Here is a 245,553-nt window from a genome sequence, read left to right on the forward strand (position 1 = left end):
CTAACACTGGGTAGATAAGCAACACACATCAAAGTTGCTGGTGAACACAGCAGGCCAGGCAGCATCTCTAGGAAGAAGTACAATCGACGTTTCAGGCTGAGACCCTTCGTCAGGACTAACTGAAGGAAGAGTTAGTAAGAGATTTGAAAGTGGGAGGGGGAGGGGGAGATCCAAAATGATAGGAGGAGACAGGAGGGGGAGGGATGGAGCCAAGAGCTGGACAGGTGATTGGCAAAGGGGATACGAGAGGATCATGGGACAGGAGGCCCAGGGAGAAAGACAAGGGGGGGGCGGGGAACCCAGAGGATGGGCAAGGGGTATAGTCAGAGGGACAGAGGGAGAAAAAGGAGAGTGAGAGAAAGAATGTGTGTATAAAAATAAATAATGGATGGAGTACGAGGGGGAGGTGGGGCATTAGCGGAAGTTAGAGAAGTCAATGTTCATACCATCAGGTTGGAGGCTACCCAGATGGAATATAAGGTGTTATTCCACTCATCCACTGACAGTAAGGTAATACGTTTGTAGTTGACTTAGTATGATAGTGCAGCATGGCTGATAATTTTTCATCACTCCCATTAACTTTAAATGGAAACTGAAACAAGTGATGAAAAGCAGACTGCCTGCACGGTGTATAATACATGACCCCTGATGATCAAGAATAATCATCTTCTGAAAAAAGTACAGTCCACTGTACTTTTTTTCCATAGATGATGCCCAGCTTGCTGAGTTCCTCCAGCATTTTGTGTGTGCTGCTTGGATTTCCAGCATCTGCAGATTTTCTCTTGTTAATGATACTCTTCCCTTTGGTTTGAGGCTTGTGATTGTTGGGGACTATTTGGGGATCACAGACTCTTCCATGGGTGGACAAGTGCCCCATGATGTAGGTGGCTGAGTAGTTTGAGAGGCAGTGTACTCTTACCCTTTATGTCCAGCTTCTGTGTGTTTCCATGTCTTGCCTTGAGATTAATGCTATCCCAAATGCTTCTCCACCACTTTGAGTAATCATAAGCCGGGGACTGTCGACTGTCTGTGAGAATGCTGCATTCCTTTTAAGGAGGCTTTGAATACTTTCTTGAATCAGAATAGAGCATCTGTTCTGGGAATCTGATGTAGCCCAATGGTGAAAGGGCAACATGTACCCACATTAGGTAGTATATGCCTTGAGAATGTCTAGAATTCCACAATACCACTGTTTATCTTTGTTCTAGCAGCAGAAGACAGAGAGTAAGCCATGACTAAATGGTTCTCCACAAAGATAATTGTTTTTATTGATGATTTAACTGATTGGGTAGAAAGCTACACAGGATTGGTTGACTCTGCAAAAACAACATAGTTAGAAGCATCTGACAGGCAAAATTAGAAAAAGGATTTCAAATTAACCAAGTGAAATTATCCAACATGGTCCTAAAATTGCACATCAGAGAATTTTCTAATGGGGAAAAGCTGGTAGCAGCGATGTTCTAAAATCCTTGACGTAGACCATGTTAGTTTTATGCCCTGCAATTTCAAGAGATTAATATGGGTTTTTTGCAAGCACCACTTTGTGTGCCTAAGAGGACTAAGTTTTCAAGATAGGTAGAGAGGAAATACTTCTATTGGTTGGAAAATCTAAGGTGAGGGGATATTGCCTAAAAAATTAGAGGCAGGTATTTTAATATCCAATTGAAAAGCACAGAAGATGGAAGAGATCTAAAACTCTTTCATAAATGACAGCAACACACAAAAACTGGAGAAACTCAGCAGATCAGGCAGCATGAAAATGGACAGGCAGCATTTTGGTTTGAGACTTATGCAGAATCTTGACCGGAATCATTGACTGTCCAGTTTTCTCCATAGACGCTGCCTGATCCACTTAAATCCTCCAGGATTTGCTCCAGATTACAGCATCTCTTGTGTTTCCATAAATGGTAATTGTGGGCCAAGTGCTCGTTTTAAATTTGCCATTGATTTCTGTTAGCCAAAGGTAATTAAGTGCAATACCAAAAAAGGAATACATGGAGTGAGATTGCATTTTAACTGGATGGCAGAAGAACAACAAAATTAATTACAGGGTACTTCCAATCACAAGTTCTATGGTGATAGAGATTATGGAGTTAAGAGGTGGCTGTTTATCACTGCTCTAAACTGTTCATACATCTAAAAACTGAGCCCAATGCTAGCTTTGTCCAGATTCACATCAAGTCCCTTATGTACTAGAGAGACCGACTTCCCATTTTGCAAAGGGGTAGTAGTAGGTATGTAAAGAAGTTTTGCTACAAATGTGCAGGGAGTGATAAAATTATAATCATCTTGGACACCTAAGCATACATGCTTTTCAGAGATGATGCAGTAATGGGCATGAGAAAGAAGTTTTTTCTAGGAGGTAAGACTTTGTGCATTGCACCCGTAATCCTTAGAGTCAAGAAGAGTGTGTGGACATATGAGACGGCTTAACGGCATACACTGGGAAAGACTGTCTTTCTTAGCTGCGTCTAGAATAATAGGGCTTGGTCTCAGACCCTGACCAAAGTAAGGCCTTTTACAACCATTCTTGATGATGAAAGCAAGATATGGAACTTCAGTTGGAAGATTGTATTCCCCTGGAATCTGCTGTTCAGGATATCATGAAAGCCTGGTTGTTGAATATGTTCCAGGAAGAGACTGGTAGATTCCATTATTAATTCAAAACTCTAGACATAGTGGATGGTAAGAAAACAAGCCCCATGATTAATCCTGCATTAATCAAAGGCAGGATTCATACAGCCTATTTTCTACAGGAAAGTGAAAAGCAAGCTGAGAAGTGCAGCCAAAGATGAGGCAGTAGTCACATTTCCCTGGGTGTTGCATCTTGGATATCGAAGGGTTTCCAGCATCTGTGAAAATGCTGATTAGGTTAACGTAATAGCTTCAATAAAATTGAACAATACTGCACAAGTAATTGAAATAGAATTTCCAAACCTGGTTGTTTAGATAAGCCCTTGCTATGATAGACACAAAACTTGGACCCATTAATTTGACAAGATGACAGAATCTTTCAACTCAGCCACTGAAAACAATAAGGAAATTATCTTTATTTATGTTTTTATTTATGTCTGGTTTGCTGTGTAATCTATTCCTAGGATTGAACATTACACTTTTGCAATGAACAATGCTAATGCTTGAGAATGGCCCTTGCCTGTTTTCAACCTTCAGAGCTGTGGCCTCACTTTAGTATGTTCCCTTCTCCCTCTGAAAATTTAGTATGTTCCCTTCTCCCTCTGAAAATTGAGGAATGATAAAAAATGGAATACTTTTGTTTGCGTGATAATCTCGCCCTTGCATGTGGCTGTGAGAATCTGTGACTGCTGCTTTAATCAGTAATCTGTACATTTCCCACAACTGTCTTCCCTTCTAATCATTTCTGTAATGAAAGCACTGACAATCAGTTTCCATTGGTGCCTGGTTTCTCTAACTTTAACTCTGAGTCATGATAGCAAACATCAACAAGGCAGTTGTTTTATCCACTTTAACAGTCATAACTTATCAACAGGGAGCACTGGATATCACGTTAAAGTAGAAGCCATATGAATTTCTCTACCCACCCCAACCCCTTCCATTTAATCCCTAAATTTTGAAGTTTGCAGTTTCAAGGCTCAACTCTTTATGCAAGCACAGCACGTATTGTAATGCAATTACAGTGACAGTGACCCGGGTTCAATTCAGCCATAGTCTGTACGAAGTTTGTATGTTCACCCCATTGCTGTGTGGGTTTCCTCCCACATTCCAAAGATGTATGGGTTAGTAGGGGGTTATCTGGTCACATGGATGTGATTGAGCCAGAAGGCCCATTATCATGCTAAATCTCCAGATTTAAAAATAAATGCTTCTTACTTGCTAGCCAAATTCAATCCACTTCTTGAAAGCAATTGGGCTTGGGAACTGTACTCAAGACCTTCAAGTCAATATCATTCAGATTCTCAATGAGAGACTGTAGGGGAGTCTGAAAGCTATTTTATCTGCTGTTGTCTACTGCTTGGAGGCAGTTCCAAAAATCGCCAACTCATGTTCAAAAAAGACTCCTTCAGAAAGCTTCGTTTTTCCTAGATCCTGTTTTTCTGTAAAAACGCTGATTGTTTTTAAATATTCTGTTCAGCGTGTAGTAAATAACTTACGCATATAAAAAGATCTTTCATGTATTCAAGATGTTCTGTATTACTTCCTCACCAATATTCCCCAAACACCAATATGACTATGACCAGGTTATTATTGTTAAAGCAAAATTGGGTGAAATATTAAGATTGCTCAGGACACCAGGAAAAACACATTAGCTCTGTGTCTACATTTAGTAGAGTGGGGCAGATGGTGCACTAATTTAATCTTATCTCAGATAGTACTTCTGACTATGCAAACTTCTAGAGTACTGCATACACAGCCTAGATTATGCAATGAAGTTTCCAGAGTTGATTCTGAATCAGTTCAAAAATCAAGAGAAAAACATTAGGATGGGCATGTCCCTGCAGCCAAACAGGAAGGGAAGAGATTGATGAGTTGGCGATTTTTGGAACTGCCTCCAAGCAGTAGACAACAGCAGATAAAATAGCTTTCAGACTCCCCTACAGTCTCTCATTGAGAATCTGAACCATATTGACTTGAAGGTCTTGAGTACAGTTCCCAAGCCCAATTGCTTTCAAGAAGTGAATTGAATTTGGCTAGCAAGTAAGAAGCATTTATTTTTAAATCTGGAGATTTAGCATGATAATGGGCCTTCTGGCTCAATCACATCCGTGTGACCAGATAACCCCCTACTAACCAGGTTATTATAGGAAGGGAAGAGATTGATTCACTTTTAGCAGCTATCCTAGAGTCCTCACTGGCCACAGTAGTGCCTGTGGGTTGGAGAGGAGCAAATGTGTTTCCTTTGTTCAAGAAAAATAATAGGAATAACCCCAGAAATTATAAACTAGTATTATGTCAGTGGTGGGCAAACTATTGTGAGAAGAACCATAGATATTATTTATGACCATTTAGAGAAGCATAGTCTGATTAGTGTTGGGCAACATGGCTTTATCAGGAGTAGGTCATGGCTCTCAAGCCTGACTGAATTCTTTGAGGAACTGACAAAACATTTTGATGAGGGAGGAGCAGTGGATGTGGTGCATATGGATTTTAGTAAGGCATTTAACAAAGTCAAGGAGCACAGGGTCCAGAGAAATTTGGCTGTGTGGATTCAGAATTAGCTTGCCAACAGAAGGCAAAGAGCGGTAGTAGATCAAGTGTATTCAGCCTGATGGTCAGAGACTAGTGGTGTTCCACTATGATCACTGCTCTTCGTGATTTTTTTTAAATGACTGGGATGAGGAAGTGGAAGAGTGGGTTATTACGATTGCCACTGCACAAAGGTTGGTGGTGTTGTGGATAGTGTAGAAGTTTGCTACTGGGCATTGATAGGAGCCAGAACTAGGCTGAGACTAGGCAGCAAAATATTATCATCAAGTGTATCAAGTTCAACCTTCACTTTGGAAGGTCAAACTTGATGACAATACACGGTTAATGGCAGAATTTTAAACAGCGTGAAAGAAAAGGGTTTTTGGAGTTCACGTCAGCAGCTCCTTCAAAGTTGCAGTACAAGTTGATTGAGTGGTTAAGAAGGTGTATGGTGTGTTGGCTTTTATTAGTCAGGGGATTGAGTTCTAGTATTGCAAGTAATGTTGCAACTCTGATTAGACCGCACTTGGAATATTGTGTTCAGTTCTGGTCGCCACATTATAAGGAGGATGCACTTAGAAGTTTAGAGAGCATGCAGAGGAGATTTACCAGGAAGATGGCTGGATTAGAAAGTGTGTCTTATGAGGATATGTTGAACAAGCTGGGGCTTTTCTCTTTGGAGAGGATGGGAGGTGACTTGATAAAGGTGTAAAAGATGATAAAAAGAGCATAATTCAAGTGAACAGTCAGAGTTTTTCCCCAGGGTAGAATTGTCTAATAGAAGGTATCCAAGTCTTGCGAGACCATGGATCTGCGCCTAGAAAGTCTTCACTCTCCAGGCCGCAGGCCTGGGCAAGGTTGTATGGAGGACCAGCAGCTACCCATGCTGCAAGTCTCCCCTCTCCACGACATCAATGTTGTCCAAGGGAAGAGCATTAGGACCCATACAGCTTGGCACCAGTGTCGTCGCAGAGCAATGTGTGATTAAGTGCCTTGCTCAAGGACACAACACATGTTGCCTCGGCTGGGGCTCAAACTCACGACCTTCAGGTCGCTAGTCCAATACCTTAACCACTTGGCCACGTGCCCACTCTAATACAAGGAGGCATAACATTAAGGTGCTGGGAGGAAAGTATAGGAGGGGATGTCAGAGGCAGATGCATTAAGGACATTTAAGAGACTCTTAGAAAGACACATGGATGAAAACAAAATAGAGGGCTGTATGGGTGGAAAGGTTTAGATTGATCGTTATAAGGGGCCCACAATGTTGTGGGCCAATGGGCATGTTCAATGCTGTACTGTTCTACGTTCTTAAAAATGTTACACACAATATAAATATCAGGCAATTTAAATATATACTTTGAAACAATAGATGTGAAGTAGTAAGTGATGCAATTAAAGAGGAGGGTAACTACTGATGAGATTTAACCTGTCCTTGGCAACTTTTGTACTTTTCAGAAAAAAAGTAATAAAATAAAGAACTGAAGAACAATGGCAATCTGTGTTCTTACTGCTCTTTTGATATCGTAACAGAACTAACCAAAAATAGATTCTGAAACCACATCAGGAAACGCTGCATCAGAATTAGAGGGCAGAGGTAGATTGACAATTCACCATCAGTCTGAAAGAAAGTTTTCGTAGTTTTTATCGTGTTAATGCTCCTTCTGTGATCCCTGTTGATGACAGACTTTAATTCAAGGTAGTCCTTGGTGTTCACCAGCTGATAACATCAAGCTGGCTGGGCAGACAATCATATTAAACATATTTCAGGAAGCAAAATGAGGTTTTAATTTTTTTTAAACCATTACACAATTACAATACGAAATAGTAGATTTTTATTTTATAAAAAACATTTTTAAATTCCTTACATTTTGAAATAGTCATCTGAAGAAACAATACAAATGGACAAGATGAGTTTCAGAACCAGTTAACTTTTAAATTACTGCCCATCAAGTTAAGGCTTTCAGGGTATTACACAGCAGGTGTTACAAATTCTGATCATTTCAAGTGATTTCCCGACTTCCTTCCAAGGCTGCAAAACACTGCAGTTCTGGAGGCGATCTCTATCATTGATAGCAATGCCATCAAACAATACATGTGCTCTAAACAATATAATGTGAATAGGGGTAACTCATTACAAAATCTGTTCAAGAAGTCTGATTGAAGAGGTGGGTTGTCAGATGGTCTTAAAGTAGGAGAGGTAAAGAGGATGGAAGTTTAATACTTAGGTACCTAAAGCCAATGGTAAAATTGTACATGAAACAGAACCAAAATTCAAGCTTCACGGAGATCTGAAGTTATAGATCTGTATGTTACAGAAAGAGAAAGATGAGATACTAAAGGATCTTTAAAAAAACCTGATCAAAAAAGCCATAGCAATCTAAGGCTACAGGGTTGATGGGTGAATAAGAACTAGCAGGGGTATCAGAATTTCTGAACTCAAATGTATCACGAGACAAAGGAGCAGAAATAGGCCATTCGGCCCATCGAGTCTGCTCCACCATGAGCTAAACTATTCTCCCATCTAGTTCCAATCTTCAGCTTTTTCCTCATATCCCTTGATAACCCTGACGAATTAGATACCTATCAATCTCCTCCTTAAACACCCTCAATGTTAAGGCTCTTCATCAGGACTCAGTTATTTACTAATAATTAAAACTGGGCTTACTGTCCTTAAATATTTACTATCCTCCCAGGTGATATCTGTTTATAATCCCACTTAATTTTTGGAAGTATACGAAAAAAAGTCATATTTTAAACAGAAGAGATACAGCAGATGCTGGAAATCCAGAGCAACACATGCAAAATGCTGAAGGAACTCAGCAAGTCAGACAGCATCGATGGAGGGGCCCTAGTGAAGGTTTTCAGCCTGAAAAAATGACTGTTTATTCCCTTCCATGGATGCTACATGACCTGCCGAGTTCCTCCAGCATTTTGCACATTTCCTTTAAAAAGGAGGTGAAGATAGAAAAGCTGGTCACCCTGAGACTCCAGCCCTGCACTGTACAATTTGCCCAGCTGGGATTTGGTCCCTTCAGAAAAATCCATTCGCACCTACCGGAAATAAAGAGAGCAGCTGGCATCCTGTATCAGACAAGGGTTCGCCTCAGGAGATGATTTCTATGTTAAAGGTGAACAGAAGTCTTGTGCATTCCCACTCTAATCCATGTAGGCCATCACTAGTTACAGGCCTCCATTCCAAGAAATAACTTTCAACCACCACTCTGTTCTTCCTACTTCTGAACCAAGTTTGAATCTTCCTGACTGGCTCTCCCTGGATTCCCCAGCACCTAACCTTCAGACCAGCCTGTCATGTGGGACCTTGTTGAAGGTCTTGCTAAAATCCAAATAGACAACATCCACAGGCCTATCCTCATTTACCTTTCTGGTTACCTTTAAAAAACAAAGCTCAACTTCCCACACACAAAGTTATGACGAATCCACCTAATCACACTCTGTCGATCAAAATGCTGGTAAATCCCGTCCCTCAGAATTTTCACCATAACTTTCCCACTACTGATGTCAGGCTGACTGCTTAATTCCATGGCTGGTCCTCCTTACTCTTTTTAAACAATGGAACATCATCAGCTGCCTTCCATAAGGAGGGAACTTCACCAGTGGCTATTGATGAGTGAAATATTTCCACAAGGGCCTCGGCCATTTCATCACTAGCCTTCCACAAGAGGACACACTTGGTCAGGCCCTGGGAATTTATCCACCTTAACACGTTGTAAGGCTGCAAACACGTCTTCCCTGGTAAATACAAATGTCCTCCAAAACATCTCTGCTTGTTTTCCTTATCTCTTGAGTAATTATGATTTTCTTCTCAGTTAACAAATCCCACCTTTGCAGCCTTGGCAATCTCTAAAGAGACCTACTCTCTCGTTAGCCACCATACTAATATAGCTATAGAACTTGTTGGGAATTTCCTTAACCTTACCTTCCAGATCCATCTCATACCCTGTTGTTGCTCTCTTGATTTCCCCCTTAACAGTATTCTTAATCCAGCCATAGTCATCAAGGGATCTGCACAACCTAAACCCAATGTACGTTTCCTTTTTCTTGACCTGAGCCTCAATATTTCTCATTAGCCAAGGTTCCCCAAATTTGCCAGGTTTCCCCTTCACCTCAACAGAACATCCTGCTCTTAGACAATTGATATTACACTCTTAAAAGCTTTCCACTTGCTCTTCATTTTTCCCCCTTTAAACAAGCTCACCCAATCAACCTCTGCTAGATACTATCTAATTCCCCCCCAAAATTAGCCCTGCTTCATTTTAAGACCCTTATCTGTGATCCTGACTTAGCCTTTTCCATCACTATCTAAAAACTAATAGAATTATGTTTATTAGATGCAAAAGTACTCCCTGATTACCACTTCTGGTACTTGCCCTTTCTTGTTTCCTAACAGGAGGTTCAGTATTGCACTGTCCCAAGTCGGGTCCTCTATATATTGAGGCAGTTTAATGGAAAGTGCCTTTACCAATTTTTGAGATTAAAATGGGCTAAACTATAAATTATTCTATCTCCTTTATTTTTGAATGCATCCATCTGTGGATGTGCTCATTGGTCTCAGGTAGATACAAACACATGTAATTAACTACTTGTGTTTTAACGCCCCACACAGACTTCCAATCTGCACCCTGTAAGGCATGAAAATGCCCAAACGCAGGCCTCAAGGTCTGAGTCAACATTCCCTTTGTTTTAACAGGACGTCAAACTACTGGCCTACTGTGGTAATGTACATTCCAAATTTTATCACAGTATTTTGTGCTATTTTAGCTTTACACTTAAGTTTTCCCACTGAAATCATTCCCATTTCTGTTCAAGCTTTTTGCAATGTTACGAATTGCAGGCAGAAGCAATCACTGACCACTTTAAATTAGTTTTTTTTCCAACCATCCCAAGAAATAATTTATTCTCCAAGCCACTTTGCCACCTTCCCAAAGGACAGCAAGTTACTGTATTATTACTAAAAAATATAAACATCCAATCAGCTTCAAAATTTCAGCTGCATTTAACAGAAGGCACTCTTAATATAATCAAATATTCAGAATACATAGTGAAAGTGTTTCTGTAATACAAGTGTATTAGGAAGCGATTTGAAGATGCATTTAAACCCGAGATGAAGGGCACCCTCAGTTCGTCTTCATCCCCTGCTGCCTCCTTTTTTTTAAACTGTTTTGTAGACAAAAATACACAATTCAATTTTTGTCAGTAGGACAAGAATGAAAAGTACAGAGAATTAGCTGCTCTTTCAGAATTAAATATTTCCGGGACAATGGTGCTCAAAGCTTTTGCTTCCTAATTCATTTTAATTTGCATTATTCAGATTAAGTAATGATTGTTGCTTTCAAATGCAAGTCAAACTCCGAGGTAAACAAACACATCTAAGATGTGTATTCCTCAAGTCTTTGGCCAATGGACACAAGCCAATACTTTGGGTTACTTCTAATTTGTCTTGCAGTAACTATTATTTGGACAGTTATAAGTATTTACTCAAAAGAAAAGTGAACTTAACTCAGCCAAGCTACCATTTCCCAAGGATATGAGGCAGTGTATGTTAGAAGATAGAAAGCTAGGCAAGAGACCATTGGAATAGACACGTTCACAGGTAACAAAATTATTTCTATTGCTAAAATTGTTGACAGAATTTCAGCTGGCGACAAGGAAGCTTACAGAGAAGGCTGGTTGAGTGGCGTCGCAACAACATTGCAGTCAACATCAGTAAGACCAAGGAATTGAATGTGGACTTCAGGAAGGGGAAAATGAGGTAGGACCCTGGCCCAACATACTGATGCAATTACAAAGGCAGCACGACAGCGGCTATATTTCATTAGGAGTTTGAGGAGTCTTGATATGTCAATAAAGACTCTGGGAAATTTCTACAGATGTACTATGAAAAGCTTTCTAACTGGCTGCATCACTGGCTGGTATGGAAGGGCCATTGCACAGGATCAGAAAGTTGCATTAAAGGCACTAGTCTCCCCAGCAAAGAGGTATCATAAAGCAATGCCTCAGAAAAGGTGGCATCCATCATTAGAACCCCCATCACTCAGAGCATGCCCTCTTCTAATTGCTACCTTTAAGGAAGAGGTATAGGAACCTGAAGTCACTCATTCAACCTTTTAGGTTGTACCTCTCCACCATCAGATTTCTGAATGGACAATGAACCCATATACACTACCTCTTTTTTTTTGCTATTTGCACTACTTAATTTTTACATACGTCTTACTGTAATTCATAATTTTTTACTATTATGTATTGCAATATATTGCTACTGCAAAACAACAAACTTCAGAACATATGCCAGTGATATTAAACTTGATTCTGAAATATTGAATAAGGTTTTGGCAGCAAAGGAACTGAGGAAGGGGGTGAAATGAACACAATTATGGAGTCAAAAGTGGACAGACTTTGCATTGGAGCATACAAATCATCAGCAGCCTTAGTAGCATGTTTACAGTCTCCAGCACTACTAACCTAATGATATCAAAACAATGGAAACTCATCCTTACATTTCCCCACCTCACTATTGAAAGAAAGTCTTGCCATCACTCCTACCTACCAGAACAGGCGGCAAATATCAAGCTGGACTGACAGTAAAATAGGTAAAGACTGTGTTAGAATCTCCTTGCCCATTATCTCTGTCACACTGTAACATGCATGGAGGGCCACGTTTTCTTTTCTCCAGTACTTCACCTCTAATATACATCTCTTGGTCTAATAGAAATGACTATTATTCCATAACAGTACAAATCAGGTTTCATTATACAGCTGTCTCAGGTCTCAAGCCAGGATATTCGGGCCAGGATATTTCCAAAGTATGTTGTTTACAAAACTGTTATTAGCAATGTTAAATAAGCATGTCAAATGAATGAAAAATTCAGCCTGCTGATCATAGTTGCATGGGCATTTTAAATGGCAAGCAGAAACAAATTTCTCAAACTAAAAATGTAGCACAACAAATAAATGGAATTAAAAATTACTAAATATATGACATTTTTAATTCTAATGTTTGGCAAATGAACAGATGCAGACTTTTAAAAAATCTTTCACAACTTCAATTGCATACCAGTGATAGGATTCACAATGAATGCATCAACATCCACTTTGGTGCTGTCTCAGAAGATTGAACTACAAAATTTTAACTTAAAATGACATCTTTAGTATGGAATGATGTTCCCTGTGATAATCATGGCCTGGTACCTCATGTGTGCAGCTGCCTGCTAAAAAAAACCCAGAGCAAAACTTAGCCCATTAGCACAGAAAAGGAGTCTTGTTTGGAAGCAGAACTTTTAACACCCTTTTGGAGCCCCGAAGAACTATATTGTACGTCCCCAGAATATTGATAACTGGGTTTATGGTCGCAGGTATGCCCATCTTCAGGATTGTTCATGTGCCCAAGGTCATGGCCATGTCCAAGGTCATGGGCATGTCCATGTTCAGATATAAAGACATCATGACTGTGTCCATGACCAGATGCATGCCCAAAGTCATGGCAGTGACTGTGCCCAGATGCCAGCCCGAATTCACGGCCAAGTCCACGTCCAGGTGTGTGTCCAACATCATGGCTGTGTCCATGTCCAAGTGCCTGCCTAAGGTTATGGTTGAATACATGTCCAGATGGATGCATAATGTCATGACTGTGTCCATGAACCACATCATATCCAAATCCAGGAGTACGTTCAAGATTATAACTATGATGCTGTTGCTGCACATTTCCATACAAACTAATTTGCTGTTTTAATATTGCTGAATTATAGCAGTGCTCTGGGTCAGTGGATGAAGGATAGTAATAAGTTTGAGTTGGGTAGGACCCTGGTTTAGGATTACACCTAAAATAAAAAGAAAACAAAGTTCTCAAGTTGAGTTGCAATTTACATTTCCATCAAATAAATGTTACTTACCAGTCAGTGACATCATGTTTCATACAGTGAAGTTACAGAGAACATCTAAAGTTAGTGCAAGGAGGTCACAAAATATATTTCTCACTTCCAGGAAATGACTTTTGATGAAACACTTCACATTCCAATTCTACTGTGTCATATATAGCTAGATGTGCAAGGACCCTCGTCAGAAACTATTCCAGTCAGAGTAGTACAGCCAATGCATTCAAAATTACTGTATTGAATAACTAAATGCATTTCAGTGTAAGGGTCAAAGTAAACAGACAGACATTACATCAAGGAGAAACAATACAAGCACATTTCCTTTAATCTTCTAGACAGCAACTAACTTGAAATAAAGTATTAAAACTTTCTCAAGGATTTGCAGATTTTCTAATCCAAGGATTGTTCAGCCAGTTCAGGAGGGGAAGGTGGGGGGTGGGGGGGGTGAAAGGGAAAGAGATCTTTTCCTGGCAGGTTAGCAGAGCTTGTTATTAGCTCAAGATGATACTTCATCAGTCTGCTCCCTTTGTTGCCTCATTTGACTGAAACTATTACTTCAGTGTGTCTGAATGATATTTGACACCCACCTGGGACTAGAACTTATTAAGAAGTCTCACAATTACAAGTTCCTTTGGCACCTGGCCCAACCTCCAAGCTGCCATCCCGTCTCCCACTTTAAGAGAATACGGTGTATTTTGGTTAATTGTTCCAACTGGGACAGCAGCTTATTTGGCACAAGAGTTACTGCAGATGCTGAAAATCTAGGGCAACACACACAATGTCCTGATTGGCCCTTGGCTCAAGACATCGACTGTATATTCCCATTCATTAACTCTGTCTGACTTGCTGAGATCCTCCAGCATATTGTGTGTATTGCAACCGCTCAGTTAGGACAAGTCTTAAAGAACAAAAGCTATCGAGAAGATAACCAAAATCCTCTTCATTTATTCGAGATGCTGTGCAGTTTAATCGGGATAGGAGCCTGTTGCCAAACAGTTTCTAACTACCGTCAGTCACATGCACTTGTGTGGCTGTTAGACATTACACTGAGCTTGGAGTGAAAATTTCTAAATAACTTCAGTTGCACATGTTTGTGTGAAAATGTAGTGATTTTTGTCACTGATAGTTCTAGAGAACAAAGCAGTACGACAATTCGGAAATGTTTTGCTCACTGCAGTTCAAGCATTCAGGCTTGGAGATGCCAGAAATGGTTGTGGGTGAAAATTAAATGATTTCACTACATCAACAAGTCAGGGACTACAAAAAAAAATTTGAAGGTATCAACAATCATCTTGGATGATACAATTAAAATGAAGATTTGGAGGCAATCGTCAAAAGCATGGTATGGAGCCAGTGCATTATCTATACTTGGTGTCTACACTGAGTTTATACATGTAGTCAATCAAAAGAACATGGCAAAGTCCACAGATAGATTCCACCATTGACAACCATTAGGAAACAATAGTTAAATGGTAGTTTGTTTTTTTTTAAATTTTTTTTTAGCAATTTCTATGAAATTTTGTAAAATGGAGCAGTGGCTTAATTGGGCCAAAATGTACTGGTCCTGCTGTGCCTAAATTAACCAGAATCCACTGTGTATATGTATAAATACCAATAATCCAACTACATGAACAAACACTACTTTCCTGTCTTAATCCCCTCACCCAAATCAAAATGATTGCCAGTGGCATTCCTTTGGATCGAGCTACACCCTAATTAGACAACGAAGATAGGCCATTTCACTGGCATGCTCCCTTCACAAATTCAGATGCCAAGAAATCCAAAGCTCACTCCTATCACTGGCAATATACAATCAAAATACACACGTTAACATGTGACTGTAAATGTTGAAATCAATTAAAAATAAAAAAATTTGGACAAAAACAAGAAATTTACTGCAAAGCTTAGCTGATAAAGAAAGTCTATGCAAGGCATTTAAAATTAAGCCACGTTCCAGGGTCAATCACAGAATGTTACTACTGAGTGAACTGAATACAAAAGTAGGGAGGTAATATTTTAAATACATAGGACTGGTGGGACTGCACCTACACCACTGTGTATGTTTTATTGCCTCCTTTAATAAGGAAGAGTGTAACTGAGTTTGAAGCAATTCAAGGACTAGTTACTGGACTGAAGTCGGGAGAGGACAGACTCCATGTGTTTGGCATGCAGTTGCTGCAGTTCCAAAGAGTACAATTGTATCAATAGCGCTATCAAGCAAAACTAACTGATCAATAACCTGAGGCTTACATTTTGTCAGGTCCATTCACAGCCTTGTTCTATACATGGATTACAAGAGCTGAGTTCCAAGGCAAGGTGAGAGCGAATACCCCTGCATCGAAGTACCTTAAATGGAGTCAACAGCATCTTCAGAAGGAAGATCAAGGACTCCACTGGTTGAAGTCATACCTTGGATAAAGAAGGCTACGGTTGCTGAGGTCTAATATCCCAAGCAGTGCCTTAGTTCCAATTATTTTCAGCTACTTCATCAATGAACTTCGTTTTTTTCAAAAAAATACGCAGTGGGTATCTTTGTGATGATTACTCAAAATCCTACCCCACCTCCTCAGCAAATAAAGCAATCCACGTCTTCACTGAGCAAGATTAGACCACATTCTGCCAGGGGCTGACAAGTGACTTTAAAGTGCCAGGCAATTAGAATTTCCAACAAGAGTCATAGAAACTTACAAAACATACAGCACAATGCAGGCCCTTCAGCCCACAAAGCTGTGCTAAACATGTCCCTACCTTAGAACTACATAGGCTTTACCCATAGCCCTCTATTTTTCTAAGCTCCATGTAGCCATCCAGGAGTCTCATAAAAGACCCTATTGTTTCCGCCTCCGCCACCAGCAGCCCACTCCACCTCTCACCACTCTCTGCATAAAAAAAATTCCCCTGACATCTCCTCTGTACCTACTTTCAAGCAGATTAAAACTATGCCCTCTCGTGCTAGCCATTTCAGCCCTGGGGAAAAACCTCTGACTATCCACATGATCAATGCCTCTCATTATCTTGTACACCTCTATCAGGTCACCTCTCATCCTCTGTCGCTCCAAGAAAAGGCTGAGTTCATTCAACCTATTCTCATAAGGCATGCTCCCCAATCCAGGCAACATCCTTGTAAACCTCCTCTGCACCCTTTCTATGGTTTCCACATCCTTCCTATAGTGAGGCGACCAGAATTGAGCATGATACTCCAAGTGGGGTCTGACCAGGGTCCTATATAGCTACAACATTACCTCTCGGCTCTTAAAATCAAATCCCACAATTGATGAAGGCCAATGCACCATATGCCTTTTTAACCACAGAGTCAACCTGCGTAGCAGCTTTGTGTGTCCTGTGGACTCGGACCCCAAAATCCCTCTGATCCTCCACACTGCCAAGAGTCTTACCATTAATGCTATATTCTGCCATCACATTTGACCTACCAAAATGAACCACCTCACACTTACCTGGGTTGAACTCCATATGCCATTTCTCAGCCCAGTTTTGCATCCTATCAATGTCCCATTGTAACCTCTGATAGCCCTCCACATTACCCACAACACCCCCCAACCTTTGTGTCATCAGCAAATTTATTAACCCATCCCTCCACTTCCTCATCCAGGTCATTTATAAAAATCACAAAGAGTAGGGGTCCCAGAACAGATCCCTGAGGCACATCACTGGTCACTGGCCTGCATGCAGAATATGACCCATCTACAACCACTCTTTGCCTTCTGTGGGCAAGCCAGTTCTGGATCCACAAAACAATATCCCCTTGGATCCCATGCCTCCTTACTTTCTCAATAAGCCTTGCATGGGGTACCTTATCAAATGCCTTGCTAAAATCCATATACACTACATCTACTGCTCTACCTTCATCAATGTGTTTAGTCACATGCTCAAAAAAATCACTCGGGCACGTAAGGCATGACCTGCCTTTGGCAAAGCCATGCTGACAATTCCTAATCATATTATGCCTCTCCAAATGTTCATAAATCTTGCCTTCTCCATCAACTTCTCAACCACTGAAGTAAGACTCACTGGCCTATAATTTCCTGGGCTATACCTACTCCTTTTCTTGAATAAGGGAACAACATCCGCAACCCTCCAATCCTCCGGAACCTCTCCTGTCCTCATTGATGATACAAAGATCATTGCCAGAGGCTCAGCAATCTCCTCCCTCGCTTCCCATAGTAGCCTGGGGTACATCCTGCCTGGTCCCAGTGACTTATCCAACTTGATGCTTTCCAAAAGCTCCAGCACATCCTCTTCCTTAATAACTACATTCTCAAGCTTTTCAGTCCACTCCAAGTCATCCCTACAATCGCCAAGATCCTTTTCCATAGTGAATACTGAAGCAAAGTATTCATTAAGTACCTCCGCTATTTCCTCTGGTTCCATACACACTTTTCCACTGTCAGACTTGATTGGTCCTATTCTCTCAGATCTTATCCTCTTGCTGTTCACATACCTGTAGAATGCCTTGGGGTTTTCCTTAATCCTGTCCGCCAAGACCTTCTCATGGCCCCTTCTGGCTCTCCTAATTTCATTCTTAAGCTCCTTCGTGCTAACCTTATAATCTTCTAGATTCCTATCATTACCTAGTTTTTTGAACTTCTCATAAGCTCTTCTTTTCTTGACTAGATTTACAACAGCCTTTGTACACCACGGATCTTGTACCCTACCATCCTTTCCCCGTCTCATTGGAATGTACCTACTCAGAACCCCATGCAAATATCCCCTGAACATTTGCCACATTTCTTCCATACGCTTCTATGAAAACATCTGCTTCCAAGTTCCTTCCTGATAGCCTCATATTTCCCCTTACTCCAATTAAATGTTTCCCTAACTTGTCTGTTCCTATCTCTCTCCAATGCTATGGTAAAGGAGGTAGTCTAACCACCTACTCTTGACATTCAATGGCTTTACCACTGCCAAGTTTATGATCATTCAAAAGCCAGAGGTCACCATTGACTAAGCTCAGCTGGCCCAGGTGCCACAGTATGGCAGCTACACAGCAGATCAGAAGTTAAGCATCCTACAGCAAAAGATTTAACCTCTGACCCCAAGTCTTTTCCACTGTCTACAGGAAACAACTCAAAAGCAGACACAATGATCTCAGTTTGTCTGGATGAGTGCAACTCCAATAACCTCTGAGAAGTTGACATTCTCTAGTATAAAGGAGCCTGACTGACTGGTACACCATCCACCAGCTAATCATCCATCCTCTCTACCATAGCTGCAAAAAGAAATGCAGCTTCTAGCTTAGGCTAATCGAACAACGCCCACCAAACATGCTCTCTGAAGCCAAAGAACGGCAGCAGATACATAGAAATACCACCACATGCACATTCTTCTCCACATCTCACACACTATCTGACTGTAAACATTACTGGACCTCTGTCATCACTGTGTCCAAATCCTGGAATTCCCTGCTCACAATATTGTCAAGGCCTCTCCACCAGAGGGACTGCAACTTTTCAAGAAGGCAACCTGCCCACACCTTCTTCAGAAAAATTAGTTCTGAGCTCTAAATATTGAATTTATCAGGAATGCCCAATTACCAACAACGTAGCTGAATGAAAAGATTGAGGTACTTTTTAAGATTGAGAACTTTAATGAGGGATCTGATTGATTGAAACATAAATGATACATGGGCTTCAACTCAGTTTTCCCCAAGAGATCTAGAAGAGGGGGAAGTGAGTCACCTCTAAAAAATAAAGGATCATTATTTAGGATACAGATGAAGTGAATTATTTTCTGTGAGGTTAGAGAATCTTCGGAACTCCTTTCCCTGATGTGAAGTGGAAGCAGGGTCTTTTAATATTTTAAGGTAGATTTAGATAGATTAAGAAATAATAAGTGAAATTTAGCCATGGGTAGATGGAAATATGGAATTAATTTTACAGGGAGATGATCACAATATTAATTAACTTACTGAGCAGACTAGAGGGACTGAGTGACCTTCTCATTAGATAATTTGCATATTCACTATCACTACCCCACGGCAAGTCAGCTGATCCCCGGCGGGCTGCTATTCAGAGCAGTACAATTGATCTTAGCACTCTTTGATTTGGAATTAAGAAATTAACCTAGATCTCTCAAGCACCAGTGATTTTGCCAGTAGCAAAACCTATCGAGGACTATCAATGTTTCTTGATGTATCTTCTGTCAAAATTTATTAGAATCTATTCAAATTTCAATAAATTAAAATATTAAACACAATTAATTCAAAAATACCTTATCTATATTACAATTGCCCTTTTCCCTTCACCTACACTATTCTGGCTCTAGATGGTGTCGATCAATGGCCAGATTTCCCTGGGTAGCTACTGAGGATCTGTAGTGACCTCATGGCCCAATGAATGTATTATTTGATGTCAATGAATGCAATGATGTACCAACTGGTTTGTACTTTTCAGCAATTATGTTGAATTTCAACATTAATAAAATCATGTTCTGCACTCAGAACCATAGAACACAATGACAAAGCTTAGCTGAAGAATTACCAAAGGTTAGTGAGCAGGTTTAGGCATTTTCCATTTACAGTAAGGCAATCACTAATTTTCTACCACAGAGGGATGGAGCAAATGTCAACACTTGGTGTTAAATTGCTGGGATTTCAGAGTATGTCCTATTCCAATCAGTCTGATAAGCTAATTACATGCTTACAAACAACAATCCACTTGTGCCAGACATAACATTCTAAAAAATGTTAAAGTAAAGTGTAAAGCAAAGCAGCTGTAGAAGGCGTCTGATTTCTATGGTTGTTTGGCCAATTGTGATGACAGAAGGTGGCTGAAGTACATTTTATAACTTGAGCTACTTCCCAAAACCCTCACAACAAAAACAGAAAGTGCTGGAAACACTCAGCAGAGCAGCTGTGTGTAACAAAAACAATGATGGATGGGCAATCTGAAACACAAATGATGTTTCACTCCCACACAAGCCAAGAGCTGCTAGAAATTTCTGGTTTTGTTTCTAATTACCATTATCTCCAGTATTTTGCTCTGTTTCCCAACACAGTTCATGTGTTCTTTGCATAAGTTTCTTCTACAAATAAAGCAACAGAAATAAACTAACCTGACCCTTGAGCTTCTTCCGTCATTCAGTTAGAATGTGGCCCTTCACAACTTAACTCCACATAACTGTTGTGGTTCCCTAAAGTTTTAATAGTTTCAATTCACCTAGCTTCAAAAGTCAATTAGGGAAAGATTTCCTGTTTCATTTTGTGTGAAACTTTTCCCGACTGTACCTCAAAGATACATAGCCTTATATAATTACCTTCAGATTACATATTCCAAACTGATCTCGCAGATGACTTTATCCAATTCATCTGGCTCATTCTGTTCATCGCATGCTTGCCCCACTCTTAGCTTTCTATCCCTTGATCCAATGGCAATCCAACTATCCTTTTGGATTTTCGTGCTAATTGGTATTATAAGGATGGTAGAAGTAGGAATGAGCAATGGCTTAAAAGAAGTTGCATAAGAGATCAGAAAGAAATTAACTTATGGCTCTGAAAAAAATTATCAAGGAAATTAGAGGACTGGACTACTGTAAAGAGAACCAGCATGGACTAAATGGGTTGATAGGCTGATTGGTTTCCTTCTGTGATGTTGTGACATTATGATAACGTGAACAGAATGATGCCCTTTATAATGGTTCTGGTCAGGTGTTATTCTTAAGGAATTTGATCTACAACATTTGAAAATAAAATGGTTAAAATGATAAAAGTTGGATTTCCAGCGTCTTCAGATTTTCTCATTTAGAATGATAAAGGATTGGATCCCATTTAGCAAGACAGGTCACTTGAGGTGGACAGGGATAGCAGGACAAGTCATGAACATAAAATCCTTTGGCAAGTTAGAGCACATGCCAAAAAGTAGTTTTGACTGAGAATTAAAATCCTTTGAAACAGTGAGTATCAGCCTCCTAGAAAATTTGAGAAACAATAACAGGCTATACAACCCGTTGTCAATACTACTGGAAAAGAACAGCCCTATCTAATCCCACCTACCAGCACTTGATCAATAGTCCTGCAGGTCACAGTTTGTCAAGTACAGACCCAAATACTGTTTTCCAACAAGAGAAGGAGTTTGCCTCTACTCCCCTGACAAGCAAGTCCAGATACATACAACCCTTCATGTCAAGAATTTTTATTTTCTCAATTCATGTTTCATACTTCTTTTTCAATCTTTTTATTAATATCAAAATGTTAAACATAACATAGTATTAATATAAAGCTATTGGGATTACATTGTTAATAATTAATTTATATAAATATAAACTGAGCTGGCACACAAGTATTAAACCTCTCAAAATCGTTGAAAATAAAAATATACAAAAGAAAACAGAAACAGCATGAAAAAGCAAAAAAAAAATCCCCCAAAAAACTAATCTAACAATGCTAACCAACTAAGGAAAAGAAAAAGACACGGGCTGTTGTATAACGTCAAAAAGAACCATTAGCGTTACTGACTCCACTCCTCTCTGCATATATTTAAAAGAAATAGAATAGGTTTGGAAAAGGTCAAATTACACCATATGGAAGTGTTGAATAAATGGCCTCCAAGTCTTTTCAAATTTAATAGAAGGATCATAAATGACACTTCTAATTTTTTCTAAATTTAAACACAACATAGTTTGAGAGAACCAATGAAATGTGGTGGGAGGATTGATCCAATTTACATCACATGGATCAAGCCTATTTGGCTTGGAAAACCAAAGGTATACTATGATTTTGTGATCTATTTTTGGATAATTGTTTCATGTCCTTTGAACAATTATCTAATAAATATAATTTGCCTAGATCCCATTTCCTTAGATATTTACAGATGAGAAATTTTTAAAGTACTGTTCTTCCTACCTTCCCGAATCTATATCCAACGAATATTTTGGAAAACATTTTAGATTTAAATCCTTTTCAGAAAGGTATAATAGCAACTATTTATAATATAGTTATGAAAATACGTCAAGACGTAGCTAATAAAATTAAAAATGATTGGGAAAGGGAACTTATGCTTACTTTACCTATTGAAAAATGGGAAAAAATTCTTCAATTAGTTAACTCATCCTCTATATATGCTAAACATGCGTTGATACAGTTTAAAGTAGTACATAGGGCCCATATGTCTAAAGATAAATTAGCTCATTATTATTTCCATATAAATCCTGTGTGTAATAGATGTCACTCTGAGATAGCTTCTTTAACTCATATGTTTTGGTCATGTCCGTTTTTGAAAAAATACTGGAAAGATATCTTTGATATTATTTCATCTGTTCTGAGTATTGATTTACAACCTCACCCTATTACCGCAATTTTTGGTTTAGCAATGATAGAACCTAATCATTTAACCTCTTCAGCTCGTCGGATGATTGCATTTCTTACATTAATGGCTAGAAGATTCATGTTTAATACTTCTATTTACCATAAATATCTGGTAATCTACTAGCCAAGTGTTCTGAAATCCAAATGCTGTGTTTTCCTACACTCCTTTTAAAATCACCAAATTCCCATTTGAATGAAATGGGCCCTGTTTTCCACACTCCACTTAAACCCACTGGGTTCAATGGAAGATATATTATGCTAATGTATATCAGCAGTGGGTTGAAATATCAATAAGTGTAACATCGAATAGTCAGGAAAATTTGATAGTCCTACACCAAGGTCCTGAGATTCTTGGAGTTCAACTGTACTTTAAATTCTTAGCCTCTCTGTGAAGAAAGGAATATCCTTCCTATTGATTGAGCTAAGTCTTAATAATTCGTAACATCTTGGTTCAGGGGTATTCAGCCTTTTTTTCTGCCGTGGATCCCTACTATTAACCAAGGGATTCATGGACCTCAGGTTGGGAACCCCTGCTTAGTTAAACAATGTTCGTAACTTTGCACACCGCAAAGAAAACTTTACATATCTCTGCTTTTTTTGCAAATTGGAACTATGCCCCGGTAAATCTGTCTGTACTCTCTCCAGTGTAAACACATCTTTTTCTGTAATGTCTTCAAACAGATCTCAAGCTATAGGCTACTGGGTGAGCTACATACTTCTAACAATATCCCCCTACTTTCTTTATTTGTGCCTTCACAAATAAAGATAAACATCCATATGCCTTTTAAAACATGTTATTGACAATTTAGAGATCTGTGCACATACACTATTAACATTTTTCTTCATCGATGTCATGCTATAAACTGACACTTACTGAATACTCTCTTGCCTCATTGAATGTCTTCGAATGCATTACTTCAGACATCTCCGGATTATTTTCATCTACCACTTTTCTCTTCAATCAATCATCTACACCTACCTGCAATCTGAAACTCCCCTATTACCCACACAACTAACTTTTGGCTGATTTGCAAATAGTTTTTTTAAAATCACTACCCAAACATTCAAGTCTAAATAATTAATATATAGAGTTGTAAGAAAAAGTTCATGAATCCTTTGCGATTGACTGGTTTTCTGCATTATTCATAAAAATGTGGTCTGATCTTCATCTAAGTTATAATAATAGACAAACACAATCTGCCTAAACTAACAACACAAACAATTGTACTTCTTCTCGTCAATACTGAGTACACCATTTAAACAATCACAGTCTAGGTTCAAAACAGTTTCTGAACCTTTGGGGTAATGCCTTCTACAAAATTTGTCCAATGTTCCAACAACAAAGACACACTAAGTCAAATTACTGGCAAAGCCTACTTTTCTCAAGAAAAATCTGATTATGTGCAGCATACCTCAATAAAAACAACTTTCGGAGGACCTTAGAATTGTAGAGAGGCATGAAGTTGGAAAAGGCTATAAAAGCATTTCTAAAGATCTGAGTGTTCTTCGGTCCACAGCAAGAGAATTTGTCTATAAATGGAGGAAATTCAGTACTGTTGCTACTCTCCCTTGGAGTGGATGTCCGGCAAAGATCACACCAAGAGCACAACATGCAATGCTGATGAACGAGGTGAAAAAGAGCCCACGATTAACAGCAAAAGACCTGCAGAAATCTCTAGAACTTTCTAAAGTCTCTGTTTATGTGTCCACTACAAGAAAAACACTGACCTAAAATAGCATTCATGGAAGGGCACCCCGAAGGAAACCACTGCTCTCCAAATAAAAAATATTGCTGCACATCTCAAGTTTGCAAAAGACCACCTAGATGATTGACAACTCTGCTGGGACAATGTTCTGTGAACAGATGAAACAAAAGTTGAACTTTTTGGTGTGCAAGCCATTATGTTTGGACGAAATAGGGCACTGAACACCAACACCTCATCCTAACTGTGAAGCATGGTGGAAGGAGCATCATGGTTTGGGGCTGCTTTCCTGCCTCAGAGCCTGGACAGTTTGCAATCATTGAGGGAACAATGAATTGAAGAAGATTATATCAGAATGTCATTGTAGCAGTCTGTCACCTGAACCTTAGAAGATGTTGGGTGATGCAACAAGACAATGATCCAAAATACAAGAGTAAATCAACAATAGAATAGATTAAAAAGAAGAAAATTTGTGTTTTGGAAAGGCCAAGTCAGAGTCCAGACCTTAACCCAACTGAAACGCTTGGTGAAAGTTATTACTGCTTAAGGAGGCTCCACCCATTATTAAATCAAGGTTTCACATACTTCTTCCAGCCTGGACTGTGAATGATTAAACAATGCAACATGAATAAAGACATGAAGGGTACAATTGTTTGTGCATTATTAGTTTAGGCAGATTGTGTTTTTTGTCTATTATTGTTACTTAAATGAAGATCAGACCACATTTTATGAGTAATTAATGCAAAAAACTAGCTAATTGCAAATGGTTCACCATTTTTTTCTTGCAACTGCATATTGCAAAGGATCTAGGGCCCTGTAAAACTCTACTGGTAGTAAATTCCTGCTTCAAAATCACCTGTCAATCATTACCCTTTGCTTCTTGTCACCAAGCCCATTTGGATCCAACCTACCATTCTCCCTCAACTCTGCACGCTTTTACTCCCACATCAGCTGGCCTCATCCTCCAAGAGGACTACAAATTTGTTGTAGGGGTTGCAGGCTCGCATTCCTCAATGACCCCGAGTGCTATGTTGGCTCTAGTGAGAGCTTTATGCTCCTGGTAGGGTCACCCATGCAAATAGGTCAAAGGGTAGAAACCAGAGTAAGAGTAGTCCACCTGTCCTCCAGGTTCGGGGTTTCAGCTCATCATTAACAAAGGCTGACTGACAGAACAAAACTAACGAAACAGCAGTGAAGAATCCTTCTACATCCGAACCCTGACCCGGATCTTGCACGACTCACAGTAATGAAAATCAAGCTACCGACATGAAGGAAGCCCTGAACACCATCAGAGATGGAGAACCTTCATTGATGCTCTTAACGCCAATGGCATAATGTGCAGCAGGCAGCTGACCACATGGAGTCCTTTTAAAAAGCTTGTTAAAATCCAAAGCACCTCCCACATTCGCCCACCCAGTTACCTCCTCAAAACAAAACATCCCCTTAACCAAACAACATTGACTGTCCCTGTGCCTTTAAAAATGAAGGCTTTAACCGTCTGTTAGAGTGGATTCTCTATTGCCAAAATTATATTAACTTTACTGCAAGGTCACCTTTGTCGCCTTCCTCCTTTTTTAGTCAATGACACGATGTTCACAGTCTTCTGTTATCACCACTCCCATAACCATCTCAATTGGTTCAAAAAAATGTAGTTAGCACTTTTCTTCCAGGCTTAATAGCTTAGGATAAACTTCACCTGATCTACCCACATTCAAGTAATCCCTTAGTACTTCCTCTTTTACCAAATTTAATTCATCCCATGCCATCCACTGCTCTGACAATGATTTAGTGTCTAGTCCAACCTTAATACCAAAAGTTAATTCCAATACCGCTTCCATCTCTTGCGGTGAGCCTATCGCACACCTGCTATCTCCAGAATTCAGTTTTTGGAACTTTGTGCCTTTCTTACCTTTCACACTGACTGTATCCCTTTTAACATTAGGGCAAATAAAATCTTCCAGTGTCAACGCCTTCGTGTTTTTGACTTCCCACACATTTGCCCACAATATAATTTTGTATCTGCCTGATTATTTGAATGTCTATGGTGTACAATGAACGATGTGGCTGCCCCTTTTTCCTTTAGTTCAAACCATACAATGCCACTTGACGATCCTGTAACATATCACCAGTTCCTAGAGTTGTGATTGTATACTTTTTAATCCCAACTCAATCTTATCCAAAATGTTGTAACCACGAACACTAACCTTTCATCCTGGCTGTCTTTAAACCACCCTTGAATATTAACTTAAATATATTTCCATGTGTCCATCAGTGTTCTCAACAGGAATGGCTTATTACTATGCATTTAGATATATACCTTTAAGTATGGTTGGATTCCATGTTTTCTAATTATTTTTCCTTACCTTTCAAACCTGCTAATTTTCTACTTTCTAGTCCCAGTTCTGCTTTTCTCCCTTCTCAATATTTGTTCAATTCCACCTCACAGTCAAGCTACTCTGAAGCCAAACAATGCTTAATGGTTGCTGTAAAATTTTAAAAGGAGCTAAAATTTTAAAAGTTCTTGAATGAACAAGTAAAACTTAATGAACAAGTACAGCTATTAGGAACCATGGGTAGCATACTTCTGAAATCTTGCTTAACTGTCCTGCAGGCTTGATAGACTCCATTGTTAGCTCCTCATTTCATCTGAACTTTAAACCACATCCAGAAGATGTCTTTGATCATCACCACAAGCTTGTTTTGTAGCTTGCATTCAGTTATGTACTATTTTCTCTTACTGCTAAACTATTGCAATTTCAGTCTTGCTTTGTTTCGTAAGACCATAAGATAGAGGGACAAAATTAGGCTATTTAGCCCATGGAGTTTGCTCCGCCATTTCATCATGGCTATTCTATTTCGCTCTCACCTTCAATCTTGTTCCTTCTCTCCATATCCCTTCATGCCCTGACTAATCAAGATTCTACCAACCTCTGCTTAAATATACTTAATGACTTGGCCTCCACAGCCGCTTGTATAGCTCACATATATACCTATTTTTATATTTTTAATCGAAATATATTTATTCAGAACAATATCATTGCACCACAAAATGTTTAAAAGCTCCCCTATTTTGTCCTCCAAACATTCCTGACAATTAAAAGGGAAGCAACAGAATACCAGATCTATCTGACATGTACATGTCTTGTAAATGCTCCGACAAATGAAGCCTGAACTGTAATTTTTATAATCTTGCAAAAAAAAATGACAAAGATCTTCAAAAGTTTCTTCAAAGCTGACTTTCTTAGGAAAGCATGAAAAGAAAAAAAATGCACTAGATCCACACTGATTTTGCATTTGTTCTGTTTTCACTTCAGACATCTTTTGAAACTAAACAAGGCTATGGATTAGACCATTATACACATTAACAAATTAGATTTGCAAATAGCATGAAAATTCTCCTTGTGTACTTTTGCCTTTTCACAATTTACTTTGTTGATTTAGTTTTGGAGTACTTCAGTTTCCCTGTAAAAGGTCTGCCTCTACTTCGTATTAATTTTTGAACTTCAATTTCATCCAGCAATTAAGCTTAAAGTCAAGATTGATTCGGATATGCAAGTCTTTAGAAGAACGAAAATGGGCTATGCAGAAGATGCTAGAAAATCTCTCTACTTGGGAGGTGGTTCTTGAAAGCAAAACAACGAAAGCATAGCAGTAATAATTTAAAAGGTCCATGTGTAAGTGAGATCACTCAAACTGGCATATTATTTTAAAACAAACAAAATTGAGTAATTTGGAAGATAAAATCATACGTCACAATGTGTAATATTGGAAAGGGTCTCATCCCTGTTAAAATCGTGGCCACTGAGTATCAAGCAGTTTCTTATGCAATATACCTGTCACAACGACATTCAATAGACCCAATACTTTTACATCAACGATGTTAATTTGGATAGAGCAATGTCAAACCTCCATAAAGCCACATCTCAGTGAAGAGAATGGAAGGTTAAAAAAATTGGCCTCATTTGACATAATTGAACATCACATTGCAGCACTATGAACAGTTTTCAAGAAGATACACAAGGACCAGTCAGAAACAAAGTGGCAGCTTTGGACTTCTCTATTTTGCATATCCATCAGGTCATGTTGCTTTCCCCAAAACCATAGCGTTTTTCCAAACTCATTCGGAAGACTAAGTATTCTTTTAAAAACAGTTCTCTCCCCACACAAACAATGCATACAAAATGCTGGAGGAACTCAGCAGGCCAGTCAGCATCTACGTAAAAGAGTACAGTTGACGTTTCGGGCTGACATTTTGTATGTTCCTTGGATTTTCAGCATCTGCAGATTTTCTCTTTCCTCACACAGCTAGTATTTTTCACAAAACATGCAATACTAATAAACAAAAGCAGATTGTTTGCAGATGTCACAAAATCTAGACAATTATTACATGACAGACCCACGTCTGATTGAACTAACCTCAGAATTCATATCTGCACACGGACATGTACAGCTCAGAAGTATTACATCTGCATGCGCTACTATTTTTCTACACATTGAACTTCCATTCATAACAGAAGCTACCTGTGTAAAGGCTCACACTAGACTTGTTCTCTTCTGCTAAAAGAGGTCCAACAATTTCACCATTATTGACAAGGTAGCAATTATCCTGAGGTAAATGTTGCAAATTTTCTACCCATAAATGTGAAATTAAGGCCCTATATGACAAGGACAGAATACATTACTGAGCAATGGGGAACAAAACAGTACATAACTCTCGCTTATATATTTATTTACATAGATATTCGGTGCAGTGTGGCCCTCCCAGCCCAACAAGCCGCATTGTTCAGTAGCCCACCTAGTTAACTCTAGCCACAGGACAATTTACAGTGAACAACCTACCTACTAACTGGTACGTCTTTGAAATGTGGGAGGAAAGCAGAGAACCTGGAGGAAACCCATTTGTTCACAGGACGGATATAAGTTACTACGGATAGTGTTGGAAATGAACTCCGAACTCTGACACCCTGAGCTATAATAGCACTGCACTAACTGCTACACTACAATGGCAGTATCACACAACTTCTAGACAGCTTACAGAAGTGTACAGTGGTGAAGCTAGTAGAGATGCTGCCTCATGACTCCACTGTTGTGGTTCAACTCTGACCTCCAGTGTTGTTTGTATGAAGTTTGCATGTCTTTCCTGTGACTACGTTCAGGTACTTGAGTTTCATCACACATTCCAAAGACATGTGAGTTGACAAGTCGAATGGCCACAGTAAATTGCCCCTTGTGTGCATGAGTGTTAGAACCTGGTATGGGTAGAAGGGGAGGGGGGTTTGTGGAAAATATGGGAAGAATACAATGGGATTAACAAAGGATGTTTAATGGTTGATGTGGACTTGGCAGAGCAGAAAGGTAAATCATGTTGTATGATTTGATGAACTCTCTCAGACTTGATCCAATTCTGTACACTTATCTATATATATTCTTACAAGCAAAAAGAAATTACGCCCTCATTGTGATGTTGTGAAGAGAAAATGTACACTAAAGGAGACCTACTTTCTCCCAGCGGCTGAATCACAAAATACTTCACATGAATGATATGACTGAATGGAAAGGTTCAGTACAGTTACTGGAAGGATCCTTAACAATATTTCTAAAGAGATCTTAAGGTCCAGGTACATGGCTCTCTAAAAGTGGCTGCAAGGGTTAGTAGGGTGGAAAAGAAACCATATGGTATGCCTAACTTCCTTATTAGAGGCATTGAGCCCAAGAGCCAGAAATTTATGTTAAAGTAGGTCAAAGACAGCTTGGTTTACTTAAGGGGAAATCTTGCCTGACAATTCTGTTAGAATTCTTTGAGGAAATAACAGGCAGGATAAACAAAGGAGAGTCAACGGAAATTGCTTACTTGGATTTTCAGAAGGTCTTTGGCAAGGTGCTACACGAGGCTGGTTAACAAGAGCCTATGGTATAAATATTAACATGGATAGAAGATTGGCTGACTTGCAGGGCGCAAGGAGTAGGAATTAACGTGGCCTATTCTGGTTGGCTGCCAGTGACTAGAGGTGTTCTGCAGGGGTCAATATTGGGACCGCTTCTTTTCATGTCAATGATTTGCATGACAGAATCGATGGCTTTGTGGCTACAACGATAAGTGGAAGGGCAGATAGTGTTGAGGGAGGAGGGACTCTGCAGAGGGACTTGGAGAGATTACGAGAATGGGCAAAGAAGTGGCAGATGGAGTACAGTGCAGGGAAGTGTTTGATTATGCACTTTGGTAGCAGGAATAAAGGCGTAGGCTATATTCTAAACAGTGAGAAAATTTTAAAAATCAGAGGTGCAAAGGGACTTAAGGATTTCCTAAAGGTTAACTTAAAACTTGAGTTGGTGGTAAGGAAGGCAAATGCAATGTTAACATTCATTTCAAGAGGACCAGAATATGAGAGTGAAGATGTGATGCTGAAGCTTTATAAGGCACTGGTGAGACCTCACTTGGAGTACTGTGAGCAGCTTTGGGCCCATTATCTCAGAAAAGGTATGCTGGCATTGAAGCTGGTTCAGAGGAGATAAATGAGAATGATCCTGGGAATAAAAGGATTAACATATGGGGAGCATTTGATGGCTCTGGGCCTGTACACACTGGAGTTTAGAAGAATGGGTGGGGGGGGGGAAATCTCACTGAAATATACTGAATAGTGAAAGGCTCAAATAGAGTGGATGTGGAGAGGATGTTTCCATTGGTGGGTGAGTCTAGGACCAGAGGGCACAGCCTCATAATAAAGGACCTCCCTTTAAGACAGAGTTGAAGAAGAATTTTTTTTTAGCCAGAAGGTGGAGAACTTGTGGAATTCATTACCACTAGTAGCTTGGAGGCCAAGTCATTGAGTATATTTAAAGCTGAGGTTAACAGGTTCTTGATTAATCAGGGAGTCAAAGGTTACTGGGAGAAGGCAGGAGAATGCAGTTGAAAGGAATAAATTGGCCATATGGAATAGTGGACAGTCTCAATGGGCTGAATGGCCTAATTCTGCTTCTCTGTCTTATGGTTACAGCTTTATAAAACTTTGATTAGGCACCAGAGTACTGAATTCATTTTTGATCATCTCATTGTAGGAAGATTGTGAAAGCTTTGAAGGGAGTGCAGAGGAGTTCTACCAGGATGCTGCTACATTTGGAAGATGCTTGTTATGAAGTGAGGTTGGATAAACTGAGGGGTGTTTTCTCTAAAGCTGCAGCGGCTGAGTGGCGATTTGACATAAGTTTGAAAATTTTGATTTGTCACATGCACATCTAAATATACAGTGAAAATGCACTGTTTGCATCAATGACCAACACAGTCTGAGGCTGTACTGGGAACAGCCTGCAAGCGTCACCATGCTCTCAGCACCAATGTAGCATGCGCTACACTAACTTACTAACCCAAACTTATACAGGTTTTTTAGAATGTGGGAGGAAACTGGAGCACCAGGAGGAAACCTACACAGTCACAGGGAAAACATTCAAACTCCTTACAAACAGCACAGGAATTAAACTCCAATCTTACACTAAACAGTACACTACTATGCCTCAGTTTGAAAATGTGAGACATAGACAGAGTAGACAATTAGTATCATTATTTTCCCCAAACATTGAAATGTTTAGTCCTACAGGGCATATACTTAAGGTGAGAGGAGGAAGTACAAAGGAGATGCATGAGAAGTTTTTTTTTAATGCACAGAGTGCAGAGTGGCGCATTGTTAGGGTTGATGGTAGAGGCAATCATATGGCAATGTACACTAATAGGCAGAAAAGGTAGTCAATGTGTGGAGAAGAGGGATTACTTAGGAGTCATAAGTAATACAGTACAACATCATGTTAAATGGCCTGTCCTGTGCTATACTGTTCTATCTTCTGACAACTTGGTGACTATTCATTCATTCTCCCACTTCTATGAAAGAACTGACTGAAAATCATTAGGCCCCATTTTATAGACTACCAGCTTCTCATATGGGGGATCAATGTAGGTTTCATAAAAAATAACAAACAATTGACTCTCCATTGATGTTAAAGCTGATATAGGATGGTAGGATCTTCATACTGTGCATCTACAATGTATAAACAGGATTCAGAAACACAGTGGGAATTTAACACTCTGATCATTTCATTAAAGCTTGATCAACAATGTTAAAAACTCCCCCACTAAAAATACCATTGATCCCACAACAAAACTTCACAGAAATTAGTTATGGAAATAAACTTTACTTTTTTTTCATTTATTTAAGCATATAGGAACTCCAGAAAGAAGTGGCAATGCAGACATGTAAAATTCTGCATAGAATTATATTGTTAGAGGATTAATCGTTAGCCTTCTGTTGTTGTCTACACTTCTACAAAAAAAACAGCTTTATCAGAAATTGCAATTATGGAGTGTACTCCACAGCCTCATCACATTCTGAAGCACCTCATAAGCAACACAGTAATGGAGCAACTACTCTGAAGAAGAAAATAAACTCAATGAGTGTAAGTAAAATCCAGCTTTCCAAAACTAATTTTCTGAGTGATCTGCCCTTAATGAGTCAGTATGGTTTAATTGATTTCAGGCACTGGGAACATCTTAGCATGATGATTCTTATGCTGTCAACAGATTTAATTGCCACCTATTGTGCTGCAACTGACTTCCCAAACTCTCATACTGTGTGGCAAAGTGTTCCATACATTCAATAAAAGCAAAATTAAGATTAGTCACTGAGCCACAACCAAGATTAGGGGAGGAATCAATAAACAGTCAAAAAAGTAGATTTTAAATAATAAGAATTAAAATATCAATGAATTAGCAGGTCATGCATTATCTGTTAAGAGAAAACAAATATATTTTCTCAATGGACGCAGCAAAACCTGTTGACTATTTCCAGCATTCAGATTTTTAACAAAATCAATTTTCAAAATAACAAATGAAGCAGAGAAATGTGCCAAGAGTGATGAGCACAGCTTGGCCATTGATGGTTGCCCGGTTGCCTTAATTAACGAGCAGATGCTCAACATGCTACATTGCTGGGGAGATATGGTGGCACCTTGAAACTAATATAGTGAGAAACTGAAAGGACGGGCCAACAAGGATAGTGGGAAATTTTGGAAAAAGAATTTTCGCAAAGCTGTTTTGAAAGAAAAAGACTATAAAAATGGCAGTAATGTAAAGTTCATGGAGTTGACAAAGCAATTAGAAAAACAGATACCAAGTCTCATTGAAAATAAGAGAAAAGGGGCAACATGGGAGAATTTAGGAAGTATTCTGAGATTAGAGGAGTTGCATTGTTAGAAACTGCACAGTCAGCAAACTCTGCACCGTGTTAAAAATAAGAGTCTGAGAAACACATTAGAGGCTAGGAAAGCTCTTCACATCTGACAACAGGTGAGAAGAAATAAGGGAATGTGTGGTGGTCACATTATTCCATACTCTATCAGCAGAAAGACAAAATAATTTAATACAGATGGAGGTAATAAAAAGAGAATGTAGAGCAGCTGTTGAGCAGGATGACATAAAAACAATGGCATGGTGAATGAAGTTGGTGGAACAGAGGTGGAAGGAATGTGAGTCGTACACTATTCTGATTCAGAAATATATTAAGACTCCTCTACTAGTGTTAGATTGATACTCTGAAGATCCTGACTGGCTCCACTTTAGCAGCAGGATTGATTACAACAATTTAAAGCACCTCATACTTATTCCAGGCAAACTGGAGTGTGCAAAAAAAAACTATTAAAAGAATTCAGCTGGTCAGCTAGCACCTGTGTAGAGAAATGGGTAGTCAAAGTTTTGGGTTGAGCCTGCTTCATTTAGACTACTAACCATAATTATTATTACTTCATTGATCCTGAGTGGGAATTATTTTGTTACAGCAGCAACATTTAAAAACGCACTTAGCAATAATAAATTAACTAAAGTTCATAATAATATACACAATTTACCAATGTGCAATGATAATGTACGAAATAATAAAACAGAGACTATCATACTATGATGTGTGTTCTCTATTAAAGGGGAGAAAGCCAGTACAGAGTGCTGGTTCTTGCCTAATACCTTCCCCTCACCTCTCGAACCAACTTTATTCAAGCATTTAACTTTGCTGCCATTCAGATATATCTTACTTTACCGAGTTCAGTGATTATTGCCTGTAAAGTACTGAAGCACTTCTTCAAAAACAAACTAGTCCGTGCTTCAACCAAATTGTCATTTTAACAAGAATTAAGGGTAGGCAGAGTGACTAGATCCCTTTTCCCCTCTTCCTTCCAGCCTAAGTAGTTAATCACTCAGTGAAACTATGGTTTAGAGTAAGATTAACTAACTCAGAGGCGATCAAGAAATCATGCAAACAGTCCAAAAGCACACTAAAGTAACTGGAGAAGACCGGTCGAGGTAAAGGTCATTCAGACCCTCTGAACCTGTTCAACTACACCACCACCATCTGCTGCAAATTCACAGATGAAGGCATGAGAGCTATTTGTCTTCATTAATCACAGCAAGGAATACAAGAACAGGAAGCTATAGTATAATTTTATTTAATATTGGTTATAAAGACAATAATGAGAGTACTGGGTACTGCTCTGATCACTTCAATAAAGGTAGGACATAACTGCACTGCAGATGGTTCAAAGATGATTCACCAGACCATGTCCTGATTATAGGGCTAGTTAGAGTGAATTGGCTAGGTATTTTCCCTACAGGTGGAGGAGGTTGATGTGATAGAGGTATACAAAATTAGATGGGCATAGATAGAGCAGATAGTTGGAAACATTTCCTCATTTCAGGAGGTATCTAAAACATGAGGACACATTTATGTAAAGGACAAGAGATTTAGAAGGTATATTTTAAGAGGTGTATTTTTCACATTCAGTGAGGTTAGAATCAGAAATTCCTCTTCCCACCATATACACCATTCCCTTCTCTCAATTCCTCCATCACCACCGCATCCACTATCAGGCTGAGGCTTTTCATTCCAGAATGAAGGAAATGTCCTCCTTTATTTAAAAGGGGCCTCCCCTCCTCCACCATCAATGCTGCCCTCAACCACATTTCTTGCATTTCACACACATCTGCTCTTACCCCATCCTTCTGCCACCCTACCATGGATATGGTTCCTTTTGTCCTCACTTACCAGCCTACCGGGCTCTGCATCCAGTAAAAAATTCTCCGGAACTTCCACCATCTTCAACAGGATCCCACCACCGAACATATCTTTTCCTCCCCCCCCCCCACCCCACTTTCTGCTTTTCACAGGGACCACTCCCTAGTCCATTCATCCCACCCCACTGATCTCCCACCTGGCACTTACCCTTGCAAGCAGAAAAAGTGCTACACCTACCCCTACACCTCCTCCCTCTCTACTACTTAGAGCCCCAGCCTCTCCAGGTGAGGCGACACTTCACCTGTGAGTCTGTTGGGGGTCATATACTGTATCCAGTGCTCCCAGTGTGGCCTCTCATATATCGGTGAGATCCGACATAGATTGGAAGGCCATTTCGCCAAGCACCTATGCTCTGTCCGCCAGAAGCGGGATCTCCCACTGGCCACACATTTTAATTCCACTTCCCCTTCCCATTATGATATGTTAATCCATGGCCTCCTCTACCGTCACTATGAGGCCACACTCAGGTTGGAGGAACACTTTATATTCCGTCTGTGTAGCCTCCAATCTGATGGCATGAACATTGATTTCTCGAACTTCCAGTAATGCCCCACCCCCACCATTGCCCATCCCCTTTTCCCCTCACCTTATCTCCTTGGCTGCCCATCTCCTCCCTCTGGCGCTCCCCCCGCCTTTTCTTTCTTCCATGGCCTTCTGTCCTCTCCTATCAGATTCCCCCTTCTCTAGCCCTGTATCTCTTTCACCAATTTCTCAGCATCCTGCCTCCTCCTAGTTTCACCCATTACCTTGTGTTTCTCTCTTCTCTACCACCACCTTTTAAATCTACTCATCTTATTTTCTCCAGTCCTGTCGAAGGGCTGTGGCCCGAAATAGAAACTGTACTTCTTTTCCATAGATGCTGCCTGGCCTGCTGAGTTCCTCCAGCATTTTGTGTGTTGCATAACTTCACATAGCCCAAGTATCACTGATTTAACCTGAATTTGTTAGATTTTTTTTGAAGTCAACTAATCATTCATGCATTCAATTACTCCTTGCTGAACAGAATTTCAACTTCCATCACTGCCTGCATGTAGATTTGATTTCCAACTTCACTCCTGAAAGGCCAGGTTCTAATGTTTGTGATAATACTCATCATTCCTTGACTCCTAAACTAATAGAAATAGTTTCTCCATCTTGACACTAACAGATCTCTTTAATATTCTGAACAAATCACCCCTTAAAAGGCTTCCAAAGTTGTTTTTACTAGTTTCATACCAGATTCAAATTATTTTCTGTAAAATGTACAAATATTGTAAAAGTTAACCAAAAAATTAACACTATGGGGAAGGTACATAATTTAAAGAACTAGAAAACAGACCTTTAAAAGAACCTAAAATAACATAAACCATAAGGTGATTGTCTTAAGTTTTAATTTTCCTTCTGAGAGAAAATGTTGTACAGATGGTTCTCATCACAGAGGATCACCGAAAGCATTTGGCCTGTATAAGCTTCACATGGTTCTCAGCTATCTAAAGTGCATCAGATTCCAAGACAAAATGATCCCAGATTCATTAATGAGACATCCTCTCCCTGAACTTATGCAACAGTCAGTCCCACCTGGCAAACCACCTGCAAACAAAATATTTCCATTAGGCAGGTTCAGAAAGAACTTAGCATTTGAGAACGAAAGCATTCATTTGTTGCTCAGTCAAAGGAGGACCCAACAAATTAGCAGTTGAGACAGAAACTAAAAATTGACACATTCTGCTGGCACCTTTTATTGATTGGTGTGGATAGTCACTTTTACATAGGTACATTTTAGTTAGCATTTTGCAAACTTGTTATCTAGGAACAACCACCCTCAACTTACAATGTCTCCATTATACAGTCTGTGACAGAACCTTAAGATCTAAGGCATAAAGCTAGTTCTATAATTCCAACTAGCGTGGATAAAAAACAGTATTTAGTCTAAATTCAGAGATCACAACACACAAGGAGCTGGAAGAACTTGGCAGGTCAGGCAGCATATATGGAGGGAAATGGCACAGTTGACATTTCATGTCAAAGTCCTTCTAAATGCTAACAGTTATTTAACAAAAACTGGTCTCACATAAAACCAAAAAAAAAACAGAAAATACATGGAGGTACTGGAAATGTGAAATTTAACTGAAAATCCTAGTTCAGATGAATTGTCATTAAGAAATTATTTTTCTCAACCACAGATGCTTTTAACATGCTGCATATTTCCAGCATTTTCTATGTTTGCACAGTATTTCGTGTAAAAGTTAATATGTCATGTTTTTTAAAACTTCATCAAAAAAATTGACATTGTAGACAGAATGTAAAAAATTACTGTATATATCAAAGTTTATCGTATATTGAATTTTGGATTTGAAATCTATTCACAGGTGAACAGTAGGGAGTTACCATTATAGTTATCAGTCCAGCCTGCACCTCAGTACGCTTTCAAAAATAACTCCTGTTAAGCATTAATTGATGGATCATGATGAGGAATTAAATAATTTGATTGGTGCATCTAATATAAATTCTGTCCAACAGCACCTCCATCATTGTGACCTTACCCCAAAAAATAAGAATACTTTGCAAAGAAAAATGCAAACTGTAAAGCTATAATGAAAATATATGGCTAAAAAGCAGATCACAAATTGAACAGACCACATGCAGAGAAATTTTGATAAATACTACCTGGTATTAAGTTGGCTTCTGCAAAAAAAATTAATGGGAATTTAGAAGTAAAAATGAATTAACTCAAACCTTCAAAATATTTTGAGTAAAATAATGATATTAACAAGACCCTGCGGAAGATCAACACTACTGTGGAAATGTATTAAGATAAGGTGTTTACTTCATTTGATAACATCTAAAACTTCATAAACATGTCCCCTCTGCAAATCTATCCCAAAAGATTGGGGCGGGGGGAATGGTTTCCTTGAATGTAACATTTCTTTTTCCACATCACTGAGCAGCTCAAGTGGGAGCCATGGGGAGCGATGTTCCAAAAGGGGAGGGGTAGAGCACTTTGTTCCAATGGTTTTCCATACAACATTTGACATTAAGTGAACATTCCAACTTGAATACAAAAGTAATTAACTCCCCCTTAAAACTTAGCATTTATGATAGTCGTCTGATGCTCATGTCAGTACATCAGCTTAGAGCAGAAAGATACCTGCCTGTACTGCCTATTTACCAAGTACAGCTTATGCTCAGGAAGGGAATGCTTGGGGAAGGGCATTACACTACATTTGATCATGTGCAGGCACAATGTATCAGGCAATATCAGTATTAACTCTGCCTACACTTGCCCAGTAATCAAAACATCAACATTGACTGCTCATGACTACAGGAAGACCTACTGGAGTATGTGGAAAGATATCCATGGAGGGAGCAATGAAAATGAAAAAAGAAGCACTTTGAATTTTCCTAAAGTAACTTCAGCCAAAAGGACATTTACCTGTTTGTTGTCTCGACATGTCTCACCTCCCATAAGGCAGAATAAAATGTGATCCCTGGTAAATTCTTCAGATTGTTGAAAGGAAAGTACCTCTCCAAAGAAGCAGCAGTCAACTCATGCATGTCCAGATATGGAAAGTACTTTCGGCCGTAAGCATCTAGCAAAGTCGGCTTCATTAAGGTCAAATATGATTGTTCTGATTACACACAATGTTTAAATTAATTCCCTTTATCATATAACACAGTTAACCATTCCTACAAAGCTATACAAAAAGACCTGAAGTAAAGACTATCATGAAAGATTTATTTTGATAGTTTCAACATTAAGTATTTGTAATTTGTAAAAAGAACATAAGAATTACATTAAAATCCCAGTTGAAGCTCATCTGAGTAAGAGTTGGTAAGGGGCTTGGAAGGCAGTATTAAAGTATGAAAGCCAAGATTTTGGTAATTTGGTGCACAATCAAAAGGGTACTTAAGAGTTAATTTAATAGGGACATGGCAGAGCACCCAAAATCCACAGAATGAACACCCTGTGCTACATGACAACTCCTGGGTCTCCCAGTATCCTGGACAATCTTTGCTGCAAGAAGCTGAAGAGATCAAGCTCCGACTGAGCAAAAACTGATGGATGCAGTCAGGATATAGTCTATCCAGAGGTGAATATTTTATGGACAGCTTGCAGCACAAGTGAGTACTGTAGCTACCAGAAAGATTTTTTTAAAAAGTGGCAGAAACTGTCATTGAGAAAAATTCATGAGGGATATCTCGTTTCCTAATCAGTATTTGTTTCTGATGGGGGGGGTGGGGGTGGAGTGCCCCTGGGGGCATGCAGCTGCTGCCAAAACCATCCTGTCACTGGACACTCAGCTGTACTGGTGGACAGGAGAAAGGTCTAAAGACTGATTAAGTCTAAACTTTAGGAAGCAGATTTCTGCAGTCACATATATGGCTCCATGATGGTTAGTTTACTCCCCTTAGGGGCTGAATCAAGGAGCAAGTGACAATCACCACAGCTAGAAACATATTGTGTATTTCCAAAAACTCTGAGGGAGATAAGGAAACAAAGCTGAAGACAAATTTATGACATGCATAAGTTCAGCAGGTAATTAACATGAGAGGATTTTAAATGCTCTCATATAAACTGAGATATACTGTAGTCAGTGTAAAAGATAAAAGAGGACACAGACTTTACAAACAGTATTTTTTGGCCAATATTTCTAAGGAATTAAGCTGAGTTGGTGAAAGGAGTATTAATAGAAGAGCACTTCTGTGATAGTGACAATAATTTAGTAAAGTTAGTGCAGAGAATGAAGATAAAGTAAGAAAATAGGTTCCAAATTGGGATTAGGTCAATTTTTCCAGAGAAGAGATAGCAAAAGTGGTCCAGCTACTTTAAGGTAATTCAGTCTCAGAACAATGAGAGGCATTTAAGAAAGAAATTGAAAGGGTTTTGAGTAACGTGCCCCCACAGAGGTAAGGAGTGGGATTGCTGAAACTGGAGTCTCCTGAATGACAAGGTTAAAAAACGAAGCTTAGATGAATGACTGAGGACACATTACTGCTGAAAGCCTGGAAGAGTAAAGAATGCGGAGAAGTAAAATTATAAAGGAAAATTTAAAAAATGAGAATGCATGACAGAAGTGGTGCATAAAATAAAAGGGTATGTTTTATACTTACATTATCAGCAAAATGGAATAGGACACATGAGGGACCTTAAAAGTGACCTGGGCATGGAAGAAGATACGCATACAGGTCTTCAGGAATACTTGCGTGTCTCCCTTCACAAAAGAGGAGGATGGTGCTGGCATTGTAACAAGTTCAAGTGTGAACTATAGGCAGGGATAAACATTGTAAAAGAGTAAGCATTAGAGCTTATCATTCTCAAAAAAGGATAAAAGTTAAACCAAAATGAAATATATCCCAAGCTGTTGAAGGAAGAAATTGCAAAAGGCCTCTAGCTTTTCAAACCTCCACGGCTACAGGAATGGTGCCAGAAAAGTGAAGCATGTTAATATTATACTATTGTTTAAAAATGAACAATGGATTAAATAATTCAGGCCAGTTAATTCAACTTCAGTGGTGGCTAAAATATTGGTATCTAAGAGACAATTTAAAGCTTCATTTAAAAAAGGAAAAGATTAATCAGGAACAGTATGAATTTATTAAGGAATAACCACAAACAACTAATGAGTGCATTTTTGAGAGTTTGATGAAGACTTTTGATCAGGGAAATGCATTTTGTGAAACCTACAATGATTACAGCAAGGTTTCTGACAAGATCCCACATGACAAGACAGTCAAAAAATATAGAAGACCAAGGTATCTAAAGGGGAGTGGCAAAATGGATCCAAACTTGTCTGAGTTCTAGAAAGCAAAGGGTCATGGCTACAGGTGGTTATTATTATTAAAAAGATTGTTCCCACAGGCCTAGAACTTATTGCTTATTTGTCATAACATTGATTTTGATGCGACTATAGGGAACATGATAAAGAACTTTGCAGATGATACAAAAGTTGGCCCAATGGTTGATAGCCAGGATGGGAGCTTTAGATACCATGAACTGTTGGTCTGAAATTAAGCAAATATAAGCTCATCCAGAGAAGAGTGAAATAATAAACCTGAGAAAATAAGATGAGGTAAAGGAAGAGACGTGCAATATATGGTTATTGAATGGTGTGAAGGAGCGAAGGATCTTGGAGTGTCACTTCACAGGTCCTTAAAGTTAACTAGACAGATCAACTTTGCCATAGCCTATCTACCAACCTATGTTTGGGTGGTAGGGTGGAGATGTGTCTCTACCAAAGAAGGTGTAAGGCGTTCCTTCTTTCAGCTAGCCTGCAATTCACTCTTGGGTAAGATATAGCATTCGCTAGCCCCCAGATCAGGGTCACATGAAGCAATAGGAGCAAGCAGTGGATGATCCTATGAGCAGCTGGTGCATATCACAAGTCCTGGTATTGCGACCACTGACGCCAGGCAGACGTCTCTTAAAAGGAACTTAAACAAAATGCTGGAGAAACTCAGCAGGCCAGGCAGCATCTATGGAAAAGAGTACAGTCTATGTTTCGGGCCAAGACCCTTCATCAGGACTGGAGCAAAAAAAACTGGAGAAAATCTCTTAAAAAGTATTGACAATGGCTGGGTTCACCCATCTTGTAAAGACACTGCCCAGAAAGCAATGGCAAACCACTTCTGTAGAAAAATTTGCCAAGAACAGTCATGGGCATGGAAAGCCCACAATCGCCTAATTCATACAACAGAGCACATAACAAATGAATGAAGATTCTATTGCCAGACATTGTCCTAGTGTCTGAGTCGACTAAGCAAGTGGTGCTGCTGGAGCTGACAGTCCCATGAGAAGATAGCTTGGAAGAGGCCTTTGAAAGGAAGCTCTCCAAGTACGCAGGACTGGTCAGCAACTGTCAGCAGGCTGGATGGAGAGTGAGGTGTCTCCCAGTGGAGGTTGGTTGTAGGGGATTCGTAGCCCGTTCTTTAGTTAGAGCCTTCAGCATTTTGGGCATCGAGGGAGAGAGGAAGAGGAGAGCCATCCGCAGTACCACCGATGCGGCAGAGAGGGCCTCAAGATGGCTGTGGCTCAAAAGAGGGGAGCCATGGAGTCATAAGTAGCTAGCCATCTGGACACAAGCTGGGGTCTGATCAGCCCCGGCTGAGTCACCTGGAGGAGGTTGTATGATGTTGAAAGACCCGAAACACCCGATGATTCCAGGAACATCACTGAAGATGTGTCCAGAAGCATCAATAGATGTATGTACACAGCTGATCTTGATTTCATAATGTGGATTTAGGAAGCAGTTTAATAAAACAAAGAGAAATTTTAAGTGTCATGAATTAATGTGAAACTTTCAAAAAAGGTGTCAAGACACCAGAAAAAAATGTTAGACCTCATTGGGGGACTAGAAGTGAGAAGGTGCTGAAAGATAAATAATTTTCTTTTATCTACAGTGTCAGGGGGACAACAACAAAACAATATCAGGTATGAAAGGTGCTTCCGAGCAGTAAATTGAGCTGCAATAATGACAAAGTTTCAATGCACAATGATAACACTAAGTACAGCATGGTTATAAATAACTCAAACATTTCACTACAAGTCTCCATCTTCATTTCAGCTTTCCACTGTTTATCAAACCAGAAACAGGCAATTTCTTTTTACTTTATACATTAGATAGCTAGGATTTTCATGACAACTCTAAAGGTAAACATTAAAAACACATAATTTTATCAAAATTCTACATTAGAACCAATTTTAAGATCAACTTTTCAAAGCTTTGGCGAAAATAAAGGATACAAACAACTCCTGCTGCAATTCCACAAACATTACCCAAGATCGATGACTCCGGTATAAAAAGCGAAAGGATAAGTAAAACGAATGGGAGATAAATCACCTTGATTGTTGTTATGAACACAACAGATCTCATAGGGGACAGAACTACAGACATCCCCACAAAGGCAAACACGACTACTGTGAATCCCTGAATTTCTTTTAGATTTTCCAGTCCAAAAAATATTGAACCAATAATAACATAGTTAATTCCAGAAAGAATTGCAAGTAGGAGTGTGAGGTAGGCAAATTTTACAGTTCCGATGTCCTTCTCCATGGCACCACCAAAATACCACAGCATGAGAATATTGCACACTAGTGCACTCATACTTCTGTGGATGAACACATAACTGAGCACTCTGTACACTATAATTAAAAAAAACACATCATTAGCATGTGCACACAAAATAATTTACACAACAGTTGATGGCAATAAATACTTCCATTTTCTCTACATTCCCAAACAAGAGCAATTACTTCCTACAAACCTTCAGTTCGGAAATGAACATTAGGGCATTCAAGTGAGGAATACCCACGAATACCATTTTAATAGACTTCAAAAAGGATTTTGATAAAGGCCCATGTGATAAATTGAAGGCTGAGTTAGATTTCTCAGAACTTAAGGCAAATTCCTAAAAGTTAAGATAGCAGAGCATTTCAATTCTTATTTTGCAGCCAAATTTCAGTGCTTGAGTCAGAAGAATTTAAATTCAAGTAATAAATAAAATTAAAATAGGAAATTAAACAAGATAATTGCAATAACGTTAACAATAAAACTATTGGACGGCCATAAAAAGCACAAGCTGGTTCCAAGAAGGCCCACCAACACCTTTACTTCCTGAGAAAACTAAAGAAATTTGGCCTGTCCCCAAAACCCTCACTAATTTTCATAGATGCACCGTAGAAAGCATTCTTCTAGGGTGCATCACAACTTGGTATGGAAGCTGTCCTGTCCAGGACCGAAAGAAGCTGCAGAAGATCGTGAACACGGCACAGCACATCACACAAACCAATCTTCCATCCTTGGACTCACTTTACACTGCACGCTGTCGGAGCAGTGCTGCCAGGATAATCAAGGACACGACCCACCCAGCCAACACACATTTCGTCCCTCTTCCCTCCGGCAGAAGGCTCAGGAGCTTGAAGACTCGTACGGCCAGATTTGGGAACAGCTTCTTTCCAACTGTGATAAGACTGCTGAACGGATCCTGACCTGGATCTGGGCCATACCCTCCAAATATCTGGACCTGCCCCTCGGTTCTTTTGCACTACCTTACTTTCCACTTTTCTATTTTCTATTTATGATTTATAATTTAAATTTTTAATATTTACTAATTTTAACTATTTTTAATATTTAATATTTGTAATCCAGGGAGTGGGAAGCGCAGAATCAAATATTGCTGTGATGATTGTACGTTCTAGTACCAATTGTTTGGCGACAATAAAGTATAATGTCCTTTACCTAAGCTGCTATTTTCACTTCGTCTGCCCTACTTGACTGAAGAGCCACCAGTATGAATTCTTCCTTTAAAATTCAAGGACAGCAAGTGATGGACAATAAATGCTTTTATAAATTATCAACTTGGTACAAAAACAAGCTGAGTGGCAGGACAATGCAAGTGGCAATGAAAATGTATATTAATTAACAAGGGGTGGGGCCAGTGAACTAACCAATTATCCCATTGACAATCACTAATGCAAATTTGTGCCAAATATAAGCATCAGTATAGAAATGAAATCATAAATTAAAAAAGAGACAATAGATGAATTGAATGGGTACCTACTGAAAATGGATTTTTATATAACAAAATTTGAGGTAATTGGCTCCTGAACATAGATAAAACAGTAATCCCAAGTAATCCAGGACCCTTGGGACTTTGATGGTGTCAGATTAGTGGATTTTCTGGACTATTGAATGTAACAACTTTTATTTCATATTTATTTTAAATATACTCTTTACATAACACTATAATAAATTTTCCAAAGACCCAGCCAAGTTTTAAGCCTGTAAGAAACACACTGGAAATCCTGTCCCTGGCTTTGGCTGCAAACCTGATCACATTCCTGAAGCCCATTGGTGTTCAAAATCTCAAACCCAGCTCTGGTAACACACTCCATTCGCTCTCTGTACCTCCAGCTCATATTCTGCATGAAGGAATCTTTCCATTGGGATTTCCTAACAACCCAATGCTGGATTACTGGAGATATAAAATATCGCAGATGCTGGAAAATGAAGCAAAAAACAAACTTTTGGTGGAACTCAGCAGGTCAAGCAGCAGGTCCAGAAAGGAATGGTCAACACCTTCAGGTTGATAGTCTGCCACAGATGCTGCCTGACCCCAAGAGTTCTTCTAGCACTTTGTTTTTTTTTGTGCTGGATTATCTTGCTTTCCTAATGATGGAAAGCAATATGTAGTGAAGTTCCAGAGACTCATGGACCCACTACATTGATAATTAAAAATTTCACAGACCCGCACAGAAAGTAACCAAAGCTTCCATGAAATGTTGCCCTTTAACCTAGAAACCTACAACACAAATGTAAGAGGTCATGCTGTGGCTGTGCATTCCTGGCACAAACTGCTTTCAGTTCTATTGGCCACACTTCAGAATACTTTAGTCTTGAACAGCAGGCAGGATTCACCAGGATAACACGGCTTAAGTTTTGATGAGAGACTACAAAAACCATGAATCGGTTCTGTAATTAACTTCCCTTGATCTAATTGATTTATCTTCTTGCAGAGGATGGTGAATGTCTGGAATTCGCTACCAGAGAGGATTAGATCCAAGTGGATATTTAAAGAGGAAGTGGATAAATTTTGAATATTCAGGGAGCTGAAGGCTACAGAGAACGAACGTAGAGAGACAATAAAACCTGGAGCTGATCAGCCATGATAATATTGAATGCTGGAGCTAGCTTGAGGGCCAAGTGGCCCACTGATAGTTTCTTCTGTAAAAAGTGAGAGCTGATAGTATTGAGGGAAACCCTTTCTTTTAGCCGAAAACTGGATTGGAAATGTGTCCAAATATTGGAGCCAGGCCTTTTAAACAGGAGTGTAATGAGCCACAAACACAAGAAAGTCTGCTGATGTTTGGTTGGAAATCCATAGCAACACATGCAAAATGCAGGAGGAACTCAGGTCAAGCAGCATCCATAGAAAAGAGCAAACAATCGACGTTTCAGGCAGAGACCTTTCTTTACGACTGAGAAGGGGGAAGATGCCTGAATAAAAAGGTGGGTGGGGAGGGGGGGAGAGAAAGAGTCTTGCTGGAAGGAGTGTAGTTAAGAAGCATTTCCACACAAAAAGAATGGTAGCTGAAAACTCTCTTCAGTAAATAGTACAGACCCATTACCAGGCAAATGTATCTACCCATTGAATAATATGCCTGAAAGAAATATAGTAATACCAGTGTTCTATCATCACACTACACAGTGACCCAGGCCCACTGCCCAGGTAATAAGACCATCCAGCTGCCCAGCATCACCGTTATTGCCTTGGTCATCACATCACTCAGGTAAACAACAGGAATTCTGCAGATGCTGGAAATTCAAGCAACACACACCAAAGTTGCTGGTGAACGCAGCAGGCCAAGCAGCATCTATAGGAAGAGGCGCAGTCGACATTTCAGGCCGAGACCCTTCGTCAGGACTAACTGAAGGAAGAGTGAGTAAGGGATTTGAAAGGGGGAGGAGGAGGGGGAGATCCAAAATGATAGGAGAAGACAGGAGGGGGAGGGATAGAGCCAAGAGCTGGAGGGTCTCGGCCTGAAACGTCGACTGCGCCTCTTCCTATAGATGCTGCTTGGCCTGCTGCGTTCACCAGCAACTTTGATGTGTGTTGTTACATCACTCAGGTGCCGGTGCCACACTTACCTTGTAAGCGGCTCTGGAAGTTGCCCAGAGTAAAGGTCTGCTCGCCTAGTAACTTGTACCTGCAGGTAAGATAGAACAGAATCCAACCGAACAGGACGGTGGAAAAGGTAGAACAAGGCAGCACAGGTATCAGCGACTTCACCATACGCACCAAGCTGGGCGGCTCGGTGCGGTTGTCGCCCAGCTGCTCCTGCTGCCTCCTCACAGCCATAGCAGCCCTGAGAGTAGATGTCCTGGAATGAGAGGTCTGGGTATAAAAAAGGACGCGGATTCTTAACTCTTCCGACGAGACGAACACAAGTTTTCCAGCGACATTTCCCAGCTCGCCCTCAAACCTACCGACGCCACGGCCCACAGTGACGTACAGTCCACAGAGCGCCTGCGCCTCCGACTACTGTACAGCGCGTCACCATGGCAACTGGCCGCAGTTACACTCCTGCCTACTGCTAGGCCCTAATACTGTTTTTGTCCCCATGGTGCCAAATCTGATTTTGTTCAACTTTCAGCCGGATTATTACTTTTCAAAACATATTTCTGAGATTAAAAACAGAAAATGCTGGTAGCATCTGCAGAGAGACACAGAATTGTTTACCTCTGTAGATGCCACATAACCTGAATTGAATTTTGAATTGACTTCATTACCTACATCCTTCATATACATGAGGAATAAAACTCTTTACATTACATCTCCATATAAATGTGCAATGTGCAACTTATAGTAATTTATAATAAATAGTATGTACCACTTTTTATTAACCTACTGCGACTGTCAAATATATTCTGTATTTTATTTAAGATTTCCACATCTTTAGTTTTTAAAACATTTTTAAAATTTCTGCTCATTTCTACTTATTACTCACATATTCTGGAGCTTTTGATCTTCACTTTGGTTTACACAATACTAGTGTGGGTTTTTTCCCCTCACGTGTATGTCGAGAGATTACATGGTGTTGGAACTTGTCAAGTGATGAATCTTCTTTTTATGTTTGGGCCTGCTATTTTTAAGGGTGTATCCAATTAGTCCACTTTCTATTATATTGCCAAATAATTGCAATAGAATCTTCTTCAATATATCTAATTCCTTTTTGACTGCATTAAATAATTTCCCTCCACTTTTCCACACTGTACACTCATTAACATAATCCATTCTGCAAAAACAAACACTATTGTTTCATTTTTAATGTTTTCTGAACTCTATATCTCTGGTTACTGGTCCTTCCACTTGTTTTATGTGCATACAGGTGGAGGCTAAAGAACAAGGCTCCAGAGATTAGGACAACAAAGGGGTGGTCACAGGAGACAGAGGAGCATCTACAGGATTGCTTCAAGTCAGTGGACTGGGCTCTGTTCAAGGATTCATTTGCAGATCTAACTGAATACACTATGGTTATCATAGACTTTATTAAAACAGTTGTAGGTGAGTGTATCCCCACAAAATCATTCAGAGTCTTCCCAACCAGAAACCCTGTATGAACCATTTAATCTGCGATCTGATGAGTGCCAGATCAGAGGCATTCAAGTCTGGTGACCAAGAAATTACAAGAGGTTCAGGTACAATCTCTGGAAACCCATCTTGTGGGCAAAGTGTCAATTCTAGACTAAACTTGAATCAACAAAGGATAATTGACTGTTATGGCAGGGCTTGAATGCTGTTACTGCTTATAAAGTTAAATAAAGCAACATAGATAACAAAAGGACTTAGCTTCCAGAGGAGATCAATGCCTTCTATACTCATTTTGACCATCAAAACATGAAGAAACCATCACAAACTTCCACAGCCCTCGATAATCCTGTGATTTCAGTCTCTGAGGTTAACGTGTGAGCAGCCATCACAAGGATAAACCCATGAAAAGCATCTGGCCCAGGCAGGGTACCTCACCAAGTCGTGTGCTGATCAACTGAATAGAGTGTTCACTGAGATCTTTAATCTCTCACTTCAACAATCTGAGGTACTCATTTGTTTCAAGCAGGCTTCAATTATACTGGTGCCTAAGAAGAATGAGGTAACCTGCCTCAATGACTACTGTCCACTAGCACGTACATCCACCGTGATGAAGTGTTTTGAGAGTTTGGTGATGCAACGTGCCTGAGAAGCAATTTGGAGCTGCTTCAATTTGCCTACCAGAGCAACAGATCCACATCAGGTGCCATCTCGTTGGCTCTTCACTCAACCCTGGAACATCTGAACAGCAAAGATGCAAACATCGGGATGCTCTTTATCGACTAGAGCTCAACATTCAATACCATCATCCCCTCAAAACTAATCATTAAGCTCCAATACGTTGTCCTCAAGACCTCCTTGTTTTGACTAATTGGACCCCAGTCGATTTGGATTGGCAACAACACCTCCTCCATGATCTCCATCAGCACAGGTGCGCCACAAGGCTGTGTGCTCAGCCCCCTGTTCTTTTCACTTTACACCTATGTCTTTGTGGCTAAGCACAGCTCCAATGCCATATTTTAGCTTTCTGACGACACCACTATCGTAGGCCGAATCAATGGTAGTGATGAATCAGCATATAGGAGGGAGGTTGAAAATCTGGCTGAGTTTTGTCATAACTACCACCTCTTATTCAATGCCAGCAAGACCAAGAAGCTGATTATTGACTTCAAGAGGAGGAAACCAGAGGTCCATGAGCCGTCATCATTGGAAGATCAGAGGTGGTGAGGCTTAGCAATTTTAAATTCCCTGCTGTTATTATTTCCAAGGGCCAGCCCAGCACATTAGTGCAATTACAAAGAAAACAAAGCAGCACCTCCACTTCTTTAGGAGTCAAAGATTCAGCATTATATCTAAAACTCTGACAAACTTCTATAGATGTGTAGTGGAAAGTATATTGACTGGCTGCATCACAGCCTGGTATGGGAACACTAATGCTTTTGAATGGAAAATCCTTCAAAAATTGGTGGCTATCCTTCATGAATAAAGCTCCCTCCACCACTGAGCACATCTAAACAAAGCAATGTCACAGGAAAGCAGCATCCATCGCCTGGGACCCCCACCAACCAGGACATGCTCTCTTCTTGTGCTGCCATCAGGTACAGGAGCCTCAAGACTCATGCCACCAGGTTCAGGAACAGTTATTACCCCTCAACCATCAGGCTCTTGAACCAAAGAGGATAATGTCACTCAACTTCACCTGCCCCATCATTGAAATGTTCCCACAACCTATGGACTCGCTTTCAAGGAGACTTCATCTCATGTCCTCGATATTTATGGTTTATTTATTATTATTATTATTATTTCTTTCTTTTTGTGTTTGCACAGCTTGTTGTCTTTAGCACACCGGTTGAATGCCCAAGTTGGTGTAGTCTTTCGTTGATTCTTTTATGGATTTATTGAGTATGCCCACAAGAAAATGTATCTCAGGGTTGTATATGTAGACATATATGTACTTTGATAATTAATTTACTTTGAATTTTTGAACTTTGTGGGCAGTTTGCTCTATTATCAAAATCCTTTATAAATAGAATTATTTAAAAGTATTTCTATTCTAATTTCAATGTCTTTGTTATTGTCACATTCAAATTACCTCAATTTTGGTTCAATTCTGATAAAATTTTTTTAAATTGTTACCTATAGAAGAAGAAATGTACAATGACTAGGCCTAATGCTGAAATGGCCTGCTGAGTACCTCCAGCATTTTCTGGGTGTTGCTTGAAGAAGAAATGTAATTTGATTTTTCTGAAAAAGGTGCAGCAGAAGATTTTACTTGGAGGAGCAGGACCTGATGCCTGTGTAAAGATGAATCTTGCAGGTTGCTAACCCATGATCAGACCTCTTCTCAATAAATGTGTGGAGCACTACTACTTATAAAGTTATAATATTTATTTAACCCCCTTATCAATATGCGAAAAGTTTCTGAATATTTAATTTATTAATGAAAATATTGATTGTTTTTTACTTAAGAAGGCAAAGCAAGGTCGCTCATCTGAGTAAACCATCATGTTAGATTTTTAAAATCAATGTCCATGGGCTAAATAACAACACCCCCCCCCCAACAAAACATGTAAAAAACTGTACAAATTAAACATTTCTGGTTATTTACTGGTTTGTTTCTGACCATTGACGGTTATATTCATGACTATTATTTTGTTATGAACATCATTTCCCCAGAAACAGTCTCATAATTTGAAGAACATGCTTGTGCAAGACACTTCTAATTTTAAGAAAAAAAGATAGTAAATTTAGGAAATACAGAAGCCTTTGTTAGTATAATTTCTTTGAGAATAATACTTCTTTATCCTTATTTAAAATATCAGAGATAAGAAAACTGTTTTGGATTATTTAGTTCAACTTATAAGCTTAGGAGTTTGCCTGACGTTAAAATAATATTGGCAGTAACCCAGATAGTATTAAAAATGATCTTTCACCGGCCAAGTGAAAGAGATGCTGTTTCAGATTAGTTTCACCTGCAGCAAGGATTGAATACATAAATATGCCAGCACTAATTCAAACAGTGTCAGAATTTCAGTGTGGGTTATGTAAGAAAAGTAGTAACTAGCATGCTAGCAGTGAACATGATGCAAGGAAATGTAATCTCTCTTCTCTCTGCTCCCATCAGGCAGGGGATACCAAAACCTGAAAGCAAGTACCTCAGGCTGAAGGACAGCTTCAATAAGTTTACTGAGTGGACCTACTGTATGATAAGGTACACTCCTGACCTCACAGTCTACCTTCTTGTTTTCAAGCACTACACTTACTCTACAACCGTAACATTAGGTTCTGCATTCTATTATTACTTTACCTTTGTTTTCCTTTGATGTACTGATGTGATGAAATGATCTGTACGAATGGCATAATCAATGTATCTCAGTGCCTGATGACATTAAACCAATTTAATCTTTATAAAACAGGGTATACCTCACCTCAGTAGCGAAGTGAGAATATACAATGAGTAGCATTGAATTAGTGAACAGTAAGGGGATTTCAACGTAGCTGAGATATAATATTTATGGTGGTGCTGGTTGGCATCCGTCTGTCTCGAAGGACAATGGGTGACGATGATCATCATCACAAACCTGGCCAGAAGGTATGGAGATCCTGAGATGCCCAGTCGTCAAGATCCCCCTCTCGACCTCACCGGTGTAGTCCAAAGAAAAGCTTATGAATCAATACGTTTGGCACAAGTTTGGCTGCAGGAGCTGCTGGAACAATGTTCAATGACATCCAGCCACCTTCGGGCTCCACTCTGAATTTCCTGTTTGGGTTTACTCCCGTAGGCTTCATCTCTTCCGAAGCTGCCCACAAGACAGTGGGGCTATTTACTCATACCTGGGGATCTGGTTCATGAGCAGCAGGGCATGCCCACACACTGATGGGCCTATGTGCTATGTGTGCAGGGGCCAGACATCCTCCCCATCCTCTGTAGTTCAGCCTGAGTCCAAAAGGAATACAGTTTCCATTTGTCACCAGTGAGGAGGCACGACATGAGGCTTGCTGTTGGAGAGGCTATGTAATGTCAGAGAGAGACTTACACATTCAGCTCTCCTTTTCGCAAGACTGCTAGCCAGTGGTAGAAGCTTAAATATATATACATCAACTCCCAAATCCCTCCACCTGCCCAAAAAAATGAGTAAAACGGATCAGGCATATTGACCCCCAAATCCTTCCACTCGCACAAAAAAAAAACACATGAAATGGATAAGGCACATCGAACCCCAAAACCCCCCTCTCCGCACAAAAAAAACAAGAAGATCAGGTGAAAAAACACAAATATCAAAACTTTAAGACTGAATAAAAGAGTCTATAGTCCAAAGTCCAAATCCAAAATGCAGAAAAAACCTGAACAACATTGTCCGGGTGCAGCAGCAGACTCTCCCCTCTCCAGTACGGAGCAACTAATCAAAAGGCAAGTAGCCGGCGCTTACCCTCTGCATTCAATTTCCCTCCTCACTTTAATCAGCAAACAATGGAAGCTTCAATCAGTGGAATAAAGCCAAACATTGGCTTGCACCCGGTACTGCAGCCTGCCCACTATGAGGTTTGTGGACACTGCTTTCTGGAATCCTCTCAGAGAGTGCAGAGCACTGAAACACCCAAACAATCTCCAAACTCCTGCACTTGCCTTAATGTTTCAATTGAGTGCAGAAGTTTTCTCCACAGTACCTCTGCAGAAATTTGCTAGAGTATTTGGTGTAAGTTATGCTAAAGGACCTATACAATTATTATTAAGAACTGAGAACTGTGATTTAAAATGTGATTTTAAGACCTCTGTACTAACGGGACTGCTTACAGCAGGGCTGCCCATCAGCAGTCTGGAGAGTTCCTTCCTTTCCTTCTTAAACATTGTCTGTACTTTTGCATCTCATCTCATGAATCTCTTCCCAGCATCTAATCATCTTTCTCTTCCTACCAGGGGATATACCAAATCTTATCTTCCTATTAGACATGAGATGCTGGAAGTCCAAGCGACACACACAAAATGCTGGAGGAACTCAGCAGGTCAGGCAGCATCTATGGGAAAAGAGTGAACAGTCAATGTTTTGGGCTGAGATCCTTTGTCAGGATTGGAAAAAAAATGAGAAGTTAGAGCAAGACGATGGGGGGAAGGGGAGGAAGAAGTGCAAGGTGGTAGGTGACAGGTGAAACCGGGAGAGGGGGACGGGTGAAGTGAAGAGCTGGGAAGCTGATAGGTGAAAGAGATAAAGGACTGGAAAAGGGAGAATCTGATAGCAGAGGACAGAAGACCATGGAAGAAAACAAAGGCTCCCCCAACCTTCTAGTTCTAACTTCTCATCTTTTTTTGCCGTCCTGATGAAGGGTCTCAGCCTGAAATGTCAACTGTTTACCATTTTCCATAGATGCTGCCTGACCTGCTGAGTTCCTCCAGCATTTTGTATGTGCTCCCATTAGACTTACCCAGCCCCTTCCTGAGAAAATCAACAGCTTCACAGGAGTCTAACATATCTGCATACAGTGTACTTGAGATAGTTTTGAAAACCAATACAATACGTTGAGAAACCAATCAGAGGGCAGCCAATTTTAGATCTGGCATTGTGGCAGGATTAATTAATGTCTCCTTGTAGAACTTTAAATTCAATTTGAGGGCGAAAAGCTTGGTTTTGACATAGAATCATAAACATACAAAGAGATAATGACAATGCCAGGAGAGATGATTGAAATGGAACAGACAAATAGATTACACGGTCAAAGGCAAACACTTAAGGAAATAGTTTGTAAATGTCCACAAAAGTATCCGAGCAAGAAAGAATGGTTCATCCACATCTAACTTAAGAAGTTAAAGATGGTATCGAATTGAAAGGGAGGGTGTACAGAGTTGATACAATTAGCAGCAGGCCAGTAAAGTGAAAATTTTTAAGAACTAGTAAAGGATGACAAAAATGGTTTGAAGTAGGAAAAGACAATGAAAGTAACTCAGTCAATATAGAAACTGATAGTACAGGTTCCTGCAGGTACATAACTGAACATTGGGGCAGAGGATGAGATGGGGAATAGAATGAAAAATAGAGAAATGACAGAGATTCTAAATGATTATTTCGAATCAAACCTTCCTAGTAGTCAACACTAAAAGCATCAAAATAAAAATACAAAATAAAGAAGCTATAGAGGAGGAACTTAAATCAATCTCTATTGCTGGAGGAAATGTATTAAAGGCCATAAAACCCCTGTGAGAAAGACTAAGGAGCTGGTGGTAGACCTGAGGAGAGCTAAGGTACCGGTCACCCCTGTTTCTATCCAGGGGGTCAGTGTGGACATGGTGGAAGATTACAAATACCTGGGGATACGAATTGACAATAAACTGGACTGGTCAAAGAACACTGAGGCTGTCTACAAGAAGGGTCAGAGCCGTCTCTATTTCCTGAGGAGACTGAGGTCCTTTAACATCTGCCGGACGATGCTGAGGATGTTCCACGAGTCTGTGGTGGCCAGTGCTATCATGTTTGCTGTTGTGCGCTGGGGCAGCAGGCTGAGGTTAGCAGACACCAACAGAATCAACAAACTTATTCGTAAGGCCAGTGATGTTGTGGGGATGGAACTGGACTCTCTCACGGTGGTGTCTGAAAAGAGGATGCTGTCTAAGTTGCATGCCATCTTGGTCAATGTCTCCCATCCACTACATAATGTGCTGGGTGGGCACAGGAGTACATTCAGCCAGAGACTCATTCCACCGAGATGCAGCACAGAGCATCATAGGAAGTCATTCCTGCCAGTGGCCATCAAACTTTACAACTCCTCCCTTGGAGGGTCAGACACCCTGAGCCAATAGGCTGGTCCTGGACTTATTTCATAATTTCCTGGCATAATTTACATATTACTATTTAACTATTTATGGTTCTATTACTATTTATTATTTATGGTGCAACCGTAACAAAAACCAATTTCCCCCGGGATCAATAAAGTATGACTATGACAAATGTTGGCCAGCAACTTAACAGAGATCATGGATGCATTGGTTCTAATCTACCAAAATATCCTGCTCTCCGGAGATGTACTGTACGTAGAGAGTCAGAATCAGAATTACAACCACTGTGCCTACCCACAGGCCCCTTCAGCTACTGTATCTATTGCTTTTATCTGGGAAGGACGGGTCCCATGTTGCCCTCATTAGCCCAATCAGAGTTGACAAAACCAGAGCAGGAGCAAATCATTCTGAATACAGAGGGATGGCCAAAGATGAGAATACATTTAATTCAGCAAAATGATGACAGTAATTCAATGTAGTTATTAACCTCTCAGTTCCACACCGGCAAATTGTGTTAAAAAAATACGAGGTTGGCTTTTGTTGCACAAACTATGAAAAATACATGCATAAAAACTCTTAAGATATGTTTGCAACATGCACATGACCATTGTGTAGGCTTTTTATTGCATTTAGATGGAGCCATGCCTTTAAAATACAGCTAAGTACAGCTCCAACATGATATTTAGAACTGACAACTCTACTGCTGTTGACTGAATCAAAGGTGGTGACAAATCAGCATATAAAAGGGAGATTGAAAATCTGGTTGAGTCCTGCCACAACAATAGCCTCTCGCTCAACGTCAGTAAAAGCAAAGCGCTGATTATTGACAACAGGAAGAAGAAATTGGGAGGTCCATGAGCCAGTGCTGATTAGGGGTTTGGAAATGGAGAGGGTCAGTAACTTTATATTCCTGGGTCAGGTCAGAGGATCTGACCTGGGACTGGCACATAAGTAACATTTCAAAGAAGGCAGCGCCACTACTTTCTTAGAAGTTTGCACAAATTCAGCATGTCATCTAAAACTTTGACAAACTTCTCTAGATGCACAGTGGAAAGTATCCTGTCTCTTTGCGTCACAGCCTGGTTTGGAAACACCAATGCCCTAGAATGGAAATGCCTAGAAGAGGTGATGCCCAGTTCAACACAGGAGATGCCCTCCACACCACTGAGTTTATCTACAAAGAGCGCTACCACATAAAAGCAGCATCCATCGTCAAAGACCCTCACCATCCAGCCCAGAGTCTTCTCGCTGTTGCCTTCAGGAAGGAGGTACAGGAGCCTTAGGTCCGATACCACCAAGTTCAGAAACAGTTATTACCTTTCAACTATCAGGCTCCTGAACCAGCATGGACAACTTCACTCACCACAACACTGAATTGATCACTGAACACAATCTACAGCAGCCTTTCTCAACTGTTTTTGCCCTGGAGAAAACCTTGAAATAATTTTCAGGTCTCAGAGAACCCCTGCGTAAAAATTATTTTATCTACGTTATATCACGTTAGCGTGATCAGTAGGTTGTAGATATAATAATCCAAAAATAATTGTCAATGCTCTTTTGAGTAGAGAATGTTTTTTGAAAAAAAGAGGTAATTAAGCTTTCCTTTTTTGAAATAAATCTCTTTTTTACCCTTTTATAAATTTTAAAAACAACAAATTTCTATTAAAAACTGGTTTAAACCAAAATGGGATATAAATTTTCTAAAGGTAGGCTGTAAATTGATTTTAATTAATGCTATTTACAACAGGAAAATTTATTTGCAACGTTGAAACAGTGTGTTGTGATAACATCAGGATTTTTGTTTTTTTACAAAAGAAATGAAACCATTCATGGAGCCAACCATTGATTGGGGCACTATCAGTACAGATGACAACACAGCACCTCCAATACAGACCTTTTGTTTCCAAATATGAAGACCAAACATTAAATATATCTTGGCCTTTGCTTGTTTTGGGCAGCTCTTTGCAACAGAAAAAGTTTCATTGAATTTAACCACCATTTACAAATCTTACAAATGCTACAACATGACATTTATTGGTGAAGTCTGTCGATTCATCAACCTGGATAGAGAAGCTGTTGTTTTTCAGTTTATCACACAAAACCCCTTCAGCATCATTTTTTCATGTCACCAATACAATGACTTACTGTACTGTTTGAGAATGAAACTTTTTCAATTTCTTGAATTGCATCTTGTCCTACCATTTTACACACAATTTTTACATGCTGGCATTATTAGGTTCTCAAACACTGTGTGACTTTTCATTTTTTGGGAAATAAGTTCTGCCACTAAATAACTTGCTTTCTGATTATCTTTACTGACTATGATTTTGTCAACAAAAGCTTTACTCAGCTTGTTTTGAGATTCCATTAGCCATTTAAAATGATCCACACTTCTATGTGTCATATGACTGTGATTTGTAGTTAAGTGTCTTTCCAATGTTGCTGCAGCCATTGCTGCATTTGTAAGTTGTTTGTCACAGACTAGGCACAATGGATTAGGACAACTTGGATCACCAGCCACATAAAACCTATTGATAAGTAGCTTTCATTGTAAAGACGGACATTTTTTATGTAATAAGAACAGCAAAATAAATGACTAAATGAGAAAAATGCAAAAAAATATGAAAACTTTACAATACAATTCACTTCCCACCTATACAATCCACCTCTCGCAACATTTACAACAGCAGCAATGCAGCAGGCCAGCAGTTGAATCACAGCATGTTACCATTCCTTCTTTAGAATGACAATTTCCCTCCAATTTTCTACTACACCAGTAGAGTTTTCTCGTTCCCGTAAGTCAGTTGGTGGCGCATAAGTGGATGCTGGGGTAGGTAATTTGGGAGGCAATGGCTGACGTCACGGCCCAAGTTGGGTGAATCCACTCAATGTTCGAAAACTGTACTTCATGGTCCTCATCATCTTACCATCCTCCCCTCCGTGCAATACAACACTCACCAATTATCAGCCTACCATCCTCCCCTCAGGTGAACAGGTGGATATTCAGAGCAGATATCAGTGAAGATAACAGTGATTGTTGAAGGCATCAATTGTATGCCAGAACTTCAACAGTGTCTGGGGGCAGAATCAGAATCAGAATCGGGTTTAATATCACTGTCATATGTTGTGAAATTTGTTGTTTTGCGGCGGCAATACATTGCAAAATATTATTTTAAAAAACTATAAAATTACATATGTAGCGCAATAGTGTCATGTAGCGGGTTCATTGTCAATTCAGAAATCCGATGGTGGAGGGGGAAGCTGTTCCTAACATGCTGAGTGTGTGTCTTCATGCTGCTGTAACTCCTCCTTGATGGTGGCAATGAGAAGAGGGCATGTCTGAGGTTACAGGGGAACCTAAGGGTGAGCAGCCAGAAGTCGTGGTACGTATTGGTACCAACGACGTAGGGAGAGAAATGGAGGTGATCCTGAAAACAGAATACCGGGAGTTAAGAAGGAAGTTGAGAAGCAGGACCTCAGGGGTAGTAATTTCGGGATTGTTGCCTGTGCCACGTGACAGTGAGGATAGGAATAGAATGAGGTGGCAGATAAATATGCAGCTGAAGAATTAGAGCAGGGGGCAGGAATTCAGATTTCTGGATCATTGGGACCTCTTCTGGACCTGGTGTGACCTCTATAAAAATGGGACAGGTTGCACTTGAATCTGAGGGGGACCAATATCTTTGTGGGCAGGTTTGCAAGAGCTGTTGGGAATGGCTTAAACTGATATGGCAGGGGACTGGAACCAGTATGGTAGAGCTGAGGATGTGCCAGCAGGTTTACAAGTACATGATGTAATATGTAATATGAATGTAAAGAAGGACAAGCCAATAATTGAGAACAACTGCAGACAAAGCAAAGAATTAATTTATACCATAGAGGCAAAATTCATAAGGGCGGAGGGTGCTGTATTTAAATGTGCGTAGCATTTGGAATAAGGTGGACGAACTCCTGGCGCAATTAGAGGACCTACCGAAGGGTCTCAGCCTGAAACGTCAACTGTATGTTTTTCCATAGATGCTGCCTGGCCTGCTGAGTTCCTCCAACATTTTGTGTCTGTTGCTTGGATTTCCAGCATCTGCAGATTTTTTCTTGTTCGTGAAAGTGAGTGGGAAGTTGCATGATTGGGAAGTTTTTAAAATACAACAAAAGGCAACTAAAAACCTATAAGAAGGGAAAAGGTTAAACATGAGGGCAAAGTCTTCGTCATCGTTGGGTCGCATCTGGAATTTCCAGTTGGCGGACGATTTCCCTCCATGCTGCTCTGTCCCAACACTTATCCACAACATCCCTAGTCTTGTCCAGCCTGGTCCAATCCTTGATGTTATCCAGCCACCTTGTTCTTCGCCTTCCTCTTCCTTTCTTTCCCTCCACCTTTCCATATCGCAAGTCCAACAAGATGTTATCTCTCCGCATAACGTGTCCACAATAAGCAACTTTTAACTTCATCACCTTCTCCAGCAATATCAGTGGTCTATCAACTAACTGATAATATAAAGCAGCATACTGAAAGTTTTTTCAGTTGTATAAAGAATAAAGAGGAGGTGAGAGTTGATGTTGGACCACTGGAAAATAATGTTGGTGAGGTAGTAATGGGGGACAAAGAAATGGCAGATGAACTTAATGGGTACTTTGCTTCAGTCTTTACTGTGAAAGACACCAGCTATCCGTGAGTGTCAGGGAGCAGGAGTGAGTGTCATTGCTATTACAAAGGAAAAAGTGCTCGGCAAACTGAAAGATCTTAAGCTGGATAAGTCACCTGGACCAGATGGTCTACGTCCCAGAGTCTTGAAAGAGGCTGCTGAAGAGATAATGGATACATTGGTCGTAATCTTTCAAGAATCATTGATTCTGTCATGGTCCCAGAGGACTGGGAAATTGCAGATGTCACCCCACGCTTTAAGAAGTGAGGAAGACAAAAGAGAGGAAATTATAAGCTTGCTAGCCTAACCTCAGTGGATGGGTAAGTGTTGGAATCTATTATTAAGGATGAGGTTTCGGGGTACTTGGAGACTACTGATAAAATAAATCAAAGTCAGCATGCTTTCTGTAAAGGGAATCTTGCCTGAGAAATCTGTTGGAGTTCTTCAAAGAAGTAAGGAGGGTGGACGAAGGATGTCATTTACTTAAATTTTCAGAAGGCATTTGATAAGGTACCTCACATGAGGCTGCTCAATAAGATAAAATCTTATTGTGTTACAGGAAATATACTAGCATGGTAAAGGAATGGCACCGTGTGGGAATAAAGATGGCCTTTTCTGGTTGGCTGCCAGTGACTAGTGGTGTTCCTCAGGGGTCAGTATTGGGACGGCTACTTTTCACATTGTTAGTCAATGATTTAGATAGTGGAATTGATGGCCTTGAGGTAAAGTTTGCAGTTGATAGGAAGATAGGTGAAGGTGTAAGTAGTGCAGAGGAAGCATGCAATTGCAGCAGGTCTTAGACGAATTGGAAGACTGGGCAAAAAAGTGGCAGATGGAATACAGTGTTAGAAATTTTCTCCCAATTTAGATAATAGTCTGCACTATTGTTCCTTTCACCAAAATGTATTATCATACATTTCCTAACATGCATGATAATGCATTTTGGTAAAAAGGAACAATAGTGCAGACTATTTTCTAAATGGGAAGAAAATTAAAACATCAGAGGTGCAAAAGGACCTAGGAGACTTCGTTCAAGACTTCCAGAAGGTTCGCTCACAGGTTGAGTCTGTGGTAAAGAAGGCAAATACAATATTGGCATTTATTTCAAGAGGAATAGAATATAAAAAACAAGGAGATAATTCTAAAGCTTTATAGGCTTCTAGTCAGGCCACAGTTGGAGTATTGTCAACAGTTTTTGGCCCCTTATCTCAGAAGGATGTATTGTCATTGAAGAGAGTCTAGAGGAAGTTCACAAGAATGATTCTGGGAATGAAGGGGTTAACATGAGAAGTGTTTGGCAGCTTTGGGCCTGTACTCACTGGAATTTAGAAGAATGCATGAGGATCTCATTGAAACCTGCTGACTGTTGAAAGGACTAAACAAGGTGAATGTGGAAAGGATGTTTCCTCTGGTGGGGTATCCAGAACTAGAGGTCACAGCCTGAAAATTGTGGGGTGACTTTTTAGAACAGAAGTAAGGAGGAATTTTTTTTTAGCCAAAGAGCGGTGAATCTGTGGAATGCTGTTGAGGCCAAGTCTGTGGGTATATTCAAAGCTGAAGTTGATAGATTCCTGATTGGTTGTGGCATCAAGGGATATGGTGAGGGGGCAGGTGTATGGGGTTGAATAGGATTCGGGATCAGCCCTGATGAAATGGTGGAGCGGACTTGATGATCTGAATGGCCTAATTCTGCTCCTATGTCTTATGGTTTTAAAGATGGCTGCCATCTTTTTGAGGCATTGCCTTTGAAGATGTCCTCGATGCTAGAGAGGCAAATGCCTGTGACGGAGCTGGCTGACTTAGCAACTTCCTATAAACTTTTTCGATCCTGAGGAGCAGCCCTTCCATACCAGATGGTGAAGTGACCAGTTAGAAATATAGCCACTGTCATGCCTTCTTTGTAATTGCATCAATATGTTGGACCCAGGAAGACCTTCAGAGATGTTGACGCCCAGGAACTCGAAACAGCTCACCCTTTCCACTGCTGATTCCTTGATGAGGACTGATGTGTGTTCCCACAACTTCCCCTTCCTGAAGTCCACAATCAATTCCTTGGTCTCACTGACATTGAGTGTAAGGCTGTTGAAGTGACACCACTCAACCAGCTGATTCATCTTACTCCTGTATGCCTCCTCATCACCACCTGTCAACAGTAGTTGTCATTGATGGTGCTTCAGCTGCGTCTAGCCACACAGTCATGGGCATCAAGAAAGTAGAGCCATGGGCTAATGATGCATCCATGAGGTGTGCTGGTGTTGAATGTCAGTGAAGAGGAGGCGTTATTTCTGATCTGCACTGACTGTGGTCTCCCGATGAGGAAGTCAGAGATCCTGTTGCAGAGGGAGGCCCGGGTCTGGAGCATGTTGGTTAGTGCTAAGGGTATGATGGTGTAGAATGCTGAGCTGTAATCAATAAACTGAAGCCTGCTGTAGGTACTGCTACTGTTCAGGAGGCCCAAGGACTAGTGGAGAGCCAGTGAGATTGCACCTGCTGTACATCTGTTGTGGTGATAACAAATCGCAGCGGGTTCAAGTCCTTGCTTAGGCAGGAGTTGATTCTGGCCATGACCAACTTCTCAAAGTACTTCATCACAGTAGATGTGAGTGCAACTGGGTGACATTCGTTGAGGCAGCTCACCCTGCAGTGGTGTGATTATTGCTCTTTTATAGCAGGTGGGAATGTCTGATTGCAGCAGCGAGAGATTGAAGATATCCTTGAACACTCTTGCTAGTTGCTGATTATAGGTTTTCAGTGCCTTCTAGGTACATCATAAGGACATGACAACTTGGGAGGGTTCACCCTCTTGAAAGTTGTTTTGATGTTGACCTCCAAGGCAGAGATCCAGGGTCACCATTTGCTGCAGGGATTCACACAAGTGTAGTTTTATTCTCCCTTTCAAAGCTGCGTAAAAGGTGTTGGGCTCATCTAGGAGTGAAGCATTACAGCCATTCATGACACTAGGTTTTGCATCGGAATGGCTTGCAAACTCTGCCAGAGCAGACGTGCATCTGATTCAATGGGAATTCTTCTTTGACTCGTAAAATGGCCTTCTATAGGCTGTACCAGGAGCGTAGTTGCTACTACGAGAGAGAAGATGCATGGGAAGCTGAAAGGTCTAAAGGTAGATAAGTCACTTGGACCTGATGGACCACACCTAAGAGTTCTGAAAGAGGCAGCTGAAGGGATTGTGAAGGCATTAGCAGTGATCTTTCAAGAATCACTAGATTCAGGAATGGTTTTGGATGACTGGAAAATTGCAAATGTCCCTCCACTTCTTAAAAAGGGAGAGAGGGAAAAGGCAAGAAATTATAGGCCAGTTAGCCTGAATTCAGTGGTTGGTAAGATTGACTCCATTATTAAGGATCAGGTTTCAGAGTACTTCAAATGCTCTAAAAGATTCGAAGTAAATTTATTATCAAAATATATATGCAATATAAAACCCCTGAGATTTGTCATCTCCATGGGCAGCCACAAGCCAAATAAAATCATGGAATATAGTCAAAGAAAAAAATTTAACCTCCCCCATGCGCAAAAAAAACAAACCGTGCAAACGGCAACAAAAAAGAATGAGAGAAAACACGGAATATAAAGCACAAAAACACGGCGCTGAACGCTCACTTGCCTTCTGTACTCATCTCAATGTTTTCAATCTTCCTCGACTCTTTAATCAGAGAGATCAGCGAGAAATGGGCTTGTGCCTCGTCTCCAAGCTTCCTGGCCTCGAGGAGGCTGCTCGCCTCCCTGAAGCCTCTTGGAGACAGCAAAACACCAGATCGATCAACTGGGCTGAAAACGTATCATCAAATGGTAGATCACAGTCTCCAGAATGACATTTAAAAGAAAAAGAAGACATAAAAGAAGTGAAAGAAGCAGTTTTGTGGACCATCCTGAGGATGGTAGCATTGTCTGCTGGTGCATTCTTCTTCCAGACCATGGAGGCACATGATAAAATAGGCCAAGGTCAGCATGGTTTCCTGAAGGAGAAAACTTGCCTGACAAATCTGCTGGAATTCTTTAAGGAAATAACAAGCAGGATAAACAAAGGAGAGTCAGTGGATGTTGTATACTTGGATTTTCAGAAGGCCTTTAACAAGGTGCATGAAGATAGGTAGAAGAAAAGGAAGTATTGAGGAAGCAGAGAATCTGCAGGGCTTAGACGGATTAGGAGAAAAGGCAAAGATGGGGCAGATGGAATATAGTGTCAGGAAGTGTATGGTCATGCACTTTGGTAGAAGGTATAAAGGGGTAAACTGTTTTCTAAACTGTGAAAATTCAGAATCCAGAGATGCAAAGGGAATTTGGAGTCCTCGTGAAGGGTTCCCTAAAGGTCCACTTGCAGCCTGAGTCAGCGGTATGGAAGGCAAATGCAATGTTAGCATTTATTTCCAGAGGGCTAAAATATAAAGGCAAGGAGGTAATGCTGAGGTTTATAACACATTGGTCACACTGCCAATATTATTTTGGAGTTAGTAAAGCAATTGCCCCTTAGTTGTTTGGTGTATGCCAGAGCCTTCCATTATTCCTATCTCATCTGTCTCCAGCACACCCTAATGTGTAAAGGGAATCTATGTTCTTCTAGGTTGATTACACACTGCCAGAGTACTTTTCACCTTTCTGTCTCCAGCAAGCAAATTTGGCTCTGGCGGTCTTTCTTCAAAGGTCTTCCTTGTTTAGATTGACTACACACTGCGATAGTCATTCTCCTCTGGATATTGTCTTTACCCCTCGCCTTACTACAACTTCCACACTGGCATTGGAGAGTTCACGCGAATAACCCAGGTATGAAAGGGTTAACACATGAGGAGTGTTTAATTGCTCTGGGCCTGTACTCGCTGGGGGAGTCTAAGACCAGAGAACACAAGCTTAAAATAGAGATGAGGAGGAATTTCTTTAGTCAGAGGGCAGTGAATCTGTGGAATTCATTGCCACAGACAGCTGTATGGGTCAAGTCATTGGGTATATTTAAATCAGAGGTTGGAAGGTTCTCAAATAATAGGGGCATCAAAGTTTATGGGGAGAAGGTAGGAAAATAGGGTTGAAAGGGATAATAAATCAACCACAATGAAATGGCAGAGCAGACTCGGTGAGTCAAATGGCCTAATTCTGCTCCTACTGATGTCTTATGGTCTTATAAAATTGTTGGACTTAAATTAACAAAACAGAAAGAATGAAAATGCTTAGTTGGTAGAGTGCCAGTTACACTGTCCGAACGGATGGCAAAAAAGATCCAATTGTACTTTTCAAAATGAGAAAACCTTTTGAAGGAGAAATAAATCTGCAGTATTGGGAATTAATTGCTCTTGTAAAGACCCTGGAACTGTTGGAACTCTTTCTTTGTTGGACTAACTCTGTGATTAAATGATCTATGTTTTCATTCAAAGTAAATTTGTCAATCCCTGTTGTCATCTTAAAATTTACATAAAAGACTACCTTCTTCACTGGGCCGCATTTTGTTTCACAGCAATACATTGCAGTTTAAATCTTTCTTTTAAATTTCAGCTTCCTCAAGAGTCTCACTCAAATCAGCAACATTACATCTCAAACACAAGAAATTCTGCAAACGCTGGAAATCCAAAGCAACACACACAGAATGCGAAGGGTCTCGGCCTGAAACGTCGACTGTACCTCTTCCTAGAGATGCTGCCTGGCCTGCTGCGTTCACCAGCAACTTTGATGTGTGTTACACACAGAATGCTTGTGGGATTCAGCAGATCAGGCAGCATCTATGGCAATGAATAAACAGCCAACGTTTTGGGCTGAGACCCTTCCTCAGGACTGGAAAGGAAGGGGAAGACGACAGAATAAAAAGGTGGGGGAAGGGGATGGAGGATAGCTAGGAGGTGCTGGCTGAAGCCAGGTGGTTTGTCTGATTCTAATTTCCAGGGTTGTTCTGCACTTCAAAATTTTTGCACTCTCAGTTAACCAAATCTTTACTATTTTTAAAATCTTTTTTTTCCCTTTGCCTTATGAGGCCTTTTAAGCAAGTACTCAACTACTTTCTTCCACTTGAAGTGCTTTTTTTAATGGTAGTAGGCTTGGTCTCTGGAATCCCTCCCTAAACTTTTCACTGTGACTTTCCTCTTTCAGAAACGCTTGAAAAACTGACATTCCTAGTGGGGAAAATGTTAACTGACACTTGGAAAACTCTGACTTGATAAAGGAGAGCTAGAACAGATTTGTTAATAGCAAATCACATTTGACTAATGTGATTGAAATTTTTTTGGAGAGGCATAACAGACAAAGTTGCTGAACATTATGTCAACTAAATTGGTTTTCAAAATATATTTGATGGATCAGCAGCCAAATTAAGACCTGGGGAATTTAAGGGTCATTATGGTATGGATAATATTTCTGTTTAAAGCAAAAAGGGAAAAAAATTTAACAAATGTTTTTCAGATAAGAATGTTATCCCAGGATTCAGTAATAGGAGCGCTGCATTCTTTTTTGCTATATAAAAATGACATAGATTCGGATGCTTGGGGTTAAATTTCCTAATTGGAAATGGCACAAAGCCTTGAATTATGGTTAACAATGAATAAGATAGGGACGTCAAGATGACATTGGCCAGCTGGATGTGCAGACAAGGGTTTAGATGGAACTTATCATAAAGAATAATAAAGTAATGGACAATATAAGAGAGAATAAAGGAAGGCAATATATGGCATAGTTCTAAAGGGTGTGTGAACACAGAGGAATGTGAGTATGATGGTGTGCAAATCATTAAAAATAGCAGGGCATGTTGGGACAATGGCGAGTAATGTATACAGGGTCCTGGTACAGTACTCAAAATGGAGGCACAGAATATGGGGCAGAAAGTATGTTGAATCTGTGCACAATAGTTAGACCACAGCTGGTTAGTTATTCCCGATTCTTGTCTCCTAATTTTAGGAAGCATGGTAAAGTCCTCAGGAGAATGCTGAAAAGATTTAGCAGAATTTGCCTAGCAGTATGGGATTACCGATGCCAGTTTTGACTGGAGATGCTGGGTTTGATCTTGGAGCGGAGAAGATTGATTGGAAATTGGATGGAGGTGTGCAAGATTATGGCTGGTTCAGATGGGGTAGATAGATGGAAATTGTGAGATAAAACAGAGCTTGGTGAGATGCACCTGGAAGGTTGCATGCAGTTTTAGACCCCATAAACTCAGAAAGGTTACAGTTCCTAAAGAGCATCACTTCCCAACCTGGGGACCCCTGCTGTAGGGGGAGGGCAGCAAAAATTCCCCAGACTGACTCCTAGAATGGCCACCTGTCAAATGAGAGATTGGAAACACGGGGACTATATTCAAGACAGGTGAGACGCAAGGAGGATCTTTTCCCTGGCTGTCATGGAAGCAGTCTAGTTTAAGGATGGAGAAGGGATAATACATTTAGTGCTGAAATGAGGACAATTTTTGCCCCACTTAGAGGGTAGTGAACCCAATGGAACACTGTACCTCAAAAGGCTGTAAAAGGTGACCAATACAAAAGTTGATGATACATAGGTTTGTGGTCATAAAGGCATCAAGAGCACGGAGAGACAGGGGAGCATAGAGACTAAGGTTCCACCATAATTGATTTAAAGAAAGAAGGAGGCTTCACATGCTGAATAACTTATTCTTACTGCCATGTTTCTAGGTCATAAGTTTGGGATGGATGAGGGGAAATGTTTTATGCAGTTTAATTATGATCTCTAATTCATTGCCTTTAGAGGCAATGAAAAAATAATCAATTCATGCTTTCAAAAGGAATTGGATAGGAACTTGAGAAAGAATAACATGTAGGGATATGGGCTCGGTAGCATAGTGGTTAGTACAACACTTTATAGTACAGGTGACCCGGGTTCAATTCCCACTGCTGCCTGTAAGGAGTTTGTACACTCTCCCTATGGCAGCGTGGGTTTCCTCTGGGTGCTCTGGTTTCCTCCCACAATCCAAAGATGTACTGGTTTGTAGGTTAATTGGTTATTGTAACTTGTCCTGTGATTAGGCTAGGATTAAATCGGGGGATTGCTGGTCAGTGTGGCCCGAAGGGCTGGAAGCTGTATCTCGATAAATAAATATTAGGGATTGGGTCAGCAAGATTATTCTTTGAAAAAATAGCATAAACTGGACAAGCTGAATTACCTCCATCTTTGCTTTTAATTATGTAAATACTTTCATCTGTAGCTTGGTATCAAATCCATTTGATAAAGCTCTCATGGAGACGTTTAGATGTTTTACTGTGGCCACCGTACAAGTGTACAGTGCAAGATGCCTTTTCGTAGAAATAGAACAGAGCAATACAACTCAGCAACTGGTTCTTCAGCCCATCCTTCTGTGCCAACCATGATGCCAATTTAACCTGATCCTCTGCTTGACCATGGTCTACATTCCTGTATTTTCCACCTGTTCACGTGTCTGTTGAAATGGCTTACAAGCTGCTATTCCACCACCTTTCTTGACAGCATGTTCTAGGTACCTACCACTTTCAGTGTAAAAGGCCTGCCCTGCACATATCCTCTGAGCTTTTCCCTGCCCTGCACATATCCTTTGAATCTTTCCCTGCCCACCTTAAGGCTACGCTTTATAGTATTTTATATTTTTATTTTAGGGAAAAAAAGACATCAATGCCTCCTGTAATTTATGAACAGATGATCCTTCAGCCACTGATGCTTCAGAGAAAACTTTCCTAGTTAGTTCAACCTCTCTTTATCGCTGATACTTTCTAATTCTGATAAATCTTTTCTGCACCCTCTCCAAAGCCTCACTCCTCTGATGGAGAAACCAGAAATGCAGACAATAAATACTCTAAAAGTGAACCGATCTAAAGCAAGTAAAAAAAAGAAAGAAACTACACATGATATATTAACAAACTGGACAGTTCGATCCAGAGTGTTCAGCGATCATGAAGCACGCTCAGGACCAACCCCACTCCGGAACGCGGAGCACGGGTCCCTTAGCCACCGCCCCTCCCCCACCCGCTCACCCTCACGTGATTGTCGCTGGATCACGTGGGCTTCAGCCCGCGCTTGGAAAATAGGATCACGTTGGGACCCAGAACTTCACCGAAGGGAGTGCGTATAAACATTTGGGGCTGGTGATAGCTGGGAATGTATAGTATAATCTCTTTACAGGATTTTAGAAGGATTATATGTAGTTTGTTTTATCTGGGGAGATTTATGGTTTGATTTGTTTATCGGCGATGTGCTGAGTGTTATTTGTTACTGTTCTTCTCCCCCTCCCTCCGGCGGTGGGGTGGTCGGAGCCACCTTTAGCGCAGACTCAGTAAGCGAGAGGGGCGGAGTGAGGCGAGATCACCAGTTGCCGAAATCATGTCGGGTAAGGCTGAGTTCGGGGCGTCGGGTAGCGGGCCGTCGGTACCGTTTGTACGCGCACACCCTGCCGCAGGGCGACGGTGCCAGGTATCCGTCAGCAGGCAGCTGGTGTTGCCCGGAGGGGAAGACTGCTTGCTCTCGCCTGCCAGCCGGGGGGCACGCTGCCTTTCGCAGCGCCGGGCGTGAAGCTCGTTGCGGTGAAGCCTTGGGGCGCCCACTTTGTTATCCGAACGCTCTGGCCGGCCGCCTGGCGAGGATACACCGCTGCAGCCCGGCGGTTCGGCGGTCGTGACGCAGTTCTAAATGTGCAGGCGGTAGGCCGCCATTTTACGGAGGACTGGATGGTCAGTAAGCCGCCTCTCTCCTTCCCCAAATCCCAAGTCAGGAAGGCGCAGAAACCCGCCGCAAATTGATCTGCCAGGCGGAGGAGTAGCTGGTGCTTATTCTAGCACCTGCTCCCTGGATACTTCTCGTGTCTTCAGTACGACACAAACATATGGTTAGGTCTGGGCGGGTTCCCATTGGAGCGGTCCCATAACTTCCTTGTTTACTAGTGCCCCTGCGAATAGTTCCCTTTCTCTCAGTCCCACCCGGTTCCTTCTTTTCGCTGGTAACCCACCAGCGTGTCTTCGGGATGTGAGAGTAAACGTGTAGGTATAGAGAAACATATTAAAACTGAAGTCAAGTCTTATTTATTTGTTACAAAATATTTAACAACTGGATTTGAGTTCAGTCGGACACCACTGAAGTCAATTGGGTGTGTTTTAAATATACAATTAACATTGGAAACTTTATGATTGGAGTTACAGGGATAAGGAATGATGTTGAGAAGTGCAAAGCATTGACAGTAATTCACGTAGTCAAGTTTATTGTCATTTAACTATATACATGTATAATCATGTAATGTATATAGAAACAAGATCATGTTTCTCCATACTAGGGTGCAAAGCACAGTAGTACACAACACACAATAATTTGTGAAGATAAGGATAAAATCTACAGATGAATCGCATATAACTAACAAACTAAAGTTCATACCGTAAATACTATAAGGTATGGAATAGATTAACCAGTGACACTTCAAATGTGATGTGGCAGGGAGTTCAGAAGCCTAAGTTTCTTCCATCAGGCCATGTTTCCCATCCTCACCATGCTTGTTTTTAGGCATCAGAATCTGATGATAGACAATAGGTGCAGGAGTAGGCCATTCGGCCCTTCGAGCCAGCACCGCCATTCACTGTGATCATGGCTGATCATCCATAATCAATATCCAGTTCCTGCCTTCTCCCCATAACCTTCGATTCTGCTATCCTTAAGAGCTCTATCCATCTCTTTCTTGAAAGCATCCAGAGACTTGGCCTCCACTGCCTTCTGGGGCAGAGCATTCCACATATCTACCACTCTCTGGGTGAAAAAGTTTTTCCTCAACTCCGTTTTAAATGGCCTACCCTTATTCTTAAACTGTGGCCTCTGGTTCTGGACTCACCCATCAGCGGGAACATGCTTCCTGCCTCCAGCGTGTCCAATCCCTTAATAATCTTGTATGTTTCGATCAGATCCCCTCTCTGACGGTAGAAAGTCAGAGGATGAATGGGTGAGATCCTTAATACTAAGGGCCTTGCATATGCAGCACTCCTGATAGATGTCCCTGATGGATGATAGGGAGACCTCTATGATCCTCACAACTGTTCTCAGAGTCCTTTGTAGGGACTTCTGGTCCTCTGGCTGCTCCCATACCAGATGGAGATACAACGTGTCAGGATGCTTTCAATGATGCTCCTATAAAATGCAGTTAATATGGGGCTGGGTAGTTTTGCTTGCCTCAATCTTCTTAGGAAGTGGAGGTGCTATTAAGAGGCCAGGTGAGGTCATCTGTGATGTGAACTTCAGGAATTTGGTGCACTTAATACACTCTATGGAGGAGTGGTGTTTTCAGAGGACAATGGTTCATCTGCACTTTTGTGAAGTCCACAATTACTTCCTTGGCCTTCTCTATGTTTAGGCTTGGGTGGTTTTTCTTGCACCAATGCACCAGCAAATCCAGTTCCTCTGTACTCCATCTTGTCATCATTGTTGTTGAGGTTAACCACTGTCATCTGCAAACTTGATGGCATGATTTGAGTTGAATCCTGTGACGCAGTCATGTTTCACACAAGTCTGTGTGTAATGGAATTTGTTCTTATAAAAGTGAATATGCTGAATCTGATGAAGGGTCTCGGTCTGAAACGTCGACTGTACCTCTTCCTATAGATGCTGCCTGGCCTGCTGCGTTCACCAGCATTTTTTGTGTGTGATGTTGAACCTCTACTGTTCTTTGGGCTAGATCTGGGTGATTACGTACTTTGGGTACCAAAGTGAGGGAATAGTTAGCATCTTAATGTTAAAATTTTGAACATGCACTATGAATCTTTAAGTCTGGCTCTCCTCAATGAAATGGATTAATTTGTCTGGATTCCTGAAGAGTCTGTTTGGCCCTTTCACAATCTAAATTTTGTAGAAGTTCCAAATAATAGGAATTTGTACGTTGTTTGCTGCATGAGTTAAGTTTAGCTAAGGGCTATAATTTTATTATTTTAAGGCTTTCAGATGTTTCTTCTAAATGTAATGCTTTCATTTAAAATGGCAAGGTTGCATGTAGATTTTTAGTTTATCATGGCAATTGTTAGCAATTCCTGAAGATTTTGGGGTGTAATTGCCTTTTAGTCAGTTTTGCATCAATTTGAGCAGTTTCTTTTAAATGTATTCATGACAGTAATCCATTAATTTTTTGAAAAATTAGTGCAACTTAACATCTGTATGGGTTAGTTACCACTTTAGCTACCAATTTTTGCATTTTCTTATTGTGTTTCCCTGGTTCTTTTCCCTCGGGGGGGGGGAGTGAAATTTGTATGTTGATGCTTACTTGTAAGCAAAAATGTTGTAATTGAATCTGTTATTGGACAAACTTGAAAGATGATTACAGAAGTAGTTGCTGATTTTGGTCTTTCTTTGAGCAGATTATGGAAATTACAGTCAGCCTGGAGCTCAAGCACAAAGGTATGTATGTCTATATTTAAAGGATAAATATAGTGAGCAGTTAGGAGGTAGGGGTGAAATGGTGGAAAGGCAAAGTAATTTTGCAATATTTCTACAAGTTAGTGGTGTTCCTTCACCAGAATTATGCTTGTGAAGGCCCTAGATAAAGTAATGCTATCAATCTTTTATCTAGTTGTATTTGCCACTGGTTTAAAAATATAACCAATATGTGTAACGGAATAGAAAAGTGCCAGTTAATTAGTGGCTTATTTTAAATTTTAGTGCTTTAATTAGCTAACACTTTTACTGATGCCTATGAACTGCAAATGATCTGCGGTTATTAGTCCTAAGTAAGGAGAGAGCAATTTAGGGAAATAGATTTGGGGCTAATGATCCAGAATGCTGGGATCTATAATAATTAATCACTTTTGCTCTTCGAACAAAAGACCCTGATTCATTTAGTTATGTCATTTATGTTTGTTAGGTTTAAAGTTACAGCTGTTGGAGGAAAAGACATCAAATCCTGTGTTTTCAAATTCGTGATGAACTCTTCAGTGTTATTTTTGTCATGGCTGAAGAGTTATTATTGAATAGATTTAAGATGCCTGGGAGCTTGTCTCTAGCTTTGTCAGGAAAATTTGATTATATGGTGTGAATATAATTTTAAATGAATAATTTTGAGTGGTGAATTCATTCATTTTTCAACTGAGAATTGGATAAGTAGTAGTTAGAGGGAGGGAATGGAGAAGGATGGAATTTTCTGCATTTCTCCCAAAATCTGCAAAGACTTCACTGATCAAATAGCAACTCCTTGTACTATTCTGTATACTGAAGGCACATGGATTTATAGTTTAAGGGTGATGAGCTAACTTGGATATAGATCTTAGCTTTCTGTTTAAAATAAAAATTATTTCTTGCCATGACAAGGCTCATGCTAGTAAGATATTTTTTCCAGTGCCACCTCAAGAAAACACATGTGATTTGAAACCAAGGAGAGCTGTGCCTTATGCCACTTATGTCTTGTCATAGGTTAATTCTGATGAATGTGCAAATTCTTGCTTAACCTATTCTGATAATCTCATCTGTTCATGTGTTTTCTTTCTTGCAGCTATGGAGGCTACAGTGGACAGTCAAGCCAAGGTTATGGACAGGCCTCACAGGTTTGTTAAATGAATTAACTTTGGTTTGTCAGTGGTGACATGACCATATTATAAGGGGCCTGATATTGACGACCAGTGACTTTCTGGTGTCATGTTTGTATTTTTCCTTGGGGTTGGACCCTTACTGTGTTCTGGAATACAAGTTATTGGATAGTGGTTCAGGAATTAGTCACTTTTCTCAGTTACTGAATTGTTGAGGCTCCATATTTTACACCGACCAAAAGACTGCAGTTTCTGAAAACTTGTAATTTAAATAGCATAACTTTTAAGAGTTATTTCAATTGCTCTAGTGATTGTTAGGAATTAAGCCTGATTTTAAGTATTCTAATTGTATTCTAACTACAAGTGTTCTGATTAAGGCAAGGGAAGTTTTTCTAGTTGGTCTTATTCTTGTGAAGCTCTTAAGGAAAGGTAGCCCCACTGAACTACAAATTTTCCTATTCGATAGGGGAAAACTGAAAGGATATTGCTACAGGAGTATTTAGATCTAACAGGAAATAAAAAAGCAGATAAGTGGCAAATGTCAGAGAGACAATAAAATAGTAGTGGGGTCTTTCAGTTTCCCAAATATTAACTGATTCCCTTGACATTTGAAGGAGTTTTTGAAGTGTGGCGAGAAAGCTTTCTGATGGGAATTAGACCAACAAAGGGAGGAACATTACTGGACATCAGGGAATGTAACTGGTCAAGTGGAAAAAATGTCAGTTGGGACACATTCTAGAGATACTGACCTACAGTGGCAGTATATTTTACGGTGGTTGTGGAAGAGGATAAAGGTGAATCAGTAAGGTCTTAAGTTATATTAACATAAGGGAGTACTTTGACAAAGGTAGATTGGGACCATCTACTTGCAGGTTAGTCTATATCTGCATTTTGGAAAGCATTCAAAGAAGAAATATCAAGAGTTCAAAGCCAGCATATTCTTTTAAGAGTAAAACCCAGCGGTAACGTGAATGGGGAATTCTGAATGCTGAAGTTTAAATGGAGGCGAAAGCAGCAATGATGGGTAAAGGGTAATATTGACGGGGGAGATGGTGTTAAGAGTAGGAAGGTGTTTAAAAAGGAAATTGGGAAGCCTGAGGATCATATACACTGGCAGACAGGGTTAAAATTAATCTGAAGTATTAAGGGCAAAAGAATAATCACCAGCAGAGTAGGAATCCTTGGTGTCATTGTAGACAATCTGTGTGGAGCAAATGAATACCTCTTTATCAGTATTCACAAAAGGTAACAAGCTTAGTGAGAGAATTCAGTGAAAGGGTAGATAAAAGTCTAGTGCACACTTCCAAAACTGCATAGGATTTATCTCAACTTGCTGCAGGAAGTAAGAAATAATTGCTGGTGTTGTGGCTGAAATCTTTAAATCTTTGGATACAAGTGAGGTAGAAGATAGCGGAAGACAATAAAATCCCATTTCAAGAAAGCCAGCAGGAAAAGTCTGGTTATTATAAATCGGGAAGCTTTAACATCAGTGATGGGTAAGGTGCTAGCAAGAGGCAGGAGTAATGATCATTTGGAAAGGCAGACACAGTCAATGTGGTTTTGTCAAGCTGATTATCTGTTTGATTGAATTCCTTGAAGATGTGACAGTGTGTCAATGAAGATCAGGGCAGTAGATGAGATTTACATGGACTTTAGTAACAAATATCCACATGGGAGAATGGTTTAACATGTTGAGGTCCATGGGATCCAGGACAGATTGGCAAATTGAATCAAATTTTGGCGTAGTAGTAGAAGATGTGTGATGTTAGAAGAATGTTTTGTGATTTGGATGTCTGTGACTTGATGGTGTGGAAGGTAATATTGGGGTGCAAGTGATTATAGATGTCTTTGTGAAGCAGGCTGGAAAATGGTAGATTGAGTTTAATTCTGACAAACGTGAAGTTTTTTGGGTGTATTCATGAGGCTGAATGAACACCAGGGATGTTGCTGCCTTGAGCATTGAGGAACAGTGATGTCGAATTATAAATCCATAGATTTTTGAAGTTGGCAACACAGATAATAAGGTTTGGAAGGCATATGGGCTTTTTTTTTCATTTGTTGGAGCCTTGAATACAGAGATAAGTTATGCTTCAACTTCACAAAACCTGGTCAGACTTCAACTAGAGTACTGTGTTCAGTTCTAGTCACTGTGCTATATAAGGGCTGGTGACCGTGAAGAGGAGATTCACCGGGATGTTGTCTAGGATAGAGTAGTTCAGTTCTGAGGATAGGCTGGAGTGGAGGCTAATATGGAACATGACTGTGGTATATATAGGTTGGACTGTAGGAAACTTCCCCTGTATCAGAATTAAATAGAACTAGAGGCCTTGTGATTGGGGAAAGAGATCTGTAGTGAAAGGTGGGGGGTCCTACTTGACCCAGGGTGATAACTACTTGTACATACTGCCTGAGAGACTGGTTGAAGCTGATTTGCCAATAGACTTTAAGTGTGTAGATCAGCATTTAAATTGCTGGGGCACAGAAGGCAATGGACCAATTGCTGGGAAAGGGGATTAATATAGTAAGGGTGCCCACTGGTCAATGTGGACAAATTGGACGGATTGGGTTGTTGCCATGACTGACTACTCGGACAGCCTTGTCAAGAGTTTTGAAATTTTGCTCATGGGTCATGGCTGTCTCTGGTATTTCTAATATTATTAATCTCTGGACTGAAGAGGTACTTGAGAATTGATTGAGTTGGGTCAAGAATAACGACCAAACCTGACTGGGTGTAAATGACAGATTTTCTTTCCTGGAATGTGTTTAGTGGTGGTTAGTGTCACCTATAGTTACTTTAATTCCAGATTAATTTAATTGCTTGAACTTTAAATTCCCTTGTTGCCATGATGGGATTCAGGTTTGTCTGGTTCAGTTGTCCAGGATGAACTGCTGTGCCTTGGTGCTTAAGCAACTGTTTGACTCCCCATGCTTATTAATGTAAAAGTGTTGCAGGTTGTGCATAGTAATATTTTGGCATGCTAGCATTTTGTGCGCCATTTACAGGTGCTTGATTTGGCATTAAGATGGAATTGTTAATTTCAACAGACACTTTAATACAGTTTGAAGTATTAGATTAATTTTAAGCCTGAATATATCAAATATTTTCAGTAAATATCTCTAATAAAATAATTGTGACATGCTGAGATATGCTGTCTAATTTTTCAAGCATTCTTCCATCGCACTAATCAATGCTCAATCTACATCTTCAGGCTTGGGCTCTTGTGCTTTGTTCTCCAGGCTTCAGCACGTGCTGAAAATGCCCTTTTAAATTGAACTGCCCCATTGCCATGGAGACCTTTGGATCCCAGTTTGGCAGGGCTACAAATTTAAGATTCTTAATGTTCAGTTTCTTCCATGACTTTCCACTGTGTATCCTTAAAAATGTCCTACAATCCCGAATTTTGGCTTCTCCTCATTCTGGCTTCCTTTTGCTTGCTCCTCCTTTTTGGGTGCCTTGGCCCAAATTCTCAAATGTCTTCCTTTCCACACCCTACTCTTTCTTCCCTGCCCCACCTCACCCAACCATTTCAAAGACATTCCTTTAAAGCTTAGATTCTTAATTAAGCTTTCAGTCACCATTCTGGTATACTCTTCTGTATTTTGGTGTCAAACTTTGAGTTACAGATTTCTTGCAGCATTAATGCAAATTGATTATTATGCTCTGGCAGTATTTGGTTTAGGTGTTGCTTGGAAACCTGTTTAAGAATCTATTTAGGCTAATCTGAAAAGGTAAACTAGCTTATAATCATGTAATTTAAGGTGAGGTTTGCATCAACACATCTTATAATTAGTAATAAAATGTGATTCATACTTAACCCATGTCTGACAATGCTTAATATTTACATTGGGTACAATTGTATCTGCGTTTGAGCTGTAATTATTTACTGCTGACATTTGTAATTGTACTTTGCCTTTAACGATCATGCATGCTTGTTTTTCCATCTCTTTTGTTACTTGTTGTCAATTGCTCTTTCATGATTGTTTTAACATTCTTCCAACCAACTTGCTTGTTAATCGTATAGACCATTGGAAGTATTTTAATTTACTCTTGGAATTTTCTGTGAGCAGCAGGCACTTGCACTAAATTCAAGTTCAGCAAGCAGATGTGTGACACCCCGCTCTGGTCTCCTGCCTGCTCTGGATTTCTTTATTGCTAACTGCTGACGGGACATCAACCATCTCAACTTCACCGCACCTTGTTCCCATTCCAGCCTCACTCCTTCTGAATGCTCTGCTCTCCTCTCCCTCCACACGAATCCTAACCTTACTATAAAACCCGCTGAAGGGGGGTGCTGTTGTAGGCTGGCATACTGACCTCTACCTTGCCGAGGCACAACAACAACTCGCGGATACCTCCTTATTTACCCCTCGATTGTGACCCCACTATGGAGCACCAGTCCATTGTCTCCCACACCTTCACCGACTTTATCCGCCCAGGGGATCTCCCATCCACTGCTACCGACCTTATAGTTCCCATACCCTGCACTTCCCGTTTCTACCTCCTACCCAAGATCCACAAGCCTGCCTGTCCTGGCTGACCTATTGTCTCAGCTTGCTCCTGCCCCACCGAACTCGTTTCTGCATACCTCGACACTGTTTTATCCCCCCCCCCGTTCAATCCCTTCCTACCTATGTTTGTGACACTTCTCACGCTCTGAAACGTTTCGATGATTTTAAGTTCCCTGGCCCCCATGGCTTTATTTTCACCATGGATGTCCAGTCCCTATATACTTCCATCCCCCATCAGGAAGGTCTCAAAGCTCTCTACTACTTTTTGGATTCCAGACCTAACCAGTTCCCCTCTACCACCACTCTGCTTCGTCTAGCGGAATTAGTCCTTACTCTTAATAATTTCTCCTTTGGCTCCTCCCACTTTCTCCAAACTGAAAGTGTAGCCATGGGCACCAGTATGGGTCCTAGCTGTGCCTGCCTTTTTGTTGGCTTTGTGGAACAATCTATGTTCCAAACCTATTCTGCTATCTTTCCCCCGGTTTTCCTTCGCTACGTTGATGACTGCATTGGCACTGCTTCCTGCACGCGTGCTGAGCTCGTTGACTTCATTAATTTTGCCTCCAACTTTCACCCTGCCCTCAAGTTTACCTGGTCCATTTCCGACACCTCCCTCCCCTTTCTAGATCTTTCTGTCTCTGTCTCTGGAGACAGCTTATCTGCTGATGTCTACTATAAGCCTACTGACTCTCACAGCTATCTGGACTATTCCTCTTCTCACCCTGTCTCTTGCAAAAATGCCAGCCCCTTCTCGCAATTCCTCCGTCTCCACCGCATCTGCTTTCAGGATGAGGCTTTTCATTCCAGGACGAAGGAATGTCCTCCTTTTTTAAAGAAAGGGGCTTCCCTTCCTCTAACATCAACTCTGCTCTCAAACGCATCTCCCCCATTTCACGCACATCTGCTTTCACTCCATCCTCCCGCCACTCCACTAGGAATAGGGTTCCCCTTGTTCTCACCTACCACCCCACCAGCCTCCGGGTCCAACATATAATTCTCCATAACTTCTGCCACCTCCAATGGGATCCCACTACTAAGCACATCTTTCCCTCCCTCCCCCCCCCCCGGCTTTCCTCAGGGATCGCTCCCTACGCAACTCACTTGTTCATTTGTCTCCCCCCCCCATCCCTCCCCACCAATGTCCCCCCCCGGCACTTATCCTTGTAAGCAGAACAAGTGCTACACATGCCTTTACACTTCCTCCCTCACCACCATTCAGGGCCCCAGACAGTCCTTCCAGGTGAGGCGACACTTCACCTGTGAGTCGGCTGGGGTGATATACTGCGTCCGGTGCTCCCGATGTGGCCTTCTATATATTGGCGAGACCTGATACAGACTGGGAGATCGTTTCGCTGAACACCTACGCTCTGTCTGCCAGAGAAAGCAGGATCTCCCAGTGGCCACACATTTTAATTCCACGTCCCATTCCCATTCTGATATGTCTATCCACGGCTTACTCTACTGTCAAGATGAAGCCAAACTCAGGTTGGAGGAACGACACCTTATATTCCATCTGGGTAGCCTCCAATCTGATGGCATGAGCATGAACTTCTCTAACTTCCGCTAATGCCCCACCTCCCCCTCGTACTCCATCCGTTATTTATTTATATACACACATTCTTTTTCTCTCTCTCCTTTTTCTGCCTCTGTCTGACTATACCCCTTGCCCATCCTCTGGGCTCCCCCCCCTCCCTGTTTTCTTTCTCCCTTGGCCTCCTGTCCCATGATCCTCTCATATCCCTTTTGCCAATCACTTGTCTGGCTCTTGGCTCCTTCCCTCCCCCTCCTGTCTTTTCCTATCATTTTGGATCTCCCACTCCCACTTTCAAATCTCTTACTATCTCTTCTTTCAGTTCGTCCTGCGAAGGGTCTCGGCCTGAAACGTCGACTGTACCTCTTCCTAGAGGTGCTGCCTGGCCTGCTGCGTTCACCAGCAACTTCTATGTATGTTGTGTGTGTTCCTTGCTTGGAGGCCATGGGAATATTCAGAGCACCTTGAATTTGCAGCAGAAACTTTTATTGAGGAAGTTTGGTGATATGACCTCCCAAACATGATTTACATTGATAGTTCCATGGAGAACTAGATTTGTAAAGGAATTTTTTGGCCTATCTATTGATTGTCGATATGTTCTTAAGTTCTCTTGTTCTATGCTAAACACCCCTTTATTTTATGTCTCTTAGTTATAGCTAAGTTAAATGCAATCACTAATCTGGATTCCAGTGTTTTAGGCTTGCTCGGATTAAAATTGAGTTCATAAGAAACTGGATGAAATAGATTCCTGTTTATAGTCTTTGCCTATTGTAATGCATGCAATTCCTTTGGTTATTCCTTCCAAAGACAGGGTTTTTTTTACGGTGGTGATTTAACTGGATTTTCAATTTGAAGGATGCTTTTTACAGGATGGAAGCTAGAATATGATTATAAAATTCAGCCTCCCACTTGCCTTTTAATACTTCTCCAGGTATAACAACACGACTGGGAAATGAACTGAGCAGCATTAGCTTGGGCCACTTGGTTCTTAATTTCTGCTAATCAGCAAGAGGCTGATCTAGAAGGTTAGGTTACATGGGATCCAAGACTTTCGGCAAGCTGGATCCAAAGCTGTCTTGTTGATAGAGGTAGAGAGTAGTGGTCAATAGGTGCTTTCCTGACTTGATAATTACAACCAGTGTGTACTGCAGGGATCAGTGCTGAAACCATTGATTATATACATCTAAACTTTTTGGATGTGAATATGAGAAGATGAATCTTAAGGTTGTGTATTGTATACAAACTTTAGTGTACTTTGAGTTACAAGCTAGTGAACCTTGCATCAATAGTAGAGAAGGAAATTATTGGACTAAATTTTCAGGGACAGGATTTGTTCCCATGGAAAGGCAAGGACTAATTAGAGGGAACACACATAAAAGTTGCTGGTGAACGCAGCAGGCCAGGCAGCATCTGTAGGAAGAGGTGCAGTCGACGTTTCAGGCCGAGACCCTTCGTCAGGACTAACTGAAGGAAGAGTGAGTAAGGGATTTGAAAGTTGGAGGGGGAGGGGGAGATCCAAAATGATAGGAGAAGACAGGAGGGGGAGGGATAGAGCCAAGAGCTGGACAGGTGATAGGCAAAAGGGATACGAGAGGATCATGGGACAGGAGGTCCGGGAAGAAAGACAAGGAGGTGGGGGGGGGGACCCAGAGGATGGGCAAGGGGTATATTCAGAGGGACAAAGGGAGAAAAAGGAGAGTGAGAGAAAGAATGTGTGTATAAAAATAAGTAACAGATGGGGTACGAGGAGGAGGTGGGGCATTAGCGGAAGTTAGAGAAGTCGATGTTCATGCCATCAGGTTGGAGGCTACCCAGACAGAATATAAGGTGTTGTTCCTCCAACCTGAGTGTGGCTTCATCTTTACAGTAGAGGAGGCCGTGGATAGACATGTGAGAATGGGATGTGGAATTAAAATGTGTGGCCACTGGGAGATCCTGCTTTCTCTGGCGGACAGAGCGTAGATGTTCAGCAAAGCGGTCTCCCAGTCTGCGTCGGGTCTCGCCAATATATAAAAGGCCACATCGGGAGCACCGGACGCAGTATATCACCCCAGCCGACTCACAGGTGAAGTGTTGCCTCACCTGGAAGGACTGTTTGGGGCCCTGAATGGTGAAGAGGTAATTTAAAAAAAAACAACAACTTGATGACGGCAATAAATATGGCTTGTATGGTCTTTGGCAAGAATTTTGACAACTTCCACATGGTAGGCTGGTTCAGAGAATGTCAGTTTACATGAATCCAAGATGTTTTAGCAAACAAGATCCAAAAATGGCTTTTTGATGGAAGCAGAGGTTAGTGGTCAAGAGATGCCTTTTCTGACTTAAAGTATGCAACCAATGGTGTACTGTGGGGTTCAGTGCTGGAACCATTGTCTGTCATGGATACCTATAAACCTTTTGGATGAGAATTGGGTGGACTGTTTAGTAAGCTTGCTGTTGATGGAGTAGTAGATAGTAAAAGAATGTGCCAAAGGATAGATCGGAGCATAGATGAATTAGAAAGTTGGGCAGAGCAGTGACAAATGGGATTTAATCCCAACAAGAGTAAGGTAATGTATTTTGGGGTGGCAGATACAAACAGGAGATAGTTTTTGAAAAAAAAAGATAGCGGGGACCTCTGATTGTTGATAGAAGGACCTTGGGTGTAAGCTCATGGCTCCTTAAAATGATGATACAGGTGTATAAGGAAATAACAAAGGCTTTTATAAAATGAGGCATTCACTGTTAGGGTTGGCTTGTTATAATCCAGCAGTAGAAAATATTAGTTATGCATTTGAAATGTCATGTACAGTTCTGATTGTAGATTGCCAAAGGATGCAGTAGAATTAGAAAGTATACAGAAAAGATTCATCATGTTGCCTGGAATGGAAGGCTTTAGTTACAAGACAGAACAAGGATAAATGGTTTTTTCTCATATCGGAGTCTGAGGGGTAACCTAGTGGTTTATAACATTGAGCATAGATGGGTTAGATAGATTTTCCCTCTTGTGTGGGAAAGTCTAAAACTGGAGTTGTAGGTTGAAGGTGAAAGGGAAGGAATTGGGATGGCATGTTTTTTTTCCCCAGAGTGTAATAGTTATACAGATCAAGCTGCCAGAAGTGATAGAGGCAGATACAGTTACAACATTTAATAGGCATTTGGACAGTATCGTAGATAGAAAGGGAGCTGATGGATAAGGATTAATGCACATGAATGGGTTGAGCGTAGCTGGGCGTTGTGATTGTCATGAGCACCATGGGCTGAAGGAGCTGCTTCTGCGCTGTACAACTGACTTTTTATGTTTCCCATATGTGATTTATTTGGTACTTAGATTTCATAAAAATTCAGCTGTGTCGATCAATGGTTTGCTCAAAACACAAAGCTTTGAAACAAGCATTAATTTAGAGTGTTTAAAATAAAATGGCTTTGGCATGCTGTTTTGGAATTGCTTTATTTGCCGCAGTTCTCCTCTACTGGAGACACTAAATCAGGCTTTTAGACTAACTTAAATTTTTTGTGGAACTGTGTGTGAAATATTTATCAATTATCCGTGAAAGATTGCACAAGTATGCAAATTGAGAAATAATAAAATATTTCAAGCTGGCTCATGGACTTCAGAATAAGGATATACAGCATCTACATATTAGCTGTGGAAATCCTAATGGAGGAATGGCCTATGTCTGCAATGAAGGGCTCTACCTCTTGTCCAGCAGCAGTTAGTACTGTACTGAGCCTCATGTCCTTCTCACTTCTTTCCTTCAAACAAGTGCTCTGACAAGCAAGAAACCACCAACAAAGTAAAATCTCATTTTTTTTATTTTCAAGGTGAAGTCCTCAGGAAAGACCATTAGAGATATTACTAAATCTTTAGTGTCCCAGGACACTAAATCAGTTCTTTGATTCTCAAAGGCCCTTTTCAGCATCAAGTGAAGATTGAAACCTGGGCATTAATTTAGTGTAAAGATCCTCAGTACTGAAAATGAAAAAAAAATTGAAAATCCTGAGCAATTGCTCTTAATCATAGAGTAATACAAAATTGAAATGGGTCCTTTGGTCTTCCTCATCCATGTGGAATTGAGCTTCGGTAATTGGCTATGTGAAAAGTTTGGCACTGGTGTGCTCTCTATCAAAGATCCCTTGTCTGCTAACATAGGTTAGTGGTCATCTTGGCATTTATCATTTCTTAGAGCTGCAACCTTTTTTTGACCATTGTGGTATCTCAAGACTTCAAGCTTGTCAGATAGGTCCATGTAATACCACCGGTGGGCCAATAAGGGTGTGCGTGTGTGTATAAGAAATCATTTTAAAGGAAATGGAATTTTTGGAGGCTTACAGGTTTGGAGGAGCCTCGAGAAAGCCTTAGAAGCTGTTTTCCTAAATATTGGAGTTGCATATTAATAAATCACTATTTAACAGTGCTAATTACATTAATTATTCACAGTTGTACAGATTAATTTAGTTGGTTATATCTACATTCAATAAGTTACCTTAGTAATAATTCAAATGAGTTTGAGAATTGGTGTACATTTGTACTCAACATTTCTCTTGGGACACAAAGCCCTCCAAGGTGGCCACATCGGAGTTTTGAGTTCCAGTGTCTTAAGTGAATGACTTCTTTGGGCTAGAATACCTCACTTCAAATGTTGCTCTAGAACGTTTGTGGTCATCTGAAGTCTTGCTAAAATGTCATTCACTTAAGTGCACAAGAACTTGGGTGGAGCATAAACACACCATTGGCTGTGATGTCCAAAACCAAACTGTCATGTTTAACAACTTGCATTTTTTTGCTGGTAATTAATAAGGCTTGTTCCTCCTCTGGCTTTTCCATTTCTTGGTTTGTTTGCTGTAATTAGTTGATGAGCTTCAGCCTTCAGGGTCAACTTGGTGATATTTTTGAGTGGATAATCTTTCATCAGAGCTATAACATGTAAACATCTTGTAATTTCTTCTAAGACTGTTAGAAAAAGTTTTTTTTTGCCCCATCATCCACATAACCTAGGTTTGCATTTAATTGTTTAGTGGAGGAATGACCTTGCTGTGATTGTAGATAGGCGGTACGAACAAGTTTACGCAAGGTAACTTCTGATGTAATTGAATGTATTAACCCAAGTTATAATGTTAGTGAGGGTTAATAGATTCTTAATTAGTGGGACAGAACATGTTGGCAATGCTAATTCTCCCGCTAACCTTGCCCCTTTGCCCGGTTAGTCACTCCTTGTATTGTCTCTGGTCTAGTTTCCTCAGTAGTTAACACACTTTTCCTCCATTCTGCAGTTCGTGGGAGTTCATCATTTATACACCCCAACAGTAAACAATTACTAGTTTATCTAATCAAAACAATTCCTTCAATTAATGTGCTCCACTGGTTTACTACCCATAAAAGTAAGGATTCTAGATACAGGCATTCAAAACAGTGTCATTTATTTTCACTCAAACTGTTACATCAGTTTGCAGACAGCAGAACAGTCCTAAAAGACCCAAGGGGCCGTTTGGGGTGTTCTAAAATGATGCCTGAGTTAGTGGGAGCAGGGGCACGACACCCGACACAGGCAAATTTAAACCTCCAGTTTGGCTTTGCTGAGAGATGTAGAGGTTGGAATTGACGGTTGGCAGTTATATTGGAAAGTTAATGACAGTGTGTTGTGGAGAAAGCCTCTATATTTGTAAAGTTTTTTTTGTACATCTTTGATTTCAGTAGTCTACTTGTAAATACTTTCTTCACAACTTTGGGCAGCTTTTGCTCTCTTCCCTCCCCCCACCTGGCACTAAATAAAACCCCTTGCACTAACGTGCTGTTCCAGCTTGCATCTGTTTTTTTATACAATTGGTGACACCTCATCAGGCACACTTGTCCACATCTAATAGCGAGGTGTGACAATTAGTAAGGCTGTCAAAGGTTACAAGGAGAAAGCAGGATAATGGTCTTGAGGAAAAATAAATCAGCTGTTGGGCCAAATGTTCTAATTCTGCCCCTATGCCTTATGATCAAGTTGATTTTTATTTTGGTGTCTTTTTCCTTCAATATTTACTGTCTGTAATCTGAAATGTAATTGCTCTTAAACTTGAATATATATTGTGACTGGGCTCTAGTACAAAAATATCAAAAGTCAATGTTATTTGGTTGCTATCTATTGAGATTCTAGATAGCCCTGCTGGAAGAAACATTTGTCAAGTTTGTACGTTCCATTGAGTTTACTTTTGTTTTTCTGTATTCCTGAGCCCCCCCACTCCACACTCCATTTTGCTTTTTCTTCATATGACAGGCTCGTTAGTTGGGAATCATCGAGTGAAATCTTCAGTTTTCCCTTTCACAAATGTATATTGGCTTGGGTGACCAGACACAAACATAATGTTCTAGTTGTCTCAACAGGGTCTTTGATTATTCAAATCCACCTGCAATAAAGGCCAAAATAACTTGCTCTACTTGCATTTTAACTTTAAATAATTTCTATATGTTTCTCCTTCCCCCATACCAACTTTCAATCTCTTGATAAATGTTCCACCTTTTGTGATGTACAGTGGATGACCTTGCATTTTTCACATTGCTTGCGCCACACTCCACTTATCTTCTGAAGCATCCCTGCATCCTTGCAACCCACCGTCAATTACCATTATCATTAATGAACTAATCCCCGCATTTAAATCAATTATTTCCCTGCCGTATCCCATCTGAAAGTGGCTCATTTAACCCTGATCTTTTCTGTCTGTTAACGATGTTCAGTTCAAAGTAAATTTATTATTGAAGTACATTATCACCATATATAACCCTGAGATTCATTTTCTTGTGGGCATACTCAAATCCGTAATAGAACAATAACCATAGTAGAATCAGTGAAAGTCTTTACCAACTTGGGCATTGAACCAATGTGCAAAAGATGACAAGCTGTGCAAATACAAAAATAGAGATAATAAAAAATATTGAGAGCATGAGATTGAGTCCTTGAAAGTGAGTCCACAGGTTTTGGGAACATTTCAGTGATTGGTTGAATGAAGTTTTCGCTTTTGGTTCAAGAGCCTGATGGTTGAGGGGTAATAACTGTTCCGGAACCTGCTGAGAGTCCTGGGGCTCCTGATGTATGCTGCTTTCCAGTGAAAAAGCTTTGTGTAGATATGTACAATCAAAGATGTGTTCATACACCTTTATTGCAGGCTGTTTAAATGCGATTGACACCATATTCACTAGTTTGCCTTCCTTGACTTGGTTTGAATTTATCTTTTAATGCTCCCCAGAGCTATTAATAATCTCTAAGTGACTTGGTACTACTTTGAAAAATCTCTGCATCTTCACCTATTGATAGTTTAACTTGACAGTTATGCTGTTTTCTCTCCTCTCTTAAATACTGGGTTTACAATTTTGTATTTTCCAATCTGAGAATTTTAGAATCTCATTTCAGAAGATGAAGATTCCAGCCACTCTCTCTATAACTCATTTTAAACCTTAGAACTCAAGGCATCTCTAAGACTGGGCGACTCCACCATGTCTACTGCAAGTCCAATTCAACGGTGACACCAGAGGGGATCTGTGTTGCTTTGGTTGTGGAGTGGGTGAATCTCTGTGAGCTGTGCTGGAATCTGAACTTGGGTTGGGGGCTGGCCCCTCCCAGCAGTGCTGCTCTGGTGTTTGCTTGGTGGAAGAACATGCTGGACCAGGACAACTTGCCATGAAATTCTAGTCATGCTACTCAGGGACTTGGGCTATTGTGAATGTTTTTCTGAAATCTTAACTCTGTTCCGTATGTACTATGTAAAGTGTGCTGTGCTCTTTGTAATGTGTTTTGCACCTTGGCTGTGGAGGAACACTTTGGCTATATTCATGTATGTTTGAACTTGAACAACTTCCTTCAAAAAAAAGTAATTATCTGTCTCAAATTGGTATAGTTCAATAGCTGTTAATTTATAATTTGCAACAGATGTCGCAAGCTTTAATTTTCAGTTTGTATCATTCCCCCCCACCACCACCATTCCCTTTCTTCTCTCCCTGCCTCCCCCCCCCCCGATATACTCTTCTTTGCAACGGATCTTCCTGATGTAGTAATCCAGAGATTAACTTGTGGTTCCTTTTATTAAGCTAGACTTTACCGCCTTGCATCCCTTAAACAGAATTTTCTTTCTCATATGGTTCTCAACCACTAGTTTGTTTTCCTTTTGTGTTTCCAAATTAATCTAGCCCCTTTGGAGATGGCATGAAATCTGGGCAGCAATTTTTGGGACTTGTAGCATGGGTAGTTGCAGACAACAATACTGATACTGTCCCTGCCAACGTTTCCTTCCGTTTCATGCCCATGCCTCTGTGCTCTGGTATGATAGTTCATTCATTTGATAGTTTACTGATCTTATCGGAGGAGCCTTGGGCAATTGTAAGGGTTGAGGCTTCTCTGTTACCTTCTGGATCCCCCTGTGTAGTGCCTCTTGACTTTTCCATGTGCATTAATATCTGAATCTCACATTTTTAAGATGAGCGTGGGCTTAAGTTCCTTGAGCTGCAGATATTGTCGTTGAACTTGTTTCCATCAACTTCAACATACTAGGGCTGCAACACAGGACCTCTCCCGCCAAGTCTGTCCTACAATTAAATCTATTGTCACTTTTGCTTCATCAAAATTCTTGCTCTGGCCATTGCAGTCGCAGGATGCTTTCAGTAAACTATTGTTTTTAGCTGGACACACTTAGTTTCTTAGAAACATAGAAAGCCTACAGCACAATACAGGCCCTTCGGCCCACAAAGCAGTGCTGAACATGTCCTTACCTTAAAATTATCTAGGGTTGCCCGTAACCCTCTATTTTTCTGAGCTCCATGTACCTGTCCAGGAGTCTCTTAAAAGACCCTATTGTATCTGCCTCCACCACTGTCACCGGCAGCCCATTCCACACACTCACCACGCTCTGCATTTTAAAAAAAACACTTACCCCTGACATCTCCTCTGTACCTACTTCCAAGCACCTTAAAACTGCCCTCTCGTGCTAGCCATTTCAGCCCTGGGGAAAAGCCTCTGACTATCCACATGATCATTGCCTCTCATCATCTTATGCACCTCTGTCAGGTCACCTCTCATCCTCCGTCACTCCAAGGAGAAAAGGCCAAGTTCATTCAACCTATTCTCATAAGGCATACTCTCCAATTCAGGCAACATCTTTGTAAATCTCTTCTGCACCCTTTCTATGGTTTCCACATCCTCCCTATAGTGAGGAGACCAGAAGTGAGCACAGTACTCCAAGTGGGGTCTGACCAGGGTCCTATATAGCTGCAACATTACCCCTGGGCTCCTAAACTCAATCCCACGATTGATGAAGGCCAATGCACCGTATGCTTTCTTAACAATCTGTGCAGCAGCTTTGAGTGTCTGATGGACTCACATGCTTCCTGTCTGTATTCTATACAGATAACCTACCTTGCCTTGACCTGTTGAGCCAAAACTTGCCAACTCATGTCTCCCTCGACTTGGTTGCTTGCTCTATAAAGCTGTCTCCTTTTAAATTCTTCTTGCTGTTCTAACTGACTGACGTCCATGCGCTTGTGCAGTCATGCCTCGATCAAACCACTGATAAAATAAGTATTTTTGTCACCTAATTTCACTTGCGCTAGCTGGTGGTGCAGTGACATCAGCGCCGGACTCCGGAGCAAAGGTTCCCGAGTCCGAACCCATTCGGGCCGCTCCTGGGCACGCTTTCCATCTGTGCTGGGTTGAGTGTTGAGCTCACAACTCGGCCTTGCTTTTAAAAAAAAAACTGCACTGTGAGAAGGACATGTGGGACCACTCAGAATCTTTCCTCCAAGACAACCACTTGAAAAGTGGTCGCCGAGGCTCTGGCAGCATATGGCACATACACAAAAAAAACTTAAATGAATCTTTTCTTGATGGTAACTGGGAGAGACTATTAACCAATTTTAAATTACTGCAATTTAAATTAGACGGGTAAGAAAATTTAACCAGAGCTAAAACAAATTGTTGAAAAGACCCCAAAATTATTCTCCTGCTAAGTCCACAATACTAGATGCTGTTCTCTGCTTAGAGTGGTGGTGGTCATGTGTCTCGTGGGTTAACTGGACCAGTGACTGATCAGCTTGTTTCAGTGGGACAGGGTCTTTTGAGTCTTCCTTGATTAAGAAATATTTTATAAATTTTCAAAATAGTGTAATTAACTTTTCAGGTAAATTGAGGCTTTGGACTATTATGATCAATGTTAATGTTTATTATCACCATTCAGGCTTGCTATTAAGGGAGAATTTTTTTTTAAACACAACTGCTCAGAACAAATTTTGGGGGCTGGTGATTGTGGTTCGCAGGGGAATAAAATAACTAGTAGCGTGGGTAGGTTGGTAAGAGACTGCTTGTATATTTCACTTCATTTTTAGACAGTGATTGTAATTACTTGGAATTTTAAATGTTTAGGTTTTTGAGTACGATTCTTGAGCTCTGGCATCTAACCAGAGTTTCTCCACTGAAGTTAATAGCACTTGGCATGAGCAAAAGTTTGTAAATATTAGATTTTCCCACAATTTTAAACCTAGTGTAAACTAAGGGATAATTTTGTGTGCTTCATTGAAAGAAACAAGCACTTGAAGGTAAAAACAATTTATCGTTTTTGTTAGCTGATACGACTAACTGGGGGTAATCCCTTAGTGGCTGTCCAGGACCATTGGTTGCACCTTCTATTCTGCTGGGACCTGGTTTTCTTGAAGACTGAACCAATTCGGTGCAGCAAGAAAGAATCGGCTACAGAGGAATCTTGCTTGGTCAATGGAAGATAATTTTTTGAGTTTTGAGTCTTAAGACAATGTTATTAAAGGATTGCTATATGGTAAGAATTAAGATTATAGGTTGGGTGATTTTATTAATTCCAAGGTCTTTCACTAGTACTACCAAGATCAACAGATAGTAATTAGGAGGAATTGTGCACTTGCAAAACATATTTGCACTCTGCCCCCCAACAGTTGCTTTCATTGGCTCCCAGAGTTGCTGACGGCAACAGAAGCAGAGTCCTGGAGGCTTCATGAAATAAGGAAGTATATTTAATGCAGGAAATGTTCTAGGTGCATATCTATAGTTAATACCACTCTTTTGACAACTGGTCTTCAAGAATAGAAGTGTTGACATGGAGCCTTGGTGTATATTGGGAATGAATTTCTAAATAATTGGAGCAGTTTTACTTTCATGGCTGCATGGGGGGGTGTGGGGAGAGATACTGGATGTGATTATTTGCTACTGTAAAGACTTTAATATTCGTCACAATCTCTGGTTTCAATCAGAACATGATAATTTTGGCTAAATTCATTTGAAGTAACTTCCCAGACAGACTTGCAGAAATACCATGACTCTTCAGCTGAAATTACTCAAATGCACTATTCCTATATAAATGTTAAAGTGCTTGGGTTCCTGTTGTAATCAAATATTCTGCTCCCCTAAACTGGTTATTGCTGAAAAGATTTGGGTGCTTGCTTTTACCTTTTGCCTCTCAGGCTGGTTAGTTTGGTCATATTTGAGTTCTTATGACTTTTATAGTGTGTTCAGTGGTGGAACACAACTAAAGTCAGTCAAACAGTTGATTTTTCCATATGTAGCGGTCTCACAGCTTTGTTGAGAATATTGCTTTTAACTGAGGTTTTGCATTCTTCAGAAAAATTGGAAAAGATAGATGTACTTTATTAATCCCGAGGGAAATTTGGTTTCGTTACAGCCGCACCAAGAATAGAGCGTGAAGTATAGCAATACAAAAAACCCCAACAATCAAACACTATGCCAGATGGAAAATAAGTCCAGGACCAATCTATTGGCTCAGAGTGTCTGAACCTCCACGGGAGGAGCTGCACGTTCGATGGCCACAGGCAGGAACGACCTCCCGTGCCGCCAAGTGTTGTATTATGGTGGAATGTGGCCGGTCCAATAGTAAAAAGTTCAATATCCAGTCTGCAAACACTTTCCTTGATCGTAATATGCCCCAGATTGCACCATCCGTTGTTAGCCAGAACAATAAGCACCCAACTCCTTTATGCTTAGGTGGTTTGATTTTCATCTACGTCACAATAATAGACAAACACAATCTGCCTAAACTAATAGAAGTTGGACTTTTTGGACGGAAAAGCACACTATGCTTGGAGGAAAAGGGCACTGTACACCAATATCAAATACCTCACGCTTGGGATGAGGTTAATGGAAGGAGCGTCATGATTTGGAGCTGCTTTGCCGTCTTGGTCTGGATAACTTGCAGTCATTGAGGGAACAATAAATTCAAATTTGTATCAAGACATTTTACAGCAGAATGTCAGGGTAGCGGTCCATCACCTGAAGCTTATTAGAAGTTGGATCTGAAACACGAGTAAATCAACAACAGAATGGTTTTTAAAAAAAAAAGGAAATTTGTGTTTTGAAATGGCTAAGTCAGAGTCTACACCTTAACCCAGTTGAGATGCTGTGGCATGAACTGAAGTCAGGTGTTCATTCATGCAAGGAATCCCAGAAATATTGATGCTGAAAGTTTTATTGAATTGCCTTTATTTCTTATATCCTTCATATGGCTCAGAATGTTGGACAATATCTAGTAACATGAGGAAACAAATTGTAGCAGCAGAAATGTAGTTTTTGAGGAGGATGCAAAGAATATGATGGATGAAACAAATATCTAAAGAGAATGTCATGAACAGCAAACACAGAAATAATGTGTGAGATCATGAAGAGGCAACGTAACTTCATTGGACATGTGATTGGGAAAGAGGAGTTAGAATGCATGGTAATTATGGGAAAGATTTGAAGGGAAGAAAGTAAGAGAAAGACAAAGACAAATGATGATGGAGACAGCAGCCAGAGAATTGGAAATGAATACCAATGAATTGATCCACTTGACCCGAAACAGGATTGTGTGGGCCATGGCAGTCAAAGCTCAAACTGGGCCTGGCACCTGATGATGATAATGATGATCCTTCATATACATGAGTAAAAATCTTTACCGTAAGTCTCTGTCTAAATGTGCAATCTTTAGTAATTTATAATAAATATTATGTACAACAGGACAGTCAATATAACATAGAAATACAATTGTATCAGATCATTAATCAGTCTGATAGCCTATATGGAGGAATAGTCAAAAATTCCTCCTTGCTGTTGTGCAAGTCTGATCAGTAGCTACAGGAAATGTTTGGTGAAGGTTATTACTGCTAAAGGATGTTCTACCATTTATTAAGTACAAGGGTTTACCTGCTTTTTCCAGCCTGGACCGTGAATGACATGTGTTCAACAATTGCTTGTGTGTTATTAGTCTAGGCGGATTGTTTGTCTAATATTGTGACTTGGATGAAAATCGGACCACATTTTATGAGTAATTAATGCATAAAACCAGCTAAGTGCAAAGAGTTCACAAACTTTTTCTTGCAACTGTATAACGCCTTTCTTGACTTTAGTTCCAGAATGCTTTGTAGCTTTTAAGTAATTCTTGAAATTTGGTTGACCTTTAGCTAACTTGTGCAGAGCTAGGACTTTTTAAAAAAAAAAGTGTCATTGCATTTGTTTATTGCCATCCCTTTAGCTTTACTTTTTCTTTTATCCTATCAGAGCATCAGATTTGTAAAACCTCCCCTTGTGTAGAAGAATGACTTGTTTTTATGAGATTTCTTCACAATTTTGCAAATTGTAAATTAAGGTTTTATACCACTGAAACAACCTTCAGTGGAAGTGAGCACTTGGTGCTTTGTTTTGTCTCATCATTGTCGCACATGAATTCGCCTACTACTTCATCTGTCCTGCTCTGGTTCTTAAATTTCCACACTGTGGCCTTAATGTAACATCTTGCACAATTGCATTAAAATTTTATGTAACAATTGTAGACCTGTTTTTCCAAGTATATTGATGTCTTTTAGCACAGTATTCCCCAGTATTGATCATGACCTTCAGTTTTAGTACAGCTGCTGTAGCTATAAAGTTTAATAGCTGAATCTGCACAACAGTTTGATCAAACCTATTTGATCTGAATCTCCTGAGCTTTAACTGGCTATCCGTAGTTTGGGGATGACTATTTGGAAAGTGACTTGTCAGTAAACAGTTTTAATCTAGTTCGAATACTGTTGACAAAACCACCCTGAAAATGTTTTATTTGAATAGTTTGCCATTCACCAGGTTGTTATTTTAAATGGCCTAACTTGTCTGTTTTTGTCATTACAATTAAAGATGGCTTCCTTTATGGCTTAGTCTTGGTACTTAGAGGGGTGAAACTTGACATCTTATTCTTAACATTTTTGTTCACATGGCAAAAAAATTTGAGCTTTAATTTTAAACTTTTGGTTACAAAGTATTTTTCCTGTCCTGGTTATTGAATGCAAAACATCTATGAATTAAGTTAGTTAGATTGATCACTAATTTGGTTGAATTTTCTATCTTTGTTCAACTCTAGTGTTAGAAATTTGTAAGTTAGCAATCTTGCTGTCTGATCATTCCTCTAGATATCACTTGTACTTCAAATGTCTTGCTAGCAACTTCCAACATCTTTATATAGCATTAAATAGCAGTATCTGACAAGCCCATGAGCTGAAATCTTGAATTTGCAGCCATTGTAGACAGTTCAAGGCCAGCGCATGCTATTTTAATCACAGCTGGAACAATTGAGACTGAAAGCTCCATGGCAGTAATGAGAATTGCATTTGCTATTTTATACGGAAAGCCCTCATGTGCACCATTTACTTTTCCTGGGGAAGAGGCGTGTTGAATAGCAGCTTGCTTGGTAATGCTTTATAGGTCAATGGCATCTACGAATCTAGAATGTTACTCTGGGCTTGCTTTTTTAAAAGAATTGTCAAATAGGACTTTTGTGTATTTTGTTTTAGATATTTCCTCTGAATTTTTAAGAACAGCTATACAGGACCTGGATATAGGATAGGGTAGTTGTACTTTAAATGCTTGTGCTCGAAAATGTTCCATAGTCCTTGCCTTTTTCTCCTTCCTAATTTGAAACATGCAACCATGCTTATGGTAACCTTTAACTTCTGCAAACTAAACTGTGGCTGATGTTTGGAACCTGTTTTGTCTTTGAAAATCTCTGCTAGTGCCTTTGTAGTAGCTGCAGTTGTGCATTGAAGTAGCAGATCTGTTTGGTAAGGAGGAATAAAGATAGATCCACATGCTTATAGTAATATGCAGGTAAGTCTATGACAAAATGTGGAAATGTTTTAGCAGAATACCCATTTGGGAAGGAAGTGTAATTAGGTGGGTATGTGTAAGTCAACAGTTTTGTAACTAATGTGCATCTCTCTGCTAAGGGTTATGGTGGCTATGAGCAGTCTGGTGATGCATCTGGATATGGACAAGGCCAAAGTGGGTATGGTTCAAGTTATGGACAAGCGCAGTCAGGTATATCATGTTTTTGTCTACATTGTAGCTTTTCTTGAAAAGTACAGCTATATTAATATAAATTCTCTTTCTCTGTTGCAGGGTTGAATTCTCAGTCTTCAACATCAGGCTATGGACAGAGTGGGCAAGGCTATGGACAGAGTGGGCAAGGCTATGGAAATGAGCGTTATCGTAATACTTATGGACAACAACAGATGTACGGCAGTTATGGACAGCATTCTGATTCCCCCAGCAGGTAATACCCCAGTAATTTAAGATAATTAAATATTTGAGCCAAAAATAATAATATTCAAGCCTCTAGTTCTGGCTTGAAATATACAAGATCACCATTGTATCGGTCTTTAATTCCTCTGTGCCATGTAATTGAGGATGTTATAAGTGTATTGGAGCACATTGTTACTTCCTATTCCCAAATGTTTCAACTGTCATATTAAATCATGATCTACCTATAACTGGTGTGTGCTAGCCATTCATGCCCTTGTCTCCATGGCGATGGTACCCGACACTTTAGTTCTACTCAGCTATTCAATTAAAACTGCCTGAAACTACCAAGTTGATTCTCTTTTAGATCATCGCATGGATTCCCTAAAGTGCGTGGCTAATTTATAAATGTGACATATCTTTGTGAGGACAGGATTTCCTTTTTTCCCTTTAGAATTTTCAGCACATTACTGTTTATAAATTACAATATTCTTTACTGCCAGCCCTGTTTTTCTATTTCCAAACTGCATCAAACATACCCTTGACAAGTACATCCTCCCTCTTTCTCAGGAACTCATATACTGCACATCCAGTGTTTGTGTACCCTGACTAGTTACATATCCAAACGCTTTGGAATTCTTTCTGTGTACATGACAAAATTGTTTATAGAGCATGCCTTGCCAACTTCCTGTACCATTTAATGCCACACTTAGTAAATAACTAATTTATTTTAGCCTAGGCAAATTTATTCTACTTACCCCTGATTGACTTATTGTAACATGGGGTTGAATGAGTCCCGGTCCTCCCAATCCTGACTCCAATTTGAGCAGCTGCAGAACAAGGAATCAAAATGGTAAGTAATTCTTCATCCTGCAACTACTGCATGACTTAAAGTACACGAGTTTTGGAAGGCTTTGTGTTGCTATCCAGTACAATCCTGAGTCAATGTGTGCATTTGCTTCATGGTGGCATTTACTCCCAGTGATGTTAGCCGTACTGCACTGAATTATGTTTCTAAATCAGTTATGGTTCATGTTATAAATATTAAAAATCCATTAAACAAGCATTTTGCTACCGACTTTGGACCAGAATTGTTATACAATCATTGCTGTGATAGAAAGTCATACTTGGTCCTTTCAAATCTGCTTTGTTTCACTTGTATTTGCATTCTTTGATCTCAAACTTGCATTTTTAGCTTCCTAGGTTGCATTACAACTGCCCAATCTATATCCTTATTTGATGCCCAGCTATGTTGCCATTTTGAGTACAGATTCTTGAGAGGACTGCACTGTTACTTCAAACTCAACACTAGGCACGTACATTTGTAGAGTATTGGTGTCCTGTTTTCAACAGCTTGACGTGCACTTTTTTTGTGTGCAATTCCTGGCTGTCTAGCTTGGAATAACTTATTAAATTATAAATTGTCCATTTTTCCCATAGAATGTCATGGCCCCTCTCTGAATACTGCTTTACATTTTTCTCCATTTTGCTGTTTACTCACCCTGTGAATCTCATTCTCTTAGCTGCCTGCCCTGTTGGTGTGGTTGCCAAGTTTGGGCTTTCTTTCCCTACCCTTGTACAAAGGCAACAGATGCTGGTAAGCTGAAACAAAATAGTGGAAATATTTGGCTCAGTGTATCTGTGCAGAAGAAAAAATGTAATCATTCTGCTATTCTTTAATTTGAAATACTAAGGTTTTATATCCACTGATGTTGCTTGACCTACTAATTTTTTTTGCTGCTTTTCATTCTTTTTTCCTTGATAGAAAATAACAGGAAACCTGGAGAATTTGGACGATGGCCTCAAACAGCTGCTTGCTAGGTCCTCCTAAATCATGACTCACTGACCTGAATTCAGAACTTCATAGGTTTCCTTAAGCTTTTGATAGCCAAAAAGTTTGGACACTAGGCATGCTTTCCTCAACAAGGAGATTGTGTCTACCAGACAAATTTGGAGCCTCCATAGTGAAATATTTCCATTTAATCACAACTTCTTTCTTGCAGTTATGGCTCAAAATCGGAAACAGAGTATAGTTCCCAGTCAAGCCAATCAAGTTACAATAAATCAAGTTACAGCCAGTCGACCTCCTACCATTCACCACATGAAGGTTATGGCCAGCAGAGACCAGGAGGTAAGTGAGGTTTCTATGGAAAGATGGCTCCACCTGCCATGACAAAATTAGATATGGCAAGTGGTGGGGAATGAGATGCCCTATAATATCTCCCAGTTTATTCTTGGCTGTGTGGATAATGGCAATGTATCACACTGGAAGAAAAATACATTTGGATGATGTCTAACTGTTTTCTGGTTTAATATTTGGTAGAGTTTCTTGTTGGTCAACTGATTATGTAGTGGAGGGCTGGGATCTAAGATGTTGCATGCTCTAAGATGTTCTCCTGGTTGTGGGTTGTGCTGTCACTCATTTAACTTACCTGCTGAATCACTAAGAAACTTTGGAGTATGTTGCATGAAGAATGAAGCAACGTGTTTAATGCCTTTAACTTGCAGTATCCATGGAGGCACTTTTCTGCTATAGCCCTGTATTGTTGAGAATTGACTGACTATTCTGTAAAATGTAACTATTAGTCTGAAAAGTAGCATGTTTATTTATGTAAGAAGTGGCAATTGTTATAACTTCTCTTTGTCATTGCCCATCTCTGCCTCACCACCTTAAGATGACTATGAACAGGATAGACCTGGGAGGAGTAAATTTGGAGATGACAACAGAAACTTTGGCAGGCAACAAGGTAGAGGTCGTGGAGGATACAACAATAGTGGATATGAAAATGACAGAGGGGAACGTGGTAGAATGGGGTAGGTGTTTCTTTGACCTGAAATCATAATCTGTTTGTCACTTGTCCTGACACACTTTTGAGATTCATCTATATGCATCATATTAGTTATCTTTACCTCATTTTTTAAATAAGCTTTATCAAGTTAAGATCAATATTTTCTGTTAAACTTGGTCTGGAACACTTAATTAACTCTGCATATTGTGCAGAGAAATGCAGTGAAGAGTCATGGTTTACATTTAACTAAATTATTCACTTGTACTTAGTGTTGTTTCAGTCAGACTGACTTCTATTTAATTAGCTTTTAATACCAATAATGTGACTGAGCAGTTGTCTAAAGCTTTTGACTGCACTTGTCTGTTTTGTATTCTCTGACCAGTGTGCTCGTTACTGGTTGGTTACCAGTAATCTTATGATCAGACTTCAATAAATGGAAAATATTGAAACATGAAGCTATAATAAAAGTCCTTCACATTTTGTTTATCCCTTAACTTATCCTGTCACTTGCCAGCCTGGGTGCTATGGTAGTGTAGTGGTTAGCAGAAAGCTATTACAACTTGGAGAGTGAGAGTTTAATTCTGGCCCCGTTTGTAGGGAGATTGTACGTTTTCTCTGTGACCGCGTAGGTTTCCTCTGCTGTGGTTTCTTCCACAATCCAAAGACCTGCTGGTTGGTAGGTTAATGGTCATTGTAAATGGTCTGTGATTTGGCTAGTGTTAAATGAGTGGCACAGCTCACTGGGCTGCAAGGGCCTGTTCCCACGCCGTATCTATAAATAAATTTCTATATGTAAAATGTTTCTAACTGTAGGTTTTTTTGCCCTTTGGAGATGATCCCTTAATTATGGCTTTTTCCTGTCAAGAAATGCCATAGCTATTACAACTTGGCCTGTAACATTTGGAAAAATGCTCGATTTGCACTTTATAAATGGTGTTAACGTCAACACTTCAGTAACATTTAGTATTGTATAATTTGGCTGCCTATTTAAAGACTGAATCTAGTGTGCCTTTGTCCTGCAATCCTGATTTTTGTACCGTTTATATTGGCAGCTGCAACAAAACTCGTATTCCCAAAACAATTCTTGTATTAGAACTAAAATTTTAGGTTTGCTTTGACTTGGTAACAAGGAAAATTCTGGTGTATAATCCAGAGTGATGTACTTTCGGTGAAAATTTCGACTGGTGGTGGCTGGCAATGCTTAAGTATATTTTGATACTGTCAGATGTCATTGATCAGTTTAAAGTGTTGGTTACAGTTTGGATTGATTTAATGTCACAACTATGACCACAATGACTTTTGCATATCGTGCTTTGGGATTAAAGATTGTTCCTGCACTTTGGCTGTGGGGAAATTATTCAGCTTTGAATTCAAGGGTGTGTGTTCACAAATGCATCCTTTGTCCCCCACTTAACATTTGACTCTAGCTGAACTGCATTTTGAATGCTTGTGTTTCCAGATGAGTATCCTTTACTAAAACATGGTTGCTGAATAGTAATAATTTTCCTTATTTTGTCATGTTTTTCTAAATTTGTGTTAATTGGGTATGTGGCATTAGTCAGCTGCATTTTTAAATGAGTCATCACTCTGATTTCTCAGAGAAAAGGGAGCCTTCACATCAGATAACTATTTTTGAAACTGAGCTCTTCAATGGTAGCAAATGTGAAAGTAATGGTATAAACTATTTATTTTAAGATTGCAGTGTAGTTTTACAAGTTCTGATACTTAGATTGAACAAGGATAAGGGGTAAAACTATTGTTTGCAGTGCTCTATTTACAAACACTTCAAAGTAATGAGTCAGTTTGAGTATGCAAGCAGTTCAGTGTGGGTATGTTCTGATGCTATTATGCACTGAGTTTTGAAGCCAAGTTTTTTTTATCCAAGAGATGCAAAATGCCTCTATTTGCATAAGGGGCAATCAAGTTATTTAATGTGATCTATATAGTATGACATTTTTCCATTTTCTTTCCCCTAAAGACTACAACAACTGGGCAAGTAAGGCAGCACCCATAGAGTGAATGCCATTGTTCTGATGAAGGGGCATTGACATTCTCTCCATGTTGCCTGACCAATTGAGTTCTTCAATCTTTTCCTTTTTTTATTTGAAATCCATGGTGTCCTTCAAGTAGATGTCCTTGCTGATTTAACTTCATAGCTAAATGTTAGGCCCGTACCCCATTTTATCTCTCAATGGTCTATTAATGATAATTCTTGCATTATTTTGTTTTGCTAACTGAATCAGCTGATAATTGGTTCAAGCGGTATTTTGTCATGATGCTTTTGTTAATTGGAAGGGCTTCATTGGTATAACTAGGCTTGTGAGAATGGATGCTGTAATACTTGCTGACAGGTTGAGGATGATAGATGTAGTATTTTCATGCTTTTTTATATAAACAAGGCACCATTCTTTTGTCTGAACCAAAGGCTGAAGCTTTTAAGGGGAGGGAAAGGCTGAATTTTCTTTTGATTGAATAATGATGCTTGTCAGTTTTGGCTTCTAGTTACCTTTTATCCATAGCCTCATTTGATTTTGGGAGTGTCCTTGTAGAATGTTATATGGAAGAATGTTTTAAATTTGCTTCAGATTGTTGATTTGAACCATTTGTGATCAGGGACAGTTGATGTTATCTGACAAAAGTCACAGCATTTCTAGCATAGGCATAATGTGCTAGCAAATTGGATTGTTGAAGTACTACTTATCTATGTAAGATGAGATGTTAATTTTGATGGAGTTATTTAGTTTGAAGTTTGGGTCAAAGCTATACTTAAAAGATATTGGTTTTGCCACTTGATTGGTTTCCTTACAACTTATTATATAAAGTACTATTTACCATACATGACTACCTTTTGTGTACCTGTGATTATATACATTTCAAGTTAAGGTTATTAAAATTGTTAACGTGCTCTGCATTTTGTGTGTCACAGGTTTCAGAGTGAATGACCTAATACACTTCTCGACCTTTTAAATGGAGTTTGTGCATTACACACATCTTTGTGATTACTGAAGCTGCAAAAACATTGCAGTAAAGCAGTTTTAGTAGCTTTGGATTTAAAGAAAAATTTAAAAAAATAAATAAATTGGCTCATAGACATTTACTTTAACTCGGGGAACTTTCACCTAAAAGCTAAGTGGCAGGTACACTTGACTAGCTCTTCAAACCATTAAAGGATTGCACTTGAGAACTAAGACATGAAATTGACTCAAATCTTACACCAAAGGTTTTTGTAAACACTTTATGATGGAAGATTTTTGAATAACTGAGTTGTGCATTCAATAATGAACCTGGATATGTCATTATTGGTCAATACTTAGAATCAAGATAAAGCCTTTTTTCTCAACTTGTAACTGGCATGAGGAAAGCATCATTTCTTCAATTTTTTCCTCTGCAGCGGTGGTGACCGTGGTGGCTTCAATAATTTTGGTGGTAAGTGGAGAGTATTGGAACTATTTCAGTGAATTTCTGACATTTGTGCCATTAAGCCACCATTTCCACATCTTGCAGTATTGGAGCATTTAGCATTATTTTCTGAGTGTATGCAACCTGGAAACTTCGAGTTGGTAAGGTGCTCAGAGATGCAGTTTGTCAAGGGTGGAGGGTAGAAATGATCCTCTTGAGATTTTTTTCAAGTACAATGTTCCTATTGGTGTTCTAGAGACCTATTACTTAATTTGTATTTAGATTATTGCTTTTACCCAAAAGCACTGTGCTATTAAGCTATTTTGAAAATTGCCAATTATGATCTCTAGAAAAGTTGTGTTTGGGCAGATTAAAATAACACGCTTGAGGAATCCCTTTTATCATTTTTTCTTGGACTTGTGGGTCTTAACTGAAATGACTTGGGTTTTACTGCTATTTGGTGTGTGCAGAGGTTACTTGTGCAAACTGAGGCATTGACAACTGAGCTGGCTGAGTGACATTATCCAAACTAGTGTTATCCATTTTCCTTAACAGGCTTTTCTGTAACAATTAATGTGCAACACATCACCTGCAGCGTGACTGGTGTCAGAGACAGGAATGGGAAAATAATTTCCATTATATAAAAAAAATTTTCATAAGTTGTGTTCTGAGAATACATGTTTAAAACTGAACCTATGCCTAGAGTAAATTCAACCTAGAATTAATAGTACCATTGGATGATGCACTGTTTGGCACTTTGATCAATGTTTGAAAATGTTTTTCTGTAAATTGTTGAATGGGCAAATCATGTTTGCATGTAAACTGTGTAACCTAATTGTGTTAGGTTATAAAATGTTTGGTTTTAACACCTCTGCAAAATGATGCAATCAATGACCTTCATGTGACCAAGCATGCAGATCAATTCTGGGCTGAAAGGTAGAAAGAGGGAGCAAATTCAGTGGTGGTTTAAGTGTACACTTAATTCTTAAAAAGTTGTTTCAAAACTTCTGTACTCCGTTATTCTACAGGCTCAAGAGATCATGGACAAGGTCCTAATCCTGGTATGCAGACTTCAATATTCTACAAATTGGTGATATTTTTACTAATGTTGCTGTAAGAAGTGAAGCAAACGACCAATATTTTATCAGTTGGATGTGTAGGATTTTAATCTAAGCCAGATCATCTTGGGGGTGGGGTGGGGTTTATTCACATGATTTAAAATTAATTTCCCAAAACTCTGCTCTCATCAGATTAATAAAATGCCTTCATAAATACTGTGGGTTATTAAATCGATGCAAGTTATATAGTTCCTGCTCTAGTTGAGTGGTCTGCAACAAGGCAATATTATACTTGCCTTCAGAAAATAGGCTACATGGTACACAAATGTCTAATCAGCCAATCACTTGGCAGCAACTCATTGCATAAAAGCATACAGACATGTTCAAGAGGTTCAGTTGTGCAGATCAAACATCAGAATGAGGAAGAAATATGATCTAAATTACTTTGCCATGTAATGATTGTTGGTGCCACAAGGAGTGGTTGGTGTATCTTAAACTGCTGATTTGGGATTTTCATGTGATTTTTTTTTGTGTGTGTGCAACAGTCTGAGTTTACAGAAAATGGTGTGATTTTTAAAAAAAAAAAATCCATTGAGCAGTTTTGTGGGCAAAAATGCCTTCTTAATAGGAGGGGTCAGAGGAGAATGGCCAGACTGGTTCAAACTGACAGGAGTGTGATAGTAATTCAAATAACCACATATCACAACAGTGGTGTGCAGAAGAGTATTTCTGAACTCGCAACAGTTAAACCTTGAAGTGGATGGACTACAGTGGATGACTCAGTGGTTACTGAGTGTAAGTTTGTTCTGAAAGTTGGCATAGATCCGAGTCAATATGCTCCTGCTAGCCTGAGTATTGCTCAGTTGCAGTTAGTTCTGGCATTCATTTGCAGAATGGATGTGGGCTCCAACAGAAATGGTTGTTTTGAGTTTGTTTATAATCTTTTAATCTGATCAATAATCTTCATCTTGTAAACTAATACCTGCAATGACCAGCAAAACATGTAAACATGTCTTTTTGTTCACAGCCTCTGATGATAACTCTGATAACAACACCATTTTTGTCCAGGGCTTGGGCGACAACGTGACAACTGAACAAGTTGCTGAGTTCTTTAAACAAATTGGTGTGATTAAGGTTTGTATGTAATGCTTGCTTTTTGCGTGCATTTTCTCAGGAACTTGTGCATTAATAATCACCCATCTTACTGGTCTATATTTTGCAGACTAATAAGAAAACTGGAAGTGCCATGATCAACCTCTATACCGATAAGGTGACAGGCAAACTGAAAGGTGAAGCAACAGTGTCTTTTGATGACCCACCATCAGCAAAAGCAGCAATTGATTGGTTTGATGGTAAGATTTTTAAAATATAAAATGAAGGGAGAATTCATTTGCTGGCAGACAAGTTCTCCAGTTAGCCATAGTGCCCACTCATTCTTGTACCAAGCTCCTGTATTCAGTTTTTGAGGACCCAGCTATAGCACAGGTCGTCTAACTATCAACAATGTCTTTGGCATACAAAAGCTTTCAAAACCAAGCACATTTACAGTGCCCTGTAAAAGTATTCAGCCCCCCACGGCTATTTTCGCATTTAACTTGTCTTGTTTTCTAAATTTAAAATGTATTGAAGTAGGATTTTTTGAGCTAATCTGCAAAACATTGTGCATCCTGTCAAATCAGAAGAAAAAAATCCAAAACCTATCAACAATTTACTGAAGATTAAAAAAGAAAATTGAATCTTTAAAAAAAAAAGTGTGTTCATCCCCTTTATAATTACTATGCTAATTTTACTCGGGTGCAATACTACATATTACCTTACCGACTCAATTTATTGATGTAGAGAATTGGAGGATCACCTGATTAAATAATCCCTCCCTCTGTTAGATTTTCAACAGACCAAAGCAAAATAGAGACAAAAAGGCATCCAAGACAAGTCAGGGAAATGATAATGGAGAAGTACAAATCTGGGAATGGTACGAGACCATCTCAAATGCACTGAATGTACCTCAGAGTTCAGTGCAGTCCACTGTGGAAAAAGTTGAAAAATATGAAACCACAGCCGTACTGTGGTCTAGGTCAGGCCTCCCCTCTAAACTTAGTCACCAGAGAAGAATGACACTTGTAAGAGAGGCTACTGTGCTGCTGCCATTCACTCTGAATGAGCTGTAGAAGTCAGGGGCTGCAACTGGATATGAAGTTCATGGCTCCACAATCAAGAAAGAAGCCATGGCTAAAAATAAAAAAAAATATCCTTGCCGGTAAAGACTTTGCAAAGCATTACTTGGATGCTGTAAAAATGTGGAAGAAGGTCTTGTGGTTGGATGAGACTGAAGTGTAACCTTTTGGTCTCAACGCTAAGCTGTAAATGTGGTGTAAATTTAATACTAAGCATTAGCCAGGCAACATAATCTTTACTGTAAACTTTGGAGGTAGCATTATTCTATGGAGATGCTTTTCAGCAGTAGTGACTGGAAATATGATCAGGATTGATGGGAAGATGATTGCTGCTAAACACATCCTGGTTTTAAAAAAAAAATAAATAAATCTAGCCTTTAGCAGAAAGCTTAATCTGGGGAGAAAGTTCGTCTTTCGGCAGGACAATGACCCGTAACACTGCCAGAGCAACGAAGAAAATTGACTGGCCCAGTCAGAGTCCTGACCTTAACCCAATCAAACATCTCTGGCAAGAGCTCAAGATTACTGTCCACTGCTGCTCCCCAACTCACCTGGTACAGCTTGAGCAATTTTGTAAGGAGGAATGGGCAAATCTTGCTCCATCAGGTGGTGCAAAGCTAATAGAGATTTGTTCAGGAAGAATACTGGCTGTGAGAGGTGGTTCAACTAAATACTGAGCAAAGGAGGATGAATGCTTTTGATCTGCTGACATTTCAGTTTTTAATTTTTACAATTTTCCCTGTTTTTTGGACTCTACTGTGGAAAAAGGAGCAAGTGATTCACAAATAAAGAAAAAATCTCAGTTAAATTGATCAAAACCACTGGCTACAATACTTGCGTGAACAAAGGGTTGGGGGCTCAATATTTTTTCAAGGCATTGTTATTTTTTAAAAATGCATTACATGAATGCATATGTCCATTCTGTTCCTACTGTAAAAATTTGAGCAGCTGGGCTTGTGACGGGTTAATCTGAAGCAGGTTCAACAGTCATATTTCCAGATTAATTTGGATTCAAAGTAAAACAGTTACTCGAAGAGCTGATGTAGTTGATAGGAAGACCTGACATGCTGTCCTCAGAGTTTGTGTTAACTTGGTTAAATCCCGCAGTTCTAATCCGATTTTTAAGCTTCATTCAGGTGGGTAATCAAGAACATCTGACTGACAGTGATAAAAATGTGTTGGTTGTCTAACTGTCATAGTGGCAAGGTGTGAAATTTAGCAAATTTGCTTATGAAGGCAAGTGGTAAAAGTAATTTTTTTTATATTGGGTAAGGGAGCATTGATGTGGAGAACTGAAGCTTGAGCTGCTCTTCAATATCAGCTGGATGTAGAACAGCTATTTTAACCACTAAAGATAGCAATTCTAGTATTGTAGTAATTTCTCAACATTGTAGTGAGTGCAATACTGCGTGGAAGTTTGAATTCATAAAGTTCTTAATGATTCAATTCTTCACCTAGCTAATACAGAGCTAAAGGAGGCACTGCAGAGTCAAATATTTTATTTATTATCAGAGAATGTATACAGTATACAACTTGATGCTTATCTTTGCAGACATCCATGAAAAACAGAAGAACCCAAAAGAGTGAATGACAGAAAAACATTAGAACCCCAGTGCCCTCTCTCTCCTCCCCTGTGCAAGCAACAGCAAGCATCAACCTTCCCCCACCCCATGCCCATTTCAGCAAAAAACAACCTCAACAGCCACAAAGCACCCAAAGAGAGACACGAACTGCAGTTCATGGTTTGTTTTCCTGACAGTTCGACATGCCACAGGTGCTCTCTTACTAATGAGGGGCAGAGGGATGTCACCCATTTTCACAGTGAAAGGGGAGACTGACCGCTGCTGTTATGGTGTTATAATCTGCCATGTAGCTTTTTATTCTGGGATTCCTGATTTAAGAATCTGCTGCAGACTCTTCTCTCTATATGTGTGTAGTTTGCGCCCCTGCCCCAGAAACGGTTGTCTGCAGGGCTGTACCCTGAAGGCGCCACCTTCCAAGACGTGTCTGGAGAATGTTGAAGAACGGTCATCCAATGAGCTTCAGGAACGGGAATTCATCTACCGTTAATTTTTCTATTTTTTTAAAAGCGGGTTGAGTGCCACTTGCAAATCAGGATCTCACTAGAACCCCAACCACCTTGAAAAGGAAAAAGAGCATTAAAGAAGAAATTAAGGTGTTTCTGCAGATGAGCTGGAAGAGGCAACCAATTGGTGCCATCATAACTCCACCTAGTGACAACCATTATAGCTTCTAAGCCTTCACAAGAAACACTTATCTGCTTGAGGTCTGGAGCAGTAATGAGTAATGATCAGTAATGGTCATATTGTAGGAATTTGCAAGCGACTTTTTAAAATCAGTTTCTATTCAGTAAATTAGAGATTATTCCATTATGTGGTTCCGAAATGATAGCATTTCTACTAATGATGGTGATCTGTTCCATTCCTGCATATATGAATTACATCAACTACATAGTTATAATATTGTAAATAGTGTACATTGCTCAGTGAGGCACAAATTTCTCTGGAACAAGTAATTTGAATGTGGGTTTTACTTTTTTTTCATGGCTCTGCTAAACTCGTGTTGCAAATTTTTCAGGAAAGGACTTCCATGGAAACATAATAAAAGTTTCATTTGCAACAAGGCGATCAGAGTTCGTGCGAGGTGGCAGAGGTGGCCGTGGAGGTATTTCTATTTGGCAAAACTGCTTTTACGAATGTTGGATAAATTTGCATATGATTGACAATGGATACTTTTTTCCCCAGGTAGCCTTATAGGTAGAGGACATGGTCGTGGTTTTCGTGGTGGAGGTGGTGGTCCGAGGGGTGACGATTGGACTTGCCCAAATCTGTAAGTTGTGTGAACTTTCAGAATTTTTTCTTGTCATATTGATTACCTGGACTAGCTTGTGAATATGACTTGAAATTGAATTGAGATGTGCTCTTATGACATCAGCTGTTGAGATCCTTTTAAATTGTGTTTCCTAGGTCATGTGGTAATGTCAATTTCTCATGGAGAAATGAATGCAACCAGTGCCGAACACCCAGAGTGGATGGTGGAGGTGGTGGTATGTATTACTGGATGAATTTGGAAATTGGGTATTTCAGTATACAAGAATTATTTTAGTCTTAAAAGTTTATCTGCTTGGAATTCATAACTGTCATGAGTGTTGCAACTGGTTTCATATTATTTAGTTATTTCAGTACTAGGTGATTTGAAAAATCCCAGATACTTTAAAAGACAGTTTTTCTTCTCTCTTCTCGTCCTCTTCCTCTCTTCTCCTCTCCCCCCCCCCCCCAGAATATCGTGGCAGAAGTGGATTCAGAGGCCGTGGGGGTAGAGGTGGAGAACATGGTTTCGGTTCTGGGAAAATGGGCGGAGGAAGGTATATGCAAATGCTTTACTTTGTTTGCTTTGTCTCCTCTTCCCCATTCGAGTCCCATGCATGGTTTAATGATATAGGTGTGTTTGTCATTTTGGAATCTACTGATTTGTTTTTCTTTCTCTCCCATGACTTTTGGTCTAAAGCTGCATGTTAATCTAGGCTTTCATTTTCATTTGTAAAGCTTGAAGGCATTTATGGGTTTTAATGAATAGCTGAACCATTCTGGGGCAGGTGCAGGAAAATGTGATCACACCTTCAGGTTCTGGAACTTGCTATTTAGCTGTATTGTAGGGGGCATCTTCAGAAAAACTAGAAATTTGAAGGCGTCTTGCCATCACCTTCAGGGATGGGCAAGAAATTTAAAGGTTTCGGTAAGTAAAGATTTCAGATTGTGGGTCTGTAGTGCAGTTCAGGTAATGCCTGGAGAGGAAGTTGATGATTCAGCAACAAATTGTATAACTCAAGTGGGCTTTGTTTTAAATTTCAGAAGTGATCACAGAATGGATCGACGCGACAGGCCTTACTGAAAGCATCTGAGCTACAAGATTTTTTTAGTGGTGCTTTACCATTGATGCAATGTAATGTACTTTTTCCACTGTGTATTTGAAGATGAAGATTAAACAATTTTTAATAATTTGCCTCTACAGTGACTTGTCTTTGACTACTCCCGATCGGTTAATAGCAACAGCATAGCTGTTCATGTAAGCAGTACACTTGTATAAAACTGGTTCATTATATTGTCATCTTGGGTAGTATTGATGCCTTTCCTGTATTGATAGATTTTTAAGCTGTGAAAATGTGACTGCATACATTCAGTTGAAGTTTAGTCTTGAGTTTTAATAATGGATACTAAACATGTTGCTTTTTCCGTTGACTTTAAATCTGCAATAAAAATGTGTGTTCAGTGGTTTGGTTTCTAATGTCCTATAGCATTGTGTGGCTATTTACTAAATTTTGCTGTTTTCATCTTGTGGTTCATCTGATTGACATAAAATGAATTATAGATGTATAGATCCTCAGTAAGACTTCAAAAGTAATTTAATAATTATTTAATAATCCTGACTTCACATTAGCTGCCATGTTCTAATTTTGTTAGCAGTTTTGTTTTTTTTCATTTGCAATGGTTATCTTGTCTGGGCAGGGATTGGCATCTGCTTTCATTTCATTACTTTTAAACATGTTTTTGAGGTTGAATTTCTTTGCCCCTTCCCCAGCTGTCCTGGTGATGCCTGATGCCCTTTGGTTGCTGTTGGAAATTTGAACTAACTCTCTGAGTACTTAAGAAAAGCAAATAGTTGACTATTTAGTACAGATTTGTTCTTTTTTGTGTGGCTTGCGTGCTTTGATTTTTTTTTTGCTGCATTTGGTTATTGAAAATGAATGACATTTAGTGCTTGCTGTGAAGAGGCAATGATGTAGCTCATTTGGGAACCCTCCGTGGCAGGCTGTGTGGTTATGGGCTTACTGTGTGGTTATTGTGCACACTGCAACTTGATTGCTTCTACTTTAGCCCAGCATTAGTTTTTGTTTATAGTTTGAGATGAAGCATAGTAACAGGCTCTTCTAACCTGTCGAGTCCACACTGCCCAATTACACCTGTGTGACCAGCTAACCTACTGAACTGTATGTCTGGAATGTGGCAGGAAACATTTTGTTGTTCTAGGTTTTTTAAAAAAAAAAAATTGTTCCTGTAGGCAGTGACTCCAAATTTGATGTATTGGCCAAATTTTATGAGAATTACTAGGTGATGCTGCATTACTCAATCGGAGGTTCTGGTTAGTATTGATAGATGGACAGTAATATCACTCATGAACGATCAAAATCTTCCTGTATCATCATCCTGTGAAAGGAAGTGTGTGGGCAAGTAGTCTTGATTTGTAGCAAGCATTTATGTTCTTTAAAATTATGCTCCCACTTAAACCGTGTTTGTGCCGGAATCACTTCTGTTTTGCTCAAGGGTTCAAAATATCTCTGGCAAAGGTTTGAAGTTATCTGTCCTTGTTACTTTAAATCTTTTAAGTCAGTGCTGCTTTCTATAGCTTTGGATGTTTGTCACCCTTGCCCTTGTTTTTGATACTGAATGATCTTGAAATAGTGCTTATGATCTTTCGAATATAGAAATTGGAAGAAGCTAGAGTTCTTCAAGAGGCCTTGTATCTTGCAGAGTTGTGACAATTGATAATACAGTTGATTGCCTAGCTACTCAGGAATTATTGAGGCCCATGAAACTAATGTTGGGACTGGATTTAGCAGATTCCTAGGGGGGTATCATTCCCTTCAATTAAGAACATCAGTTGAATTTTTTGTACAGTTTCTCATTCAAACTTCCTTTGGCAAAATTTGTGGTGTTACTAGTCATGAATCCCATTGACAAACTAGCAAAATCTTGGATATCAAAGTTGCTGGTGAACGCAGCAGGCCGGGCAGCATCTCTAGGAAGAGGTACAGTCGACGTTTCGGGCTGAGACCCTTCGTCAGGACTAACTGAAGGAAGAGCTAGTAAGAGATTTGAGAGGGGGAGGGGGAGATCCAAAATGATAGGAGAAGACAGGAGGGGGAGGGATGGAGCCAAGAGCTGGACAGGTGATTGGCAAAAGGGATATGAGAGGATCATGGGACAGGAGGCCCAGGGAGAAGGAAAAGGGGGAGGGGGGAAAACCCAGAGGATGAGCAGAGGATGAACACCTATGCTGTGTCCACCAGAGAAAGCAGGATCTCCCAGTGGCCACACATTTTAATTCCACGTCCCATTCCCATTCTGGTATGTCTATCCACAGCCTCCTCTATTGTAAAGTTAAAGCCACACTCAGGTTGGAGGAACAACACCTTGTATTCCGTCTGGGTGGCCTCCAACCTGATGGCATGAGCATTGACTTCTCTAACTTCCTCTAATGCCCCACCTCCCCCTCGTACCCCATCCATTATTTATTTATATACACACATTCTTTCTCTCTCCTTTTTCTCCCTCTGTCCCTCTGACTATACCCCTTCCCCATCCTATGGGTTTCCCCCCCTCCCCCTTTTCCTTCTCCCTGGCCCTCCTGTTCCATGATCCTGTCATATCCCTTTTGCCAATCACCTGTCCAGCTCTTGGCTCCATCCCTCCCTCTCCTGTCTTCTCCTATCATTTTGGATCTCCCCCTCCCCCTTCCACTCCCACTTTCAAATCCCTTACTCACTCTTCCTTCAGTTAGTCATGACGAAGGGTCTCGGCCCAAAACGTCGACTGTACCTTTTCCTAGAGATGCTGCCTGGCCTGCTGTGTTCACCAGCAACTTTGTGTGTTGCTTGAATTTCCAGCATCTGCAGAATTCCTTGTGTTTGCATTTTTAAAATCTTGGGATAGATCGCTTTGTTTTGTCTGCTGTAATGAATGGTCAATCAAAATCTAGCTGACAGCACTAGCATTTTTATAATGCTATTCAGATAACCAATTGCTTTGAGTGGTGTGTGACTGATTATTTTAGCATAATCAATGATATTTTAGCAAATGAATCTTCCTGTTCTTAGCTGGATCAGGTATTAACCTCTCCTGCATCCCAATACCTTCTAGGGGGAATTCCAGATTACAAGTCTAGGAGACCCTATGCGATTTTTTTTTCCCCCGCTTTTTTTTAAGGAGGCACAGGAAGGGCAGACTTATTAATATTTGACCACCTCACTTACTCTTGTTTAAAAGAAACTAACATTAAAAATGAGGGTAGCTTTATTTACACATGTGTGGAATGGGCTGTCGGCGACGGTGGTGAAGGTGGATATGGTAGGGTGTTTTGTGACTCCTGGATAGGTACATGGAGCTTAGGAAAAGAGGGCTATGGTTAACCTAGATGATTTCTAGGGGCATGTTCAGCATGGCATCGTGGACCGAAGGGGCTGTAATGTGATGTAGGTTTTCCAGGTTTCTATGTTTAAATCAAAACAGTATAAAGTCATTATAACAGTATAACAGTCATTTGTGTCATTGACCAGTACAGTCCGAGGAAGTGCTGGAAGCAGTTTGCAAGTGTCAGCATGTTTCTAGTGCCAGCATAGTATACCAACAACCTATATGTCCTTGGAGTGTGGAAGGAAACTGGAGTGTGTGGAGGAAACCCACGTGGTCATGGGGAGAACATACAGACTGCTTATAAACAGCGGCAGGAATTAAGCCCCCATTGCTGGTGCTGTATGGGTCCTGCTAAAAGCTATGCAACTGCGCTGCACCTTAGTTGAGCAATAGAGGCTTTTTAAAACTGGAAAATCGCTGCTTTTTTTTTCTATGGGCAAGCCATTTGAGTCCAGAAGGAAAGATGAGACTTCCATGCACCCCTGAATACTGAATGGAGGTGGTGGACTGTGCCTTTGTAGAATTCCATCAAAGCGAAGAAAGTAATAGTGGTAACAAATGCCCTACCCCCCCCCCAACCGCAAGCTGCTTTTTAAATTAAGTTGAATGCTGTCCATCCTAATCGTGATAATTTATAATTACCAATTAACTTACCAAGCAGTATGTCTTTGGAATGTGGGAGGAAACTGGCGTAGCCAGAGGAAATCCACACAGTCACTGGGAGAACATGCGAAGTCCTTGCAGACAGTGGTGGGAATTGAACTTGGATCGCTGTAAAGTGCTGTGCTATATCTGTACTGATTACCAGAAAGAATTCAGTCCTTCACGAGACCATTGTCTGTTAAAGATGAAGAGAAACAATCGATGGAGTGAGGCTACAGGAAGAAGCTATGGTGATCTGTTATTACCAAGTTTGTTGGTGTTATGAAAAGATAAAGTTACACACTGGGTCTTGTAATGGAGCATAATCAGTATTGGTGCTTCTAGAGGTGAGATGCACTCTCAGAAGAGAAAATCCATTAACCCTCTTAACCCTATTCACACGTATGCAGTTATCCTCATACAAGTGTATTATCCTTTTTTGCCATTAGGCTATACTACAGTAAACAATTCATATACCAACTGTCATATGGGAAAACTACGGACAGTGCTCAGCTCTGACTTTTGCACTGTGTAGATGGAAGCATTTACATGTATAAAATAATGTCAATAGGTGAAGCAAATAGATTGAAGATTTGTATAATGTCACTTCCTGTACTCAAGTGTAAAAGAATGAAATAATTGTTACTCCAGCTCTGCAGCACAAAAAAACAAGATAAAGAATACAATAAATAAGCTAGTATGTGTGTGTGTGTATATATATATATATATATATATTGATTGTATGTCTATAAAGTGATGCAAGGCTGCACATAAGGTGACCTGCAGTAAATAAAGCAATGGTGGGGTTGTGGGTGGAGGTGTTGAACAGCCTTACTGCTTGGGGGAAGTAACTTTTTTGAGTCTGGTGGGCCTAATGTGGATGATACCGAGCCTCCTTGACGGGATTGGTACAAACAGTCCATGAGCAGGATCAGTGGGATCCTTCGTGATATTACTGGCCCTTTTTCAGCACCTTTCTGTATGTATGTCCTTGATGTTGGGAGGTAGGAGTCAGTGCTGCATTGGGCAGTTTTGACCACCTATTGTAGAGCCTTCCTGTCTGCCACTGTGCAGTTTCTGAGCTTTCTCGAGTCTGTAGGATTTGTTCTGTGCCCATGAGTGGTTGTGTATGATGTGTACTCCCAGGATTTTGAAACTGCTGTCTCGCTGACGTAATAGTGAGTGGTACAAGTTCTTCTGAATTCGATAACTATTTCCTTTATTATTCACATTAAGGAAGAGGTTATTTGCCTGGAACCAAGAGCTCTTCCACTTCCTCTCATCGTTGCTGATGAGCCCTACCACTGAAGTATTAGCGGCGAACTTGATGTGATTGCTCGGGTATTTGACCTGTAAGTCATGTGTGAGCATATTGTATGCAAGTGGCTCAGCACAGAGTCCGGGGGAAGGTTTCCAGCGCTTGTGGTGAGGATCGGGAGGGAGGAGTAGTTGTGGATCCTGGCTGAGGTCGGTTCGGTAGGAAGTCTGACATCTAGTTGCATGCCTCGAAGCCTGCATAAGAGTTGTTTAGAGCGATCCGTACAGTCTATGCTGTTTTTCCTCGCGTAGTTGGTGATGTCCTTGATGCCCTGGCATATCCGCTGGGGCTCGTTATCGGACAGGTGTTCCTGCTTTTTTTTGTGTGTGTGTGTTTTCAGAGTTGTTCCATCACTGGACTTGAAGGCAGCATCTCGGGCTTCTGGTAGGGAGCGCACTTCATCGTTCAGCCAGGGCTTCCTGAGGTACCAAAGTCGCCTACACATTGACCGCCACAGGCCTCGAGGAATGTGCCAAAGTGTTGCAAATACATGTCAATGCGCGCTGGTGTGAGACCGTAATACGGTATTTCTGCCGTGTGGAAATTTGGAGCCATTGTGAGTGTTTGGAGGAAACGATGAAGGGACAGACACATTAATATGCAATGGTCATCATGTCACGGTGGCTGCAGAAACTTGATCATAATGTTACGATGAATAAAGAACACGAAAAGGTGGAAGTCAACTGTATCTCGGCCGTTCAACATTCGATAGGTTTCAAAAATTTTGCCGCCCTCCAAATTCCAGCGAGTAAAAACCAGAGCTTCTCATTCCCGCAGTCATTCTCGTGAACCTCCTCTGAACCCTCTCCAATGTCAGCACATCCTTCCTTAAACAAGGCGCACAAAATTGCTCACAATACTACAAGTGTTTCACTAATAATACCTTATTAAGCTTGAGAATTACGTACTTGATGTTTATTCTAGTTCTCGCGAAATGAATATTAACATTGCATATCCCTTCCTCATCATCGACTCGACCTGCAAATTAATTTCCAGGAAATGCTGCACGAGGACTCCCAAGTCCCTTTGCTGTAGAATTTTTGAACTGTCTCCCCGTTTTATTCCTTCTACCAAACTGCATGATCGTACACCTCCCAATACTATTCCATTTGCGTACTCTAATTTGTGCAAGTCCTGCTGCAGCCTTGCTTCCTCTATACTACCTGTCCCTCCACCTATCTTCGTATCGTCCACAAATTTGGCCACAGAGCCTAGAGGAATCTGACAAAGGGTGGTAAAGGTGGGGCGGGGGGGGGGGTGTTGGGCAAATGAGAAGTGGTGAGAGGGGAGCCAGTATGGAAAATAGAGAAGTGGAGGTGGTGGGCGAGGTGAAATTAAGGGATGTTAAAGAATCGGTGTTCATGCTATCAGGTTAGAGACTACCAAAACGGAATATGAGGTACTGCGCCTCGGACCTGAGTATAGCCTCATCGTGCCACTAGAAGAGACCGTAAACCGACATGTCGGAATGGAAATGGGAAGTCTAATTGAAATCAGTGGCTACCAGGAAATCCCCACCTTTTGGGCCAGCAGCGAGGACAGTGAGGAGAGACGAGTAGACAAGGGAATAACGTGTCAGCGAACCCTACGGAAAGTAGGATGGGGTTGAAAGAAGGATTTGGAAGTCTTTTTATCCAGATATGTTAACATTTAGGTATAAACTCCCGAGTTAGACCCCAGCCGAAACCCTGCGAAATTCTGGCGTGATAAGAATTAAATTACGCGGCAAGATTACGTGAACTAGGGCGTACTTCCCAGACTCCGGAATATTGCGGGATGAGACACGTTACTGAGGGAACCTGGCTGGACGGGAAGTAACTCCACTCCTGCTTTTGAAGATCAAGAAGTGTGGAGGTCAGTCCGGTCTTAAAGAAGTGAAATTCTACACGTAGAACGTGGTGAAACTGTGAGACTAAATGATGGCTTCAAATCTGTACCCGGGACTTTTGTTTACCACAAGACATTCAAGAATATGACAGAAATGAGGAGTTCTGTACGCAATTTATACAGATATCATTTGAAGGGCTTTACAGATTCGGGGAGATTAAATGATTCATTTTTAATGTTATAGATGAGTTTATCGTTTCGCCAACACAAATCTTAAGATGCGTCAGCTTTGTGCCTTGTACCAGCGATCCATACGAGTAGCAGCCTGCCGTTCGCGCCACACGCACCAAACACTGAGCCATTGCCCTTTTAAGTGCAATCTGGGCGGGTACTCGCGATCCCCGTTAGCCGGCGGGCTGATGGGTGGCGCTAATAACTGCTGTTGGTTCATATTTGTTTCCTTATTACAGTTTTCCCGCAGCCAAACACAGCCCTGTTATTCCGAAGGCTCTCAGTCACTCCCCGAGTCAGTAAAAAGGAAAGGCTGGATACCAGGTGACCGCAAAGAGTGTGGATGTCCAGAAGGCGTTTCTGTTGCTGTTCTTTCCCGTGGAAATGCCTGCAGTGTCATCCCCTGAACTAAATTGTCTGGAGATAAATCGACTCCTTTGATTTCACAGGATGAGTCCGAATACTTCGCTCCAGGGTTTCCCAACTCTGGAACTAGTTGGCATTATTTATTTGTTGTTTACCTCTGCCCGGTGTGTGCCCGTGGTCCACAAACTCCACACCGATCTGGACAGCAAAGGTCAACTAAAATCAACTGTGGTACGTACTCTCTCACCAAGCCGAAAACTGTAAATCTGTTTCAAGTTATTTTTAAAATCGCTGCCGCTGTTAATGCTAAGAATTCACTACTGTGCATGTTGCTCTTGGGAGGGGAGTGGAATAAGCAGTTTTCTTGGTTATCAGCGCGGAAACAACCCTCGGTAGAGATTTCGGGTTCTGTCCCAGTGCAAGAGCTCCTTGCGAGCTGTTTTGGTCAGTAACACTTTACCACTTCATCGGAATCGGCCGCAGAAATGATCGTAACGCTCTCTTTGTGCTAATTCAGTCTGATTCTTTTCAATCTATTAAGAAATCCAAATTATTTGGTGATGCATATACGCTTGCTTCCATAATGTCAGTGGAGATCAGTTCATTTAAGGGAGATATTAGTATCGTCGTCTAATACCTTACTTGGCAATAACCAGCCTTTGAATCCTAGCGGGTGAATTATTTATCCTTCAAGTATTGTGATGACGCTCTATCCTAGAGTATTTCAAATATCGCACTTTTTTTGTCGGTGGTGCAATGGGAACGTTCTGTTCTGTGGACACTCGCACTTGCCGTGTTGCGCACAGGGCGAGAGGAGAACAGCTGCGTAATAAGTACAGTATAGGACAATAATATTATAGAAAGCGGACGTTCGGCCCATCACACCTCTGGCCGCTCTTTGGAAGAATAATCTGATTGGTCCCACCCTGCAAATCTATTCCATTCAGTCAGTAACATCTGCCTTGCTGTGGCAGTTACTACGCTGGCGTTATTCCTCCGCCTACCGTTGGAAGTTTGCAGGTGTATGTCGCCACGCCTGTCCTGGAAGTTGCAGAAGCCCTTTCCAATCTCCAGTCAACCGGCTTGTCCTGCATATTCGGCCTATCCCCACAACACCCGGCTGGTAAGTGGCGGCCGAGACGTTGGGAGCCGGACAAGCGTCCGGGTGGAGCCTGTGAGCGACGCTGTTCTGTAACTCTAGAAGATCGGGCAGGTGGGGTTCCTACTGCCGCCCAGATTTCCACCTCTGTCTCACCTCAAGTACAAGGAGCGGGAAGAAAACTGCTCTGAGCTGTCTGAATCCACACGATTATTACAACCTTCCGCCCGGACAGTCACCGCAGACACTAAAGAAAGTCATTTGTTAGACCGGGAACACAAAAGATTCAGTCAATGATGCTAGCATACAATTTGGATGAAATGATAGGTTTTTAAATCAGTAATTTTAAACAAAATTTTGTAACCATCCTCATTTGGTTGAGCCACTGCATCTAGTATGTGTGGTCTTTTTTTCCCCCAAGAAGACAGTAAGGCCCAGAGGGAGACAACCGGGAAAACACGGCAAGGTTCAGCACTAAAACGGAGGTGGGTAGAAGCGAAACTCAAGAACTTAAAACATTCTGTTCGTTTCTCTCCCCACAACCACTCCCTGACCTGTGAGTGTTTTCCAACATTTCCTTTGGACTTTTTTTTTCAGATTTCCAGCAATTGCAGTTTTTCGATTTTCGTTTACTCTACAACTTGTACTCCGCTATACAAAAAGATACGAATTTTCTTTCTCATTTATGGTGGCAGAAAAGGATATTTACATATTCCTATGTGAACACAGTGCTCTTTCCTATCTCATTATCCCTAGGACAACCCGAAACTCCTCCCACACGTTTGGAGTGATCCGAGTGTTTTCAGCATTTCCTGTATTTGTTTTAAATAGGAACCCCGTTGGGTTTCAGGCACTCGAGTAGTTGCAGTAGCTAAGGAAACGCGGCAGGAAGCCGCCATACATGATTCCATCCCCAGCAGCGTATCAATCTTCAAAAAGAGTGTTTATCAGGAAAACCTGTGGGTTCCAGTAATTGAAGAATATTATAGGTGTAGCTCTTTAGAAACCACTTGCAACTAAAGCATCTTTCAAACCCTCAGTCCTTGTTCGTTCCCTACTTCCAGCTGAGCAACCTGCATCTACAGGGCTATGGGTTTGGCCCAGCAACACACTTATAAGGGAGATGGCGGAGACTTATACTCACGGACGGTCCTGGAGCCGTGACCCAGCGCACTCTAATCCGTTTCCCCACTCTCATTCGTTCACGAGAATGATCTGCAAAGTGAAAGCTGTGGATGAAAGCCACGCCAGTTCACGGCGACTGCAGGCGCAAAGAAAATGAATCTCACAACTGTCGTGAACGAAACTGCTCTCCTTTCCAAAAGTACATCAGTTTCCCTTCAACCCACCGAGTTCGTGCTGACTCCCAAACGTCCATTTGCACCAATCCAGTTTTATTCCCCCCATATTCCCATTAACTCATCCAGATCCCACCAGCCAGCTGCCCCAGTCGACCACTTGTCACCGACCCTCCATCTCCAATGATGAGTTTCCGTCGGCTTGGCTATACAGTACAGCACCCAGGGGGAAACGGGAGCTGATTCTCCCGTTCTCGATTGGCCATTTACCTGTCACTCGAAGCTTGGGGCGGGGACTACCTGTCACACCGAAGTCAGCTGCATGTATCAGGGCAGGTCATGGTTGGACAAGTAGCGCAGGCCTGCCCCAGGCCCAGCCCCACCTCGTGGTGTTATAGGCCTAGCTGAAGGTGGGGAATAGGCACTGGCTCCAGACCAGGTCCTCAGACCGCCCAATCTCTGGGTAAAATGGAAGGGCCAGGTGGTCACATACCACAGGCCCTTCAGCCCAACGAGTCCCTGCTGACTCTTACCTACACTTTTCCATCTTATTCCCCCATGTTCCAAATAATTTCCCTCAACCCGCAAGTCTTTGGGGATGTGAGAAGAAGCTCACACTGTCATAGGGAGATGGTGCAAACTTCACACATACAGCATTGGAGGTCAGGACTGAACCTGGGTCACTGGAGCTAGGAGAAAGCAGGTTCTGCCTCTGTTCTCCCATCTTCACTGGCCATTGCAGTTTCTCAGCTGACAGGGCAATGCTGAGCGAGTAGAAAGAAAGTGACACAAAAGACTGTAGATGCTGGAATCTGGATTGAAAAACAAAATGCTGGAGGAACTCTGGATTGGGCGGTGTCTGACCGGAGATAGACGGTCGATGTTTCAGGTCGAGCCCTTCATTTGGACTGAAGGAGTGGGTCTGACTGGTAAGTGCAAACCTCCTCAGACTGGCTGTAGTTATGTGGGACATGTGTACAGGGAAGGGAAGCCCATGGGGGTTTAGTACTTGCACCTGCTTGCACGAAGTACCCAGCTCTTACAGAGTGTTGAGTACTGAATGTAAACCTGATGAACTCACTGAGTATCTGCATTGTGAATGCAGAATCAGCTATAGAGCAGATCCTGGACCAGGAGCTGGTTGAGATGCCTTTTGCTCTGAAATTGCCTGATATTGTACAGCCACTCTTAATACAGTTAATGCACCAGACTAATACTTTCCAGTAGAAAAATAAAGATGCCAAAACAGCAAGGTGGTAAGGCAGAGTCGCTCATATTCGGTGTTTGCCTTCCGTGAAAAGAGGCCAGTCAGGATACATAGTGTGAATGTAGAAAGAAACCGATTATATACTCCTGCTATCAGAACAACTTAAGTTTGAGTTTCTCTTATTGAAGTCTTCTTGGCCTGTTCCTGTTTAATGTTAAGATCTAAATGGCTTTGGAAACACAAAAACAGTGCGCAATAAAGAAAAAGGGTGTGGGGGGGCACTCGGAGGCAAGGGGAGCAGCTGAAGGATTGCAGGCTTAATTTAAGAACTGAATTACTCAGTGCCTCATGATTGATTACATTGATCACATCATTACCTCATCTCTTGCTAACCCACTAAACCCTTAGACTTTGATCGAAGCACCTTATGGTTGTTGAAAAGCAATGTGACACCTCTGTATTTGGCAAATCATGAGAAATCTGGACTGAAGAAATTGTGTTATTTCTGAGTCTGGCCTGCATATCATTGCCATTCACTACTGTAGTATGGTGTTAGCTAGTGTGATTCCCATACTCTTGTTATACATTGACGCCATTCCTTTGAACTAGGGTAGGGGCATTCAATGGCATAAAGTTCAGATCGTGCCCTTTTTTTTGAAAGGTCTTCACCACATTTCTCTAGTCCATGACCCAACTGAGATATCACTGCCCCACTTTATGTACCTTCAGGCAGAGAGTCAGGTTTTGCCTGAGCTATGATAATGTCATAACTTTCCTCTTTATTGATTGCAGTCCTTGAGGTTGGACTTTAAACAACAGGTGATTGAGTGTGATCGTTAATCCATAACAAAAATGGCAAAAGCAGACTAAACGAAAAAGTGTAGATAGTATAATATGGAGTATCTAAAATATGGATTTGTATCAGCATGAAGCAGCCATACAATTGATGAATCTGTTGTGTGAGGCAATGAAACCTTTCAGGCTCCTTGAACATTTGAATAGAGTGCGCTCTGATAAGGCAAACAAAAACTTGGCTTATTTTCAGTCACTTTGTGAAATCTTTTAGAAACGGAAAACACTTCAAAACATGTTTGCCATCACTTCACAACAAAACAGTGACCGTTTGCGTGCTTTGTACAACATTTCATTGCTAAGTCTGGAAAGCTCCATACCATTAGAGAAGAACTGATTCTGCCAGCAGTAATTAATAGTCTCAATTCTTGACTATTTCGAGAGCCTTGTATTGAGAATGATGAACAGTTTGAACGCTTGCTGTTGCACACACAAGTCAGATAGTGCTCAGAAGGAAACTGCCTGAGACACTCTAATATGCTTTTTGACACAGTGATTAAATTCTTTGAAGACTTGAATACAGTACTTCATTTAGTAATCAACTCAAGAATATTAGGCATGACATTGCTTCTTTGTCAGTATTATTCACAAAGTTTAATGAAGTTAATCTTTAATTCTAAGGAAATCTTATCAAAGTCATATCTGTCGTCTCCACATTTCTGTCCAAGTTAATCCTATTTCAAGATTCGAAGATTCAAAAAACTTTATTGTCATTCTAATCGTGCATCAGCTCTGCAGGGCAGAATGAGACAGCGTTTCTCAAGAGCAGTGCAATCATAACATAATAAATGCAACTCTAAATAATAAGCATAACAATAAATAGTAAAACACAACAGCACATGTCAGTTAAAATCAAGTTATAAGTGTCCAGTGCAAGTTAAAAGTGTCCAAAGCAGAGTCAGGTAGAGCAGCTATTTAGCAGTCTGACTGCCTGTGGGAGGAAGCTGTTTAGTAGCCTTGTGGTTTTAGTTCTGATGCTCCTGTAACGTTTGCCTGATGGCAGAAGAACAAACAGTTCATGGAGAGGGTGTGAGGGGTCTTTAATGATGTACCGTGTCTTCTGGAGGTATCGACTCTGAAAGAGGTCTTGGACAGAAGGTAGGGAGACCCCAATAACCTTCTCTGTTCCCCTAACCACCCTCTGCAAGGCTTTTTTGTCGACAGCACTGCAGCTGGAGTACCAGGTTGTGATGCAACACTTAAGTGCAAAATTGGCCATTGTGACCTTTTCCAATTTCTGAACCCCTCTGGGTTGGAAGGAAAAGAAAGGATACCAGATGGTGATCTTCACATATACTATGCTCACTTGGGTGTGTTGCATCAAAACATGTCAGAGAGGTTTCAAGATCTAGATCCAAATTCCAGATTGGGTAATAAATCAGCTGAGTAACCTGAGCATTTGTAATGAGAAATTAACAGGAAGGATGGAGAAAGAACTGATCTGTCTTAAAAAAAAAAGACTGAGTTGAAGCCAAGGTTCAAAAAACCATATCAACATTTTTGGTTGCAGAAAGAAATCTCTGAATGCTATTCTGTACTGTGGATAAAGGTCAAGGTGTTCTTTATTGCCTTTCTAACATCATATTTAGTGGAACGTAGTTTTAGTGCAGTTGCCCAACTTCCTTCAAAGCAGCTAAACTGACTGCAAGTTACTCAGTGTGGGGACTGAGACTCCTGTGTGACGTTCAGTTTGATATTGAGAAGCTGATATCACTGCACCAAGCCCGTCCATCTCATTGAAAGGTGAAAAAGCAATGAAGTAGTGAATAGTTGGACTACTAATGTACACTCTAAAATTGTTGATGAAAACTATTACTGTAATTAAATAAAGAAATTTTATTTGTAGCTTTAAATAGATTTGAATAATTTTAGTAATCTTTCACTGCTTTAAATTTGCAATTCCTATTTTCTTTCACTGTGCATCATAAATCAAGTTTATTTAGCTTTTCATGTAATGACGGGAAAGGGGGCGCTGGGATGCGGTCTGGGAGTCAAGGGGGTAGTAACCCGAAAATGTGAGAACCACTGTAAGTTCCTTGGTGTTTTCATGTCAGAGGATCTGTCCTGGGATCAGAACACAAGTATCATCACAACAAAACGGCTCAGCAGCGCAGTGATTTGCTTAGGTTCGGCATGTCATCTAAAACTTTGACAAAATTCTACTGATGCACGGTGGAGAGTATCCTGATTGGTTGCACCATGGCCCGGTGTGGAAACACCAATGCACAGAACAGAAAGTGGTGGATATGGCCCAGTCCATCACAGGACAAGCCCTCCCCACCATTGAACGCATCTACAGGGAGTGCTGCCACAAGAATGCCGCAACCATCTTCAAAGGCCCTACCAGTCAGGCCATACACTCTCCTCACAACTACCATTGGGCAGGAGGTACAGGAGCTTTCGGTCCCACACAACCAGATTCAGGAACAGTTATTACCCTACAACCAACAGGCTCCTCAAGCAATGTGGATAACATCACTCACTTCAGCTCTGAACAGGTTCCACAACCTGTAGGCTCACTTTCAAGCACTCTACACCTCGTGTTCTCGATATTATTCATGTACTTATTTATATTTAAATCTCTGGTTTTCATAGATTCTATTGTATTTCTTTATTTTCCTGTGAACTGCAAGAAAATGAATCTCAAGGTCAAATATGGTGACATACGCTGTATGTACTTTGATAAGAAATTCACATCGACTACTGTTTTTTGATTACACGGACATTGACTGAGAATTTTCATAATAGGGTTGAATTTACAGTGTCTGTTGAACTCTGGCCCTTTGTTGGCCTCTTCTCTGCCTCTGTGTTATTAATATACAGTCATGGGTGAACCACACTACTGCCTTTTGTTCATAAGACTTTTTATTCAGGGGTTCGTAACATTTTTTATGCCATGAACCAATACCATTAACCTAGGGTCTGTGCCTCCACATAGGGAACCCCTGCTTTAAGATATAGGAGGAGAATTAGGCCACTTGACCCACCACGTCTGCTCCATATGCAATCATGGCTAATTCTTTAGTAACCTTTTTTTCTCATCTTCTCCTCATAACCCATAAACCTCTTACACAATAAAGGATCTATTAATCTGTCTTAAAATCACCCAATGACCTGGTCTTCACAGCCCTTTGTGGCAACAAATTCCACAGCTTCACCACCCTCTGATTGAAGAAATTCTTCCTTATCTCAGTTTTTGAAGCGTTGTCCCTTTATTCTGAGAAGACCTGGAGAGCTTTGAACATACCTGAACATCTTAATGCTGAATAGCTTAACATGTGAGGAGTGTTTGAGTGTATCTGGGCATATATTTACTCAGTGGAGTTCAGAAGGATGAGATCCCCCAGAGACATCAAACACTCATAGGTTATGCTGGTCAGCATTAAGTATGTTCAAGTTGATTTCTTCAGCCATTCGTATAAATTCAATGTCCACATCACCGACTCCTCTCCAACCATAGGATTTCGAGAATGTGGTCATTATGAGCAAGGCCATCATGCTTTGCTAAAGTTAATTGTTTTAATTTGTTCCTTCCTGGATATCTATTGTTCAATCCAATTTGCCTCTGTTCGGAGAAGATGGTTAAGGTCAACCACATTGTGTGTCGGAAGCTACATACGGGTGAGACCTTGCTGAGAGATAGAAGTGGAATTTCACGAGAAGCTTCATAGTCCCCATTACTGAGACTAGCATCCTATGCCCTTGAAAAGGTGGTAGAGAGCTGAACCTGAAGTCCCGTCAGTACTCCAACAATATCATTGGGAACAGAGTTCCAGGATTTGGATTCAGCAGTAATGACAGAATGGCAACATACTTCCTGGCACTTCCTTTGCACCTGCTGTCTTTAAGTCGGGAAGATGTGGAATCGATATGGGTAGAGCTGCGTAACACTAAGGGGCAGAAGACGCTGGTGGGAGTTGTGTACAGGCCACCTAAGAGTAGTAGTGAGGTCGGAGATGGTATTAAACAGGAAATTAGAAATGTGTGCAATAAAGGAACAGCAGTTATAATGGGTGACTTCAATCTACATGTAGATTGGGTGAACCAAATTGGTAAAGGTGCTGAGGAAGAGGATTTCTTGGAATGTATGCGGGATGGTTTTTTGAACCAACATGTCGAGGAACCAACTAGAGAGCAGGCTATTCTGGACTGGGTTTTGAGCAATGAGGAAGGGTTAATTAGCAATCTTGTCGTGAGAGGCCCCTTGGGTAAGAATGACCATAATATGGTGGAATTCTTCATTAAGATGGAGAGTGACATAGTTAATTCAGAAACAAAGGTTCTGAACTTAAAGAGGGGTAACTTTGAAGGTATGAGACGTGAATTAGCTAAGATAGACTGGCAAATGACACTTAAAGGATTGACGGTGGATATGCAATGGCAAGCATTTAAAGGTTGCATGGATGAACTACAACAAATGTTCCTCCCAGTTTGGCAAAAGAATAAATCAAGGAAGGTAGTGCACCCGTGGCTGACAAGAGAATTTAGGGATAGTATCAATTCCAAAGAAGAAGCATACAAATTAGCCAGAAAAAGTGGCTCACCTGAGGACTGGGAGAAATTCAGAGTTCATCAGAGGAGGACAAAGGGCTTAATTAGGAAGGGGAAAAAAGATTGAGCGAAAACTGGCAGGGAACATAAAAACGGACTGTAAAAGCTTTTATAGATATGTAAAAAGAAAAAGACTGGTAAAGACAAATGTAGGTCCCCTGCAGACAGAAACAGGTGAATTGATTATGGGGAGCAAGGACATGGCAGACCAATTGAATAATTACTTTGGTTCTGTCTTCACTAAGGAGGACATAAATAATCTTCCAGAAATAGTAGGGGACAGAGGGTCCAGTGAGATGGAGGAACTGAGCGAAATACATGTTAGTAGGGAAGTGGTGTTAGGTAAATTGAAGGGATTGAAGGCAGATAAATCCCCAGGGCCAGATGGTCTGCATCCCAGAGTGCTTAAGGAAGTAGCCCAAGAAATAGTGGATGCATTAGTGATAATTTTTCAAAACTCGTTAGATTCTGGACTAGTTCCTGAGGATTGGAGGGTGGCTAATGTAACTCCACTTTTTAAAAAAGGAGGGAGAGAGAAACCGGGGAATTATAGACTGGTTAGCCTAACGTCGGTGGTGGGGAAACTGCTGGAGTCAGTTATCAAGGATGTGATAACAGCACATTTGGAAAGCGGTGAAATGATCGGACAAAGTCAGCATGGATTTGTGAAAGGAAAATCATGTCTGACGAATCTCATAGAATTTTTTGAGTATGTAACTAGTAGAGTGGATAGGGGAGAACCAGTGGATGTGGTATATTTGGATTTTCAAAAGGCTTTTGACAAGGTCCCACACAGGAGATTAGTGTGCAAACTTAAAGCGCACGGTATTGGGGGTAAGGTATTGGTGTGGGTGGAGAATTGGTTAGCAGACAGGAAGCAAAGAGTGGGAATAAACGGGACCTTTTCAGAATGGCAGGCGGTGACTAGTGGGGTACCGCAAGGCTCAGTGCTGGGACCCCAGTTGTTTACAATATATATTAATGACTTGGAGGAGGGAATTAAATGCAGCATCTCCAAATTTGTGGATGACACGAAGCTGGGTGGCAGTGTTAGCAGTGAGGAGGATGCTAAGAGGATGCAGGGTGACTTGGATAGGTTGGGTGAGTGGGCAAATTCATGGTAGATGCAATTTAATGTGGATAAATGTGAAGTTATCCACTTTGGTGGCAAAAATAAGAAAACAGATTATTATCTGAATAGTGGCCGATTAGGAAAAGGGGAGGTGCAACGAGACCTGGGTGTCATTATACACCAGTCATTGAAAGTGGGCATGCAGGTACAGCAGGCGGTGAAAAAGGCGAATGGTATGCTGGCATTTATAGCGAGAGGATTCGAGTACAGGAGCAGGGAGGTACTACTGCAGTTGTACAAGGCCTTGGTGAGACCACACCTGGAGTACTGTGTGCTGTTTTGGTCCCCTAATCTGAGGAAATACATCCTTGCCTTAGAGGGAGTACAAAGAAGGTTCACCAGATTGATTCTTGGGATGGCAGGACTTTCATATGAAGAAAGACTGGATGAACTGGGCTTGTACTCGTTGGAATTTAGAAGATTGAGGGGGGATCTGATTGAAACGTATAAGATCCTAAAGGGATTGGACAGGCTAGATGCAGGAAGATTGTTCCAGATGTTGGGGAAGTCCAGAACGAGGGGCCACAGTTTGAGGATAGAGGGAAAGCCTTTTAGGACCGAGATTAGGAAAAACTTCTTCACACAGAGAGTGGTGAATCTGTGGAATTCTCTGCCACAGGAAACAGTTGAGGCCAGTTCATTGGCTATATTTAAGAGGGAGTTAGATATGGCCCTTGTGGCTACGGGGGTCAGGGGGTATGGAGGGAAGGCTGGGGAGGGGTTCTGAGTTGGATGATCAGCCATGATCATAATAAATGGCGGTGCAGGCTCGAAGGGCTGAATGGCCTACTCCTGCACCTATTTTCTATGTTTCTATGTTTCTATCCCTCTTAGTGGTGGGATTCATGGTTTTGGAGGTGATGTCGGAGTAGCCTGGGCAATTAACTGCAGGGCATTTTGTAGATGGTATGCGCTGCAACTGCCTGCAGTGGAGGGAATTAAAGTTCTAGTCTTTGGTCCTAAACAGTGCCATTTAGTGAGTGTATACAGTAAGCTGACTCGTCATATAAAGGCTCCAGATCTAGTCCGTAGCACATTGCTAATTGTTGATCTAAGCCTGGTCAGTGGGTCATGGTACTGCTTTCGTCCAATTTCTCTTTGAACTGGGGAAGTGGTTATTCCCTCAATACAATAAATTACCTGATTGTGACCACATTTATTGTTTGCTTTCACTTGCTGTACACAATGGATGCTATATTTTCTTCCTTTCTATTACACATGAGAAGCACTTCATTGGTTTTAGACACCAGGAGACAAAGGATAGATTAAGCACTGGGAATCTGGAGCAATTGCTGGAGGGACTGCAAGTTAGGCAGCATCTATGGAGGGAAAAGTTCCCCTTTTTCCCTTTATTCTGTGATCTATTCCATCTTCTTCAACCCTTTGTCACTCTCACCTGTCAACTACCATTTCCCCCTCTCCTCTTCCCTCACCTGCCTATCATTCCCCCCCCCTCACCTGGATCCACCTATCACCAGCTCTTGTTCTACTCCTTCCCCCGCATTCGCCCCCACCTTGGTATTCTATCGCCCCTCTTTCATTTCAGTCCAGATGAAGGGTCTTGACTGGAAACATTGACTGTTTTTTTTCTATTGATCCTTTGACTTCCTCCAGCAGATGGTGTATTGCTTTCACTATCTGGATGTGTTATTTTACTTAGAAATACAGCGTAGGACAGGTCCTACTGGCCAAATGAACTGTGCTGCCCAGCAGCCTATCTATTTAACCCTAGCCTAATCACATGACAATTTCCAATCACCTAATAATCAGTACATCTTGGAATGGTGGGAGGAAGCCAGAACATCTGTAGGAAACTCTTGTGGTCATGGAGAGAATACACAAACTCCTTACAGACAGTGTCCGAATTGAATTCCAAACTATGATGCCTGAACTGTAATAGTATCACACTAACATGGTAATGTGGTACCCTGTGTGGAAGAGTGATCATGATGGCTTATGTGGGTGGATGCTTGAGTGAAATCAGGATCTGGTCCTGACTTTGGTCCTTGCGCCGAAACTACACCCATGTCTTGTCCTTGCCCTACATAGCTCCAGATAATTTGTGGTGAGTTTCTATGATGAGTATTCTTCCTGTACTCCTGGCCAAGATCAGCTGAAACATTTAAAGCAAAATGTGTATGATCAGTTGAGGGTAAATGAATAGGAGGCTTGCCCATTCTGTAAGGTACAGCTCTCAAATATCAGGCAATGATGTGCCCCAGGTAAAGTACAAAAGGCAGCTGATATCCCTGGCACTGCTTTCCTTGGACTTCAAGGGAGGATATTTGGCTATTGAAGGGTTGGAGGAAGAGCTGGCATGTTCTGAAATGTTTCCTGGCTGATTGTTATTCACAGTCAATTTGTACTGAAAGCCGTCAGCCGCCAGTGCACAGCCCATTGCTCCTGAAGAGGAGAACACCCTCCACCGGGGGAAGCTGAGCAGGGCTTGCGGTTTTGGTGGCTAGGAGGGCTGGCCCTGGGCAGAATGCATTTTAAGTGCTGTTTTCCTGCACTCTTACAAATCTCTGCTCTGTCTTGAAGTGGAGCTGCATATATTTGCAACCACACCCAGATTAAATGCTGCCCCTCTGAATCTGTATCTCATTCTGTTTATTTTCAGCCCCTGTACAATGGTGTTGTAGAGTCATGCACCACAGAGGCACACTCTTCAGCCCACTGCGTTTGCCAACCATCCAGCATGTATTTACAGAAAATCCATTTTACCTTCTCCACATTTCCCATCACCTCCTCCCAGATTCTACCACTCAGCCACAGATTAATGGCAAGTAATGGTGGCTAATTAACCTACACCCATATACACATTTTTTTTCTCTCTCTCCTTTTTCTCCCTCTGTCCCTCTCACTATACCTCTTGCCCATCCTTTGTTTCTCCCTCCTCCCCCTTTTCCTTCTCCCTGGGCCTCCTGTCCCACGATCCTCTCATATCCCTTTTGCCAATCACCTGTCCAGCTCTTGGCTCCATCCCTCCCCCTCCTGTCTTCTCCTATCATTTTTGGGTCTCCCCTCCCCCTCCCACTTTCAAATCTCTTACTAACTCTTCCTTCAGTTAGTCCTGATGAAGGGTCTCGGCCTGAAACATCGACTGTACCTCTTCCTAGAGATGCTGCCTGGCCTGCTGCATTCACCAGCAACTTTGATGTGTGTTACACCCATGGGTCTCTCGAATATGGGAGGAAACCACATGGGGTTACCGGGAGAACATGCAAACTCCACAGATGCAGCACCAGAGGTCAGAACCACATTTGGGTTGGTAGAGAAAATCTGAAAACCACTGTTGCTGACTGCATGCTGGAACTATCATGAACATAAGGAAAATTCCTCTTGTCCCTTTGAGCCTGCCCATTATTCCTCACAATATTCATCCTCAGCAGCGTTTTGCTACTCTATCCATATACCCCACTGATTCCCTTAAAACTTAGAAACACTTAGGATGAATTCAATGCCACTTTGATGTTGCCTTTCCTAGAACTGATGATAGGCTATGGGTTCAATGTGAACAAACTCATCTCTACTATAAATCAAATGTACTGTCATACCACCAAAACACACTTTAACTTACTTGGGAGGAAAATAGAGGTTTGCCAAAGGAATAATTTTAACGAGTGAATGAGTGTGTATTGGGTTAATATTTTGAGGTAGGGCATTACAAAAATCTGTTGCCTTTCCCAAACTGTCCTATAAGTAGTTTTGATGTTCCACTTAGATTATTACAGCTTGATCCTTTGTAATATTTTAGTGGTTGGCTAGATCTCTTCTATGGCTGTTTCTTTATTTATTTATTTATTGACATACAGCTTGGAATAGGCCCTTCTGGCCCTTCGAGCTTCACTGCCCAATAATCACATGATCTAATCCTAATCACAGGACAATTTACAATGACCAGTTAACTTGCCAACCAGCAGGGCTTTGGACTGTGGGAGGAAACTGGAGCACCCAGAGGAAACCCATGTGGGTCACAGGGAGAATGTACAGGCAGCGGTGGGAATTGAATGTAGGCCACCTGTACCATAAGGTGTTGTGCTAACCACTACACTACCATGTTATAATTGCTAATTGGCTTACTGTTGTTGTGTGCATTGAAATACAATGGAAAAACTTGCCATTCAGATGGATCATTTCATACATACTTTTAATATATTGAAATAGTACCAAGAAGGGAAAGAAACCCCGAATGTAGAAGAATATAGTGCTATAGTTGCTTTGGATTTCAGCATCTGCAGTCTTCCTGGTGTTGGTGTTACAGGTGATTGATATTGGCTTATTATTGTCATGTGTACTGAGATAGTGTACTGAGATAGCTTTGCTTTGCATGTCAATCATAGAAATTTTTATCACATCAGCACATCGAGGTAGTACAAGCGTAAAGCGACAACAGGATGTGGAATACAGTGCAAGTTATAGAGAAAGTGCATGGCAGGTAGACAACATGGTGTAAGGGCTGGGATTAAGTAGTTTGTAAGGTCAAGAGCCCATCATATTGTACTGGAGATTCATTCAACCGTGTAGTAACTGTAAGATGGATAACATAACACACACAAAATGCTGGAGGAACTCAGCCAGTCAGGCAGCAGCTATAGAAACAGTTGAGGTTTCGGGCTGTTAATTCATTTCCATAGATGCTGTCTGACCTTGAGTCCCTAGAGCATTTTGTGTGTGTGTTGCTTTGGATTTCCGGCATCTGCAGAATTTCTTGTGTTTCAGGTGGAAGACACCCTTGCTGGTACATGTTTTCAGACTTTTGTATCTCCTGCCCTGTGGGAGAGGGTAGAAGAGAGAATGACTGGGGTGGGATGCTGCTTTACCAAGACAGAAAGAAATGTAGACCTTTACAGAGAAAGTGCAGTGTAGGTAGATAAACAAAGTGCAGGGCCATGGTGAGGTAATGTTGTTAGTAATGTTAGAGCGGCATGGTTAGCACAACGCTTTACGGTACGGGCTGTCCAGGTTCAATTCCCACCGCTACCTCTAAGGAGTTTGTATGTTCTTCCTGTGACCGTGTAGGTTTCTTCCAGGTGCTCTGGTTTCCCCCCATAGTCCAAAGACGTACCGTTCTTAGGGTAATTGGTCTTTGTAAATTGTCCCGTGATTAGGCTAGGGTTAAATAGGGGGATTGGTGGGTGGCATGGCTGGAAGGTTCTGCACTGTATGGCTATAAATAGATCAGTACATCTTAGAACTGAGATTTAAGAGCAGAATGATTCCAATGAATGTAACAAATAGATTTGCTGAGAGCTGCCTGCAAAAGGTCACCGTCTTTGAGAATGTTGTGTTTTGAGGTTGTGGGAGAGGATCACTGATCCTCAAATGACAAATATAAACCAATAAAAGTGTTGACAACATTCCAGAGGCTCACTCACTGTTTTTTAATTGTACCTGCTTTTGTAAAATGAAGTCAAATACTCCTTTGTTAGGTTTTGATTGCATTTGGTGCGTGAATGAGGGAGGATGCACATACACTAAACGGGCTGTGGACCCTCAGAAAATTTCTTAGATAGTTCTTATGAGGGGTGATTGATAAGTTCATGGCCTAAGGTAGAAGGAGTCAATTTTAGAAAACCCAGCACATTTATTTTTCAACGTAGTCCCCTCCTACATATACACACTTAGTCCAGCGGTCGTGGAGCATACGGATCCCTTCTTTGTAGAAGTGGTCCACAGCGGGGGTGATTGATAAGTTCGTGGCCTAAGGTAGAAGGAGATGAGTTATTAACTTCAACCTTTCTGCATTATCACTCAGAGAGTTGAACTGCGCATGCATGTAAACGAGAGCGTCTTGGACTTCCAGGTGGTCCACAGCAGTGGTGATTGATAAGTTCGTGGTCTAAGGTAGAAGGAGATGAGTTATACAGCTGTGATTACATGCACGTGCAGTGCAACTCTTTGAAAGTTTGAAGTTAATAACTCATCTCCTTCTACCATAGGCCACGAATTTATCAATCACCCCTGCTATGGACCACTTCTGGAGGTCCAAGACACCGACTTCTTCAAAGAAGGGATCCGTATGCTCCATGGCTGCAGGCCTAAGTGTGTAAATGTAGGGAAAATAAATGTGCCAGGTTTTCCAAAATTGACTCCTTCCACCTTCGCCCATGAACTTATCAATCACCCCTCGTACTAAATTCTAAGGAAAAAGAAAAGCATCTTGTATAATAATTACCATCTGCCATACCTTAGTCAGAAACTAATGTTTCAAGTAGGGGTTCTCAACCTTTTTTATGTCATGGTCCAATAATGTTAAGTAAGAGGTCCGTGGACCCTGGTGTAAAGGAATCAAGGATTACATGGGGAAACAGAAACAGGGTGCTGAATTTGAATGATCTATCATCTTCATATTGAAAGGTAGAGAAGGCTCAGAGGGCCAAATAGTCTACTTCTGTCCCTACTTTCTATGTTTTAATAGACATCAGTGACAGTGTCTACAGTGTGTCTGCGTGAACCAGTGGAAACTCAGTCCTTTTAAAAGTATGCATGTGCTTCTCTTTTCCTGCTGTCGGTTGTTGCCAGCAGCAGCACCACCAGGGGGTAGCACTGAGGTCACCACACTAGAGCGTGCTCTCCCCTGAATACCGAACTCTGGGCAGCCCACTCTTCAACCCTTCAGCACTGATTCTTCCGCCTGCTCCGCATGATTCGGAATTGCAAGTTTAAATATTAAGTATGTTTTAGAAATATTAATTTAATTTCAAACACAAGGGTAAACAAGTTCCATGTTAATAACTGTGGTAGGTGATCAATACTGTGATTGAGTTAGAAGCTGTACAATAATCTTCTGCATTGTGGTATTTTTCTAATATAACTGTTGGAGCAAAGATGCAAAGTTTACAGTAGCTCTTAAGTCTCTGAAACTCCAGAAACTGCGTAGAGTTGCCAAGGCCAGTAATTACCAACCATTCACATTGATTCAAAAATCTCAGCTATTTTAATGTCTGTCTTTCTCAGGAAACAAACTCCTCTTTGTTGCTTATTCTAGTTTGCAAGTTGCCTTATTGTTTGATGCAATCATTTGTTTTTTGCAACTCTGAAATTTGCAACGTTACTCTCTCGACTGGTGCACTGTGGTTCAGTACAGTGTGTCTGCCCCACCTTAGCAGTCAAACCCTGCCTGACCTCATGATGATTCTGTGACCGAGAGAGAGGTCAATGACGCATTATTAGATGATGTAATTCAGCTGGGAAGGAGGGGAAGTGGATTGGAACAGGCAGTGTAAGTCAAAAGATATTATAGAGTAGTAGAATCAGGTCCTTCAGCTCAGTGTTCCTATACCTGCCATCGTGCCTGTTTATACCAATTCCATATCCCTCTCTGCCTTCCTTTATTCAAGTACCTTTTTGAATGCTTCCTAAATGTTGTTATGGTACTCGCCTCCATCACTTCTACTGGCAGCTCATTCCTGATACCAACTACTCTTAGTGTGAAAAGTTTACCTCTCAGATCCACTTTAAATCTTCTCCCTCACATTTTTCACCAATGTCTTCTTGTTTCAGACATCCCTGACGTGAGGAAACAGACCCGTCTAAGCCTCTGATGATGTTATATTTCTCTCTCATGCCTGCTTTGCCGCAGTGAAAACAGCCCCAGCCTCTTACGGAAATACATACATAGTTACATAGAATAGTACAGCACAGTACAGGCCCTTCGGCCCACAATGTTGTGCCGACCCTCAAACCCTGCCTCCCATATAAGCCCCCACCTTAAATTCCTCCATATACCTGTCTAGTAGTCTCTTAAACTTCACTAGTGTATCTGCCTCCACCACTGACTCAGGCAGTGCATTCCACACACCAACCACTCTCTGAGTAAAAAACCTTCCTCTAATATCCCCCTTGAACTTCCCACCCCTTACCTTAAAGCTATGTCCTCTTGTATTGAGCAGTGGTGCTTTGGGGAAGAGGCGCTGGCTATCCACTCTATCTATTCCTCTTATTATCTTGTCTTATTTAACAAGGTGAAGGGTTGAAATTGGAACCATTTTACTGGAGATTTACCTACATATCACAGCAGTTGTCCTTTTCTGCAGCTTGTGACTCATCGGGTGACAACCTTGCCATGTCTTTAGCATTTGTCTGCTTCTTTTAACAGGACCAAATTGCTGGTTTGATGCTCAACCCGGCCCAATTGGAACCTGGGACTGCTCGCCTTGGTCCGGTGCAGATGCCAGTACACCACCGGCCGGCTATGTATCACGCCACAAGGGGCCATTATGCTGACAATCTCATTTCATTGCCTCCTTAATTCATATTTTTCAGCACTCCTTTAAGACTGTTAAAATCCACCTGCATTCCAGAATAGTTTAAAGTAGCCAGTGAAAGTGTCAGCAAGCTGGGACGTGGGCGGAAACATGCATTATGGTGACTGGAGACTGTGTAATCTCCACACAGACAGCACAAGGTCAAAGATTCCCAGCATATTTATTATCAAAGAATGTGTAAGTTATACACCTTGAAATTTGCCTGCTTATGGGCAGCCACAAAGCAAGAAATTCAAATAACCCAATTAAAAAAAGAGAACAAAAACCACTGTGCAGAGAAAGGAAGGGTGGTGGGGGGGGGGGTGGGGGACACATCGTGCAAACAATAGAAACAAGCTGACTACAACTGAGTCCCAGGTCTGTTCTGGAGCAGCCTCGTTTCCCACTTTTCACATCAGCGGACCTGCAGCTGGATCAGTTCACAGCCGCGGAGAAGGGAATGAACATTCACGGGAGAGCGAGCGAAATCAACCCGACCCTCATCTCCGATTTGGGCTTCCGGCCTGTCTGAGCTGACGTTTAAATTGTCCAAGCGTGGAGCAGTGCCACGTTCCAGGACCTGGATCCCTGTGCTCCAATACGCCCGTGCCGCCCAGCTCGAGGCCACTCTCGATCTCACCAAATCAGCTTAGCGCTTGGAGCAATCCAGCCTTGCACCCGGGTTAGGTGGACCCTGCTGTATTAACGCCTGTCCAACTTGCTCACTCCACCTCTGGTAGCGATATGAACTCTGTCTGTGAATCCAGTCCCATGAGGGAGTGAGGCAACTGCAGTAATACAACGGACAAACTATTTCTATTAAAAATAACTGATGTGGCAAAAAGTCACCCAAGATTCTCCATACAGTTCACATTCACTGATGTGAGGAAGGTTCCCAGTCCTTTCGTGTGGCACACAGCAAAAGACAGTTTGAAGGATGAACATCTGTGCTTCCTATAACATGCTAAAGCCTGTCTGAAGAATTATCAGCATTTTGATCAGCAAACAGGTGGAATATTTTTCACTCTCAGAAGTACATGATCAGTCCAACACCAGTCATTTGTAGTTCACAATTTTTATCTAACTCAGTGGCCATCTTATGTGGTACCTCCCGTACCTAATAAAGTGACCAGTGAGTGTGCGTTCATGGCTTTCTGCTGTTGTAGCCAATCCACTTCAATGTGTTGTGTGTTCAGAGAAGCTCTTCTGCACACCATTGCTGTGAGGTGTGGTTGTTTCAGTTACTGTCGCCTTCCTGTTGGCTTGAATCAGTCTGGCTTTTTCCCTCTGACCTCTTTCATTCACAAGGCATTTTAAATCACAGCAACGTTGCTCACTGGAATTTTTTTGCTTCTCGCACCATTCTCTGTAAACTCTAGAGACTGTCGTGTGAAAAAATCCCAGGAGATCAGCAGTTTCTGGGATAATCAGACCTCCCCATCTGGGATCAACAATCATTCCAAGGTCAAAGTCAATTAGATCACATTTGTTCCCCATTCTGATATTTGGTCTGAACAACAACTGAACCTTTTGACCACATCTGCATGCTGGGTGGCAGTGTGAAATGTGAGGAGGATGTTATGAGAATGCAGGGTGACTTGGACAGGCAGATGCAGTTTAATCTGGATAAATGTGAGGTTATCCACTTTGGTGGTAAGAACAGGAAGGCAGATTATTATCTAAATGGAATCAAGTGAGGAAAAGGGAAGTACAATGAGATCTAGGTGTTCTTGTACATCAGTCACTGAAAGCAAGCATGCAAGTACAGCAGGCAGTGAAGAAAGCTAATGGCATGCTGGCCTTCGTAACAAGGGGAATTGAGTATAAGAGCAAAGAGGTCCTTCTGCAGCTGTACAGGGCCCTGGTGAGACCACACCTGGAGTACTGTGTGCAGTTTTGGTCTCCAAATTTGAGGAAGGACATTCTTGCTATTGAGGGAGTGCAGCATAGGTTCACAAGGTTAATTCCCGGGATGGCAGGACTGTCATATGTTGAAAGATTGGAGCGACTCGGCTTGTATACTCTGGAATTTAGAAGGCTGAGAGGGGATCTTATTGAAACATATAAGATTATTAAGGGATTGGACACGCTGGAGGCAGGAAGCATGTTCCCGCTGATGGGTGAGTCCAGAACCAGAGGCCACAGTTTAAGAATAAGGAGTAGGCTATTTAGAACGGAGTTGAGGAAAAGCTTTTTCACCCAGAGAGTGGTGGATATATGGAATGCTCTGCCCCAGAAGGCAGTGGAAGCCAAGTCTCTGGATGCTTTCAAGAAAGAGATGGATAGAGCTGTTAAAGATAGCGGAATCAAAGGTTATGGGGATAAAGCAGGAACTGGATACTGATTGTGGATGATTAGCCATGATCACAGTGAATGGTGGTGCTGGCTCGAAGGGCCAAATGGCCTACTCCTGCACCTATTGTCTATTGTCTTTTATACTTGGAGTTGCTGCCACATGATTGGCTGATTAGATGTTTGCATTAATAAGCAGGTGTATTTAACAAAGTGGTCACCTAGTGTTATCTCTTACAACTGAACTAAAATCTAACATCGTAGAGACCTGTCTGTGAACTATTAATACCTGGAAAATAGTTTGGGCATTGGGCATCTGCCATAATCAGCTAATTATTCTGTGTTTATCTTCAAGATATGTGATTACACAGAAGCAAAAAACATTTCACTTGCTGGAATTTTAAATTAGTCAAAACAATATCGGTGCAGTCCAGATGTTTGGCAACTCCAATACAAAGTCAGAACTGAAGCTCTCATTGTTACAGGCAACAAAAGAGCACAGAGAGTCCACTATTACAGATCTGGTACTGTCAGCAAGTAGGAACTGAACATGGTGGAACTAGTACTCATCTGTGTCCTTTGCAGTGAACGGAGGCTGAATGCCAAGAATGGCCCCTTTGTGCCTGTCCAACAATCGGAATATTAGTTATTTCTGCCAGCTACCTGCTGGCCGTCTGACAGTGCTTATTAGCTAGCTAGTGAAACAATATCTCTTTGATGGATGCAAAAGCCAACTTTAATTTGTGTTACCTACTGCTAGGAATTCAAGAAACAGTGATTTTCCCCAAAGCTGACCAACACAAGTCACTGAAATGCAGACTGGTACACCCAATGGGCCAAGGTGGTGAGTTAGTGGGACAATGGCTCACAATGATCCAACACTGTCTTTTTCAATTTTGCCTCACCTCTGGGCCCTAAGAGGCTTCTGTTGCTGAGGCATGTTCTACATGATAAACATTAAAATGGCCTGACCCTGTACACTGGCCCTCTGACCTCAGTCACCTCATTCCAAGACTCTTCTCGTACCGAGCCTGCTGACAATTTAGATAATTGCAATGGTTCCCGTCAGTCTCTCTCACACTGTCCTTCATGTTTCTTACCTCCAGTTTTGCTTCCTGAGCATCTCGGCTACCCTCTCTCGTATCCTCCATCACTCACTCTTTCACTTTCTCACCCTCCACTATAGCCCCCTCCACATTCTCTTTCATGCTCTTAGGGTAAGGTACCCGATGTTTGGACAACGATTTAGGCGCCAGGCCAGATTGAAAAGGGGCCTGAATTGAGAAACAGACCAGACCAGCTCAGTGCTCTTCTCTGCATTGAACTAAGGGTCTCTCTTTGGACAGACGGACTCTTTTTGTGAACTTCAGTTCAGAATGCTATTTGCTTGCGTTTATTGTTTTTGTTTTTTTTTCCTCTAGAGCCGGCTGGTGGTGTAGTGGCAGCAGCGCTGGACTGCGGGGCAGAGGTTCCAAAGTTCAGACCTAGCTGGCTCCCCCTGGCACGCTTTCCATCCGTGCGGGGTTGAGAGCTGGTGATCTCTTTGAAAAAAAAAACTCACCCGGCCGAAGGCAATGGCAAACCACTGCTGTAACTTGCCTCATACGCGAATTCCAACTACGTCAGAATGGCGTGGGAGGAAATCGTCCGCTACCCATAAAAATTCCGGATGCGACCTACATTATTATTTTTTTCTCTGCACATTGGGTGTTTGACGGTCTTTTTTAAAGGGGTTCTTTTAAGTTTGTTTGTTTTGTGGCTGCCTGTTAGGAGACAAAACTCCCAAGTTGTATATAGTATACATACTTTGATAATAAATGTACATTGAACTTTGATCTAGCTTGCTCTGTCTTCATAGGCAGGGGTATTAACTATAACAGTTGGCTGTAATGATGCCTTGAAATATTGTGTGCAGTTTTGTTCATCACAACAAGACAGAATGTGCTAAATCAGCGGGCAATGAATGTCACAATATATATAAATACTAATATGGTCTTCACAAAATGCGAGATTAGAAAGTGTCTCTGACACCGCTTACGTTCATCCACCTCACTCTATCAGCATAACAATTACATTTCTCACAGCAGCTGCACGGGTTATGGAATTATCAAGCAAAGTGCTAAGAGTGGGTGGTTTCTGTAGAAGCTCCCCATACTCCGAGATATATAATCTATCAGCCAGCTGCATATTCTATCCTGTCCAGCTGTTGTTAATAAAGTTGTTGCCAGCTGTTAGATGTGGCTAATTCCTCTACGGACTTTCCCACACGAGCAGGGACAAAATGCTCTTCCTTTCAATCGGGTTTGCAGGTGAAAGGTTGAAAGACAACATAATCTCATTGTTGTACATTCTTTGCCATCTTCATTAGACATGGGTTAAAGCCTCAAGGATCAGTTGATAAAACCAACGAGGCACGAGGTTTCTCACATGAATTTAAAAGGGTCCCCTTGCACTTGCCCCTCCCACAACCCTCATCACATCCCTAGTCAATGTTTCTCCATCAGTTATCTGACCATTTAGTTCATTCCAGTTTGAGAGAATCTGTTGGGCTATGAGTGGACTGATGCCTGGCCTCATGCTGCAGCAGTAACAACACTTTACAAAGCTCTCACTGGCTCCTTGGTGCTTTGTGAAGACTTGAAAACCTCTATATAAATGTGGACCTGTTTAAGAACAGGTATTGAAATATATGTCTCTACCAGAGGAGGTGTAAGGCGCTCCTTCCCTCTGCTAGCCTGCATGTCACTCTTGGGCAAGGTGTAGCACCTGCCTGGCCCCCGATTAGGATCACATGAAGCCATCGGAGCAGGTGGTGCATATCACAATTTCTGCTTATGCGACCATTGATGACACCAGGCAGACAATCTCTGAAGAGTATTGATAATGGTTGGGGACACTGTCTTGTAAAGTCACTGCCCAGAAGAAGGCAAGGGCAAACCAGTTGTGTAGAAAACATTTTCAAAAATACCTATTAAATACCAATAAAAACATCCAAATCACCGCATTATGTTTTACTGCAAATTGGAATTGGAATCAGGTTTATTACCATTGATATATGTTGTGAATTTCATTGTTTTACCGCAGCATATTGTGCAAAAGACAAATAATGAAGTAGTGTTCATGGGTTCATGGACTATTCAGAAATCTGATGGTGGAGGGGAAAAAGCTGTTCTTAAAAATTTGAGTGTGGGTAATTCATTTATGTGGCACAGACAACTAAGGCTAATTATATTAGGAAATGGGGAATGCTCTGTCAACAGCTTAACCATTCTTATCAGTGTGGCAAATCAGTGTTTGGATTCTTTGGTAGTCAAAGTTCAAAAAATTTATTATCAAAGTACATATATGTCTCTATATACAGCCCTGAGATTTGTTTTCTTGCAGGCATACACAGTAAATCCAAGAAACATAATGGAATCAATGAAAGACCATACCCAACAGGATGGACAACAACCAATGTGCAAAAGATTGTGCAAATACAAAAGAGAAAAAAAAACATAATAAATAAGCAATAATTATCGAGAACATGAAATGAAAAGTTCTTGAAAGTGAGTCCACAGGTTGTGGGAGCAGTTCCGTGATGGGGCAAGTGAAATTATCCGCTCTGGTTCAAGAGCCTGATGCTTGAGGGGTAATGACTGTTCCTGAATCTGGTGGTGTGAGTCCTGAAGCACTTGTACCCTGTTCCTGATGGCAAAAGTGAGAAGAGAGTATGGCCTCTATGGTGTGGTCCTTGATGATGGATGTTGCTCTCCTGTGAAGCACTCTGTGTAGATGTACTCTAGAGATTGGAAGTGTAGGTGCTTGTGTTAGCTGACATAATGGATACCCTAAGCAAGACTAGAGGATGGAAATCTCCCTGATCCATTAACTGTAAGGACCTGATGTGAAAGCAATTCACTCAGTCCCAGCCGAGATTCTTTGGCATGCAACTTGCCCATCTTTCAACAGAGTAGCAATTAGAGAGGGTAGTGTAGAAGGTGTGTAGGCCAAGCTTCCAGTGCACTTGTATCCATTTCAGCATCAGCAACAAACAAGTCGGGCAACTATAGAGATAAATCACTCCTCCCTTAGTTGCTGCACTGAGTTATTGACTGTCACAATAAAAACTAATTCCAATGGTTATCATTGGCATCTTCCTTACAAGTAAAATAAGGGGAGATGTGCATCTTTAAATATCACTGCAACACTTCTCTTGGATTAAGATGTCCAAGGGGATATCTGAATAGACAATATTTGATTCTAGAAAGGAGTGCTACCTGTTTAGACATTCCTAGGATCATTACAATGAGCATTGTGAACACGATTCTTCAGGAAAAATCTGGATTTAAATATTTGTGGTATTAAGAGATTTTTGGCAGAATATGCAGATCTTTGTTGAGTGAAACAAAGCAGTTATTCAGCCAATAGGGTGCAAATAGGTGGAATACCATCGAGCCACGTAATAGGTCCTTGATACAATATGCATTATTATACAGCATAATATGAGCTCTCAAAGCTTTGTACATACACGGCCCACTGTACATAAATAAATCATTTTATATGATTTATTATTTCATATAAACATTGCAGTAGTATGCCGTATGCTTAGACATGGAACCAATCAAAGCTTCTTAATTAGAATAAAACTGACCAATTGTTCTCTTGCCCTTAAGGCTTTTATCGGTTCTACCACAGCCTTTGCTGCCCAGTTTTGCTGCTTTGCCTCCTAGCTCTGAATCTCTTGTTGGCTTCCCTCTTCTTCCACTCTTCGGCTTCACATTGGCACATTCCCTGTAAAAGAACCTCATAGCTAATGTTTCTTGATCTATAAAAGAGATGATATAGCAGTTTAGATGGCTCTGTTTTGTGGGGTTGAAGGTGAATTTGCTGCTGATAGAGCTGAGCCTTGGTGGCGGGAGACCTCTATAGTTTTCCTCACCAGAGGAAGACATTCTGATATCACAATCAAGGCACCCCATCCCGTGTGCTGCTGCTTTTACTGCCTTGTTTGGGGGGAGCTGACCTTTCTTGCTGGCACTGCAGTGGGAATACATGAACAAAAATGGATCACAGCCCATGCGACTCTCTCAGGCTGCTGCTGGGCACTCTACAGCCACCAAGTCACTCAGCCTTTGCTGTCCCACCTACCTGCCAACACCCACTGCTGATCCAGGAAAAGCTTTTATTCTTGTATCTATTCCATTCCATGCCCGGTTTTCAAATGTTCAGGTAGTGAATGGTATGACAGTCTGCTCTGCATACCAGAAAACTCAAAAAATATACTCTGCAGTAGATGATAGCTGGATCTAATGTTCCTCTATTAAAACTATAGTGTTTGTCATTGCGGATTTATCTTCTTATACTGGTGACTTGTGGATTCTGCAGGGTAAGATTAGGCATGTCCATGACGTCTGCAAAATAGACACCCACACCAGCCGCTTGCCAGAGGTTAAACAGAGGCTACCAGGCAGCATGAGGATTGATGGAGGAGAGGAAAATCAGTGTTCCAAAGCTCATGATATCAGTGTTCCAAAGCTCATGATTCCAGTGTGGGAAAAATGCATAACATGGGCTGTCACTGTTTATTCAACCCATATTTGGAGATATTATGTTTCTCAGTATAGGCAGCAAGCCAGAATGAATTAGAGATGATTAGCATTTCAACCTGAGCCCAAAATTGTTCTTAAAGAAATCCTAGGATTAAGAAGGAAGTGCACTTCTGAGCAGTTATCCAGTGCCAAGCTTCAGCATCTGAACCAGGGTGGGGTAAGTGTTACAGCACCAGAGTCATGGAATAGAAAAGTGCCAGTACTTACCCTCTGGAGGCTAGGATGAAGACACACTTAGCTTTGGCAAGGCACCAGTGTTCCTAATTTGAGCCTACTTAATACTGGTGATATAGTAGACAGTGAAAAAGATTATCCAAGGTTGCAAAAGTTTACAAATTGGTGGGGGAGAGTGGGCTAGTGATTGGCAGATGAAACTTTTTGCCAGTTGAGTTGTTTTGCACTTCCATCCATTGTTCCTGGAAAAGCATGAACTTGGTGGCGTCTCTGAGAATGTATATTTGAACAATGGAAGTTTTAACATCCCTTAGTAACCCCATGTGGTTCATTTTCTTGACACCATTACTCTAGGGGGAGATATAGGAAGGAGTGGTTTAATTGTGTTGCACTGCTTTGGCTCCAGTACAATATAGCACATTAGTCCAGGTGGGCTTGGAGCAGTCAATACTAGAAAACAGTTAATCCCTTATGCCACTCCAATTCCCAGTGCTTACTAAAAACATTGGGTAGTAACATAACACTGAAACACCTCAGCAACTTGCTGGTGTTGCTCTTCCTATTGATTCAGGTTTATTACTGGGCATTTCATTGTTCCTTATAGTGAAATCTGACATTTTGCATCAGAATCAGGTCTAATATCACCAGCATATGTCATGAAATTTGTTAACTTTATGGTAGCAGTACAGTGCAATACATGATAATAGAGAAAAAAACTGAATTACGGTTAAAAAGAAAATAAATATAAACACTAAATAGTTATATTAAATAAGTACTGGAAAAAAATAGGAAATAAGAACATAGTGAGGTAACGTTCATCGGTTCAATGTCCATTCAGAAATCAGATGGCAGAGGGGAAAATGCTATTCCTGAGTGTGTGCCTTCAGGCTTCTGTATCTCCCTCCTGATGGTAGTGATGAAAAGAGGGCATGCCTTGTGTGGTGTAGGTCCTTAATGATGGATGTCGTCATTGCTCCTTGAAGATGTCCTGGATACCTATGAAGACTAGTGCCCATGATGGAGCTGACTAAGTTTTCAACTCTCTGCAACTTACTTCAGTCCTGTGCAGTAATCGCCCCAAACCAGACGGTGCTGCAGCCAGTTAGAATGCTTTCCACGGGGCATCTGTAGAAATTTGTGAGTGTCTTTGGTGACATACCAAATCTCCTCAAACTCCTAATGAAATATAGCCATTGTCTTGCCTTCTTTACAGTCATTAGATTATTGTCTAATTTATAAAGCTCATTCCTATGCATCAGAGTACAGAACACCAGGCCTGAGGGAGTGGTGCACAGTCAGAGATGCCTTCTCCAGACTGAGCATTCTACCTTTTGGTGCAGAATGCAAAGGCCTTATTGCACCATATCAGAGCAGTGCATGTTCCGCAACCAACGTCAGAAAGTATCTTGAAGTTATCCAGCGGGTTTGGCAACTTCCATAGTCATTGCTGGATTTGTTGATTGTTACCATTGTATCTTGATTATCTTTATTTGGCCATTAGGTCAAATGGTTAAGGCATTGGACTAGTAACCTGAAGGTCGTGAGTTGGAGCCCCAGCCGAGGTAACATGTGTTGTGTCCTTGAGCAAGGCAATTAATCACACATTGCTCTGCGACGACACTGGTGCCAAGCTGGATGGGTCCTAATGCCCTTCCCTTGGACAACATTGGTGTCATGGAGAGGGGAGACTTGCAGCATGGGCAACTGCTGGTCTTCCATACAACTTTGCCCAGGCCTGTGCCCTGGAGAGTGAAGACTTTCCAGGCGCAGATCCATGGTCTCGCAAGACTAATGGATGCCTTTACTAGCTCATTATAATTTGTGGGGCCTTAATGTGTACCAAATTATATTGTAACAGTGACTTCAAAATTATTGCATTGGCTGTAAAACATATTTCAATTTTCATATTGCTTTTGTATTTCACATGAAGCTGAGAGGCAGAGGAATAATCCATCCCACTTCTGTGTTGTTGTCCGCGAAAGGTGGTAGTAAAATGTTCCTGTTCTAATAAAAAATAATCTGACATTGAGCTGAAGGCCCTGACGCTACTAACTTAAATATAGCAACTTACAAACATTGATGCTACTTCATAGAAGTGCAGTCACAGGGTTGCGCCAAATATTCTTTCCTGTATTTAAATGCGGTGGATCCTAATTAATTGGGACACAGTGGGATCAGTACACTTTGGCCCAGTTAAGCAGCTGCCACAGTTAGCCAAAATTTCATGGAAATAGATAAAAAGGTATCAGAAAGACAAACTACTCTTTAACTGTGTAACAAATTATGTATTTAAATGAAATATGAACAAATCAGAATATTATCAATACTACTACAGTACTATAAAACTGTATATTAGTTCCTAATAGTTCTGGTCAAGATGGCACCAGTGTACAGCATACCCTCAGTCCACATCTTCCAGGTAGTTCACAAAACTGTTTATTTCACTTCTTTTATGTCTGCTTCTCATCTTAAATATGTTTCTGGAACTATTAGAGCTTGCGATTTACGGTTTGGAGATCAATTAATTGACCAAGCGTTTGGCTGTCTCTGAAAAGATTCCAGGAAGTGAGTGCAAGCTTGAGGCAAAGAAGCTTAGAGACAAGGTGTGTGCCAATGATAGACTCCACTTTGCCAATTCAAGCATCAACTAATCACCGATTAAAGCATTGAGGAAGATTGAAACATCGAGGCGAATACAGACAGCGAGCTGGGGTTCAGTGTTGACTGCCTACCTTTAGGTCGCTGCTGGGATGGATCTCTCTGCCGCTGGAGTAGAAATCTGTGTGGCGACCTATTGCTTGTGCCAGAGGGTAGGCCTCTGCGTTCCAGTGGTATCTCTCTCTCTGGATGCTGTTGGAGTACATTACCGAGGTTCTGTGTTCATGGATTGGGCTATGACTGTGGACTACTTCAGTCTAATGGTGCCTTTGCTGTTCTTTCTCATTGCCATGTGGAGTGATTTGTTAGTTTTTGTGTAAGAGAGGAGGGGGTTTAGGGGTTAATGTTCTTGTTGCCATTTGGTGCATTTTGTTAATTTTTTTATGCGGGGTTAGGGTTGATGATCGTATTACCATTCTTTTTAGTCTGTGTGTGTGTGTGTGTGTGTGTGTGTGTGTAGGTTTAACTGTTTTCTTTGTTTCATGGCTATCTGGTGAAGACAGTTGTATACTGCATACACACTTCGATAATAAATGAACCTTTGAGCCTTTGAGTTCATCCAGTGTCCACTGCTGTGCTCTTTTGATTGACCGTAAGTGAACAAAATCAGCACAGACACCTCGTGCAAGTAATGGACTGCCTTAATACAATGCTTTTAACAATTGCATCCTCCATACCTTCGCCTTCAATGTAACATTCAAGATGATTGTTGATACCTTCAAATTCTTCATAGTTTCTAACTTGAAGTAGTGAAATCATTTCATTTTCACTCCCAGCTGTGTCTGGCATCTCCAAACCAGGATGCTTGAAATCACAGTGATCAAAACAGTTCTAACTTGTCTTACTGCTTATTTCTCACTAATATCTGTGACAAAATCTCTGCTTTCGAACACAAAATGCAACTATTTAAAAATTATTCACTCTAAGCATAGTGTATTATCTAGCAGCCACACAACTGCATGCGACTGACGCTAGTTAGAAACTGCTTGGCAACAGTTAAGTGTCCCAAATAAATGAAGGGAATCCCAGCTATTTTCTCAATCACTGTTTGATCTTTAAGAGTGTCCTAAATAACAGCTACCCCGATTAACCAATGGGCCAATTAACTGGGAGACACTGCACTATTCATAGACCATTATTGATTGGGCCAATATAATTGATTGTAACAACAGCAGCACTTTAGTGAAGGTTCCTGCCAATGTTACCAAGCTATTCCTCTATATTAGATATGTTTATGTGTCTTTCAGTCTGAAAATTAACTAACCCATTGAGAAACAGTGACCCACCAGGAATTTGGAAAGACCCAAATCATCACTTCCCTTTCTGCTCACTCAGTAGCACAAAAGCTATCAGTTAGTTGTATCAGTGCATTGTACTCTATCTCCAACTCTGTTCAACATTTGCCTTAATTATTTCACTGTGGTTTAGCACCACAATATTGCTCTGCATCTTCTACGGCTCTGGTCTTAATGGATGCTTTGCTCTTCTTCCCCAAGGCATTCTTGGAAAAGTATGGTTACCTTGAACCAGGATCCCTCGGGCAACTGAACCCTGCGCAGGTGAAGGAGGCGGTGAGGTAAGGCTTTTACATTGGGCATGTGCTGTGTACCAGAGGGATAATTGACGACCTGCAGCAATGAGGATCTGTAGAGCCAGGACACTGAACCTCATTCCAAACTGACACCTTCCTTGCTCAGCATAATAAATTCCTCCTTTCAGTTACAGTTCATTCTAAGACTGAAGTTTTGCTGTGGGTGGTTAGGTTAAAGGGATATAGGATAAAGATAATATTAGGGATATAGGAAGCGAGTATCTACCACTACAGTGACAATTAACTGGATAAGTAATATTATCTTATTGCTTGGGCTTTGCCCTTTGGCAGGTGGTCTTCGCTTGTCAGCTTCTAGTTACCCAGCAGAGCTAGAAGCAGTGAACAGGGATCAGAAAGTATCTGCCAAGATGAAGATATCAGTTCAGCCAGCCATTTTTGGGCAGGTTGTTGATCGTTTGAAATAAATCAGTAAAGGCAGCAATCCAAAATTCCTGTTGCTTGGCTAATGCTCTGGTGGAGGAATGTAAACTGTGAATGCATGGTGGCACAGTGGCGTAGCAGGTGGCGGTGCTCCCTGGCAGCTCCAGCTGCCCGGCCTCCATTCCCATCTCTCAGACTGTACATGTAGAGTTTTCCCTGGGTGCTCTGATTTCCCCCCACTTCCCTGAAACAAGTGCCTGTGGGTAGGCTGACTGGTTACTACAAGTTGCCCCTAGTACGGTGGAGAAGGTGTTACGGGAAAATAATGAACACGTGAGAGAGACACTTTATAAGGAAATAAGGTGGAATGAATGGAACTTTGCTGAATCTTCTTGGCATGCATTATACCAGCTTAATGCAGAGTTTAACATGCATTGGCAGACCCAAACCTATATAGTTTGCTTGTATTAGCAGACATATTCCAGGATATTGGCTACAGAGCGATGGGTGTATTTGCATTACTACTGTTTCTAGCCACAGTAAGTTCCCTACTTGAATTAAACGGCATTTGATAACCTTTTCCAGCTATGTTTGGGAGTAGTTGACACAATACTTGACTTACAGCTTTCTATTCCTGGTAAAGAGATACAAATTACACTAAACTCCCTTTCTAAGTCTTTCCAGGAGAGAGAACTCACAATCGGTGACAGAAAGGCTGCAATAATTCAGAGCAACTTCACAGCTGGAGTTTATGCCCTTCTTACAAGCAAGTACCCACATATAATGCTCTGAGCTATCTAAGGGTAGCTCATTTATTGTTGCTTCCCTCCACCTCCTGAATGATATGCACTTCCCTCCATGAACTTTGCCTCGTGCAGTGCCAGAGTATTCACAACCAACGTTCCTTATCATGCCCTGAGATGATCCCCTGATCCCATATTCCTTCCATTGCTGCTGCCCTTTCCCACCCCACCTCATTGCCTTCCTCAGTTCCTGCATGTCCCATTTGCTACTGGGTTACCATCTTACACTGGATTTGACTACTCCAATGCACTCCTGGCCAACAGACTTAATAGTCTGTCCTTTCACCACCACTTCTGTACGTGTACTGGCCCCAGGCCTAGCAGTGCTATGATTCTGAGGTCCTCATCTCTGTGTTCAAATCCCTCCATAGCAACACACTCTTGAACCTCCTACAATACCCAAGTATCTTTGTGTTCTCTCAATGCCTTCCCTGAATTTCATTGCTTTGCTTATGGTCAACATGGCTTCAACTGCCTGAACCCTGAGATCAAATTTCTCCACCTCTCTCCTCCTTAAAACCCCTCTCAGTGACTGAGGTTTCCTCACTGTACTCATATCTCCTCCAGTGTTATTGCTTTGGAACATGTTACTATGCTAAATGCAAGTAGTTGGCTGTATCTCACCCTGTAGACTTCAGTTGGCCTATATCCCCTACAGCGGAATGCTGCTCAGTGTTGCCGCCCGTGGGCAGGATGGGTAAAGGCTCTCTATTTCAGCTTTGATAACTTCTGGTCTACCTTACAGCCCCCAACACCACCTCGGAAGTCATTTGCTGATCGTTTAGATTTCATGCCAGTAAAGTGTGGGAAGCAATATTGCTTGTTTCCACATGGTCTACATATTTTTACCCTGTGGCTGACCTGCTGGGCACCAGGTGTAGCCTATGTGGGTATGGTATCTGTGGATATGGACTAGACGGACAGATCTAGCATTAGAGTTATTAAGTCATGCAGCACAGAAACTAAACTCTGAGCCCACAATTTTGGTGCCAGCCATCAGATACATATCTATTGAATCATAGAATTGAACACAGAAATATGCCTTTTCTGTCAAGCCTGCACACGCAGGCTCCTCCCAGTCTCCACCCAGCTAACAGGAATCACCTGCCACTCATTTCCAACACATCACCTGCAGCCTATTTAAACCCATCTCTCATCCACAGTCCTTGTTCATTCATATGAACCATCCAGGTTCAACCAGTTGCTCTTGGACTTCAGTTACCTTGTCTGTGAGTTTAGTACCTGTTCTCTATTGCTTAGTGTTATTTTCCAGTCAATTATCAAAATTATTGCTCACCACTAAATCATCTCTGCAGCTCTGCTTTTGGGTCGGGCCTCCTCAATATTTCCTGACACTTTTCGCCTACCTCATCCATGCGGACCGAGATGCCTGTGTAATCCCATTTCCCTGCGTTAGGCCATACTCCTCTACAGCCTTCCTATCTAAGTACCTGTCCAAATGCTTTTTGAAAGTTGTAAATATTGTTCATTAATCCCATCTTCCAGAATTTGATCCATTCATCAAAGTCAATTTCATTGTCACTTGCACAAGTACAATGAAAAACTTAATTGGAGCAGCATCACAGCAACATAGCATCATATACAAAACATTCTCAATAAAAGCATAGCAAAAGCTTTACACATTTCTTTACAAGAAAGGAAACAGAACAGTAAAAGAGTCCTTAGCCTTCTATGTGATGGCTTTTGTTTAAATATTACTAACTGTTGTGAGAATGCCACTCTCCATCTTAGCTCAGGTTAAGAGTTCAAATTCCATTGTCACAAGCTGACAAATGGAATTTGGGCAATTCAGTACTATTTGCATAGGGAGCAGGTAAAACAGCTGCAAAAGTTGCCAAAAAATGTTATTAAAATTTCAACAGATTCATTAAATTCTTTCAGCATTTGGGAACCTGCCACTTCTGTCCTGTTTAGTCTATACTTTATTTTAGTCTCACACAGTATGATTGACTTTAAATGTTGTAATGTGAATACTCATTGCCCCACTGATCGAGCTGTATGTCAAACAAAGGAAAATAGCTGTAAATAAAAAGACTGCAGATGCTGGGGTTCTAAAATAAAACTAGAAAATACTGGAAACCCTCAGTGAGTCAAGCAACATCTTTGGAGAGAGGAACAGACCTAATATTTCAGGACTGGAAAAGGTCATTCTAAGTTGCAGAGAAGGTAGCAGGAGGGATGGATAGGACAAAGATTGAGATCATGTCATATGGATTAAGGGGTCAATTGAAATGTGATTATTCTTCCTAACCTGTTTCAGAGTGCATTAACAAAGAGAGTCCAATTCGCAGATGGAAGGCTGTTAGATTGGCACTTTCTCTGGAATGAAGGAGGTTAGGGGGTAGCCTTCATGAGGTTTATAAAATCATGAAAGGCGTAGATAAGGTATTTTTCCTAAGTGGGGAAGGCTAAAACAAGTGAAAATCTAGAAACTAGAGCTTCAGGTGAGAGGGGAACGGTTGAGAGGTTTATGGTCCAAACCCAGGCAAATGGGATTGGCTGAGGTAACCACCTTGGTTAGCATGGACAATTTGGGTTGAAGGGTCTGCTCCCTGCTGTATGACTGTATGATCACAAAAAAATGCCAGTTCTGACACAGACAGATTGGAAGAATTGATTAACCAAAGTCAGAGGATTGATTTTAAGGGTGCAAGGTTGCAAAGTCCACAGATGGATGTTCAGGTGCTGTTTCTTAAGCTTGCGTTGGGCCTCACTGTAATAGTGCAGGAGGTGACAGGCTGGTATGTCAGAGTGGGTGTGTTGGGTAGAATTAAAGTGGCAGAAATTGGGAAGGACAGAATTGCTTCTGGTAAACCAATGCATGTGGTCTGCAGAAAGAAGCTGGGGTTGATCTAGGTGTATCATCCAGGACATCATCATAGGAATCCTTCAAAACGGAGGCCTTGTCCCAACTATCTTTATCAATTACCTTCCTTCCATCATAAGATATCTTTGCTGAATATTGCATAATCTTCCGTTCCATTTGGAACTCCTCAATAAAATGACGTAGCCCATCACTGCTGTAAGTCTGATCAAATTCAGGCTGGGGCTAATAAGTAGCAAGTAATATTGTAGCTCCAAAGTGGCATACATAAGAATACAAAAAAGTAAGGTTAAAAAATAGAAGCACATGTGCCTGCTTCCCCATTCAGAGAGACCGCTGAACATAGAATTATACAGCACAGGATAGGCCTATTGGCCCATGATGTTGTGAAACCTTTTAATCTACTCCCAAGAGCAATTTAACCCTTCCCACCACATAGGCCTCATTTTTGTTCCTTCAATGTGCCTATCTAAGAGTCTCTTAAATGTCCCTATTGTATGTGGGTAAATGTGGGTGAGGTCCTTAATGAGTACTTTACATCAGTATTTACCAAGGAGAAGCATGTAGAAGATAGGGAGATCGGTGCCATGCATATTAATATGCTAAGGCATTTCAAGGTAAAGGAGGAGATAGTGTTTGGTTAAGATGGATAAGTCTTCAGGGCCTGATGGAATACACTTCAGGTCAACGGGAGAAGCAAGTGAAGAGATTGCTGGGATCTTGATCAATACCAACACAACAGTCAAGGATGCCTACTGTTCCGTCCTACGACCTCACTTCGGAAAATCGGACCATCAGGCCGTACTCCTCCTCCCGGCTTACAGACAGAAACTGTGTCAAAAGCAGTGTCGCGTTGGACGGAGGAAACGGATGAGGTCCTCCGTGACTGCTTTGAATCAGTGGACTGGTTAGTATTCAAGGACTCGGCAGCTAACCTCGATGAGTATGCCTCAGCTGTCACAGACTTTATTTGGAAATGTATGGAGGACTGTGTGTCTCGCAAGACGATCCGGGTATCCCTAACCGGAATCCTTGGATGAATTATGAGGTCAAGTCCCTTTTAAAGGCTAGAGCTGCAGCTTTTAGGTCCGGGGATACCAGTCGCTACACAGAATCCAGGCGTGAACTCCGGAAAGCCATTAAGGGCTCCAAGAGGCAATATCGAGACAAGTTGGAAGCCCAGGCTAATCAGAGGGATACCAGTAGACTATGGCAGAGTCTAAATGAGATCACTGGGCACAAAGAAAAGGCTGGGAATATCAATAACTGTGGCGCTTCTCTTCCTGACGAACTAAACGTATTCTACGCAAGATTCGAACAGAAGAGGAGCGTCCCGCTCCCTCCGGATGAACTGGACCTGGTGGCATCGAGATTCATCGTCACCGAGGAGGACGTTAGAAGATAAATCCAAGGAAGGCGATGGGCCCAGCTGGCGTCCCGGGACGGGTTCTCCGGGCCTGTGCAAGTGAGCTAGCTGGAGTGTTTGCTGACATCTTCAACTGCTCCTTGCTTCAGTCTAAGATCCCCTCGTGTTTTAAGAAGGCAACGATAATCCCAGTGCCGAAGAAGAGCAAGGTGGCATGCCTGAATGACTATCGACCTGGGGCTCTGACATCAATTGCTATGAAGTGCTTCGAGAGATTGGTTATGGCACACATCAACCACAGCCTACCGGTCAAACTCGACGCTTTGCAATTCGCCTACCGGAGCAACAGGTCAACGGCAGATGCCATCTCTCTGGCCCTATGTTCCTCCTCAGAACACCTGGAGAATAAAGATGCATACGTAAGGTTCCTTTTTCATTGACTACAGCTTTGCCTTTAATACCATCATTCCAAATAAACTGATTCCTAAGCTCCGGAACCTGGGCCTTAAGCACTCAGATCTGCAGCTGGATCTTCAGCTTCCTCACAGACAGGACCCAGGCTGTAAAAATAGGGGACAAGCTCTCCTCTACAATCACTCTGAGCACCGATGCCCCACAAGGCTCTGTACTCAGCCCCCTGCTGTACTCACTGTACAGCCAAGTTTCCATCGAACTCAATATGTAAGTTTGCTGATGACACAACAATTGTAGGCCGTATCTCGGGTAATGATGAGTTTGAGTACAGAGAGGAAATTAAGAACCTGGTGGCGTGGTGCGAAGACAATAACCTATCCCTCAACGTCAGCAAGACGAAGGAATTGGTTGTTGACTTCAGAAGGAGTAGCGGACTGCATGACCCAATTTACATCAGTGGTGCGCAAGTGGAACAGGTCAAAAGCTTTAAGTTCCTACTATACTTTCTTCCTTTCCAATGCTTCCTCCTATATATATTTTAGATTCGATAATTAACCTTAATCCATGTCAGAAAGGTGCATCGGCTATGATTTATAATATTATTATGAAACTTAGGAAAGCTCCATTTGATAAGATTAGGGTAGATTGGGAACAGGAATTGGGGCTTACCATTTCTGTGGATGATTGGGGGCAGATTTTACAATTAGTTAATACTTCCTCTATTTGTGCTAAACATTCCCTAATTCAATTTAAAGTGGTTCATAGAGCACATATGTCCAAAGATAAGTTAGCGCGTTTTTACTCGCATATTAATCCTTTCTGTGATAGATGTTCGGGGCAGATAGCCTCTTTAACTCATATGTTTTGGTCTTGCCCTACTTTGGAAACTTTTTGGAGAGATATTTTCAATATTATTTCTAAGGTATTAAATATAGATATCTCTCCTCACCCTATTACTGCTATCTTTGGACTACCTAAAATTTCTAGTAATCTTTCCCCTTCAGCCCGTAGAATGATTGCATTTCTTACTTTAATGGCGAAAAGATGTATTTTACAACATTGGAAAGAGCTTAATGCTCCAACTACCTTTTTTTGGTTTTCTCAGACGATTTTATGTTTGAATCTGGAGAAAATTAGAAGTAACCTTTATGATTCTTCATTTAAATTTGAACAGATTTGGGGACCTTTTATTCGATATTTTCATTTAATGTAATATTTACCCTTCTTGTTTTTTCTTCACTGTTTTAATGGAGGTCGGGATTGAGGACGTGATTTTAAGTTTAACTCTGTTTGGTTTCAAGTTAGCCCATTGCTTTGCTTTGCTTTTAGTTAGTTGCACGGTGGGTTTTTTTTTGGGGGTTTTTTTTTTCTTTTTTTTTCCATTGATATATATATAAAATCTAGTATACTATTATGTTATCTTGGTTTCTTATGCTTAAATTACATTGTTTGTAGTATTTTCTTTTTGGTATTGTTATCTTTTGGAATTTTATTATACTTTAACATTGTATTAATGTTTATATGGCTTACCTTTTTTGTATACTTACTCAATAAAAAGATTTAAAAAGGAAAAGCTTTAAGTTCCTCGGGGTCAATATCACAAGTGACTTGACTTGGTCCAACCAAGCAGAGTTCACTGCCAAGAGGGCCCACCAGTGCCTTTACTTCCTGAGAAAACTAAAGAAATTTGGCCTGTCCCCTGAAACCCTCACTAATTTTTATAGATGTACTGTAGAAAGCATTCTTCTAGGGTGCATCACAACCTGGTATGGAAGTTGTCCTGTCCAAGACCGGAAGAAACTGCAGAAGATCGTGAACACAGTGCAACACATCACACAAACCAATCTTCCGTCCGTGGACTCACTTTACACCGCACGCTGTCGGAGCAGTGCTGCCAGGATAATCAAGGACACGACCCACCCAGCCAACACACTTTTCGTCCTTCTTCCCTCTGGGAGAAGGCTCAGGAGCTTGAAGACTTATACGGCCAGATTTGGGAACAGCTTCTTTCCAACTGTGATAAGACTGCTGAACGGATCCTGACCCGGATCTGGGCCCTACCCTCCAAATATCCGGACCTGCCTCTCGGTTTTTTTGCACTACCTTACTTTCCATTTTTCTATTTTCTATTTATAATTTATAATTTAATTTTTTAATATTTACTAATTTTTAATATTTTTAATGTTTAATATTTGTAATCCAGGGAGTGGGAAGCGCAGAATCAAATATCGCTGTAATGATTGTACGTTCTAGTATCAATTGTTTGGCGACAATAAAGTATAAGGTAAGTACCTTTGTGTCCTCCCTAACCACAGTCAAAGACCTGGAGGACTGGCGAGTAGCTAATGTTGTTCCATTATTCAAGGAGGAAGCAGGAAAAATCCTAGAAACTATAGAACGGTGAGCCTTATATCAGTGGTAGGGAAGTTACTGGAGAGAATTCTTAGGGATAGGATTTATGAGCATTAGGAAAACCATGTTGTCTCTCCCATGGCTTAATTAATGAGAGTTAGCATGGCTTTGTGAGGGGCAAGTCATGTCTTACAAACTTGGAGTTTTTTGATTAGGGTGATTGCTGAAGGTAGAGCTGTAGATGTTGTCTGATGGATTTTAGTAAAGCATTTGACAAGGTCCCTCATGGGAGGCTCATTCAGAAGATTAAGATGCATGGGATCAATGGTGAATTGGCTGTTTGGCTTGCCCATAGAAGACAAAGGGTAGTGGTTGTAGGGAGTTATTTTAGCTGGATGTCTGTGATTAATGGTGTACAGGGGTCTGTACTGGGACCTATGTTTGTGATGTATATAAATGACCTGGATGAAATTGTAGATAGATGGGTTAGTAGATTTGCAGATCATACAAGGATTGGTTGTGTTGTAGATAGTGTAAAAGACAGGCAAAGAATACAGGGGGATATAGATCAGTTGCAGATATGGGTAGAGAAATGATAGATTGAGTTTAACCTGGCCAAAGTGAAGTGTTGCACCTTGTTAGGTCAAATGTAAAGAGACAATACACTGTTAAGAGCAGAGGGATCTTGGGGTAACAAGTTCATAGCTCCCTGAAAGTGGCTAAACAGGTTGATAGGGAAAATAACTCACCACCACCTTCTCAAGAGTGATTATGGAAGGGCAATAAATGTCGGCCCTTTCAGTGATGGCCACTTACTGAAAAATAATTAGAAAGCTACTAACTGTAGGCCAAAGTGGCATGTGTCTGGAAAAATCAACCATTTTACTGTCCAATCTTCTCCCTCTCACGGAGAAATGGGAAGGATTCAATTCTGCTTCTTCTCGACTTCTGTGGATCAGCTGCACCCTGTGCCAATAAAATTTAATAAGGACAAAATAATACATCCATTTATTAGACAGCAAGGCACGAAGGCTTCAGTGTTAATAACAAATATTAACTGGGACTGTGAAATAAATCCACCCGCTGATTCCCTAAGGAACATCTGGTGTATGTTGCATAACACCTCGGGAAATTAGGTGGGATTTCTGACTTGCAATGTATCTTTTCAACAGTGAGATCGGTAAGCTTAGAACTATATTCCTTGGAACATGGGAGAATGAGTGGTGACCTTCGAGAAGTGTTTAAATGATGAGAAGTATAGATAAGGTAGAGTGTAATAGTCTTTTCTCCAGGGTAGGGGGGTCCAGTATAAGGGAATATAGATTCAGGGTGAAAGGGGAGTGATTTAAGAGGGAATTGAGGCAACTTTTCAGGCAGAGGGTAGGCATAATAGTAACAATTTAGAAGGACTTGCCTAGGTACCTGGATGGATATGGATTGAACACAGGAAATCGAGATTACTGTAGTCAGCATGGACTGGTTGGGCTTACGGGCTTGTATCTCTGCTGTATTGTTCTGTGACTCTGTATACACCAGGTGTACATTGCATTGCATCTGAGAAATTCAGGTAGGGTTTCTGATTTGCATTGTATTTTTCCAACAGGACAATTCCTCTTTAGTCAACAGATGGGTTGGTTTAGAGAGCTTTTATTGAAGAACATCATTACATAAACCCCAATGCATAGTGATACTCGAGTTTCTGTCAGGTTTTAGCACTACAGGAACTGAAGTTTGCTTAAGACAGGATGCACCCACAGCTGAAACACGTGTTGTACATTTCAGTGAACTCGTAACCTTACATGCATTTTGTATCATCCAATCCTTTGCTGCATTCACTTCCTACTATAGCAAACCTTTAGTGTAACTGCTTTCCCAGATGTTGTTCCTTATTCCTTATATAGTTTTCCAGATATTGATTCTTTGCTGAATGTGGTTTTCTGGATCTTGACCCTTTATGTAGTTTTCCAGATGTTGGTCCTTTTGGTATATGTAATTTCCCTAATATTGAACAGTAAGTGTATGCAGTTTCCCAGATGTTGATACTTCGAGTGCTTTGGCAGATGCTGATTCTTTGCTGCACGCAGTTCCTCGAATGTTAAATCTATACAGCATACCTTTGCCCAGATGTTTTCTGTATGCTACTCTTAAATCTTAATACTTTATTTGGTACAACTTCTCCAGATCTTTTGCCATACTTGGTTCCAAGTAGAAGCTGTGCAGTATGTGAGCCTAATTACCATACATTAGATTGAAAGGCAGCGGAGGGAAGGTATTGCTTAATCCTTTGATCAGCTTATACACTGACGAAAGTGGGAGTGGTTAATAATCAAATCACAAACAAGAGAAAATCTGCAGATGCTGGTGTGTTGCATGGATAATAATCATTAACCCAGACACTGAAACTGACTGGAATCTAGTTCAGAACAGATTCAGGGTTAACTTCAGGACTGAATGGTGATGCAGGCTCAAAGGGCTGAATGGCCTACTCCTGCACCTATTTTCTATGTTTCTAAAGCAGTCTGCGTAGCTCAGTCACTCTAAATCTTTAATAGCCCATTGTGGTACCTTGCAACATATTTACTTTGAGAATCAAAAACCAGGATGCCCATCTAAAATGGTCCCATTTGCTCACATTTGGTTCACATCCCTCCAAGCATTTTCTGTCCAAATGTCTAAAGATATTGTTATTGTACCTGTCTCAACTACATCCTCTGGTAGCCCTCCCCACCGTTGAGTACACCTGCACAGAGTGTTGTTGCAGCATCCGTCATCGGGTAGCCCCACCATCCAGGAGATGCTCTTTTCTCACTGCTACCATCAGAAGTGAGTTCTGATGCTCCAGTACCTCCCATCAGCCGCTTCAGGAACAGCTATTACCTCTCAACCATCAGGCTCTTGAACCAACTTCACTCGCCCCATCATTGAAATGTTCTCACTTAAGGACTTTTCATCTCCTGTTCTCCATGTTTGTTGCTTAGTTTATTGTTTTTATTATTTGTTTTTGTATTGCACAGTTTGTTGTTTGCACGCTGATTGTACACCAAATTGGTACGGTCTTTCGCTGATTCTATAATGGTTAATACCTGGTATGGGCCCCTATCCAGGGTTACGGATCCCACTACCTTGTGGGTATCTTCAGGAGAAGAGAAGGCTAAGGTGTAAACCTTACACAAATCCGGAGTGGAGCCCCTAAGGCGGTTGGATGACGTATCATGTCACCTCCCGGCAGCTCCTGCAGCCAAGCCGATGCCAAATGTACTGTTTCGCATTCCTTTGGACCAGATCCGCGAGGCCGAGAGGGGGATCTTGATGCCTGGGCAGCCCAGGATCTCCATATTCATTGCCCAGGTCTGCACCCCGGAGAGGTCACTTGGACGGGCGCATCCATTGTCTACTTAGACAGAGCCATTAATGATTGTTAATAATGGTTAATAGATTTATTGAGTATTCCTGCAAGAAGATAAACCTCAGGGTTGTATATGGTACATATATGTACTTTGATAATTAACTTACTTGGAACTTTGAACTTATAAACTACCCTCTGCCTGAAGAAGTTGCCCCTCATGTCCCTTTTAAATCTTTCTCCTGACCTTTAACCTATGCCCTCTAGCTTTTGATTCTCTTTCCCATACCTGCATTCTCTCAATGCCCCTTACACTCCAATGAATAAAGTTCTAGCCTGCCCAACCTTTCACTACAACTCAATCCTTTGAGTCCTGGCAACATTTTCAAAAGTCTTCCTTGTATTCTTTCTAGCTTAATGAGACCTTTCCAACAATGGTAGCTAAAACTGTACACAATGCTGTAGATGCAGCCTCACTTCTGTCTTGTGCAACTGTGATGTAACATCCCAACCCCTACAATCAATGCTACTGGATTTCTAAGCAATGTTTTCCCCATCTCCCTTCATCCAGACCTCCTTAGGGAATCTATTTTGTTCCCTTTTCAAGGTCTTGACATTTTCTCTACTAAAGGCTCAGAATTGGATATACTGTTTTTACTGCAGCCTAAACAATTATCTGCAACGCCTCTGTGATTTTTAAGAAACCTTGGATTTTAAAGATTATTTTAATAGCTTCGCCAACATTTATTAGCTTGTTTGTCTGAGTAGCTAAATGTCTCTGCTTCACTGTATGGTGTATAATTTAGCACCAAATTCTTTTGTCCTAGAATCTTTCACTTCGATTTTATTGCCAGTAATTTAATATTTCTTGCCTAATATGGAGCAGTGGTGATTAGGTTTGGAGTCCAGCTGGAGAAGTGTGAAGGAACAGAGGGATTTGCAGAAAGGAGTTAGTTAGGGATTTGAAGAACATAAATATTAATATAGAACAGAAACCCCATTGCCTGCTGTATGTTCACAGTTTGTCTTCTTGAAGTTACTGCACAGTAAGCACAAACTATGGTGCAATCAAAATAAAGACTTTATATCATGTTTTTCATAATCTTAGGATGTCTTAAAGTACTTTTACAACAATAAACTTTTTTTAAAAAACGCTGCTACTGTTGTAATCAACAGGATACACCAGTTATGATATGTATAGATCAAACAGCTGTGTGATAATACTGGACACAGATTAGAACCATGGAACACTAGTCTGTGCCGAAACTTTATTCCACTAGTCCCCTTGACCTGCACCCAGTCCATAACCCTCCAGACCTCTCCCATCCACTTATCTATCCAATTTATTCTTAAAACTTAAGAGTAAGCCCGCATTTACCACATCAGATGGCAGGTCATTCCACACTCACACCACTCTGAGTGAAGTTCCCCCTAATGTTCCCCCTAATGTTCCCCCTAAACCTTTCCCCTTTCACCCTAAAGCCATGTCCTCTCACATTTATCTCTCCTAATCTGAGTGGAAAGAGCCTACTCACATTTACTCTGTCTATACCCCTCATAATTTTGTAAACCTCTATCAAATTCCCCCTCATTCTTCTATGCTTCAAGGAATAAAGTCCTAACCTATTCAATCTTTCCCTGTAACTCAACTCCTGAAGACCCAGCAACATCCTAGTAACTCTTCTCTGCACTCTTTCAATCTTACTGATATCCTTCCTATAGTTAGGTGATCAGAACTGCACACAATACTCCAAATTTGGCCTCACCAATGTCTTATACAGCCTCACTATAACATCCCAGCTTCTATACTCAATACTTTGATTTATGAATGCCAGGATGTCAAAAGCCTTCTCTACAACCCTGTCTACCTGTGACGCCACTTTCAGGGAATTATGTATCTGAACTCCCAGATCCCTTTGTTCCTCCACACTCCTCCGTGCCCTACCATTTACTGTGTATGTCCTACCTTGATTTGTCCTTCCAAAATGCAACACCTCACACTTGTCTGCATTAAATTCCATCTGCCATTTTCTGGCCGATTTTTCCAGTTGGTCCAGATCCCTCCGCAAGCTTTGAAAGCCTTACTGGCTGTCTACAATGCCTCCAATCTTAGTGTCGTCAGCAAATTTGCTGATCCAATTTACCACATTATTATCTAGATCATTGATATAGGCAACAAACAACAATGGTCCCAGCACGGATCCCTGAGGCACACCACTAGTCACAGGCCTCCAGTCTGCGAAGCAATCATCCACTACCAATCTCTGTCTTCTCCCACACAGCCAATTTCGAATCCATTTTACAACCTCTCCATGGATACCTAGTGCCTGAACCTTCTGAACTAACCTCCCATGTGGGACCTTGTCAAAAGCCTTACTAAAGTCCACGTAGACAACATCCACAGACTTTCCTTCATCTACTTTCTTGGTAACCTCCCGAAAAAACTCTATAAGATTCGATAAACATGATCTACCACGCACAAAGCTATGCTGACTATCCTTATTCAGCCCTTGGCTGTCCAAATACTTGTATATCCGATCTCTCAGAACACCTTCTAATAATTTACCTACTACTGATGTCAGGCTCACTGGCCTGTAATTACCTGGTTTACTTTTGGAGCCTTTTTTAAACAATGGAGCAACATAAGCTACCCTCCAATCCTCCAGCACCGCACCCATGGCTAAGGACATGTTGAATATTTCTGCTGGGGCCCCTGCAATTTCTACACTAGTCTCTCTCAAGGTCTGAGGAAATATCATGTCAGGCCTGGGGGATTTATCTACCTTTACTCGCTGTAAGGCAGCAACCACCTTCTCCTCTTTAATCTCTAGATGTTCCATGACACTACTGCTTGTTTCCCTTCCTTCTATATATGCTATGTCAGTTTCCTTAGTAAATACTGATGCAAAAAAACTGTTTACGATCTCCCCCATCTCGTGAGGCTCCGCACATAGACGACCACTCTGATCTTCTAGGGTACCAATTTTGTCCCTTACTATCCTTTTACTCTTAATATACTTGTAGAAACCCTTTGGGTTTACCTTCACATTATCTGCCAAAGCAACCTCATGTCTCCTTTTTGCCTTACTGATTTCCTTCTTTAGTATTTTCTTACATTTTCTATACTCTTCAAGTACCTCATTTTTTCCTTGTTGCCTATACCTGCTATACACCTTTCTTTTTCTTAACCAGATCGCCAATATCCCTTGAAAATCAAGGTTCCCTGTGCCTGTTAATTTCGCCTTTAATTCTGGCAGGAACATGCAAACTCTGCACTCTCAGAATTTCGCCTTTGAAGGCCTTCCACTTACTGAACACATCCTTGCCAGAAAACAACTTATCCCAATCGACTCTTCCTAGATCCTTTCTCATTTCCACAAAATTGGCCCTTCTCCAATTTAGAACCTCAACTTGAGGACCAGACTTATCCTTACCCATAATTAACTTGAAACTAATGACATTATGGTCACTGGGCCCAAAATGTTCACCTACACATACTTCGGTCACTTGACCTGTCTGGTTCCCTAATAGGAGATCAAGTATTGCATCCTCTCTCGTAGGTACCTCTATATATTGATTTAGAAAACTTTCCTGAACACATTTGACAAACTCCAAGCCATCTAGCCCTTTCACAGTGTGGGAGTCCCAGTGAATATGTGGAAAGTTAAGATCCCCTACTATTACAACTTACTGTTTCTTACATCGGTCTGCTATCTCTCTGCAGATTTGCTCCTCCAGTTCTCTCTGACTATTGGGCAGTCTATAATACAACCCTATTAGTGTGGTCACACCTTTCCCGTTTCTCAGCTCCACCCATATGGCCTCTGGGCTGTCCTGTCTACGCACAACTGTGATATTTTCCCTGACCAGTAATGCCACTCCTCCCCCTTTCATCCCTCCCCCTCTGTCACGTCTGAACCCCGGAACATTAAACTGCCACTCCTGCAACCAAGTCTCACTAATAGCAATAATGTCGCAATCCCACGTGCCAATCCACACCTTAAACTCAACTGCCTTACCTACAATACTCCTTGCATTGAAACAGATGCACCTGAGAACATTTCTATTATTTCTGTCTATACATGCCATCCTCGCATGACCTTTATCCTCCTCCACCTCACTATCTGCTCTAACACTTTGGTTCCCCTCCCCCTGCAAATCTAGTTTAAACCCCCTAGAGCAGCACTAGCAAATCTACCTGCAAGGATGTTAGTCCCCCTCCAGTTCAGGTGCAACCCATCCTGTCGGAACAGGTCCCACCTTCCTTGGAACAAGGTCCAATTGTCCAGAAACATGAAGCCCTCCCTCCTGCACCAACTCCTTAGCCACGTATTTAGCTGCATTAACTTCCTATTTCTAGCCTCACTAGCACATGGCACAGGTAGCAATCCTGAGATTGCAACCATGGAGGTCCTGTCCTTCAACTTTGTACCTAACTCCCTAAACTCTCTTTGCAGGACTTCCTCCTTCCTACCCACGTCATTGGTCCCTACGTGGACCATGACATCTGACTGCTCACACTCCCTCCTGAGAATACCGAGAACTCGATCCGAGATATCGCAGACCCTGGCACCAGGGAGGCAACGGACCATCCGGGATTCTCGATCTCTCCCACAGAACCTCTTATCTGTCCCCCTAACTATCAAATCCCCTATCACTACTGCTCTCCTCTTTTCCCTCCTTCTCTTCTGAGTTGAGGGTCCCGTCTCGGTGCCAGAGACGCAACCACTGCAACTTGTCCCTGGTAGGTCGTCCCCACCAACAGTATCCAAAACGGTATACTTACTATTGATGGGAACGGCCACAGGGGTGCTCTGCTCTATCTGTCTACTCCTCTTCCCTCTCCAGACAGTCACCCAGCTACCTGCCTCCTGACTTTTAGGGGTGACTATCTCCCTGAAACTCCTGTCTATTTCTGCCTCTGCCTTACGAATGATCCGAAGTTCATCCAGCTCCAGCTCCAGTTCCCTAACTCGGTTTGTCAGGAGCTGCAGCTGGATGCACCTTTTACAGGTGTAGTCATCAGGGACAATTATGCTGTCCTTGACTTCCCACATACTGCATACAGAGCACTCGACTGCCCTAACTACTGCCTCCATTACCTACTCCTAAGTTAACTAAATTAATTAAAGGAACTTACCCTGCCTTACCTCACCGGGAGCAGGCTCATCCTCAGCCTCTGCTCGCCGAAGCCTCTCGAGCCAAAGCCTCAAAGCTCCACTCCTACCCTGAGGCACTCACACACTGGCCGCTCCTCTTCAGTTACCCCTCCTTTTATTTGTCCCTGCCAATTATCTCAAGTACTCACTCCCTCTAATCAACTAATCAACACTCTGTTTAACCCTTCCGTTGCCCTCTGCGCTCCTTTTAAAGCACACTCACCTCAGCTCCTCAGCTGCTTCCCAGCACTCAGCGCTCGCCCGAGCCCCTTGCTCCTCCTCCTGCTGCGACGGTCCCGCCATCACACTGTCCCGAGTCCCCGCTCCGCGCTCCTTTTAAAGCACGTTCACCTCAGCTCCTCAGCTGCTTCCCAGCACTCAGCGCTCTTCCGAGTCCCTGCTGCAACGGTCCTGCGATTCTGTAAGTATTTTGCAATTCAGAATGTAATTTTTAAACAACTCAAATGCGGCGGGCAATTTTTGCACCAGTAGCATGCTTTTGGAAACTGGATGAGGTCTTTGGTACATATCAATGGTAGATGGGGCAGCACGGTAGCTTAGTGGTTAGCACAACACTTTACAGTACCAGTGATCTGGGTTCAATTCCCACCACTGCCTGTAGAAGTTTGTATGTTTCCCCCCATGACCACGCGGGTTTCCTCTGGGTGCTCCGGTTTCCTCCCCTAGTTGGTAGGAGGATTGTAAATTGTCCTGTGATTAGGCTAGGATTAAAATTGTGGGATTGCTGGATGGCACAGCTGAAAGGGCTGGAAGGATCTATTCTGTGCTGTATCTCAATAAATAGCCAAAATAAATAAATATGTCCACGCAACTCACACAATGTGAAACACTGAACATGAAACGTATTTGCTGCTGCCTGGGCCTGTGATCTGTGTGGCTGTTACATTGGGGCTGGTCTTTAGTGGAGGCTTGGAACCTGGCTTGATGGTAAAAGGGCCAGGCTAACTTGGGCTACTGTGAGAAGTCGATACATCAATCTACACACATCCTCAGCTAAGTGAGGCGCTCCTGTTATGCAATATTTTGTAAATTGAGCATTCATAAATTAAGGAATTACTGAATTCCAGATAAAGCTTATTACATTAAGGATTATTTTCAGATGATCAATACCGTCAACCTAATCTCTCATCCCATCTCATTTGAACTTCCAGGATCTATCCTCAGGCTACGTCCACGCTACGCCGGATAATTTTGAAAACAGAGCTTTTTCTCTTTGTTGTGACCCTCCATCCACATTGAAATGGCGTTTTCATCTCCCGAAAATGGAGCTTTTCTAATACACTCTCCAAAGTGTGTAAATTTGAAAACGATTGTTGCGTGTTGTAGTGTGGACAGGGTAAATGGAGAGATTTAAAAACACTGTCATGACAACACCACAACAACAATGCTTTTTCTGCTTCTGCTTGGTACTACGCAAGCACTGCCGGACTGCTGTTATAATGTGCAGTCGGTGTGAACGGCGTGAGAGTTAAATTGTAAAGTGAGCTTTTATGACTATTTAAAACCGCTGTCATGACGTGCCGGAACAGATGGCCGCAGCGCGGCATTTCGCTGTTTTCTTGAACGCAACCCCCCACATAACCTAACAATTTCAGAACAGACGGCAAAGAGACTGAAGCCAGAAGAGTTAGAAATGTACTCACCAATACTTTGACCCATAGCTTACTGAATAAATAAGTATACTCACTTTGCCTTGTTTTCTGTCCTTGCTTGTATGAAGGTGGTTTACCTATTTATGCAAGTACTTCTCTGACAATAGATGTGTAACAGCCTAATGTAATGTTGTATGGAAATACAAGATAACACTGATGCAGACATGTTTTATACATTTAACAAGGTGCTTTATTAATGCAACAGAGTTAGTCAGTTTTTCAATGTTCGTCGTCAGCCGGGTCATACTGTCCGTGAACTCCCTGGCGGATGCCTCCATATGCTCCAGTATTTGGTGTTTTTGAGTTTTAAGTCCCCCTGCGCGAGAGCCAATAGCAATTCCTTCGAAGTTTTTCTAGTCTGTAACTGGACAAACATGCACCAAGTATACCGTTTCCTCTTCGCTTGTTTTCTGTGTCCTGCGCATGCCCAGTAGGAGGAGATTCGCCCAAATATCCGTCTAATGTGGACGGAGATATTTTGAAAAACGCTTGGTGTGGACACCTGTCGTTTTTACTTGAAACCGACGTTTTTAAAATGATCCGGTCTAATGTGGACGTAGCCTCAGTTTCACTTCCCTTTCAACCCAGTTGGGTTTCCAACTCCCAACCTCAGAATTTGCCACTCTCTGTAATTGGGGGAGTTCAAGGGTGGAAGATCTTTGAATAGATTTCCTCATTCCAGGCCAGTTCCCATTGCACATAGCAGCTTGAGACACCCGTATGATGGAATATTAATGCCGGGCAACTCACACTCAGTTAACTTGACCCAACCCAACACAAATTAATCCATCTTTTCTGGAGTGAGAGAGATTTGTGCTAATCTCCCTTGCACTGCAACACTATCAAAATGCCCTTTAAATTAAATTTTTAGTACTGTGACTATTGTTACGTACCCCGTAACTGGGTTGCCAAACCAGCAGAAATGGATCACTCAGTTGGAGTCTGGATTACTAGAACTAAGAAAGTTTTATTAAAGAAACAAGCAACACAGTAATCGAAAGGATAATAAATGCAACAGTTCAGCAATGATAAACACACATGTGCACAGAATTAAGATAACAGCATCAATCAAGCTTAAGGAAGTGGCCCAAGAAATAGTGGATGCATTAGTGATAATTTTTCAAAAGTCGTTAGATTCTGGACTAGTTCCTGAGGATTGGAGGGTGGCTAATGTAACCCCACTTTTTAAAAAAGGAGGGAGAGAGAAACCGGGGAATTATAGGCCGGTTAGCCTAACGTCGGTGGTGGGGAAACTGCTGGAGTCAGTTATCAAGGATGTGATAACAGCACGTTTGGAAAGCGGTGAAATGATCGGACAAAGTCAGCATGGATTTGTGAAAGGAAAATCATGTCTGACGAATCTCATAGAATTTTTTGAGGATGTAACTAGTAGAGTGGATAGGGGAGAACCAGTGGATGTGGTATATTTGGATTTTCAAAAGGCTTTTGACAAGGTCCCACATAGGAGATTAGTGTGCAAACTTAAAGCACACGGTATTGGGGGTAAGGTATTGGTGTGGGTGGAGAATTGGTTAGCAGACAGGAAGCAAAGAGTGGGAATAAACGGGACCTTTTCAGAATGGCAGGCGGTGACTAGTGGGGTACCGCAAGGCTCAGTGCTGGGACCCCAGTTGTTTACAATATATATTAATGACTTGGATGAGGGAATTAAATGCAGCATCTCCAAGTTTGCGGATGACACGAAGCTGGGTGGCAGTGTTAGCAGTGAGGAGGATGCTAAGAGGATGCAGGGTGACTTGGATAGGTTGGGTGAGTGGGCAAACTCATGGCAGATGCAATTTAATGTGGATAAATGTGAAGTTATCCACTTTGGTGGCAAAAATAGGAAAAAAGATTATTATCTGAATGGTGGCCGATTAGGAAAAGGGGAGGTGCAACGAGACCTGGGTGTCATTATACACCAGTCATTGAAAGTGGGCATGCAGGTACAGCAGGCGGTGAAAAAGGCGAACGGTATGCTGGCATTTATAGCGAGAGGATTCGAGTACAGGAGCAGGGAGGTACTACTGCAGTTGTACAAGGCCTTGGTGAGACCACACCTGGAGTATTGTGTGCAGTTTTGGTCCCCTAATCTGAGGAAAGACATCTTTGCCATAGAGGGAGTACAAAGAAGGTTCACCAGATTGATTCCTGGGATGGCAGGTCTTTCATATGAAGAAAGACTGGATGAACTGGGCTTGTACTCGTTGGAATTTAGAAGATTGAGGGGGGATCTGATTGAAACGTATAAGATCCTAAAGGGATTGGACAGGCTAGATGCGGGAAGATTGTTCCCGATGTTGGGGAGGTCTAGAACGAGGGGTCACAGTTTGAGGATAGAGGGGAAGCCTTTTAGGACCGAGGTTAGGAAAAACTTCTTCACACAGAGAGTGGTGAATCTGTGGAATTCTCTGCCACAGCAAACTGTTGAGGCCAGTTCATTAGCTATGTTTAAAAGGAAGTTAGATATGGCCCTTGTGGCTACAGGGGTCAGGGGGTATGGAGGGAAGGCTGGGTTCTGAGTTGGATGATCAGCCATGATCATAATAAATGGCGGTGCAGGCTCGAAGGGCCGAATGGCCTACTCCTGCACCTATTTTCTATGTTTCTATGTTTCTATGTAAGCTCTATCGTTGTCTAGGGGTAAATGACCAATTTCAAAGTGACACAAAAGTCCAGTTCGATTTAATAGTTCAGTTTGCAGTAATCGTTGCCATGGCGATGGACAATGTGGGGGGAGGGAGAGAGAGAACGACTGATCATTCAGAAACGGGTTCCACTCACAGACCGGTGATATTGCTCATAAGCAGCTTTCGGGCGAGTCCCTTGTGATGTCACCTGAGGTCACTGACTGTGACCCCTCCTCCAGATGCGGTCGATCCTCTGCAGTGAACCCGGCACCCAAGCAAGGGCGGACACACACCGGGTTCCTGCTGATCGTACCTTTCCACCCTGTGCGTTTAAGGTCCGATACTTCCCACCGACTCGTGAGAGGCGCACCGCTTCCAGGGTCTCGTTACCTCGGGTGTTGTGTGTGTGTCCTGCCTTAGCGAACCTGTCCCTTTTTATCCCCCTGCTGGGGTATCGCCTGTCCATCACTTCAAACAGTTCAGGGTTCAAAGGGGGAGCCGCTCCAGACAGCTCTCTCTCCCGTCCCTTCATTACACATCTCCAGATGAGTGCTTCATTGTTCCTTATCTCTCCTTCCCCTGAGGACAGGTGGCAGACCAACTGCTGATCTCACAGGACAGCTAACATCTATGTGTATTCTCGTCACACTATGAATAAATTTGATGCAAGTGTTTAGTCCTATCATCCTCTCTTTCCTTCACTTCCCACATAGTTCAGAAGTGGACCACTTGACCTCTCTGACCTTTCCTCCCCCACCATTTTATAAGACCATCTGGTTCCTCCTTTTGTGTTCATTCTTGCTGTGCCCCGCTGGGATCCATGTTATCACCGTTCCTCTCCTCCATGATTTCTCTGCAGGGAGTTCCAGTGGATTTCCAACCTGCCGGTCAGCGGTGTCCTGGATGAGCAGACAGTCCAATTGATGTCCATGCCGCGCTGTGGAGTGAAGGATATCGGCAGCCACGAGAGCTGGGAGGGTCGAGTGAGGGACCTGTTCCTTGGCCAAGCTGGCAAACCCAGGCGGACAAAGCGTTACTCACAGCAAGGTAAACAGTGCCTCCCGATCCCCGCTCAGGCATCTTTAAATAATTCTAGTGGAGGGTCACAGATCTGTGGAATGTTGGCCGTTTTTCTCTCTCCACTGATTAAGTGGAGACAAACAAGGAGCTAAGGCCAAAAAACTAGTGTTTCTGTATCCTTTGCTTTAGCCGTACTTCATTCTCTAATAAAGGCGCGGCTCAAAGTCAGTCACACCCTGAAATCATGGCTAATCAGTGGTGTGTGGAACCAAGCCAGTTTTGTGTGAACCAGGGTGGGTAGGGAATAGAGAGGGGGAGAAGGGCAGGGTGAGAGGGCAGGCAGCGGGGAAGAGGGAAAGGTGAGAGGGAAGGGAGGGGAGAGGGGTAAGAGGGCAGGAGGAGGGTAGGAGGGAAGAGCAAAAGGGAATGGAGGGAAGGAAAGAGACAGGGTATTGGGACAAGGATGGGATGGAAGTGAGAAGAAAATCAGCAATGTTGCTGGTATTTCTAACACAGACATCTGCAGCTTAAACTGTCTCTTACTTAAAATGAAGCAAACCAGAATTGCAGAAATGTGGCAATTAAAATCTTCCTGTCTATTTAAATCTCACATGTTATTTCTGGGTCCTTCATGAACAACAGTTGTAACATCGCAAGCACCTACAGCAGGAAGTCTCAGTCTTCATGGAGTACTGTTGCTTGCTGCATCCCTCCCAGTGCTTAGCCCCCAGGTTACATTGGACAGCAGTTGTCAGCAACTCCATGTTTCAAAATACACTCCACACAACTAACATACATCAAAGTTGCTGGTGAACGCAGCAGGCCAAGCAGCATCTATAGGAAGAGGCGCAGTCGACGTTTCAGGCCGAGACGAAAACATTGACTGCGCCTCTTCCTATAGATGCTGCTTGGCCTGCTGCGTTCACCAGCAACTTTGATGTATGTTGCTTGAATTTCCAGCATCTGCAGAATTCCTGTTGTTTGCGTTGTCCACACAACTAAGGCAGCTACACTCTTATCAAGCGTAATCTAGAACAACTGTCAACACTCCCTGCTCTTGGTTTGCTTTGCAAGTGCTACAGAGATTTAGTTTCAATCAGAGAGCTAGCTGAGCACTGGTTTCAGGAGAAGCAGTGGTGATATTAACACTTTATTTGCCAAGCTTTGTTGCTTTTCCTTAACATGCTGCAGCCATTCACACCTTAATCTGTCACTCAACATGGACCTGTGGAAAAAGTCTTCACTGCTCCACTGCCTCCAAATCCTTTCACTCACTTCTTGTGAAAACGATGGAGAATCAATAGAAAATATGACCTGGAGAGCTGATATGGAACTAAACTGAGGGCCACTGAATTTAGAAGGAAGAGGTGAATTCATTTTATAGATTACACCAGGCAACTCGATTATTAATGAATGAACAAAGCAGTTTCAAGTTCAATATTATTATCATGATCTTACATACCCAGGGTTTAATGCATTGTAAATCAAGCTTTTCTTGCAGCAGCAAGTATGAATGTGACAAATATAAATGATATAAATTTAAATTAACAAATCATTCATAACTTATGCAATGCAATAAACAAAACTGCACATAAGGGAGAGCAAAGTTTTCTCAGAACAAGCCTTAATTCCATTGTCATCGTCACAATACTTCTTCTGTATGTACATACTGAGCAGAATGAAATTACCTGGACATGTCACTGACAACACCAAGCCTGACACTGATCAGTGTAGACCTTTCCAACAAATGTCCTACTAGACCTCAGAGATGTGAGAAAGACTCAACTAGGTGTCTGCCAGTCCTGCAGGATTCTAAACTTGGGACCACTTTTAGTTAGCAGGGCTGTTTTCTTCTGAAGAAACTTTCTGAGAGTTTGTATGCCAATGTGCCTGTTCATACCTGAATATTTGTAGTCTTTCGGTGTGTGCAGAAAAATGTAATGTTGTTATACGTGAGATGGTTCCCCACTGTCAATCCAGCTGCAACATGCTGTCCACACCTGCTCTAGCCTGAAGGCTTCCTGATGTGTCAGTACTTGTGGATAAAGCTGTGTTCCATGCTGGGGTTTGGATCCTCTTCCTTCAGGCATTTTTTTGCACTCCTCACCTGAAATTGTACCTAAATCCAAATAGTTTAGTACCAAGAAGTTTGAGTTAGAGCGAAAACAATTTACAGAATGGAAGTATCTCGAGCTCTTATCTGCACAGCATTCCAGCCACTACTCCTAGTCCTTGCTTCATCTTGGGATATAACCACAGTTTCTGTGTTATGTTACCGATCTCAGTTCATTCTTTATGTTGATAACTAAATTCAATTTATACCCCCTGTGTCTTAAAGTCATAGATTTAAGCTCCATTCCAGAGCTTGAGAAAAAATTTACTAATTATCAGTACTATTAATTTGATAAAGTGCTGAATTACCAGTGTTGGGGATGTTCTGAGGGGAAAGAAAAGGTATCTGTTTTTTCAGGCTGATGTAAAAAGTTCTGAAGGACAATTCAAGGAAAAGGAGAGAGTATCATAGCTAACAAACATTTCACTACCAACAGTGCCGATCAGTTATACCATTTGCTGCTAGTGGCTTTTTCCTTTGTGTGAGTTGATGTCCATGCCTAGTTACGTAACAGCGATTGCACTCTGAAAGTAACCACTCTGACGTGAAGTTCTCTGGGTCTTTCTCTGTGTATAATTTGAATTGACTCTATCTGGCAAGAGACTGATGAGATTAGATTGAAACGTTAAAGAAATCAAACGAAGTTGGGGTACAATCATGTAGGCAGTTTCCTCCCAATGGGGAAGTTAGGGTATTTCACTCTTGTACAAGCCAAGACGTTTTTTCAGAATCTTCTCATGGGGAAATATGGCAGCAAACAGAAATGAGATAAATAACCTGATAATCTGTTTGGAGATACAAGAGTTTGGGTCAGGTAGCATCTGTGGACGGAAATGGGCAGTTGATGTTTTGGGTTGAGACACTTCACCTGGACTCCCGAAACATCAAATGTCCATTTCCCTCCACAGATGCTACCTGACCCACTGAATTCCTCAAGCATTTTGATTGTTACTCCAGATTTTGTCATCTGCATTATCTTGTGCCTCCAAACAGACTTTTGTTTGTTGTGCCAGACAATCTATTTGATGGTCTTGGTTGAAGACTAAGACTTGATTATTTCATTTCTATTTGTTTATCTATCTATCTCTACCTACTGATTGATTTATTGAGATGAGCATAGAATAGGTCTTTCCAGCCGTTTGAGCGACGCTGCCCCGATTTTATCCCAGCCTAATTATGGGACAATTTACAATGACCGATAAATCTGCCAAGTGCTACGTCTTTGGATTGTGGGAGGAAACCAGAGCATCCAGAGGAAACCCACGCTGCCATAGGGAGAGCGTACAAACTCCTTACAGGCAGCAGTGGGAATGGAACCCGGGTCACCTGTACTGTAAAGCGTTAAGCTAACCATTGTGCTACCGTGCCACCTTGGAATGCTCTTGCCAGTTCATCCACTGAGAGGAGAGAAGGGCTCTGATTAAATGTCTCTCATCCAACATGGTGGTACTGCCCGATCCTGTCTTTCCTTCACTGCAGATTTGAGTCAAAGTCTCGTGTTTATCGTTGCCAGTCAGGAAACAGATGAGTGTAAGCAGGGAAGGTCTGATTCCCAACACTGGAGAAGGGGAAGAAAAGACGCAGGCTTTTGCAATGTGTTTTCACTTATGCTTCTGTCAGGACTGTTTGCTCTCGCTGCAGTGGAGGTGTTTGGTGATGAAAGTTGGGCATGTGTGCCCCCGGTACGTTTTGGGAATTAATCACCAAAAGAATGCAGAGTCTGTACAAAAACTAATTTAGAATGACATGGAATTTCTTATCCTCATAGCGCCAAGCAGTCAGTCATTTTTACATGCTAGTCATTCTTGGCATGCTGAATGGGTCTGATATCACTCCTACATTGCAAATAAATTATCGCATATGTTCACCCCATGGTAGAACATTGTTCAGTGTTACTTTCTGTTAATTCCCATGTCATTTAACTTCCTGCCTGGGATTCTTTTTTTCCCCTCTCCTTTAAAACTAAAGCACTTGCATTTGTAAAGCCATTTTCATGTCCTCATAATAACCCCACAGCCAGATTTGAACTGCAATTTTCTTTGTAGAAAGCAAACATAATAGCAAGTAGGATAAAGCACAAAGGGAAACTTGAGAGGAAGCAAGAGCTGAATGCAGTGGAGACGTATAGAAGGTGTGAGGTGAAGTTGGAAAAGGGTTAGGAAAATAGACAGCATGTAAGAATGATAAAATCAAAGAAAATTTAAAACTTGAAAGAGTTGAGACACTGGAAATCTGGAACAATACATACAAAATGCTACAGCAGCTCTGCAGGTTGGCAAGGCAGCATCTATGGAGGGAAATGAGCAGTTAATGCCTTGGCCGAGACTCGTTATCAGGACTGGAAAGGAAGAGGACCGAAGCCAGAATATGAAGACGGGAGATGGGGGCATAGTACAAGCTAGCTGGTGATAGATGTGTCCAGGTGAGTGGGGATGATCAGGAGGGCAGAGGGAATCATGCAAGAAGCTGTGAGGTGATAGGTGGGGGAGGCAAAGGGCTTGAAGAAGAAGGAATCTGATAGGAGAGGATAGGAGACCATTGAACAAAAGAAAGGAAATGGGAAGCCAGGTGAAGGTGATGGGCAGGTTGGGAGAGCAGGAGAGGGGAAAGAAGAGAGGTAATGGGACCACAGGGATAATGGAAAACAAAGTGATGGGGGGGGGGAAACTAAGGGGAGTGTTACCAAAAGTTAAAGAAATCAATATTCATGCTGTCAGGTTGGACACCACCAAGGCACAATATGAGCTGTTGCTCCTCCAACCCGCATCTGGTCTCTTTGTGGCAATGGATGACGTTGTGGGCACAGTCCAGTGTGGAAAGTGGAATTAAAGTGGTTAGCCACCTGGAGATCCTGGCTGTTGGCAGCAGAAAATTTAAGCTGCTTAAATGAGTTCATGAAGAGCAAGAGGATAATTACTGCTAAGGCTTGTTAGAGGTCAAGGAGGCAATCTGCTGTGGAAGTGGAGAATGTGAGGAAGTTCTCATTGAATATTTAGTATCTGATACCCAGAAGAGGAGGAGAGGAGGATGGTGCAGGTATTGTCATTAGGACCAACTTGTGTGATAGGGGGCAGTCCTAGTCATCAAGTGGGTGGTATCATTGAAAGTGGACGGCTCAGGTAAGATTTATCCAGGGTGCTCAAAGAAGCCAACAAGGAAGCTGTAGAGCAGGGGTCCCCAACCTTTTTTGCACCGCGGACCAGTTTAATATTGACAATATTCTTGCAGACCAGCCGACCGGGGGGGGGGGGTGTTCAAGTAGGGTTAAACTCACCTCAACATGTCTTTTACAGTTAGGGTTGCCAACTTTCTCACTCCCAAATAAGGGACAAAAGTAGCAGTCAAATACAGGACACTTGTGTTTACCAATAGAAGACTATCATGACCATGAAGCCTTGCACGGGCACCTGTGTGCACATGCGTGACGTGCGCATGAGCGTACGTGCCGATTTTTTTCCCCACAAGTCGGTTTCGGCTTAATCTTCCCGACTACAATGTACATACATTATTTCTAATTTATATAGGCTGTGTATTTATCGTATCATTCCTGCTTTTACTATATGTTAGTGTTATTTTAGGTCTTATGTGTTATTTGGCAGGTTATTTTTTGGGTCTGAGAACGCTCAAAAATTTTTCCCATATAAGTTAATGGTAATTGCTTCTTCGTTTTACACTATTTCGGCTCGAAAGGTTTCATAGGAATGCTCTACCTTAGCGGGGGAAATACGGGACAAGGGCAGTCCCGTATGGGACAAACCAATTTAGCCCAGTATACGGGATGTCCTGGCAAATACGGGACAGTTAGCAACTTGAACAGTTCAAGTTCAACACTGTGTGACAGGGAATGAGAAAAGGTGCAGCTGACTCATATTGTTTCCTCGCCGCCCAGTAGCACATGCTTTGTGGCCCGGTGGTTGGGGACCGCTGCTGTAGAGGCTCTGGCAGGAATTTTACTGGCTAAAGATGTGGTGCCTGAGGACTGGAAGACATCAACATGGAGGAGGGGAAAAATCCAATTTATGACATGCCAGTTTGTTTCAAAATTCACAGTAGTTTTATATCACCATATACTAACCTGTGATTTTTTACTTGTGGGCATTCACAGTAAATACAAAGAGACACGGTGGAATCACTGAAAAACTGCCTTCAGCAAAGATGGACAAACAAGCAATGTGCAAAAGACTACAAATAGTGCAAATGCAAATAAAGAAAAAAAAAACAAAACAGTAATAATGAATAATTAAGTAAAAATAAATATATAAATAAGTTTAGCTTTGTAAGTGGGCAAATTACTGGAATCTATCTGAAAGCACACCATAAACCTCTTTTTTGGAAAATAACTAACAGCCCGGGGACAGTTGGATTGGATTTGTTTAGGGAACATCATGAATCATTATGAACTAACTGAATGTTTTGGTTGAGTTGTTCTCTGATCCTGGCAATTTACTTGCAAACGTTTCATCGCTGTATGAGGAGACAATCAATGGCACACTGGTGATGTCTCCTCATATGGTGACAAAATGCTTGCAAGTAAATTGCCAAGATTGGAGAAGAACTCAACTCAACCATCGACCACCCAAGCCGCACATTTTCTGAATTATTTCCAATTTACTCAATCTTTGAAGAGACAGCAACTATAGTTGATGATGGCAGTGAGTTTGTTGAAGACTATTAATCATAACAAGGCTTTTTTTTTTACGAAGTATCATGTGACAGGCTGGACAAAAAAATTGGATCTTATAGCCTTCAAAACAGAGTGACAAATCAGATCCAAAATTGATGCAATGGCAGAAAGCAAAGGATGATGATTGCCAAGTGTTTTTGTGGTTGGAAAATGTTTCCATTGAGATTCAATAGAACTCGGTACTCAGTCACCTCGCTGTTTGTGATATATTGAATGATTTAGCGCCATTTTTAGGGGGTGTGATGAAAAAGTTTGCAAATAATACAAATCTTGATCGTGTGGTTGAGAGTCATGAGGAGAGCTGTTGGTCTGGTCAGTTGGATGGAAAAGAAGCAAATAGAATTTAATCCAGAGAAGTGTGAGGGAACGTATTTTGGTAGGTTTGGCAAAACAAGAGTAGACAATCAAAAGCAAGATGTTGATCGATGTGAAGGAAATCAGGGAACTTTAAGTGTACACTCACAGATCCTTAGAAGCAGTAGGACGGGTCAGTAGAGTGAATAAAAAACAATTTGTCTACTTGCACTGTTCTTTCTCTGTAACTGCAGCACTATGTTAGAGTCATATAGAAATAAAGCATGGAAAGCATGAATAAACCACTGAGCTAGTCCCGTTTGCTTGTGTTTGGACCATATATCTAACCTAAGCCCTCCTGTCAGTATACTTAACAAATATGTTTTTTGTACGTTGTATTCATACCTGCCTCAACCAGTTCCCCGGCAGCTTGTTCCCTATATGCTGTGTGGAGACATTGTCCATTAGGTCCTTTTTAAATCTTTTGCCTTTCACCTTACAGCTATGCCCCCTAGTTTTTAGTTCCTCTTCTCAAAGAAAAACAGTGGGTTCTGTTTTCTTTTTACCACCTGGATGTAATTCTGAATGGCATAATTTGTGTGAATGGAACACGGAAAACAAAAGCTTTTCACTGTATCTCTCTACACGTGACAGTAATAAACCAATGTTAGTACTTTTCTTTATTAGCTGAGGCCTCAAATATGTTCATTAATGTTTATTAAGAGTAATGGAGAAGAATAAGTTAATGAAACAGGCACGTAAGAGTGATTTGGGTGAAGATAATAAGTCACCAGTGGAAGTGGTAGGGAAAATTTTTTAGAACGACATTGTGAGAGCTTGTCAGGGAGATAGAGCAATAATGATGGCTATTTTAATTTACATATGGACTAAATAAATGCTGGGCAGAGGAAGTGTAACTGAGCAGTTCATGGAGTGTTTTCAGGATAATTTCTCAGAAGAACCTATTCTGGAGGCAGCTAGAGAACTGACTGTGTAAGACAAGATTAACTGATGACCTCATCATATTATGTCCAAATTTTACATTTACTTTGAAAGAGAGAAGTGAGGGAGTGTGCATCCAGTTGTCACCCTTTCACTCAGCTCACCGTGGCTCCATTTATGTGCTTACCTTCAACTGAGTCCTGTTTCTCTGGATACTACCCAGTTCACTGGGAAACTCATTATAATAGTGTGTAACATGTAAGAAAAGTAAATTAAAATGTATAGGAATATTAATATTTTTTCTTGAAAATAAATGTGCTGTTTCAGCACTCAAGTCTGTAGTGTGTGGGATAATCTGAGCCCTGCTGTTCTTACACGTGAACTCAAAGAGTCTGGTGCTGGAAGGTAAGATAGTGGAGCAGTCCAGATGAAGGGTTTCAACCCGAAATACTGACAGTCCATTTTCCTCCACAGATGCTGCCTGACCTGCTGAGTTCGTCCAGCAGCTTGTTCTTTGCTCAGTTTGAAAGTACATTTTTGTTGCTAAGAGAGTGGAAAATGATTAACTATATCTATGCTTTCATCAAGACTTTCTATCTCCTTCCTGTCTTCCTGCATTTCTCTAGAGCCCCAAGTTGGTTCAGAGCAGTGGAGCTAAGCCTGTAGAACGCGCATTTTCAACCTCTCTGTCATCTAGTTCGCAGACTGGTGGAGTCTGCTTCAGCAGCTGACAGGCCCAAGGGAGAGATTAGACTCTTGTAAGTGACGAAAACTGCGCTGTTAAAAAAAAACGTCAAAGCTGATTAATTCTGGAGCTTTGGGAATTACTGTCAGGAATCTAGGTGACCAAGCATCCCTGGGAAATTTTGGAAAGGATGTTTGTGGTCAGTGATTAGATGCAGCACAGGAATCTTTGTGTAAGCAGCTCATTTCCTAGCCCCGAGGAAATGGGAGATGTTAACATTTGCCTCAACATTCTTGCTGTGCAAATCTCACAATCGAAGGCTGGGGACTGATCACTTTTAGTTTTGCTTTAGTTTTTAGAAATAAAGAACGAAAATATGACTTTTGTGATAGCAGCTTTTGATGTCCACTGGGGCATCCAGTGGATTCTTTTCGAGTTGTAAAGACAAGTAATTTAAAATGATGGTTTTTCCTGACCTCATCAGTCTTTCCATTCACTCACTCTGTGCACCTGCAGAACTGCGACAAACTGAGCAAGGAAAGTTGTTGGTTTGGTTTTACCCCAAGACTTCATGGGTCTCAGCTTACACAACATCATTTGTTGAACGCCCCAGACAAGGAAATTATCAGCAGGGTATGGGGATCAGGGGTATGCTGGTTGCTGGTGGAGGTATATGCGCCAGCAAGATTGGTTTTAAATATTGATTTACTTATTAAGATACAGTGTGGAATAGGCCCTAAAGGCCCTTCGAGCTGCTGCTACTACTACTACTACGTCGACTCAGGTCTAGGGGGCTGGTGTCGAGCACGATCCCCGATTTAATGCCAGCCTAATCATGGAGCAATTTATAATGATCAATTAACCTACAATCGATACATCTTTGGACTGTGGGAGGAATCCGGAGCACTTGGACAAAACCCATGTGGTCATGGGTAGAACAAACAAATTCCTTACAGGCAGCGGCAGGAATTGAACCCAGGTCACTGGTACTGTAAAGTGTTGTGCTAAGCACTACACTACCATTTTATAATTGCTAATTGGTTTATTGTTTCATTGAAATACAACAAAAAGACTTTTACGTGCTGTTGTCATACCCCAGCCTGGAAAAAAAATGTCAAAGTAGAGTTTTGTCCTTTTATGTGTTCTCTTCAAGCCTGCTCACTGCCCAGGAACACAAGCAATGTGAGCAACCAGTCCGTGGTTTGTAGCATTGTAAATCATACCACATCAAGTGATAGAACCATGCACACTGCTGAGGAGTCATGTCAGGGTGACTGTGGAGGGGATGTTTCCCCTTGTGGGAGAATCTAGAGCTAGAATCACTGTTTAAAAATCAACTCTCGTCCACTAAAGGTAAAAGAGGAGGTGTTTTTTTTTCCTCTTAGAATCTTTGGAACTCTCCTTCACAAAATGGCAGTGGGATAATAAACCAGCCATGGTGGAATGGTGGAGCAAACTTGATAGGTGGAATGGCATAATTCTGCTCCTTTGTCTTATGGCATTATGTCACCTCTCAGCTTCCTTCACTCCAGGGAAACCAAGCCTGGCCCATTTAATCTCTCCTCATAACTAAAATCCTCCAACTCAGGAAACAATTGTGAATCTCCTTTGCACTCCGCCCAACACAATCACAGTCTAAAACTGCACACAATATTCCAGGTGTGGCCTAACTAAAGTTCTGTAAAGTTGCCAAATAATCTCTCAACTCTTATATTCTATGCCCTCTCCTATGAAGACAAACAAGTCTTCACCACTGTATTGACCTGTGTTTTCAGGGAACAATATACATGGGCTCTGAGGTCTCTCTGTTCATCAGCATTCCTTAGTGCCCTACCATTTACTGTATATCTCCTACCCCTATTTGACTTCACAAGATGCATCATCTCTCTCTTGTTGGGATTAAAGTTCCATCTGTCACTGCCTCACCCTATTTTCTATCTGATTAATATTCTAGACAACCTTCCTCACTATCAACAACGTCATCAATTTTTATATAATTCACAGACTGACAGTCACATCTAAGTTGTTAATATATATTTTTTAAACAGCCAAGGTTCCAATACTGATCCCTGTGCTACACCACTAGGCACAGATTTGTAGTCAGAAGAACATCCTTCACTACTCCCCTATGCCTCCTATTACCTAGCCGATTTTGGATCCAGTTAAACAGCTCACCTCAGATCCCTTGTGCTTCAATCTTCTGGACCAACCAACCATGTGGGGTCTTGTCAAATACCTTATCGAAATCCATGTGACTGTCAACGAAAGCCACTAGAGAGACACGATACTGGTAGTACAAGTCTTTAATTATTCAGCACACACAAGCTGACAGTCTTTAGAGTCACTCTGGATGGAGGATCTCAATAGACAATAGACAATAGGTGCAGGAGTAGGCCATTTGGCCCTTTGAGCCAGCACCACCATTCACTGTGATCATGGCTGATCATCCACAATCAGTATCCAATTCCTGGCTTATCCCCATAACCTTTGATCCCGCTATCTTTAAGAGCTCTATCCATCTCTTTCTTGAAAACATCCAGAGACTTGGCCTCCACTGCCTTCTGGGGCAGAGCATTCCACATATCCACCACTCTCTGGGTGAAAAAGTTTTTCCTCAACTCCATTCTAAATGGCCTACCCCTAATTCCTAAACTGTGGCCTCTGGTTCTGGACTCCCCCAACATCGGGAACATGTTTCCTGCCTCCAGCGTGTCCAATCCCTTAATAATCTTATATGTTTCAATCAGATCCCCTTTCATCCTTCTAAATTCCAGAGTATACAAGCCCAGTCGCTCTAATCTTTCAACATATGACAGTCCCGCCATCCCGGGAATTAACCTTGTGAACCTACATTGCACTCCCTCAATAGCAGGAATATCCTTCCTCAAATTTGGAGACCAAAACTGCACACAATACTCCAGATGTGGTCTCACCAGGGCCCTGTACAGCTGCAGAAGGACCTCTTTGCTCCTATACTCAATTCCCCTTGTTATGAAGGCCAGCATGCCATTAGCTTTCTTCACTGCCTGCTGTGCCTGCATGCTTGCTTTCAGTGACTGAAGTACAAGAACACCTAGACCTTGTTGTACTTCCCCTTTTCCTAACTTGACTCCATTTAGATAATAATCTGCCTTCCTGTTCTTACCACCAAAGTGGATAACCTCACATTTATCCACATTAAACTGCATCTGCCATGCATCCGCCCACTCACCCAGCCTGTCCAAGTCACCCTGCATTCTCATAACATTCTCCTCACATTTCACACTGCCACCCAGCTTTGTGTCATCTGCAAATTTGCTAATGTTACTTTTAATCCCTTCATCTAAATCATTAATGTATATTGTAAACAGCTGCGGTCCCAACACTGAACCCTGCTGTACCCCACTGGTCACCGCCTGCCATTCCGAAAGAGACCCGTTAATCGCTACTCTTTGTTTCCTGTCAGCCAGCCAATTTTCAATCCATGTCAGTGCTCTGCCCCCAATACCATGTGCCCTAATTTTGTCCACTAATCTGCTATGTGGGACTATCAAAGGCTTTCTGAAAGTCCAGGTACACTACATCCACTGGCTCTCCCTTGTCCATTTTCATAGTTACATCCTCAAAAAATTCCAGAAGATTAGTCAAGCATGATTTCCCCTTCATAAATCCATGCTGACTCAGACCTATCCTGTTACTGCCATCCAAATGTGTCGTAATTTCATCTTTTATAATTGACTCCAGCATCTTTCCCACCACTGACGTCAGGCTAACTGGTCTATAATTCCCTGTTTTCTCTCTCCCTCCTTTCTTGAAAAGTGGGACAACATTAGCCATCCTCCAATCCACAGGAACTGATCCTGAATCTATAAAACATTGGAAAATGATTACCAATGTGTCCACGATTTCTAAAGCCACCTCCTTTAAGTACCCTGGGATGCAGAACATCAGGTCCTGGGGACTTATCAGCCTTCAGACCCAACAGTCTATCCAACACCATTTCCTGCGTAATACAAATTTCCTTCAGTTCATCCATTACCCTAGGTCCTTTGGCCACTATTATATCTGGGAGATTGTGTCTTCCCTAGTGAAGACAGATCCAAAGTACCCGTTCAACTTGTCTGCCATTTCCTTGTTCTCCATAATAAATTCACCCTTTTCTGTCTTCAAGGGCCCAATTTTGGTCTTATCTATTGTTTTTCCTTTTCACATACCTAAAGAAGCTTTTACTATCCTCCTTTATATTTTTGGCTAGTTTACCTTCGTACCTCATTTTTTTCTCCACGTATTACCTTTTTAGTTATCTTCTGTTGTTCTTTAAAAGTTTTCCAATCCTCTGGCTTCCCACTCATCTTTGCTATGTTATACTTCTTCTCTTTTATCTTTATACTGTCCTTTACTTCCCTTGTCAGCCACGGCCTCCCCTTATTCCCCTTAGGATCTTTCTTCCTCTTTGGAATGAACTGATCCTGCACCTTCTGCATTATTCCCAGAAATACCCGCCATTGTTGTTCCACTGTCATCCCTGCTAGGGTATTGTTCCGTTGAACTTTGGCCAGCTCCTCCCTCGTAGCACCATAGTTCCCTTTGTTCAACTGTAAGACGATCCAGGTATTCTCTAACCAGAAAAACTTGGATGAATTATGAGGTCAAGTCCCTTTTAAAGGCTAGAGCTGCGGCTTTTAGGTCCGGGGATACCAGTCGCTACACGGAATCCAGAGGTGAACTCCGGAAAGCCATTAAGGGCGCCAAGAGGCAATATTGAGCCAAGTTGCAAGCCCAGGCTAACCAAAGGGATGCCAGTAGACCATGGCAGTGTCTAAATGAGATCACTGGGCGCAAAGAGAAGGCTGGGAATATCAATAAATGTGGCGCTTCTCTTCCTGACAAACTTAACGTATTCTACGCAAGATTCAAACAAAAGAGGAGCGTCTCGCTCCCTCGGGATGAACCAGACCTGGTGGCATCGAGATTCATCATCACCGAGGAGGACGTTAGAAGGGCCTTCCTGAAGATAAATCCAAGGAAGGCGACGGGCCCAGATGGCGTCCCAGGACAGGTTCTCCGGGCCTGTGCAAGCGAGCTAGCTGGAGTGTTTGCTGACATCTTCAACTGCTCCTTGCTTCAGTCTAAGATCCCCTCATGTTTTAAGAAGGCAACGATAATCCCAGTGCCGAAGAAGAGCAAGGTGGCATGCCTGAATGACTATCGACCTGTGGCTCTGACATCAATTGCTATGAAGTGCTTCGAGAGATTGGTTATGGCACACATCAACCACAGCCTACCGGTCAACCTTGACGCTTTGCAATTCACCTACCGGAGCAACAGGTCAAAGCAGATGCCATCTCTCTGGCCCTATGTTCCTCCTTAGAACACCTGGAGAATAAAGACACATACGTAAGGCTCTTTTTCATTGACTACAGCTCTGCCTTTAATACCATCATTCCAAGTAAACTGATTCCTAAGCTCCGGAATCTGGGCCTTGGCACTCAGATCTGCAGCTGGATCTTCAACTTCCTCACAGACAGGACCCAGGCTGTAAAAATAGGGGACAAGCTCTCCTCTACAATCACTCTGAGCACCGGTGCCCCAGAAGGCTGAGTACTCAGCCCCCTGCTGTACTCACTGTACATCCATAATTGTGTAGCCAAGTTTCCATCAAACTTAATATATAAGTTTGCTGATGACACCACAATTGTAGGCTGTATCTCGGGTAATGATGAGTTTGAGTGCAGACAGGAAATTAAGAACCTGGTGGCATGGTGCGAAGACAATAACCTATCCCTCAACGTCAGCAAGACAAAGGAATTGGTTGTTGACTTCAGAAGGAGTAGTGGACTGCATGACCCAATTGACATCGGTGGTGCGCAAGTGGAACAGGTCAAAAGCTTTAATTTCCTTGGGGTCAATATCACAAATGAGCTGACTTGGTCCAACCAAGCACAGTGCACTGCCAAGAAGGCCCACCAGCGCCTTTACTTCCTTGGACAACTAAAGAAATTTGGCCTGTCCCCTAAAACCCTCACTAATTTTTATAGATGCACCATAGAAAGCATTCTTCTAGGGTGCATCACAACCTGGTATGGAAGTTGTCCTGTCCAAGACCGAGAGAAGCTGCAGAAGATCGTGAACGTGGCGCAGCACATCACACAAACCAATCTTCTGTCCTTGGACTCACTTTACACTGCACGCTGTTGGAGCAGAGCTGCCAGGATAATCAAGGACATGACCCACCCAGCCAACACACTTTTCGTCCCTCTTCCCTCCGGGAGAAGGCTCAGGAGCTTGAAGACTCGTACGGCCAGATTTGGGAACAGCTTCTTTCCAGACTGCTGAACGGATCCTGACCCAGATCTGGGCCGTACCCTCCAAATATCGGACCTGCCTCTCAGTTTTTTTTGCACTACCTTACTGCCCATTTTTCTATTTTCTATTTATGATTTATAATTTATATTTTTAATATTTACTAATTTTAACTTTTTAATATTTTTAATATTTAATATTTGTAATCCAAGGAGTGGGAAGCACAGAATCAAATATCGCTGTGATGATTGTACGTTCTAGTATCAATTGTTTGGCGACAATAAAGTATAAAGTAAGTATGTAATACTGACACTTCCATTTTTCCCTTCTCCATAGAACCATAGAACCATAGAAACTACAGCACCAGAAACAGGCCCTTTGGCCCTTCTTGGCTGTGCCAAACCATTTTCTGCCTAGTCCCACTGACCTGCACACAGACCATATCCCTCCATACACCTCCCATCCATGTATCTGTCCAATTTATTCTTAAATGTTAAAAAAGAACCTGCATTTATCACCTCGTCTGGCAGCTCATTCCATACTCCCACCACTCTCTGTGTGAAGAAGCCCCCCCTAATGTTCCCTTTAAACTTTTCCCCCCTCACCCTTAACCCATGTCCTTTGGTTTTTTTCTCCCCTTGCCTCAGTGGAAAAAGCCTGCTTGCATTCACTCTATCTATACCCATCATAATTTTATATACCTCTATCAAATCTCCCCTCATTCTTCTACGCTCCAGGGAATAAAATCCTAACCTATTCAACCTTTCTCTGTAACTGAGTTTCTCAAGACCCGGCAACATCTTTGTAGACCTTCTCTGCACTCTTTCAACCTTATTTATATCCTTCCTGTAATTTAGTGACCAAAACTGAACACAATACTCCAGATTCGGCCTCACCAATGCCTTATACAACCTCATCATAACATTCCAGCTCTTATACTCAATACTTCGATTAATAAAGGCCAATGTACCAAAAGCTCTCTTTACGACCCTAACTACCTGTGACGACACTTTTAGGGAATTTTGTATCTGTATTCCCAGATCCCTCTGTTCCATTGCACTCCTCAGTGCCTTACCATTAACCCTGTATGTTCTACGTTGGTTTGTCCTTCCAACGTGCAATACCTCACACTTGTCAGTATTAAACTCCATGTGCCATTTTTCAGCCCATTTTTCCAGCTGGTCCAAGTCCCTCTGCAGGCTCTGAAAACCTTCCTCACTGTCTACTACACCTCCAATCTTTGTATCATCAGCAAACTTGCTGATCCAATTTACCACATTATCATCCAGATCATTGATATAGATGACAAATAACAATGGACCCAGCACTGATCCCTGTGGCACACCACTATTCACAGGCCTCCACTCAGAGAAGCAATTCTCTACCACCGCTCTCTGGCTTCTTCCATCGAGCCAATGTCTAATCCAATTTACCACCTCTCCATGTATACCTAGCGACTGAATTTTCCTAACTAACCTCCCATGCGGGACCTTGTCAAAGGCCTTACTGAAGTCCATGTAGACAATATCCACTGCCTTCCCTTCATCCACTTTCCTGGTAACCTCCTCGAAAAACTCCAACAGATTGGTCAAACATGACCTACCATGCACAAAGCCATGTTGACTCTCCCTAATAAGCCCCTGTCTATCCAAATGCTTGTAGATTCTGTCTCTTCATACTCCATCCAATAACTTACCTACTACTGACGTTAAACTCACCAGCCTATAATTTCCTGGATTACTTTTCGATCCTTTTTTAAACAACGGAACAACATGAGCCACTCTCCAATCCTCCGGCACTTCACCTGTAGACAGCGACATTTTAAATATTTCTGCCAGGGCCCCCGCAATTTCAACACTAGTCTCCTTCAAGGTCCGAGGGAACACCCTGTCAGGTCCCGGGGATTTATCCACTTTAATTTTGCTGAAGACAGCAAGCACCTCCTCCTTTTCAATCTGTACAGTTTCCATGGTCTCACTACTTGATTCCCTCAATTCCATAGATTTCATGCCAGCTTCCTTAGTAAATACAGACGCAAAAAACCTATTTAAGATCTCCCCCATTTCCTTTGGTTCCGCACAAAGCCGACCACTCTGATCTTCAAGAGGACCAAATTTATCCCTTACAATCCTTTTGCTCTTAATATACTTGTAAAAGCTCTTTGGATTATCCTTCACTTTGACTGCCAAGGGAACCTCATGTCTTCTTTTTGCCCTCCTGATTTCTTTCTTAAGTATTTTCTTGCACGTATTATACTCCTCAAGCACCTGATTTACCCCCTGTTTCCTATACATTTCATACAACTCCCTCTTCTTCTTTATCAGAGTTGCAATATCCTTTGAGAACCAAGGTTCCTTATTCCTATTCAATTTGCCTTTAATCCTGACAGGAACATACAAACTCTGCACTCTCAAAATTTCCCCTTTGAAGGCTTCCCACCTACCAATCACATCTTTGCCAGAGAACAACCTGTCCCAATCCACGCTTTTTAGATCCTTTCTCATTTCCTCTCAATTTGTAGATTAAAACTTATTATGGTCACTACCTTCTAATGGCTCCTTTACCTCGAGGTCCCTGATCAAATCCGGTTCATTGCATAACACTAAATCTAGAATTCCCTTCTCTCTGGTAGGCTCCAGTACAAGCTGTACAAACTCCCTTTCTTGGGGTCCAGTACCAACCTGATTCTTCTAGTCTACCTGCATGTTGAAATCCCCCATAACAACTGTAGCATTATCTCTTGATTCAACTTACACCCTACATCCAGACTACTGTTTGGGGGCTTGTAGATAACTCCCATTAAGGTCTTTCTACCCTTAGAATTTCTCAGTTCTATCCATACTGACTCTACGTCTCCTGATTCTATGCCCCCCCCCTGCAAGGGACTGAATATCATTCCTCACCAACAGAGCCACCCCACCCCCTCTACCCATCAGCCTGTCCTTTCGATAGGATGTGTACACTTGAATATTCATTTCCCAGGCCTTGTCCACTTGAAGCCATGTCCCTGTTATTCCCACAACATCATACTTACCAATTTCCAACTGTGCCTCAATCTTATCTACTTTATTTCTTATACTTCGTGCATTCATCTATAATACTTTTAATTCATTACTCCCCTCACCTTTCATTTCAATTCCTATTTCACTTGGCCATACTGTATGATCCCTTCTTGAGCTTTCTGCTCCGTTGATTCTGTTGTCTTTCTTAACTTTTCTTATTCTCACTTGCCCTTTTACTCCATCCTTATATTTCCAGTTCATCCCCTCCCCCCCCACTACTTAGTTTAAACACACTCGTGTTGCAGTGCTGCCAGAATGTTGGTCCCCCACCTATTAAGATGCAACCCTCTCTGACCCAATATTACACCATATTTTATATATAGAAGACAAAGATAACAACAGGTGAATTTCTATAGATACAATGCATTCAGAATGCTTTCTTTTAGTTACATATAATTTTCAGATATCTAGATCTTCACATCAATGTAGCCAAAGTGAGTGTTAATCACTGCTGTCTCTGAACTGCACTCATGCATATGCAGACATCTCAGATCAATGGGATGTTTATTGCATTGATGCATATGCAGATATCTTAGATCAATTGGGTGTTTCCTGCTCTGCAATTATCCACAAAATGCAGCTCCAGGAAGACCATTGTTCTGACCTGCATTTTAAATTCAACCTACAATCCATATTCAGCTCTGAAGACTGTTTGTTGTTGAAATTAACATTTGCTATATTCCATTTTGCAACTGTTCATGATATACATTAATGATCTGGAAGAGGAGACCAAGTGTAGTGTATCTAAGTTTGCTAATGATACTAAATTGAATGGAAAAGCAAATTGTGCAGAAGATGTGGAGATATAGATAAGATGAGTGGGAAAATGGAGTACAATGTTGGTAAATGAGAGGTCATCCACTTTGGAAGGAAAAATGAACGGGCAGATTATTATTTAAATGGTAAAAAATTGCAGCATGCTGCGATGCAGAGGGACTTGGGAGTGCTTGTGCATGAATCACAAAAGGTTGGTTTGCAGGTGCAGCAGGCTCTCAGGAAGGCAAATGGAATGTTGGCATTCATTGCTAGAGGGATTGAATTTAAGAGCAGGGAGGGTATGCTGCAACTGTACAGAGTACTGGTGAGGCTGCACCTGGAGTACTGCCTGCAGTTCGGATCTCCTTACTTGAAGGAGGATATACTGGCTTTAGAGCTGCTGCAGAGGAGGTTCACCAGGTTGATTCCATAGAGGAGCGAGTTAGACTATGAGGAGAGATTGAGTTGTCTGGGACTGTGCTCGCTGGAATTCAAAAGAATGAGAGGAGATCTTATGGAAACATATAAAATTATGAAAGGGATAGATAAGATAGAGGCAGGAAATTTGTTTCCACTGGTAGGTGAGACTAGAACTAGAGCACATAGCCTCAAGATTCGGGGGGAGTTGATTTAGGACGGAGATGAGGAGGAACTACTTTTCCCAGAGAGTGGTGAATCTGTGGAGTTCTCTGCTCAATGAAGCAGTGGAGGCTACCTCAGTAAATATATTTAAGACAAGGTTGGATAGATTTTTGCATTGTAGGGGAATTAAGGGTTACGGGGTAAAAGCAGGTAGGTGGAGATGAGTCCATAGCCAGATCAGCCATGATCTTATTGAGTGGTGGAGCAGGCTTAACAGACCAGATGGCCTACTCTTGCTCCTATTTCTTGTGTTCTTGCATCGCTAGAATACACCCTAACATGTGCAATGTCTACCAACCTGCCTTCAGCTCAATCAGTGAGACAAGATTTTCACATACAAAGCCTTTCCAAATGTACATAAATCCTGTCCCTTAGAATTTTCTCCAGTTATTTCCTTACCAGTGACATAAGGCTCATCAACTTGTAGTTACCTGGCTTATCCCTGCTGCTCTTAAATTAAAGAACACTATTATTTATTCTCCAGTTTCCTGATAATTCTCCTGTGTCTAATGATAATATAAAAGATCTCTGTCAGGACCCCAGCAATCTCCTCCCTTCTTTCTGTAGCATTCTGGGATAAATCACATCTTTTGCCCTGAGGACTTACCCAGCTTTTTTGCATTCCAAGACATCTAGCACCTTCCTTTCTTCATGACTGTCAAATTGTGTAATTTTTTTTTAGATTATGAGGACACACAGTCCTCTTTTATTGTCATTTAGTAATGCATGCATTAAGAAATGATACAATGTTCCTCCAGAATGATCACAGAAACACAAGACAAACAAGACTGAAAAACTGACAAAGACCACATAATTATAGCATATAGTTACAATAGTGCAAAGCAATACCGTAACTTGATAAGAACAGACCATGGGCACGGTAAAAAAAAGTCTCAAAGTCTCTCAAAAGTCCCATCATCTCACGCAGATGGAAAAGGAAGCAAAACCCTCCCTGCCATGAGCTTCCAGCGCTGGAAACTTGCCGATGCAGCACCCTGGAAGCACCCGACCACAGCAGACTCTTGAGTCCATCCGAAAACTTCGAGCCTCCGACCAGCCCTCCGACACTGAGCACCGAGCACCATCTCTGCCGAGCACTTTGACCCCGGCCCCGGCAACAGGCAAAGCTGAGGATTTGGGGCCTTCCCCTCTAGAGATTCTCGATCGCACAGTAGCAGCGGCAGCGAAGTGGGCATTTCAGGAGTTTCTTCAGATGTTCCTCCGTGCTTCTCACGTCTGCCTCCATCAAATCAGGATTGTGCACGGCATCCTACTTACAAATACGATATCATTTCGGATCGGCCACTGTCAATTGGAATGTTACTCTAAAATCAAAGTGTTAATAGTTTTCTAATTCCTGAAATGAGCCCATCTAAGATTTCCAAATTGTCTTCATTTAAGCAAGGAGGAACTTAGTGCAAATATATTCAGTGTGAAGTTCGCTGTGTGAGGGAGACAGCATCTTGAGCCGTAAATGCATTGCATTAAATTATGAACGTAGAAAATTCAGATATAGAAGCCCCTCCGTCATTCAATAAAATCAAAGATGATCATTTACATCAGTGAATACAGATGAAAAGTATATATTTAGTACCTCACCCACATTTTCTGACTCCAGATATAAGCTACCACTTTGATCCTTAAGGGGCCCACTCTTTTCCTAGCTACTCTTGTTCCTGAAATGAATATAGAAGAAGAGCATAAGAACTAAAGAAGTGGGAGCAGGAGTGGGCCATCTAGCCTGTTGAGCCTGCTCCACCATTCAGTAAGATCACGGCTAATCTCAGCTCAAGATCTTTAATTTATCCTAATGTCTTCAAGTGTTACTTATTCTTACCTACTAAGGGCATTTTGTGACTACTTTTTTCCTCCTAATTTATGTAAAAAATTCAACATTCAAAGTACACTTATTATCTGAGATTTGTCTTCCCACAGACAGCCATAAAACAAAGAAAACCATGGAATTCATTCAAAGAAAAGCATCAACACTACCCTCCCCCACACACACACACCAGCGTGAAATAAAAACAAATCAAGCAAACAGCAAAAGTGAAAAACACAGAACATAAAACACAAAATCAATAGAATCCAGGCATATTCTGTTCATCTCAGAGGTGCTCAATTCATTGTAGCTATCCACACATGTTCTATGCTTCCTTTGCTCCCCGATCAAACCTTTAATGACCTTTGTTATTTAAATCAGCAACTCTACATCTTTGGAACCAGTTTTGAAGTGAGTTAGGTTTGTCAATTTCTACCGCTGCGATAAACATCTGGCCCTGTAAGGTGTTGTAAAATTTTCTTTTGATTGAATCAGATATGAGTTATTAATAGCAATAAATTTCAAATTAAAGGGGTTTTAAATTTAAACTCAGAAGTAATTTCCTGTTGTAAGAAGATATCTTCAAACTGAAAAGATCAAGAAAATATTGAAATAGAGCTTACGAGCATTTGAACAGGAATGGTACAGATGCATCTGGCATAGGGTTGTTTGTATAATGTAAATGTAATCATCTCATTGAAGCAAGTATCTTTAAAAAAGCTTGAACTATGAATTACCTCTTGAAATTCAATGTTGATTCAACAGTTGAAGGTTAAAATGGTATTGTTGGTTTTAAAATCACGATCTAACTTGATTCTTCAGAACATTCTCAAGGGAGTGCTCTATTGCTAGAGGCATAATATACTAGACAAGACTTCAAACTTGCCCATGTACCCAGAATCTGAATCAGGTGTATTATCACTGACACAGTGAAACTTTTTGTTTTCTGACTTAGAAGATCCCACTGTCTTTTTCCAAGGAAGAGGATGAAGCATCCTTGAACCTAGCCACCATACATAGCCTCAGCCCACGTGAGCTGGACACTGCTCTCTCTTCATTATAGTAGCTTCCAAGGTCACTGGAAACTTAACTGAAAGGTTTGGCTCCCAGGATCAATGTGTTAATAATTTTCTATTCCCTTAGTTTATTCATAAATGCATTTCTAATTGTTTTCATTTGAAAAGTGAAGAAGTTAGTACAAAATATATTCAGCATTGAGGAAGCAACAACATTGAACTCAGAATGTAGGACATTTAAAACAAAAATAGAAGACTCCTCCGTCTATGATTAAAATCATGCCTCATCTTTTACATCTGTACCGCCTTCATGCACTAACCACACACTCTTGTTTTCTGATCTCCTGAGTTTACGTGTGTTCATCTCATCTCAGATTAAGAGATCTGTCATCCCAGGAATCCATTTGGTGAACTTTATTGCACTCCAGTGTCATTGGGTGGAAGACCAAGCTGAGATATTCCATCTGAGATCTTACCTATACCCTGTATAATGTTAATTATATGTCTTTATTTTGCTATTGCAATAAGAGCCTGTATACTATTTGTTTTCTGAATAGTTTGCTGTACATTGACTTTCAGTGACTTATGTATAAGGACACCCGGGCCCTTCTGAGCAGCACAACATTTCCATATCTCAAGATTTAAAGTTCCTCCATTACCATGTGGATGACATAACAATTTTCCTTCTTGTGCCTTCACCCATTCTCCAGTTCTGGTATAATTCCTTTGAAGCTTCCCTCCCCTCTCCTGGCAATGCACACTGACACCCAGCTTGGTATCAGTAGACAACTTGATTGTTTTATGCTTGGTCCCCTCGTCTAAATCGTTGATATAGACTGTGAACAACCTGTCAAGAATTGAAACCTCTCATCCATTAACCAAATTCTAGTCCCTGCCTTTATATGGCACCTTATCATAGGGCTTCTTAAAATTCAAATCTATATTCCCTAATCTTCCTTTCTCTATTCTGTCAGTTACAACCTACAACAGATTTGTTAAACGTGTTGACTCTGTCCCATCATTTTTTCCTAGTCCCTACTTCCTACCTGCCAAATTCCAGTATTGTCCCTCCTGTTGAGGTCAGGCTCACTATAGTGCTTTGTTTTCTCTCTCTCCCTCCTATCCCAAAAGTGAAATTACATTCGCTACCTTTTGATGTATAAGACTCATTCTACTGTTTATGGACTATTGGAAATTGGCAGTCAGTACACCCAATATTACCATCTGCAGCTCTTTCACAACCATAGAATGTTGATCATCAGCCACATAAATTCTTCCAATACATTTTTCTAAACTAATTCTATTTTCTCAACTCATTATTTTCTATGCCTATAGTTCTCTGCTATTTAAAGATGGCCCGTTAATGTTTTCTTCTGTTAAGACAGACTCAAACTATTTGTTTAATTTATCTGCCATTTCCTTGTTACTCAATATAGTTTCTCTTGTCTCAATTTCATTCACATTAACTTTTGCTCATCTGTTCCTGTTTACATATTCAGAGGATCTGCCTTTATGTTTCCTGTTAGATTACTCTATAATTCTACTTTGCTTGTCCTTATCAACATTTTCTTTGCTGAATTCAGAACTTTTAACCTTAAGCCTGTAGTTCTTTTGATATTACAAAGTAAAAGCCTTTTCCTGTGATCTAATGTAGTCTAATCTTGTTGCCTGCTATTGAACCACTTTTCCTGTTCGGCTTTTGAGCCTCAAAAGGACTTATTTTTCATAAAATATGCATCAATTTTCAGAATGTTAGCTATTGCTTGTTTACTTTGAATGGAGTATAGCAACCTACCATAGCTAATTTATGTCTCTTATCTTTGTGACTTGTTTTGTTAAGAGTTAAGATCCCGGATTCAGATTGAATGAAATCATATTCAATCTTAATGTTTAATTCTGTCATATTATGATCACTCTTTCCACAATGCCCATTAACTGCAGGATTATTAACCCTTTTGTATCATATAATGGTAAACCTAAAACAATCTCTTATTTGTTTCTGATCTAGAAAAGCATGTGCACATTCTGTGATTTCATCCTCAACACAGTACTTTACATCCTATCTGAGGATACATACACAACTCCCTCTTTTGTTCTTTATATCTTAGCTCCATTCAAATTGATTCTTCTTACTGATTTTTCTGAGCTCAAATCCTTTCAGCTAATTTTATACAATCCTTTATCACCAGGTCTAGGCTATCCTGCTCTTTTACTATCTTGCCCCTCTTTTCTAAATATTTTGCATCATGGAATGTTGAATTCACAACTTTGGTTACTTTGCAACCAGCTCTCTGTCAATATGGTTGGATTGTACCCATTTACTTAATAGTACATTTACTTAAATGTACCCATGGTTTAAATTCATATATCTTGTCACAAATACCTTTTTGTCTTTCTACCATTTTTTATACTAGACTCTAATTGAAGTTTTACTATTATACTTTGATGCACTCTGGTTGAGGTTAACTTTTCTGTTCTCTTTACATTTCCTCCAAATATTCCCCTAAGTGTGCAAGTAAATTCATGGATTCCCATAGCTGATACAACATACTTCCTTCGAAACTGCTTCCTGAAAGAATTTAATTTCTTCCACCCGGTTTCTTTATCTCTGTCACATCTGTTTTAATGACGTCAGCTTCTATACCACTGCCCTTATGTCTGCTCTGTCCCAAAGCTCCCAAACCACCATTGCTCTCTGCCTGGCAAAGCAACTACTGTAATGTAATTAAAGACCCCTCCCACCCAGTCATTCTCTCTTCTTGCTTCAGGCAAAAGATACAGAAGCTTGAGAGCATGTGCCATAAAGTTCAAGTATAACTTATAACTCTTGAACGGACCTCTAATATGATAAAGGGGAACTTATGATCTTTCAGTCTACCTCATCATAGCACTAGCACCTTAAATGCCTAATTGTACTGTACTTTCTTTGTAACAGTAACATTCTATTTTGTTTTCTGTTATTATTTTCCTCTTTGTATTTCCTTAGTGTACATGTTTGTAATGATCTGATTGGATGGTATACAAAACAAAACTTTTCACCATTTCTCGGTACATGTAACAATAATTAACATTGCTAATAACCATTCCTGTTCCACTCCCTCCAATTCTTCTTCATCTTAGACATATTCATTACAAAGAGAGTGTTCTTTTTTTATTGAAACTTCCACAAGACATGAGAAAGGCAATAAAGATAGCAAAGCAGGGTTGAGGTTACGGTCAGATTAGCTGAGATCTTTTTTGAATTACAGAAGAGCTGAGCGGCTTCTGCCTGTTGCTCATTCAGATCTTCACATAAATCTGTGAAATCTTCACAATAAAACCCTGAGAAATTCCTTCAGCCACTGCAGATCCCTATCCATAAACTGGCATTAATGTTTCATCACTGCAGGGCACTGGGATCTTGTTAATAATGGGATTTTTATACCAGTTCATTGGGAAAATGGGAAGATGTTTCCCCATGGAAGAAGTTAAGAGGCTTTTATTTTTTGTCAAGCACATTGAGCTAATGGTCGGCATTAATGGTGTGAGTGGTAATGATTTCTTGGATTTCTTGTCCTCAGCAAAGACAACCTTTGCTCAAGCAAAGACCCACACACAAATTCCAAACTCTCTCCAATTCTGACGGGAATCTGGAGAAATGCCTGCAACTACTTCCTGTGCTGATGCTTCGAATTGTTTACTTGGACTGCAATAAAAGTGTTCAGACGACCTTATCTTCCAGAGAACAGTGATTGTTCCAAATGGGAACTGCTCCACAGCTCTGTCTACATTTAATGATTTGTTAATGCTAATGTTGGCTAGAGGGATACGCTTTAAAACACTGCAAATAACGGAATACTGTTCTTTTGTATTTGCCAAGAAATGCAACTGTGGCTGTCGGTTCTCATATCAGAAGGGAACCTCTGATTATCTCAGAGAGATTGCTGAACATTCCAGCGCCCAGTCAACCAATACTTCCTTCCACAGGCTAGCCTGCCTCTCTTTTATGTTACTGGATGGAAGAGAGAAATTTGGGTCTTTGTGATGATTTTTATGGACCTAAGTTTCAATGAGAAACTCTTCTTGCTAATGGTCACTGTTGGAAATAGTCTTTGATGGAGGATAGTATTTTCTGTGATGTATATTCTGGTGGAATAAAACAGACCTTCATTGTCAGGTTTTTTCACATCAATAAAAATAATATTTTGAGTATATCTGGTGTTCTTGAAACCATAAACGTAGAAGGAAACAGTCTCTTGTTGAAAGGCGGCGGGGAGGTGGGGGGGGATGGTGGTTGGATGTCACAAAACTAGAGAGCGTGCAAAAAGATTTATGGGGATTTAATGTGACTGGAGGGCTTCAGTTATAAGAAGAGGCTGCATAGGCTAGGACTTTATACCCTGGAGTATTGGGGCTGGAGGGTGACCTTTTTGAGGCGTATAGCATCACGAGGGGCTTAGTGTAGTGTTTTCTCATGCGAGTCTAAAACTAGGGGTTTAATGTGCAAGGTAGAAATTTAACAGGGACTTGAGGGATAACTAAGACAACAAATTTCACAACATTTGCCGGTGATATTCTGATTCTGATACCTGATCCATCTAAATGACTATCAAAATTGAAATCACCAGTTGATTATAAAGACAAACATTGTGGTGGATCCTGTTTGAAATCCCCACTGTGAGGCCCTGTCAGCTTCATTCAGGACTGTTAATATTTGGCAAATGTTCATTGGAACCTTGGTAACTTACAGAGTGCAATCGGGTTAGTCTCAGGTAAAGCAGCTGGATGGGATGAGCAGAGATACATTGTTGTACTGCAGTCTTTCTGTGAATTCCCTGCATTCTCTCACCGACTTTCAGCCTTCTGTAGAATTCCAGCTCAGAAACTCAGTACTCTTTGCCCTGTTAACAAATGCCTTAAATAGCACTTAACTATGTAAAGTACTAATTCGGTCTTTATGTCTCTCTGTGCCACAGTGGCAATGGACTGTCTGACTGTGTGCCAGTGCAATTTGTTGCAAGTCTTGCTTTGCTCTGGCTGATATATAAATGGAAGTTGGTGTATGTTTCCTGAGGGGTAATGGACATCTATCATTGGTGCCTGCTCTAAGATGCAAATTGCACAGAGCATGCACAATCTAAGGTCAAGATGACATGCATTACTAAAGGGACGTTGCATGAATATGCCTGGTTTGGAATGAGTTGCTAAATTACAGCCAGGTCATCCTCAGAGGTGAATGTACAAGATTCCATGGCACTTTTCTAATGAAAAGCTGGGGAGACCTTCCACCTACATCTTGATCTAATCCTTCAGTGAGCTGGAATGGTTGGAAGGGGTCCTGTCCTGCTGACACTGTTGTTTGTGGGAGCTTGCAGATCATATGTTGGCAGTTTATTTCCGAGGTTACAGAGGCACTTTGTGGCCTTAAAGCACAGTCGCACAACCTGAGCTCATGTAGAGCTAGCATCAGTGTCTGTCTCTAATCCTGATGCACGGTAAGTGTTTGGAAAGGAACAGCGTGGTTGAATGGCGTGATGTGAGTAAGCTCTAAAAATGTCCCTGGCTCTGCTTCCTTCCCTTCAGGAGAGAAATGGTACAAGCACAACCTGACGTACAGAATCATCAACTGGCCCCGGTACCTGGAGCAACACCGAGTGAGGATGGCAGTGAAAACGGCCTTTGAACTGTGGAGCAACGTGTCACCGCTGACCTTTGAGGAGGTGCTGGATGGCCCCGCGGACATTCGCCTCGCGTTCTACCAAGGCGAGCACAATGATGGCATTGGCAACGCTTTTGATGGACCAGGTGCTGACTGCTGTCTCATCGTAAGATTCATATTTAACATGCAGTCTGTGTCTAGATTCAAAGTTATAGATTGGTTATGCCACAGTAGGAATACTGTGTACAGTTCTGGTTCCACACTACAAGAAGGATGTGATTACACCCGACTGTGCAAAGGAGATCCACTAGGATGATACAAAGTCTGTTAGAAGATTGTTTCTATTAGTTAAGGATCGTGAGGTAGAAAATGAGAGTGATGACAGGAATGAACTTTGCACACAGTTAGGTGCAGTTTCATTTGAAGGGTTAGTGACTGAGGCAGATGTAATGGAATGAATTTTAATGAACCTTCTGCTTGCCCCAACCCATCCTGCACCATTTGTTGGGACACATGGGAAAAATTTATCAGGTTTCTAACATAGAGGCCAGTAAGAGAGGCCCTATTGGAAACTTCCCTCTTGTCAACCTGTAAGAATCAAATGGATGAATTGAGAAAGGACACAGAGCTGAAGGCACAGAGATGCTATTGGGGCTATTTCCGCTGTGCCGCGTGAACATCAGACTGGGTTAACGTCCTAATTCTTTGATGGTGCAGCAATAAAATTAACTCACCAACAATCCAGAGAGGTCCAGGGTTGTTGTTTTTTTAATTTGCTGGACTTGTAAGCTCGTTCTTCAAGGAAATAGTCCCATCATCAATGCTTCATCTCAATAAAGAGTCAAAATCTGGGCCCTAATGAAGTAGCGACAAAATATAGAGTCATAAGGCTTCAAAACAGGCCCTTCTATCAAATTGGTCCATGCTGACCAAGATCTCCAACTAAGCTAGTCGTATTTGCCCATGTTGGCCCATATCTCTCGAAACATTTCCTATCCATGTGACTATCCAAGTGCCTTTTAAATATTGTAATATTTATTCATTTAGAGTTGCAGCGTGGAACAAGTCCTCTGGCCCAACGAGCCACACCACCCCACAACCCACCTATTTAACACTATCCTAATCACAGGACAATTTACAAATGACCAATTAACCTACCAACTTGTACATCGTTGGTCTGTGAGAGGAAACCAGAGCACCCGGAGTAAACGCACTCACTCATGGCCAGAAAGTACAAGCTCCTTACAGACGGTGTTGGAATTGAACTCCTGAATGCCGGAGCTGTAATAGTGTCACAGTACTGTGACGCCCACAATATAGTACCACAACCACTTCCTCTGGCAGCTCAGTCCATGTACTGACCGCTTTCTAGGTGAACAAGTTGCCCCTCAGCTTCCTATTAAATCTTTCTCCTGTCACTTCAACCTATGCACTCTAGTCTTGTTTCCACAACCCTGGGGAAGTGTACTCACCCTATCTATGCCCCCCATTTTATACACTTCTATAAGATCAGCCTTCATTCTCCTACCCTCCAATAGAAAACATCCTAACCTGCTCAACATCTCTCCATAACTCAATCCCTCAAGTACCAGCAACATCCTCCTAAATCTCCACTGCACTCTTTCCAGCTAAATGGCATCTTTCCCACAGCTGGGTGAGCAAAACTGAGTTCTCTCACGGTGGATGGACTTTGAGGTCGGGTTCCATCATGGTCTCAAAGTAGCAGCCAGATTCCTAGTTGGCTCCTTTGTCTGTGGCCTGGTGTGGAAGTAGGGGCTTTGCTCGGCTCTCCAAACTGATGCCTCAGACCAAGTTGCTTTTCTGACTGTGACTGGGAAACCACGAGAAAAATCAGCACACAACATACCCTTTGGTGGCGTGGTATCTGAGATCTTAACCTTCATTTTAAGAGATATCCTGGGTGTTTAGTTCCAACCGTAACTATGAATGTTCTCGGAGAAGGGTCATTGTGTTTCACCATATGTGCCAATAACCCTGTTCGCCGGTATTTGCCAACACTTGCCTTCGGGTTCATCTTGGCTAGTTTCCCAGGGGCTTACGACTCCTCCTGGTGCCTGGAGTAACCGGGGTGCTAAGTCCCATGTCCTTGTTAAGTCTGCTGGCCGCCTATAATTGCTCTAAGCTTTGTTCTTGCATGCATCTGTCAAGCCCAGCCACCCATGTCGCACTTCTAATCTCAGGAAAACTGCTTCAACGAAACATTAATTGCTGTTGGGACTTCCTAAGGGCCCAGCTTATTGGTTTCGCAAAGTAACCTGGCTATTGTTCAATTTACAGAAATCTGATTTTGTGGACTTGAATTCCAGTGAGTTGAGAATTTAAGGTCTGGGGCTAGTCACGCTCAGAGCTGTGTCACAGCTGGTTTCCAGTTGAAGCAGCTTGCTCCTGATCCTTGCTGCGTTCTTGCTCCAGGATTTATTACAGACCAAAGGCCGAATCTAAGGCAATGATTGTCATCTGGTGGCCCCTTTCCATCATCTCTCTCTATCACAATCTTGGCTCATTTCTTGTTTCACTTCTAATGTCCAAATATTTTACTGCACACAGATTTATATATCTTCACTGTAAGTGACATCAACTTGTATTCCAAAGTGCTCTTTCCCAACTTCTGGCCATTTTGACCTATATTGGTTCTTCTTTATGCATCTGAAAGTCTGGGAAAGGATGGGGAGGCATTAAAACCGGAATAAAGTGTCACCAAACCATACTCACTATTTTTGTGCTAAATCAAACTGTTGGAGGAACTCAGTGGGTCAGGCAGCATCTGTGGAAGCAAAGGGATGGTTAATGATTCATGTCAAGATTCTGCTGGGGATTTGTTTTGAGAGTGTGCAAGTCATCTGTCACAGCTACAGAGGATGTTAAATAGACACATCTTTAAACAGATGAATCTCTAACTGGACACTCTCTAATCAGGCACATACACAAAACTTGCATGTTTTGTTTGTGTAAGTTGCTTTGGCCAATGAGAGGAACACAATGTTGTCACTTACTTACTGCCTGTTACACCACTGGCGTTTAGGGCAGCAATGAAGGTCCTCCACCTCTGGCAACGTTCAGGGCTTCCTTCATCATACCAGTGGGTTCCTTTTTGTTTTCACTACTAACAGTCATGCAAGTCCTGGGTGGAGACTCAGGAATACCATCACACTCAGGTGTAGAAGGATTCTTCGTTGCTGTTTCCACAACAACTTTGTTTTACCAGTCAGGGTTGTTAGCCCTGAGCTGAACCCTCTGAACCTGGAGGATCAATGGACTACACTTAGCCTGTCCTCTACCCCTTGACCCATTTGGTGTAGGTGATCCTACCAGAAGGCAAAGCATCAAGCCCTGACTCCAGCCAACATAGCTCTCCAGGTCACTGAGGCACGCAAGCCTCCAAACCACGACAAGGTTGTGGTCCTCTTGGAGGGTAGTTGTCACTGTCAGTTATCATCTCCTTGTGTACAATCTTTCAGCCTGATCTCTGTGCAAGAAAGTAAAACTTTAGAACCATAAACTGCAAGGTTTTATGTTCCATTCTTCCTTCAAAGTCAAATTAATATCAGACTAACAGTGGCAGTGGCTGCTGAACTCTTAATACCATGATTCATATTTGTGATTATATAAGGTTTCATTTTGTTTTTCCAAATCACTATTGATTCACCTCTGAAGAAACTACTAATCCTGGGTAATGTCCAGCATTAAAAAAAAATGATTTGATAGTTGAAACTTTGGGCAGAAATCAGGATCAGGAAAATAATGTTAGCTTTGAAGCTTGGTGATGTGAGTGGTGTTGTGTGGCGTTTGGCTGTGGATCTGCTGATTGCATTGTGCTAATGATAAAAGCCTTGGTAATCTACCTGGGATTTAGGCAATTGTGGTGTTGGTCCACACAATTTACTAATCCATTAAGCAATGTATTACAGAGCTCACTTTTTCACCCCATTTACTTATGGCTATATTTGGATTCTGGAAATCCCACAAATGTCCTGAGCTTGTTTTCCCTGTTACAGGTGGAGCCTTGGCCCACGCTTTCTTCCCCCGAAGAGGAGAAGCCCACTTTGACAATGATGAGAGATGGTCCCTGAACCAGGGCAAAGGCAGGAACCTGTTCATTGTCACTGCACACGAAATTGGACATACACTGGGCTTGGAACATTCTCCTGTCAAAAATGCCTTGATGTCTCCATTTTATAAAAAGTTAGGCCGAGACTTTATCCTAAATTGGGATGACAAGATGGCCATTCAGAAACTATATGGTAAGCTTTAGATTCAGATTATTTTCCACTGTAGTTAAAACAATTTATTACATAATTAAGATTCAAGGATGCTTTTTTAAAAAACATTGAAAAAAGTGGAGAATCTGTACCAACATTTAGGGCTCTCTGACTCCTAACCACTCAAAGTGGAGGAAGAATATTCAGGATGGGATTGAGGATTTAATTTGGTGCACACAGAGGCCCAGCATAAACAGCACAAGGAGCACACCACCTCACTAATCAAGCATTCATTCGTATCGCCAACGTCTTCCTTCCCCACATGTGCCAGATCCTGTGGTTGCCGTAGTGACCTCATCAAAGTCCAAAGAACTGCACTGGAAGTAGCTTATCCCAATCCTGATGACTTATGTAAAAGAAGAAGGCAAAACTCTACTAAAGGCGAGGGGCAAAGAGGTTAATTTTCATCTAAGGATAGAGGTGAAAGATCCATAGTGGAAGGGTCCAGTGTGATCACAAAATGTCAAGGAGAGTGAAGGTAAGTCAGAAAGACATGATTTACAGTGAGCAACAAACTGACGGGTGACATTGTCACAGGAGACTGAGCAGTGTCCCTGCACTAACACAGGGAAAGGAAGAAGATCAAGCCTGGCAGGTTGGTAGCATAATGACTTTGGAGGAAATATTGAGAGGAACAATGCCAAGAAAATGGGAAAGAGAAAAGTTTAAATTTCTTTCTGGTATAGAATGAAACCACATCAAATCTATGCCAGCTCTTGGAGCATTCCCATTAATCTCATTCCCCACCCCACCCCACCCCCATGTTAAGTCAAGTTGAGTTCAGTATTTCCATTTAATATCAGAGAAATGCATACAATAGACATCCGGAAATTCTTGTTATTGACAAACAGAAGAGTGTCCCAAAGAATGAGTGACAGTAAAAATGTTAGAACCCCAAAGCCCCCCCTCACTCCCCCCTCTCATGCATAAGCAGCAGCAAAGCAACTCCACATCCCCTACCTTCTCCTGCAAAAAAATCAGCACTCCACCCACCAAACATGCAATAGCAAAGCCCCCAAGAAAGACCATAATCTGCAGTACAACAAAAACTAATCATTCACCTGACAATTCGACATAACACTTGCTCTCTCCCCTCCTAATAAAGGGACAGAGAGCTGTTGCCCTTTCACAGTGAGAGGGGAGACCCAACAAAACAACTTGCTGATTTGTCATGTGCGCAAGTACAGAGGGGTGCAGAATAACTTGCAGCAGGTGTATTAGGCATGTACATAGGTAGAGACAACATACAGTACTTAAATTACATAAGAGAGTGAAGAGAAAAGAAAGATGGTGTAATGACAAAAAGCCTACTAACACATAACCTATTTTCTCCCACATACCTACAATCCTCCCACTGGCTACCTAGACACAGGCTAATTGACAGTAGCCAATTAATAGCACATTGATGTACAGGAGGAAGGTAGAACATCTGAGTAAACCCATGTGGTCATAGGGACAGAATGCAGACTGCACATTGTTAGTAGTGGAGGCCAGGATTGAATTTGGGTGAGCAGGGCTGAGAGACAGATGATATTCCCAGAATGCCCATGTCACATGGGGTACGGTGAAGCTCATGTAATTGGAGACCAGAAGGAGAGAAAGTGGTAAAACCAAGCCCAGGAATGAGATATGAACACATTGTGTTCAAATCCAAGGGATGAAAATGAGAAATGATTTTGAATAAAACCTGTTAAATGAAAAGGGAGAGAGAAAGGTGAATAAGTTGCATTAATAATGTAATCTTTGAAGATTCACAAAGATTACATTTTGCAGAGCAGAAGTGGACCTGCATCCAGTGTTAATTTGTCACTGGTCATTGCTAGAGGTCAGCAATTGGAGACAAGGTTGAGCAGATCAGCAATGGACTTGTTGATGGGCCTGTCCCACTGGATTCTGAGACCCACAGGAGTATAAATAATGCACAGGACCTAGTACTGGTAAACCCTTGATAACTTTTATTACTCCTGAAGCAGAGTTACCAATTGGACTTGGAGTGTTGGAAGTGCGACATTTCTACCTCACATAGGGATATCTTGTCCATTTGAATTGTAATTATTGTTCACTACAAAGTTACTGCTCTTCACAGAGATGGAGATATAGTAGGAGTTAAGAGCTTAGGTAACCCAAACCTTATAATCGATTATCACAAGAGATTCTGCCAATGCTGACAATCCAGAATAACATACAAAATGCTGGAGAGACTCTCAGTAGGTCAGATTTGCCTACGGAAGTGAATAACCTGTTGATGTTTTGGGCCAAGCCCCTTCCTCAGGACTCTTACAAATGATAAATTTGTAAATAATACCTGGGCCAGTCTGACCCAAGTTGTCCTGATTTCAAATGAACATGGATAGGGAATTAGCCAATTTGCATTGCTGTACATATTCCAACTGGTTTAAACAGAATTCCCATGTAACTTGTCTTCAATGACTATAGGATCCTTATAGGTGAGGGCAACCATTTGGACCATCATACAGTGATACAGTGACTGTAAGGAACTACAGAGTTCTCTCTTTTCCTCCCTTCCGTCGGGCACAAGATACAAAATCTTGAGAACACGCACCACCATGCTCAAGGACAGCTTCTGTCCCACTGTTATAAGATTCTTGAATGTACTTCTTACACAATAACGATGAATCAGAATCAGGTTCGATATCACTGGCATATGATGTGAAATTTGTTAACTTTGTAGCAGCAGTACAGTGCAATACATAATAATAGAAATATATGAATTACATTAAGTGTGTGTGTATATAATAGTTAAATATTTTATGCAAAACTATAATTAAAAAATAGTGAGGTAGTGTGCATTCAGAAATTGGATGGCATAGGGGAAGAAGCTGTTCCTGATTCATTGAGTGTGTTCCTTCAGGCTTCTGTACTTCCTTCCTGGTGGTAGCAACGAGAACAGAGCGTGAGCTCTTGATCTCTCAGTCTACCTTGTCATTGCCCTAGCACTTTATTTGTATCTTTCATTATAAAACTTTATTGATTTGCACTTTCTCTGTAACTATAACACTCTGCTTTTGTTTCCTTTTGTGCAACTTCAGTGTACTTGTATTTAAATGAATTGTTTGAATAGTATGCAAATTTAAAAACTTTGATCTGTATTTTGGTAGGTTTGACAATAATAAGCTGGTTACTAATTACCAATACCACACACTTCAAGTTCAGCATTAAGTTGGTTCTACTGACCCCAGGATTTGCAACTGATCTCTTTGCAGCTAACTCCTTTGTTCAGAGGGATTAGTTTTATTCATGGCTTACTTTGTGGATGAATAACCTCACTATGTAGGTTCTACACTGTCTTTCAGTAGGTCTTGCTTATACGTTTGTTCCACCCTTGCAATTTAATTGAAAACAATATTTTGAATTTACTTTTCACAGAAGTAAAGGAATTCTAAAGCACTTTCCAACCCTAATGTACTACCTTCAATGTTGCAGTGTTGGAAGACATCTTGTATAAAGTGACTTCTCTGTTGGACACCTAATATCTGGTTCTTCTAAGTGTATTCTCTCTGTCTGTTTTTCAAACTTTGATACGTGGTTGGTGCTGCTAGAAAAGTATTCCAGCCTAGAAATAGGACCAGGTGTGAGGCACATGGCCCATTGAGCTGCTCTTTCACTCTTGTCAATCCACTTCCTTGCCTGATTTTCATAAGCCTTGCTTCCCCCACAGTTCAGACATCTATCTGCATTAAATATATTCAACGACTGCTCCACAACACTGTGAAACAGTCACAGTACTCTGAGAGAAATCATTCTACAATGCCGTCTTAGATAGGAGACCCAGAAACCCGAAACTCTGCCCCCTAGTTCTAGACAACCCAAGGAATGACATCCTCTCTGTGGGAGCTCCACAAAAGTTTGGAAAGGCAAAGAACATTCTTCCCAGGATTTCTTCAGGTAAATCTGGCTCCTGCTGTGGTTTGTGGAAGCAGACTTTTTCTGGTTCCTTCATATGTCTGAGGAATTGAACAGTGTGTGAGAGGTATAAGAAATTCCTGCCAGAGGAACAAATCACAGAGCATGTTGGGTATGACATGGTGATCTACTAGACAATAAAGTTAGCAAAGCATACCTAGAATACAAGAGATGTAGATTATAACACTAGACTGCTGAGTTTTTGAAACCCAACCTAATCTCCATTATTGCAGGGTTTAGCTAGTGCTGGTAGTAAAAGTACATCGGAAAACAATGCACAGTCTGCATATTGGCAAAAGCTAGAATGTCTTCTCCTCAGCCCTCCCTGCCTCATCTCAGCCCGACCCTCAAGCCAGTCCTTGAAAGCAGTACTGAAGGCAGCTCTGTACATTGATGGGGTTAAGTCCTGTTTTCATAAGAAATGAAAACAGTTGCACTAGTGAGCACTAACCTCTACAATTTTAATCTACAATTATTTCAGCTGACCAGGAACTGGCATTTTTGCAAGAGAGCATCAGAAACCCAGAGCACAGCAGACCATGACGTCCAGTGTGTGGGTTGATTGTGGGTGAATAGACACTGCGAAGTAGTCCCCTGACTTACATGGTCCACATATGCACCGAAGTGGAACATTTCCAGCAATATTTGTGGAGTAATTATTTCTTGAAAAACAAACTGGACGGCACCAACTGGATAGGCCATTGTGAATGGCTACTGTCTCTTCAGGAATTCCAGCCAAGTTCTGGGAGATTAGTGAAATTGCTTCTGTATTACTGAGTGAGATGGCAGATTAGACTGGGTTCCTGATAAGGCTGCTAGCTGCTGTGAGGTCACAAGGTCCACTGCTAGTCCCAGTCTCCACAGGGTCTACGCAAAGGTCTTCTGTAAGAAAATGGAGTAATTAGGAACAGGGTGCTAAAGTAAGGCTTTTCTTTTACACCCTCATTTGTTCATTGAGCAATCTGTTATGAATCCTCTGGAGACACCCTGCTTGGAAATGCTCAGATGCAGATCTCCATGTACTGAATTTCCCATGCTCGACTGCTGGGAGCAATGTTGGTTGTGTGCCAGGTATTTTTCACAGGAGCAGAGAGTCAGTCCATGGCATTAACTGTCAGCCGGTAGGGCTTTCTCCTTGCATTTGGGCGAGGTTGTGTTCAAATTCGACTCCGGAGAGATAAGGACAGATTTGAGGTGACCCAGTGCCGTGCTTGGGGTACATTACATCACAGCCTTACTTACCTTTCTCAATGAACTCAGCTACAATGTTCAGGTTAAGACTGGGGCTCCCTGGGTACTCAGTGATCTGCCTTATGAAACTGACTTTACACAAATTCTCCCATTCATTTTTCAAGTTAGCATCATTTGTTTAATAATAAATTGGGGTTGTGAGTGATAATAAATCAGCCATAATGGAAAGATGGAACAGATTCGATGGCCGACTGTCTTATGATATTCATTAATGACTATATATTTCATTTGTAATTATGGGTCAGGTGATTCCTCAGTGAAGTGAAAGAAATAAGGCAGGTGTATGTACAGCGATACGGTACAGGTAGTTACAGAAAATGGAAATTTCTGACTTCCAGAGTTATCAGCGTCCGCACAGTGCTCAGGAACAAAATGCTTACGTAACAGTGAGGGTATGTAGAAAAACAATAAATGCATGGAATTATGATGATGTGGCTCTTACAGAGATTTAGCTGTCACAAGGGCAGAATTAGGTACTTGATGTTCTGGGGTTTAGATGTTTTAAAAGGGACTGGAATGGAGGTAAAAGGGTAAGGGGGGGTTGGGATTACTAGCATTACTATTCAGGGAGAGTATCGCAGCTGCAGAAAGGGAGGATGTCATGGAGGAATGACTTACACTCAGTGTGGGTGTAAGTCAGAAACAGGAAGGGAGCAACCACTGTATTTGGAGTATTCTAAAATCCCCACCATAGCAACAGGGACACTGAGGAGCAGACAAGTAGACAGATATTAGAAGTACAACAAAATAACAGGGTTGTTGTCATGGATATTCTCAGCTTCACTAATATCGATTGGCAACATTTGTTCGGTGTATCCAGGAAGGACTCCTGACAGAGTATGTACATGGGCTGACTCGAGGAAAGGCCATACTGGATCTAGTACTAGGCAATGAATCTGGTCAGGTGTCAGATCTCTCAGAGATAGTGACCATAACTCCCTGACATTTGCCTTAGCTTGGACAAGGATAGGAGTAGAGGGTATGGGAAAGAATTTAATTGGTGGAGGCCTAATTATGAGGATATTAGGCAGGAATTTAGAAGTGTAAATTAGCAGAGATGTTCTCAGAGAAATATACAGTGGAAATGTGGAGGTTGTTTAGAGAGTGCTTGGTATGGGATTCTGGATAAATTTGTCCAGTTGAGGTCAGGAAAAGATGGTTGAGTGAAGGAAAAAGGTGGAACATTTAGTCAAGAGGATGAAGGATGCTTATTTAAGGTTTAGGAAGCAAAAATAAGGCCAGGGTCTTGAGAGTTATAAGATAGTGCCAGGAAGGAGCTTAAGAATGGACTTAGGAGAGCTAGATAGGGACATGAGAAGGCCTTGGTGAGTAGCAATAAGGAAAACCCCAAGGTGTTCTACAAGTATGTGAAGAACAGGAGGATGACCAGAGTGAATATAGACCTACCCGGGGATAAGGTGGGGGTAGGGGGACATGTGCCTGCAGTCAGAGGAAGTAGGAGACATCCTTAATTAATACTTTGCTTCACTGTTCACCTGTGAGAAGGACCTTGATGAATGTGAGGTCAGTGTAGAACAGATTAATATGCTGGAGCACATTGAGGTTAAGAAAGAGGCACTGTTGGAACGTTGAAGAACTTTGAGATAAATTAGTCACCAAGGCCAAGTGTGATATACCTCAGGTTTCTACAGGAAGAGGGAAGAGATTGCTGGGGCATGGAAGATGATCTTTACATTCTCACTGGCTACAGGAGGAGTACCAGAGGATTGGAGGATGGCAAATGTTCATTTGTTTAAGAAGGGTAATGGGGATAATCTTGGGAATTACGGATCTGTGAGTCTTACGCCAGTGGTGGAAAAGCTAAAAGAGAGGATTCTTAGGGTCAGAATTTATGCGCATTTGGAGAAGCATAGTGTTATGAAGAATAGTCAGCATGGTTTTGTGAGGAGCAGGTTGTACCTCACGAGGCTGATTGACTTTTTCAAGGAATTGGCAAAACAAATGACTGAAGGTAGAGTGGTCAATGTGGATTTTAGTAAAGGTTCCCCAGAAGGCTAATCTATAAAGTCCAGAAAGTCACATGGGATCCATGGGAAATGCGGTTGTATGGATTGGAAGACAGAATGTGAGCGTATATATGGAGCGTATTCTGCCAGGAGGTCAGTGACCAGTGGTGTTCCACAGGGATCTGTTCCGGTATCCTTGCACTTTGTGATTTTTATAAATGACTTAGATGAGCAAGTGGAAAGCTGGGTTTGTAATTTTGTAGATGACATGAAGATTGGTGGTGGTGTGGATAGTGCAGAAGGTTGTTGAAGGAATAACGGGATATTGACAGAATGCAGAGATGAGCTAAGTGGCAGGACCAGTTCAAAACAGAAAAGTGTGAAGTGATACACCTTGGAAGGTGAACTTGAAGGCAGAGTACAAGGTTAATTTCAGAATGCTTAGCAGTGTGGAAGAACAGAGGGATCTTGAGGTTCAAGTCCATGGATCCTTCAGAGTTGATAGGGTGATTAAGAAGATACATGGTGAATTGGCTTTCATTGTTCAGGGATTGAGTTCAAAGCCATGAGAGCATGTTGGAGTTTTACAAAATTCTGATTAGGCCACACCTGGGGAGTATTGTGTTCTGTTCTAGTCTCTTCAGAAAGGGTGTGGAAGAATTTGAGAGGGTGCAGAGGAAATTTACCAGGATGCTGCCTGGATTTGAGAAATGTTTTATGAGGAAAGGTTGAGCACACTAGGGCTTTTTCTCTTTGGAGCAAAGGAGAATGAAAGGGGACTTGATAGAGGTATAAGATTATAAGAGGCGTAGATGGAATGGACAGCCAGCACCTTCCTCCCAGAGTGGCAATGGCTAATACTAGAGGGCATCATTTTACGATAAGTAAAGGAAAGTTTATCAGGGGGTGTCAGAGGCTTTTTTAGAGGGAGAATGGTACATGCCTGGAATGCATTACCAGGGTTGGTGGTAGAGGCTGATACATTAAGGACATTTAAGGGACACTTAGATAGGCACAGGGATGTAAGAAAAATGGAGAGAAATATGGGCTGTGTAGGATGGAAGGGTAAGATATTGAGGAGTAAGTTAGGGGATGACACAAAATTGTGAGCTGAAGGGCACATACTGTTCTGTGCTGTTCTATGTAACCTTATTCAGTAATATTGATTACAAGATCTTGCGATGCCATCTCTTTACCCAGATCACAACAGAGAACAAACATGCTCTTAGGGATTTTCAGAGCTCTTGAAAGGCAATGATATAAATGCAAGGTTTTTTGTTTTAATCCAGAAACCCAACCTATCAACTTCTGTTTATATTTCATTAAGGTTTGCCCCACACAAGGGACATACAATTGCAATAGCAACTTCAATTGATATAGCTATTTGGATATAAGAAAAAGCTCCAAGAAAATTCATGGGAATATTGTTCAACACAATTGAGAGTGAGCTGTATAAAGTGGTAATGGATCACATAACCAAAAGTCTGGTAGAGGAGTGAACATAGGGAATACCTGAGAGAGAAGCAGTGGTTAAGAGGTTCAGGTTCCAAATGACACCAGTGAGTTCTGATACATTACCGTTCCCCTTCACTCCCACTTCCACTGTTGCATGGTCCCACTGTGCGATCCTGCACACACTGAAAGACACTGATTCTCCATTAGACTGCCTACTCCCCTTCCTTTCACTGCAACGTCTGAGTGGCATTGAACAGAGAAACCAAGATTTTGCAAGCTCATGGCAACCGAAGGGGTTAAAAAACTGAATTTCATCATTTGGTGATGGTAAATTAGGAAGAGCTAATCTGTAAACAGCCAAACGAGAAATGTGTGGCATTTTGTGGCATAACTGATGCAATCCGCTGGGAGGCTGAGGGATCTCGACTGGAGTGGCGCCTGTCGGCTTTTTACGGTTTGGCTTGTGCTGTGGGGACTAGGTTGTTATTGTTAACACAGCGCAATCACCATTACCCTAACAGGCCTGGGGACAACAACACTGACTGGTTCATTAAGAGTTCGGATAAACAGTTCCGAACAGATACTGCACTGAAAATTCTTCAGTGTGGGGTCAGTAGGTGATGGGCAATCATTGCAATTTATCTCACTGGACGTGTTCTCTTTCTTGCACACAGTCTCTTACTAACTGGCTTTCACTTTCTCTCACTTGCAGTTGCTATATTTCTGTTTCTCTAAGAATGTTGCATTCATTATTTACCTTCCTCTCTCGCGCTCTCTCTCTCTATACAAAAAGTTAGTTCTGCTCTCTTTATATGTGAGTCCACTCTGTTATGCTCTCTCTGCCTCTGCTTGTGTGTGTCAGTTTTGCCCAAGTGGATTCTTGTTTCTGATGTCATGACACTCCCTCCAACTGTGGGTGTTGTATTCCTTCCACTCACCTTTCCATCTCCCCCTCCATGTTTTTACTTCTGTATATGGTTTCTCTCTCCATCTCTCAATCTTTCTTTTTGTCTTTGAGTATCTCTTTCTCTTCCTCCTCTCTCTGTCTCTCTCCCCTCTATTGCTCTCCCTCTTCCCACTTTCTTTCCCTTACTCTCCCCACTCTTTCTTTCCTTCTCCTTCCCTTCTCTCCCCCTCTCCCTCTCTCCCCCTCCCCTTCCTCCATCTCTCCCCCTCCCCTCCCCCTCTCCCCCCCGCTCCCCCTCCCCCTCCTCCATCTCTCTCCCTCTCCCCCCTCCCCTCCCCTCTCTCTTTCTCTCTCCCCCTTCTCTTTTTCACTCGCTCTCTCCCTTTGCCTTGATTTTCCCTCTCTTATTCTCTCCATCATGCCCTCATCCTTTCTCTCCCTTTTTTCTTCCCTCTCTGTCTTCTCTCCCTTCTCTCTCCCATTTTCTCTTTCCCCCTTCACTCCCTCCTCTCTTTTTTCCCCTCTACCATGCTTTTCTTGTTTTTTCTCTCTCTCCTAACATTGCTCTACACTCAGCTCTTTGCTGATTATATTTATATAAATTTACAATTGTCACAGTTGCTCTCCTGCATGGTATTATGAAGCTACTGTAATTCAGGTGTGAAAATCCATGAGTGATGCAGAAACTCACGGTCTGCTGAATCTTCAGTGAAAATCTCTGACAATGTAGCATTTAGACAGAATTAATAGACTACCCTGTAGGCAATTTAAAATATGACAAAGGATCTGAGAATCCGTCAAGTTCTGCCATTTACCTACACCTGAAGGTCTGTCCTGAAGGTAATTTATTGCATTAATTTCTGATATTGATCAGTTGCAGTGATTCACAGATGCAGTTTTAGAAAATATATTGTTAACTTCAGCCTCAACTTCCCTGAGAAAACAGATGGTTGCAGAGTTATGAGGCTTTCAGGAAGGGGAGGGGAGTGAGGCAGCCCACACTCCCAAACCACAAAGAGTTTTAGCAACCTCGCTTGAGAGTATGCGACCTTTTCCGATGGTTTGGCATAATCCTAGTGGTGGTCTCAGTCAGTGAGGTACTGATGCGGGATGATTGTTAGCTCTTCTGTAAAATTCTCAACCTTTGAAAGCACAGGGACGCCTTCAAGGAGCAGTGCCTCCAAAAAGTGCTAAGGACCCCCATCACCCAGGTCTTGCCTTGCTCTCATTACTACCATCATGGAGGAGGTACAGAAGCCTGAAGGAACACACTCAGCAAGTCAGGAACGGTCTCTTCACCTCCGCCATCCGATTTCTGAATGGACGTTGAACCCATGAACACTACCTCACTACTTTATTTCTACTTTTGTACTACTTATTTAATTCATGTTTTTTTCTACTATCCTGTATTGCATTGAACTGCAAATTTCACAACATATGCTGGTGATATTAATTCTGATTCAGAGGGACTTTCTTCACAGCTGCTGCCAGATGTGCTCAATATTTATAGCACTTTAATTTTCATGACACTCCCTCGATTTCTGAGTGTGTATTCCTTCCTGTCTTCTTTCCACTCCCTCCCCATGTTTTTAACTTCAGTGCATCACCCGCTATGTATGACTAGTCCATCTGCTCTTGTCTAGGGCAGGAGTGCCTGATGGGTTATGGTCAGTGTTAAAGTCCCCAGTACCCTAATAGTTCTAACTTCAGGCAAGTAATAGTGACATGTGGAGGAAATTCATTGCTAAACTATTTTAGAATTATGTAGACGTGATCTGACTTGGGCAAGGAGTCCTTAAGACCTTAAAACGTAGGAGGAGAATTAGGCCATTTAGCCCATCGACCCTGCAATGCCATTCGATCATAGTTGATTTATTTTCCCTCTCAACCACATTCTCCTACCTTCTTTCCATAATGTTTGACACCATTACTAATTACGAACCCCTCCAGTAACTTGGCTTCCAAGTGTGGCAATGAATTCCACAGATTCACCACCCTCTGGCAAAAGAAATTCTTCCTCACCTCTTTTCTAAAAGGACATCCTTCTATTCTGAGGCTGTGCCCTCAGGTCCTAGACTCTCCCACTGTTAGAAACATCCACTCCATGTCCAATCTATCGAGGTCTTTCAATATTTGGTAGGTTTCAATGAGAATTGCCCCCCCCCCAAATTCTTCTAAACCCCAGTGAGTACAGGCCCAGCGCCATCAAATGCTCCATAGACATTAACTCTTTCATTCCCAGGACCATTCTCATAAATGTCCCCTGGTTCCTCTCCAATGCCAGCACGTCATTTCTGAAATATGGACCCTAAATCTATGGGTGGGTTCTCCCTCCCACCCCTCCCTCCATTACCCTAGGACACTATGACTATTGTGTGTGTCTGAATTTGTGCTTTCAGCACCACAAAAACACTTTGGACAGAAGTCAATACCTCCCCGCCCCAACCAAATGGTTCACATGATTCTTCAACTGGACATGCTGGCTGTCCCGTCCCATCCTGTGGACCTTTGCCATAGCAAGCTTAATCAGAATCTTTTCCTTGGGTGGCCTCAGTGTTGAGCATTCACGGGTTCAAGTCTCAGTCATGAACCAAGCTCCTGGTTTTGCCTTTACTGTGATAGTGCTGCACTCATTTGGAGGGTCACTGGGGACTGCCCGAATGGAGGGCAAACCCTGGCCCGCACCTGGAGTAGAGCAGTGAGAGTGGTGGCAGGGCTCCGCACTTCCAGTGACCCAGGTTAATTCTGAGCGCGGGGGCTGTCTGTGTGGAGGCTGCACGTTCTCCCTGTGACCGTGCGAACGAACTTGGGCTGTTCCTGGCACGTCCCCTAAATATCACAGTGGGCCGGGCACGAGAGTACAGGATGGTAGTGCTCGAGACATGGGATCAGTCTTGACTCTGGGTAGGGTTTGCACATTCTCCTAACCCTCTGTCTTTGCCTGGATTCTCCAGTTAACTCCCACATCCCAAGGATGTGAAGAGCAATGCGATGACTGGATCCTGTGAATTGCTCCTTGTGAATGATTAAGAATCCGTGTTGGAGTGAGGTGGATAACATAGGGGTAGTGTAGGATTAGTGTGCCGGATGGTTGCGTGGACTAGAGGGGCTGTGAGACTCTGTTAGGGAAGTGGCAAAGGATTAAGGAAAGCATTAGTGCTATATGCCCTACACTGTCAGAACATACCAGGATAGTAATGGGCAGTGTGATACATTCTCTAAGATACCTGTGGTACTCCAGGGGTTAAAGTGTTGGATGACATCATTTTTCTCTCAGGTTGTTTACTTTAAACAGGCTTGTCATAGTTTTGTGGAGACATGAATTGCTCCAGTTGTACATGGGCTGGGAAGCTTCTGGCATCCAAATCCTCACTGGCTCTTTCTTCTCTCTCTTCCAGGGAAGCCACTCCATCAGCCGGGAATGCAGCCGCTGGCAGGACTGCTGATTTCTTTCCAGAGCCCTGCTGAGCACGCCAAGGCCAGGGACCCCACAGGAGCCCAGCAGCAGCCATCCTACTGCCGGACCCAATTCGATACCCTGACCAGGGGTAGGGTTTTACCTCCCGCCTGCCCGCCCGCCGTCCGCCTCTGGCAGTCACACCGCTTCTCAGGACTTCTTCACTGTCCCCTTGAATAGCAGCAGAAGTACCCCCTCCCCCACCCCGATTCCACGTTTTCTGTATTTGGAGGAGTTTGGATTTATTCACAACAGGAGGCAGGCAGCAACACTGGACAATGCACAAAATTAATTTGGAATAAGCAAACCATTTTGCTGTCTTCCCCCACATACACTAATGCACACACTCACACAATTCATACATACATTAATGCTCACACACAGATATCCACGTACACACACTAATGCACACATATACTCAAATGCACTCACATGTATATGTGTGTGTGTGTGTGTGTGTGTGTGTGTGTGTGTGTGTATATATTCTCAATGGCCACTTTATTAGGTACACCCGTACACCTGCTCATAATGCAAAGATCTAATCAGCCAATCGTGTACCAGCAGCGCAATGCATAAAAGCACACAGACATGGTCAAGAACTTCACACATTCTTCAGACTAAACATCAGAGTGGGGCAAGAAACGTGATCTAAATTATTTTGACTGTGCAGTGATTGTTGGTGCCAGATGTGGTGGTTTGTGTATCTCAGAAATTCCTGATCTGGGATTTTCATGCAAAAATCTGTCGAGTTTACAAAGGTTAGCGCGAAAAACAAACATCCGGTGAGTTGTGGTTCCGTGAGTGAAAACGCCTTGTTAGTGAGAGAGGCCAGGGGAGAATGGCCAGACTGTTTCAAGCTGACAGGAAGGTGACAGTAACTCAGATAACCACATGTTACAACAGTGGTGTGCAGGACAGCATCTCTGAGTGCTCAGCATGTCGAACCTTGAATTGGACGGGCTACCGCAGCAGAAGACCATGAACATACACTCAGTAGCCACTCCATTAGGTTCAGGAGGTACCTAACATGCATGTGGAAAGGCTGGAGGTGGGGCAAAGCCTTTACCCTGGCAAATCACAGCAAAGCTAAAGTGAGCAGCTTTTAAATTTCTCAGGTGAACCTGGGCAGAATGTGTAGCAGACTGGCACACCCCTACCCCCTGGGGGTTTGTGCTGTGTAAACTGATGCCTATTGGCAAGGTTTTGTCCCCAAAGGTGACGTCAAGGTCCACTCTAGAGCTGAGTATTACAGTGCGAGGGAGTGCTGTTTTTGGATGAGGTAGCAATAGAATCTCTGTCTGCCCTCTCTCTCTATCTCAGATATTCTAGGTAATACAGCAATCCTGGAAACGCTTGACAGGTGAGGCTGTAACTGTGCAAAGAGAATGTTTTACAGACCTGAAACATTAATTCAGTTACCATCCCTACGGTTGCTGCTTGTTCTGCTGACATCAAGCAAAGTCTTTGACAAAGTGACTGAAGACATGACATTTTCCCTGGCTGGGTTTTGGAACTAGGGGATCTAGGATCAATGACACTAGCAGAAAAGGAATACAAATACCTGCATTTATGTAGCGCTGAACGATGTTCCAGATCACTTCACTTGTGCTGTGCTGCCTGTGTTGCAATGGGAGACCTAGTTTTATGCAGCAAACCCCCAAGGGTCAGCACTAGCCAGATGGCCAGTGCCGTTGGGCAGCGGGTGGGTGGAGACGGGTTCAAACAGTCAAGGGAGACTGTATAAATAACAATGTAGAGCTGTTGGGAGTGGGTCTCACTGAATTACTCTTGCACAGAGTTGGCATGGACTTGATGGGATGAATGGTCCCCTTCTGTTCTCCAACCTTCCAAATGCGAAACGAAAATTATTGGAAGGAAAGAAATGGAGTAGGCCATTCGGCCCTTTGTGACCGCTTCCCCTCTTCAGTAAGATCATTGTTAATCTTACTCCACTCTCCTGTTCTTACACCATCTCCCTAGACGGCTGTAATATCCCGAAACCTCCCGGTATCACATATGTTCAGCAAATGAACCTCTGCAGCTCTCTTGGACAGAGCTAATTTCGAAGATTCACCATCACCTGTGGAAGGAATGTCTCCTTATCTCTATCCTGAATGGCTGACTCTTTATTCTAATGCTACTAGCTCTCGCTCTTTGCAAACATTAGATATTCAAGCTTCCCAGAGGTATAGTAACCTGACAAAGCAGTTTCTTCCCCTACTGCAGATCTAAAAGAAAATATCTACATATTCCGAGGAGCTGACTACTGGAAGATCTCAAGAGACGGCACTATCAAAGGACCCCTGTCGCTGCAAAAGAGCTGGCCGGAGCTACCCCCGGCTATCGAAGCAGCAGCCGTGTCGGAGAAGGAAGGGAAGTTCTACTTTTTTAGAGGTAACGGGATTTTCAGTCAGTGTGGTGAACTCTTTGTGGGGGGGGGGTTTGTGTGTGTGGGGAGAGGTCATGGGTGCCCTGTTGCCGACAGCCAGGATCCAGCAGGCCTCCTGCCTTCTCTCCCTATTAATGACATCAGAAGGGTCACAGTGACAAGGGAGAGGTAGTGAAGTGTTACAGTGACGGGGAGAGGTAGAGAAGGGTCACAGTGACGGGGAGAGGGAGAGAAGGGTCACAGTGACGGGGAGAGGTAGTGAAGGGTCACAGTGACGGGGGGAGGTAGTGAAGGGTTACAGTGACGGGGGGAGGTAGAGAAGGGTTACAGTGAGAGGGAGAGGTAGAGAAGGGTCACAGTGACGGGGAGAGGTAGTGAAGGGTCACAGTGACGGGGAGAGGTAGAGAAGGGTCACAATGACGGGGAGAGGGAGAGAAGGGTCACAGTGACGAGGGAGAGGTAGAGAAGGGTCACAGTGACGGGGAGAGGTAGTGAAGGGTCACAGTGACGGGGAGAGGGAGAGAAGGGTCACAGTGACGAGGGAGAGGTAGAGAAGGGTCACAGTGACGGGGAGAGGTAGTGAAGGGTCACAGTGACGGGGAGAGGGAGAGAAGGGTCACAGTGACGGGGAGAGGGAGAGAAGGGTCACAGTGACGAGGGAGAGGTAGAGAAGGGTCACAGTGACGGGGAGAGGTAGTGAAGGGTCACAGTGACGGGGAGAGGGAGAGAAGGGTCACAGTGACGGGGAGAGGGAGAGAAGGGTCACAGTGACGAGGGAGAGGTAGAGAAGGGTCACAGTGACGGGGAGAGGTAGAGAAGGGTTAGAGTGAGAGGGAGAGGTAGAGAAGGGTCACAGTGACGGGGAGAGGTAGAGAAGGGTTAGAGTGAGAGGGAGAGGTAGAGAAGGGTCACAGTGACGGGGAGAGGTAGTGAAGGGTCAGAGTGACGGAGAGAGGTAGACAAGGGTTACAGTGACGGGGAGAGGTAGAGAAGAGTTACAGTGACGGGGAGAGGTAGAGAAGGGTTAGAGTGAGAGGGAGAGGTAGAGAAGGGTTAGAGTGAGAGGGAGAGGTAGAGAAGGGTCACAGTGATGGGGAGAGGTAGTGAAGGGTCAGAGTGACGGAGAGAGGTAGAGAAGGGTTAGAGTGAGAGGGAGAGGTAGAGAAGGGTCACAGTGATGGGGAGAGGTAGTGAAGGGTCAGAGTGACGGAGAGAGGTAGACAAGGGTTACAGTGACGGGGAGAGGTAGTGAATGGGTTACATAGGGAGAGGTAGGGGAGAGAAGTGTTACTGTGATAGGGAGAGGTGGGGGAAAGGGGATTACAGCGAGAGGGAGAGTTAGAGAATGGTTACAGTGACAGAGGTAGTGAAGGGTTACAGTGATGGGGAAAGGCAGTGAAGGGTCACAGTGACAGGGAGAGGTAGTGAGGGGTTACTGTGTTAGGGAGAGGTGGGGGAGAGAGGGGTTAATGTGATAGGGAGAGGCAGAGGAGAGAGGGGGTTAGAGTGATAGGTTTAGCACCCCTCTCACACTTCCAATCTCTAGTCCAGTCTCTCAAATGTTTCCTCAGGAACAACACTCCACCCCAAAGTATTTACAGTGTATTGAATCAGGGGACCAATACAAACACAATACTCTAGTCTGGATGAATTAAGGTCAGTGGAAGGTACTGATCTTAGTGAGGACTGTCAGTCCTGGGGCAGGTAAAGTCCCAAACCCCAGTGTAAAACTCCTACTGCCTGTGATGTCCAGCAAGATAAGAGTTTTGTACAGACAAGTCCTTACTGGAAGTAAGGTTGAATGAGGATGCAAGGAAAGTTCAGTGCTGAGTGTGAGAGGTGTGCAGCAATCAGCGTGGAGTAGCTGGCAAAGACCACATTGTACATTGCAGTCTAAGTCGCATGGTTTAGGGTTATAGTATTACAGAAAACTGCGTGGTCTATACGTAAACACAGCAGAGTTTTTCAGTAACATTGGAAATCATACTGAAGGTGATTATGGGAATTGTTACATATAAGTTTGAAAAACAAAAAAAAAACAAATGCAGAATCTGGAAATCCAAAAAATAAATCTAAAACACCAGAGAAAGGGAATCAGAGTTATTGCTTAAAGCGGAAGACATTAGGGTTTGCTGTCTGACATCTGAGTGTGTTTATTGCAATAAGAATGAGGTAGTATGCTGATAAAGATCTCATCACAGAGACAGCAGGGGAATTAACTGCTTGCTGAGGTTAGACCTGGAAAACGTGCACGGTTAGCTGTGGACTGGGTCAAGCTGAGGTCCAATTGTATGGTATGTTCAGTGAGAATGACACTGTGTTGAAGTGAACTCTTGCCTCGCATTGCCATCTGCTGTTTACTGGCGGGAGGAGCTGACTAAGGCTTTTGTTTCTGTTGATCCAGGGGGCCGGTGTTGGAGATACACGGACAACCAGCTGGACCAGGGCTTCCCGGTGAAGGTTAAAACAATGAGGCTGCCTCGACATCCAGATGCCGCCTTCTACTACCCCCCGCTCAGCCACCTGGTGATTTTCAAAGGATCCAAGTACTATGTCTTGAGTGAAGAAACGATGCAGGTGGAGCAGTATTATCCGAGGACCCTCAGTGACTGGAACGGGATCCCTGTCGGCATTAATGGGGCCTTCACCTGGAACGATAAGCGCACCTATTTCTTCAAGGATGACACCTTCTGGAAGTTTGACCACAGCAGGTTGAAGGTGTTGCGTCAGGGGCGGTGGGCACAGGAACTGGTGTGGACAGGCTGCCGGCACACTAACCATACCAGCTCTACCCGGCAGCAGACGTAACTGCAGTTAAAGTACAGTCCCTAAGCTATCCCAGCTCAGCTTGTCTGGGGAGACAATGGGAGCAGGTACATGTCACAGAGGGAGCCCAGTGTAGTCAGACACAGTACACCACCCACACAGTGTACAACCTACACACATGGAGAAGGTACACAGTACATCACAATTTATATTTATATCATTTTTGAGTGACTGTATGTTTACTGATGTCTTATATGTGCCTTGTGCTGTGTACGACTGTTGGTACTGTGTTTGTACCTTGCCCCCCGGAGGAACGCAGTTTCCTTTTGCTGTATTCATGTATAGTTGAATGATAATTAAAGTTGAACACAAACAACTACAGAGACACACACACGAATACACAGTACAACACACACACTGGGTACACAGTACACTACACACTGGGTACACAGTACACTACACACACGCGGGTATGGCTACACTACAGCATACACAGGGATTGTACATAGTACACCATACACACACAAACACAGAGTGGGTACACAGTACTCTACGCAAACAGGGACGGGAACAAAGTGCACACATACACACACACACACACTCACTCTAGGTACACAGTACACTGCACACGCAGGTATGGCTACACTACAGCATACACAGGGATTGTACACAGTACACCACACACACAAACACAGAGTGGGTACACAGTACTTTACGCAAACAGGGACAGGAACAAAGTGCGCGCGCGCGCACACACACACACACACACACACACACACACACACACACACACAGGGTACGCCATACACTACATACACATAGAGTGGGTACGTTGTTCACCATGCAGACACAGAAGGATGGGTATACAGTACACCATACGTACACATTCAGTGGGTGTACAATACAGTACACACATGGAATGGGTACTTAGTACCACACACACACACACACACACTCACACTCACACTGAGTGTGTACACAGTACATCACACACACAAGGAGTGGGTACACAGTACATGTCATAAACATACACGCACATGCACAGAGTGGGTACACAGTATTGCAGTGCGAACAAAGTCACTGGAGAGAGATACTGAAGCTAGTGGGTACAGAAGTGGGTTATTCAACAAAAACAAGCAGCAGGCATCATATTGAGATCCTTTCAGGGGAAGAGGCCTGTTCAACCCAGCAGTACGTGACATTTTAAATGCTAAAGATCAAAAGGAGAATTCTACATTTACAATGTATCTACAGTGCTTCCTTTGAATCACATACAACTTTTACACCTCCTACTTTGCACCCACACTCCACACATCCAAAATGAATGTTAATCAGCACTGGCTGGTTTTTCAATTAACTGCTGTTCACAGCTCTAGGAACCTATTGTGCGGGGCTGCGTTTTAAATTTAATCTACAGTCCAAGTTCAGATCTAAAGATTTGTTGCTGAAGTTAGTTACTGAAGTTAATATTTTGCTATATACCCTAAGTCCAGAATATGCCCTAACAAGCTCTCCTAGTCAAAAATAATCACATTCTTTATCTTCACCTCTTCACTTTCCAATGGTTAAGTCTCTGCAGTAGCTACCAATGATTACTGTCTTTCCAAGGGCACTGGCAAGGTAAATGTATCAGGCTCAGAAGCCCCCTTTGATGTACAGGAGGGGTTGGAGCTATCTCTATTTGAATGACGAAAGGACTTCACTCCGGTGGCACCCCCTTCCAGACTGTCCAGTCGATCCCTGGCCTGGCCACTGTAAGGGCCCAGCTCATTTGTGTTGTTCAGGCTGGGAGTGACTGCCTTCAGATGCCGTGCGCAATTTCTTCCCTTTCTCAGTCTGCCGTGACTCTGAAGTTGTGGATCTGATGTCTCTGCTGTAACTCGGATCCCTTCCCACCTATTTTCCCCAATATTTCCCTATTCTACGCTGTACAACTAATAATCTGCCTTCAGCAAACCAGCCTTCATTACAGAGTACTGCAATACTTTAACAGCTCACTGTCAAGCTCTCTTGATGTCTTCTGCCGTCGTGTTTTCTGTGGGTCAGCTGTGGTCAGGTCTGATGCAGCCGGCTGGTGTTCATCACTTGGGTTCTCTGCAGTGACACTGTTACCAGGTACACTCGATCTCTTGCTCGGTCTGTGAGGGTGACAGGAAGGTGGGTCATATGGTTTAACCTGTGTCCAGTGTTTCCACTGGCTGCCTTGCTGGGACTACACACCAACACAGGCGTCGTTCACCCAGAGCACCACCTGTGGTTTGATCCACCTGGGAGTGAAACCTGCCCTGTCAACCAGCTCCCTTACCGTGACTTGGTCACCTGGCTGTGAGAAGACTATCTTCTCTCGCTCTGGCTCTCTCTGATCCACAACATGTCACTGTTACTTTGCTTGGTCCCTCAGTGTGTTACCCGTTACAGTGGTTCTTCACATCTCCATGTAATCTTTCTAAACTAGCAGTTGTAGTTTCTTTCTGTACACTTGTAATTTCTATTGCTTCTTGTTCTTCCGCTGCCCTCCTCACACTGTTGTCTGCTCACCTGTTCCCTTTCTGCTCCTTACTATCCCCTTTCAGGTGAGCCTTTACTTTACCCACTGCTATCAGGCAGCTGCACTACTTCTAACAGCTCCTGACTGTGCTTTGTCCCTACCCTTGGGACCCCCGACTCATCCTCCCTGCTTGGGGCTGCTGTCTCTCTGTGGACCATGTTAGCTGCTTTACAGGTCACACATTCGCTGTCCCTGCCTTGTCCAGTTATTTCTCCTTTTCTCGAGTCTATGCTTGCACCTGCCTTACTCAGTGCGTCTATCCCCAGGAGAGCACCTTCATTGTTTGGGCACAGCCAAAAGTCTACAGGAAGCTGCACTCCCTCAATCTCAAGTACCTGGGGCTGACTTCTCTCCGTATTGTTTCACCTCCTGCACTGGTAATGTAAATCACCTCTCTAGTTGTGGGCATGTGTAGATCAGTTATCGATACTGATGGCCTTGTGTCCACTAACATTTCACATTGCTGGCTCCCTAATAAAACTCTTGTGTACATCTGTGGATGAATGCCACTGGCAACAGAGAGAGCTGTCATCTGATTGTCTGACCTCACTAGCTCTATAATCTGGTCAGCAGCCAAATTGGAAAGAGAGGGTGCTGTTGTGGATTCTACCTGCTTTGGTGAGTGACTTCCACACTTTGCTGTCTTTTCAGGACACTGCCCGAGAAGCCACAGCTAAAACAGGTCATTTTCTTCACCCTCGCACATCTTTTCCAGCAGCTACATTCACTACAGCCACTTTACAACTTCTGTTCCTCTCCTCTGGTGTATCTCACCAGCCCTTGACACTGTCATGCTGTAGGTCAATCCCGCCTCTATCCACAAATCTAAAACTTCCTGGTGGGCTGAGCTCAACGAGAGAAAATCTGCAGATGCTGAAAATTCAAGCAACACACACAAAATGCTGGAGGAACTCAGCAGGTGAGGCATCCGTTAGTCTTGCGAGACCATGGATCTGTGCCTGGAAAGTCTTCACTCTCCAGGGCACAGGCCTGGGCAAGGTCGTATGGAAGACCAGCAGTTGCCCATGCTGCAAGTCTTCCCTCTCCATGACACCGATGTTGTGCAAGAGAAGGGCAAGGGCCGATACAGCTTGGCACCAGTGTCCTCGCAGAGCACTGTGTGGTTAAGTGCCTTGCTCAAGGACACAACATGCTCCCTGGGCTGGGACTCGAACTCTAGACCTTCAGATCGCTATTCGAACGCCTTAACCACTTGGCCATGTGCCCACAGGTCAGGCAGCATCTATAGAAAAGAGTTAACAGTAGATGTTTCGGGCTGAGACCCTTCGTCAGGACTGGAAAAAAAGATGGTTGCTGAAGTTAATATTTTGCTCTATACCCAAAGTCCAGAATATGCCCTAATACACAGTACACCACACACTCGGGGTGGGTACACAGTATAATACAAAAATGGTCTGTGTATGCATTACAACATAAAAGCAGAGTTTACAAAGTGCACAGTGAGAGAAGTCACTGTGGGAATAATTAGGTAGGAGCACTTCATGTTGTCCCTGAGTAGGGTCATAGCTCTTCACATAAAGGAAGTATGCACCTCATACACTGTTAAGGGCACAGAGGAAAAGGGCAGCTTCAATGCCCTATGAGAGACAAAAATTTTTACCAGTGTTTGGTACAACAGACCTGATATCCCCACTGTTGGGGTACAACAGACCTGATATCCCCACTGTTGGGGTACAACAGAGCTGTTATCCCCAGTGTTGGGATACAGCAGACCTGATATCCCCCAGTGTTGGGGTATAGTAGACCAAATATCCACAGTGTTGGGGTACAACAAACCTGATACCCTTCAGAGTCCTGGTTCAGGTGACTCCAGTTTCATCCAGCCGATGGTGTCTGATTTTTGGCTTGCAGTGATCTCTGAATGTTTTGGGGAGTTTGACATCAGGTTGCTGAAGTCGGAGTACTCAGTGGACTGTGTGTGGTAATGGACAGCCCTGTTGTGCCCTGTGTTTCTGTGCAGCCTTGCCTGTTAGTGTGACTTGTGTGGCTGGCAGTCAAGTGCCCACTCCATGTACCACAGGGAATGCTGAACATCTGCAAAAGCCAGGCGGTTGTACCACCTGCTGCCATCTGACATCCTACAGGGATGCAGGTCAGTGAATTAATTCACCACTGCAAATTATCCCTGGTGTGTAGGTGGTGCTTGATGGTTTGTTGATTTGGTGTGGTCTGAGGATGACAGTGACATTCCCTTAGTTCCTTGAACAGAGTGTCAGGGCAATACAGCTGTGGATGCAACCATCCACAACATTGTGATAGCTCTAGCTCAAATATGAAAGAGATTGCCTCATCAAGATCAACACTGTCGTCCTTGAAAACCATTAACAGAGACAACCTCATGCAGCAGTGGTGACTGCAGGAAGTAAGATACAACAGTGAGAACAAACCTCTTGAAGAACAAATTCCTCACACATTGCTCCTACATGAGAATTAGCAGCAGAAGTCGATCATATGGCCAGTGAAGCCTGTTCCACCATTCAATAAGATCATGGATGATCTGGCCATGTAGTCAGCTCCACCTACCACCTTCTCCCCATAACTCTTAATTCGCCTGCAATGCAAACATCTGTCTCGCTGCCTCTTAATTGTTCTGCTTAGCTGTGTCCTGACTGGATTTCAAAGCTTTCCTTGAGCCACTTGCTCCTGGATAGCTGGGAGTCGTAGATTGGACAGCATCGAATCAGGCACCTCAGCCAACCCTGTCCATGCTGAACTTCCTGCACATCTTCACTAAGCCTATTTGTCTGTATCCTTTTATGCCTTGCCAATAAAGTGTCTCTCTAAATGCCTCTTAAACATAGCAACCGTATCTGATTCTCTGAGTCAAAATCAGATCCCCTTCAAACTCCTCCCCACACCTTAAACCTGTGGCTTCTTGCTTTTGATATCCCTACCATGGGAAAACATATTTTGAGTATCTACCCTCTCATAACATTACATATCCTGCTGCAAATATTCTGCCCTCTCTCTTCCTGACATGTGCCATGAACTGTGCATCCACTCTAGATGCACTCAAGTAATGCTGGATCCCCACCGATGAAATCAGGAGCATTGCCCCATGAAGAGCATTAAACTATTATTCAGTGACAGTCTTGCAAGCATTCATGATCCCTTTAGTATCAGGAGTTGATTACCTACTGAATATTAAAAGGACAAGATAGAGTGGACGTGGAGAGGATCTTTCCGTTAGTTGGAGAGTCTAGGACCAGAGTGCAAAGCTGCTGAATACAGGCACGAGAAAGTCTGTAGATGGTGGAAATCCAAAGCAACACACACAGGACACTGGAGGAACTCAGCAGGGGAAGTAATAGGTAGGTGAGTAGAAGTAAAAGGTCAGAGTGAGGAGACAGAAATTTGTTCACCGCAAGGAGAAATCGATATTCATACCCAGACAGAATATAAAGTGTTGCTCCTCCACCCTGAGGGTGGCCTCATCTTGGCACAGGAGGAGGCCATGGACCTACATGACAGAACGGACCCAAAGGGAACACTGGGGTCCGATCCAGCAATGTGGGCATAGAGAGAGTGAGCAATCTCTTTCCAGGGTTAGGGAAGTGAAAATCAGAGGACAGAGCCTTATGATTACAGGTAAAAGGTTTTCATTAAAAACCTTCAAGGCAACTCTTTTACACAGCAGGTGATGGGTATATGGAACTGGCTGGCAGAGGAAGTAGTTGAGATTGGTACACTAAAGACATTAGAGAAGAATGTGGACTGGTATATGCAAGCGTTCAGAGAGATATGGGCCAAGTGCTAGGAAATAGAATTAATTTGAATTTACACATTAGTCAGCGTGGACACATGGGCTGAAGGGCTGATTCCTGTGATATCAAATCAGGGTAATATCATCTAGATGAACGGTATTGACGCAAAATGTCGACTGTTTATTCTCTCCATCGATGCTGCCTGGCCTGCTTTGAAGTCCTGTCATTTGTTTTGTTGCTTTTAATGCCAGCCTCTCTCTATTCTGTTCACTTCCAGCAGGTGGTGCCCAACTCTGTGGAAAGCTGTTTCAGTAACCCGCACAATCCCAGTTAGGTGGTTCACCCTTCACTTACTGTTCTGTTACTTCCTCCTTCCCCCGGGATAATGAATTTATTTTTGACAATTTTGAAAGAGTTTAGTCATTTCATCTTATTCCAGATTATCTTGTTGCTCACTCACTTACCATGAGGCCATTTGATCCATTGAATCATTGCTGGCTCCCAGCAAAATCTGCCCTCCTATTCTCCACCAGTTGCCTGCTGTTAGTACATTGACTTTAAAATTTGCATCAATGAATCCCTTCACCGCTGCCTCTGGGACTGTACTGAGCATAGGTGGAGGATGGGGCAGTCAGCAGCAGGAAAGGATCCATCACCCATCTCCTCAGCAGCCTGATATCTAAAGGGAGCAGACATGTTTCCAGGACAGTTGCTGATTGATGCTCCACAACCACCGGCATCAATTTAGGCTCAATTTCCTAACCTATGTTCCCAAGTCCTAATTTACGGGGAGCTCTCTAATCTTTCCCTTCAACCATCAGCAGTAGAACCTCTAAAGAGCACAACTTCAGAATATGGAATTGATGTCGAAGAGTCAGTCAGCACAAAGACAGTTGCTTTAGCCTACCAAGTCTATGCCAGCCACCAAACACTTTTGTACACTAGTCCAACACTAATCCCCTACCCCCATCACCTCCCTCCAGACTCAATGGCTCACTCATGCACTGGCAACAATTTACAATAGCTAATTAACCTGCCATCTCGCTCACCTTCGGGATGAGGGAAGAAACCGGAGTACCTGGGGGAATCCCACATAGTTACAAGGAGAACGTGCAAACTCTGCATAGACAGCACTGTAGACTAGCATCGAACAGGGATCACCGGAGCTGCCAATAAAGTAGAACATCAGTGCTGCAAGATGCAGTAGGACTGGGCCAGGTTTCTGATTTCCACTATTTCAGTACCTGCTGAGGAAAAATAATGGGAGCAGTGCTTATCTAGAACTCAAACTATTCAACACAGCATGCAGAGGCTTTAATGCCATTCATTTTAAAGATGAAGTACAGTTCCATGAATTTACAATGCATTTCCTTGGAGGTTGAAGACTAAGCACTGAGTATGTGAGTACTACAGAGATCTAACGTGACAGACTTCTGGGAGTCATGCTTGTGGACAGAACAGAGGTGTGCTTCAAACAAGTCATCCAATCTACTTTTGTTCACTGCATTTAAACAAGACCACATCATGAGCAGAGAGTAGAGGGAGGTAATTTTTAATAGAGTATTTTATGTTCTCACATGAAAAAAAAACCTTGTGGTACAGGGCAGACTAAAAGGGAATGGGTGTGGGTGATGACTGAAAAAAGACCAGCATGTGGCACAGGGAATGATCCCTTTGACCAAGTTAGGGGAGGGGGGAGAAAGGGAAGGAGAAGATATGGGAATAGTATTAGGCCAGTCAGTCCAAGTCTGTTCTGCTGTTTAACCCCATAAATTCCTTCTCCCTGTAACCCTTAACCCTCTCACCAATCAAGAACCTGTCAATCTCTGCCCAATTACTTGGATCTCCTCTCTCCTTCCTGAATTCTACTGAGTATAAGCCCAGGGATATCAAACACTCCTCATGCATTAAGCTTTTGATTGGTGGGATCAGTCTTGTGAACCTCCTCTGGACCCTCCTACATCCTTTGCCCATCCTTCTATATATATCCCTCAGAATATTTCAAATACACAGAACTCCTCACAATATTCCAAATGCAGTCCTGTCAATGCCTCATAGACCCTCAGCAGTACATCCTTGTTCCAGCCCTGAAGATGGGTTTGGTGCCAAAAATCTCTGAAAGAGTAGGGGATGATACGCTAAAGGCAGAGGTTGGGTGATGAAAGGTGAGGACAGAAGGTTTGGCGACAGAAGGGCATGGGAAACCGCATGCATGCAGGAATGGAAAGGACATTTAAAGTTTAAAGTTCAAACTGCAAAGTAAATTTTATTATCAAAGGGCATATATGTCACCATATACAACCCTGAGATTCATTTTCTTGTGGGCATACTCAACAAATCTATAGAAAAATAACTATAACAGAATCAAGGAAAGATTGCCCAACTGGACTGTTCAACCAAAGTGTAGAAGACAACAAACTGCGCAAATACAAAAGAAGTAATAATAGTAAATAAATAAGCAATAAATGTTGTAATATGAGATGGAGACCTTGAAAGTGAGTCCATTGGTTGTGAGAAAAATTCAATGATGGGGCAAGTGAAGTTGAGTGAAGTTATCCCCTATGGTTCAAAAGGCTGAAAGTTGAGGGGTAATACCTGTTCCAGAACCTTGACGTGTGAGTCCTAAGGCTCTTGTACCTCTTCCTGATGACAACAGCAAGAAGAGAGCATGTTGTGCGTGGTGGCTGTCCCTGATGATGGGTGCTTCTTTCCTGCAACAGTGCTTCATCGAGATGTGCTCAATGGCGGGGAGGGATTTACATGTGATTGACTAGGCCATATCCACTACTTTTTGTAGGATTTTCTGTTCAAGTGATTTGCTGTTTCCATAGCAGACTGTGATGCAGCTAGTCAATTTACCCTCCACTACACATCTATAGAAGTTTATCAAAGTTTTAGATGGCATGCCGGATACCTGCAAACTCCTAAGGAAGTAGATGTGCTGCTGTGGTTTCTTCATAATTACATGAATGTGCTGGGCCAGGGCAGATCCTCCAAAATAATAACACAGAGGAATTTAAAGTTGCTAGCCCTCTCCGTCGCCAATCCTCCGATGAGGACTGGCTCATGGACCTCTAGTTTCTTCCTCCTGAAGTCTATAATCAGCTCATTGATCTTGCTGACATTGAATGAGAGGTTGCTGTTATGACACCATTCAGCCAGATTTTCAATCTCCTACATGCTAATTCATCTCGGTCTTTGATTTGGCTAATGACAGTGGTGTGATCAGCAAACTTGAGTATGGCATTGCAGCTGTGCTTAGCCACACGGTCATAAGTGTAAAGCAAGTAGAGCAGGGGACTAAGCACACAGCCTTACTGTTGGAGATGGTGGAGGAGATGTTGTTGCCAATCTGACCTGACCGAGATCTGCAAATGAAGAAATCCCGGGATCCAAGGTTTTGGAGCTTATTGATTCGCTTTGCAGAGAATGTGGTATTAAATGTTGAGCTGCAGTAGATAAAGAGCATCCTGATTTGGGCATCCTTGCTGTCCAGATGTTCAAGGGTTAGATTATTAGATTATGAGGACATGCGGTCCTCTTTTATTGTCATTTAGTAATGCATGCATTAAGAAATGATACAATTTGTTCCTCCAGAATGATATCACAGAAATACAAGACAAACCAAGACTAAAAGAACTGACAAAAAACACATAATTATAACATATAGTTACAACAGTGCAAAGCGATACAGTATTTTGATAGAAGAACGGACCGTGGGCACGGTAAAAAATATCTCAAAGTCTCTCGAAAGTCCCATCATCTCACGCAGACGGCAGAAGGAAGAGAAACTCTCTTCCTGCCATGAGCTTCCAGTGCTGCAAACTTGCCGATGCAGCACCCTGGAAGCACCAGACCACAGCCGACTCGAGTCCATCTGGAAACTTCTAGCCTCCGACCAGCCCTCTGACATCGAGCACCGAGCACCATCTCTGGTTGAATGAAGAGTTAATGAGATGACATCTGCTGTTGACCTGTTGCTCTGGTAGGCAAACTGGAGTGGATCTAAGTCGATTCTCAGGCAGGAGTTGATATGTATCATCACCCACCTGTCAAAACACTTAATCACTATGGATTTAAAAACGCAAACACCAGGAAATCTGCAGATGCTGGAAATTCAAGCAACACACACAAAATGCTGGTGAACGCAGCAGGCCAGGCAGCATCTATAGGAAGAAGTTCAGTCGACGTTTCGGGACCGTCGACTGTACCTCTTCCTATTATCACTATGGATGTAAGAGCTACTGGGTGATAATCATTGATGCAGGTCACCACACTCTCCTTGGGCACTGGCATAATTGATGATTGCTTCAGTCAGGTGGGGACCACACATTGCTGAAGCAAGAGGTTAAAGATCTCGCTGAACACACCAGCCAGTTGATCACTACAGATCATTTTAGATGGCCAAATACCCCATCTCGTCTTGAAGCTTTTCATGGGTTTGCCCTCCTGAAGGCAGCTTGCACGTTGGGCTCAGAAACTGAAGTCATTGGATCATCAGAGGATGGGGGAGTTCATGATGGTTCCTCCAAGTTTTGATGGTCAAAGCCAGCAGAGAAAGCATTGAGCTCATCTGGAAGTGAAGACCTGATGTCTCCTATGTCGCTTGATTTAACTTGATATGTGGTGATAGTATTCAAGCCCTGTCACAACTGTTGAACAATCTTCATTGATTCAAGTTTGGTATGAAAATTCCACTTTGCCCACGAGGTATATGGACCTCTTGTGCTTTTCTTGCTCACCAGTCTTGAATGCCACTGATCTGGCTCTCAGCAGATTTCAGATCTCATGGTTCATCCATTGTTTCTGATTAGTGAAGACTTGGAATGATTTTGTAGGGACACACTCATCTACAACTGTTTTAATAACGTCTGTGACAACCGTAGTGTATTCATTCAGATCCACAGATGTGTCCTTGAACACAGCCTGGTCTACTGACTTGAAACAATCCTGTAGTCACTTCTCTACCTTCTGTGACCACCTCTTTGTAGTCTGGAGCTCTGGAGCTTTGCTCTTTAGCCTCTGCTTGAATGCAGGTAGGAGAACGACAGCTAAGTGATCAGATCTCCTGAAATGTGGTCTGGGCATGGAACAGTGAGAGGAGTTCATAGAGTTACTATATAGAGGCACACAGTGGGAAACAGACCCTTCACCCATCATGTTCATGCTGACCATTAAGTACCCAATTACACTAGTCCCATTTTCCAACACTTGGCCATGTTTCTTTAGTTTCTCATCTAAATACTTTTTAAAAGGTGTGGGAATTTTAATCCTTTGACGTAATTGCCTTTGGCAATATTGTAAAACACACGATTTTACCTAACTCTTCTCATTTCACACAAGTAACAGTATGCATTTTCCTTTAGCCTAGATTGCAACTCATTTACAATAATATTTATTAAGGCGGGCGTCCCTGCTCCTAGAGTTAATCCAGAATACTTTTGAAAACATTGCACACGCGTTCTATGTATTCATTAACATCATTGTCTTTTGCACCACACTGAGTATTTTATGCCAATCTACATTGTGAGGAAAACTTTCTTAGAGTTTCTACTAGATCAGTTAAAGGTACATTTAAATCATCATATCGCTCATCCCCCTCTGCACCCTTCTGCCCCCCACCACACCCTCCCATCTGTGCCAGGGCACCAGCTGACGCTGGCATCGCCGAGTACTCAGGAGACGCCACTTTGTTGTAACTGTGCCTGGAGAAGACGGGGTGGGGGGTACAGTAGACTATAGTCATCTCGTTCATCTTCAGATTCTGGTGCCAATTATCTCTTTATAAACACTGAAGTAGACACTATTATTCCTTGCTTGTTCTTTCTGTGTCTTTCCTCCTTTAGTTTTTGTTCACTTTCTCTGTCCTTTCTCCGAGATTCATCTATCTGCTTTTGCATTTTATTTCTCCATTGAACATTCGCAGGCCATCCTACAATATTCACAGTTTCCTTTCTTTAACAATACGTTTGTCGGCGCTCGCTTATTCCATTCCACCTGCTTCTCAACATAGTTAATGCTTTCTGGTCCGTAACGTACACACCTGCACACTGCCAGAGTCCTCTTAGAGGCCCGCGACGGGGACGTTCATACTGCCATTCACGCACACTTAATCGAGGAAATCACGCATACTTCGGAATTCTCTTTTAGTTAACCGCACACGCAGCGCACTGAGCAAGATCCGACCCTGTCCAAGGCACTTTATTCGCGCGTCCGCGGGTTCCAACCCGGTGCGGAACAATCTTTGAGCGTCCATGGAATCCAACCTAGACTGGAGCACCCTCTTTTTTTACTGTTGCAGCTTTCCTATGTCGACAACTAAAGTATTGCAGTACCTTGACTACTCCAGACAGGGGGAAATTGGCGTTTCATCTGAAGACGCAGTCCTTGCTTAGATATGAGCCGCCTAGGATTTAGGACTGATCGGCTAACGGGGCTGAATTCCATTTACCCATATAGCAAATTCAAGTGTTAGCCATTCCGGTGGGATCTCTAGTACTGTCGTCGCTGATTAACTGGACTCTGAAAACTCACACTCGCTCATCAATCTTACTTAATTAACTTGTGCACACGGAGAACAACAGGGTAACTATCACCGCACTGCTCTGAAGTCTGAACAGAGAAATGCCATTATGGATATTGACCACTTGGCAAACTGCGTGTGCTCAAATTCCTTACCTGCACGATCAATCTCCATTCGCATTACAGATGTTAAAAATTAATAGAAACTACAAGCTAACAACCGATGATAAGTAGCTCACACAAAATGCTGGAGAGACTCAGCAGGTCAGGCAGAGACTATAGCAAAGAATAAACGGTCGATATTTAGGGCTGAGACCTCCTCATCAGGACTGAGAAGGAAGGGGGAATACACCAGAATAAATAGGTGAGGGGAGGGGATGGAGGCTAGCCAGAAGGTGATAGGTGAAGCCAAGTGGGTGGGAAAGGTCAAGGGCTGGAGAAGAAGGAATCTGATAGGGACAACAGACTAGACCATAGGAGACAGGGAAGGAGGAGAGGACTTGGGGGATGATACTTCGAACTTAGCAAAATAATTGTCCCTTAGTTGGTGTGTGTTCCCCTTGCATCCTTCCTTGTGCTGACCATGTAACCTACTCTAGAAACTGCCTAGTATTACCCTATCACATAGCCCTCTAGTTTTCTAAGCTCCATGTACCTATCTAAGAGTCTCTTAAAAGATCGTATTGTCTCCACCTCCACCACCTTTGCTAGCAGTGCATTTCACAGGGACCATTCCCTGGGTGACACCCTGGTCCAGCCTTCCAGTCCCACCAACAGCTCCACTTCAGGCCAGAAACAGAAAGATCATACAGTTTAACACATGGACAAGGAATTGGTGTAGGAGGGAGAGCTTCAGATTTTTGGATCATTGGGCTCTTTTCCAGGGAAGGTGGGACCTATACGGAAGGGATAGTTTGCATCTGAACTGGAGGGGGACTAATATCTTAGCAGGCAGGTTTGCTAGTGCATCACGGGGGGGGGGTGGAGGGGGAAATGTTCTGATTCTAAACTAGAGTTGCTGTGGGATGGGAACCAGAGTGCCTGAACAGATGGAGGAGTGGTTGTGGAGAAAGATGTTGTTAAGCCAAAGTCAGGAATCAAAAGGTCGAGCATGGTGGGATGAATGTTCTGAGCTGCGTATATTTCAATGCAAGGAGTATCATAGGAAAGGCGGATGAGCTTAGGAGATAAAGCTGCATGTAGAATTATGACGTTGCAGCCATTAGTGAGACTTCGTTGCAGAAGGGTAGGACTGGCACTCAGTGTTCTGAGGTTCTGTTGTTTTAGACGTGATAGAGATGGAGGAATTAAAGAGGAAGGAGTGTCATTATTAGTAACAGAAAATGTCATAGAGTACTCAGTCAGAATGGACTGGAGAGCTTGTCTAGTGAGGCTTTATAGGTAGAAATGGGGAAATAAGAAGGGTATGACCAGTTAATGGGATTATATTATAGACCACCCAACAGGATTTAGAGAAGCAAATTTATAGAGAGATTGTTGACTGTCACAAGTAACATAGGTTGAAGTTCAAGTTTAATTGTCGTTCAACCATACATGAATATCCATGAATACAGCCAAATCAAACAGTGTTCCCCCAGGGCCAAGGTACAAAACATAGTATCAACAGTCACACAAAGCACAAGGCACATGAAGCACATAGCACATATAAGATAGCAACAAAGTAGTAAAATACAGTCACACAAAAAAATATAGCCCAAATCCCCGAGACCATGAATGTTGCAGCAGACTGCAGTTGAACACAACACATCATATATTAAGAACAAATGGATTGCAAGGGACAAATTAGCAAATAACTGATTAACGAAGCTAAGCAATATATCAATAATAATAAGAAAAAATAAAGTGTTAAGAATACTTTTTGAATGAAAAAATGAAAGTAAAAAAAAACCCCTACTAACTAAGAGGAAACCCCCCCCAAAAAAAACCCATTCAGAGCACAACCCCAGAGCTATATGTCAACTTGTATTATTTAAACAGATGCCCAATTAGCACTCATCATGGGGTCATAGTTTGGAGACTGTTACGTCTCATGGTGTTGCTTGGCCAAGCCACTGATCTTCTGCTGGAATTCTGATGAATAAACCTTGGTCATCGTCTCTTCACTGGAGTTTGTCTTTCTTCTGAACTTGGGTTTCGACCCTGCCAATGCACATCATAACAAAAGCTTGCAGCAGGATCTGGGCTAATCAATAAACTCCAAGACCTTGACCTCAATACCTCCTTGCGCAATTGGATCCTCGATTTCCTCACTTGCAGACTTCAGCCTGTTTGGATTGGCAAAAACATGTCCTCCACAATCTCCATCAGCACATGTGCACCACAGGGCTTACCAATGACTGTGTGGCTAAGCACAGACCCAATGCCATATTCAAGTTTGCTGACGTCATCACTGTCGTAGTTTGAATCAAATGTGGTGATGTATAAGCATATAGGAGGGAGACTGAAAATCTGGCTGAGTGGTGCCATAACAACAGCCTCTTACTCAATGTCAGCAAGACCAAGGAGCTGATTATTGACGTCAGGAGAAGGAAACCGGAGGGCCATGAGCCAATCCTCATCAGAGGGTCAGAAACTTTAAGCTCCTATTATTATTTTAGAGGACCCGTTCTGGGCTCAGCACGTAAATGCAATTGTGAAGAAAGCATGACAATGCCTCTTTTTCCTAAGGAGTCTGCAGAGATTCCACATGACATCAAAAACTTTGACAAACTTCTGTAGCTGTGCAGTAGAGCGTGCACTGACCGGCTGTATCGAGGCCTGATATGGAAACACCAATGCCCTTGAATGGGAGATCCTACAAAAGGTAGTGGATTCAGCCCGGTAAAGCCCTACCAACCATTGAGCACATCTACATGAAATGCTGTCGTAGGAAAGCAGCATCCATCATTTAGAGAACTTCACCATCCAGACCATGCTTTTTTCTTTCTGCTGCCTTCAGGTAGAAGGTACAAGAGCCTCAGGACTCACACCACCAGGTTTAAAATCAGTTACTACCCCTCAACCGTCAGGACCTTGAACTCACTTGCCCAGCATCTGTGATGTTCCCACAAGCAATGATCTCACTTTAAGGACTCTTTATCTTGTTATTTCATGTTGTCTTTATTTATTGCTTTTTATTTATATTTATATTTGCATTTGCAGTTTGTTGTATTCTGCCCTTTGGTTGATCTTTCATTGATTGATTTGCTGAGTATGCCTGCAGGAAAATGAACCCCAGGGTTGTATGTGGTGACATATATGTACTTTGATAATAAAGTTTACTTTGACTTTCAACTTTTGAAGTTTGAAGGCAGCATCAGAGATCCGCACCTGATGTTGCAAAGGTAATAAAGAATATCTTGACCTTTTTTCACAGTGCAGGAAATACTTAGAGATTTTTTTCTGCAAGCAAAACTCTTGATATGATTTTTTGAACCTCGGCTTCAACTCAAAGTCGAGATCAGTTCTTTCTCCATCATTCCTGTTAATTCCTCATTACAAGTGTTCAGGAATGGATTTATTATCCAATCTGGAATTTGGATTGAGAGAAGATCCTGAAATTGTCATAAATTGTCTGCTGGTGTCGGACCCAAATGCAAGACACAGACACTGATGTACTAGGAACAGGACTAGGACTAGAGTTAAGCAAGCAAGGGAAGTAGGCAAGAATGTACGCTGGACATTGACACAGGCCCTGGATGAGACTAGGATACAAGGCCTGGGCTAGGACATGGACCAAAAGCACTGAACCCAGACAAGGAACTAGGAACAAGGAGCCTGGACTAGTGACATGGAACTCCGGAACCAGAGCCTGGACAAGGACTCAGAAGCTGGGTCTTGGCTGGGACTCGGAACCGGAACCCGGGTCTAGGCTAGGACTTGGGACTAGGATCTTGGCAAGGACAGGACGTGGTAACAGAACAGGATGTGGAACTCCTGCACAGTACGAGGCACATGGATAGGACGAGAACACAAAGCCTTGACTTGGACAGGACGAGGTTCTTGGACAGGACAAGGGAACCCCAGCAGCAGGCTGGGCGAGGTACTCCTGGGCTGGACAAGGCTCATGGACAGGACGAGAACATGAAGCCTGGACTTTGTCGAGGGAGACAGGAATGCAGAGCCTTGGTCGAGGGAGACAGGAACGCAGAGCCTTGGGAACAGGACATAGGGCTGTGACTCATACACAGATCACAGAGAGACAATTCCCAACACAAGTTAGCGGCAAACAGCCAGACCTACCTAGTGAAGGCATGGACACAGAGACAGTTCCCAACACTAGGTAGTGGCAAACAGCCAGATCTACCTAATGAAGGTGTGGACACAGAGACAGTTCCAACTCAACGATAGACAGTTCCTTATCTTGACACAGCAAGGATCCGGTCTCGCTCCAGTGGTAGAACTTGACAAGGTTGCAGGCAAGGCTCCAGACACAAGCTTCAGGAGGAAGGTGAAGAGAAGGGAAGGGAACAGTCCAGCAACTGAAGCTGAACCAAGGAGCTATTTATGTAGCCAGCCCAAAATGTGAATCAGGTGCCTCAATTAGAGCATCCAACAGAACAAGGGAAAATCGGAAAACCTGGAATAAGGAACGATGGACCGGACCGTGACAGTATACCCCGCTCTATGGGAGTCTCCTGGCGACCGAACAGGCTCTCCAGGACTAAAGACGGCACTAAGGGTGGGAGGGAGGGTATTCAACAGGAGGGAACCCAGGATGGCAAGAGTAAAACGACAGTGTCTGTGTCGCTGGGTCCATATTTGGCTGGACTGTTTTGTCATAGCAACCAACAGGCTTGCCAGGATTGTTGGCGACCCGGGCAGGTGGGGGGGTATTCAACAAGAGGGCACCCTGGATAGTGAGAGTTAAATGACAGCGTCTGTGTCGCTGGGTCCAAGTCTGGCTGGACTGTTCTTTCATAAAAGAGGCGCTGGTGGTGGACCCAAATGCAAGACACAGACACTGACCTACTAGGAACAGGACTAGGTCTAGAGTTAAGCAAGCAAGGGAAGTGGGGAAGAGAGGATGCTGGACACTGACACAGGCCCTAGATGAGACTAGGATGCAGGGCCTGGGCTAGGACATGGACATGGACAAGAAACACGGAACCCAGACAAGGAACTAGGAACAAGGAGCCTGGACTAGTGACACAGAACTCCGGAACCAGAGCCTGGACAAGGACCCAGAACCTAGGTCTTGGCTGGGACTCGGAACCTGGGTCTTGGCTGGGACTCGGAATAAAGAACGATGGCCCGGACTGTGAACCAGAATGCGGACTTCACGGACCGGACCATGACAGAAATCTGTCTGATATATCTTTATGCAGCTCACCCAGGAGGGCACAATATACTTGAAGATCAGCATCCGGTATCCTTTCTTTCTCTTAAACTCAAGGAGGCTCAGAAATTGGAAAAAGTCGCGATGGCCAATGTTAACTTGGACAGAAATGTGGAGATGACTGATTTGACTTTGATAAGATTCACATAATTTCCTTGCAATTGAAGATTGATTTCATTAAACTTTTGGAAAAATTCTGACAAATAAGCAATGCCACGCCTAATGTCCTTGACATGATTACTGACTGAAGCATTCAAGTCTCCAAAGAATTTTATCACAGTTTCATAAAGGACATAAAAGCATCTTGGGCAGTTTCCTTTTGAGAGCTTTGTGACTTCTGTGTGCCACAACAAGCATTCAAACTGTTCATCATTCTCAATACAAAATTCCCATGTGCCAGGATCTATGATATCTCAGACTGAGTCCTCAACGTTCTTAGGTGGGACGGTGAACAAGCAGAGATCATGGTTCATGTAGATACCAATGACATAGGTAGAAAGAGTGATGAGGTTCTGCAAAGTCAGTTCAGGAAGTTAGGTGCTAAGTTAATGGGCAGGGTCATCACTGTTTTATTGTGAGGTGTTGGCAAACATGTTTTGAAGTGTCTTCCACTCAAGGAAGATCAGTAAAGGAAAAAGTTATGACATCAAGCAAGACCTGAACTGTGTCACTGTGCGATTAGAGTATGGGAATTGTACTAGATAACACTGGATTATGGTAGTGAAAGGCAATAATGTGCGGGCTGGGCCCAGAAATAACATGATTTTTTCACTGCAGATTTCTCATGAAACACCAAATACAGAAGTACCACATTGCTTTTCAACAAATATAACATGCTTCAAGCAGAGTCTAAGAGAATGGTGGTTTAGCAAGAGATTGGGTGATTACATGAACATTGTAATCAATTATGAGGCGCGGAGGATTATATGCTTATAATACATCATTAATGTATTAAATTAAGTCTTCCCCCTTGCTACTGAGCACCTCCCACAACCCACTTTATCATTATCACCTCCCACTCCCTCCAGAGGGTGGTGATATCACCCACTTCGGGAACCACTGTTCGAGAATGAGGGAGCAGGGCAGCACTTAAAGGTTAACAGATGCTTGGAGATGCACTTTATCAGAGTGCCCATGGTTTATGAAGGTAATTGAAAACTGAATCCCTCTGTCAGATCCCCAATGCCTTTGTTCAACTACACCTTTGGATTGCGTTGTATTTCGGGCGTACGGGGAATATAAGTACCCTGCTCACTCTCACTGTCACCAACACAATAGCTAATTTTCCCATTGGGTCTCCTGTGATTTGTATTTGAAGCCTAGACAGCTGCCAATGAAGCCATGGGACTCCAAGCCCAGACAAGCTTAATTAACGAGGCTCTCAGGGTCTGACTTTTGAGCACATTGACTGGGTCCCACAGAGGGGATGTTAAGCAGGCTCATGCCATGGGAGTGAAGGGGAGCCATTCATTTCTCCTGCTCTGTTTATGGTCCTTCACCAACACCACATCCTCACCCCTGATTCCTGTCCGAAGTCACTCATATATTCCCAGCCTTCTTAGTTCAAAGGTCTCCCGGCATTCTATTCCCAGATGAACTTAGTAAACCGCAAATTAGATGTTGTTTAGACATTTTGGAGGTGGATTTGGAACCTCAGACCTTACCTCCCACTTGGTGACACTGGCCAGAGTCAAGTCTTGTTGGCAATCCTTTCGACACACAGTAGGATGGATGAGGATGAGGATGAGACGTGGGTTAATATTCCAATTCAGCTTGTTGTTACTAAATACAGATGAAAACAAAAAAAGATCTGTCAGATTTCTGATAAGTCAATTACTCTGACTGTTTTCTATAACTACACTAAGGGCACCAAGGGATGTGGGGTTAGTGCAGGTAGGTAGCACTGACGTAAAAGGTCAACTACCATTGTATCGAATGGAGAGACAACAGCTGGGAGAATCAGAATCAGGTTTACTATCACAGACAAGTTATGACATTTATTGATTTGTGGCAGCAGAACAGTGCAAGACATGAAAGTTACTCTAAGTTACAAAAATAAAGAAGTAGTACCAATAGACAAAGAGTGTTCATGGGTTCATGGACTGTTCAGTAATCTGCTGGTGAAGGGGAAAGAAGATATTGAGTGTGGGTCTTCAGGCTCCTGTACCTCTTCCTCAATGGTGGTAACGAGAAGAGTTCATGTCCAAGACAGCGAGGGTCTTTAAGGACGGATGCTGCCTTCGTGAAGCACAGTCTCTTGAAAGCAGAGAGGATTGTGCCCATAACGGGGTCTACAACTCTCTGCAGCCTCTTGAGATCCTCTGCATTTGAGGCTCCACACAATTCTTCAGATTTCTTCTGTTCCACAATGCTCCACAACAATAACCGCACTAAATCTCTGTTTTGTTCTAGTTCTGGCCCCTTGCACACCTGCAATTTCAGCCATGCTGTTGGATGCCTGCGTTCGTACTCCAACCTCTAATCTCAAAGGTTCAATTTAATATCAGAGAATGTATACAGTATACAACTTATCCCTCTTTCCTACCTCTCTCTCCCTTAGACTTTCCTCCCTTTCTCGTTCTTTTTCTCTTCCTCTCATTCTCTCTTCATCTCTCTCTTTCTCTCCTTCCCTCTATCTCTCTTAGCTATCTTGTTTCTTCTCTCTCTCACTTCCCCCCGCCTTTCTCTTCTTTCACCTCTCCCCTTTTCTCCCTCCTTCTTTCTCGTGCTCTCTCTCTCTCTCTCTCTATGTTCTATCCTTCCTACTACTCACCCTCTTTCTTTGCTCCTCATGATCTTCCTTAAGACACACGTCTTTACAGGTGGCTTTGGTCACCTGTCTTCATATCATCCCCATGCCGAGTCAGATTTTGTTTGGCCAGCCTCCTGCGTGGCTTTACCACATTAGTTGCTGACGAAGCCTGTGCCCTCTGGCTGACCCTTTCCAGCACTGGATTCTAGCAAAGCAAAGACATCCTCTGTGTCCAGAGTTGCTGTCGAGCAAATGACAGGAAATCCTTCTGATCGGAATGAGCTTCGAGAGTCTCCATTGATGGAGCGGGTGCTGGGCCCTGAAGATAGTTTTGTGTAGGAGGAAGTTGACACTGAGCCACAACTTGTACATGGTCAGCCATGGGGTTGGGGAGGTGGAGCTGGGAGTCCATTCACTGGAGTTTTCTTATCCTAATCTTCCATGCATCCTGAGTGTGTGGCAGATCGTCAACACTCCTATCGTTTTTATAGGTTTCTACATTGAGAAAATCCACTAACAGATTCAGTAGGGGAAAAAAGAGCTACAAGTATTAAACATTAGAGGTTTTGCTGGAAATCTAGAGCAATACACACAATGTGCTGGAGGAGCTTAGCAGGTCGGGCAGCATCTATGGATGGGAAGAAACAGTTGGCGTTTCAGGCCGAGACCTTTGATCAGGACTGGAGAGGAAGAGGAAGAAGTCAAAATAAGTTGGTGGGGAGAGGGCAGGAAGAAATACAAGATGGCAGGGTATAGGTGAAACCTGGAAAGGGGAAGGGGGTGAAATTAAGAGCTGAGAAGTTGATGGTGAAAGAGATAAAGGGCTGGAGGGGGGGTGGTATCTGATAGGAGAGGTCAGAAAAGGGTGGAAGAAAGGGAAGGGGAGGGAGCAACACCAGAGGGAGGTGATGGGCAGATAAGAAGAGAAGGTGTGAGAGGGAAACGAGAATGGGGAATGCTGAAGAATGGTGAAGAAGGCAGGGCAATTATTGGAAGTTTGAGAAATCGATGTTCATGCCATCGGGTTGGAGGTCACCCAGACAGAATATAAGGTGTTGCTCCTCCAATCTGAGCATGGCCTCATCATGGCTTAAAATACTTGCAATGTTTAATACCTTTAATGATTATAGGCCCTTTGAAACAAGTGAAATAAAAATAGAAAATGATGGAAACACTCAGCAGGTCAGGCAGCATCTGTGGAGAGAGAAACAGAGTTAATGTTTCAGGTCAACGCACAAGATGGTGAATGAACTTATTGGGTCAGACAACATCTGTGAAGGGAAAGCAATGTTATGTGGTGACACCCTTCAACTGCACTGGCAGTACAGATGAAGGGATGAAGTGCCTCAGCCTGAAACATCAATTGTCCGTTTTCCTTCATTGATGCTGACTGACCTGGGATGCTCCTCAGTATCTTGTGTGTTACTCCAGATTCCTGCATCTGCAGTTACTCCTGTCTCCTTAATGTTTAAGGTCAGTGACCTTTTACCTGCAGAACCTGCTTTAAATTGTGCAGAAGTCGGGAGGACTGGGTGTGGGGCGGTGTGGAGGAAAAGAGCAAAAGAGAAGGATGGGCTGGGCAAATGGAGCAGAGGGAGGTGTAAGGGATTAAATGGAAAATGGGTAAATAGTTCGAACCTATTGGGATGTAATGAGACAAGCAGAGGAAGAAATTAGGTGTGAAAGGACAGTAAAACTAGGAAAAGAACCATCATGAACCGACTGGATTTCTGGGTGCAACTGAATCCCAAAGGTTGTAATGTGTCTAAATAGAACATTCCTTGACTTTATTAGAAGAAGGTGGGAGGCTGAGAAGGGCATGGGGACAGAGAATTAAAGTGATGGCACACCCACAGACCGGCTGAACAGAAGGGTTGTGCAAGACAGTTGCTATTCGTCTCGGTAGTGTAGAGACAATATATCATGAGCAGGACACTAAAGTATGGGCAGTAAAAGTAGAGAATTGATTCCCCTGGAATTTCAGGGGTTCTGTGTTACAGGAATAAAGTGGAAGTGGCATTGTAGTATGCCTTGCGATATATCAGAGCTGACGGAAGGGTAGGCAAAGGGATTGCAGAAGGAATAATTCTGTGGAATTCTGGGAGAGGGTGACAGTGCCTGTCACATGGGAGGTGGCAGGAATGAGCTGTTGAAAATGGAGACTGGTGGGGTGGAATGTGAAGTCTGAGGAAGGGAAAGCTGTGAGAAGAGAATTACGACAAAAGAAATGGACATACATTGGGCCCATGTCAACATCAGCAAACTGGCATTCTAGCACGTGAAGAGGAAGATTGAGAACATAGTGATGTAGAGGACAATGAAGCACTCATAAAAGTTCACCACTGGTTTTCTGTAGTCAAGTTTGTGTACGGCAAGATCCTACTGTGTACTACCACACAGCCCCAGAGACCTAGGTTCAATCCTGACTTCAAGTGCTGACTTTGTGGAGTTTGCATGTTGTCCCTGTGACTATGTGGCTTTGGGTGCACTGGTTTCCTCCCACGTCCCAATTTTGTATGTTAATTTCCCACTAGTGTGCAGGTAAACAATGGAATCCCTGACGGTGGGGAAATGGAAAAGGTTGATGGGAATGTGGAGAGATCAAGGATTAGTGTAAATGGGTGCTTAATGGTTGGGATAGACTCAGTGTGCATACCTTGCATCTGTGCTCTATGATTCCATAAAGAGTGTTGTGATAACGAAGTCCTTTAGATATAATTGCAAGACTGTTTCAGGCCGCTGAATGTTTCCATAAGGATACGAGAAGCCATTGTCCACCTGCCTCTAAGACATAAGAGGGATGGCAGATGTTGGAAAGCTGGGTCAACACATACTAAATGCTGGAGGAACTCGAGGGTCAGGCAGCATCTATGGAGGGAAATGAATTGTCAATTAAATCCTGCTGAGAGGCCAGTTCCTCTAGCAATTTTTCCCTGACTGGAGTAGGGCCCTTGCTGAGGTCAGATGGGTGGTAATCAATAGGTTTCAATAGGCACATTTAATGTCAGAGCAATGTATACAATATATATCCTCAAATACTTTTTCTTCGCAAACATCCACAAAAACAGAGGCGTGCCCCACAGAATGAATGACTGTTAAACATTAGAACTCCCAAGATCCCCCTCCCATGCACAAACAGCAGCAAGGCACTGACACCCCCCCCCAACCCACACATCAACAAAAAAAAAATTGGCGCCCTCTACCGAGGGCACTCGAGCGTGCAGCAAAGCATCAATAAAGACACAGGCTTGCAGTACACCAAAGACTACTTGCTCACCTGGTAATTCCACATGCCTTAGGCTCTCTCTCTCTCCCTTATAAGTGAAAAGGAGGTGTCCTTGTTTCACATCGAGAAGGGAGACATAACAAACAAACTCTCTGATTTAAGATGTTAAAAGTCTGTTGCGTCACTTTTTCCGAGCTCTGCCCCCAGAGAGTTGGCCCCGAAAAGGCTCAGGTCTCTGGACACACAGCCCACGGTAGCTAACCCACTGCTCCCGATGTTCTGTGTTCTTAGAACATAGAAAAACCTACAGCCCAGTACAGGCCCTTTGGCCCACAATGCTGTGCCAAACATGTACTTACTTTAGAAATTACCTAGGGTTACCCACAGCCCTCAATTTTTCTAAGCTGCATGTACCTATTCAGGAGTCTCTTAAAAGTATCTGCCTCCACCACCATCGCCGGCAGCACATTCCACGCAACATCCTTGTAAATCTCCTCTGCACCCTTTCTATGGTTCCCACATCCTTCTTGTAGTGAGGTGACCGGAACTGAGCACAGTAGTCCAAGTGGGGTTTGAGTCGTCTGACCAGGGTCCTATATAGCTGCAACACGATGCCTCAGTCAGGGTCACCGGCCTAGAATCAGTTCGTCTCCAGAGCCATGAAAGTCTGGCACCCTGAAGGTGTGCTCGTCTTCCAGGCCACATCCTTGGGATATCAAAAAGTGGCCCTGACAGCGGGTCCCATTCCTGCAAAGAACTGAAGTCAGAGAGTAACAGCAGGTCAGGGTCTTCAAAAGAACCTTAAAAAGGTAAAAAGAAGACATCAAAGATAGAAATTAAGCTGTTTCCAAAGATGCAAGCAAAGCAGTCGCCGTTTAGTGCAGTCATAATCGAGAATCAGCCTAAACAACATATTCATCGGCATCAGGGTTTGGAGTGGGACAGGAGACTGAGAACTCCTCTCCAACCCAGCCTTCAGCCCTGCCTGAAGGATGGTCCAAAAGGCAGCACCAAAACTAAATCCAAAGTAGTTTCTGAAAGTCGTTGAGGCCTAGGCCGAGTGAGAGAGAAGTTGAACGGGTATTTGTGGAGGGAGGGGACGGGGAACAGACAGAGAGGAAGAGGTATGGGGGAAGGTGAGGGGAGGCAGACACTGGAAGTGAAGGTGAAGTCAATTAGAGTTTTAGGGGAGGAAGTAACTGAACTCCAAAGAAGGTTCTGGTGGAACTCAGTGGGTCAGGCAGAATCGTGGAGGAAAATAGTTGATATTTTGGATTGAGACTCTTCATCTGGACTAGAAGATAAAGGTGAATCAGTGTAAAGAGGCAGAGGGAAGGGCTGGAGCGAGATCCGGCAAACAATAGTTGGATCCAAGTGGGGAGGGAAGAGTGAAGACAGTGACAGAGGCTGCGATGGGAAGGGCGATAGGTAGAGGCAACAGAGAGCTGCAAATGGTGAAATTTGATGGAAAGGGAAGGTGGAGCATGAACCAGTTAAGGGAGGTGGGGAGGGATCCTAGTGGAGGAGTATGTGAAAAATGGGCAATTGGAGTGGGTGGAGGAGGGGAAAAAGAACGATAGGGGCTGGCAAGGGTGTAGGAGGAACTGGGCAGACAAAGACAAAGAAGAAAAGAATATAGGACATAGAACACTACAGCACTGTACAAGCTTTGGCCCATGATGTTCGATCTTTTAACCTATTCCAAAATCAATCTGACACTTCCCTCCCAGATAGCCCTCCAGTTTTCTGTCATCCACGTGCCTATCTGAGAGTTCCTTAAATGGCCCTAAAATATCTACCTCACCCTGGCGGGACATTCCCTGCACTCACCACTCTTTTACCTCTGACATCCCCCTATACGTTCCTCCATTCACCTTTAAAGTATGCTCCCTGGTATTAGCCCTGGCAAAAACCATCTCTGGCTATCCACTCGATCTATGCCTCTTATCATCTTGTACACGTCTATCAAGTCTCATCCTCCTTCACTCCAAAGAGAAAAGCCTAAGCTCACTCATCCTATCCTCATAAAACAAGCTCTCTAATCCAGGCAGCATTTTGGTAAATATCCTCTGTAGCCTCTTGAAAGCCTTTTTTTGGGTTTTTCTTTGTATTTTTTTTCTTTTTATGTCTTTTTTAAATTTATGATTAACTACATCATGAGTTTGGAAGTCTACTATACCTGTGTTATCTGAAATCTTTTCTGTATATGTTTATTAACAATAAGATTATTCCAATCTCTTTGTATCAATATTGTTATTTTGTTTATAATCTTGGAAAAATTAATAAAAAGATTTGAAAAGAAAGTAAGCTTCTACATCCTTCGTATAGTGAGATGACCAGAACGGAACACAATATTCGAAGTGTGGTCCAGACAGTTTCATAGAACTGCTGCAGCATTCCCACGCGGTTCTTGAACTCAGTCCCCCGACTACTGAAGCCCAGTACTGTACCCCACATGCCTTCTTTACCACCCCATCAACTCACGGGGCAACTTTCAGGGATCTTTGGATGCGGACCCCAAGATCCCTCTCCATACTGCCATTAACCCTGTATTCCGCCTTCAAATTCGACCTTCCAAAGTGAGGAGGATGCTAAGAGGATGCAGGGTGACTTGGATAGGTTGGGTGAGTGGGCAAATTCATGGCAGATGCAATTTAATGTGGATAAATGTGAAGTTATCCACTTTGGTGGCAAAAATAGGAAAACAGATTATTATCTGAATGGTGGCCGATTAGGAAAAGGGGAGGTGCAACGAG

The 245,553-nt window shown here is 42.0% G+C and overlaps 3 protein-coding genes and 1 long non-coding RNA gene across 7 annotated transcripts; 2 read left to right on the top strand and 2 right to left on the bottom strand.

The window, feature by feature from the left end:
- Positions 1 to 6,936: 6,936 nt before the first annotated feature.
- On the bottom strand, positions 6,937 to 47,150 carry LOC134336859 (rhomboid domain-containing protein 2-like). Of its 2 annotated transcripts, none has more exons than XM_063031446.1 (4): positions 46,807 to 47,150; positions 42,903 to 43,301; positions 38,595 to 38,751; positions 6,937 to 13,001 (listed from the first exon to the last, which is right to left on the bottom strand). In XM_063031446.1, the coding sequence occupies exons 1-4, from the start codon at positions 47,015 to 47,017 to the stop codon at positions 12,416 to 12,418; spliced, it is 1,353 nt and encodes a 450-aa protein (XP_062887516.1). In that variant the 5' UTR covers positions 47,018 to 47,150; the 3' UTR covers positions 6,937 to 12,415. The 2 variants fall into 2 exon arrangements, with proteins under 2 accessions (XP_062887516.1, XP_062887517.1); XM_063031447.1 differs by lacking the exon at positions 6,937 to 13,001 and adding an exon at positions 35,811 to 36,751.
- A 21,742-nt stretch (positions 47,151 to 68,892) lies between these two features.
- Positions 68,893 to 108,616, top strand: LOC134336861 (TATA-binding protein-associated factor 2N-like). 3 transcript variants are annotated; one of them, XM_063031450.1, is made up of 16 exons: positions 68,893 to 68,954; positions 71,947 to 71,986; positions 73,074 to 73,125; positions 94,368 to 94,458; positions 94,540 to 94,693; positions 96,663 to 96,790; positions 97,335 to 97,473; positions 100,840 to 100,874; positions 101,876 to 101,908; positions 102,933 to 103,039; positions 103,128 to 103,257; positions 106,678 to 106,764; positions 106,845 to 106,929; positions 107,067 to 107,146; positions 107,380 to 107,464; positions 107,952 to 108,395. In XM_063031450.1, exons 1-16 carry the CDS (start codon positions 68,948 to 68,950, stop codon positions 107,989 to 107,991), a joined length of 1,293 nt encoding a protein of 430 aa, XP_062887520.1. In that variant the 5' UTR covers positions 68,893 to 68,947; the 3' UTR covers positions 107,992 to 108,395. The 3 variants fall into 3 exon arrangements, with proteins under 3 accessions (XP_062887520.1, XP_062887522.1, XP_062887521.1); XM_063031452.1 differs by lacking the exons at positions 68,893 to 68,954; positions 94,368 to 94,458; positions 100,840 to 100,874 and having other exon boundaries at positions 107,952 to 108,616; XM_063031451.1 differs by lacking the exons at positions 68,893 to 68,954; positions 71,947 to 71,986; positions 100,840 to 100,874 and having other exon boundaries at positions 73,078 to 73,125.
- LOC134336862 (uncharacterized) lies at positions 103,269 to 118,231 on the bottom strand. The gene is made up of 3 exons (XR_010015896.1): positions 117,918 to 118,231; positions 111,945 to 112,128; positions 103,269 to 106,218 (listed from the first exon to the last, which is right to left on the bottom strand). It is a non-coding gene; the product is annotated as an uncharacterized LOC134336862 (long non-coding RNA).
- Positions 115,389 to 221,062, top strand: mmp28 (matrix metallopeptidase 28). Its single transcript, XM_063031449.1, has 8 exons — positions 115,389 to 115,905; positions 146,274 to 146,353; positions 168,194 to 168,381; positions 196,215 to 196,436; positions 200,307 to 200,552; positions 213,473 to 213,622; positions 215,758 to 215,925; positions 218,325 to 221,062. Exons 1-8 carry the CDS (start codon positions 115,759 to 115,761, stop codon positions 218,726 to 218,728), a joined length of 1,605 nt encoding a protein of 534 aa, XP_062887519.1. The 5' UTR covers positions 115,389 to 115,758; the 3' UTR covers positions 218,729 to 221,062.
- The last annotated feature ends 24,491 nt before the right edge of the window (positions 221,063 to 245,553 follow it).

Source organism: Mobula hypostoma, chromosome 23 (assembly GCF_963921235.1).
Source record: "Mobula hypostoma chromosome 23, sMobHyp1.1, whole genome shotgun sequence".
Taxonomy (NCBI): Eukaryota; Metazoa; Chordata; class Chondrichthyes; order Myliobatiformes; family Myliobatidae; genus Mobula; species Mobula hypostoma.

Coding starts and splice junctions, on each gene's coding strand:
- LOC134336861 (XM_063031450.1), top strand. Junction 94,459..94,539: donor TTATGGACAAGCGCAGTCAG/GTATATCATGTT, acceptor TCTCTGTTGCAG/GGTTGAATTCTCAGTCTTCA. Junction 96,791..97,334: donor TGGCCAGCAGAGACCAGGAG/GTAAGTGAGGTT, acceptor CACCACCTTAAG/ATGACTATGAACAGGATAGA.
- mmp28 (XM_063031449.1), top strand. CDS start 115,759: ATGAGTCCGAATACTTCGCTCCAGGGTTTCCCAACTCTGGAACTAGTT. Junction 168,382..196,214: donor AAAGCGTTACTCACAGCAAG/GTAAACAGTGCC, acceptor CCTTCCCTTCAG/GAGAGAAATGGTACAAGCAC. Junction 196,437..200,306: donor CAACGCTTTTGATGGACCAG/GTGCTGACTGCT, acceptor TCCCTGTTACAG/GTGGAGCCTTGGCCCACGCT.
- LOC134336859 (XM_063031446.1), bottom strand. CDS start 47,017: ATGGCTGTGAGGAGGCAGCAGGAGCAGCTGGGCGACAACCGCACCGAG. Junction 43,302..46,806: donor CTTCCAGAGCCGCTTACAAG/GTAAGTGTGGCA, acceptor TTTTAATTATAG/TGTACAGAGTGCTCAGTTAT. Junction 38,752..42,902: donor AATTGCAGCAGGAGTTGTTT/GTATCCTTTATT, acceptor CGACTTTGCTAG/ATGCTTACGGCCGAAAGTAC.